This window comes from Loxodonta africana, chromosome 2 (genome assembly GCF_030014295.1).
Source record: "Loxodonta africana isolate mLoxAfr1 chromosome 2, mLoxAfr1.hap2, whole genome shotgun sequence".
Lineage (NCBI taxonomy): Eukaryota > Metazoa > Chordata > Mammalia > Proboscidea > Elephantidae > Loxodonta > Loxodonta africana.
The window spans coordinates 59856051-60099843 of NC_087343.1; the positions used below are offsets into that span (position 1 = coordinate 59856051).

A 243793-nucleotide genomic window follows, 5' to 3' on the forward strand; every position below is an offset into this window, starting at 1 on the left:
TAATAATAATAATTCTTAAGCTCATTTGTTGTGAGAATGAAACGAGACAAGATGTATGAAAATGAGTAAGTAAAACACCTCTCAGAGATAGGTTGCAAACATGTTAATGGTTGATACTTCCTGATAGGGATTCTTATAACATGCCGAGGACTAGAGCTTAGCTGGTCCCCACCGGGACATCTCATCTGTGGTTGGTATTTCCTGCCCGCAGCTCAACTACGTGTTTATCACTACACATAGAGAATAACTGTAGTAAGCTGCTTATTGTCTGTCCTGACTCCCGTTCTATCTTCTTCAAACCCAATTGCTAAAGGTGTTATCTGAGGCAGTCCTTCCATAACCTAACCTCCATCTGCTTTGCCACCAGACAACCATTATCTACCCCTGCCTTGTGTGCCACACACAAAGCGTCTGCAGCAGGAATGAAGTAGTGAAAATGCATTTTCTTTAGTATTTTAATATTAGGGAGAATATATTTTCTGATTTATTTTAATATAGCTGTATAAGCTGTAATTAATCTCTAAGTCCTTGGAAAATGGTGCAGGTTCTATTCAAAATATAGCTGAGCAGCCTGTTCCACTCTTAAAACTAACAAACACCCTAATACCTTACAACATATTTTCCCCTATTCGAAACAGGCGATGGAGAGCTTGACATGACCAACGCCATAATGATGCTCTAAGTAATCTCTAAACATTTTTTTAATTGCACCAGCTGCACCAGTCTCTTCCAAAGGGTGCGGAGCTATCTCAGCTCCTGTGGCCTTGGTCTCTCTTCTCCTTTCTTTGTTCTCTTGAGAAATGGCCTTCAGCCTGCAAACCGACAAAAGGCTTTCTTTCTTGCTCCCTATCTCAGCCACAGTGGACTTGGCAAAACAGCCCCACTAGCTGAGAGATTCTTATGAGAGTTTTTCAGCCTGTTATAAATATACTGATTAGAGTCCAAGGTGCCTGACATGTTTATCTTTAATTTAATAAAGAGTTTTTGTAGTTGTTTTGTAATGTATAAGACCATCTGTGGACTACGTGCTCAAAACATTAAGTAACCCTGAACTTTCCCGTATAAAACCCTCCCATCAACCCTTTAGGGCAGACAGAATTTGGGAGAAATTTAACCCCCTCTGTCTCTTGAATACTGGTATTCAATAAAGCCTTCTTACTATTTACCTCCTCTTGTCTCAGTATTGGCTTTGCTGCAGGCGGCTCAAACCCGCAATTTGCGGTAACAGGCAGTCCAGCTTAGTCTTGGAATTCCAACAAGCCTTGCCTGTGTACTCACTGGCTCTCCTTCCCTGGAAGGTCTTCTTAACCCCCTGAACCACATCTCTTTCCAGGATCCCTCTTCTTTGGTGGCTTCCTGCAACCCATCTTTATCTCCCACTTTGAATGCCTGTTGCCCTTAGGAGGAAGTATAGATAGCAGGATATTTAAGGACTTGGCCTTTGGTGTGAGCCTGGAATTGAATCCTGGCCAGTTATTTAATCTTTGTGAGCCTCTATTTTCTTGTCGCTAAAATGAGAATAATGATTATACCCACCTTCCAAAGCTGTTTTGAGGATTTAATGAGTTACTATATATAAAACATTTAGCACAGTGCCTTGAACAGAGTAAACACTCAATACACACTAACAAAAACCAAACGAAACCCACTGCTGTCAAGTAGATTCCAACTCATAGCTACCCTATAGGACAGAGTAGAACTGCTCCATAGAGTTTCCAAGGAGTAGCTGGTAGATTCGACTGCCGACCTCTTGGTTAGTAGCCATAGCTCTTAACCACTCTGCCACCAGGGTTTCCTCAATACACAGTAGCTATCATAATTAAAAAATCATTACCGTTATGTTTATTAAATGGATTTCTTGACATATCTTTATTGATTGTTTTGGATTATATCTCATCTTCCTAGGTAGACAGTTAATTTCTTTTATTCAGGGACCATATTTTATGTTTATGTAGACGTTGAAGTACCTCGTACACCCCCTAAACCTGATTGATACACTGCAACTTTTTATTGCTTAATCAGTCTTAACCTGGTATGAAGAAATAAAACTGACCCTCAAGTTATTCTTGTAGAAAAATCACATAGACACTGATTGTGGATGCCATCGTCACACAACAAGAATCTCTACAAAGTTTTCTGATCACTGGATAGTGGTCCATTCAAAATTCACAGAGTTGTCGATATGACAGTATATTTTATTAAGAAAGAGAGTATATTTTTTAATATAATTTGGGTACTACATATAGGATAGGGAATGAATAAAAAAAGGACAAATGACAAAATAATGTTGACGAAGAAAAGGGCATTTGTAAAGTTTATCAACAAGTTTATCAAGAGGGCATAATGAACTTGAGTTGGACTCTGGTGTTCCAAATATCTCCTCTCCCTGTGCCCAGCTCCAGGGTTTTGTCATGTCAATGACCAGCAGCGGCCCAGGTCCAGACTTTTGCTGCTTTTCTCCTCTAGTTTTCATGATTCTCAAAAGAAGGCAGTAAACTGCTTTCTCCCTGCCTGTCTGCCAGAAGTGGATGTGGCTCCAAAGCTCTTCCCAGCCCCAAATAAAGATTATTGTACCTGTGATCCCAGGAGATTTATCTCCATTTAGCTCCATTTCTTAAGCCTTTTGTATGTGTGCTGGGAAACCCTAGGGTTAAAAGTCCCTTCTCTAGAGAGTTAGGAGATCTTTCGACACAACAAAGTAGCCTAATCTCACACTCTGTCTGAGTGTTACTCTGGCGTCCCTCTGCTGGCCGTGAGAAACAAGAGCAGAAAGCAATTCTTTAGAATCAGAAACCCTGAATCTTGTATTTGAAAGTGGTGCACAAAGAAGCAAGAATATTCCTGTTCAGTCAGTAGAAGCCATACCCATGATCTAAAATGGAGAGGAAACCAAGCTAGCAGTAGAGACACAAATCTCCCCGCAAAATTAGGATTAACAATTGGATTCAGGCCTCACTGGAATGGAAATTAATATAATAGAGGGTCCTGAGAAAACTCTCCTTTGGGGAATGCTTGTAGTATACAACTGCTGTTTTGTTTTCAAAGCAAGGTCAAAAATAAGCAACCAGTTGCATTGGGTTAGGTTTGACTCGTGGCAGCCCCACAAGCATCAGAGCAGAACTGTGCTCCGTAGTGTTTGCAACGGCTGACTTTTCAGAAGATCTCCAGAGCCTTCTTATGAGGTGCCTCTGGATGGAATTGAACCTCCAACCTTTTGGTTAGCAGTCAAGTGTGCTGACCATTTGCACTACCCAGGGATGCTCAGAAATGAGTGGACGTTGCTAAATTGGCCAGAGCAAACCAAATTGAAGGCATGTTTCTCACCATGAACACTCTGTCTTTTCCCTTGTTTGTTTTATTCTAGTCTAATTCACGAGTCAGATTACCAAGGTACCATGGTGAGAGATACCATAGAAATACCAAGACGAATGGGTAGAATCAGCCACTCAGTGTCCTCAGGAGGTGGAGAATCCTGATGATAAACTGTGGCTTTGTGATCCACTGGCCCAAGTTTTCATTAACTACCCTGGCTCCCTACAGAGGTTTAGGATCTGGCACGTGCACCCAGGCTGGGCGACACCAGGCTGCCTTGTTGCTGTGGCTGATGCTTTTCTACCACAGGAACCACAAAAAAGCTTGTGATTCAAGTGCTGGCACAGAATAGGTAGCTGAAAAAGAAACCAAACACGTTGATGTTGAGTCATTTCCAACTGATGGTGATCCCCTGTGTTACTGAGTGGAACTAATGGTTTGCTCTTGGCTACTAACCTAAAGGTTTACAGTTTGAACCTACCTAGTAGTACTGTGGAAGAACGGCCAGGGGGCCTGCTTCAGTTAAGATTACAGCCAAGAAAACCCTATGGAGCAGTTCTACTCTGTAACATACACGGGGTTGGGTTGCTATGAGTTGGCATTGACTTGACAGGGTTTGTTTTTTCTTGGTTTTAATTTTTATGGAAGCGGGCTACCAGACCTTCCTTTCACGGTGCCATTGATTGGGTTCAAACTGCCAGTGTTTAGGTTAGTAGTTGAGCACAAACTGCCTGTGCCATCCAGGGATCTTTTTAGGTAGCCGATGGGCTTCTTATAAACAAAGAAGCAGGACCTGGAGTTCATCACTAAAAGAACCAGAAAAAAAAGATGAAAATAAACCGCATGTGTAACAATCGCAGATTTTCTGATCATATGAAAATGAAATTCAGACACATTAAAATGACAGCAGAAATATCTACCACCCAGAGTAGAAATAGATGATGAGTTAAAGAAAATTTAGAGGAAGTCAATGAGAAACAGATGGCACCAGATAGAAAGTTCTGACAATACAGCAAAAGAAACTGGTCAGGCAGCCCCTGTGGAGGATTCCTTTAGAGTTAGGGAAAGTGCCCTGTTCTGAGGGTCCTTGGCCATCCCCAAGATGCAATACATACCAACAGCCAGTGGGGGTCAGAAGTGCTCTATGTCATAGACCACAGACTACACCTATGGTGGCACCCTTAACCCAAAATCTACAAATAAATCCAGGTTAACAGCAAATCAGCTGGAACTCCCTTGGAGCCTTTGCACTTCTCTCCAAGAAGAGCGGAACAGTGAAAACACAAGAGACGGTCGATGCCATATGCTTTACCACAAAAACAGGTTTTGACTTCAAAAGTTTGCCTTTTTTTTCCTCTTTCTTTTACCTCTTCTGTTCCCATCTCACTTAGCTTACAGAGCAAAACCTCCTTTCTTGATCATGAATACAGGACAGTCATCTCTCCCAGAATTAAGCATACGAACACCCTAAATCAAGATCTCTAGCCTGTTTCCTGAACCCTTATCTCCTCAGTGCACAGAACTTTCTTTTTAAGTCAGTGGCAGTGTGAAAACTATGTTTAAGTTGGTGAGTGGGTCTAATTGGGGTTTACAGGTGTACACAGGCATCTGTGCTGGCCCAGCTTCTTCAAGCATATGAAACCAGTGTGTGCATCTCTTCCTACTGCCTAGTTCAGTGATGTCATGTTGGGAGATTGAAATTGGCTATTTACAGCACAGAAATGGACAAACACAGCAAATGCCTGCAAATCAGGAATTCTCTCCTATCAAATCGGTTGTTAAACACCAATGACTACAGGGCAGGTTTAGGAATAAATCATTTAGCACCAACCATGCTCAGAACAGAATGTGTTTAGTGAAGAGAGAAGGAACAGGATCTGATTAGCCAAGAGGACCCTCCAGGATGAATCATTCCAGAAACTATAGTCCACATCCTTATGAAGATGCCTTTTTTTAACAAAGCCTCGTAAGAGTTGAATGTAATTTTTCTACATAATTTTCAACTATTGAATTGCTCTGCCAGGTGACCTGGGAAGCCATGTACCTTCTGCTCTTTTTAACTTTGACACATGGGGAAAATGTATGGTCTTTAGAAAGTCCATAGAAGCAGTTTCATTGTTTCTACAAGTGAAAAGCTGGAAGAAAACAGTGGCCGTCTTTCTCTTTTTTGGTATACCAGGAGCTGTTGAACAATGTATGTTTGCTCATGTCATGTGTTTGTTGCACAACTCACGGATTTAAAGCCATAAAGTAGTTAGCTTTTCTTAGAGAAAACGCTGTTTCACAGCCATGGACTAACCTTCACCCTAGATGATCCATTAAAATTACTGAAGGAACACATTCAAAGTGTCTGCTGAATTGTAAGGTTTGTAGCATTTTTTACAAAAGAGATAGATGTCTTTAGGCTCTTAGCTCACAATCTATATTTTTATCATTGTAATTGAAGGTTTTAAAATAGATTGGCTTGGTGGGAGTCCATTCAAGCAAGGAAGATGGCCAAATAGGAGTGGCAGCTTACTGGGTTTGGGAGAATGACTAAAAACAGGTGGATCGAAACTGAACAACCAGAACTCAATTAAAGAGAATGTTGATACATTGTGAAAAATATAACTAATGTTGCTGAGCAATTTGTATAGAAATTTTCAAAAGGGAGCCTAATTTGCTGTGTAAACTCACTGAAAACAATAAAACATTAAAAAAAAAAAAAAGCACATCAAGCAAATAAGTCAGTATAAGGAGGGTAAGAGTAGCCAGGTTTCTCACTGGAAGAGAAAGGAGTTACAAATACAGACAGGGAGAAAACTAGAATGAACTCTATGGTGCCACATTAGAAAGGTAAGTTTTGTTGTGAACATCTTGGGTGGGGCAAACAGTTTGCACTAGACCCCTAACCTACCAGTTGGCAATTTGGACATACCCAGTGAGTTTTAGTGGGGTTAGCAAAAGAAAGTCCTGGTGATCTGCTTCCATAAAGATTACAGCCAATAAAACCCCACAGAGCAGGTCTACTCTGTAAGACGTGGGGTCTTCGTGAGTCAAAATTGACTTGATGGCAGTGGCTGGTGGCGGTGCTAGAGTCAAATGTAGAAATAAATACAGATGGAAATTTCTGTGTGCTTATGCATACACATCTACACATATCCCTACATAAACACATACATTTCCCAGCTCCGTCACTGAGAGAGCTTGGGAGCAGTGAAGCTCTGAAGATGAGCACCATCTGGCTGCTATGGCACACATGAGCGGGTATGTTCAGGCTGCTCCAGGGACTGGCAAAAGCTCAAGCCAGCTAGTGCGCTGAGGAGACACACACAGGAGATAAAAATAACAGGAAAGAGGTCTTTCCTTCCTCCCACCTTCAATTGACCTCTAATGCGCTCCTATGGCAGTATCTAATGGGAAGCCCGGATATACCCAGGTATGGCTGGGCATATCAAGAAGCAGAGTATATAAAGGTGGGTTTGAAGCAGTGAGGTAATATATAAATAACCAATACACAGGGAAATTATGGACAATAAATATCTCACAGTTCTTTTTAAATAGAGTGATTTGTTATATCTTTAAATGTTGCTGAATTTTGTAAAACTTTATATAAATGATTTTATCAATCAGAAAAAACCTTAATATTCCAATATATGCTAACTCTATATTTGAAAAATATCTTCAGCTATTATATTGTTCTTACCTCTTTGGCCATTAGGTGTAACAGATCGATTCTGCATCCCATCCTTATATACTTAAAATGACTGAAGAACAGATGAGTTATGGGATGACATCAAGGACATCATACATGAAGAAAGCAAAAGGCCATTAAAAAGAGAGGAGTTAGAAAGCAAAAAAGGAAGAAAATGCTCAGCATTTCTCAAGCTGAAAGAACTGAAGAAAAAATTCAAGCCTTCAGGTGCAATATTGAAGGATTCAAAGGGAGAATACTGAAAGACACAGAAAGCATCAAAAGAAGATGGAAGAAATACACAGAGTCACTCTACCAGAAAGAATTGGTCAATGTTCAACCATTTCAGGAAGTAGCACATGATCAAGAACCAATGGTACGGAAGGAAGAAGTCCAAGCTGCACTGGAGACACTGGCAAAAAACAAGGCTCTAGGAGTTAACAGAATATCAACTGAGGTATTTCAACAAACAGATGCAGTGCTAGAAGTGCTCACTCATCTATCTCAAGAAATTTGGAAGACAGCTACCTGGCCAACTGACTGAAAGAGACCTATATTTGTACCCACGCCAAAGAAGGGTGATCCAACAGAGTGCAGAAATTATCAAATAATATCATTAACATCACATACAAGTAAAATTATGCTGAAGAAAATTAAAAAATAGTTGCAGCAGTACATCAACAGGGAACTGTCAGAAATTCAGGCTGGATTCAGAAGAGGAGATGGGAAATGGGATATCCTTGTTGATGTCGGATGTATCTTGGCTGAAAGCAAAGAATAGCAGAAAGATCTTTATTTGTGTTTTGTTAACTATGCAAAGGCATTGGACTGTGTGAATCATAACAAATTACTGATAACACTGTGAAAAATAGGAATTCCAGAACACTTAATTGTGCTCATGAGGAACCTGTACTTACACGAAGAGGCAGTAGCTCAAACAGAACAAGGGGATACTTCGTGATTTAAAGTCAGGAAAGGTGTGTGTCAGGGTTGTGTCCTTTCACCATACTTATTCAGTATGCTGAGCAAATAATCTGAGAACCTGGACTATATGAAGAAGAGTGGGCATCAGGATTGGGAGAAGACTCATTAACAACCTGCAATAATGCAGATGACACAGTAATGCAGATGACCTTGCTGAGGATGGTAGAGGACCGGGCACTGTTCCGTTCTATTGCAAATAGGGTCTTTATGAGTTGGAATCAACTCAACGGCACCTAACAGCAACAACAACAACCTAATGTGAACAAAGGAGCCCTGGTTGTTCAGTGTTCAAGCGCTCAGCTGCTAACCAAAAGGTTGGTGGTTTGTACCCACCAGTCACTCTGCAGGAGAAGGGTGTGGCAGTCTGCTTCCATAGAGATAACAACAGCCTTGGAAACCCTATGAGGCAGTTCTACTCTGTCGTTTAGGGTTGCTGTGAGTTGGAATCAACTCAGCAGCAATGGGTTTTATTTGGGGTATTTCCAATTCCTCACTTTTTAATTTTTGTGATTCTTTTGTTTCTGGGATAGTCAAACTGGAAGGTCACCAACCCATATGTTTTCAAGGGAACAGACAGGTAATAAATACATGTAGTGGGCTAGGTGTAAGACACTGGGGAGTGATGGCAACTAAGGCAAATTGGATTGCCAATTCCCTATCTAAACACATTAAAACCACATTTTGTGAAGGCCACTGTGTGAGCCAAACAAAAGCATCTGCAGACCAAATGTGGCCACAGGTTGGCAGTTTGCAACCTTATGAATCCAAGGAGCAGAAAATGTAGCCATCTCTGTACTTAAACCAAAAGCTGTTACTTGACTTCAGAGCTTCCCATAAAAAAGATTACTATAGTCAAACAGGCTTGGGAAAACAAAAACTGGTATTAACAATTCTCATTTGTATAGAAGAACAACTATAAGGTTTTCCTATCATTTTCTTTCATAAAAACATCTACTACCATGTTGTGAAAATAGCATCACATAGAACATATTTAGGGAAACACTACTCTAGATATGGCTGAAAATATTTAAGTATTTAAAACACAGAGATCATTGCTGATAAAAACATTCACACACACCCACATTTAGCACTCAAAATTTTAGTTATCTAGGGCCTACTGTTGTGGCAACATCTGTCATCTTGCCAAGATTGCCTGCCTTCACCTCCATGTGTTCCCACCCAGAACTATGTCGTAGTCTATTCTCCGTTTATTCTCACCACTCCTGGCACAGCACTTCCCTCCAATGTGTTTAAGAAATTATTAAATTGTTCGTCACATAGTAGGGTCTGAAAATAAGCTGCATGGTAAGGCACCTTACTGATTTTCAGTAGTCTAATTTTATAGGAAACTACAGGAGCCCTGGTGGTGCAATGGCTAAGGGCTTGGCCGCTAACCGAAAGGTCAGTGGTTCAAACCCATCAGCTGCTCCATGGGAGAAAAGACCTGGTGATTTGCTCCCGTAAAGATTACAGCCTCGGAAACCCTATGGAGCAGTAGTACTCTGTCATATAGGGTTGCTATGAGTCGGAATCGACTCGATGGCACACTACAACAGCAACATAGGAAACTAGAGTGTAGGTATGAGAGAATGAGACTTTCAGTATACTAGAAAATTAGAAGGATGAGGTGGTCTCCAATCAATAGATCAGATTATATTGGTAGCTTTTAAGACTTACCTCATAGATCTCCAGGCTGTCTCTGTGATTTACTGGGATACCCAGGGTGGCGAGCAGCACAAGAAACAGCAGCATTGGGCTCATGGACTTCACCATCAGCACAGTTCTCCTACCTACATTGCCTTGCGGCTTCAGGCTGATGGAAAGTATGCTGATCTAATCAAATAAATGAACACCTTTGCTTCGGGCTATAGTGTATTGTATGGCTGTCTTGCGGAGCATGAATTAAAATTATGGATGCACACAAGGGTGAAAGTCAAAGTAGTTAACAAAAAATGTGGCATATACATAAGCAAATCAGGGTCAGCTGCAGTTGTTGACTTAGAGCAGGGTTCTGGAGGTCCTTGCCCTAGTTTAGTTTCTGGATCATGCAGGAGGTTTTGGGGTTCCCTCTGGAGAGGCCAGGTAGCAAGGGTCCCTGGGTGGTGCAAAAAGTTAACAAATCTGGCTGCTAACCAAAAGCTTGGATGTTCCAGTCCACTCAGAGGTGCTTTGAAAGAAGGGTCTGGTGATCTACTTTTGAAAAATCAATCATTAAATCCCTAAGGAGCACAGCTCTACTTTCACATGCATGGGGTCATCGTGAGTCAAAAAGAACTTGACAGCAACTGTTGTTGTTGTTAGGTGCCATTGAGTCAGCTCCAACTCAAAGAGACACTCTGTGTAATGTAACAAAGCATTGCCAGGTCCTGCGTCATCCTCACAACTGTTGCTGTGTTTGAGTCCACTGTGGCAGCCACTGTGTCAATCCATTTCATTGAGGATCTTCCTCTTTCGCACTGATCCTCCACTTTACCAAGAATGATGTCCCTCTCCAGGGATTGGTCCCTCCTGATCACCTGTCTGAAGTCTCACCATTCTTGCTTCTAAGAAGCATTCTGGCTGTATTTCCTCCAAGACAGATTTGTTTGTTTTTCTGGCAGTCCAAGGTATATTCAATATTCTTCGCCAGCACCACAATTAATTCAAACATGTCAATTCTTCTTCGGTCTTCCTTTTTCATTGTCCAGCTTTCTCATGTGTGCGAGGCGATTGAAAAGACCATGGCTTAATTCTTCCTGAGTGCTTAATATGCACTAGCCATGTTCTAGACACTTGGGATACAGCAGTGCACAAAACAGATGAAAACTCCTGTCTTTGTGGAGCCTACATTCTAGTGAAGTGGGGGAGGGAAGACATATAAAAGATGGATATGTAAAATACACAGAATGTTCGTTGATGACAAGTGTGAAGGAGAGAAGTAAAGCAGGAAAGGTGATGGGGTGTGTATGTGTGGGATGGAGTAGCAATTTTAGATTCAGAAGCTCCTGGACGTTCTGCTTGTTAATTTCAAGCCTTTGCTCAAATGTCACATTCACAGAGATCCCTGTTATGAGCCCTCTATTAAAAATGAAAATCAATCACCTCCTCATTGCATACCCCTGACTCTTTTCCCCATAGCAATGTCGCTTTTCACATACGTTAGTATTTATTGTGTTTACTGTCTATCTCCCTCCTCTAGCATATAAACTTCCTGCTGGCAGGTGTCGTAGGGTGAGTTCCGTGGGAAAAGTCCCTGAGATGGGGATTTATGTGCAGAAAGCTTATTAGGAGGTGCTATTGGGATCGGCACCCATAAGGAGATGAGGGAAGCAGGACTGGGCAGAAAGGGGAGTTGAACTGTGATGCAGTTGGCACAGAGAGCTCAGCTGATTGCAAGGGGAGCTCTGAAGCTGAGGTAGTGCCTCAGGGATGTCCTAAATTGAAACAAAAGGAGGGGCTGGGACTTTGTACTACCACATCAGCTAGTCAGTGGACACAGGCTTCCCCCAGGGAAGAGGCATTATCTCGGGTGACACAGCTCCTTTTGGCTGAGGGCAATTCCTGAAACGGGACTCCCTAGCAGCTGGGGGATGAATACCTTGGCCCTGAAGGCGGTGGGGTCTGAGTGGGGCACCACAGCAGCATCCGCTAGAGTGGAGGTCTTTGTCCATTGCTGTATCCCTAGCTCCCAGGACAGGGGCAGAATTATTGAATGGATGGATGGATGACTGCATGAATGAATGAAAGTATTCTTTTCCAGAAAGTTTAGTATGCAAAAAGAGGATGTGGCCACTGTTCTCAGCAGTATGACAAGAGTGCAAAAATAGGAAACAGGACATGTGATCATAAGAACATTTAAGGCGATCCTGCTTTGTAAAAAATAAACATGGCAAGTGGGAGAGAACGGGGGCAGGGCTGTCCAAGGAAGTGGCAAGGTTGGTTATTGCATCAGATACATTTATGTTACAGGGAGTTCCCAAGCCAATCCAGAGGTCCTGAGCAGCTGTTGGCCCAGGGTCTGTTGGTCTGTACTGAGCTGGGCCTTGGGTTAGCGAAAGCATCCTGCAACACAAGCAACAATTGCCTCCTGTGACAGAACTTTTAACAAGCCTTTTCTCAACATCTGTTGCCTTCAAGCAGGCCAGGGAATTCTTTGCAAGGCAGCAGAGCTATAAATCAGCAAGTCCTGCTCGCGGGCATCCCAGGGTCTTGGAGGAAAAGACTGAACACAAAGCACCTCTTCGAAGCCTTTGGGGACACTGGTGAGTGGAGGGACGCTGTGGTGAGTGTTCTGTCAGGTGTTGGGGTTAGGCTCTGGGGCTGGGGATGGAATACATTCAGAAGAGGGAGCAGAGAAACCCTAGCAAGAACAGCTCAGCATGGTTCTGTCGCTGGGTGAAAACCCCAGATTTTGCTTGGTGTGACTTCTTACAGCCAATAAACAAGAGGCTGAGACGGGAGATCAGAAAGACACCTTTATTTCGTTGTACAAGGAAATGAGCAATCAGGGTTGCTGCCTCCAAGACTGCTTGGGAGGTGGGCTTCTACAGAGAGCAGACAAGGAAGTGCAAATTCATCATGAATATTTAGGATTGACCTTCATGCAGGTGCTCAGAGTTTGGGGATGACTATACATTTTCTTTCGACAAGGGTTTGATCCTCCAGGATGGAAGAAGAGGTTGATTTCCTTCATTAGGATGTTAAGCCTCCACCCAGAGGCGGGTTGAGGCCATCTATGGCCTGTTCTGTGGTTATCTTGTCAAGGACCATTTTAGAATAATGTGCGGCTTCTTCTGCTCAGTGTAGGAGGATAAGTCAGAGCAGGTGTCTCTTAGAAGGGTTGTGCTCTGAGGCTGCTTGCCTCAGTTCTAATAGAAACCCTGGGCATCCGGCTGTCAGAATGGTGCCTGGCAGATAATAAGTACCCAATGAGCATCTGCTGAACGACGAAATAAGTAATAGTCAGAGACTAGTTCTGCCCCTACCTTGCTGTGTGACTTTGAGGAGGTCTCTTTACTTCTCTAAGTCTTGTCACTCTGACTGTAACATGTTGAGTTCGAACACAAATGCAGTCTTTGAGAGGGGATGACTGTGAGTCCCTGAATCTAAAAAAAAAAAAAACACTTGACGAGGTGCCTGAAGCTGTGAAAAGGAGAAAAATACAAAAAGCATGCATGGCAAGGAGAACATCTAGCTTCCTGAGCTAACAGAGGAATACCTGAGATAGCTAGGGCGTGCTAAGGGAAGCGAGGAGACCCTGGGTAGTGCAAACACTTAATGTGCTTGGCTGTCAACTGAAAGGCTGAAGGTTTACGTCTAACTAGAGGTGCCTCGGAAGAAAGACCTGGCAGTCTACTTCCAAAAAATCAGCCATGGAAAATCCTATGCAGCACAGTTCTACTCTAATGCATGTGGGGTCACCAGAGTTGGAATCAGCTCAAAGGCAACTGTTAAGGGAAGTGAGAATTCCTGCTGTGGCCAGGCCCTGCCGCTTCCATTCCAGGGGAAACATCTCTAGTGCCGATTCTCCCCTAGCTGCCTAAAACACGACAGATAGGGTCAGTACGAGTTGGAATCAGCTCAACGACAACGGTGTTTTTCTGGTTCCCCTGAAACACAACAGATCACCCCTGAAACACAACGGATCCCACTCTGGGGCAGCTGAAGCCAGACGGAGGGGGAGGAGGTGAAATGCTGTCTGATGCCCATTACAACCGCCATTATATTTGGGCCAGACAGGCTCCTAAACGCCCTGAGGCAGCCAGAACAGCAATCAATTTCAATCAATCGCCTGCATGCTTCCACCAGTGGCCTGATGTTCAAAAATGACAGGCTCTAGCTCAGAACACGAAGAGTTCAAATTCCAGCTTTTCTAACACTTGCAAACTTGGCAAGTGACTTAATTTTTCTGGACCTGTAAAATGAAAATGATTATTTCTCCATCACAGGCATGATCAAATGGTAGACGAATTATGAAATCAGCGTGTACGTTTCCCCTCCTTCCCTCTTTCTCCTCTCCTTCCTTCCGTGCCAGTGAGCCCAGCTAATTGGAGCAGAGTACAAACAAGGCCAAGAACATGAGTTTGATGCCCACACAGGACCAGAGTCCTGTTCCTTATCCCGGCTAAGTTAATCTTGGATGGTCAACTTGTAAATTGTGGGTTCATACCTCTTCATACAGAGTGAAGGCAGTTTGCCCCTGACTCATGTCACTGTGGACAAATGCTGTTTACTTAGCACAGATGCCAAGCGTTTTTAATCCCTGACTCATCAAGAAGAGGAATTTGGCAAAAGAGGAAATGGTGGGACAGGGATGAATGAGAATAAAACCGAGCAAAGCAAGAATGTAATATGAGGGTCAGATTCTGCCATTCTAGAGCATGGAGGAGCTGGTCCTTTCCCTTAGAAGGGTTAACGTGATGACCCCACTTCTTTTTTAAAACTGAAAAAGAGAGTGTCTAGACAGATGTGCGGGGGCAGTGAGAGGGCAGATAGATTTGGTTCGGTGGTAGAATTCTTGCCCTCCATGTGGGAGACCCGGGTTTGATTCCCAGCCAAAGTACCTCATGCACAGCCATCACTTGTTCTTTAGTGGAGGTTTGCTTGATGCTCTGACGCTGAACAGGTTTCAATAAAGCATCCAGGCTAAGGTGAACTAGGAAGAAAGACCTAACTATCTACTTCCAAAAATTAGCCAATGAAAACCCTGTGGATCACAACGGTCTGATCACCAGCCAATCATGGAGATGGCACAGGACCAGGCAGAGTTTTGGTCAGTTGTTCATGGAGTCTTCGTGAATCAGAGCCTACTTGTTGGCAGCTAACAACAACAGATAGATGTGCAGGGTTTTCCTTCTTCCTCATGCAGCTCCATGCAACACCTCATGCTGAACCAGTGGTTCCAAATCCATGGCTGTGGATCCCTGTGCAGTGGTGACATTATCAAAAGGGGCCCTCAAAATCTACATTTGCACTAGGCAGTATTTGAATGCTGTATAAATATAAGTTCAAGTATTATCACTTAGGAGGGGTGACATTTTTTCTTAAATCTGGGTCCTTACATTCAGATCAGTTGGTATTTAGACTTACATTACAGCCAAGTCTGGTGTTTGGAGTCTGCATTTCTCCAGATCCTTTCTTTTGCACCATCTCTCCCCACTCCATGGGTCCAGCAGTCCAGCCATGGGAACATATAGCATAGCGGCTCTTTCCTCTTGGCCTGCAGCCCAGGAACCCATGAAAAGGGCTGCTCTGGGCTTCCATGCATGGTTATCATTTTGTGAGTTGAGTCTGAGGAGGCACTTGGCTCCTCCTAGGAGCAGAGGGACTGGTGCCCTTTGGTTCTAGAGGAAAGGCTGCTGGGTGACTCATGGTGACAGTTCATTTGCTTTCTCTGCTTTGGTTGATTGTTTCATGAAGCCTGCTTCTTTCTTTTCCTCTCAGCCCTTTCTTCCCCTTACTGTACCTTTATCAGCATCTCCTCTTTCCCTCCACAGGGTGTTAAGATTGTCTCTGGTCTCACCTATCCACTCTTCTTTCCCCAAATTCTTGCCTCCTCTTCTTAGTCACTCACTCCTTAACTTAGCCATGAGACTTCCTGCTCCTGCAATGCTTTAAGAAGTTCTTAATGGCAGCTTATGGAAACCCTGGTGGTACAGTGGTTAAGAGCTATGGCTGCTAACCAAAAGTTGGCAGTCAAATCCACCAGCTGCTCCTTGGAAACCCTATGGGGCACTTCTACCCTGTCCTATAGGGTCTCTATGAGTCGGAATTGACTCGATGGCAATGGGTTTTGTTTTGGTATTAATGGCAGCTTCTACTCCTTTGGGGCCAGAGAGTTGCCCTGGACAAGTGAACTCAGAGATCATCCCGAAAATTGAATAAGTCTAAAGGGGAGAAAAACGGCATTAGTTGAGTCCTAACTATGTGTGGGGAATTTTTATGCAATATGTGTTTAATCCTCACAGCATAACTCTGAGACACTTTTCTGCCCATTTTATGGATGAGCAAATTGAGGCTCAGAGAAGTTAAGCATCTAACCCGAGGTCGCAGTTAATAAATGACAGTCATAATCTATCCCAAATCTGCCTATGACTATGGAGCTGGCTCACTCTCTTCTCAACACTTAGCCCTTCTTCCAGTAGTCTTCACATCCACTGGAGTCCCTGGGTGGTGCAACTGTAATACACATGGCTAGTAACTGAAAGGTTGGCAGTTTGAGTCCACTCAGAGATGCCGCAGAAGAAAGGCCTGGTGATCTGCTTCTGAAAAATCAGCCATTGAAAATCCTATGGAGCACAGTTCTATTTTGACACATATAAGGTCGCCATGAGTTGGAGTCGGCTTTTTTTTTTTGGAGTCTTTTTTATTTAATTGTGCTTTAGATGAAGGTTTACAGAACAAACTAGCTTCTCATTAAACAGTGCACATTTTATAACATTGGTTAACAACCCCAAGACATGCCAACACTTCCCCTTCTCGAACCTGGGTTCCCTATTACCAGTTTTCCTGTTCCCTCCTGCCTTCTAGTCCTTGCTCCTGAGCTGGTGTGCCCCTTTTGTCTTGTTTTGTTTTATGGGCTTGTCTAATCTTTGGATGAAAGGTGAACTTCAGGAGTGACTTCATTACTGAGCTAAAAGGGTGTCTGAGGGCCACACTCTCGAGGTTTCTCCAGTCTCCATCAGGCCAGTAACTCTAGTCTTTTTCTGTGAGTTAGAATTTTGTTCTAGGTTTTTCTCCAGCTCTGCCTGGAACCCTCTGCTGTGATCCCTGTCAGAGCAGTCAGTGGTGATAGCTAGGCACCAGCTAGCTGTACTGGGCTCAGTCTGGTGGACACTGTGGTAGTTGTGGTCCATTAGGCCTTTGGACTAATGTTTCCCTTGTGTCTTTAGTTTCTTCATTCTCCCTTGCTCCTGAAGGTGTGAGACCAGTGGAGTATCTTAGGTGGCTGCTAACAGGCTTTTAAGGCCTCAGACACTACTTACCAAAATAGAATGTAGAACAAGATGACCGAGCTGGAGTCAACTTGATGGCAACTGGTTTTGGTTCACATTCATTTCTGGCCAGTGTAATTCCACCTTGATTTTCAGGAAAATCTGATGTGTCAGGATGAAATGTAACATGCCTTCCCAACCCCACCCCTGCTATAGCTTTGATTCCAACTCATAGCGACCCTATAAGACAGAGTAGAACTGCCTCATAGGGTTTCCAAGGCTGTAAATCTTTACGGAAGCAGACTGCCACATCTTTCACCCGCAGAATGGCTGGTGGATTTGAACCACTGACCTTTTAGTTAGCAGCCGAGGAAATATAATCACAGCATCATGTAAATTATTGTTGGAAGAGCAGAAATAAATGTGTCAAGATGATTTTTAAGATGATAATAAGACACAAGCTCTGACAATTTGACCTGAGTTGAAAGATGCTAAGTCTGTGTGTGTGTGTGTGTGTGTGTGTGTGTGTGTGTGTGAGAGAGAGAGAGAGAGAGAGAACAAGTCCAGCTAATAAAAGAATCAGTCTAAGGCCACTAGTTCCAAATGCTGGGGCAGGATAAGAAAGCAGCTCAGGAAATGATTTTAATGAACAGAGAGGCTCTGGCCTAGGAGGAATCCGTTGGCCATTGATCAGCAAATCCCTCAGGTCCTGGCCTTGTGATGCTAATCTCCTTCTGGATTTCATCAAAGTCAAGGGATCTGGAGATTCCACCACAAGGGGTGAGGGCAGAGTGCAGGGGTTGAAATCAAGCAGGAAACAAGTAAGGAACAAAAGCACTTTTTTTTGACCTGTCCTCTTCACAAAAGGTGTCATGAGAAAGGTAGAAATGCCCCCACCATCATAGGCATTAACCTGGAGGAAACCTGGTTGCCCCATCCAAAACTCTTCCTTCTTTAGACTGGGAAAGAAGTTTGGAACCACCCTACTGCTGGGGATAGATTTCTGCCTTTTCTCTTATGTGGTTTATGGAGGAGCACTGGCTGTGGATTACGCAGATGTGGGTTTGAATCCTGACTCTGCCTCAGTTTCAGCCGTTTATAAAATGGGTGCAATACTACCTATCTTATGAGGGTGTGATGGGGATTAAACATCTAGTTAAGTAACTGATAACAGTTCCATTGATGCTGGTTCCCTGGCTATCTGTAACTCAGGCCAAACATGCCGTTGCCCTCTAAATTCTTTGTGGGGAGGAGCTTACCAAAATTGAGCTTTATAAACTTCACACTTCATGTGATATTTTCTGTGAGCATCTCAGAGAGATGCCTACTCCTTCAGTAATGTCTTAATTACCTAGTGCTATCATAACATAAATGCCACACGTGGGTGCCTTTCAAGAACAGACATTTATTTTCTCACAGTTCAGGAGGCTAGAAGTTCGAATTCAGGATGTTACTCTAGGGGGGAGTCCTTTCTTGTCTATTTCACCTTCTATAGCTGCCAGCAATCCTTGTAGATACATCTGTCTCCTTGTCTGTCTTCCTCCTCTCCTGGTATGTGTCTCTGTCCATTCTACTCTTTTTATAACTTAGAAGTGATTAGATTTAGAGCCCAACCTACTCGGTATGACCTAATTATCATAAACAAAGAAAACCCAAATCCAAACAAGATCATATTTACAGGTATGTTGCTGCTGTTGTTAGATGCTATCTAGGTAATCTCTACTCACAGTGACAGAGTAGAACTGACCCACAGGGTTTTCTGGGCTGTAATCTTTGTGGGAACAGATCACCAGGACTTTCTCCTATGAAGCCCCTGGATAGGTTTGAACCACCAACCTTTTGGTTAGCAGCCAAGTGCTTAACTGTTGCACCACCAGGGCTCCTTATTTAAAGGTATATGGGCCAGAATTTCAATACATATTTTGGGAGGGTCACAATTCAATCCATAACAATTGAACTAGGATGTCAAATTCTTTCCCACTTCAATGCCTCAGCACCTGCTATTTGCTCTGCCCAAAGACTCTCCCCTATCTCTTTTTGACTTGATGCCTTCTCAGTCTTCAGGTCTCAGCTTACATGCACATACCTCAGTTAAGTACTCTCTGATCACCGAATCTCGAGCAGCCTTCCCATCTCCTGGGGAGCTGGAAATATTCTATACCTTGATTTAGGTTGTAGTTATGTGGGTGTTTACATATGTAACCATTTTATATTTAGCATTACCCATTCTATGTATTTTACTATATATAGACTTCTCCCTCATAAAACCCAGCTTCCTCCCTGTAAAATCTCCTTCATAGAACCCAGCTCTTCTCCATTATACCACTAGCCTGTTTGTCATATGTCTGCTTGTTTCAGTGCTTACTGTTTTATTTCCCATTAGGTACTAAATTCCATGAGGACAGGCATTGTGCCTGTTTTCCTCACCTCTAGATCACCAGAGCCTACTGGCACAGAAAAAAAAAACAAAAAACAAAAAAACCCATTGCTGTAGAGTCGATTCTGACTCATAGCAACCCTATAGGACAGGGTAGAATTGCCCCATATGGTTTCCAAGGAGCACCTGGTGGATTCAATCTGCCACCCTTTTGGTTAGCAGCCGTAGCTCTTAACCACTTATGCCACCAGGGTGTCCACTGGCACGGACTAGGTACCAAATAAATGTTTGTTGAATGAACAAATGAATAAAAAGGTAAGAGTTAAGAGAATCATGAAAGCGCCAGATCATAGAAATCAAGGGAGTTTTGAGCAGAAGTTAGTAATTATTAGAACTAAAGCAGAGAGGTTGGTGGGATAAGGGTACGAAATTGGGTGGGTTTTGATATCTAAAGTTACTTAACAAGTCTGAATACCATAGTATTTTATGGTTCTTTAAAGAGATAGTTCTTGGTGGAGGTCAGAAAGTGGCCAATGATTCAAAATAATTGAAGGCTGTGTTTATGGGTGATTGTTTTTCAAGACTAGCCCTCTGGTTGTGTTCTTGACTCTGGCCTCCCCAACCCACTCCAGGACCTCTTCCTTAAGGCCCCTTTCCTGCAGTCTAAAAAAAAATCCAAGCTTATCCCATGCTAAAAATAATCTTTTTTGACATTTCTCCCCTTCTATTTCTTCACTTCTCTTTTTGTCTGATATGCCAGATTCCTAGAAAGAGAAGCACACATTTCCTGCCTCCAGGCCTGTTCTTCTCAGCCTCACTTCTTAGCCCATGTGTTCAAGTTTTCATCCCAGCAGAATGTATCTGTCCCTTGGGGACTCAAAATTGTCCAACCCAGTGGCCTCTTACATGTTCTGACTTTCTTGAAGAATGGCACTTGACATCCCCTCCTCTTTTCAGCTTTGCCTTCAGAAACACTACCATCGAGGTCTTGCTACTCGTTTTCTCTATGTCCTCTTGTTCCCCCTTTTTCTCCTGTGCCTACATGTAGTTGACCCCAAGGATCTGCTCTTAGCTCCCTCTTCTTCCTCTTTCCACATTTTCTTCCTTGGTACTCCCTTTCAATTGCAGACTTTCAACCGTTATCTTCTTGCAGGTGACTTAGTTCCTTATATTCTGCTCTGACTTTTGTTCTTTGTTCTAAATTTCCAAATGCCTGTTGAACACATCTGCCAGCACATCAAATTCATTATGTGCAAACCAGAATGCAACATTTTTCTTTTTCGCTTACTGTGCTCTGTAATTTTGTCCTTTGAACTATCATTCTCCCTGTCACTCAAGGTGTTTTCTCTTCCTTACAAGTAGCAGTTACTCCAAAAGAATCATGGGACCTTGGAGTGTTAGATCTGGAAGGAATCCTGGAGGTAGTATCTCATAGTCAGAGGCATTGTGACTAAGAGCATGTGTGGCCTTTGGACTCGAGTAAATCTGGATTTGAATGTTGGTTTAGTCTTTTGCTTGCAGAGTGAACTTTGGAAAGTTACTTCTCTGTGCTTCAGTTTGCACTCCTGTAAAAGAGGATGATACCTTAAAAGGTTATTGTCAGCACCAACTAGATGATGTGTGTGAAGTTCTTAGTAAAAGTCTTACCCATTGCCGTTGAGTTGATTCTGACTCATAGTGACTCTTTAGGACAGAGTAGAACTGCCCCAGAGGGTTTCCAAGGCTGTAAACCTTTAAGGAGGCAGACTGCCAGGTTTTTCTCCCTCAGAGCAGTTGGTGGGTTTGAACCATTAGCCTTTTGGTTAGCAGCTGAATGCCTAACCAGTGCACCACCAGTACTCCTCAGCAGAAAGTCTACCACTTATTAAATGCTTAATGACCAGTATTTATTTTTAAGAACTCTCTGCCCTCTCATTTTTCAGATGATGAAACTGAGGGCTAGAGAGATAAAATGATCAAGCAATAGTGGAAACCAGTCTGCTGACTTCAAGAGCTGTGTGCTTTCCTAAATCTTTAAGGCAGTTTATATATAAGCTAAGGAAGTAATTATGGGAAAAAGTAAGAAAACTGTCTTTGGAGAAACTTATTTTTAGATCACAAGCTACTGGGGGAAAAGGCCATGTCTCTTTAACTTACTGTCAAGTCTCAATTATTTATGCTAATTGGGACCAAGAAAAACTCAATTAAATGAAACGTACACCACAGTCTCCAAATACCATTTAGATTACAGCTTCAACTTTTTCCTCAATTATCATTCACTAATTTGTTAGCAGTACTACGTTCACTGTGGGAAAAAAAAAACATCAAAAGTATCAGCAAAATTCTTGAGTCACAGATTTCTAGCTAGGTTTCATAGCAGAGTCATAATATCTTAAGTTCACCTCAAAAAGAACATTGAAGGAAATTTGAAAAAAGACACATGGAATGAGGGCATTGTGATAAATAAATATAGACAAATGAGATTCCCTATCTTTTATTACCTATGTCTGAAAGACCTCCATGTTTGGGAGGAAATTATTCCCTGCTTCCTAATTCTGTTTTTCATATTTCCTTATCTTGTTAACTTTATTAAACCCAACAGGAAATAATTTCAGCATCACAGCTAATTTGTTTTGACGTGTCTCAGGAGAGCTATTATTTTTTCTTTTTAAATCATGCCTGCTGCTTTCTATCAAACCATGCCCCATTTGGAGGGGCATCTGCCGTTGGAATGTCTTTTCAAAAATAACGGTGGAGTCTGAATGTCTGGAAGGTTTATAATAAAATCTTCTATTCCGAGCCAACATTTGCGATGGGATGCTTGGGTTTGTTTTATTTTATTTTTTAAGTCTTTCCAGATTTTTGAGAGAGTCATCATGTGTGATCCTGTTTCTTTAGCTGAACTTCATCGATTAAGTCTGGTTCACTGAGGGTTGGGAGAGGGGAATTCCTCTAGGAGGTGTGATGCTGTTGTTAGTCACCGTCTGATTCATGGCGACCCCCATGTGGGCAGAGGAGAACTGCTCCATAGAGTTTTCAAGGCTGTGACCTTTTGGAAGCAGATCACCAGGCCTGTCTTCTGAGGTGCCTCTGGGTGGGTTCCAACTGCCGACCTTTCATCTAGTAGTTGAGCACTTGCCGTTTGAGCCACCCAGACTCCCTGCAGGGGTGAAAGAAACAGTATTTCTGGATATGTGTAAAACCCACAGGGTGTCGGTGCAGGTTGAATTCCATGATCTTTAGAGGAATCTGCCTATAGGGTCAATTTCTAGTGGCATCTGTTTTTAAGGGACGTAAGCATTTTGGTCATCCAGCAAGTATTTAATGTCCTTTTGATATATATTAATAGTATAGTAGCTCCTGGAGGTGAGATGTAGTTGTGGGGAGGACTATATATATATTTTTTTAAACTTAAAAGAAGTTTTATTGTGGTAAAATATATATAACAAAAAGTTTGCTATCTTACCCATTTTTAAGTGTACAATTCAGGGACGTTAATTCCATTTACCAGGCTGTGCTACCATCACCACTACCCATTGCCAAATGTTTTATATCCCCTCAAACAGAAACTCAGTGCTCCTTCAGTAATAACTCCCATTCCCTCCTCCCTCCAGCCCCTGGTCACCACTAATAAACTTTTGTCTTTATGCATTTTCCTGTTCTAGATATTTCATGTAAGTGGGATCACACAATATTTGTCTTTTTGTGTCTGACTTATTTTACTCAGCATCATGTTTTCATCCATGTCATAGCATGTATCAAAACTTCATTTTATATGTCCTCTTATTCACAACCTTGCTATCAGAGAGTAAAATGTTAAAATGAAAACAAGTCTTAGATCAAATTTTGGCAGATGTATTAACGTTTATTCACAAGCATGAAAAGCAAATGCAAAGATGTTTCAAAGGCATAATCGGGCAGCCTTATAAAAGACTTTCATGAAGTGGAAAGATGCAGGAGAAATGGGATTCTAGACCTGAAACACTAATGGTCATCTGCTGTGGGCATGCCAGATTCTTGAAGTAAAAGCCATTGGCTGTGAGTCTCCTGGCCCATTACCCATCCCTTATGCCAAGTAAAAACCCTCCGTGGTAGATTTAGACTAGGGCTTCCAACCAGTTCCTTCAGGTTCAATTGCATGTTGAGAATTTGCATTTCTAACAAGCTCCCTGGAGCCCTGGTGGTGTTCCGTTAAGAGCTTGGCTGCTAACTAAAGGTCCACAGTTTGAATCTACCAGGCTTTCCTTGGAAACCCTATAGGGCAGTTCTACTCAGTCTTATAGGGTCACTATGAGCCAGAATCAACTCAACGGGAATGGGCAACAAGTTCCCAGGCAATGCTAAAACTGCTGGTTAGGGACCAATTCGGAGAACCACTAGTAAGAGCAGTGGTTCTCAAAATTTATTATACATAAGAATCACCTGGGGATCTTGTTAAACTGTATATTCTGATTCAGAATATCTGGGGTGGAAATGCAAATTCTCAGTAGGGGTTCAAACAGAAGCAGTTCGAAGTCCTGATTTAGAGAAACTATTTGAAATGCTAAGTAACCACCTCTGAAGATATTGATTCCTGATTGGGATACTTGAATGCTAACTAACTACCCCTGAAGAATAGATTCCTAATTTGTTGTTAGTTGCCACTGAGTTTGCTCAGATTCATGGTGAGGAGGAAATGTTACTAGTCCTGTGCTATCTTCATGATCATTGGTATGCTCAAATCCATTGTTGCCACCGCTGTGTATTCTGAATGGCTTCCAACCCAGGGAGTTCATCTTTTAGCACTATATCAGGCAATATGCTGTTGTGATCCATAGGGTTTTCATTGACTAATCTTTGGGAGTAGACCGTCAAGCCTTTCTTCCATGTCTGTCTTAGTCTGGAAGCTCTGCTGAAACCTATCTACCACCATGGATGGTCCTGTTGGCATTTGAAATACTGGTGACATAGCTTTCAGCATCGTCATAACATGGAAAGCCACCACAGTATGACAAAACTGACAGATAAAAAAAAAAAAAAATGACAGATAGGTGGTGGAAATTCCTAACTAGGGTGCTTAAAAGCTAACTCTCTGCCACTAGGTTCTAGATTGAAGTTAGCTAATATACAGCCTACAACATACTGTTCATAGCCAAATACAGCATGATTATCCACCCAATCTGTCAAGCTAGAAATCTTAGTCATGCTTGTCACTGCCAACTGCCTTGTCCATCAACAGATTCTGATAAGTCTAACTGGGCAATTGTCTCTCAAATTTGGCTTTTCTTATCAGAGAGAAGCAATATCATGATAAGTAAATATTGGTATTGTCAAGGATTTCACTTTATTTGGATTCGTGATCAATCCTATGGAAGCAGCAGCCAGGAAATCAAATGACATATGGCATTAGGCAAATCTGCTGCAAAAGACCTCTTTAAAGTGTTAAAAAGCTTTACACGAACAGATATGCACACCCATGTTCATTGCAGCATTGTTTACAATAGCAAAAAGATGGAAGCAATCAAGGTGCCCATCAACGGATGAGTGGATAAATAAATTACAGTATATTCATACAAGGGAATACTACACATTGATAAAGAACAAAGATGAATCTGTGAAACATTTCATAACATGGAGGAATCTGGAAGGCACTATGCTGAGTGAAATTAGTCAGTTGCAAAAGGACAAATATTGTATGAGACCACTATCACAAGAGCTCAAGAAATAGTTTAAACACAGAAAAAAATATTCTTTGATGGTTATAACGGTGGGGAGGGAGGGAGGGAGGGGGTATTCACTAATTAGTTAGTAGACAAAAACTATTTTAGGCGAGGGAAAAGACAACACACAATACAGGAGAGGTTAGCACAACTGGACTACACGAAAAGCAAAGAAGTTTTGTGAATAAACTGAACACTTCAAAGGCCAGAGTAGCAGGGGTGGGGGTTTGGGGACCACGGTTTCAGGGGACACTTAGGTAAATTAGTGTAATAAAATCTATTAAGAAAACATTCTGCATCCCACCTTGGTGAGTGGTGTCTGGGGTCTTAAATGCTAGCATATGGTCATCTAAGGTGCATCAATTGGTCTCAGCCCACCTGGAGCAAAGGAAAATGAAGAACACCAAAGACACAAGGTAATTATGAGCACAGGAGACAGAAAGGGGCACATAAATCAGAGACTACATCAGCCTGTGACCAGAAGAACTAGACGGTGCCTGGCTACAACCGATGACTGCCCTGACAGGGAACACAACAGAGAATCCCTGATGGAACAGGAGAGCAGTGGGATGCAGACCCCAAATTCTCATAAAAAGACCAGACTTAATGGTCTGACTGAGACTAGAAGGACCCTGGAGGTCATGGCCCCCAGACCTTCTGTTAGCCCAAGACTGGAACCATTCCTAAAGCCAGTTCTTCAGACAGGGATTGGACTGGACTATAAAATAGAAAATGACACTGGTGAGAAGTGAGCTTCTTGGCTCAAGTAGACACATGAGACTATGTGCGCAGCTCCTGTCTGGAGGGGAGATGAGAAGGCAGAGGGGGACAGAAGCTGGCTGAATGGACACAGAGTATACAGACTGGAGAGAAGGAGTGTGCTGTCTCATTAGGGGGAGACCAACTAGGAGTACAGAGCAAGGTGTATATGAATTTTTGTATGAGAGACTGACTCGATTTGTAAACTTTCACTTAAAGCACAATTTAAAAAAAAGTATTAAAAAGCAAAGCTGTCACTTTGAGGACTATGGTGTGCCAGACCCAAGCCATGATATTTTCAATAGCTTCTTATGCATGTGAAAGCTGGACAATGAATAAGGAAGACCAAAGAAGAATTGATGCCCTTGAATTATGGTGCTGGCAAAGAATATTCAATATACCGTGGACAGGCAAAAGAATGAACAAGTTCGTCTTGGAAGAAATACATCGGGAGTGCTCCTTGGAAGTGAGGATGGCGAGACTTCGTTTCATGTACTTTGTACAAGCTATCAGGAGAGACCAGTCCCTGGAGAAGAATACCATTTTTGGTAGGGGGTCAGTGAAAAAGAGTAAGATCCTCAATGAGATGGATTGGCACAATGGCTGCAACAATGGGCTCAAGCATGACAATGATTGTGAGCATGGCGCAGGACAGGGCAGTATTTCCTTCTAACACATAAGGTCGCTATGGGTCAAAACTGCCTCAATGGCACCTAACAACAACAACCACCACATATCAGAGAGCCATTGGTTTAGTGTCAGTCCTTATCGTGAACTCTCTTTGAATTACTATATCAGCTTCCTAACTGCTCGCCTTAGCCTTCTCTTCTTCCTAGAGTTCATTCTTTACTTCAGAATTCTCATCCTAAAAACAAATTAACCCTGTCACTTTCTTGCATACAATCTTCTGTGAACTTCCTATGGCCTACTGTATAATATTCAGACTCCTTAGCTGATCACAAGCACTTATCCATATGGACCCCTGTGCTCCAGCCTTCATAATTTCTTTTTCCAATAATTTTTATTGTGCTTTAAGTGAAAGTTTACAAATCAAGTCAGTCTCTCACATATAAACTTATATACACCTTACTACATACTCCCATTTTCTCTCCCCCTAATGAGTCAGCCCACTCCCTCCTTCCAGTCTCTCCTTTCGTGACCATTTTGTCAGGTTCTAACCCCCTCTACCCTCCCATCTTCCCTCCAGACAGGAGATGCCAACATAGTCTCAATGTTCACATGGTGCAAGTAGCTCACTCCTCATCAGCATCTCTGTCCAACCCACTGTCCAGCCTGATCTATGCCTGACAAGCTGGCTTCGGGAATGGTTCCTGTCCTGGGCCAACAGAAGGTTTGGGGACCGTGACCACCAGGGTCCTTCTAGTCTCAGTCAGACCATTAAGTCTGGTCTTTTTATGAGAATTTGGGATCTGCATCCCACTGTTCACCTCCTCCCTCAAGGGTTCTCTGTTGTGTTCCCTGTCAGGGCAGTCATCTGTTGTGGCCGGGCACCATCTAGTTCTTCTGGTCTCAGGATGACGCAGTCTCTGGTTCATGTAGCCCTTTCTGTCTCTTGGGCTCATAATTACCTTGTGAGCTTGGTGTTCTTCATTCTCCTTTGATCCAGGTGGGTTGAGACTCATTGATGCATCTTAGTGGCTGCTTGCTAGCGTTTAAGACCCCAGATGCTATACTTCAAAGTGGGATGCAGAATGTTTTCTTAATAGGTTTTATTTTGCCAATTGATTAGATGTCCCCTGAATCCGTAGTCCACAAACCTCTGCCCCTGCTTTGCTCACGTTCGAAGCGTTCAGTTTATTCAGGAAACTTCTTTGCTTTTGGTTTAGTCCAGTTGTGTTGACCACCCCTGTATTGAGTGTTGTCCTTCCCTTCACCTAAAGTAGGTCTTATCTACTATCTAATCAGTAACTAACCCTCTCCCACTCTCCCTCCCTCCCCCCTCCCATAACCACAAAAGAATGTTTTCTTCTCAGTTTAAACTATTTCTCAAGATTTTATAATAGTGGTCTTGTACAATATTTGTCCCTTTGCAACTGACCAATTTCACTCAGCATAATGCCTTCCAGGTTCCTCCATGTTATGAAATGTTTCACAGATTCCTCACTGTTCTTTATCGATGTGTAGTATTCCATTGTGTGAATATACCATAATATATCCATTCATCCATTGATCGGCACCTTGGTTGCTTCCATCTTTTTGCTATTGTAAACAGTGCTGCAATAAACATGGGTGTGCATGTATCTGTTCATGTAAAGGCTCTTATTTCTCTAGGATATTTTCCAAGGAGTGGGATTGCTGGGTCATATGGTAGTTCTATTTCTAGCTTTTTAAGGAAACGCCAGATCAATTTCCAAAGTGGTTTTACCATTTGACATTCCCACCAGCAGTGTATAAGTGTTCCAATCTCTCCACATCCTCTGCAACATTTATTATTTTGTATTTTTTCAATCAATGCCAGCCTTGTTGGAGTGAGATGGAATCTCATTGTAGTTTTAAGTTACATTTCTCTAATAACTAATGATTGAGAGCATTTCCTCATGTATCCGTTAGCTGCCTGAATGTCTTCTTTAGTGAAGTGTCTGTTCATATTTGCCCAATTTTTAACTGGGTTGTTTGTCTTTTTGTGGTTGAGTTTTAGCAGAATCATGTAGATTTTAGAGATTAGGCGCTGGTCAGAGACGTTGGAACTGAAAATTTTTTCCCAGTCTTTTTACTCTTTTGGTGAAGTCTTTAGATGAGCATAGGTGTTTGATTTTTAGGAGCTCACAGTTATCTGGTTTCTGTTTGTCATTTTTAGTAATGTTTTATGTTCTGTTTATGCCTTGTATTAGCGTTCCTAACGTTGTCCCTATTTTTTCTTCCATGATCTTTATCGTTTTAGACTTTATGTTTAGGTCTTTGATCCACTTGGAGTTAGTTTTTGTGCATGGTGTGAGGTATGGGTCCTGTTTCATTTTTTTGCAAATGGATATCCAGTTATGCCAGCACCATTTGTTAAAAAGACTATCTTTTCCCCAACTAACTGACACTGGGCCTTTGTCAAATATCAGCTGCTTGTATGTGGATGGATTTATATCTGGATTCTCAATTCTGTTCCATTGGTCTACGTGTCTGTTGTTGTACCAGTACCAGGCTGTTTTGACTACTGTGGCTGTATAATATGTTCTAAAATCAGGTAGGGTGAGGTCTCCCACTTTCTTTTTCTTTTGCAGTAATGCTTTACTTATCTGGGGCTTCTTTCCCTTCCATATGAAGTTGGTGATTTATTTCTCCATCACATTAAAAAATGTCGTTGGAATTTGGATCAGAAGTGCATTGTATATATAGATGGCTTTTGGTAGACTAGACATTTTTACAATGTTAAGTATTGCTATCCATGAGCAAGGTATGTTTTTCCACTTATGTAGGTCCCTTTTCGTTTCTTGCAGTAGTAACTTGTAGTTTTCTTTGTACAGGTCTTTTACATCTTTGGTAAGATTTATTCCTAAGTATTTTATCTTCTTGGGGGCTACTGTGAATGATATTGATTTGGTGATTTCCTTTTCAGCGTTCTTTTTTTTGATGTACAGGAATCCAACTGATTTTTTTTTATGTGTACCTTGTAACCTGAAACTCTGCCGAACTCTTCTATTAGTTTCAGTAGCTTCCTTGAGGATTTCTTAGGGTCTTCTGTGTATTTTTTTTTTTCTGTGTATAAGATCATGTCGTCTGCAAATAGAGATAATTTTACTTCTTCCTAGCCAGTCTGGATGCCCTTTATTTCTTTGTCTAGCCTTTTAGCTTAATTGCTCTGGCTAGGACTTCCAGCAAAATGTTGAATAAGAGCGGTGGTAAAGGGCATCCTTGCCTGGTTCCTGTTCTCAAGGGAAATGCTTTCAGGCTCTCTCCATTTAGGATCATGTTGACTGTTGGCTTTGTATAAATGCCCTTTATTATGCTGAGTAATTTTCTTTCTATCCCTATTTTGCTGAGTTTTTATCATGAATGGATGCTGAACTTTGTCAAATGCCTTTTCTGCATCAATTGATAAGATCATGTGGTTTTTATCTTTTGTTTTATTTACATATTGGATTACATTAATTGTTTTTCTGCATATCTGGTATAAATCCCAATTGGTCGTAGTGAATTATTTTTTTGATATGTTGTTGAATTCTATTGGCTAGAATTTTTTTAAGGTTTTTGCATCTATGTTCATGAGGGATCTGTAGTTTTCTTTTTTTGTGGTGTCTTTACTTGGCTTTGGTATCAGGGATATGCTGGCTTCATAGAATGAGTTTGGTAGTATTCCATCCTTTTCTGTGCTTTGAAATACCTTTAGTAGTAGTGGTATTAACTCTTCTCTGAAAGTTTGGTAGAACTCTGCAGTGAAGCTGTCAGGGCCAGGGCTTTTTTTTGTTGGGAGTTTTTTGATTACCTTTTCAATCTCTTTTTTTTGTTATGGGCCTATTTAGTTGTTCTACTTCTGATGATGTTAGTTTAGGTAGGTAGTGTGTTTCTAGGAATTCATCCATTTCTTCTAGGTTTTCAAATTTGTTAGAGTACAATTTTTCATAGTAATCTGATATGATTCTTTTAATTTCAGTTGGGTCTGTTGTGATTCACCCATCTGATTTCTTATTCAGGTTATTTGTTTCCTTTCCTGTATTTCTTTAGTCAGTCTGGCCAATGGTTTATCAATTCTGTTAATTTTTTCAAAGAACCAGCTTTTGGCTTTGTTAATTCTTTCAATTGTTTTTCTGTTCTCTAATTCATTTAATTCTGCTCTAATTTTTATTATTTGTTTTCTTCTGGTGCCTGATGGGTTCTTTTGTTGCTTGCTTTCTATTTATTCAAGTTGTAGGGACAGTTCTCTGGTTTTGGCTCTTTCTTCTTTTTGTATGTGTGCATTTATTGATATAAATTGACCTCTGAGCACTGCTTTTGCTGTGTCCCAGATGTTTTGATAGGAAGTGTTTTCAGTCTCATTGCATTCTATGAATTTCTTTATTCCCTCCATAATGTCTTCTATAACCCAGTCTTTTTTGAGCAGGGTGTTGTTCAGTTTCCAAGTGTTTGATTTCTTTTTCCTGCTTTTCCTGTTATTGATTTCCACTTTTATGGCCTTGTGGTCTGAGAAGATGCTTTGTAATATTTCAATGTTTTGGATTCTGCAAAGATTTGTTTTATGACCTAATATGTGATCTATTCTAGAGAATGTTCCATGTGCACTAGAAAAAAAAGTATACTTTGTAAGTGTTGGGAGGAGTGTTCTGTATAAGTCTATGAGGTCGAGTTGGTTGATTTTAGCAATTAGATCTTCTGTGTCTCTGTTGAGCTTCTTACTGGCAGTCCTATCCTTCACCAAAAGTGGTGTGTTGAAGTCTCCTGCTACAATTGTGGAGGTGTCTATCTCACTTTTCAGTTCTGTTAAAGTTTGTTTTATGTATCTTGCGGCCCTGTCATTGGGTGCATAAATACTTAATATGGCTATATCTTCCTGGTAAATTGTCCCTTTAATCATTATGTAGTGTCCTTCCTTATCCTTTGTGGTGGATTTAACTTTAAAGTCTATTTTGTCAGAAATTAATATTGCTACTCCTGCTCTTTTTTGATTGTTGTTTGCTTGATATATTTTTTTCCATCCTTTGAGTTTTAGTTTGTTTGTGTCTCTAAGACTAAGGTGTGTCTCTTGTAGGCAGCATATAGATGGATCATGTTTTTTAATCCATTCTGTCACTCTCTGTCTCTTTATTGGTGCATTTAGTCCATTTACATTCAGCGTAATTATAGATAAGTACGAGTTTAGTGCTGTCATTTTGATGCTTTTTTGTGTGTGTTGTTGACAATTTCATTTTTCCATTTACTTTTTTGTGCTGAGAAGTTTTTCTTTGTAAATTGAGTGTTCCCCGTTTTCATAGTAGTTGGATTTATTTTTGCTGAGTCGTTATGTTTATCTTGGTGTTTATTTTGAAGTATGGAATTGTTAGACCTCTTTGTGGTTACCTTAATATTTACCCCTATTTTTCTAAGTAAAAACCTAACTTGTATCATCCTGTATTGCCTTGTTTTCCTCTTCATATGGAAGATCTATGCCTCCTGTATTTAGTCCCTCTTTTTTGATTATTGTAATCTTTTACATAATGACTTCAATGATTCCCTGTTTTAAGCATTTTTTTCTTTTTAAAATTAATCTTCTTTTGTTTTTGTGATTTCCCTATTTGGGTTGAAATCAGGATGTTCTGTTCTGTGACCTTGTGTTGTGCTGATATCTGATATTATTGATTTTCTGACCAAAGAATTTCCTTTAGTAATTCTTGTAGCTTTGGTTTGGTTTTTACAAATTCTCTAAGCTTGTGTTTATCTGTGAATGTCTTAATTTCACCTTCATATTTGTGAGAGGGTTTTGCTGGATATATGATTCTTGGCTGGCAGTTTTTCTCCTTCAGTGATGTATATATGTCATCCCATTGCCCTCTTGCCTGCATAGTTTCTGCTGAGTAGTCTGATCTCATTCGTATTGATTCTCCTTTGTAGGTGACTTTTCGTTTATCCCTGGCTGCTTTTAAAATTTTCTCTTTATCTTTGGTTTTGGCAAGCTTGATGATAGTATGCCTTGGTGATTTTCTTTTGGGATCTATCTTGTACGGTGTTCTATGAGAATCTTGGATAGATATCCTTTCATCTTTCATAATGCCAGGGAAGTTTTCTGCCAACAGATCTTCAACGATTCTCTCTGTATTTTCTGTTTTCCCTCCCTGTTTTGGACCTACAATCACACGCAAGTTATTCTTCTTGATAGAGTTCCACATAATTCTCAGAGTTTCTTCATTTTTTTAAACTCTTTTGCCTGATTTTTCTTCAACTATATAGATGTCAATTGCCTTATCCTCTAACTCCCCCACTCTGCATTCCAATCCCTCGATTCTGCTCCTCTGACTTCCTATCGAGTTGTCTAATTCTGTAATTTTATTGTTAATCTTTTGGATTTCTAAATGTTGTCTCTCTATGGATTCTTGCAGCTTATTAATTTTTCCACTATGCTCTTGAATAATCTTTTTGATTTCTTTAACTGCTTTGTCAGTGTGTTCCTTGGCTGTTTGTGTAGATTGCCTTATTTCATTTCTGAGGTCATCCCTGATGTCTTGAAACATTCTGTATATTAGTTTTTTATTTGCTGCATCTAGCAATTCCAGGATTGTACCTTCATTTGGGAAAGATTTTGATTCTTTAATTTGGGGATTTGTAGAAGCAATCATGGTCTGCTTCTTTACGTGGATTTGATATTGACTGCTGTCTCCGAGCCATCTGTAAGACATTGTAATGATTTATTTTATATTTGCTCACTGAGTCTTATCTTCTTGTTTTGTTTTGTTTCAGTATACCCAGATGGGCTACTAGATTGCGCTATCTTGATTGTTGTAGCCTTTGAATCACTTATGTCCTATTACCAGCTGGTTTGAGCTGTTACCAGATATATGAGCCTATGAGTCCGTTCACTATTCTTGAATAGAATCAGCTTAGGTGTGCTGATTTTGAGTCACCTAGTGTGTGGTGTAGTCTGTTACCTATTAACTTAGAGGAGTAGTGGTGATGGTTATATTCACCAGCTTCTAGTAGCAGCAGGGGGTCACACTCTGAGGAGGGCAGGATGCTCACAGCCTTCCCCCATGTGCCAGTGAGGTAGGAGTGTCTCTATTCCCAGAGCACTTTGCTGAGTGGGCTCTGCTGCTGTACCTTAGGCACCCAGTGCGTGTACCTCTAAAGGTTGGTAGGTGTCACTACCTTCAGACCCCTCTAGCAGGTGGCTAGGTGGTGTGGGTGGAGCTTCATCCCTCAGCTCCCTGCTGTGGATCAGCAAGGGCTCTGTTTAATAGGTAGAGAAGTTTCAGACCTCCAAAACTTGTCTTTCCACTGCTTTGCCAAAACAATTACAGTCAGATCTCTATCAGAATTGCCTTTGAATTATAATAGCCACCTGGTTCCCTGTAGGGATGAAAGCCAGAGACTGTGGATTTCTTTTGCTTGGCTGGAGCTGGTTGTGTATTATTATTCCAGTTTAGGGAAGTCAGGGAAGGATTTTTCTCCCCCGAATTGTTAATTGCTGCTTCTCTCAGGTCAGGAGAATGGGTTAGAAAAAACCCTGCAGAGCACTTCACTCTCTGGCCTAGGAAATTCCAATGTTAATGAAGCTGCCTGGAGCAGGGAGGGGAGGGATCAGATAGATAGGAGAGAGTAGTACGGCAATATAGACAAAGTTACTTATCTTGTTTGGTGAAGACTGTTTTATCTGAGATTCCAAAGGGATGTATAGCCTGTGTGTGCTGGCTGGGTCAAGATTGCCCCCGAGGGTCAGGCCTGCGTCTTGTGCTTGTGCTGTCTCAGGAAGCCGTGATCAGCTCCTCTGCTCCTAGTCCAAAGCCCAGCGGCAAGGTTTTCTGGCTGGGATGCTTTGCTCCAGGCTCCAAAACCATTCGCTGCTTCCCCATGATTTCTGCTTCTCCTGTCAGCTGCGTCGGTGTGCAGCCTGGGTGCGCTGGCTGGGTTTCCGGCTGAGGTTACTCCAGAGGTTTAGGGCTGCGTCCCTTGCTTGTGCCATCTCAGGAAGCCAGGATCTGCTCCTCAGCACTGAGTTCAAAGCCCAGCACCAAGGTTTTCTGACTGGGACTGTGGCTTCAGGCTCCAAAAACAGTTGCTGCTTCCCCGTGGGTTCTCGTTCTCCTGTCAGCCGTGTCAGTGTGCAGCCTGCTTGCACTGGCTGAGTCTCTGCCAAGGTTATTCCAGGGGGTTAGGGGATAGGGCTGCATCCCATGCTTGCCTCATCTCAGTAAGCCAAGATCAGCCCAACCGCTCTGGCACCAGGGAACCGCTAGGGTTCAAGGCTGTGACAGGGGATGCCAGTTCTGGAGGCAGTTGCTGCTTCACTGCATGGGTTTTTGCTCCCATGTCACTCAGGTCAACTCCTTAGTTCTGTGTTTGATGGTCAGGGTTCGTAGATTGTCATGTATGTGATCGATTCACTTGTTTTTCCAAGTTGTTGCAAGAAGGATCTGCCATATTGGCTCCGCTCTCAGGAAGCCATAATTTTCTTTTTTATTGTGGTGAAAAAATATATAGCAAAACATACACCAACTCAATTTCTACATGTAAAATTCAGTGACATTGATTACATTCTTCAAGTTGTAGATCCATTCTCACTAACTTTTTCCAAAACATTCCACCACCATCAATGTAATCTTAATACCGCCTAAGCATAAACTCCTCCTTTCCCCCCCATCCCACCCCTAGTAACCACTAATAATCTTTGGTTTCTATATATTTGCTTATTTCATAGAAGTGAAATCATACAGTATTTGCCCTTTTGCAACTGACTTATTTCAATTGGCATGATGTTTTCAAGGTTCATCCATGTCGTGGCATGTAGCAGTATTTCATTTGTCTTTATGGCTGAGTCCAGCTTTCATAAAATTTTCACAGTTTCCCAAATATTCTGACTTAATTTATCCTTCAAGGCATTCATAGGTGCATTTCCTTCCAGGTGTCTTTACCAGGCAAACACTTATTATTATTTTAAGTCTTCTTTGTAGTGAGTCTGGAGCCCTGGTGGTGCAGTGTGGTTAAGTGCTACGGTGTTATGGCTGCTAACCAAAAGGTTGGCAGTTCAAATTCATCAGCCACTCCTTGGAAACCTTACGGAGCAGTTCTACTCCATCCTGTAGGGTCACTGTGAGTCAGTATTTACTTGACAGCAACGGGTTTGGTTTGGTATTGGCTTTGTAGTGAGTCTAAGTCAATGGTGGTAAAATAACATGGGTGGAGATAGCAAGAATGGTGACACAAGGTGAAGAATGTAACAAATGTTATTGAATAGTACATGAATGGGTGTATGTTCTGCTGTGTCTATTTTCACTAGAATTAAAATAATTTTTTTAAAGCCTTCTTTTATGTGGCCTTCTTTATGACATGTCATTGTTTGTTTAGGTCTTTGTGCTCCCTCAGCCCATTCTGTTTATATTCATTGACAGTAACTATTGTATTCCGTAAATTCTAATTGCCCAATAAAATTTGAATTTCAGGTAAATGACATTCTTTTTTTTTTTTATTATAGGTATGCCCCATGCAATATTAGGAACATACTTTAAATAATTATCTGTAGTTTATCTGAAATTCAAATGCAACTGAGTATCCTGATTTTTATTTGCTCAATCTGTCAAGCCTAGTTGTGTTGTAATTCAACTGTTTACATGCTTGTCACTTAGGCTTCACTGTGAGCTCCTCAAAGTCACTTGTATTCCAAATGAGGAACAAGACTCCAGCCAGAGCCCAAAACTAGCATCAAGTTTTTACTGAATAAATGTTTCTTGAATAGAAGAAAGAAAAAGAAAGATTAAAATATAAATGAATGTCATTTATATTTCCAAGAGTTTTCCTACTTGGAAAATTAAAACATAAAGACTTTGGGCTACTCCATATGTTCAGATGATGTCGTTGTTGTTATTGCTCTCACTGATAGTACTTCTTATACTTAAGTATATTTTGGAAATTAAAAAACAAAACAAAACAAAAAAACTGTTCCAAAATGAGAGACATAAAGTAGGGTCAGAGTGGATGAATATTTTCTAGTGTAAAACCCAAACATTATCTCTAGCATGCAGATGTAATGATAACAATAAAGGCGACATAATATTTTTTTGTATTAGTAACTGTGACCTTGTATTAATGCACTTTAAGTGTATCCGCATTAAATCCTCACAAAACCCTGGGAGGCAGGTACTCTGTGCAAGTGACTGGACAATTTCACTTTCCCATTGTGCAGTGCTAGCTCTGGTTCCAAATTCTATTCCACTTCCTTCTCAAACACCCTCAGGGAAATCAACTTGGTAGGATAATTGTTCAAAGCTCCACCTTGTAAATGGAAAATAACTCATGAAGTTGCCAGGTTTCTGTGTGGGATTTGGACTTGGTCCCATTTCTTCTTGGGAAGCTTTCTTTGTGTGTAAGGGGTTCTCATACTTTCACTTTTGTCTCAGTTGTGTGGTCATAAAACTGCCTTGACCAAAAGTTTGTTTTAAGGGCTTATGACTTTGGGACTTAAAGAAATATTTGGAGAAGGGAAAAGGAATAACAGCATGCAGGATTCTGTATGGAAGGGAACGTTTGGTATAGCCCCTCTTCTCTTTTAGTTGAGCACATGGTGGGAGACCATTCAAAAAGCCAACAACTTCGGTAACAACCCTTAAATCGACACTGTTTGTGTATGAATGGATCCAGTCAGCTTTAAATGTTTTGTTCCCTCACATAAGTCCTATCTTAGGTAAATTGGTTACTATAGAGACTGGAACCTCCTTCATTATGGATAGTCAAGAAAGGACATGTTGACTAATGGTTAGAGCAGACGTCTAAGGTCCTAGTTTTAGCCCAGCCATTGACTTATTGTGAACCTGTCCATAACTTACTTCTGATGCTGAAATTCTTCCTTAACTAAATAGGGCTAAAAAATATTTTTGCTGGTGCCCTTTTGGATAGTGAGTGATATTCATATATTTTGTTATTGGGGCTCGGGAAGACGGAAGGAATAGGAATTAGGGAGAAAGAGCAGTTCTAAACAGAGCTTCACCGGTTCATTCTGGTTCAACCTCCTGCTGAGAATTTGCATTTCTACTCCCAGATATACTAAATTAGAATCTACAGGTGGGAATCTTGTTAAAATGTAGATTTTGATTCAGTATGCCTGGGATGGAAATGCAAGCTCTCAGCAGGGGAGTCGAACTGAAAAGAACTGGCTCGAAACCCTGACTCAAACACAATGACAATTTAAGTAAATATTGAATTCAGAAGCCTGTTGACCTGCTTGCTAATCAGTTGGCAAATGGGAAGCAACTGCTCACCACAGCATATATATGTTATATATACTCAAACACTATATATATACCTATATATATATATGTATGCCAGATCTCAAACTTCTAAAGGTAAGGTGTAAAGGCTACAATTTACAAACCTGTATGAATATTTATCCCTATTTCGGAACTAATTTTATTCTCTAGCCCTCCCACCTATATTTCTAGGCTTTTTTTGGTTTTGTTTTTTAAAACAACTTTTTATTATGAAGATTTTCAGACTTCAGGTTGAGATACTAATAGTGTAAAGTACTCCCATGTACCCATTATCCAGCTGCCACAATTAACATTCTTTCTTGTTTCATCTCTTTCTTATTTGTTTTTCAGGTGTATGTTAGAACAAATCCCAAACAACATATTATTTCACTCATAAATATTTCAGTATGCCTCTCTAACAATATGGCCTTTTTTTCCCCAAAATCTCAATATCATTATCGCACCCAACAGAATTAACAATTTCTTAGTATCATCCAATATTCATTTTATGTTCCTGATTGTCTCAGTAATGTCCTTTTTCTTATAGGTGGTTTATTCCAATAAGGGTTCAACTATAGCTCACAATTTGTATTTGTTTGATATGCCTCTTACCAAACCCAAACCCATTACCATCAAGTTGATTTGGACTCATAGCAACCACATAGGGCAGGATAGAACTACCCCACAGGGTTTCCAAGAAGCTGCTAGTGGAATCGAACAGCCAATCCTCTGGTTAACAGCCAAGCTCTTAACCACTGCACCACCAGGGCTCCACTATCCCTTTTAAGTGTCTTTTAATCTTTAACAGTTCTCTTTTCCTTTTCCTCCCTATTTTATTTGAAAATATTTCAAACCTTAAGAAAAGCTACAAGACAAATGCAATGAATTCCATTTATGTTCATGTTTTGAACATTTTCTTAACTCTCTGTCTACGTATATATGTACATCATTATTATTATTTTGCTAATCCATTTAATAGTTGCCGACAGTATGGGCTTTAACCTCAAGTATTTCAGTGTCTTTCCCCTAAGAACAGGGGCATTCTCCTACATAGTCACATTATAAGTATCATACTGAGGGAATTTAATACTAATGCAATACTACTATCTATTTTGCATTCTATATTCAAATTTACCCAATTGTCCTAATAATGTCCTTTATAGTTGTTTTGTTTTTTTTAATCCAGAAGCCAATACAGAAGCTAATACTGCATTTAGTTGTCTGTCTCTTTTGTCTCCTTTAATCTACAATATCTCCCAGCCTTTCTGGTCTTTCATCTAGGCCAGTTGTTTTGTAGAATATTCCTCAGTTGCATTTGCCTGATTGTTTATATTTTTAGTTCTTAAAATAGTGAATGAAACAATTCTAAAACTAGAATACTTTGTTGTAATTTAAAGCAAAGTTTCCCCATGTTGGGTTTTGCTCCTTCTCTTACTGCTTTATATTTCTTATTCACCAATTCGTTTTGAGGTTATTTGCCCTTGGAGTGGCATTTATACCTTGCATTTTTTACGTCTCCATGTGGAGTAAGGCTGTAATTTATTTTCAGGGGCTTCTGCATGATCTTAAAGATGCCTCCAAAAGCTTTTATTTTTGGTCTTACTCTTGATATTCTCCCCTTTTTCAAGCCAGAGAACAATATAAAATGTGTTCCAATCAACAGTTGTGGAAGAGAAATGAGGTGGGCTCCAGATGTCACTATCTCTCCTGCAAACAGCCTCATCACTCCCACCTGGAAATTTGGAAGCTTCCCATGCTATGGGAATGGAAGACACATGGGTCCTGTGTAGACTTTCAGCCAGCCGGGCCTTCTGTTTCTGCCTGCTTTTTCTTGTCCCTGATGTAACCCTACTCCAACCAAGAGAACTGGACTGTGTTTTGCCTGGTAGCTACCTATGGCTTCTGTGGATGAACCATGGAGGAAATTATTTTGTATTTTCTGGCCAGGTAGCCTAGAACTGCTTAGCAGATATTATGGAAGTAGGAATCCCTAAAGGGTGTTCAAGGCTGGCAGAAGGGCACACCTTGGTAAGGTCTGCCATCTCCTCTTTCCTTTGCCATAGGTGTGAATTCTGTTGCGCCCTCTCTTCCATCACCAAAGAGGCTGTTTGGGCTGAGTTACAGGAGAGTAGATGGTGCCTTATGCTCTGTAAGTCTCTTTGTGTTTATGCCCACATATCTGTACCCCCCTAATAGGACATTCAGTGGAAAGATACGGGAAGAAGAAAAAATTGCTCTCCAGTAGTGCGAATGCTGGACAATTTTGAACCACTGGGAGTTCTACCTTCCTGTCCACTCTATCTCAAGTACAAATTAGAATTTTTTCTTCCAGTGATCTTCACTCCTCCCCTACCCCCATTCCAGACTCTGAGAAACAATTATGCAGTAACTCATGATTAGGGCTTTGCTCTAAAAACGGGGCATTTGCCCTGTAACCTAAGAGGAAATTGTCACTGTTTATGCTTTCTGGAATCTTGTACCGGAAATGGGAAAGAACAATGGGTGCAGGGCAATAGTGACCTGCTACTCCTATCTACCTGGTGTAAAATATTCATCATCAGAATAATGATCATAAAAAAAAAAATGATCATAGCTGCCTACAATGGGTTTTTTCATTTACTTTTCAACCATAGTGTAGAGATTACAGTTTGCATTTAAAAGGCAACAAGTCTAAGGCTCAGAGAGGTTAAGAAACTTGTCCACAGCCATTGAAAAGGTCAGTGGTGGACTAGGATACTAACCCATTTTCTTTTAGTTAAAAGTACATACTTTTTTTCATTACTCCCCACTGCTTCCTTGAGGGACCTTGTCCTGCATACTTGATGGGTGTCACTATGAATTTTCTTTAATTTTTGTACCTGAGCTTTCTACCACCTCTAACTTTGTTATATCAAAGGAAACTTCACAGCCAAAGAGCTGCTCCAGAGTGCCGAGTACTTACTTGGCCTACAATTGTTGATTCCGATATAAATTTTACGTATCTCTATATAAAATTGGATACGTGTGTGTGTGTGTAAACTCAATAGGGCCTAACACATACATGGTAAGGGCTTGGTAAATGGTATAAACCTATGTATATGAGATTTGTTTTATAGGAACATAATACTTTTTTTTTTTTTAATACAGATACATATCTGGTGCTAATGAGTCTAGGATAGGATGAAGGTGGGAAAGGTGAAGCAGCAATAATTTTTTTTAGCATAGATGCTTTTCCCAAATAAATCATTTCTAGAGACAGATCTGCTCAATAGTTTCAGCTGCTGGTGACTTGAAGAAGATTGCACCCGTATAGGATCAGGAATTGAACTGAAAGAGAGGTAGCAGAAAAAGAAGAGAGAGGAGTATGTGAAGAGCAGATCAAAATGTCAGGATATGTAAATACCATTTAATAGCTTTGGTTCCTGGATTTGCCCTGTGTGACTCCCAGCCCAGCAGAGCTTCAGTTCTTGGCTGGTATCAGTTTTTTTTTTATCAGGGAGGAGGGAGCCTGAAGCTCAGACAGACATGTGGCCCAGTCAGTGACTAAGTCTCTCAAGGGTTAAGGGTAGGAGATTCTTAGAGTTGGAAGTCTGGGAAGGTCCTTTAGATGGACGTCATTATCACTAGGAAGGGGATCTCTAGTGCTATCTTCATTCATCTTAGGCCTGTGTCTTCCTGGGTATGACATTCATATACTCTAATCTTTGTAGCCAAAGGATTAAAAATGTCATATATTTGCTTTCCACAGCATGCTGGGGCAGCAGTTCTACACCAATAAGCAACGTCTATGTGCTACCGCTGGAGAGACCAAAACATTTTGGAAACTTTAGCAGAAGTAGGGAGACGGGATCTTTTCATTCTCCATGCCTTTTCCCAGCACAAGTGTCCTAGGTGGCCAGAACATCAAGTTGTTATGCAAAAAGGCTCTGGACTCACGCCTTGTGACTTCTAGATTTTCCATTTATAAGCTGTGCAAACTTGGCCAAATTTCTTAGCCTCTCTGAGCCTCAATATTCTCATTTGTAAAATGTGAAAAATAATGATTACTTTTGTAAACTTTCACTTAAACCACAATAAAAAAAAAAAAAAAGATTATTTCTAGGCTTGTGAGGATGAAATGACGTATATATGCCCAAAATACCTTGCTCTATTCTAAGCACATAGCGAGAGCTGGAACTCATCCTTCCTTTTTACCTTTTGCTATAGCTCATACTGTCCCTGGATGGTTCAAACAGTTAATATGTTTGGCTGCTAACCAAAAGGTTGGAGATTCGATAAACTGAACGCTTCAAAGGCCAGCGTAGCAGGGGCGGGGGTTTGGGGACCACAGTTTCAGGGAACGTCTAAGTCAATTGGCATAATAAAATCTATTAAGAAAACATTCTGCATCCCGCTTTGGAGAGTGGCATCTGGGGTCTTAAATGCTAGCAAGCAGCCATCTAAGATGCATCAATTGGCCTCAACCTGTCTGGAGCAAAGGGGAATGAAGAACACCAGAGACACAAGGTCATTATGAGCCCAAGAGACAGAAAGGGCCACATAAACCAGAGACTACATCAGCCCGAGACCAGAAGAACTAGACGGTGCCTGGCTACAACCGATGACTGCCCTGACAGGGAGCACAACAGAGAACCCCTGAGGGAGCAGGAGAGCAATGGGATGCAGACCCCAAATTCTCATAAAAAGACCCCAGTTAATGGTCTGACTGAGACTAGAAGGACCCTGGAGTTCATGGCCCCCAGACCTTCTGTTAGCCCAAGACAGTAACCATTCCCAAAGCCAACTCTTCAAACAGGGATTGGACTGGACTATGGGATAGAAAATGATACTGGTGAAAAGTGAGCTTCTTGGATCAAGTAGACACATGAGACTATGTGGGCAGCTCCTGTTTGGACGGGAGATGAGAGGGCAGAGGGGGTCAGATGCTGGCCAAATGGGCATGAAAAGAGAGAGTGGAGGGAAGGAGTGTGCTGTGTCATTAGGGGAAGAGCAACTAGGAGTATATAGCAAGGTGTACATAAATTTTTGTATGAGAGACTGACTTAATTTGTAAACTTTCACTTAAAGTGCAATAAAAATAAAATAAAATAAAAACAGTTTGGAGATTCGAGTCCATCCAGAGGAGCCTTGGAAGAAAGGCCTAGTGATGGTGACCTACGTCCAAAAAATCAGCCCTCGAAAACCTTACAGAGCACAGTTCTACTCTGACACACATGGGTTTGCCATGAATCAGGATCGACTTCACAGGAACTGGTTTTTATAGCTGGTATTATCACTTTTGAAAAGGCATTATCTGCTTTATCCCCCTTCTGAACAGGCTGTGCAAGTCCAGCATCTCTGGAATATAAATAATTATCTATTGATATTTACCAGAGCTGTGCCAAGGATTGGGACATTCTCATCCAATCCAAAAATTTGCTGCAGCTCAGAAAAGGGGAACAATCAGTCCAGCCCAGGTATACACAGACCAAGGAAGACCAATAGCATTGACAGAGGCCAGGTAATTTCCTCAAGTGGCAAAACCAAGGGACCGGAAGCTAAGAGAATACAGTGTGTTTCCCAGGCATCTGCTTCTCTCAGGGTTTTAGCTGCTGATCCGTGCACAGAATTGCTGAATGTCTAAATTCTGGAAGCAATTCAAAAGAAATTTAATCAATAGAGGCAAAAACAAATTAGTAGAGAAGCTGGCCCTCAGGCTGAGATAGACAGGCGTATTGATCTCACCATGCGATGTCCTTCGCCAGAATTCTGTAATTGCCTGAGTTGGATTCCCATCAGACAAGATACCCAATGAGATAGCAAAAACCTTTTTATATCTGGAGTGAATAGGGACCCATTGTAGGAAAATTACTATAAAATCAAGGAAGGCAAATTCAAATCCAAATTTTTTTTTCTTTTTTTTTTTTTTTTGACTTAAAACAGTACACATTTATTATTTTACAGCTCTGGAGTCAAAAGTCCAAAATGGGTCTCATTGGCTAAAATCAAGGCGTTGGTAGGGCTGTGCCCCTTTCTGCAGGTTTTAGGGGAGAATTCATTTTCTTGCTTCTAAATACTCTCCACATTCTTGGCTTATGGTGTCCTACCCTCTTCAAAGACAGTAATAGTCAGTCTTTTTTTTTTTTCTTTTCTTTCTTTCTTATTATTGTGTTTTAGGTGAAAGTTTACAGAGCATATTAGTTTCTCACTCAAAAATTTATACACAAATTGTTTTGTGACATTGGTTGCAATCCCCGCAATGTGTCAACACTCTCCGCATTTCCACCTTGGGTTCCTCTTTCCCTCCATCCAGTTTTCCTTTCCCTTCCAGCCTTCTTGTCTTTGCTTGGGCAGACATTGCCCATTTAGTCTCGTATACTTTATTGATCTAAAAAGCACATTCCTCTCGTGTGTTATTTTTTGTTTTATAGGCCTATCTAATCTTTGTCTGAAATGTAAACATCAGGAGTGGCTTCAGTTCTGAGTTAGAAGGGTGTCAGGGGGCTATATTCTGAAAGTTTCCTACAGTCTCTGTTAGACCCATAAATCTGGCCATTTTTATGAATTTGAATTTTGTTCTACATTTTTCTCCCGCTCTGTCTGAGATCCACTATTGTGATCCCTGTCGGAGCAGTCAGTGGTGGTAACTGGGCACCATCTAGTTTTTCTGGGCTCAGGCTGGTGGAGGCTGTGATTCATGCGGTCCACTAGTCCTTTGGATTAATATTTTCCTTGAGTCTTTGGTTTTCTTCATTTTCCTTTGCTCCGGATGGGAAGAGACCAATAGACGAATCTTAGATGGCCTTTCACAAGCTTTTAAGACCCCAGACACTACTCACCAAAGTAGGATATAGAATGTTTTCTTTATTAGCTATGTAATGCCAGTTGGACTAGATGTCTCCCGCGACCATGGTCCCCAGCCTTCAGCCCCAGTAACTAGGAAGCTTGTATGACTATCCCTGCTTTGTCCTCTATTACATATGTGAATATACATGCTATACATACAAATATGTATGTAAGAATATCCACAGCCTTACCTGTATGTGGGTATACTCCTGTATGCCCTCCTTCTCCTATTCAATATACGTATCTGCCTGTGTATCTGCTTGTAAGTTGTTTTTATCACTGTTGTAGGGTTGTATATATTATAGTGTTTACTGTGGTTGCCCCCTTTTTTGTGTGTATGTTCCTCTAAGCATCTTTCTTAGCCTTGGTCAAGTTGTATGGATTTTCCCTGTATTGTGTTTTTGTCTTTCCCTTCACCAAAGTTAACACTTGTCTGCTACCTAGTTAGTGATTTTCCTTTCCGATCCCTCCTCTCCCTAATAGCCATCAAAGATTGTGTGTGTAAACCTTTTCTTGAGTTTTTTGTAATGGTGGTTTCACAATATTTGTCCTTTTGTGGTTGACTCTTTCACTCAGCATAATGCCCTCCAGATTCATCCACGTTGTGAGATGTTTCACCGATTCATCATCGTTCTTTATTGTTGTGAAGTGTTCTATTGTGTGTATGTACCATAGTTTGTTTAACCATTCATCCATTGATGAGCACTTAGGTTGTTTCCATCTTTTTGCTATTGTGAATAATGCTGCAATGAACATGAATGTGCATATGTCTGTTTGTGAGATGGCTCTTCTCTAGGATATATTGCTAAGAGTGGGATTGCTGAATCATATGGTATTTCTATTTCTAGCTTTTTGTACCATTTTACATTCCCACCAGCAGTGTATGAGCATTTCAATCTCTCCAAAACCTCGCCAGCATTTATTGTTTTCTGAATTTTTGGTCAGTGCCATTCTTGCAGAGATGACAGGGTATCTCACTGTGGTTTTTATTTGCATCTGTCTGGTGGTGAAATGATTAAGAGCTTGGCTGCTAACCAAAAGGTCAGCAGTTCAAACACACCACCTGCTCATTGGAAACACTGTGAGACAGCTCTACTCTGTCCTATAGGGTTGCTATGAGTCAGAATTGACTCGATGGCAGCAGGTTTGGCTTTGTTGGGGGGGTGTTTAATGGCTAATGATCATGAGCATCTTTTCATGCATTTGTTGGCCACCTGTATGTCCTCATTGGTGAAATATCTGTTCATGTACTTTGCCCATTTTGTGATTGGGTTGCTTGTCTTTTTATTGTTGATTTGTCAAAGTTTCAATTCCAAAACTTTTAATGTAACACCAGAGTGGATTTTTGTTTCTGTTCCACAGTTCTGTGTTTCTCTTAATAAACCTGTAATAGTTTTGTAAGAGGAGGAGGACGACGATGACTGATGGAGTGGGTGGCTTGGGGGAGGGGTAGTTAGAGAGGAGAAGTAACCTGTATTCTGAATCAGAGCTTTCCTTTGATGATATAAATCTGTAGATATGGAAATCTGGGGTAAACTGGATTTTTTTTTTTTTTATCATTGTAAATACATACAACATTTGCCAATTCAACATGTGACACCAATTACATTAATTGTGTTATGCAACCATCACCAATATCCACTGCCAAACTTTCCTTCACTATAAACAGAAACTCAAAGCTTCCTAAACAGTGACTCTCCCTCTCCCCCTCTCTCCTGCCCCTGGTAAACACTAATAAACTTTCATCTCTATACATCTGCCTATTCTAGATATTTCGTATAACTGAGATCGACAATATTTGTCCTTTGTGATTGACTTACTTAATTCAGCATAATGTTTTCAAGTTTCACCCATGTTGTAGCATATATCAAGACTTCTTTTCTCTTTATGGCTGAGCAAAATTCCATTGTATGGCTCTACTATATTGTTTATTCATCTATTGATGAATATTTAGGTTGTTTCCACCTTTTGACTATTGTGAATAGAACTTTCATGAATACTGGTGTATTAAACCAGATTTTGAATAAATAAACACAATTCTTTCAGAGCTATCTGCACATGAAGAGGGACCACTCAGCAAAACTCACCTGTCTCAGGATTTTATCTTATTTCTGAAGGAGAGAAACTGAAAGACAGAAAAGAGTGGTAGGTGGAAGGTCCCACTGCAGCAGGGCAAGGCCTCACATTAGTATTCTCACATTACAAGCCTTTAATTAGGTTGTTTCATGTGCAGATCTACCCTTTTCCTCAAAGACTCAGAATCTCATTATTGGCAGTGCCTGGTGATCAGTCCATAAGATGCATCCATGCCAATAAAAATAAACATTTGTTTGCATGAGACTCAAGAATGTCAAAAGCCATCATATGGACAGAAAAGCTTCCCTCAGCCTGTTCCAGAGAATTTTCTCCCAGTAAAAAGCTTCATGGGAACCCAAGTCATACTCAGAAGTCTTCTCACTGATTTATCAGGAGCCTTATTATCTTGGGGACTAGAATTCTTGAAAGTCCTTATGAGAACCACTCCCCCCACCCCCCTTAGGCAGACTTACATGGGAAGCAAAATCATAATGGGAAGAATGCTTTGTGTGCAAGAGATCAAGATAAGGAGGCCTAGATGAATGTATAATAGCCTCAGGCTGAGATAGACAAGCATATTGATCTCACCATTGGGATGCTTTTAATAAAGGGAGAAATTAAAGCCTAATAGCTAAGGCTCCCCTTCCCTGAAGAGTCTCAGTGAATATCCATCCCCTCATTTTCTGGGCTTCCATGCTGATAACTCATGTTTTCTTTACTTTTTTGATGCCTTATTCAAGTTACAATCAACAATGTTTCCTGGGCAACATGCTGTCTTCTGAGTATCGCATCCCTGTTTCAACCTACTGTTCATTGATCTTATCATTTAATGTGTAGAAGTAAATATCATTTCATTCATTTCCAAGCTCTTGGTGGGCATCATCCTCAAATACTGACAACAAAATAAAGTTTTAGTTCTTTTAGTTTTTGTCATTAATACATGCAGTGAGAATGGCATCACTGTGAGTTACAAGTGTGCCCAAGTAATTTATCCCCTCAACCCTTGGGGGCTGTGGGAAGGTTTTCAGTGGCTGGGGCCTTTGAATATCTCCCTCCTCACAAGCAGTATGTTGTAAAATATTATAACATTCACATGTGTAGGAATATGAAAAAGGCTGAGAATCCCTGGTGCAGTGGAATGGGCCCTGAAAATCAGGACACCCCTAGCTAAGTTGGAAACCGTGGACAGTCACTGCACTCTCTGAAGCCGATTATCTGACACAGGTGGACTGAAGCTGACCTGACGCTGAATTGACAAGGTAAATTCACCTGGGTTCAAAGACACTTTGCCTTTGAACTAAGGCAGAGCCGAGCCTATTGGTGGGAGCCAAACAGTTTCAGGTGTGGAATTGCTGGGATTCAGGGGCAGAGGATCAAGTGGGTCATAGAGTAGATGGAAACCAGACCCTTATCACTGCCTCTCAGTGCTCTTCTTTGCCAGCCTTCTGAGGTTGCTGAGAGGAGAGTGACTGGAAGCAGTGTTTAAAGACAGTCAAAACAATGAGCCTGTCACCTAGTCGCCTGATGAAAAGCCTAGGGAGGAATGTCCGGGCCACAGCAATTAGAGTCACTAACTGCTGTATCTCAAATTATAATCATGAAAGCAATTGCTAATTTTATCTAAGAAAATGTGCAGATTCTCTGAACCCTAGATATTTTGACTCTGCCAGTATTTCTGCCATCCCAGTACTTCTTATATACATCAGTAGAGCTTTTTAAGGTCCTCTGTAAAGCCAGTAACTTTTTCTATTACCGAATGGAAATACTACCCAATATCCATTTTAGACATCTTTCTTTGGTAGAGTATACTGCCTCCTACTCATGGACATTTAGCTAGATTCCAGGTCATTAATTCTACAACAAATTCCTTGGCCTGTGAAATCTCTTAATCCTTTCCTCACTTGCTGCCAGAAAACTTTCTAGAAAGTTTTATTTGTGATGTCACTAATAACGGTAAAAGGAATCTGAGGCTGGCTCAGTCCTGCAAGGCAAAAGGGATATAGCAGAATCCTGGTTTTAATCCCACTAGCAGCTCACAGGATTTTAGAGCAGAATAGTCCCTTAGGAAGATCATCCTTTATGCTGTCATTTGACAGATTAAGAAATAGAGGTCCAAAGATGTCATATGACATCCTCAATCTATACCACTTGCATTAAGTCTGTGATAAAATGGATAACCTGAGACTGAGGGAAATGGTCAGAACTTCATAAAAGACCTGGAACAAATTATTTTGCTTACACCTTCCTGGATATACAATGTCTTGCATGTAATATGTCTTCCTTGCGGTCAGAAAATATACTCTTAGGAGAAAGCCTACTTATGGTCCTACAAATTGGTCATTTGCCTCTGCTGACTTCTTTTCTTGAATCCTAGAGCTCTCATTTGGAACGTTCCCAAGGCTAAATCTCCAGCACTGATGCTGGCTGTCTGTCGAGATGCCCTCTGTCTGTTCTAGGGCCAAGAGCAGCTTCCTAATTCCAGCTTCCTGTTCCCAGTATGGCAGCCACAACTGCCTGTTGACACTAGGTGACAAAATCACAGAATAATGAATCCAGCAGCCACAGCTACTGTGTCACATCTCCACAACTTACTTGCCTGCAGAAGTAGCAGTGGGGAGCGAGCTTCTGTCACACCTGTGTGCTCCAGGTTTTGTCCAAGTACTTTCAACTGGTGGACACTATCTTGCATTCAGAACCCTAGATGCAAGAGAATCTGGGGAAAGTAGTTTTTAGCTTTCCAACCTTTGTAGTACAGGAAGGCACAGAGAAAGAAGTGGAATGGATCTAGAGTACCAATCAACCATATCCAGCACAGTCATGCCTTAGGTTTTGCCAGAGTATGGAGAGTTTTAGGTGCTGAATTTAAGATTCTCTGACCAAGTCAGCATGGGCTGGGGGAGCCCTTAGTCTCTGAAACTGTTTGTGTAGTAGAATGATTTATTCAAATCTGTACTTCACAGAAATTCTTCTGTCAGAATTTGATGAATTGCACAGGGTTTGAAGGAGGAACACCAGTAAAGAGGCTATTGTGAAATAAAACCTAAGTGAGATCCTGAGGTTTTGTGGATATGGAAGGGAGGAGAGACATACAAGAGACAATTCAGATACACAATCTATGGGACTGAAATATAGGAACTTGTTAAATAGTGGCATGTCAGAGGGAGGAGTGGAAAAGAGGCTGGAAGTTACACATGGTTCAGAGATTAGAGCACAGGATGACTGAAATGATTGTGGTGCTGCTAAGGAAGATAGGGAAACCGGAAAATTAGCACTAGAGCTTATTGGAAGAGAGGTGAATGGTGGGTTTGGATAAGAAATCATCCATTCAATTTGGAAATGGTGAGTGTGAGATACTGGTACAATGTCCAAAATATGTCCATTAAAAAAAAATGAATCTGTAATTCATGCCAGTTATAAGCTTGAGAGTCCATGGCACTGAAGTTCTGTGAATATAAATGACATTATCAAGGAAGCCAATGTAGAGGGAGAAGAGAGGCTGATTTGAGAAAGAAGCTTGGGGATACTGATATTAAGTAACAGGCAAGGAAGGGGCAGAAGAGTAAGACAAGAGAAGCAGAGGAGCATCAGGCTGGAAGCCAAAGGAGGAAAGGGAATCCACCAGTGTCGCATGCCATTGGAGATCAGACAGGATGCAGTGAAGAGAGACTGCTGAGAGTGGCTGGCAGCAAAGCGAGGTAATGCTTGATGACCTTATAGGGATATTGGCCAAATTTCAGGGTTTAGGGAATAAGTGAGTACTGGGAAAGTAGGGTCAAAATCTCTCTCTTGTGCCAGTGCCCTTTTCTGAGACAGAAGCAGGGACTCTTGTGTATGGGGGTGGTTGGGTGAGGGAAGCATGGATGTGACATAGGTTTAGGCAACCAAAGCAAAATGTTGACTAAGTAGGCAACCCAAAACTCCGAAGCAGGCTTCAAAAAGCAAGCCTCCAAAAGGCCCCAGATGATGACAAGCCTTTCTTTCACATGAGGCTGGAATAGCTACGTTGATAAAAAATGGCCCCTTTAAATGCTGGTGGCACTCTGAAAGCCCCTCAGGGACCACAGGGAAGATGATTCCACAATCAGTTATTATCTGGACACTAGTCACTCTTCACTGAGTTTGGCGGGTCCTCAGATGCTGTGTTCCAACTCAGTCTGCGCTCTTCAGATTAAAGAGCCGTTACAACTCTCTGTTTATTCTAGAAAAGATTAATGGTTCCCCCTCCTCATTTCTCAGGGACAGACTTTAGTCCGTCTAGAGTGAGTCATTAAATATATCGGCTCAACCGCTCTGGCTACAAGATTACAGATATAAAATCATCTGATTTTGACAAAAAACAGCTGCAGCCTTTCTCATTATTTTGATTCCAAAATCACATGCGGATAGAGACAGATAGAAAATGTGACTGCTGAGGGTTCCGCGATAGGCAGAGAAACAAGTCCTCCACCTTCGTCTGCAATCTTCCGTGCGCCTCCAGCTTGTCACCCTCGCCGAGATGTCTCTCAATTAATTCACATCAAATCGGTTTCACTCAAGTCAACCAATTGTCATGAGCTACTCCCATGAATAATGTGCTGTGGAAAAATGAAAGACAGAGCCTTTAGTCACAAGAGGTTGTCAGCCTAGCAGGAGTGAGTTAAAGAAAATCCACGAAGAACCAAGGCTGACTGTGAGAAGTGCTGTGGCAGAAGTGCTTGGAGATGGAGAATATCGAAAGGGTGCTCAGTCCTCAGGGGAGATCAGGCATGGCTCCTTGGAGGAGGAGGCTGTGTTGGAGCTGGATCCTGAAGGACCTCTCTGGATATATGTGTGTGTGTGTGTGTGAGCGCACGAGCATGTGTGGACAGGACAGGGGTTAATTAGAAGGAAAGGGAAGCATTCTAGGAAAGGGTACTTTTATAAGTAAATACATAGGGCAGAGATTACAGTGCAAGAGAAACTTGTGGGAGAATCAAAGTAGGAGAGAGTTTTAGGTCTAGAAATTCAAACTTTGATGTGTGCTGGACCCAGATGGGCAACTTGTGAAAAACTCAAGAGCCCAGGCCTTGCCCCTGGGCTTCACAAACAAGGCTGCTGAGACCCAGACATGTTAATAATTAGTCAGGATCATCAAAAACGACCGTTGCTATTAAGTCAATTGTGACTCATAGCGACCCTATAGGACAGAGTAGAACTGCCCCATACAGTTTCCAAGGCTGTAAATCTTTAGGGGAGCAGATTGTCACATCTTTATCCCACTGAGCAGCTGGTGAGATTGAACTGCCCATCTTTTGGTCAGCAGACAGGCAGTTTAAGCACTGTGCCACCAGGGCTCCTAGTCAGGGTTATATTGCTGGTTAATTAAGCAGTAGAGCCAGCAGGAGAACCTGTCTTCAGGAACAGATAAGTACTTTTTCAAAAGGAGCTGGGGTGTGAGATTTGTGAAGGGAGAAGAGTAGGTGGACCCAAATCATGGATAGAGTTGGACAAAGGATAAAGAGATGAAATTTTTCTATCAGCATAGAGGGTTTTAGAGGGAGAAGAGACATGATTAAAGCAATCAAAAATATGATCAAAGAGCAAAAACTTATAGTTTAGCATGTTGATTGGAAATAGAATAACAACTGGCTTTTAGGTTCCATACCCTTCCAGCCAGTTAAGCCCTTCCGTCCTTGTCTGAAGCACCTTCCCCTTTAAGCCTGTAAAACCAAAAACCCATTGCTGTGGAGTTGATTCTGGCCCATGGCAACCACAGGTTTTAGAGAGTAGAACTACTCCATAGGGTTTTCTTGGCTGTAATCTTTATGGAAGCAGATGATCAGGCCTTTTTCCGCTGTACTGCTGGGTGGATTCAAACCACCAACCTTTAGGTTAGTGGTTGAGTGCAAACCATCTGTGCCACCCAAGGGCCCTCTTATGCCAATAAACCCAAAACCAAACTTATTGCCATCGAGTCGTTTCCCCTATAGGAGAGAATAGAACTAATGCATAGTTTCCAAGGGACAGCTGATGGATTTGAACTGCCAACCTTTTGGTTAGCAGCCAAGCTCTTAATTACTGTGCCACCAGGGCCCCTTTATGCCCACAGAGGCAGGATTTTTTTTCTCCCTAAGGTAGGTGAAACATGTATTTGAGAATCCTCACTTCATCAAGCATCTCCCAAAGCAACCCACTAAACCCCAAGGATCCAGAGTCTGTGAGAAGAGTGAAACTGCTCACGTAGCACCTGGTCTAAGGGCAATATGTACCAATCTTGCCTGACCTGTACCTCCTGTAGCCCACCCCCATGATACGAATAGCAGCCCCAGCCTCTGAGGACAAAGGGAAAATGTAGATGGGTGACAATAGTGCTTCACCACTGCCAGAAGAACAAACCAGGAGTCTGTCTACAGATGATAGACCTCTTAACTGCTTCATGGGCAGATACAAGCCCGGGAATCTGGAGAACTGTCTCTTCTGGAGGTGTGGGGAACTAGAGGCCTGGACCTTATTTAGGGCTACCTTGCTTATTTCAAGAGTCCCTGGGTGGCACAAAAAGTTAAGTGTTTGGCTACTAACTGAATGGTTGGTGGTTTGAATCTACCCAGAGGCACCTTAGGAAAAAGACCTGGTGATCTCTTTCCAAAAAATCACAGCCATTGAAACCCTATGGAGCGCAATTCTACTATGAAACACATGGTAGAAGTTGGAATCGACTCAGCAGCAACTGGTTTTACTTGTGGAAAGCTGAGGGGGAGGGGTGGGAATGATACCTTGAACTTGACCTGCCTGCAGCCCAATAGCTATTCGCACCAGGTGATGTTGGCTTTGAGAAGACAGCTACTGGGGCCTGAATAGCTGCGCAATGCACAGAGTGTCTGCATCCTGGAACCGCTCGCCTCCACCTTGTGGAAAACACCCCCAGCCTTTATCCCACAATTTGTCCTCCTCCTTTTTGTTTTCTGGAGGGTAAAATATAGTTTCAACTGAAAGATTAAACAAAGCCACCCTAAATGGAAGCACTCCTTATGGGAGAAACCTCAGGATTGTAATTAAACCCATAGCAGCATAATCAGATGTCAGAGAAACTATCACCTTGGAACAAAGACTGGGCTGGAATAATCCAGAATGAGAATGTGGACAATATAGATAAAAGAACTAAGTAAATGTAGATTCTATATCCACATATGGATTCATCTGCATTTTGCTTGAAAGCAGGAGGTGTTGAAGGTTACGATACCTTTCGTTTATACTGTGCTGGGATACAGCGTTTCTCAGTGGCGGTGCTGTGCAGAATTTCCCCGCATTGTGGGACACCCAGCACCCCTGGCCGCCTTCCTTAATGCCAGTAACACTCCCTCATCACTGTGGAACTACAAGTGTCCTGAGAACGGTTGGTCTAACGTTTCAGAGTACATGTGCATAAATTATTTCCCTTAATCAGCATAATAGCTTTATGATAATTATTAAAAATATTAGTAACACCTTCACTATTCAGATGACGAACTGAGACTCAAAGTGGATTGTTGGCTTTTTCACATGGCTAGTGAGGGTTGTCCCTGGGTCTAGAACCCTGATAGGTTGATTCCGAATTCAGCTTCTTTTCTAAAATATTGTGCTGCCTTTCAGTTGAGGCAGAGACTTGTACTTGACTTCAATCAACTGAAAAATACATGTAACTGACTTTTGCTATTGTTTTTGTTGCTGCTGTTTATATTCTTGGCTATCCTTTACGGAGCATTGATCTCGTTAACTGGAGAAGACTTTGTTCTGTGGAAGTCTTTGATGAAAGCTTAGATGTAGGAACTATGGGGGACGGAGTTAAGTTGCCTAACAGAGAGGAAGATCTTGGAGCTCCCAGGGGCAATAAGGCAGGGAGGAGGAGAGAAGGGGGAGCCACCAGGTTAGGGTAGTATGAGACCTTGAGCTCTGTGACATGCTTGACCAACCCACACACTCTCTCCCAAACCTTCAGTACACTTTGTTACTCATAAATGCTTAGAGAGTGAAATACTTTGTGTAAAATAGTGAAGGGATGAAGGGCTGAGTGTTACATCTGGGTTGAGAGGTTGACACGGAGACAGCACATGTGGGCCTACCCAGAGGCCAGGGACAGGAGCTACCATAAGAGTGTAAATACCTCTGAGAATGAGCAGGAATCAAGGGCAGGGCGTGAGATTTTCACAGGTGTGGGACCAGTGGGTTCACCCAGATTTCTGAGAGTAAGGGAGAACCAGCTCATTTTGCCTATTATCTGGGTAATAGGCAAAAACAAAACACCAGTTACTGTCAAGTCAGCTCTGACTCATGGTAACCTCTTATGCGTGTCAGAGTAGAACTGTACTCTGTGGAATTTTCAGTGACTAACTTTTTGTAAGTACATTGCCAGAGGTGCCTCTGAGTGACTTGAACTTTCAACCTTTTGGTTAGAAGCTGAGAACATTAACCATTTGCACCACCCAAGGACTCCATAGGCAACTCAAGTGAGGGCTGAAACACTGCCGAGTTCTGGAATACTTTCCAGCTATTCTATCAAGAGCCAATTCATAGCAAAGATAACCCAACTAGAAACTTTCCCAGAGGCAGACTAAAGATTTGTAGTCTTATTTAAGAAAATTCACAAACTGTTTTAAATGACTGATGTTATGAATTGAATTGTGTCCACCAAAAATGTGTGTAACTTGGCTAGGCCATGATTCTGAGTATTGTGTGATTGTCCACCATTTTGTCATCTCATGTGATTTTCCTATGTGTTGTAAATCCTACCTCTATGATGGTAATGAGGCAGGATTAGAGGCAGCTATGTTAATGAGGCAGGACTCAATCAACAATATTAGGTTGTATTTTGAGTTAATCTCTTTTGAGCTATAAAAGAGAGAAGCAAGCAGAGAGACAAGGGAACCTCATACCATCAAGAAAGCAGGGCTGGGAGCAGAGCATACCTTTTGGACCTGGGACTCCTGCACTGAGACGCTCCTAGACTAGGGGAAGATTGATGACAAGGACCTTCCCCCGGAACTGACAGAAAGAGAAAGTCTTCCCCTAGAGCTGGAACCCTGAATTTGGACTTCTAGAGTCCTAGACTGTGAGAGAATAAATTTTGCTTTGTTAAAGTCATCCACTTGTGGTATTTCTGTTATAGCAGCACTAGATAGCTAAGACAACTGATAATTAACTTCTCAGCCTGGTTAGGACCACAGAGGAATTCTCCAAATAGAATTAAAATCAGTGAATGTATAACATGGTGTAGACCAAGAAGTAAGTGCCTGGAAGTCATATTCAGCTAGCGGCCCCAGGACTATCATTTCTATAAGCAGGAAGAAGCTAACCATTCTAGGTCATTCTCTGTATTAAACACAGGATGATTATTTAACTCCAGATTTCATGAAAATGATAAAGTGACCAGGAATGACTAAATCCACATATGGAATAAGGACCAAATTGTAAGTATAATTATTATCCAATTATGACTACTATACATTGGGATTTTTTTTTTTTTTTACATTGGGATAGGGATGGATTATCCAATAAGCAAGGTATGCAGAGGCTTGCTTGTGCTTACTTACTACTCTGTAGCAAACAGTTTCAGATGGAGCAACCCATTGTTCACCACAGATTAGTAAGTAAGCATGAGTAAACTCGTGTGTACTTTGCTTACTGGTTAACCCACCCTGCATTGGGATTCTCATGTAAACATCCAGTTTGTTCTCAATATGGACTCGGTGAAGCCTGGACTGCTTTGGATACATGGTCTGCTCTTTCTGTTTTGTTTTTCTTTTTTTTATAATTTATTTTATTTTTGTTGCTATTGTCGAGAATTACAGTCTGTTCTTAATTCCATGCTGGCCTGCTCTGAGCTGCTGCTTTCATGTATTCAGAACCTTATTCCTGCTTGGAATATATTTCTTATCTTTGCTTGTATGCTACTCATTGTGTGAAAAGCAGATGATGCCTCCCCGATGCTTGCACAGGCCTGCAGCTGTGATCTCCCTGAGACCTTCGCCTCAGTGCTGCCTCCTACGGGCTGTCTGTTGCACTGCCCTGCAACCTGGGGAATGCTCACCCACTCTAGGCCAATGTCCACCTCCACCTTCAAGCTCCCAGTGTTCCTCACAATTCTGAGAGGAGAAAACCAAACCAAACCAAATCATTACTGATGCTGAATTTTGTGTTGTATTCTTCTGCCCTTTTACTCCCGCAGGAGATCTCTCAATTCCCCCTCACCGTCTCAATCATCTTGTTCAACCTCTTGCCCTCAGGCAAGCTTTAGCCTGACATATCCCAGACACAATTAGTCAGCCATTGACTCTTATTCAAATAATAATGAAAAATCAGAAGGGCATTGTGTTATTTGAAGATGAATTTGATAGGCATGAAATCTCAAAAGAAATCCTACAGGCACAAAGCCTCAGTCCTCAGTGGGCTTCTCTTATCTCTGGATAGAGCAAGCCTGTCCCAGCCAGCACAGAAGAAAGGATCACTTTCATGTGCTTTCACTCTTCCCTGAGTGGCTCTGGGTTTCTGCTGCGGTTCAGAATCTAATGTTTTGTAAGAAAATGCCACAGGGAAGGAGTGTGGCTTCTGGTCAAGCAGAAAATTCCCAGAGTCCTAGAATTCAGAGGGGTTCAGAAGACATCCTAGAAACCGTAATAACAGGTGTTTAGGGACAAGCATAAAGCCCACTCAGCAGCTCCATTAATTGTAACATGCAGAGTCTCTAAAATTCTAAGAAAAAAATACAACCTTTAGCTAACCATCTTTAGCCGGGTCTTCTACATAAGCAAGTGATTCTTTTTCTGGATGTTGAAACATGGATTTGAAATTTGCATGTATGGCAATCCATCCAAGGCAATTTGGCCTTTTGGCAAATGTAAATTTTTCTGGTAAATGTCAATAGCCTCCAACCATTAGAAGTGGAGCGAGGGAAGACCATATATTTCTTCTCCTACGACCAGGCTACCAGATTTGTGTTATGAAAACAAGTTTTAGGCAATACCCTGACAACATGCAGAAGCTCAAAACCTGGTCTGTAGCTGAAGAAGCCTACTTTCTACCCTTAGGCCCTCTGGTCAGCATTTCCCTTCATGCTGAGTTCAGAGCTCAGTCTTAAAACTGAGTTTAATTCTGAATTCAAGACAAGGATATTCTGATGGCAGGTGTGGCCAGCTTTGTGCTGGGTTAGGCACAGGGTGCTTTGTGAAGTGGAGGGACGTAGGTCCGGTGTGGAGGTCTACACATCAAGCTTGCACCATATGTATTCAGAAAGCTGGGCTCACCAGGTACTTATATTTCATGCAGGTAAATTCAGTGATGCTTGTGTACGGCTTTTTGGCTCTGGCTGTGTACTCCATCACCTGGTTCAAATACTACCCATGTCACCAATTAAAAAGCATTTTTAACATCTCTTATGCTAATCAGTTTATTTAATAATACTTAAAATGCTAAGTAGTTGTTTCAGAAGGTGTTGATTCTGGCTAGGGTAGTACTTCATCTGTTGGTAGGGTATTTTAAATGCTGACTAATTGCCCTTACAGGACAGTTTAGAGTTAGCTTGTATATAAGACCACATTACAAAGTTTACATGGAAGTATTTTAAAATAGAACACCACACAGACAATATAATACATGGGAACAGTGAAAAGGCAATGAAGAACAAGATAAGAGTTGGAAGCAAGAGGAACTGTCTTGATTAGCTTTCTTTTCAGGAGTGTGAATCCTGCCTCAGTGGATGCTACGAAGTCACATGTAAGGATAGGTGTTCTTTGCTGGAGGTTTATTTTACCAAATAAAACTTGAAACCTTTCATTCAAAACCTTTCATTTTGGGAACTAGAATTTCAGTGACACAGAAACCTCTGGGATAAACCAGACAAGTGTATTCAGAGCTTTCAGAAACTAAGAAAGAGAATTTGAGGTGAGGGTCACAAAGCAAGTCTGTTCTTCTATCTAATTCTGCATTTTCACTCTCCTCTACTGCTGCTGAAAAAGTAGAAAAAACTCTAGAGTAAAACATCTAAGTGAAGAAGCATATTTCAGGAATGTTATCAACATTTCATTGATCAACAGAAAATTGGCAGACAATGGCTGTGAATCCCTGCTGGAAGGTAGAACTTTACCAGCATGTCAGATATTCTCCCTAAAGCGTAAAACCATAGTTTTTCCTGCATGCATCTTTGAAGGTGCCAGCTCAATCCTTTCACGGAACAGTGCGGAATATAAATGAGAAACACATGCCTACACACACATGCATGTACACACACACACACACACACATTCAGAGCTGTGACTCTTATTGGTACTGTAACTGTTTTTTTTTTTTAATTAACTTTTATTAAGCTTCAAGTGAACATTTACAATTCCAATCAGTCTGTCACATGTAAGTTTACATACATCTTACTCCCTTCTCCCACTTGCTCTCCCCCTAATGAGTCAGCCCTTTCAGTCTCTCGTTTCGTGCCAATTTTGCCATCTTCCCTCTCTATCTTCCCATCCCCCCTCCAGTCAAGAGTTGCCAACACACTCTCCAGTGTCCACCTGATTTAATTAGCTCACTCTTCATCAGCATCTGTCTCCCCCACTGCTGACCAGTCCCTTTCATGTCTGATGAGTTGTCTTCGGGGATGGTTCCTGTCCTGTGTCAACAGAAGGGCTGGGGAGCATGGCCGCCGGGATTCCCCTAGTCGCAGTCAGACCATTAAGTATGGTCTTTTTATGAGAATATGGGGTCTGTATCCCACTGATCTCCTGCTCCCTCAGGAGTTCTCTGTTGTGCTCCCTGACAGGGCGGTCATCGATTGTGGCCGGGCACCAACTAGTTCTTCCGGTCTCAGGATGATGTAGGTCTCTGGTTCCTGTGGCCCTTTCTGTCTCTTGGGTTCTTAGTTGTCGTGTGACCTTGGTGTTCTTCATTTTCCTTTGCTCCAGGTGGGTTGAGACCAATTGATGTATCTTAGATGGCTGCTTGTTAGCATTTAGGACCCCAGACGCCACATTTCAAAGTGGGATGCAGAATGTTTTCATAATAGAATTATTTTGCCAATTGACTTAGAAGTCCCCTCAAACCATGTTCCCCAGACCCCAGCCCCTGCTCCGCTGACCTTTGAAGCATTCATTTTATCCCAGAAACCTCTTTGCTTTTAGTCCAGTCCAATTAGGCTGACCTTCCTTGTATTGAGTGTTGTCTTTCCCTTCACCCAAAGCAGTTCTTATCTACTGATTGATCAATAAAAAACCCTCTCCCTCCCTCCCTCCCTTCCCCCTTCGTAACCACAAAAGTATGTGTTCTCCGTTTTTTCTATTTCTCAAGATCTTATAATAGTGGTCTTATACAATATTTGTCCTTTTGCCTCTGACTCATTTCGCTCAGCCTAATGTCTTCCAGATTCCTCCATGTTATGAAATGTTTCAGAGATTCGTCACTGTTCTTTATCGATGCGTAGTATTCCATTGTGTGAATATACCACAATTCATTTACCCATTCATCCATTGATGGACACCTTGGTTGCTTCCAGCTTTTTGCTATTGTAAACAGAGCTGCAATAAACATGGGTGTGCATATATCTGTTTGTGTGAAGGCTCTTGTATCTCTAGGGTATATTCCGAGGAGTGGGATTTCTGGGTTGTATGGTAGTTCTATTTCTAACTGTTTAAGATAACGCCAGATGGATTTCCAAAGTGGTTGTACCATTTTACATTCCCACCAGCAGTGTATGAGAGTTCCAATCTCTCCACAGCCTCTCCAACATTTATTATTTTGTGTTTTTTGGATTAATGCCAGTCTAGTTGGTGTGAGATGGAATCTCATCCTAGTTTTAATTTGCATTTCTCTAATGGCTAATGATCGGGAGCATTTTGTCATGTATCTGTTGGCTGCCTGTATATCTTCTTTAGTGAAATGTGTGTTCATATCCTTTGCCCACTTCTTGATTGGGTTGTTGGTCTTTTTGTGGTTGAGTTTTGACAGAATCATGTAGATTTTAGAGATCAGGCGCTGGTCTGAGATGTCATAGCTGAATATTCTTTCCCAGTCTGTAGGTGGTCTTTTTACTCTTTTGGTGAAGTCTTTAGACGAGCATAGGTGTTTGATTTTTAGGAGCTCCCAGCTATCTGGTTTCTCTTCATCATTTTTGGTAATGTTTTGTATTCTGTTTATGCCCTGTATTAGGGCTCCTAGGGTTGTCCCTATTTTTTCTTCCATGATCTTTATGGTTTTAGTCTTTATGTTTAGGTCTTTGATCCACTTGGAGTTAGTTTTTGTGCATGGTGTGAGGTATGGGTCCTGTTTCATTCTTTTGCAAATGGATATCCAGTTATGCTGGCACCATTTGTTAAAAAGACTATCATTTCCCCAGTTGACTGACACTGGTCCTTTGTCAAATATCAGCTGCTCATATGTGGATGGATCTATGTCTGGGTTCTCAATTCTGTTCCATTGGTCTATGTGCCTGTTGTTGTACCAGTACCAGGCTGTTTTGACTACTGTAGCTGTATAATAGGTTCTGAAATCAGGTAGAGTGAGGCCTCCCACTTTCTTCTTCTTTTTCAGTAATGCTTTGCTTATCCGGGGGTTCTTTCCCTTCCATATGAAATTGGTGATTTGTTTCTCTATCCCCTTAAAATATGACATTGGAATTTGGATCGGAAGTGCGTTATATGTATAGATGGCTTTTGGTAGAATAGACATTTTTACTATGTTAAGTCTTCCTATCCATGAGCAGGGTATGTTTTTCCACTCAAGTATGTCCTTTTGAATTTCTTGTAGCAGAGCTTTGTAGTTTTCTTTGTATAGGACTTTTACATCCTTGGTAAGATTTATTCCTAAGTATTTTATCTTCTTGGGGGCTACTGTGAATGGTATTGCTTTGGTGATTTCCTCTTCGATGTTCTTTTTGTTGATGTAGAGGAATCCAAGTGATTTTTGTATGTTTATTTTATAACCTGAGACTCTGCCAAACTCTTCTATTAGTTTCAGTAGTTTTCTGGAGGATTCCTTAGGGTTTTCCATGTATACGGTCATGTCATCTGCAAATAGTGATAGCTTTACTTCCTCCTTGCCAATCCGGATACCCTTTATTTCTTTGTCTAGCCTAATTGCCCTGGCTAGGACTTCAAGTACGATGTTGAATAAGAGTGGTGATAAAGGGCATCCTTGTCTGGTTCCCGTTCTCAAGGGAAATGCTTTCAGGTTCTCTCCATTTAGAGTGATATTGGCTGTTGGCTTTGCATAGATGCCCTTTATTATGTTGAGGAATTTTCCTTCAATTCCTATTTTGGTAAGAGTTTTTATCATAAATGGGTGTTGAACTTTGTCAAATGCCTTTTCTGCATCTATTGATAAGATCATGTGGTTTTTATCTTTTGTTTTATTTATGTGATGGATTACATTAATGGTTTTTCTGATATTAAACCAGCCTTGCATACCTGCTATAAATCCCACTTGATCAGGGTGAATTATTTTTTTGATGTGTTGTTGGATTCTATTGGCTAGAATTTTGCTGAGGATTTTTGCATCTATGTTTATGAGGGATATAGGTCTATAATTTTCTTTTTTTGTAATGTCCTTACCTGGTTTTGGTATCAGGGAGATGGTAGCTTCATAGAATGAGTTGGGTAGTATTCCGTCTTTTTCTATGCTTTGAAATACCTTCAGTAGTAGTGGTGTTAAGTCTTCTCTGAAGGTTTGGTAGAACTCTGCAGTGAAGCCGTCCAGGCCAGGACTTTTTTTGTTGGAAGTTTTTTGATTACCGTTTCAATCTCCTTTTTTGTTATGGGTCTATTTAGTTGTTCTACTTCTGAATGTGTTAGTTTAGGTAGGTAGTGTTTTTCTAAGAATTTATCCATTTCTTCTAGGTTTTCAAATTTGTTAGAGTACAATTTTTCGTAGTAATCTGAAATGATTCTTTTAATTTAATTTGGCTCTGTTGTGATGTGGTCCTTCTCGTTTCTTATTCGGGTTATTTGTTTCCTTTCCTGTTTTTCTTTAGTCAGTCTAGCCAATGGTTTATCAATTTTGTTAATTTTTTCAAAGAACCAGCTTTTGGCTTTGTTAATTCTTTCAACTGTTTTTCTGTTCTCTAATTCATTTAGTTCAGCTCTAATTTTTATAATTTGTTTTCTTCTGGTGCCTGATGGGTTCTTTGGTTGCTCACTTTCTATTTGTTCAAGTTGTAGGGACAGCTCTCTGATTTTGGCTCTTTCTTCTTTTTGTATGTGTGCATTTATCGATATAAATTGGCCTCTGAGCACTGCTTTTGCTGTGTCCCAGAGGTTTTGATAGGAAGTATTTTCATTCTCGTTGCTTTCTAAGAATTTCCTTATTCCCTCCTTGATGTCTTCTATAACCCAGTCTTTTTTCAAGAGAGTATTGTTCATTTTCCAAGTATTTGATTTCTTTTTCCTAGTTTTTCTGGTATTGATTTCTGGTTTCTTTGCCTTGTGGTCTGAGAAGATGCTTTGTAATATTTCGATGTTTTGGACTCCGCAAAGATTTGTTTTATGACCTAATATGTGGTCTATTCTAGAGAATGTTCCATGTGCGCTAGAAAAAAAAGTATATTTTGCAGCCGTTGGGTGGAGAGTTCTGTATAAGTCAATGAGGTCAACTTGGTTGATTGTTGTAAGTAGGTCTTCCGTGTCTCTATTGAGCTTCTTACTGGATGTCCTGTCCTTCTCCGATAGTGGAGTGTTGAAGTCTCCTACTATAAATGTGGAGGTGTCTATCTCACTTTTCAATTCTGTAAAAATTTGATTTATGTATCTTGCAGCCCTGTCGTTGGGTGCATAAATATTTAATATGGTTATGTCTTCCTGATCAATTGTCCCTTTTATCATTATATAGTGTCCTTCTTTATCCTTTGTGGCGGATTTAAGTCTAAAGTCTATTTTGTCAGAAATTAATATTGCTACTCCTCTTCTTTTTTGCTTATTGTTTGCTTGATATATTTTTTCCATCCTTTGAGTTTTAGTTTGTTTGTGTCTCTAAGTCTAAGGTGTGTCTCTTGTAGGCAGCATATAGATGGATCATGTTTCTTTATCCAGTCCGTGACTCTCTGTCTCTTTATTGGTGCATTTAGTCCATTTACATTCAGCGTAATTATAGATAAATAAGTTTTTAGTGCTGTCATTTTGATGCCTTTTCATGTGTGTTGTTGGCCATTTCATTTTTCCACATACTTTTTTGTGCTGAGACGTTTTTCTTAGTAGATTGTGAGATCCTCATTTTCATAATGTTTAACTTTATGTTAGTTAAGTCGTTACGTTTTTCTTGACTTTTTTCTTGAGTTATGGAGTTGATATTCCTTTTTGTGGTTACCTTATTATTTACCCCTATTTTTCTAAGTAAAAACCTAACTTGTATCCTTCTATATCGCCTTGTATCACTCTCCATCTGGCAGTTCAATGCCTCCTATATTTAGTCCCTCTTTTTGATTATTGTGATCTTTTATCTATTGATTTCCATGATTCCCTGTTATGTGTATTATTTTGTTTATTTATTTTTTAGAATTAATCTTAATTTGTTTGTTTTTGTGCTTTCCCTATTTGAGTTGATATCAGGACGTTCTGTTTTGTGACCTTGTGTTGTGCTGGTATCTGATATTATTGGTCATCTGACCAAACAATCTCCTTTAGCATTTCTTGTAGCCTTGGTTTGGTTTTTGCAAATTCTCTAAACTTGTGTTTATCTGTAAATATCTTAATTTCTCCTTCATATTTCAGAGAGAGTTTTGCTGGATATATGATCCTTGGTTGGCAGTTTTTCTCGTTCAGTGCTCTGTATACATCGTCCCATTCCCTTCTTGCCTGCATGGTTTCTGCTGAGTAGTCTGAACTTATTCTTATTGATTCTCCCTTGAAGGAAACCTTTCTTTTCTCCCTGGCTGCTTTTAAAATTTTCTGTTTATCTTTGGTTTTGGCAAGTTTGATGATAATATGTCTTGGTGTTTTTCTTTTTGGATCAATCTTAAATGGGGTTCGATGAGCATCTTGGATAGATATCCTTTCGTCTTTCATGATGTCAGGGAAGTTTTGTGTCAGGAGTTCTTCAACTATTTTCTCTGTGTTTTTTGTCCCCCCTCCCTGTTCTGGGACTCCAATCACTCGCAAGTTATGCTTCTTGATAGAGTCCCACATGATTCTTAGGGTTTCTTCATTTTTTTTAATTCTTTTATCTGATTTTTTTTCAGCTATGTTGGTGTTGATTCCCTGGTCCTCCAGATGTCCCAGTCTACATTCTAATTGCTCGAGTCTGCTCCTCTGACTTCCTATTGCGTTGTCTAATTCTCTAATTTTATTGTTAATCTTTTGGATTTCTATATGCTGTCTCTCTATGGATTCTTGCAACTTATTAATTTTTCCGCTATGTTCTTGAATAATCTTTTTGAGTTCTTCAACAGTTTTATCAGTGTGTTCCTTGGCTTTTTCTGCAGTTAGCCTAATTTCATTTGTGATGTCTTGAAGCATTCTGTAAATTAGTTTTTTATATTCTGTATCTGATAATTCCAGGATTGTATCTTCATTTGGGAAAGATTTTGATTGTTTTGTTTGGGGGGTTGGAGAAGCTGTCATGGTCTGCTTCTTTATGTGGTTTGATATGGACTGCTGTCTCCGAGCCATCACTGGGAAACTAGTTTTTCCAGAAAATCCTCTAAAAACAAATGCAGTCAGATCCCTATCAGAGTTCTCCCTCTGGCTCAGGCTATTCGGATGTTAATGGAGCCGCCTGGGGAGGGTGGGGGAGGGATCCGAGAGCTAGGAGTGTAGCACCTCAGAATGTAGCCAGAGTTGTTGGTCTTCCTTGGAATGACTCTTATATCTGAGATTTCCACGGGGCGCGTCACCTATATGTACTGGCTGTGTGGAGATTGCCCCCCGGGGGGTCTGGCCCGCTGGCGTCACGGTCAGATCCTCCGCTGTCAGCCCCACCCCCAAGGTTAAGGCTCCTCTACTGGGACGGTGCACTCCCGTCTCCAAAATCAGTCGCTGCCTCCCGGGGACTCCCCATCCCGCCAGCCGGGTCGTGCGCCGCTCCCGCGAACTTGGTGGGCTCCCCCCCCCCCCGGGGTCAGCTCAGGAGAGCGGAGCAGGTCCCCGCGCCTGAGTTACGACTGCATGTACCAGCTGGGGAGCCGCTCTCCCTGCTCCAAGACCAGCCACTGCCTCCCGGGGACTTCTTCCACCAGCTGCTCCGCCACACCACCCAAGCGAACCGGCTGGGCCCGCGCCAACCGGTTGGGACCACCCCAGGGTCAATTCAGGGGAATGTAGTTGATCCCCGTGCTCATGCCCCGCCCACGCCTGCCAAAATCCCGGCGGGACGGCTCCCCAGTTGGGACGCTGCTCTCCCCGCTCCAAGACCAGTCACTTCCTCCGGGGGACTTCTCCCTCCGGCGCACCACGCCGCTCGCGCGAACTGGGTGGGCACTGCTCACACAAACGGCTGGGCTCCCCTCGGGGTCAATTCAGGGGAATGTAGCTGGTCCCCACGCTCATGCCCCACCCGTGCCCGCCAAAATCCCGGCGGGACGGCTCCCCGGTGGGACGCTGCTCTCCCTGCTCCAGGACCAGTCGCTTCCTCCCAGGGACTTCTCCCTCCGGTGCGCCGGGCTGCTTGCGCGAACTGGGTGGGCTCCGCCCGCACGAACGACTGGGCCCCCCCTGGGGTCAATTCGGGGAAATGTAGCTGGTCCCCGCGGTCGTGCCACGCCCGCTCCCCGCCAAACTCCCGGCAGGACAGTTCCCCGGCTGGGACGCTGCTCTCCCTGCTCCAAGACCAGTCACTGCCTCCCGGGGACTTCTCCCACCGGCTGCGCCGCCACTCCGCCCACGCCAACCGACTGGGCTCCCTCCCGGGATGAATTCGGGGGCTAGGGCTGGGCCCCTTGTCTGTGCCGTCTGCCCCCCGGACTCTGCCCCAAATCGGGCTCCGAAGGTCACCTGCCTGGTACGCTAGCTCCTGGCTCTGAAAACAATCGCTGTCTCCCCGTATTTGTTCGTTCTCTGTCTCTAAATCTGTGTTTGTTGTTCAGAGTTCGTAGATTGTTATGTATGTGATCAATTCACTTGTTTTTCCGAGTCTTTGTTGCAAGAGGGATCCGCGGTAGCGTCCACCTAGTCTGCCATCTTGGCCCCGCCTCTGTAACTGTTAATACAAGATTTAAAATTAGAATTAGACGATTTGTAATCTTAAAATAATTTCACATTAAACCTTGATAGTTTCAAATGCATGTCATGCATCAAACACCAAGTAACCTAAATGTTGAGATTAAACCTCTTCTGCTGAAAACAATTCAATGAGTCTCTCCCAGTTTAAGTCCTTTTTGGAACAAGTTGGGGTGGAAATAAAATAGTAAATAAACAATAATAAAATAATGAATGAATAAATAAATGCGTTCTTCAATCTTTACGCAAAAACACTTAGTTTGGCTGGGCTTGCTTTCAGCAGCTTTGATCTCCCAGATGTTGCACAGCTTCTGAAAACAGCAGAAATAAATCAAGGTGCAATAGAAAAGGTAGCAAAGGTGAGAGCAGTAATTGTGTTTTTGGGGACACTGAGCTAAGACCATTAGCAAACTCTGTCATTAATCTACCCACTATAATGATCATTTTTTTAAAAATCAGACTTTTTAATGAAACAAAATCTCTACAGTCAGAAAGGTAATAATTAGAGAGACTGAGGACATGATGTGCACAGATTATGCGCAGGGCTGGCAGAGGACTGTATAGAATGGACAATATTGCCCATCTGAGATGGTGAAAGGGTACCAGAGAACCTTTCTGTCCTAAAATATCTCTCTCACTACCCTTTTACAACTGCCTGAACTTCACTATTAAAAATTGTATTTGTTAGATTTCAGGTGGTGATTTTCTAACTCCTTCAAGTTGCAACACTCCTTCTTCTAACACAATTTGATTCAGAGGTCTAATTAATAAAACAAACCAAAGCAGAGATGCTGTGACTGAAGTAGGTGACCCTCTGGCACAGCCCCTCGCCCCCTCTGAGGTACATCTGCAAACTGCCAGAGCTCATTGGAGCACATTTTAAAAACTGCTAGGTTAAGACAAAGCTTCCCAGTCGAGGTGCTGCAAAAGGGTTGTAAAAATTTGGAATATTTTGACTCCTCAGTCCTCAGTGATAGTGCTAGGGGGTGCGTGGTGGGACTGTGGAGTGGCCAGACCTCTTGAATTCCATTGACTCTCACTTTGAGGAGATTCGTTTATTTACTACAGATGTTCAACAAAATTATTACCACTTTCTGTGTATGCCGGGCATGAAAAAATTTAGGGTGTTACCGCCTGATAGATGCTCACACTAAATTGTCAATAATTACTAACACCTTAAGGGGTCCTTGAGTGGCGTAAATGGTTTGTGCTTGAGTACTAACCAGAAGGTTGAGGATGCAAACCTACCCAGCAGCACCACAGAAGAAAGGTCTGGTAGCCTGCTTCTGTGAAGATTACTGCCAAGAAAACCCCATGAAGCAGTTCTGCTCTGTAACCCATGGGGTCTCTGTGAGTCAGAATTGACTCAACAGCAATGAGTTTGTTTGTTTGTTTTTGGTAATTAACACTTTCCCATGAATTTTTCTAATGAATTCTTTTCCTGCCAATTCCCTACGGAAAGAACATACGTATCACACAAAACTTGGAAAGAGAGATGGTGGAGATATAGATGATAAACCAGCCTCTTTGAGTGGAAGGCCACAGGAGGAGGCTAGAAGCGGGGTTCCTGGATGCCTGGAACCAAAAGGAACAACATGAAGACAAGAAGAAAGGACACTCAAAGACCTGGGAGGGCACCGAGGTGGAGGCCTCCTTCTCCTACCTGTTGAGGATCAGCTCAGGCTACGTCAAGATCACACATACAAACACAGATTTTATTTCTTAAAGCAATTTTCTACCATGCACGTGTTCATTTGGGAAACCCAGATAAGTTGATTATTCACCTGGAAGAAGGCAGGCTCAAGTTTTGAAAGGGTCGATGAGTAATTCCACGTGGGGACCCATCAAAGCAGGAGACAGGCCCTGACAGTCCCTGACTGCTGACTGAAGAAACAAAGCTGCTTTCCACCTCCTCCCATCCCTAGCGTCCTCTTCCTCTGTTTCTCAACTTCTTTTTCCCATCATTCTGACTCACAAGTGTCAGACACAGAGCGGCTCCTCATCTCCAAACCCTTAGAGATCTCATTGTGAGCGTTTTCTTCTCATTCCCATCCACTTAGAGTTGGGCACAAATCCAGACACGATCCAGTTTTCCAAAGGCACCCCCTGCGGTGCAGCTTCCTGGCAGGCACCTTCCACAGGCAAAAATGATTTGCTTGTGAGGACAGATGCCCCAGACCGACAATCTGAGGTTTATGGTTTTCCAGCAAGGGGTTTCACAGAGCCTTGCCAATCCCCTTTTTGCCACTGGCCAATTCTCTTTCACTTGCTCTCTCTGCCTGTCATCTGCTTTGTCAGCCAAATCCCTTTTCATTTTTCTCAGCTTCATCTTGGACTCAGGCCTAGTAAAGCCTGTCAAGAAAATTCCTGATGTATGAAGTTTTATGTCTCTTCCACTACTATCCTGAGAGGCATCGCTTGTTCTTTACCTCAGTGCTATGTTTCAGAGAAGTGCATTCTCATGTCTTAAGCAGAACATATTTAACCAAAACACCAAATAATAACATAATTGTTTTCAAATGAGAATTTAAATCAAAAGGTGTCATGAAGCAACAGAAATAGAATCCTCAGGAAGGATTTGGGCAGAAATAAAAAAGCAAGTGGAGAAAAATTAAAATAGAGAATGTCATTGTACAAACTGAAATATTTAGTTAGGAAGGATCAAAAATGACACCAAAAATGGTGTAGTCATTTTGGAATCAGGATGCCTTAATTCATGTTGAAATCCACACATCATCCAAGTTCTTCTTCTGAACATTCTGGGCCTGTCCCAACTCACTTGCCTTTTTTTTTTTTTTGTAACTAACTTGCTCCTCATTATTTCTCAGCATGTTCTCTTAGTTTTAGCTAAACATACTTCTTGCCATTGTTTACATACAGCTTGCCTGGATCCACCTGTGGGACTTGCCAAATGCAGTTCTCTTCCCACAGAATGACTCCGGTTCCTCTTTGTTTTTTGTTTAATCCAATATTCATAGAGGCTTATGAGGTGCCAAGAACTTTACGTTCATTATCATTTAATTTTCATAACAACTCTATGAGGTAGGCACAATTACTATCCTCATTTGAACATAATAACAGATGAGGAAACAGGAGCTGAGGAAGTTTAAGCAATTTATGGAACGACGACGCACAGCTATTATTAAGTAACAGACATAAAATTCTGACTCAGATATGTTTGACTAGTCAGCCCAACCTCTGAACCACTAGGCTGCCACAGTGCCCTCCTGCATTTAATGAGGTGTCCTGGAAGCACTGGAGGTACTCACTCATCTATGCCAGGAAATTTGGAAGATAGCTACCTGGCAGCTGACTGGAAAAGATCCATATTTATGCCTATTTCCAAGAAAGGTGATCCAACTGAATGTGGAAATTATCAAACAATATCATTAATATCACATGTAAGAAAATTGTGCTGAAGATCATTCAAAAGCACCTACAGCAGTGTCTAGACAGGGAACTGCCAGAAATTCAAGCAGATTTAGAAGAGGATGTGGAATCAGGGATATCGTTGCTGATGTCAGAAGGATCCTGGATGAAAGCAGAGAATACCAGAAATATGTTTACCTGTATTTTATTGAATATGCAAAGGCATTCCACTGTGTGAATCATAACAAATTATGAGTAACATTGTGGTGAATGGGAATTCTGGAACACTTGATTGTGCTTGTGAGGAACCTGTACATGGATCAAGAGGCAGTAGTTCAAACAGAACAAGGGGATACTGAGTGGTTTAAAGTGAGGAAAGGTGTATGACAGGGTTGTACCCTTTCACTGTACCTATTCCATCTGTATGCTGAACAAATAATCCAAGAAGCTGGACTATATGAAGAAGAACAGGGCATCAAGATTGGAGGAAGACTCATTAACAACCTACATTATGCAGATGACACAGCTTTGCTTGCTGAAAGTAAAGCGGACTTGAAGCACTTACTGATGAAGATCAAAGATCACAGCCTTCAGTATGGATTATACCTCAACATAAAAAAAAAAAAAAGCAACATAAAGGAAACAAAAATCCTCACTGCTGGAGCAATAAGCAACATCATGATAAATGGGGAAAAGATTGAGGTTGTCAAGGATTTCATTCTACTTGGATCCACAATCAACTCCCATGGAAGCAGCGGTCAAGAAATCAAAAGATGCATTGCATTGGACAAATCAGCTGCAAGAGATCTCTTTAAAGTGTTAGAAAGCAAAGATGTCACCTTGAGGACTAAGGTGCGCCTGAGCAGAGCCATGGTGTTTTCAATCACCTCCTATGCATGCGAAAGCTGGACAATGAATAATGAAGACTGAAGAATTGATACCTTTGACTAGTGGACTTGGTGAAGAACATTGAATATACCATGGACTGCAAAAAAGAACAAACAGATCTGTCTTGGAAGAAGTACAACCAGAATGCTCCTTAGAAGCAAGGATGGCAAGACTGCGTCTCATATACTTTGGACATGTTGTCAGGAGGATCAGTCCCTGGAGAAGGACATCATGCCTGATAAGTAGAGAGTGAAAAACAGGAATACCCTCAATGAGATGATTGACACAGTGGCTGCAACAGTAGGCTCAAGCATAGCGACAATTGTGAGGATGGCGCAGGACCGGGCAGTGTTTCTTTCTAATGTGCATAGGGTCACTATGAGTCAGAACCAACTCAATGGGACCTAACAACACCTCTTCAGATAGGGGATAGAAATGCCAGCTACCCAGCTGGCCTCCTAAAACAGAATTCTCAAGCCCAGTCCTATTCGCATTTGTAGGAAAACCAAACTTTCTCTTAGTTGCGCCTTTTGAGGCGAGGACTCTTCAACTGTTACCCAGCTGTCAGGTCATTCATGCCTCTCTAGAAGCTGGAGGAAGCTGAAGTCCAGAAAGTCTGAGGAGGTTCTCTCCTCCAACAGCTCAATAGCAATTCCGTGAGGTGATGTGGCGGGGCTCTGCTCCAGTCCATCAGGATGCTAACGCAGTTTGTCTTTGGGCTATAGCAATTCCTCTGGGGAAAAGGAGGACAATCCCTCACTACTTGCCCCAGCTGCTCCCCCACACCCTCCACCTTTTGGTGCTAGTCTCGACAAGAGGGTTCCACACCACTTCTGGCCTCATTCTCAGTGATACCACCTTAGATACACTCACAGTCACATCATGAGGCTCCAGCTTGCCACCTAGAGGAATCTTCCTCTGTTGTTCTCTTCGACCAGGCACAAAGGGGCCCTGGTGGTACAACGGTAAATGCTAGGCCACTGACAGAAAGGTTAGTGGTTGGCTCTAACCCACCCAGGGGCTCTGCAAGAGAAAGGTCTGGGGATCCACTTCTGTAAACATACAGGCAAGAAAACTTTACGGGACAGTTCGGCTCTTGTCACATGGGTTGCTATGAGTTGGAATTGACTTGACAGCACCTAATGACTCAGAGTAGGAGCCAGCCCTCCATCCTGTCTCATTCTTTCCTCAAAGTGATTTTTGTTTCAGAGGCTTTCTTGCCTTTTTCATCCCTGGGTTGTGGTTGTGGTGACCCCACTGACCCTCAGTTCACCTCAACAGACTTCGGTTACTTCGAATCTCAGGGACGCAGTGTTGGGCTTTAGTTCCTTCCCTCACAGAACATCCCTGGGTTTATTTAGGCAGATTTACACCTCACCACCCTCAGAAATAGACTCGATGGCAATGGGTTACAGGTTTTTACTGGTTTTAACCCCAGAAAATTTCAAGCAGTGCTTTTCAATAGTCTCCTAAGTAAAAAAAAAAAAAAAAAAAAAAAAAAATTCAAGCTTCATCTCACCCTGCTACAATCATATTTCAACTCTTGAGTAAAGTTTAACTTTGTCATCCTTTTGTTTCTGCTCCTTCACTGTTAGATTAACTTTGCCCCCACAAGCAACTTGGAGCCTTGAGATTTGTGAGCTGTTAGTACTCTGCAAAGCCCGATAACCGGTGTTCCCCGACTGCGACCCCAGAACAGCTGCTCTGTCTCCTTTTCCTTTTTTCTGAGCAGTGTTGGGAGCAGTGATGAATTTATTATTTGCGTGACTTCTTGGGTGCTTCAAATGGACGATGTCGAAAGCACAAGTCTTGCAGAGGTTGTAATTCTTTTATTCTTAACCACCAACAGCCTGTCTGTACCAGATTTCTAATCTGAAATATTATAATGTAGCTGATTTATAGTTCCAATGATTCTATCTTCATCTGCATCCCCAAGGGACGTAGTGAGTGTAGACTGGAGACTCAGGGTGAGCCTGGGGAGTCAGGAGGTTTTAAAAGGAGCTGACTAGCATAGTATTTGGGAGAGATTCATTCCCCCTCTATATTCTCCTTTCATCTGGCCCCAGTTGGCTTCAGGAAGCCAGCCAGCTCCCAGCCTCCTGGCCCAACTGCTGCTCCCAGCCTGGGTATGTAGGGGCATCATGCTCAGGGTAGGGCTGCGTACTGTTTCTCTCTATTCTCTATATGCATTGTGCTTTTACCATGTTCACCATGGTAGGTTTTGCAATTCTAAGGTTGAAATGCATAAGGATGTTCTTTCCTCTTTGGGGGAATTCAATAAACTGTCCTGAGGAGGCACACATAATAAAAGTTACCGTTTCTCAAGTGACGTCTGCTGCCAAGTGCTCTACATACACCATTTTATTCAATCCTCAGAAAGGCCCTGCAAAGGAGATTTTATTTCCATTTCCGTATTTAGGAAATTGAAGATGAGAAAGGTGGAACTAGTATTCAATTTACCTAGCAAAGGGTAGGCCAGGAATTTGAATCCAAAGTCCATGGTCTTTCCACCTCTTGACTCTCCCTAGTAAGTGAGAGTTTTGTGGTCTGAGAAGATGACCTTCCTTTTGGTGGGATTTATCATGTCAAAAATTAGCATGCTGTTCTGCTTATTTTTTTATTAAAAATTGTGAAACAAAGATATATCTAAGTATTACATAATATAAATGGCATTTCAATGGATGATACTAACTTGAAAACAAAACTAAGCACTTACTTCTTAATGTAATTAACTCTTTTACTTGAGTAAAACCTGAATTTCTGAGTTACCCTCAACTTGTTAGTTTGGACCCGCCTCCAGTTTGTGTATAGCACAGGAATGTTCTACAGTATCACCATCACACCGTCACCACGTCAGCATCTCCACAGTTGTTCTACAATGGTTTAAAGGCATAGACTATGAAGCCAGGCTGTGGATTAAAGCTCGACTCTGCCACCTACTGAGGATGAATTACTTCATAGGACCATGAAAAGGATTAAATGAGTTACTGTATTCAAAGCATCTAGTACAGTGAGCCATCAATGAACGTTATTGTTGTTAGCTGCTGTCAAGTCGGCCTTGACTTATGGCTACCCCATGTGGGACCTTTTTGATCCATAGGGTTTTCACTGTCTGATTTTCAGAAGTAGATCACCAGGTTTTTCTTTCTAGTCTATCTTAGTTTCGAAACTCCACTGAAACTTGTTTGGCATCACAGCAATTCACAAGCATCCACAGACAGATGGGTGGTGGCTGCACTTGAGGCGTATTGGCCAGGAATTGAACCTGGTTCTCCTACATGTAAGATAAGAATTCTATCACTGTCCTCCTACTATTATGATTCATGTTTTCAACTATCTTTGGGCAGGAGGGCTATATATGAATACTTTCTGATATTGCTGCTCAGGTGCAGGTAGAAGGCACCCCGTTTGACATCCACCTGAGGAAGCTATGCCAGATCTGGTATGGCAATTGAATAGTCCCACCATTGGGCAGAGGACAGAATCAGAGTGGATAATAACTCAGTATTGCTTAGCATTGTAATGAGGGAGGACTAAAAGGAGACTAAGATCATTTTGATGTATCTCTGTCTTTTATAATAAAAGACCATCTTGTTATAATAAAAAGAATCAAAGTATTGCCTTTCCCAGAGAAAGGAGGCATTCCTAATTTCAGATGCATGATTCCAACTATGGAAAGAAAACTACTTTCTATATTGGGAGAAAATAAGTAAAAATATTAACAGTGGTTATCTCTGGATAGTGAGACTGCTATAGGTAATTTTATTTATCTGGGCAGGGGGGTACTACTTTTTCATAATTTCCAAAATCTTTAAGCAAAATTATTTATAATGTAAAACTTATAGAAAATAAAATTATAGGAGTTGAATAAATTGACATCCAAGGTTACTTCTAGTTTGTCTTTTTTTTTTTTTGTCAAAAATTATTTCGATGATGATGGTGTTTTTCTATCATTTTATTTTGGATACACTAATGGGTAGCCAAAAAAGAGATGATGGAAAAGCTCAATATCATCAGTCAGAACAAGGCCAGGGCTGACTTTGGAATAGACCATCAGTTGCTCATGGGCAAGTTCAAGTAGAAGTTGAAGAAAATTAGAACAAGTCCATGAGAGCCAAAGTATGGCCTTGAGTATACCCCACCTGAATTTAGAGACCATCTTAAGAATAGATTTGATGTATTGAACATTAATGAATGAAGACCAGATGAGTTATGGAATGACATCAAGGACATAATACATGAAGAAAGCAAGAGGCCATTAAAAAGACAGTAAAGAAAGAAAAGACTAAAATGGATGAAGAGACTCTGAAAGTTGCTCTTGAACATAGAGTAGCTAAAGTGAAAGAAAGCAATGATGAAGTAAAAGAGCTGAACATAAATTTTCAAAGGGTAGCTAGAGAAGACAAAGTAAATTTTTACAATGAAATGTGCCAAGACCTGGAGTTAGAAAAATCAAAAGGGAAGAACACACTTGGCATTTCTCAAACTGATAGAACTGAAGAAAAAATTCAAGCCTTGAGTTGTAATACTGAGGAATTCTACAGGGAAAATATTAAACGATGCAGGAAGGATTAAAAGAAGATGGAAGGAATACACAGAGTCACTCTACCAAAAAGAACTGGTGGATGTTCAACCATTTCAGTAAGTAGCATATGATCAAGAACCAATGATACTGAAGGAAGAAATTCAAGCTGCACTAAAGACATTGGCAAAAAACAAGGCTCCAGGAATTGATGGAATACCAATTGAGATGCTTCAACAAACGGATGCAGTGCTGGAAGTACTCACTTGTCTTTGTCAAGAAATTTGGAAGACAGCTCCTGGCCAGCCAACTGGAAGACAGCCATATTTGTGCTCATTCCAAAGAAAGTTGATTCAACAGAATGCGGATATTATCAAACAGTATCATTAATATCATACGCAAGTAAAATTTTGCTGAAGATCATTCAAAAGTGGCTGCAGCAGTATATCGGCAGGGAACTGTCACAAATTCAAGCCAGATTCAGAAGAGGACATGGAACAAGGGATATCATTGCTGATGTCAGATGGATCCTGGCTGAAAGCAGAGAAGACCAGAAAGATATTTACCTGTGTTTTATTGACTATGCAAAAGTATTCGACTGTGTGGATCATAACAAGTTATGGATAACATTGCAAAGAATGGGAATTCCAGAACACTTAATTGTACTCATGAGGAACTTGTACTTAGGCTAAGAAGCAGAACAAGGGGATACTGTGTGTTTTAAAGTTAAGAAAGGTGTGATTCAGGATTGTAACCCTTCATCATACTTATTCAATCTGTATGCTGAGCAAATAATCTGAGAAGCTGGACTATATGAATAAGAGTACATCATCGGGATAGGAGGAAGACTCATTAACAACCTGAGTTATGCTTGCTGAAAATGAAAAGCACTTGAAGCACTGACTGATGAAGGTCAAAGACTACAGGCTTAACCATGGATTATATCTCAACATAAGGAAAACAAAAATCCTCACAATGGGACCAATAAGCAACATCTTGATAAATGGAAAAAAGATTGAAGTTGTCAAGGATTTCATTTGACTTGGATCCACATCAACGCTCATGGAAGCAGCAGTCAAGAAATCAAATGATGCATTGCATTAGGCAAATCTGCTGCAAAAAACCTCTTTAAAGTGTTAAAAAGTAAAGACGTCACTTTAAGGACTAAGGTGCGCCTAACCTAAGCCAAGGTGTTTTCAATCGCCTCATATGCATGCAAAAGCTGGACAATGAATAAGGAAGATCCAAGAAGATTGATGCCTTTGAATTATGGTGTTGGTGAAGAATATTAAATATACCATGGACTGCCTGAAGAACAAACATATCTACCTTGGAAGAAGTACAGCCAGAATGCTCCTTAGAAGCAAGGATGGTGATTCATCTCACATATTTTGGATATGTTATGGGGAAGGACCAATCCCTGTAGAAGGATATTGTGCTTGGTAAATAATAGGGTCAGGGAAATAGAGGTAGACCCTCAACCAGATGGATTGACGCAGTGGCTGCAACAGTGGGCTCAAGCATAAAAATGATTGTGAGGACGGCATAGGACCAGGTGGTGTTTCGTTCTGTTGACTCAAAGGCATCTAACAACAATGAGTTTGCCAAACTTAATGCTTGTCTTAGTAAACATAATTCCAGGTGCAAAAATCACCATCCTTCACTTACCTTCTGACAATGTGCTTCAATCTGCAGGACAGACATTTGTGTCTTCGGTTATGACTGAAGTGGTAAAAATTGGACAAATTCTAGGGAAAACACAGAGTGTAACATAAAGAAAAACCCAAAAGAAGCACCGTAGTACTCAGCCCTAGCTCAGGCAATCTGATAGTACTTTTTTGGGTTGCAGCTACACAAGGTGATTTGACTGGAAGATCATCTGAGTTTGGTAACATTTTGATCAAACATCTAGTCATTTCTGAAAAAACAAAACAAACAAAACTGCCTGCTATTAAATTTTTTCTAAAACTCATCAGTTTGCAAATTTCTTCTAAATATTTGCAAGACTAACCAATATTTAGAATGGAACAGTGAGCTCAAAATACCTCAGAACCTTCAGCATCAAACGGGAAACTAATGGAAGATTCTAAAACAATGAAACCTTTCCATTGCACTTAGTTTAGTTTTGTTTGATTGTTTTCTTACACACATTTTGGAACACTGCTTTTAGAAAACATACATGGAGATGCTTATTTCGAATCCACCAGCCGATCCTTGGAAACTCTACGGGGCACCTCTACTCTGTCTAATAGGGTCACTATGAGTCAGAATCGACTCTGTGACAACAGGTTTGGTTTTTGGTTTATAGGGTAGATTTTTTGCTGAAAGTAAAGAAGACTTGAAGCACTTACTGAAGAAGATCAAAGACCCATAGCCTTAGTATGGATTACATCTACAGCATCATCATCACCACCAACTGCCTTTAGTACCATACATTTCTATAGCGCTTCTCAGGTTTCACAGTGCTTTGGTGTATATGATCTCACTTGATCCACATGCCCGCCTCCTGCAATCCCCTAATGATTTGGTTTTGGAACCTAACTCTACCACAAAATGGCTGTGGGACGCTGTGCATGTCACTAACTTCTCTGGCTAATAATAATGCCTGTTCTATGTCCCTCACCAATGTGTTATGAGGATCAAATGGAAACAATACATGTGAGTGTAGTTCCTATGCCAAAAGGTTGTCTATGACCCTAAGCTCTTTTTACTGCTTATGTTTGGCTGACACTAAATCATTGCCTGGATGAGGAAGCAGGCACTGTTAACGCACATCTGGAGGGGGCATGATCATGTTACTGCAACCTCCTTCACCAGGGTGGTCTGCAGATCCCACCCTCTCCAGGGTATGCCGAGGGTGAACACTGAGAATGGAAAGACCAGGAATCATTGGGAGACTATGACAGGGAGGGAGGTTTAACGAGACTGAGCTCTGCCATGACTTCAGGAGTCTCATGAGCTGAGGATTAGTGTCCTAAGGCTGGCTTCTCAAGAAACATTCAGGTCTAAGAGCAGAAAGGCCAGAAAGGTATGTTCCCTCTTTACCCCTTGTCCTCTGCATGAGCAAAAGCCTGAAGATATGGGTGGCAGTTCATTTTTATGTTGACCTTCAATCCTGAGCCTTTGGGTGCTGACGGCTCTGAAAGATGGTGATTGGGTGCTGATTGAGATGATGGCTTTCTAAAGTTGACTCCTATCCATTAGGAAATGGAATGAGGGCCAGCTACTCCACCAGGAGGCAAAAAGCTGAAAACCAATGCCAGGCCAAACCATGCACAATTACTGTGTTCCTCCAACCGTGCTCCAGTGCACAATAGAAACCCTTGCAAGAATAGAAAACGTGAGTGCCAAGGTTGAATGCCACCCTAAACCTTGGAATAGAGGCATGAACAATGACAAAGAAGAAGAAACACAATGGGTGAAAAATAGGAATAGGTGGAGGATAATTCAGCATTCTTTTATGGGAAACAATAAACCAAGTCAGAAGAGAATTAAAAACAAAAACAAACAAAAAAAACCTTTGCCAAAAAAACCCCCCTTTTCCTGCTCATAGTGGCCCTATAAGAAAAAGTAGAACTGCCCCATAGGGTTTCCAAGGAGTGGTTGGTAGATTCAAACTGCAGACTTCTTGGTTAGCAGTGGAGCTCTTAACCACTATGCTACCAGGGTTTCCAGATATAGCTATAGGTATATAGATACGTTATTGTTGTTAGTTGCCGTCGAGTCAACCCTGACTCACGGTGACCTTATGTACACCAGAGTGAAGTGCTGCCTTGTCTTGCATCATCCTCACAATCTTGGTATGTTCGTGTCCATTGTTATGACTATTGTGCCAGTCCATCTCATCGAGCGTCTCCTTCATCCTCATTGGTACTCTTCTTCACCAAATATGATGTCCCCCTGCAACTGGTATTTCCAGACAATGTGTTCAAAGCAAGCCATTTGGAATGTTCTCTTGTGATCCATAGGCTTTTCACTGGCTAATTTTTGGAAGTAGATCATCAGGCCTTTCTTCCTAGTCTGAGTCTGAAAGCTTCGCTGGAACCTGTCCCACCATGGGTGACCCTGCTGGTATTTGAAATAGCGATGGCATAGCTTTGAGCTTCACAGAAAATGCAAGTCACCACAGCACAACAAACTGACAGATGGGTGGTAGAAATAGAGATAAAGATGTCAATCATTATTTACTTTTTTCTCTCCCAGTAAGTTGTTCTCTCTAAGAGGTAGGAGGGACATGTATGCTTTGTTTCCTGCAGCACAGCCAGTGCCCCAACCCTAGATATTCTCATTTCATTGGTTGGGTTGGAGCGGGGTTACCAAAAAAAACCCTGTTGCTTTCGAGTTGATTTCAACTCATAGCGACCCTGTAGGACAGAGTAGAACTGCCCCGTAGGGTTTCTAAGGAACAGCTGGTGGATTCAAACTGCCAAGATGTAAAGTACTTAGTACATGTAAAGTACTTAGTACAAAGCCTGGCACATAGTAAGAGATGGATTACTGTTAGATTCTAAAATGATGTAGGAATCTATGGAAACAGTTAGATGCCCAGTATGTTATGAACACGAAACTCCTTCCTTCCTTCCCTCCCTCCTTCCTTCCTTCCCTCCCTCCCTTCTTCCTTCCTTCCTTTTTTCCTTCTTTTCTTAATATAGGCATACATATAGAATGGATACATATCTCCCTCAGGACATCTAGCAATTGCTAGAACACTAAAGAATCTCTAGTTAAAAAAAAAAATCAGCACTCATTACTGTCTGTCAACTTTAACTGCCACATCTCTAGGTAGTGCAATTTCGCCCTGCCAAGTGAAAACATTTCAGGGTGCTCAATCATTAAGCAGCTACTTAAAACAACTCTTTCAAAGCTCCTCCTTCCCTTGGGCATTTAAGCTCATGATGCTTTCGAAGTGCCTATTTCCTGGAATCTGGCTTCAGCAGACTTCCCAGATGTTGGTATGCCAGACTAATCATTTTTCCAAGGCAGCACTGGCGTCCTCAGGATACCAATGGAATTTGACCCATGCAGCCACTCTGGAAATCACGAAAAGCTAATGATGAGGAATTTAGGCCGTTGATTTATTTTTATGTATTGTTTATCTGCACAGGCCAACCAAAAGGTGAATTCGGGGGCAGCCTCAAACATGGAAACTGGGGTGTTCATGACAAGGTCTTGCCTCCTGAGACTGTCCATCTTTATGTCTGTAGCAAATCTGTATTAGAAATGATGCTTCGTTTATGGCAGCATGAACTAAGCAAAAATGCAGCAAATCAGAGAATTTTTGAGGACGGAACTTTGATGATTACGTCATCCTACCCACTTTAGAGTATATTGTTTTATTAATGTAACATTTTGCAATCTGCCAGGAAATCATGCTAAGGTTATAATTGCCCATCAAATGGTGACAAGAGAATTTGGGGAAGGAAAATAGCTGCAGATTGCAGGGACAAAAGGGCTGGGTGAGACAAGGGTCACTCTAACTGAGCAGAAACTCCAGCAATTAAGTCCTTCCAACCCAGCATCCTGAGGCCTCTGTGCTGTGGATTGGGGGGCTGCATCCTGAGGAGGCATCAAGGCAGAGAAATGAAGCCAAAAGTATCTTACATGGTTTCTGGGTGGACTCCCAGAGTGCCTCAGGATAGCAGCCCTGCTCATGGATGATTGGGCTACCACTGACCCTGTTGGCCTCCCTCTCCTCCTCTGACATCAGTACTATTTCTCTCTTATGAGAATTAAGATATTTCTCTCATATGCTTATGAACTTTGCCACTTCTCCTCCAATCCCTTCAGTGCAGCTTGGACTTCTTCAGTCAATACAATCTGCTCTTGATCATATGCTACTTAGATGCTTCCTGTTTTGTTCAATATTGTGCCCATAAAATACTTCAATATTGCAACTAAAGGTTTGAATTTTTCTTCAGTTCTTTCAGCTTGAGAAATATTGAGTGCGTTCTTCCCGTTTGGTTTTCTAACTCCAGGTCTTTTTGCACATGTCATTATAACACTTTGTCTTCTTGAGTTGCCCTTTGAAATCTTCAGTTAGCTTTTTTACTTCATTATTTCTTCCTTTCTCTTTAGTTATTTGATGTTCAAAAGTAACTTCCGGAGTCTCTTCCGACGTCCATTTTGGTCTTTTCTTTCTATGCTGTCTTTTTAATGACCTTTTGCTTTCTTCATGTATAATGTCATTCCACAACTCCTCTGGTCTTTGGTCATTAGTGCTCAATGCATCCAATCTATTCCTGAGATGGTCTCTAAATTCAGGTGGCATACGCTCAAGGTTGTATTTTGGCTCTCGTGGGCTTGTTTTAATTTTCTTCAGCTTCGACTTGAAGTTGCATATGAGCAATTGATGATCTGTTCTACAGTTGGCCTCTGGCCTTGTTCTGTCTGATGTTATTGAGTTTCTGCATCATCACTTTCCACAGGTGTAATCTATTTGACCCCTGTGTATTTCATCCAGAGAGGCCCACATGTATAATTACAGTTTATGTTGTTAAAAAAAAAGGTGTTTCCAATGAATAAGTCTTGCAAAATTCTATCATGCAATCTCCCCCATAGTTTTTATCACCAAGGCCGTATTTTCCAACCACAAATCCTTCTTTTTTGTTTCCAGCTTTGGCATTCCAATCACCGGTAATTATCAATGCATCTTGATTGCATGTTTGATCAATTTCAGACCTCAGAAGTTGGTAAAAATCTCCGTTTTCTTCATCTTTGCATTAGCAGTTGGTGTGTACATTTGAATAATTGTCGTATTAACTGGTCTTCCTTATGTGGATATTATCCTATCACCGATAGAGATGTATTTCAGAATAGATGAATGTAACACCATTGCTCTTCATTTTGTAATTTCCAGCGCAGGAGACCATATGATTGTCCTATTCAAAATGCTCAATACCTGTCCATTTCAGTTCACTAATGCCTAAGATATTAATCCTCAAGTGTTCCATTCTATTTCTGACAACTTCCAATTTTCCTTGATTCGTACCTCATATATTCCATGTTCTAGTTATTAGTGGGATGTTTACAGCTGTTTCTTCTCATCTGGAATCGTGCCACATCAGCAAATGAAGGTCCTGAAAGCTTTATTCCATCCATGTCATTAAGGTTGACTCTAATTTGAGGAGGCAGCTTTTCCCCAGTTGTATTTTGAGTGCCTTCCAACCTGTGGGGCGCACCTTCTGGCACTGTATCAGATTATGCTCTGCTGCTATTCATAAGGTTTTCACTGGCCAATTTTTTTCAGAAGTAGATTGCCAGGTCCTTCTTCCCAGTCTTAGTCTAGAAGCTCAGCTGAAACTTGTCCACCATGAGTGACTCTGCTGGTATTTGAAATATCAGTGGCACAACTTCCAGCATCACAGTAACACACAAGCTACCACAGTACAACAAACTGACAGAAGAGTGGTGGACACACACATATATGGCTTACGGGTATATGTATATATATATAAAATGTGTATATGTATATGTATCATGCATGCATCATGTATATCATATAATTTTTAGTAGCCTCCAAAATTAGTGTCCCTGCCTGTATTTTATCCTCCACACTGTTTCTAAAGTAATAATTAGAAGTTTTCCTTTTTAAAAAACATATTTAAAAAATAAAAGTATAAAATATTTTTAAAGATTTTTTAAGTGTGCGTAACCTACCTATGTATGTATTGGAAGAAAGGCCTGTGATCTACTTCCAAAATTGGGTAATGAAAACCCTATGGATCACGGGAATGGTGCAGGACTGGGTAGATTTTGTTCTATTGCGCAAGGAGTTACCGTGAATCAGAGCTGAATTAAGAAATATTCACGTTTTGGAAATTCTGCTTTATATGTTTTTAGAAAAGAAAATATAGACAAATTTGAAATCATCTGTGTTCTTCTTTCCACCCCCAGCTCTCTGATGCATCCCAGTCACTAACACTGTCAAATTTGTGTAGATCTATTCAGTTTGTATTTTTATATTTTTACTAAATATATATAGAAGCCCTGACAGCATGGTGGTTAAAGCCTTGGCTGCTAACCAAGAGGTCAGTGGTTCAAACCCAGTAGCTGCTCCGTAGGAGAAAGACGTGGCAGTCTGCTTCCTTAAAGAGTTACAGCCTTGGAAACCCTAGAGGGGCAGTTCATATTCCTGTGTTAAAAATTAAATAAGTAAATGATCTCAGACTGAGTATATATTGTTATGCAACATGCTTTATTACAAGTCTTTGACATGTATGTGAATTGAAAGATAAAGATGCAATTGATTCTCTAAACATATACCAAACCTTACTCATTGCTGTCTAGTTGATTCTAACTCATAGCAGTCCTAAAGCACAGGGTAGAACTGCCCCATAGCCACCAGGGCTCCTCAGGGCTGTACAATCTATCATATGAATAAATCACACTTTATTCATTCTCTGTACATAGGGCATTGATATTGTTTCCTTTTTTTTTCTTTTTTTGTAGTAAGAGCAGTTCTCAATAAAACTCACAGTATATGTCCCCTTTTACATTGTATTATCATTTTTCTAGGGTTTATACCTAGGAGTCACGGGGTATTCATATTTTCAACTTTATTTAGACATTTAGCATATGTTCTAATATAAGGAGTACTGGTAGCACAACGGTTAAGCTCTCGGCCACTGTCTGAAAGATTGGCAGTTCGAACCCATTCAGCAGCTCCGAGGGAGAAAGAAGACATGGGGAACTGCTCCCCATAAAGATTACAGCTTAGAAAACCTTATGGGGCAGTTCTACTGTCACATGGGTTCACTAGGAGACGGAATTGATACAACAGCACCCAACAAGGACAAGCAGCAGTGTATGATGGTTTCCATTTCCTGCATCCTTGCCAGTTGTCGATATTGTTTTACTATTACATCTTTGCCAATCTGAAGGGTGTGAAATGGTTTCTCATTGTTGTTTTATTTCCATTTCCCTGATTACTTCAGAGATTTAGAATATTTTTGTATGATTCTTGACCATTGGGATTTCAGCTTATGTGAGTTTTCCTGTTTATATTCTCCACCCATGTTTATTGAACTGTTTCTATTTTTCTTATTATTTCAGTAGTTTATTCTCATTCTGTTACCTATGTTCCAAATATCACCTGCAAGTCTGCGGGTTGTCTTTTTAACAAAGATATGCTTTGAGGCAGACAAGCTTTAAATTTTGAAATAGTCAGACTTACCAAGAATGGTCTCAATGGGTCACAGTTTTTGTGCCTTGTCTAAGATCTACTTCCCTTCCTCAAAGTTACAAGGTTTCTCCTGTACTTTTTGTTTTTTTTACCATTGTCTTAAAGTTCTGTTTCTCACATCTCATCTTCAATCTGTTTAGAACTAATTTTTGAGAATTGTATGAGGTAGGAACATAATTTTTATTCTGTATGAGAGCTACTTGTACCATTTCCCACTGATTTGCCTTGCCACCTTGATCACACACTAATCACATGCCCTGCTGTTTCTGGGGTCACTACTCAGTTTCTCAATCTACTTATCTACGTCCCTCTGTCAGTGCCAAGCTGTCTCAGTCATGTAGCTTTATAACACATCTGGCCCATTTTGCTTCCTGTTGCTCTCTTTTTTTTTTTTCCTCCAAATTGTCTTGTCTCTCCTTGGTCCTTTAAACTTCCAAATTAATTTTAGAACTCTTTGTTTAGTTTCATAACATATTCTGTTGGTACTTTTATCAGATTTGCATTGAATTTCAGATTAATTGGGGGAAAATTACAGACATACAGCATTGAATTTCCTTATCTATTGAGTCTAGTTGGTATTTCTCATTTTAGTCTGATTTATTTTATGTCTCTATAATATTTCACAATTTTCTTCTTAAAGGATATACAAATCTCTTTTCAGATTTAGTACCAGGTACACTATACTTTTTATTTCTATTAGAAATAGTATATTTTAAATTGCTATATTATCAATATATTTGCTTACATTTCCTATGTAGATCGGTATACAAGCTGCAAATAATTTTACCTCTTCCCTTCCATTTTTACACTGTTGTTTCTTTTTCTTTTATTTCAGCAAGGCTGGGATATCCATTAACTTTTTTTTTCTCACAGGTGATATTGTTTATTTTATAAGCCAATATATTATTTGGATGAAAGGTGACCTACAGAAATAGCTTGAAATCCAAGTTCAAAGGTTATCTTAGTGTGATAGTCTCAGGGGTTCTTCTAGTCTCTATCAGTCCAGTATGTCTGGCCTTTTTTGCGAATTTCAGTTTTGTTCTATATTTTTCTCCATTCTATCCAGGACCTTCCATTGACTCTGGTCAGAATTGTTGGTAGTGGTAGCTGGGTACCAGCTAGTTCTTAGTTTTTAAAGGAGGCTGTGGTATTAGTCCCATAAGGGTTTCACTGGTCAATTTTTTCAGAAGTAAACTGCCAGGTCCTTCTTCCTAGTCTGTCTTAGTCTGGAAGCTGTGCCGAAACCTGTCCACCATGGGTGACCATGCTGGTATTTGAAATTCTGGTGGCATAGCTTACAGTGTCACAACAACAGGCAAGCCACCATAGCACAACAAACTGACAGATGAAGCCTTTCAATCATGGTGTTGGTGAAGAATATTGAATATACCATGGACTTCCAGAAAAACGAACAAGTCTGTCTTGGAAGAAGTACAATCAGAAAGCTCCTTAGAAACAGGAACGGTCAGACTTTGTCTTACGTACTTGGACATGTTGTCAGAAGGGACCAGTCCCTGGAGAAAGACATCGTGCTTGTTAAAGTAGAGGGTCAGTGAAAGAGAGGAAGACCCTCAATTGGATTGATTGACGCAGTGGCTGCAACAATGGGCTCAAACATAGCAATGATTGTGAGAATGGTACAGAATCGGGCAGTGGACTAACTTCTTCTTTGAGACTTTGATTTCCTTCATTCTCTTTTGCTCCATACAAGTAGAGACCAATAGCTGTATTTTATATGGCCTCTTGCAAGCTTTTAAGACCCCAAATGCTACTCACCAATCTAGGATGTAGAACATTACCTTTGTGAATTATGTTATGCCAATTGACTAAGTTGTTCCCAGTGACCATGGTCTCAAGCTTCTAACCTGGTAAAACAATCCCATGAGTTTTTTCGATATGCCTAGGAAGGCTTTGTAACTGTGCCCTCTAAGTAGTTTGTTATATATTTGGATATATATATAGCACACACAAATACATATATATTTGCCTACAGATACACCTATAATCATGTGCATTCCCTCAGGTATCCCATTCTATACACATATCTGCATCGATATCTACCCACACAACCACACACTTTTATTTATTGTTTTTGCAAAATTGTATATGTTATAGCATTTACCAAAATTGTCCCTTTTTCTCATATATTTCTTAGTGTCTCCCTTTACCTTGATCAAGTTGTGCTGACTTCATCATATTTGGTCTTGTCTTTCCCATTACCAAAAGTAACAAGTGTCTGTTATCTAGAAAGTGATTCTCTCTCCCACTCCTCCATGGCAATCATCAAAGAGTTTTGCTTTCTGTGTGTATCTATTCTTGACTTTTTATAATAGTAGAACCATACAATATTTATCTTTTTGTGATTGACTTATTTCACCCAGCATAATGTCCCCCAGTTTCATTCATGTTAAAAGATATTTCACCAACTCCTCATTATTCTTTACAGTTGCATAGTATCCCATTGTATGTATGTACAACAACTTGTTTATCCATTCATCCATTGATGGGCACTTAGGTTGTTTCCATCTTTTTGCTTTTGTGAATAATGCTGCAATGAACATAAGTGTGTACTAAGGATTGAATTATGTCCCTCCCAAAATGCGTGTATTAACTTGGTTAGGGCATGATCCCCAGTATTCTGTGGTTGTCTTCCATTTCGTGATTGTAATTTTGTGTTAAAGAGGATTAGGTGGGATTGTAACACCCTTACCAGGTCACATCCCTGACCCAACGTAAAGGGAGTTTCCCTGGGCAGTGGCCTGAAGCACCTTTTATCTCTCAAGAGATGAAAGGAAAGGGAAACTAGCAGAGAGTGGGGACCTCACACCACCAAGAAAGAAGCACCAGAAGCAGAGTGTGTCCTTTAGTCCTGGGGTTCCTGCACAGAGAAGCTCCTAGTCTAGGGGAAGGTTGACGAGAAAGACCTTCCTCCAGAGACAACAGAGGGAGAAAACCTTCCCCTGAAGCTGATGCCATGAATTTGGACTTTTAGCCTACTTCAGTGTGAAGAAATAAATTTCTGTCTGTCAAAGCCATCCACTTGTGGAACTCTGTTATAGCAGCACTAGATGTCCAAGACAGTGTTCATATTTCTATTCATGTCACTGGTCTTACATCTTTAGGCTATATACCTAGGAGTGGGATTGCTGGACCCTAAGATATTTCTATTCCAGCTTTTTGAGGACGTGCCATACTGTTTTCCATAGTGGTTGTACCATTTTACAATCCCACCAACAATGTATAAGAGCTCCAATCCCCCCACAACCTCACCAGTATTTGTTGTTTTCTGTTATTTTAATCATTGCCATTATCACAGGGGTGAGATGGTATCTCATTGTAGTTTTGATTTGCATCTCTATAATGGCGGACAAGGAACTTGTACATAGACCAAGAGATAATCATTAGAACAAGGGGTTACCGCATGGTTTAAAGTCAAGAAATGTGTGTGTCAGGGTTGTATTCTTTCACCATACTTATTCAATCTGTATGCTGAGTAAGTAACTTGAGAAGCTGGACTATATGAAGAAGAACAGGGCATCAGGATTGGATTAGCAGCCTGAGATATGCAGATGACACAACCTAGCTTGCTGATAATGAGGAGGCCTTGAAGCGCTTACTGATGAAGATCAAAGACTACATACAGCCTTCAGTATGGATTACACCTCAACATAAAGAAAACAAAAATCCTCATAACTGATTCAATAAGCAACATCATGTTAAGCAGAGAAAAGATTGAAGTTGTCAAGGATTTCATTTTACTTGAATCCACAATCAACACGCATGGATCAGACAGTAAAGAAATCAAATGACATGTTACATTGGACAAATCTGCTGCAAAAGACCCTTAAAGTGTTAAAAAGCGTAGATGTCACTTTAAGGACTAAAGTACCCCGACCTAAGCCATGGTGTTTTTAATCGTCTCATATGCATGCAAAAGCTGAATAATGAATAAGGAAGACCAAAGAAAAATTAATACGTTTGAATTATGATGTTGAAGAAGAATATTGGACTGCCAGAAGAACAAATAACTCTGTTTTGGAAGAAGTACAGCCAGAATGGTCCTTAGAAGCCAGAATGGTGAGACTTCACCTCACATATTTTGGATATGTTATCTGGTGGGACCAGTTCCTGGAGAAGGACATCACGCTTGGTAAAATAGATGGTCTGCGAAAAAAAGGGAGCCCCTCAAGGAGATGAATTGACACAGTGGCTGCAACAATGGGCTCAAGCATAACAATAATTATGAGAATGGCACAGAACAAGGCAGTGTTTTGTTCTATTGCACATAGTGTTGCTATGAGTCGGAAACGACTTGATAGTACTTAACACCACCACAACAATGGGTAATGATCATCTTTTCATGTATTTGTTGGCTACCTGAATGTCCTTTTTGGTGAAGTGTATGTTTATGTCCTTTGACCATTTTTTGATTGAATTGTTTGTCTTTTTGTCATTGAGTTGTTGAAGTTTTCCACATATTTTAGAAATTAGACCCTTATCAAATATGCCATTGCCAAAGATTTTTTCCTATTCTTTAGGTTTTCTTTTTACTGTCTGGTAAAATCTTTTGATGAGCACTAAAAAAAAAAAAAAAAACCCAAACCCATTGCCATCTAGTGAATTCCAAATCATAGTGGCCCTACAGTGACCCTATAGGACAGAGTAGAACTGCCCCATGTGGTTTCCAAGTTTTGGCTGGTGGATTCAAACTGCCAACTTTTTGGTTAGCAGCCGAGCTCTTAACAACTGCACCACCAGGGCTCCTTGATGAGCATAGGTATTTAACTTTTAGGAGGTCCCAGTTATGTAGTTTAGCTTGTTGTTCGTGCATTTTTAGTTTTGTTTAACAGATGCTGATACAGACAATTAGGGTCCCTAGTTTTGACGCTATGTTATCTTCCAGGAACTTTATAGTTTTAGCTTTAACATTTAGGTCTTTGATCCATTTTGAGTTAGTGTTTGTGCATGGTGTGAGGTATGGATCCTGTTTTATATTTCTGCATTTGTATATCCAGTTTTGCCAGCTCCTTTTGTTAAAGAGACAGTTTCTTCCCCCATTGAATCGACTTTGACCTTTTGTTGAAGATCAGGTGCACACAGATGGATAGATTTACTTCTGGGTTCTCAATTCTATTCCTTTGATCTATGCATCTGTTGTTGAGCCAGCACCAGGATGTTTTGATTACCATGGCTGTAGAGTTAAGTTTTGAGATTGAGAAGTATGATGTCTCCTGTTTTATTCTTCTTCAATATTGCTTTAGCTATCTGGGGACTCCTTTCTTTCCATATAAAGTTGGAGATTAGTTTTTCCATTTTAATAAAGAATGTTGTTGGGATTTGGATAGAGAGTACATTATATCTGTAGATTGCTTTTGTAGTATTGACATTTTCACAATGTTAAGTCTTCCAATCTATAAGTATGGAGTGTTTCTCCATTTTTATAGTTTCTTTTAGTTTCTTGCAGTAGTGTTTTGTAGTTTTCCTTGTATAAGTCTTTTGTGTCCCTAGTTAGGTTTATTCCTAGGTATTTTATTCTTTGGGGACTGTTGTGGTTTTATTTTCTTGATTTCCTTTTCAGAATCCTCATAATAGTGTAGAGAAACTCAACTGATTTTCGTGTGTTGATCTTGTACCCTGCCACTTTGCTGAACTGAATCCTTCTATTAATTCCGGTAAATTTCTTGGGAGTCTCTGGGATTTTCCACATATTAGGATGATGTCATCTGTGCATAAGGATAGTTTTACTTCTTCCTTTCCAATTTGTATTCCTTTTATTTCCCTTTCTTGCCTTATTGCTTTAGCTTGGACTGCCAGTACAATATTAAGAGTTGTGATAAAGGGCATCTTTGTCTCATTCCTGTTCTCAGGGGAATGTTTTCAATCTTATTCCATTGAGAATAATGTTAGCTGTTGGTTTTGCACATATGCTCTTAATTATTTTGAGGAATTTCCCTTCTATTCCTATTTTGCTGAGAGTTTTTAAAATCAGGAATGGCTATTGGAGATAATCATGTCTTTCTTTTTTACGTGGTGAATTAAGCTGATTGATTTTCAACTATCCTTGCATCCCTGGTATGAATCCCACTTGATCATGTTGTATTATTTTTTTGATATGCTGTTGAATTTTGTTGGCTGGAATTTTGCTGAGAATTTTTACATCTCTATTTATGAGGAATATCAGTCTGTAATTTTCTTTTTTAGTGGTGTCTTTGCCTGGTTTTGGTATCAGGGTTATGCTGGCTTCATAGAATGAATTACAGAGTATTCCTTCCTTTTCTATGTTCTGGAGTAGTTTGGGTAGAATTGGTGTCAACTCTCCTCTAGATGTTTGGTAGAATTCTCCAGTGAAGATGTCTGGGCAGGGTCTTTTTTTGGTTGGGAGTTTTTTTTTTTTTTTTTAATGACATCTTCAATTTCTTCTTTTGTTACAGATCTGTTCAAATTTTCTACCTCCATTTGTGTTAGTTTAGGTAGGTAGTGTGCTTCCAGAAATTTGTCCATTTCTTCTGGATAGTCACATTTGTTGGAGTACAATTTTTCATAGTACTCTGTCACAATCCTTTGTATCTCAGTTGGCTCTGGTGTAACGTCACCATCTCATAAGTTATTTGGTTATTTGCATCTTCTCATTTTTTTTCTTTGTCAATTTGGTCAATGGTTTGTCAGTTTTGTTGATCCTCTCAAAGAACCAACTTCTAGTCTTGTTGATTCTATTTCCTGCTTTCTCTTTCATCTATTTCTGCTCTGATCTTTATTATTTCCTTTCTTCTGGTGACCATGGGCTCCTTTTGCTGTTCCTTTTCTATTTGGTCAAGTTGTAGGGCTAAACTACTGATTTTGGCCCTTTCTTCTTTTTTGATGTGTGCATTGGTATAAATTCTCCTCTGAGCACTGCTTTTGCTGTTTCTCAAAGTTTTTGGTATGTTGTGTTTTCATTCTCATTTGATACTAGAAATTTTTTAATTTTATTTTTTATTTCTTCTATTACCCAGTAGTTTTTAAGTAAGATGTTATTCAGGTATTTAATCTTTTTCTTTGTTCTTTCTGTTATTGATTTCTAGTTTTGTAGCATTATGATCAGAGAAGATGCTTTGTATTACCTCTATGTTTTTTAATTGATTGAGGCTTGCTTTGTGGTCTAAAATATGGCCTATTTTGGAGAATGATCCATGTGCATTGGAGAAGAGTGTGTACTGTGTGTGGGGTGATGTGTTCTGTATATGTCTATAAGGTCTAGTTGATTGATTGTGTTATTTAGATTCTGTATCTTTGTTGAGTTTCTTTCTAGTGATGTGTTAAAGTCTGCTACTATTATTGTAGAACTGTCTATTTCTCTTTTCAATTCCATTAGGGTTTGTTTTATGTATTTTGGAGCTTTGTCATTGAGTTCATAAACATTTATTATGGTTATGTCTTCTTGATGGATTGATCCTTTTACCATTATATAATGCCCTTCCTTGTCTCCTATAATGGGTTTGACTTAAAGTGTATTTTATCAGAGATTATTATTGCCACTTCCACTCTCTTTTGGTTACTACTTGCTTGATACATTTTTTCCATCCTTTGATTTTTAACCTATTTATGTCTTTGTGTCTAAGGTATGTCTCTCATAGGCAATGCATTGCTTGGTTGTGTTTTTTTTTTTTTTAATTTTTATTAAGCTTCAAGTGAACATTTACCATTCCAATCAGTCTGTCACATGTAGGTTTACATACATCTTACTCCCTTCTCCCACTTGCTCTCCCCCTATTGAGTCAGCCCTTACAGTCTCTCGTTTCGTGCCAATTTTGCCATCTTCCCTCTCTCTCTATCTTCCCATCCCCCCTCCAGTCAAGAGTTGCCAACACACTCTCCAGTGTCCACTTGATTTAATTAGCTCACTCTTCTTCAGCATCTCTCTCCCCGCCACTGACCGGTCCTTTTCATGCCTGATGATTTGTCTTCGGGGATGGTTCCTGTCCTGTGCCATCAGAAGTTCTGGGGAACATTATCTCTGGGGTTCCTCTAGTCGCAATCAAACCATTTGGTATGGTCTTTTCATGAGAATTTGGGGTCTGTATCCCATTGGTCTCCTGCTCCCTCAGGAGTTGTCTGTTGTGCTCCCTGACAGGGCAGACATCGATTGTGGCCAGGCACCAACTAGTTCTTCTGGTCTCAGGATAATGTAGGTCTCTGGTTCATGTGGCCCTTTCTGTCTCTTGGGTTCTTAGTTGTCGTGTGACCTTGGTGTTCTTCCTTTGCCTTTGCTCCAGGTGGGTTGAGACCAATTGATGTATCTTAGATGGCCGCTTGTTGGCATTTAGGACCCCAGGCGCCACAATTCAAAGTGGGATGCAGAGTGTTTTCATAATAGAATTATTTTGCCCATTGAGTTAGAAGTCCCCTCAAACCAAGTTCCCCAGACCCCAGCCCCTGCTCCGCTGACCTTTGGAGCTTTCATTTTATCCTGGAAACCTCTTTGCTTTTAATCCAGTCCAATTAGGCTGACCTTCCTTGTATTGAGTGTTGTCTTTCCCTTCACCCAAAGCAGTTCTTATCTACAGATTGATCAATAAAAAGCCCTCTCCCTCCCTCCCTCCCTCCCTCCCTCCCCCCTTTGTAACCACATAAGTATGTGTTCTTCTCTGTTTTTTCTATTTCTCAAGATCTTATAATAGTGGTCTTATACAATATTTGTCCTTTGCAACTGACTCATTTCGCTCAGCATAATGCCTTCCAGATTCCTCCATGTTATGAAATGTTTCAGAGATTCGTCACTGTTCTTTATCGATGCGTAGTATTCCATTGTGTGAATATACCACAATTTATTTACCCATTCATCCGTTGACGGACATCTTGGTTGCTTCCAGCTTTTTGCTATTGTAAACAGAGCTGCAATAAACATGGGTGTGCATAGATCTGTTTGTGTGAAGGCTCTTGTATCTCTAGGGTATATTCCGAGGAGTGGGATTTCTGGGTTGTATGGTAGTTCTATTTCTAACTGTTTAAGATAACGCCAGATGGATTTCCAAAGTGGTTGTACCATTTTACAATCCCACCAGCAGTGTATGAGAGTTCCAATCTCTCCACAGCCTCTCCAACATTTATTATTTTGTGTTTTTTGGATTAATGCCAGTCTAGTTGGTGTGAGATGAAATCTCATCGTAGTTTTAATTTGCATTTCTCTAATGGCTAATGATCGGGAGCATTTTCTCATGTATCTGTTGGCTGCCTGAATATCTTCTTTAGTGAAATGTGTGTTCATATCCTTTGCCCACTTCTTGATTGGGTTGTTGGTCTTTTTGTGGTCAAGTTTTGACAGAATCATGTAAATTTTAGAGATCAGGCGCTGGTCTGAGATGTCATAGCTGAATATTCTTTCCCAGTCTGTAGGTGGTCTTTTTAGTCTTTTGGTGAAGTCTTTAGATGAGCATAGGTGTTTGATTTTTAGGAGCTCCCAGTTATCTGGTTTCTCTTCATCATTTTTGGTAATGTTTTGTATTCTGTTTATACCCTGTATTAGGGCTCCTAGGGTTGATCCTATTTTTTCTTCCATGATCTTTATCATTTTAGTCTTTATGTTTAGGTCTTTGATCCACTTGGAGTTAGTTTTTGTGCATGGTGTGAGGTACGGGTCCTGTTTCATTCTTTTGCAAATGGATATCCAGGTATGCCAGCACCATTTGTTAAAAAGACTATTATTTCCCCAATTGACTGACACTGGTCCTTTGTCAAATATCAGCTGCTCATACGTGGATGGATTTATATCTCGGTTCTCAATTCTGTTCCATTGGTCTATGTGCCTGTTGTTGTACCAGTACCAGGCTGTTTTGAGTACTGTAGCTATATAATAGGTTCTGAAATCAGGTGGGGTGAGGCCTCCCACTTTCTTCTTCTTTTTCAGTAATGTTTTGCTTATCCGGGGGTTCTTTCCCTTCCATATGAAATTAGTGATTTGTTTCTCTATCCCCTTAAAGTATGACATTGGTATTTGGATTGGAAGCGCGTTATATGTATAAATGGCTTTTGGTAGAATAGACATTTTTACTATGTTAAGTCTTCCTATCCATGAGCAGGGTATGTTTTTCCACTTAAGTATGTCCTTCTGAATTTCTTGTAGCAGAGTTTTATAGTTTTCTTTGTATAGGTCTTTTACATCCTTGGTAAGATTTATTCCTAAGTATTTTATCTTCTTGGGGGCTACTGTGAATGGTATTGCTTTGGTTATTTCCTCTTCGATGTTCTTTTTGTTGATGTAGAGGAATTCAAGTGATTTTTGTATGTTTATTTTATAACCTGAGACTCTGCCAAACTCTTCTATTAGTTTCAGTAGTTTTCTGGAGGATTCCTTAGGGTTTTCCATGTATATGATCATGTCATCTGCAAATAGTGATAGCTTTACTTCCTCCTTACCAATCTGGATACCCCTTATTTCTTTGTCTAGCCTAATTGCCCTGGCTAGGACTTCAAGTACGATGTTGGATAAGAGCGGTGATAAAGGGCATCCTTGTCTGGTTCCCGTTCTCAAGGGAAATGCTTTCAGGTTCTCTCCATTTAGAGTGATATTGGCTGTTGGCTTTGCATAGATGCCCTTTATTATGTTGAGGAATTTTCCTTCAATTCCTATTTTGGTAAGAGTTTTTATCATAAATGGGTGTTGAACTTTGTCAAATGCCTTTTCTGCATCTATTGATAAGATCATGTGGTTTTTATCTTTTGTTTTATTTATGTGATGGATTACATTAATGGTTTTTCTGATATTACACCAGCCTTGCATACCTGGTATAAATCCCACTTGATCAGGGTGAATTATTTTTTTGATGTGTTGTTGGATTCTATTGGCTAGAATTTTGTTGAGGATTTTTGCATCTATGTTCATGAGGGATATAGGTCTAAAATTTTCTTTTTTTGTAATGTCTTTACCTGGTTTTGGTATCAGGGAGATGGTAGCTTCATAGAATGAGTTGGGTAGTATTCCGTCTTTTTCTATGCTTTGAAATACCTTCAATAGTAATGGTGTTAAATCTTCTCTAAAGGTTTGGTAGAACTCTGCAGTGAAGCCATCTGGGCCAGGACTTTTTTTTGTTGGAAGTTTTTTGATTACCGTTTCAATCTCTTTTTTTGTTATGGGTCTATTTAGTTGTTCTACTTCTGAATGTGTTAGTTTAGGTAGGTAGTATTGTTCCAAGAATTTATCCATTTCTTCTAGGTTTTCAAATTTGTTAGAGTACAATTTTATGTAGTAATCTGAAATGATTCTTTTAATTTCATTTGGCTCTGTTGTGATGTGGTCCTTCTCGTTTCTCGTTTGGGTTATTTGTTTCCTTTCCTGTTTTTCTTTAGTCAGTCTGGCCAATGGTTTATCAATTTTGTTAATTTTTTCAAAGAACCAGCTTTTGGCTTTGTTAATTCTTTCAATTGTTTTTCTGTTCTCTAATTCATTTAGTTCAGCTCTAATTTTTATTATTTGTTTTCTTCTGGTGCCTGATGGGTTCTTTTGTTGCTCACTTTCTATTTGTTCAAGTTGTCGGGACAGTTCTCTGATTTTGGCTCTTTCTTCTTTTTGTATGTGTGCATTTATCGATATAAGTTGGCCTCTGAGCACTGCTTTTGTTGTGTCCCAGAGGTTTTGATAGGAAGTATTTTCATTCTCGTTGCTTTCTAAGAATTTCCTTATTCCCTCCTTGATGTCTTCTATAACCCAGTCTTTTTTCAGGAGGGTATTGTTCATTTTCCAAGTATTTGATTTCTTTTCCCTAGTTTTTCTGTTATTGATTTCTAGCTTCATTGCCTTGTGGTCTGAGAAGATGCTTTGTAATATTTCGATGTTTTGGATTCTGCAAAGATTTGTTTTATGACCTAATATGTGGTCTATTCTAGAGAATGTTCCATGTGCACTAGAAAAAAAAGTATATTTTGCAGACGTTGGGTGGAGAGTTGTGTATAAGTCAATGAGGTCAAGTTGGTTGATTGTTGTAAGTAGGTCTTCCGTGTCTCTATTGAGCTTCTTACTGGATGTCCTGTCCTTCTCTGAAAGTGGTGTGTTGAAGTCTCCTACTATAAATGTGGAGGTGTCTATCTCACTTTTCAATTCTGTAAAAATTTGATTTATGTATCTTGCAGCCCTGTCATTAGGTGCGTAAATATTTAATATGGTTATGTCTTCCTGATCAATTGTCCCTTTTATCATTATGTAGTGTCCTTCTTTATCCTTTGTGGCGGATTTAAGTCTAAAGTCTATTTTGTCAGAAATTAATATTGCTACTCCTCTTCTTTTTTGCTTATTGTTTGCTTGATATATTTTTTTTCCATCCTTTGAGTTTTAGTTTGTTTGTGTCTCTAAGTCTAAGGTGTGTCTCTTGTAGGCAGCATATAGATGGATCATGTTTCTTTATCCAGTCCGTGACTCTCTGTCTCTTTATTGGTGCATTTAGTCTATTTACATTCAGCGTAATTATAGATAAATAAGTTTTTAGTGCTGTCATTTTGATGCCTTTTCATGTGTGTTGTTGGCCATTTCATTTTTCCACATACTTTTTTGTGCTGAGACGTTTTTCTTAGTAGCTTCTGAGATCCTCATTTTCATAATGTTTAACTTTGTGTTTATTGAGTCGTTACGTTTTTCTTGGCTTTTTTCTTGAGTTATGGAATTGATATTCCTTTTTGTGGTTACCTTATTATTTACCCCTATTTTTCTAAGTAAAAACCTAACTTGTATCCTTCTATATCGCCTTGTATCACTCTCCATCTGGCAGTTCAATGCCTCCTATATTTAGTCCCTCTTTTTGATTATTGTGATCGTTTATCTATTGATTTCCATGATTTCCTGTTATGTGTATTATTTTGTTTATTTATTTATTTTTTAGAATTAGTCTTTGTTTGTTTTTGTGCTTTCCCTATTTGAGTTGTGTTGATATCAGGACGTTCTGTTTTGTGACCTTGTGTTGTGCTGGTACCTGATATTATTGGTCATCAGGCCAAACAATCTCCTTTAGCATTTCTTGCAGTCTTGGTTTAGTTTTTGCAAATTCTCTAAACTTGTGTTTATCTGTAAATATCTTAATTTCTCCTTCATATTTCAGAGACAGTTTTGCTGGATATATGATCCTTGGTTGGCAGTTTTTCTCGTTCAGTGCTCTGTATACGTCGTCCCATTCCCTTCTTGCCTGCATGGCTTCTGCTGAGTAATCTGAACTTATTCTTATTGATTCTCCCTTGAAGGAAACCTTTCTTTTCTCTCTGGCTGCTTTTAAAATTTTCTGTTTGTCTTTGGTTTTGGCAAGTTTGATGATAATATGTCTTGGTGTTTTTCTTTTTGGATCAATCTTAAATGGGGTTCGATGAGCATCTTGGATAGATATCCTTTTGTCTTTCGTGATGTCAGGGAAGTTTTGTGTCAGGAGTTCTTCAACTATTTTCTCTGTGTTTTTTGTCCCCCCTCCCTGTTCTGGGACTCCAATCACTCGCAAGTTATGCTTCTTGATAGAGTCCCACATGATTCTTAGGGTTTCTTCATTTTTTTAAATTCTTTTATCTGATTTTTTTTCAGCTATGTTGGTGTGGTTTCCCTGGTCCTCCAGAAGTCCCAGTCTACATTCTAATTGCTCGAGTCTGCTCCTCTGACTTTCTATTGTGTTGTCAAATTCTGTAATTTTATTGTTAATCTTTTGGATTTCTACATGCTGTCTCTCTATGGATTCTTGCAAATTATTAATTTTTCCACTATGTTCTTGAATAATCTTTTTGAGTTCTTCAACAGTTTTATCAGTGTGTTCCTTGGCTTTTTCTGCATTTATCCTAATTTCATTTGTGATATCTTTAAGCATTCTTTAAATTAGTTTTTTATATTCTGTATCTGATAATTCCAGGATTGTATCTTCATTTGGGAAAGATTTTGATTGTTTTGTTTGGGGGGTTGGAGAAGCTGTCATGGTCTGTTTCTTTATGTGGTTTGATGTGGACTGCTGTCTCCGAGCCATCACTGGGAAACTAGATTTTCCAGGTAATCAGCTAAAAAAAAATGCAGTCAGATCCCTATCTGAATTCTCCCTCTGGCTCCGGGTATTCAGGTGTTAATGGAGCCGCCTGGGGAGGGTGAGGGAGGGATCAGAGAGCTAGGAGTGTAGCACCACCAAATATAGAGCTGAACACCACGTTCACGCTCCGCCCCCGTCCACCCAAATCCAGGCGGGATGGGTCCCCAGCTGGGACGCTGCTTTCCCTGCTCCGAGACCAGTCACTTCTTCCCGGGCACTTCTCCCTCCGGTGCGCGGCACTGCTCGCGCGAACTGGGTGGTCGTTTCCCGCACGAACGGGTGGGCCTGCCCCCAGGGTCTATTCAGGTGAATATAATTGGACCCCGTGGTCACGCCCCGCCCGCGCGTGCACCCAGATCCCAGCGGGACGGCACCCCGGCTGGGATGCTGCTTTCCCCGCTCAGGGACCAGTCACTTCCTCCCAGGGACTTCCCCTTCCGGAGTGCCGCACCGCACGCACGAATTGGGTGGGCGTCACCCACACGACCAGGTGGGCCCGCCCCCTGGGTCAATTCAGGGGAATATAATTGGACCCCGCGCTCATGCCACGCCCGTGCGTGCACCCAAATCCCAGCGGGACGGCACCCTGGGTGGGACGCTGCTTTCCCCGCTCCGAGACCAGTCACTTCCTCCCGGGGACTTCTCCCTCCGGTGCGCCGCGCCACACGCGCGGACTGGGTGTGCATCTCCCCACAAGAACGTGTGGGCCCCGCCCCGGGGTCGCTTTAGGGAAATATAGCTGCCCCCCCTGCTCGCGCCCTGTCTGCTTCCTGCCAAACTCCCGGCGGGACGGCTCCCCGGCTGGGATGCTGTTCTCCTCACTCTCAGATCAGTCACTGCCTCCCGGGTGCTTCTCCCTCCGGCTGCGCCGCTACGCCACCCGCGCCAACCAGCTAGACTTCCTCCCGGGATGGGTTGGGGGGGAAGGGCTGGGCCCCCCTTCTGTGCCGTCTGCCCCCCTGGGCTCTGCCCCAGATAGGGCTCCGAAGGTCACCTGCCTGGTACGCTGGCTCCTAGTTCTGAAAACGGTCGCTGTCTGCCCGTATTTGTTCATTTTCCGTCTCTAAGTCTGTGCTTGTTGTTCAGAGTTCGTAGATTGTTATGTATGTGATCAATTCCCTTGTTTTTCCAAGTCTTTGTTGCAAGAGGGATCCTTGGTAGCGTCCACCTAGTCCGCCATCTTGGCCCCGCCCTCTGGTTGTGTTTTTTTTATCCATTCTACCACTCTCTGCCTCTTGAAGGGTATGTTTAAACGATTTACGTTCAGTGTGATCATTGATAGGTATGAATTTACTGCCATCATTTTGTTATGCTTTTTTTATGGTGTTAACGGTTTCCTTGTTCCGCTTAATTTTCTGTGCTGAGTTCTTTTTGTTCATGGATTTTCTTTTTGCTTCATTTGTTGTTGTTGATTTTGCGTTTGCTGAGTCCTTTTGATTTTCTTCTTTATTTTGGTGAGTAGATTTATTAATTTTTTTTGTGGTTACTCTGAAATTTACCTTTATCTTCCTAAGTTTAAACCAGTCTTTTATTTCTTGATATCGCTTCGACTTCTTTTCTATATGGAAATTCTATAACTTCACAATTTATTTATTTTTTTGTTTGAGGTTGTTGTTTACTGATTGATATCTCTGGTTACCTGTTTTCAGTTTTGCTGCTTTATTTTACTCTTGAGAATGCTTTATCTGAGTTGGTATCTGGGTGATGCTGTCGTGTGTCCTACTCTCAGGTTGTTGCCTGATGTCGTTAGTTCCCTGTCCAAAGAACTCCTTTTAATATTTCTTGTAAGTTTGGTCTGGTCTTTACAAATTCCCTTGATTTCTATTTATTTGGGAATTTCCTACTTTCACCATTGTATTTGAAAGACAATTTTTTCCTGGAAGTACGATTCATGGTTGGCAATTCTTTTCTCTCAGAGTTTTATACATGTCATCCCATTGCTTTCTTGCCTGCCTGAAATCTGCTGAGAAATCAGTGCTTAATCTTATTGGTGGCCCTTTGTAGGTGATATTTCATTTTTCACAAGCTGTTCTCAGAATTCTTTCTTTTTCTTTGGTTTTGGAAAGTTTGATTATGATTTGTCTTGATTGATTTCTTTTAAGGTCTATCCTGTATGGGGTTCTTTTAGCTTGTTGCCTAGAAACTTTCTCATCTTTCATGATATTAGGGAAGTTTTCTGCCAATAAATCTTCAAAAATTCTCTCTGTACTTTTTTTTTTTTAACTCTTCTTCTTCTGGAATTCTAATTTGCATAAATTATTCCTCTTGATAGTGTACCACATAACTCTTAGGCTTTCTTCATTTTTCTTCGTTCTTTTTTTTCTGACTTTTTCTTAAACTAGTATCAAGAGCTTTGCCCTCTATTTCATTGATTCTTTCTTCCATTGACTCAGTTTTACTTCTATGTCCTTCCACTGAGTTATCTCTTTCTGATATTTTATTGTTAACCTTCTGGATTTCTAGTCATTTTTGTATGGTTTCTAATTGTCTATTTATTTTGTCATTTTGTTCTTGTATGGTTTTCCTGAATTCTGCTAGGGTTTTGTCCGTATTTTCCTTGATCTCTTTGAGGGTCCTATATATAAGTCTTTTGAATTCCTTATCAGGTAGATCTATTACCACTTCTTCAGGAAGGTTTTCTATTCCTTTGTTTTGCTCACTTATTTAAGCCGTCTTATCCTGTGATTCTTCTTATGATTTGTTATTGTCTGCTGTCTCCAAGGAATTACAGTGTTAATTTATTTATATATTTCTTTATTGATTTTATGTATGTTTGCTTTGTGCTGACTTTTTTTGTTTTGTTTTGCTGTATCTGTAGTTTTGTTTCTTCTCTTTCTCTTTAGAATGTCTTTCTTCTTTTGTATTATTTTAATTGTTGTTCTGTGGTCCTGGTCTGTATGTGACTTTTGGGGTGTTTGTTGGCTGGGCATGATTTCCTCTCACTAGTGGATGCAGTGGGTCCCACCCACCTGTGAGTCCTCTGTGGTTAGATTAATATGTCTTCCCTTACCAGACTGAGTGGAGGTGGTAGCATAGATTCTTTTCCCAATATTGGGTAACCAGTGCTGAGAGGTCAAGTCCCTCCACAGCCCTTGTGGGATTCGTCTGGGTTGGTCCTAGAAGTTAGTGCATTCTCTGGAGGTCAGAGCGGGACATTTCCAAGGCTGTTGTGGGGGCTGCTACCCAAATGAATGTGGTAGGTCCACTGTGCATGCATGGATTGGCATCTCATTAGGTCGTGGGTTATCAAGGGGTTTCAGTGCAAGTGCAAATAGCTTACAGGAATTGTTTAGGTGTGGGATGTGTGACATTGCAGCTGGGTGGATGTTGGATGAGGACACTAGGATCTCCTGCTCATGGTTTGACTAAGGTGCAGATGGTGCCTGTCAGGATATGTCTGGCATTGTTGATGAGGTGATGTGTCTGCACAGCCGGTCACTGCGGTGTGGGCGCAGGGAGCATTTTTGCTGGTTGTTGGGTTGGGCACTATATGTGCATACCACCAGTTTCCAGGTGGTGGGAGCAAGGGTGCACAGGCCTCCAGTTACTGGAGAGGTGTCATGGGAAATCATGCAACCGTTCACTGGTGGGCAGGGTGGCCTGTGGGTGGTTGGCATGTGCATGAGCCTCCAGTTGCAAGTCTGACAGCATGGAAGCTCACACTGCAGATCTCCAGGCTGGTGTGATTGGTGGGGATGGGTGTGGGCAGGTGCAAGCCTCCAGTTGCTTGTCCAATGGTGCAAGAGCACTCACTGTGTCCAAGTGTTCAAGGACCACTCCTGGTGAGTAGTTCTGTCCCTATTTTCTTACTCCCTCCCCGCCCTTTGGTCATCTTGTTCCCTAGGGCTCTCACCTGCCTTCTTGCACTTTCACTCCTTAGATCCAGCTCATGTTCTGCTCACCTTGGTTTGCTCCAGCTTTGTCCACCCAGTATCTCTGTCTCCTGTTGGGGATTCCATGAAGTTACCTTCCTGTACTCCTTACCCAGGATCACTGCTCACTTTGTCTCAATACGGCCATGATGCACTAGGCCAGCTGGTAAAGTGCCTACAGTCCATAAGTCTCCTTGCTTGCTATTTTCATTCAGTTTGTGCTTCCCTTAGGTGCTGTATCTAATTCTCCATCCTTCTGTTTTCTCTTCTGGGTTCCCAGATTGTCATCTGTTTCTGTTTCACTTGGTTTCTTGGTCCTTTGTTATAGGGGAATGGCATGGAGTGTGTCACTAAGCCATCATCTTGGGTCCCACCCTCCGTATACTTTTGAATAGTATCAATGACTACAAGCATCGTTATCTTGTTTCTTCCTTTAATGGGAAACCTTCTAGAGTCTCCTTTCTAAAAAAGAAATCAAATAAAAATCACTCTTCTCCATAAAATTTTTTAATATCTCTCCATATTCTGCAAAATAAAGTTCAATCTCCTGAGGCTTGTGATTACAAATCACTTTGAGATCTAATCTTAGCCTCATTTCTCACTCCTCCTTCTCAATCCTAACAGAATATTAAAATGGGAATTTTCCACCTTCTATTTCAACTGAGGCACCAATATCGTAGATTTTGGATATCTGCTCTAGGCCACTGGATCTATAACTCTTGCACCCCTCAACCAGATCAAAAGTATAAAAAATGACTAGAATGTAGAGAGAGAGTTTTGTGAAGAGATTAATTTGGAGAAACATGTTGCTATGCTTTAAGTCCCACCTGCCCAGTAAGGGAGAAGAGTGTGGGTATGATGTGTGTGTGTGTGAGAGAGAGAGAGAGAGACTTCTCAGAGGGTTCATACCTGGAGGTACACGGACTGCTGCCTGCTCATGCCCAGGGAAGCAGAACAGAGCAACAGGACAGAGATGGCTATAAGAGGTTGGACCTGCACTCACAGAAAGTGTAGGAACAAAAGTTATAAGAGTGTGTGCCATGGACCAGACAGTAGGCCCTGGCTCAGGTTCTGTCCAATAGGGTCACCTATATGGCTAGAAGGACCCCACTAGCAAGAAGGTTCATGTGAATGCTAGATTTCTAAGAGTTCAAGAAGGAATTGCAAATGGCCATCAGGATGGATGCATCTGCCTGAATCAAGAAAACACAGGGAGGAATCTCCAAGACTGTAAATCTTCAAAGAACCCTTGAAAATGTGCCGTAGGAAATAGTCAGCTTTAACCATCTGGGGAACCCAAAAGTACAATGTTACCTGGCAAATAAAAATTGACACCTCATTTTTACTTCTCCTTCCTCCCCAATCCCTTTCAACCCTTGCTGGGCGAGAAACAGCCCCTAGTAACTTGGGGAGAAGGTGGAGAGCAGAGAGAACTGAAGTCAATCACACTCACCTCGCCAGAGGAAGGTGATCACCAACCAGGCCTTACAGGGGCAAGCCAAAAAAAAAAAAAAAGTCCCACCAGTTACTGAATTTTGAAGCCCTCGAATGGCATCTCGGACTAGACATTTTGATTTCCTAATTAAGACTTAAAGTGACTGTAAGTATCTTTTGCCTGGGAATGAGCAGAAAGTCATGATTTCAGATTTAATTTCCTTCATGGACAGGAGAAAATTATCCCCACTAAAGGTTTTTTTGAAAGAGTCATGGGTACAGAAGAGTAATATTGCAACTGAGCATCTTCCATAAGTCATGTAGTTGGCACACCAGTTACATGTTAACCTCATCTCCCTCCATTCCTTAAATCTCTCTTAGCTCAGTCATAAATTACTTAGTTTCTCAAACGAAGCCCACCATTTGATACAACCCCACCTTTGCATTATGCTATTCTCCCTACCTATAATGCTCTCCTTCCTTTTTCTTTTGTCTCTGAACAATTCCTATATGTCTTTCACAATGTTTTCTCTCAAACACTGTTTAGTTTGATTGGCAGTCCTTGAATTCCCTCCATCTCAGCCCTATTTAGATAATAAAATCTTACTTATCACAGTAGGTTACAGTTGTTGATTTTGTGTATGATCCCCTCACTTCCCACCATTCTGTGGGCTCCATGAAAGCAGGGAATTTGTCTTATCATATCCTTGTGCTTAGTATACTGCCGACAACATGGTAAGCATTCAGTAAATAACAGCCAGTGGTGGGGAGGGGGTAAGGAGTAGATTAAGAACCAACTCCAACGGTACTTCTGGGAACATTCAACATTTCTGGAGAAGAGTAGAAGGACTCTGGAAGGCATGGAGTGTCAATGAGTCAGGAGAACAGCATGGGGCTAGCAGATGGCAGCATAAGGTGGGAACACTGGAGTTACTCACAGACCACATGGGCATGACATGTTCAGAAGCGCCATCTTTGAACCCTGCAGAGTTGTTGCCATAATAAAGGGGCATAGGAATTGCCATCCTTTTCTTTGAGGTTCTATGAAAGTTTAGGTGGAAGGGGTGGAAAGAGCCACCATTTTGTAGTCATATTCAAGATTTGTTGACTTGTGCCTGAGTATGTGTATAATGGAATGATTGGATATTTCATTCCATGGCAAAAGGATATTCCCCAGATTCCTAGGAAAATGATCAGGTCAACTTAATTAAATAAGAGAATACTTAAAATAAATGTTTATAATGGGTCAGGCACTGTGCTTTGCACACAACTTGACTTTGCAAAGGGCTCTGAGAAGCCTGAAGAAGCGACAAGCATCTCTGATATCAATTCTACATAAGGAAATCCAAAGGCAGACAAATAGGTGAAAATCTGCACAAAACTGTGTATCAGCATTTCATCACTGCCTCTCATGAGCAAGTGCTACTTTCTTGACTCTTTCCCCTGTAAATGACTGTGCTCATAATGTTTATAGCAAAATGTAGCGGTAATAAAATATGATGAAAGATGAATGTATTTTAAAAAGCCGTTGTACAGAAGATTGTTTATGTTGCATGGCAGGCCATTTTTCACACTAAAAGGGGCTAAATTTATCTGCATAAAATATGATTTTGTTCACTGCTTTTCCTGCAGAGTGAGGAGTTTATTCAAAATGCATTGCTTTCCCTTAACGCCTTCAGATTTAACCTCTATTCTTTGTATGTTTTGGACACTGGCTTTTGATAATTGACTTATTATTGGTCCTACCTGAAGGTAAACCACTTCTGCCTGAGGGAATCCTAATGCCTGGTAAGCCCACTTGGCTGTATTTTTAGGAAAAATCTTAAGAGCCTTCATTTTGGGCCCTGACAAAATGCAGAGATCAGTGTATTTGGGATCTGAGAGACCAGAAACTGAGATCCTCAGGAGAGATTCTGTTTTTTCCTGTTGTGATGGAACAGAAAGAATCTCAGGACTCTCCCTTTTTCTAATGGCCTTAGCATTATCTTGTTAGAAATCTCCAAACCTTGAAAGCCAAGTGGAGGAAGAAGAGAATGTGCAGGCTGGAGCACAGAAGAAGAGGCAGAGGTCCAAGTGAAAGCTAACGTGTGCACCCGTGGAGGCCATGGCAGCAGGAATATGAAATGCTGGAGACCCAGGATGCTTGCACAACTTGTTGACTGCATGCTGTTGTCTAGAAATTCTCTCTCAGTGGATCTAGAACTTCCATTGACATTTGATCACTGTGGACACCTCTGAGATGCCCACCACACTCCTTCTAAATCAGTCCCCTTTGATCCTTTGCCCTTGAGGTATTTGACATTCTGGATTAGTTTTGATCTTGGTTGTGGCTGAGTGTAACATGTGCACAATAACTCATCTCTTTTGCTGCCTTAGCTGAAGAGTCAAAATATAAATAAGTAAATAAAAAGAAGGAAAGAAAGAGTCTCAGGACAGGCCTTTATTGCTCTTTTCTTGGCCTTCCTTTCTCAGATTGAAACCCAGTAAGAAAGGACTATTGTTTGTTTGCTTCTACACTGCAAGTCTTATCCATCTCTATCCATTCTACCCTTCTCCAGCTGATTACTGTAATCTGAAGACATTTACCAGATATTTTTCTTGCTTTTATTAAGGTCTTTTGTGGAGGAAGTTGGAATAAACTTTCCATATACATAAGCTTTGTAGCAAAACATCCTCATCATCACCAATTTCATCATCTTCATAATAATTGTTGTTGTTGTTAGTTGCCATGGAGCTTTGACTCACGGTGACCCATGTACAACAGAATGAAACGTTGCCCAGTCCTGCACCAACTTTATGATCATTGGTATGTTTGCGTCCATTGTTGTGGCTAATTGTGTCAATCCATCTTTTGGAGGTTTTCCCTGACCATCTACTTTACCAAACATGATGTCCTTTTCTAGGGATTGACCTTTCCTGATGACATGTTGAAAGCAAGCGAGGCAAAGTCTTACCATCCTAGCTTCCTTAGAAACTGTCTGGCTGTATTTCTTTTAAGACTGATTTGTTCATTCTTCTGGAAGTCCACCGTATGTTCAGAATTCTTCATCAACACCACAATTCAAATGCAGCAATTCTTCTGTCTTCCTTTTTCATCGTTCAGCTTTCTCATGCATGCAGTATCTATCTACTACGCCCCCAGCGCTATGGGAAGAATTGTACACACATTATTTCATTCAGTCCTTACCACAACTTTATGAAGCAGGTAATAATATTGTTTTCATTTTACACACAAGAAAGGTGAGACTTAGTAGGCTTAAGTGACTTGCCCAAGGTCATAGAGAGTAGAGGCAATAAGCCAAGACTAAAACCCAGGGTTCTCTGTTTCCAAAGCCCTGTTGTTGGTCACTGGATCATAAATACAGATACAGTACCAAATGCCCTTCATAGTTTATGGCTTTTCACTTTGGGAACTTTTTATGGCAACATTTTGATCCCAGGCCATCCAATAGCATATACATATCCTACAAACTCATCTCAGGGTTGTTCTAAGTGAATAATTATTAAGGTAAATCTGGGGTTTGTTTGTTGTTTTGAAGTTAGCCATTGTGTGGTTTGTTGAGAGTGAGTCTTTGTAATTTTAACTCCATATTTTGTGTTCCTTACGATTGCTTTTTTAAAAAAAAAAAACAAAAAACTATTTGGGAGCACTACATTGAGGAAGGAAAAACCAATGTGATTTCAAGGGTAGACTGATCCAGATTAGGAGCCTTGGAGGTGCAGTGGTTAAGTGCTTGGTTGCTAGCCAAAATGTCAGCAGTTGGAACCCACCAACTGTTCCTCAGGAGAAAGATGTAGAAGTCTGCTTCCATAAAAATTTACAACCTTGGAAACCCTATGGGGTATTTCTAGTCAGTCCTAGGGGGTTCTATGTGTTGGAATTGACTCCACAGCAGTGGGTTTTGTTGGTTTGGTCCAGATTGATTTTTAAATTTTATTCTGGTTCTACATTTGCACATCACTTAGTTACTAACATATTGGTTGTATTCTTCTTGAAAATATGGAATAAATTATAAATTCTCATACTCTCTGCCCAGAGAATAAAATTTAAAAATCAAACAGCTTCCTTACTAACTGGAAGAGATCCATATTTATGCCTATTCCCAAGAAAGGTGATCCAACCGAATGTGGAAATTATAGAACAATATCATTAATATCACACCAAGCAAAATTTTGCTGAAGATCATTCAAAAATGGCCACAGCAGTATATCAACAGGGAACTGCCAGAAATTCAGGCTGGTTTCAGAAGAAGACGTGGAACCAGGGATATCATTGCTGATGTCAGATGGATCCTGGGTGAAGGCAGAGAATACCAGAAAGATGTTTACCTGTGTTTTATTGAATATGCAAAGGCATTCGACTGTGTGGATCATAACAAATTATGGATAACATTGTGAAGAATGGGAATTCAGAACACTTAATTGTGCTCATGAGGAACCTTTACATAGATCAAGAGGCAGTTGTTCGGATAGAACAAGGGGATACTCATTGGTTTAAAACCAGGAAAGGTGTGCGCCAGGGTTGTATTCTTTCACCATACATGTTCAATCTGTATGTTGAGCAAATAATACGAGAAGCTGGACTATATGAGGAAGAATGGGTCATCAGGATTGGAGGAAGACTCATTAACAACTGGGTTATGCAGATGACACAACCTTGCTTGCTGAAAGTGAAGAGGACTTGAAGCATTTACTAATGAAGATCAAAGACCACAGCCTTCAGTATGGATTGCACCTCAACATAAACAACAACAAAAAAAATCCTCACAGCCGGACCAATGAGCAACATCACGATAAACGGAGAAAAGATTGACGACGTCAAGGATTTCATTTTACTTGGATACACAATAAATAGCCATGGAAGCAGCAGTCAAGAAATCAAAAGATGCATTGCATTGGGTAAATCTGCTGCAAAGGACCCCTTTAAAGTGTTGAAGAGCAAAGATGTCACCCTGAAGACTAAGGTGCGTCTGACCCAAGTCATGGTATTTTCAATCACATCATATGCATGTGAAAGCTGGACGATGTATAAGGAAGACCAAAGAAGAATTGTCCCCTTTGAACTGTGGTGTTGGTGAAGAATATTGAATGTACCATGGATTGCCAGAACTATGAATAAATCTGTCTTGGAAAAAGTACACCCAGAATGCTCCTTAGAAGCAAGGATGGCGAGACTGCATCTTACATACTTTGGACATGTTGCCAGGAGGGATCAGTCTCTGGAGAAGGACATCATGCTTGGCAGAGTACAGAGTCAGCAGAAAAGAGGAAGACCCTCAACGAGGTGGACTGACACACTGGCTGCAACAATGGGCTCAAGCATAACAACGATTGTAAGGATGGCTCAAGATCGGGCAGTGTTTCGTTCTGTTGTGCACAGGGTTGCTATGAGTCGGAACCGACTCAATGGCACCTAACAACAACAACAACATACTCTCTGAAAGAGACTCACAGAAAGAAACTACACTGGTATAAAGTCAATTTGCCTCCATCTACAATAACATAAAAAAAATTATGAAGTATGCACATATTTAACAAAAATATATAATACTTGTACACTGAAAACAGCAAAACATTGCTGAGTCAAAATAAAGAAGCCCTAAATAAATAGACATAGCATGTTTATGGATTGAAAGAATCAATATTGTTAAGATGCCAACTGTTTCCAAGTTTATCTATTGTCGTAGTGTGTGCTGTGGAGTTGATTTCTGACTCATAGCTACCCTACAGTATAGCGTAGAACTGCCCCATAGGGTTTCCAAGGCCGTAATCTTTACAGAAACAGATTGTCAAATCTTCCTTCTGTGGAGCGGTTGGTGGGTTCGAACCACCAACTTTTTGGTTAGCAGCCAAGCATTTAACCACTGTGCCACCAGGGCTCCTTAGTTGATCTATAAACAAACCAAATCCGTCGCTGTTGAGTCGATTCCAACTCATGGCGAATCTATAGGACAGAGTAGAACTGACCCATAGGGTTTCCAAGGAGCTGACGGTAGATTCCAACTGCTGACCTTTTGGTTAACAGCTGAGCTCTTAACCACTGCACCACCAAGGCTCCAGTTGATCTGTAACGGGGTCAAAAAACTATGGCCTGCAGGTGAAATCCAGAACAACTACCTACTTTTGTAAATAGAGTTTTATTGGAACATAGCCACACCCACTCATTTATGACATTTTGCCCCCTTAACGTCAGCTATGTACTATCTGATCCTTTACAGAAAAAATTTGCTGAGTCCTGATCTATAGATTCCAGGTAATCTCAATCAAAATCCATCAGACTTGTGTGTGTGTGTGTGTGTGTGTGGACAAAATGATTCTAAAATTTGCAAATGAGAAGGACATAGAATAGTTGACAAACTTGAAAAAGAAAAAAATAGACGATTAATACTACCTGGTTAACTTCAACTGCTTAGGGCCCTGGTGTCTATGAGTGCTTTTTCTAAACTCCAAAACGCCTCCTTCTTGCTTCTGACCTTTGAGGATCTATTTCCTTAAAAGATGCGTTTGTACAGGAAGAGATGGATCTTCATTTCACAGCTCCTATGACATAATTCCAGCTCTGATGAAGGCTGAGTGTGGATGAAAGTAAAAGGGAACTGCTCTCCCTCCTAAAAATCAATGCACTACAATGTTTGTGCAGATGAGCCCTCCAGGGGTAAAGACTTTTGTAGATGGTCTGTGAGCCAAGCACACCCTGACTCAAGTTTCTCCCTCCCCTTGGGATTCTTCCACTTTGATTTCATCTGCTTACAATCATTTCTGTTCCATTGCTGCTTCTTTTTCTCCAGAGCCCAAGTATAGGCAAAAACAAAACCCGCTTATTTTCCTTTTACCTCTTGTATCACCCAGGATTTTCTCTTCAGTTAAGGCCCCTGGGCTCAAAATGAAGTCCCTGGGAGCGCAATGGTTTGTGCTTGACTATCAACCTAAAGTTTGGCTGTTAGAGTCCACCCAGTGGAGCCAAAGAAGAAAGGCCTGGTGATCTGCTTCTGTAAAGATTACAGCCAAGAAAACCCTGTGGAGCAGTTCTATTCTGACACACGCAGGGGCAACAGGAGTCGGAATCGACCCGACAGCAGCGAGTTTTTTTTTTTTTTTTAATTGTTTGGTCTCCCAGCAAGTCAGTTAATTGGTGAGCTTTCTTATTTTCCATTGACAAAAGGCCTCTTCAAAATGCTGTGGAAAACCAAAAGCAGAATAATCAAGGAAAATACAAAACCATCAAGTGTCTGACTTATAAAGACTGACTTTTTGATCTGATGGTAACTAAGCTACTTATACAATACTCGATTTCTGTTCTGTCCATGCTTTCCCTCTGGTCCGTGTCATCTCCAGGTCATCTCCCAATACTGATTTAGATCCTCCTGGACATTTCTCGAGATTTCACCTGGTCCTAAGACAAATATCAACACCTTAAAAAGCTAACCTTTTCATGATTCAGCCTTCTAGATCTCCTAGGGGTCACTCATTACTTCAGGTCTTTTCTGAGAGACAAATCTGGATCATAAACGACTTAAAGTGCAATGATGGTTGACATTTTCCATTCCAACAGTCAACTAGCATTGCCAGTTTGGTATAATAGTTAAGATGAAATGGTTCTGGAATCAGACTCCCACCTCACCTTTGCTAGCTGTATAACTTTAGGCAAGTTTCTTAACTTCTCCATGCCTCAGTTTCCTCATCAGTAAAATGAGAATAATAATAGTGCTTACCTTGTAAGGTCATGTATCGATTGGGATGATAGAAATTAATAAATAAAGCAATCACGAAATGTTTGCCACTGTTTTGCTTACTATTAATTCTTTCCAGGCCTATGTTATCAGTTCTGCCCAGAGATCTGCCCAGTTCTGCCCAGTCTGCTTAGGTTATTCACCACTGAATTAGCAATGACTTGGTGAAGAAGCAATTTGCTTCTGATAAGGATTCCCTAGGTGGTGGAAATGGGTAAGTGCTGTCTACTAACTGAAAGGTTGGCAGTTCAAAAGTACCCAGAGGCACCTTGAAAGAAAGGCCTGGTGATATACGTCTGAAAGGTCACAGCCATGAAACCCTGTGGAGTACAGTTCTACTCTATACACATAGGGTCGCCACGAGTTGGATTCTACTTGACAGCAATGAGTTTTGTTTGGTGTGGCTTTAACCAGGGAAAGGGGCATATTCCTAGAAGAAGTAGGGTGTGGCAGGCTGAGAAATGGCCCCTCAAAAGTGTCCACATCCTCACCCCTGGAAGCTGTGGATATGTTATCTTATATGGCCAAAGGGACTTTGCAGATATGATCAAATTTAAGTATCTTGTTATAACAGCAAGAAGAAACTAATAAAAAACCCAAACCAAACCTGCTGCTGTCAGGTCAATTCTGACTCATAGAGACCCTATGTATATCCTGACTCCTGGGGACTCCTGTGAGAGAGGGCAGAGCAGAACTGCCACACAGGGTTTCCAAGGCTGCAATCTTTACAGAAGCAGACTGCCACTTCTTTCTCTCTGGGAGTGGCTAGTGGGTTCGAAACGTTGACCTTTTCGTTAGTGCTTAACCACTGTCCCACCAGGGATCCTCTAGATAACTAATACGCAGGGAACGATCTGAATTAGGAGGTAGGTAGCAGGGAGCAGTAGGGTCACCTTACTAGAGAGATCCTCTTCAGAGATAGGTGGTGTCTCCAGGAATGCTCCTCCAGCTCTCTCTGGCCCTCTGTCTAATTCAAGTCTCCAAAGACTGGAAATTAGTAGAGTTTTTCTTGTTTTTCCCTCCAAAGAGAATCTAAACCCTTCGTATACTTGGAAACTGTGGCTTGGTTACTTCGCAGGCTTTCTGTCTTGAGGTAGATCTTGTTATCACTCCCTCTAATCAAATTCGTGATTCTCCTCTGAGCTTTCTCCAAACACTGCATATTCTTCTGTGCTGGTGTGACATTCTACAGAGTCTGACCCATAGTGAATGTGATAAGAAGACCATTACAGCTCTGTGCTTCTCTCTTAGCAGTCCATTTGGTGCTCAGTCCAACTACAAAGTCATATCACTACAGAGTTTCAAACTTTATTTTCTGAACCTGCAAGTACCGTTTAAGATGTACATCCACATGGCCAGTGTATTAATTTATCTGTAAAATATTTATCACTATAACAAAGACTGTTTTGCTATTTTTTTTACTATGTCCAATGTATGTACCTACTGCTAAGAACAGAATTCTCTACTCCAAAAAAGAACCATTCTCCACACACACAAAAAAATAGTTGCCATCAAGTTGATTCTGACTCATGGCAACCACATGTATTGCAGAGTAGAACTGTGCTCCATAGGGTTTTCAATGGCTGATTTTTTGAGAAGCAGATTGCCAGGTCTGTCTTCTGCAGCACATCTGAGTATATTCTAACTGCCAACCTTTCGGCTAGGAGCTGAGCACTTAACTGTTTGCGCCTTCCAGGGACTCCTTTGAGAAAGAACCAGAGGGGTCATAAAGTAGCATTCTGCTGTATTTTCCCTGCTTTCTATGCATGCATGCCTTACTGATGTAGAAATTATTGAAGTTTTCAAAAAAGGAAATAATTTTAAATTGGAATAGTTAGAAAGTTTGAATGCAGCAGTATTTCCATCAAGGAGTTTCAGGCATCTAAAAGTTATGGAAGTGGAGACAGAAAACACTTAACCAAAGTGTAGGAGGGAGAGAGAGAAAGCACTATAATTCCTACTCAACACATGGCCATTCATGCTACTCAAGAATTGATGGGATGTTAGGTCAACCATAAATATGAAAGATAACCTGATCAGGAAAAGGACCTGAGGGTATGGTTATGGAACGCAGACGTCTCTTTAACTTACCCTGACTCTGCTCTTAAAGTGTTTTATACAGATAAAAGGCTTACTTTTTGTAGTAGTAAAGCTTCTTAATGGGAGCAATTTGGACGTGGAAACATTCGTCCATTTGCCATCTTCTTAAAAAAAACAAAGCAGACATAAAATATTAGTTTTTTTTTTTTTTTCCTACCACTCGAGCATGAAACGGAGCCCTGATGGCACAGTGGTTAAGAGTTTGGCTGCTATCCAAAAGGTCGGCAGTTTGAATCCACCAGCTGCTCCTTGGAAACCCTATGAGGCAGTCCTACTCTGTCCTGTAGGATCACTATGTGTCAGAATTGACTCAATGGCAACCGGTTTTGCACGAAAAAATCAAATTATTTTATTTTTGAAGTTTTAATATTTAGAGATCAAATGAGCTAACAAACATCATTATTATTGGTAGATACAAAAAGAGACATTCTTAACCAACCATATTAATGAACACAGGCTAACAGATGTAATCAATAGCCCTCAGATTTTAAGGGTTTAATAGAGGTTTATTTCTCACTGTCGTCCCAATCAATGCCGAAGCTTCCAGGGTTGGGGGTGGGGAGGGAGCTCTCCTCCACAAGGTCGTTCGAGCTCCTTACATCCAGAGGTTCTGCCATCTTTTGGGTCCCAAAGTCCTTCAGGATCCTCTGCATCTGGCTGAGAGGAAGGAGAAAACAGACAGGGAGTAGAGGGTTAGGGTTGACAGTGACGTCCATTGCTTCCACAGTTTTTTTGGCCTAGCTGTAAGGGGAGTGGGAAATATCATTTAGCTGTGTGCTCAGGAAAGAGAACAAACAGGCTTGCTGTGCACCTAGCCAGTCACCATTGTATCATTTCAGTGAAAAGTCGCGTACTAGTGGCAGGCAAGATGAATGTTGCCCCCACATATGCTCCCTATTGGTCCTCTTGGAATGCTTTAAAAATTCAAATTGGTTAAAAAAGGTGAATATTGGAAGATTTTACATTAAAAAAAAAATCTAGTAGTTTGGCTTCTCTCAAAAAAAGGTGAGAAGATCTAATGCCATTTCCATTTGGCATTAAGTGGCCAGAACCCAGGAGCAGGTACCCCCTTAGCCAGAACCCAGGAGCAGGTACCCCCTTAGCCAGAACCCAGGAGCAGGTACCACCTTAGCCAGAACCCAGGAGCAGGTACCACCTCAGCCAGAACCCAGGAGCAGGTACCACCTCAGCCAGAACCCAGAAGTAGCTACCGCCTTAGCCAAGGTGCACGCCCTCCAGATCACCTGCTAGCCCACCTCACTCACTGCCCTGCCTGGCCTCTAAAGGCTCTGACACTTGCATTATCTGGTCTGCATGATGATTTCATCTATTTTCTACCTTGTTGTGAATATGTTAGTAACAACACTGCACTAGAATGGATTGATTTGGGTCTGCAATTGTTAGATTATACTTTAGAACGCAGTGAAAACTACTAGCCAACTCTGCCTGACACTCCTCTTCTTCTACACAACTAATGGCCAATGTCTAATCATGAATAAGTTGAGATATTTTATTTTTAGCTTAATTGTTTGTTTAGTTATAATTCACATCCTGAATGGGAGTGGTAGATCTATTAGAAATACTATTTTTGGAATGTGAAAAACATTTTCTTCTTAGGATTAATGCTTGCTGGGCTTGCAATTTTAAGATCATTTTTATGGACTAAGAGCCCTTCATGTAAGGAGGCCTCAAGCAAAGAGGAGAGTCCTTAGGGTGAGAGCCGAACAGCTAACGGAAATACCACTTACTTGCCTGATTGCTGTTGATTGTTGGCTATTTTTGGGGGTGCGGTAGAGTAGATTTGGCAGGGCTATGAAAATGCCACCTTAAATAAAAGATAGATCCTAATATAGCTCCACTGTGGCTCTTTAGTTGGATTTGAAATTCTTTCACAACTGAAATTTGAAAAATCAAACTATGTGGAAAGGGAGTTGGAGTGGGTCAGTTTTAAATGATATTTAACTGCTTTGTTCCTTTGGTGAACGCTGCCTATAAATATCTAAGAGTTTAGTGTCACAAGTTTGTATGCTATTCTAAAAAGAAGAAAGTAGATTATTAAACTTAAAATTGCATTATTTGTGAAGAAAATACGTATTAGCACCCTAAAAGATGAAGAAAATAAATATAAACACAACTAAGACCAAAAGCTGTCAGTCTACTCCCATAGATTTCAGCCTTGGAAACCCTATGGAGCAGTTCTACTCTGTCCTGTAGGGTTGCTATGGGTCAGAATTGGCTTGATAGTACACAACAATAACAAGACCAATTAACACTTACAAAATGAAAGTATGACATTATATGGAGAGCTTTATCTTTTCTGTTGCTTTTTTCTTAACTGAGCAGAGATCGAAGTATTTCTAAAAACCACCTGGGGTATACTAATGTTTCTGGTAAAAATTACTTATGCTCACAATAGCAGCCTTTCTGTAGCTTCTTAGTCCACAAGCCTGGATTTATATACAAGTTACATAAATTTTGTGGATAGAACTTTTTTCATTTGTTTGTTTTTGTTTTAATAGTTTTATTGTGCTTTAAGTGAAAGTATGCAAGTCAAGTCAGTCTCTCATGCAAAACCTTACATACACCTTGCTATATACTTCTAGTTGCTCTCCCCCTAATGAGACAGCACACTCCTTCTCTCCACCCTGTATTTCCGTGTCCCTTCAGCCAGCTTCTGTCCCCCTTGGCCTTCACATCTCACCTCCAGACAGGAACAGCACACACAGTCTCATGTGTCTACTTGATCCAAGAAGCCCACTCCTTACCAGTATAATTTTCTGTCTTGTAGTCCAGTCCAATCCCTGTCTAAAGAGTTAGCCTTAGGAATGGTTCTTGTTTGGGCTAACATCAAATCTGGTCTTTTCATGAGAATTTGAGGTCTGCATCCCACTGCTCTCCTGCTCCTTCAGGGATTCTTTGCTGTGCTCCCTGTCATGGCACTCCTGGGTTGTAGCCGGGCACCATCTAGTTCTTCTGGTCCCAGGCTGATACAGTCTCTGATCCATGTGGCCCATTCTGACTCCTGAGGTCATACTTACCTTCTGTCCTTGGTGTTCTTCATTCTCCTTTGGTCCATGTGGGTTGAGACCAATTGTTGCATCTTAGATGGCTGGTTGCTAGCATTTAAGACGCCAGATGTCACTCTCCAAAATGGGATGCACAACGTTTTCTTAATAGATTTTATTATGCCAGTTGACCTAGATGTCCCCTGAAACCATGGTCCCCAAACCCCTAGCCCTGCTACGCTGGCCTTTGAAGCATTCAGTGTATTCAGGGAACTTCTTTGCTTTTGGTTTAGTCCAGTTTGGATAGAAGTTTTATGTGGATTTGTATAAAAGGCCAACAGAAGAAACGACTTTGTTTTCAATTCTTATTATTGACTTGGATGAGTGAGATAAACTGGTAAAGCAATTTGCAGGTGATTCAGAACTAGGTATCAGGGAATAAAAAAACAACAGGATTATAAACCCTGGTGAAGAGAGAGAAGAAAAATATAGGTCTCCTGTGAGAGACAAATATGAGTGTAAAATTTTTTTAGAGCACCTTGGGTGGTGGACAGGGAGATTGCCTTTGGAGAAGAAGTTATTGGATGACTTGGGGCTGAGTGAGGCTGACTAAAAAGGACCAGCACGCTCTTGACTTACCGTCTCTAAATCCTCACCCAGCACTAGGAAATGGGAATTATTATCCCTTGTCACAGATGAGGAATCCCTGGGTGGTACTAACGGTTAATGCTTGGCTGCTAATTGAAGGGTTGGAGGTTTGAGTCCACCCGGAGGTGTCTCAGAAGAAAGCCCTGGTGACCTGCTTCTGAAAAATCACCCACTGAAAACCATCCGGAGCACAGTTCTGCTCTGACATGGGTGGGGTCGCCATGAGCCGGAAGTGACTCCATAGCAATTGGATACACTGGGCATGGAAGAGGAAACTGAGGTTCGACAAACTGATCGATTTGCCCAAGGTTCACAGTGAAATAATTGGGGCTGCTGGAAGTCAAATTCAAGGTCTCCAGGCATCAAAGTCCATGCTGAGGAAAACAGGGAGTGAACAAAGAGAAAGACGCCCTGATGACCAGTGGTTAAGGCCTGTGCTGCTGACCTAAAGGCATTCTGAACCTCCCAGGCCCTCCGCAGAAGGGAGACGTGGCGGTCTGCTTCTGTGAAGGTCACAGCTTTGGAAGCCTCAGGGGGCACTTCTACTCTGTTCAGTAGGGTTGCTATGAGTCAGAATCGACGCCATGGAAGAGGGTTTGGTGTTTTGGTTTGAGCAAAGAAAAACAGCACACCAAAATAGCCCTAAGTGGAAAGGAAATGGAGAGCAAGCTTAGGTTTTTAATGTGATTCTCTAGCTGACCGACTGAGGGGAAATTTCAGAAGGCCTGTGGCAAAATGGACTAAGGGATGTAGCAATTCTCCCTCCAACTCCAGAGACTGAGTCCAGAGTATGGGCTTAACTGGGGGCATTTTGGTACCAGAAGGATACATGCTGGGCAAATCCCAATAGAGCAATAAAAACAATAAAGAGAACAGGGCTTTATCCGTTGCAAAGATAAACAAATCTGAATATCTCTAAACTGAACAAAAACGTTACTGTGAAGTCGATTCCTACTCAGATGGAACAGAGTAGAACTGGCCCCTAGAATTTCCAAGATTGTAAGATTTGAGGAAGCAGGCTGCCCTGGCTTTCTTCCACTGAGCGACCGATGGGTGCCAACCACCTTCCTTTCAGTTAGCAGCCAAGTGCTTAACCACTGCGCAGCCCAGGCTCCTCTAGCTTGGTTGAACTAGAGAGGAGGGTACCATGGACGACAACCCTTAAAGTGTGAGTAACACTGCGGCAATAATTAGCCTGTACCGGGGGTATACCCAGGATTTGAAAGCAATGAAATGTGGACAAGGAATCTCTCAACTGATAGCAGAATGTGTTTGTTGGAAGAGTTACAGGGTAACTCCTTGAGTCTCCGATGATTTTCACTTTCCCTGACTCACTCCTTTTCAGGGAGTCTGAATGTCTCCGGAGAAACTCCTCTCCTATCAGGGGCAGCAGGTGGGATGCGGGTGGAGGCTGGCACTCCAGGGATGCTTATCCCAGGGTGCACCGCGGCCGGAAGCTCTGAATGGCTGGGCAAGGTGACTCACTTGCTTTTCCTCCCGGGGTCATTTCTATGATTCATACACATTTGTCCAGTCCGAAGTGTGGGAAAGTAACATCAAAAGCCTGTCTAAATTGTTGTTATCAAATATTTGATGAAAAAGAAAAATCCTCCTCATATAATCTTTACAGAAAAATTTTAGTCTTTTTATTTTGTTGCCATTTCTTCAATTTAATCATCTCCGGGGGGGAGGGGCGGGGAAGGGAGACTCTAAGCAAAACAAACAAAGGTTAAAGGGGCACAGCCACTGCTGCCCTAAGGCAGTGATCCAAGCAAGCAGTTCACCCACAAAAAGAAAGGGTGCCTGAGATAATATTTAAGCCTTAAATGAAAACATCTCCTGAAGTCTTTTTTAAGTCAAACAATTTTTTAGCTTAACTAGTGAAGAATGGCTGCCATGAGCGTTGTGCTCTTTTAAAGAACTATCTGTATGGGATCAGATTGGCAATATCAATTTGAAAGGTTAGATAGGAAGCTTAGGGGGCACTGAGTTTATGTTAATGTGGGGGAAACAATTCAGAAAAGAAAGGTGAGAATGGTTACACAACTTGAAGAATGTAATCAATGTCACTGAATTGTACCTGTAGAAATTGCTGGATTGGTGTACGGTCTGCTGTGTATATTTTCAACAAGAACAACACAAAAATCATTCAAAAAAGAAAGATAATGCTAATACATGCAATGAACATGAAAAATAGCAAATCTCATATAATTATCTCAATAGACTTTTCTATTCAGTTGTTTTTTTCTAATCGATTCATAGGAGTTCTTTCTGTAATTTGGACACTAATTATTTGTGAATTATTTACGTTACATAGATTTTCTCCCAGTTGGTGGTTTATCACTTTACCCTCTTTATGACGACATTTGAAGAAAAGAAATTCTTAATTTTAATCAAAGAGAAATTTTCAATTAAAAAAAAGACAAGAAAGAAAGTGTGAATGGTCCAGCATATTCTAATATTCAGGATTCTTCACTTTGATAAATGTAGAATTCTAGTTGGTGAGTGTTTTTCAACTCAGAGGTTGTTAAGAGCATGGTGCCCAGGCCCAGATGGTTAGAAAGCAGGATAAGGTGGTGGGTGATTAGCAGTGTGGGCTTTGGCGTCAACTAGATTCAAATTTGAATCCTGGCTCTGTCGCTTATTAATGTGTGATCTTAGGCAAGATTCTTGACTGCTCTGAGACGTAGCTTTCAGATCTACACAAAAACAATTATAGTAAAAATAATACTAATGATAATGCTAACATGTCTAACGTTGATTCAGCTTCTACTCTGTACCAGGCACTTCCCCCCCGCCTTTTTTTTTTTTTTTTACGTTTTTAATGACAGCTTTGAGATGTAATTCACCACCACACAATTCACCAACTTATAGTGTACGTTTCCATGTTTTTTAGTATATTCACAGAGTTGGGCAGCCATCATCACAATAAATTTTAGAACATTTTCATCATCCCAAAGTGTGTGATTTATTTATTGATATATTTTTTTAATTGTAAAAACATACATAACACAACATTTGCCAATTCTACATTTTTCACATGTACAATTCAGTGACACCGATGCGCATGAATCACGTTGTGCAACCATTACCGGTATCGGTTGTGTACCAGGCGCTCTTCTATGCACTTTCTACACATTACCTCATTTACTCTTCACAACAACCTCAGGTAAAGATTCTCAGGTAAGGAAACTGGGGCACAGAGAGTTTAAGGAATTTGCCCAGACTTATTCAATTACAAGGTGGCAGAGACAGGATAATATCTACCTCCTCAGGTTGTCGTGTGGCTTACTCACCGTAAAGCAGCTAAAGGGGTTGTTCCCAGTAAATGTGCAACAATATATATGCTCATTCTTTTAAAAGAAAGCATAGAGATGAAAACTTTCCAATTGCCCCAAAGGCTATCTCCTTCTGTTTAAAATAAATGAAAAATTCCCTCTACTATCAACATCCTGTATAGGAATGTTCCATAATATTCCTTATTTTCTAACTAAAATTAGCTAAGGTTCATCGAGATTACTTGAGAAAGAAGTATGAGCAACACCTGATACCAGGCTAGGGCATATTCACTAGCAAGAAATGCTCCATTCTTCCGTTCAATGAAAATGACAGGCGGAAACCTTGAAAGTTTACTTTTAACGAACATGTTTACAAATCAAGGAACATAATATCTTCCCTACACACACATACAGATACACACACATACTACTCTACTTAGATGTTCAAGATCATCTTTGAACTGATACTGAACAAAGCTTTCTTACCCAGCAGTGTTTCTATTCATCTTGGTTGGCTAAGTCTAGATTGCATTTTACCTTGAGGCCCATGTATTTCAGAGATTCACTCATGCTTCTTTGGGGTTTTCTGTGGATCATGGTCATCTCTAGACCAATAATTGCCAAAGGACTGTAAATCAGGTGCTTACCATAGTCCATGAACAGTTTAAACATGATAAATAAGACTCTCTTGGTAAAGCAGAGTGAAAAGAGCCTTGGGATATAGGGTGGTGCTGTTCTTTCTAAAAATAAATCTTCATGGTGATACTGTGTTCCTAACACTGAAGCCAGTTTGGAACATAAACAAGCGCCTAAAAGTAAAAGTTAGACCTGGAAAGGAAAGGGCCCATTCTGCAGAAGGCACACATTCTTTCCAGATGGTTTGCATAATTTCCTATGTTGATTTCATGTTACAGAAAACAAACACTTTGGTGCTTTGGACACCTACTTTAAGGCCCAGTTTTCATATACTCTCAGCAGTATTATTGAGGCTAGATTGGTTCATTTAAGAAGGCTTGCTACCATTCCTTTCATGTATAATTTAATATTTTGTAAATGCTACTGTGCTATTTCGTGCTTTTCCTGACTTTATTTATTTTATAATTTTTATTGTGCTTTAAGTAAAAGTTTACAAATCAAGTCAGTCTCTCACACAAAAACCCATATACACACCTTGCTACACACTCCCAATTACTCTCCCCCTAATGAGACAGCTTGCTCTCTCCCTCCACTCTCTTCTCTTGCCCATTTCTCCAGCTTCTAACCCCCTCCACCCTCTCATCTCCCCTCCAGGCAGGAGATGCCAACATAGTCTCAAGTGTCCGCCTGATCCAAGAAGCTCACTCCTCACCAGCATCCCTCTCCAACCCATTGTCCAGTCCAATCCATGTCTGAAGAGTTGGCTTTGGTAATGGTTCCCATCTTGGGCCAACAGAAGGTCTGGGGGCCATGACCACAGGGGTCCTTCTAGTCTCAGTCAGACCATTAAGTCTGGTCTTTTTATGAGAATTTAGGGTCTGCATCCCACTGCTGTCCTGCTCCCTCAGGGGTTTTATGTTGTGTTCCCTGTCAGGACAGTCAGTTGTAGCCGGGAACCATCTAGTTCTTCTGGTCTCAGGCTGATGTAGTCTCTGGTTCATGTGGCCCTTTCTGTCTCTTGGGCTCATAATTACCTTGTGTCCTTGGTGTTCTTCATTCTCCTTTGGTCCAGGTGGGTTGAGACCAATTGATGCATCTTAGATGCCTGCTTGCTAGTGTTTAAGACCCCAGGTGCCATTCTTCAAAGGGGGATGCAGGATGTTTCGTTAATAGATTTTATTATGCCAATTGATTTAGATGTCCCCGGAAACCATGGTCCCCAGACCCCTCCCCCTGCTACGCTGGCCTTTGAAGCATTCAATTTATCCAGGAAACTTCTTTGCTTTTGGTGTAGTCCAATTGTGCTGACCTCCCCTATATTGTGTGCTGTCTTTCCCTTCACCTAAAGTAGGTCTTATCTACTATCTAATTAGTGAATGCACCTCTCCCACCCTCCCTCCCTCCCCCCTCTCGTAGCCACAAAAGAATATTTTCTTTTCAGTTTAAACTATTTCTCAAGTTCTTATAATAGTGGTCTTATACAATATTTGTCCTTTTGCAACTGACTAATTTCATTCAGCAGAATGCCTTCCAGGTTCCTCCATGTTATGAAATGTTTCACAGATTCCTCACTGTTCTTGATTGATGCATAGTATTCCATTGTATGAATATACCATAATTTATTTATCCATTCTTCTGTTGATGGGCACCTTGGTTGCTTCCATCTTTTTGCTATTATAAACAGTGCTGCAATAAACATGGGTGTGCATATATCTGTTCTTGTAAAGGCTCTTATTTCTCTAGGATATTTTCCAAGGAGTGGGATTGCTGGGTCATATGGTAGTTCTATTTCTAGCTTTTTAAGGAAACGCCAAATCGATTTCCAAAGTGGTTGTACCATTTTACATTCCCACCAGCAGTGTATAAGTGTTCCAGTTTCTCCACAGCCTCTCCAACATTTATTATTTTGTGTTTTTTGGATTAATGCCAGCCTTGTTGGAGTGAGATGAAATCTCATTGTAGTTTTGATCTGCATTTCTCTAATGGCTAATGATCGTGAACATTTCCTCATATATCTGTTAGCTACCTGAATGTCTTCTTTACTGAAGTGTCTATTCATATCTTTTGCCCATTTTTTAATTGGGTTATTTGTCTTTTTCCAGTTGAGTTTTTGCAGTATCATCTAGATTTTAGGCGCTGATCAGAACTGTCGTAGCTAAAAACTTTTTCCCAGTCTGTAGGTAGTCTTTTTACTCTTTTGGTGAAGTCTTTGGATGAGCATAGGTGTTTGATTTTTAGGAGATCCCAGTTATCTAGTTTTTCTTCTACATTCTTTATAATGTTTTGTATGCTGTTTATGCTATGTATTAGGGCTCCTAACATTGTCCCTATTTTTTCTTCCATGATCTTTTCATTTTATATTTTATATTTAGGTCTTTCATCCATTTTGAGTTAGTTTTTGTGCATGGAGTGAGGTATGGGTCTTGTTTCATTTTTTTGCAGATGTATATCCGGTTATGCCAGCACCATTTGTTAAAAAGACTGTCTTTTCCGCTTTTTCTAACTTTATGACCTTCTCCCTTTGGTCACAATTATGTTCAAATGTTGGTGTTGTCTCTGTGTTGAGCATTGAGGCTGGGGGGAAATAGGATGAGCTATGAAAAAATTAGATTTCCCAATTATAAAGGCCTAGATAATACTCAACTTCTGGTGTTTCAAACAGGACTTAGTTTATAAGGCTATTAAAAGAGGATTTGCAAGAACATTTTAAAAATTTCTTCATTGGGAAACCAGTATACTCTACTGTCTTAGTTATCTAGTGCTGCTATAACAGAAATACCACAAGCGGATGGCCTTATCAGACAGAAGTTTATTCTCGCTTAGTCTAGTAGGCTAGAAGTCTCAATTCAGGCCACCAGCTTCAGGGGAAGGCTTTCTGTCAGCTCTGTATGAAAGCCCTTGTCACCAGTCTTCCCTTGGTCTAGAAGCTTCTCCACACAGGAACCTAGGGTCCAAAAGACGTGCTCTGCTCCTGGTGCTTCTTTTCTGGTGGTATGAGGTCCCCATGTGTCTCTGCTTGCTCCTCTCCTTTATATCTCAAAAGAGGTTGGCTTAAAACACAATCTAATCTTGTAGATTGAGCCCTGCCTCATTAACATTACAGAGTTAGGATTTACAACACATAGGAAAATCATATCAGATGACAAAAGGGTGGACAATCACACAATACTGGGAATCATGGACTAGCCAAATTAATACACATTTTGGGGGGACACAATTCAATCTATAACATCTACTAAATGGTTTATGTTAGTACTGTAAATAATTTGATCTTTGCCACAATCCTATGAAGTGGTACTAATCTCCCTGTTATAGATGAACTAAATATTGAAGCCATAATTCAAGACCATGTGCCCACAGTTCCAAAGCCCATGTATGTTTTGTCTACTACATTTTGTGATTTTCAAAGTTCTTTTGAAAATGACATTTAAAAAAAAATTTTTTTATGTAACTCTGAAGTTTAATTTTTGGGCTTTCTACTAGGCTCTAGTCTCCACCTTGATGTGACTGAGAACCCATGGGAAGGGATGCAGAGGAAACCTGCATTTTTCATGATATTTCTTCAAAGTCTTGCAAAGCGTCAGCATGTTAATTCACCCATTGGAGGGAAAGTGAAGTGAGTCATTAGATCACTTACTGAGCATTTACTACATGCCAGGCACTGTACTCAGAAACGCTGGCGGCGTAGTGGTTAAGTGCTACAGCTGCTAACCAAGAGGTTGGCAGTTCAAATCCCCCAGGTGCTCCTTGGAAACTCTATGGGGCAGTTCTTCTCTGTCCTATAGTGTCGCTATGAGTTGGAATTGACTCGACGGCAGTGGGTTTGGTTTTTGGTTTTTAGGTACTGTGCTCAGGCCTGTATTTAAAAAAATAATGTCCTTTATTTTTGTGGCTGCTGTTGAGATGTTGAGAATGGAAACCCTGGTGGTGTAGTGGTTAAGTGCTATGGGTGGTAACCAAAAGTTCGCCAGTTCGAATCCACCAGGTATTCCTTGGAAACTCTGTGGGGCAGTTCTACTTTGTCCTATAGGGTCGCTATGAGTCGGAATCGACTCAACAGCAACGGGTTTGGTTTTCTGGTTTTGGTTGTTGAGAATATATACAGCAGAACATACACCAATTCAAAGGTTTCTACATGTACAACTCAGTGACATTAATTCCATTGTTTGAGTTATGCAACCATTCTCACTCTGTTTTTCTGAGTTGTTCCTCCCCTGTTAACATAAACTCCCTGCCTGGATAGGAAACTCATTGTTTCCTATCTAATCTTTCAAGTTGCTGTTGTCAGTTTGACCTCATATACATAGATCTTAAAAGAGCACAATGATCAAGGCAGACATTCTTTACTAGTTAAGCTAAACTATTGTTTGGTTTTAAGAAGACTTCAGGGGATATTTTTGGTTAAGGTTTAAAGATTATCTCTGGGCAATAGTTTCAGAGGTTCATAGAGCCTCCACGGCTCCAGAGAATCTGGATTCCATAAGAATTTGAAATTTTATTCTATATTTTACTCCTTTTGATCAGGATTCTTTTATAGGATCTTTGATGACAATGTTCACTAGTGGTAGCTGAGTACCACTTAGTTCTTCTGGTCTCAAGGCAAAGGAGGCAGTTGTCCATGGAGGTGATTAGCCACACATTCTATTTCCTTCTCCTATTCCTGACTCTCCTTCTTCCTCTTTTGCTCCAGATGAATAGAGACCAATTGTTGCACGTTGGGTGGCTGCTTGCAAACTCTTAAGATCCCATAGATCTGTATTGTAATTAAAAACCTCTTGATTAAGAGCTCAGGCTGCTAACCAAATGGTCGACAGTTTGAATTCACCAGCTGCTCCTTGGAAACCTTATGGAGCAGTTCTACTCTGTCCTATAGGGTTGATATTAGTTGGAACCAACTCGACAGCACATAACAACAACATAACCCTGGGAGGTAGGAACTAGTCTTACCCCCATTTTATAGATCAGCTTTGTGCAAGGTCACTCCTTAGATTTAACTGTTCCAGCATCACCACTTTCATTGTCATTTACACCTAAGAGTCATGCCTGGTCACTTATGGTGACATTTAGGTGAACAAATTCCCCAGGGATGAGAAATTCTATTTAAATAAGTTTACCTGTGCTCAAGACCAAACCAAACAAAAAAATCAAACCTATTGCCATCGAGTCAATTCTGACTCAGGGCCACCCCATATATTACAAAGTAGAACTGCTCCACAGGGTTCTTTTGGCTGTGATCTTTATGAAAGCAGATCCCCAGGCCTTTCTTCCATGGCACCACTCAGTGGGTTTGAGCCACCAACCTTTAAGTTAGTAGTAAAGTGCAAAACATTTGCACGACCTAGGGACCTAGACAGATCTTCCCAAATTACTGACCTGAACTGCTGGCCTTTTTCTGGTGTGATCTTACACCTTTGCCCTGGCCTGGGTGTAAAGACAAGTGCCTTCCTTCCTCAGCCTCTTCTTTCAACAAGCTTTTCCTTGCTTGTGGGGATCCCTTCTCTCACTTCAGGTACTCCGATACTATTTTGTCCTCATTAGTTTTTGCCTCCTTCAAAGGCTCTGACACCAGATAATTTGTGACTATTGATTTTACTTTGCTTAGGATGTATTCACACTGATAAGACTGCACACACTTTCGCACTCATATTTTGTGCTCTTTTTTGCTGATTGCACCATAAAAGGGATGTTTGACATTCATGCATACCTGGAGACCCTGGGGAAAGGAGAAATATTTAAGGGGAGGGGATTAGAAGTTTTGCTTGAGAGTTCATCTGATTTAGTCTCTTCATGTGAAAGCTAGGGCTTTTCTTCATAGCCTCTGATTCTCCCTGCGAATTGATGGTGGCTGTGGATCTCTCATTCTAGAAGGAGACGTGCAGTCCCTTAGGGGTGCCTGGTGGCGGCCTCTCTTCACCCTCCTGCTTCTACTCAACACAGGTCCAGTCCTCTCTCCCCGAACCCCTAATCACAATTCAGCATCTCCCCTCTTCTCTCTGCTTCAAGATCCATGGAGGCACATTTTAATAGTTCCTGGCATACTCATCCTTATTTCAGTTGGTAAAAATTTGAATTAATTTTTTTACCTAATATCTCAAGCATAATGACGATTGTGAGAGTGGCGTGGGGCCGGGCAGTGTTTTGTTCTGTTGCAGGTAGGGTCACTATGAGTTGGAACCGACTCAATGACACCTAACAACAGATGACGTATAGTTCTAGAATTAACGGAAATTGTGGGCAAATCTTTCCACATCTGGAGAATTTGTTTTTACCCTCCAGTGCCTCTTTGAAACAGCTTTCTATTCTCTTTTTCAACACAAGTTATGGAAATTTCATTTAGGGTGTTTTAAAGACATGCTATGTATAGGTCCCTGCGTGGCACAAACAGTTTGAGCTCAAATACTAATCGAAAGGTTGGCAATTCAAACCCAACCAGCAGTGCCATGGAAGAAAGGCCAGGCAATCTGCTTCCACAAAGATTACAACCAAGAAAACCCTGTGGAGCTCACCTCTACTGTGTAACACATGAGGTTTACCATGAGTTAGAACTCAGTGTCAACGGTTTGGTTTTTTTGTTTTGTTTTGTTTATGTACAGTAGACCTTACCGGATAGAGTGCCTATCTTGCTAACTGGCTCACTACCAAACGGGGTCCGGGCAGTTCCAACTTACGGAGATCCCTGTGTGTCAGAGTAGAACTGTGCTCCATAGGGTTCCCGTGGCTGGTTTTTCAGAAGTAGATCACCCGGCATCTCTTCCTTTCTGGGTAGACTAGAGCCTCCGATCCTTCAGTCAGCAGCTGAGCACACGTTAACTGTTTTTACCACCCTGGGTCACTACCCAAGCCTTAATCATTCTTTAAATCTCAGTGCCCAGTCCACTATTCCATGAATCCTCTTAGACATCTTCAGCTTTCATTCATTTATCTTTCTTGGGTACCCAACAACACCCATTAAGTGAACCACTAGCTTTGGCATTTCATTGTATACTGCCCAGAACTATCATGTACATGTGTGCATATCTGCTCTTTCCAGTGACACTGCCAAGCTTCTTACCCGGAGGTACTTTTGTTTTCCTGCAGATGAGTCCCTGTCCAGACAACAGATGTTTAATAAATGCATATTGAGTGGATGAAGGCACTTGAGTGTCTCACAGGGATAAGCCTAGAGTAAATTTGATTCAGAAGAAAGTACAGCTCAAAGGAATGTTTACTGTTTTTGCCATTTCCTCGTAGTGGAAAGTCCCAGCCAGTTATCAATTAATAGTATCAACAACTGTTTATCTAGTGCTTAACAGGGGGTGACGTCTAGAGATAAGCCACAGACAGAGCCTGTTTTGAAACAGGCTGCATTCTGCCACCTTCCTATCAGGCTAATCACTTAACTCCTGCAATGCCACACGTGGAAAAAATATTCTGTTATCAGTCAAACCATGAATTAAAACAAGCCTGTGTTGCCAGTTCCAGAACCACAGCGTGCTGATATGGGTGTAATTGGGCCCCTGGCTTTGTGAGTTTGTTCGTTTAAGGAACTTTGGGTGAAAAGCCATGATCTCCACACAAAGGAACCATTATTAGAGTGATCGTGTTTATGTTTCCGTATTGTATCAGGTCAGGGGAGGGTGAGACAAGGGCAGGACTTGGGCAAGTGACAAGACATGTTAGCAGTGGGAGCAACAGTGCTGAGTAAACAATTGTAAATCCCAATTGCTGAGCCTTGTTAACATTTTACAGAACGCTTTGTGCCTTTTAAGCAAGCTATATGCAAGAGTGAATCCACACAGCCTCCTTGGAGGTCAGTGTAATTTCTGTTTCCGTGGAAGACCACTAACCTAACAAGGAGGCTAATTTGCTTCTCAGCGTTCACCCAACTGAGTTTAGAAACCAGGAGCCACTTTGCTTGGCAGCTCAGTGGGGGGTAGGGGGGGTGGGGAGGTGGGGGGCGGCGGGGGGGGCGGGGGGGGATGGCACATAAAAAAGGATTGAGTTTCCCAGTGCTTGAAAGGAAACATTGTGGTTGGGCCAAGAACAGCCACCCACTTCTTTTTCGTGTTTTTTTTTTTTTTTTTAATAGACTTTATTTTTTACAGCAGTTTTAGGTTTACAGAAATATTATGTAGAAAGTACAAAGAGTTTCAATTTATCCCCTCTCCCTCTTGCACAGTTTCTCCTATTATTGTTGTTATCGTTGGGCACCTTGAGTCAATTCTGACTCAGAGTGACCCCATGTGACAGAGCAGAACTGCCTGGTGGGGTTTTCTTGGCTGTAATCTTTACTAGCATCTTGTATTCCTGTGGTCCATTTATTACAATTGATGAACCAATATTGATATATTAGTGATGCAAACGGTTAACGTGCTCGGCTGCTAACCTAATGGTTGGAGGTTTGAGTTGACCTAGAGGCACCTTGGACCTGGAGGTCTACTGCTAAAAATCAGCCACAGAAAACTCGACACAGCACAGTTCTACACTGACACACATGGGGTCACCAAGAGTCAGAATCGACTTGACAGCAACTGGTTATTATCCAAAGTCCATAGTTTCCCCTAATATAAAACTATGGACTTTGGTTAATAATGTGTTGGACATTCCTATGGGACTTGACAAATAAATAATGATATGTGTCCTTTTGGTGATTCATTTTGTTCTTCCTACTCTGACACTCTGCGTTTCCAGGGCTCTGACAGCACCCTCTCAAAAGAGCATGTTGTGGGTCATCTCTTCATAGGGAGTAATTGGTGAAGGAAGCTTGCTCCCAAAGAACATGCGAGTGAGGGTATAATTTTGGGGCCAAATCTAAGAATATTAATATTTTGTGGAACATAAACAGCCAAGGAACATGTTTCAGTAAGAAATTTTAGGAAGAAGTTTCAAACTATCATGCCTGCCAAGTAGTAAAGAGGCAAGATGCCACTAATTCCCATTGGATTATAAACACCGCAAATTTTTCTCAAGGACATCTCGATTTTGGAAAATATGTCAGTTCAGACACACAAATTAAAAACTGTCCTAGAGATGAGATGAAATGAACCCTCAAGGGATTGGATAATCAGCCGATGAGTGAGATTTTCTCAAATAATCCTTGAACTGTGTGTTCTAGAAAGGGCTGTGTGTATGGTGTGGAGTGGGGAGAGGGAGTGTAAAGAGGAGAGGCCTTGAGGAGGAGGGAGACTGGTCTGTGAGGAATGTGGCCTCAGGATACGAAGACAAATTGCTATAAAGGAGGAATCAGACCAAGAAAGTGAAGAAAAGGACTCAATCTCTTGAGGTGTCTAGGCCAAAACACATTTTATAACCTTGATGATAGGAAAAAATTATGTATTTTGAATGTTAAGATAATGAAGATCAAAGCTATAAAATTTGGATGAAAAGAACATTGCTGTCATGTTTCAGGTTTTGGAAAGGAAATGATGGAATGACCTTTGGATCACGTGGCTGAAGTGGCTCTTCGGATGCCTAAAAAAAAAAGAATCTTGAAAACCTAAATACTAGAAATTCATCGTGATAATGTAGAAAAGCACGTGAATTCATGTTGCATTAAAAGAAATTTAAAGTAAAGGTCTATCATTAATGGAATAGCCACTGTAAATAGAAATATTTATCCATTGTTTAGAAATTCATAAAATTATATGAAAAATATACCGCCATAAATAAGTAGGACTCTTACACCTTTACTTAAAAAAACTCCTTTAACATATATTGTTTAATTTATGTTCACACCATTCCTGAGAAAGTGATCAGAGCAGGTTTCATTACCATTTATAGCATGGGAAGGTAAATCACAGTTAAATTAAGTAGCTTCATCAGGTCAACCTGTTGTGTGCTGTCAACTCGACTCCAACTCATAGGGACCCTATAAGACAGAGTAGAACTGTCCTGTAGGGTTTCCTGGGCTGTATCTTTACGGGAGTGGATTGCCAGGGTTTTTCTCCCGTGGAGCCACTGGGTAGGTTTGAACTGCAGACTTAGTTGAAGGCATTTCTCAAACTAGGACCTTGGCCTTCGTATGCCTCACTGGGACTCTCTCTACTAGCCCATGTGTTGCTACAAACCAACTCCCCTGAAGTAACCAAACCTACCAATGAATGAATATCAAGATGAAACCTGAAAGGGCCTGAAGTGCAAAGGGAACCGAGAAATACAATCTATAGCCATGTCTATGACTTCTCTGGCCTGGCTTCAGGATGTTCAAATGAATTACTATGACTGAGAGGAAAGTTTCCTGAGAGGCCTGAGAGGGGTAGCGCATGACATTTTTGTATGAATTCATTTGCCTTCGAAAGGCAGGGCCTTGAGGATGTGGGATGGAGGCTTTGGTGGGCCATGGGTGAGTCACTTCCCAGCATGCCAGACCACTGACACCAGGCTACTGGGGGGTGGGGGGATTCTAGAGACCCCAAGGGTTCCTGTATTGATATTTGGAGTTTGGTGAGGCGATGCACCCCAAAGTGAGATGTATGCAGAAAGAGGGGACGAGACAAATCTGAAAAAGAAGTTTCCTTTACTTCCCAACGTTATTTCTGCCAGTCTTTAGTGTTGACTTTAGACCAGGGAAATGTAGCAGCACAGTTGCTGGGGGACATACTGAGCTGGGATTTGGAAAGACCTGTGTAACTTTAGAGAAATTATTCAACCTCCCTGGGCATCCATATCCTCATCTTTATAGATGAGGATAGACTTAATGAAGGGGGTGGACTCAAAGATGTCCTTCCAACTGTAATATGGTTTCACAAAACAAGTCTTTAGCATGGAGAACGATTCTCAGCCCACAAAAGTTAACCCCATCAGGAAGGAAATTACCCTTAGGGCCTGTTTCATAACTTCTTTAAGGACTTATCAAAGTCTTTGCTAGTTGCCAACTGGTTAGAGAGTCCTAGAGTAAATTTTGACAGTGTCCTTAGTTGAGCAAGCAATGGAAGAGCCAACAGAGGCAAAGAAAGGATGCTGTGGGTGAAAAGTGACTGAGAAATGAGATTGTTCTCTCCATTCATTCTCGGTCCCCAAACTGGGCTTCTATTGTGGAAATTAGACCTTTGAGCAGTGTTCCATGTGTTTATTCTACTTGTATCAAAGAGGCTTTCATCTCCCTAAAGCAAATTATTAACACATTCCACCAAAGATGTGAGGGTGGAGACCTGGCCTTGGAGAAAAAATAATCACTATCATAATAAAGACTTGCCCGAAACATGAACTTAAGAAAAACTAACATAAAAGCCCCCACTTTTAATGACAGTGGTTGGCCAGAAGCCAAAGTCCTTGTGCCCAGGGGAGCATGGGGGGCCAATTGCTTGTTCGTGGGCTGACCCTCCGGTGCCAAGGAATTTTCCATTTGAAACTGGTGGTGTGGGAGATGGGGGCCTCTACAGGTTCAGCAGGTTGAGACACTCACAGCCAGTTGCCTTCATTCTTAGCTGGAGACCAGATTTTGTTGGCTGAGTGAGCAGTGACTCTGGGTTCCAGGCAGTAAATCTTTGCCTGTTGAGATTATTTGGCTGCGGAGAGATGGAAGAATAAAGAGAAAAAAAAAACCCCAACGACTCTTAGATATACCCAAGAGGAGAGACAGACAGAAAATAAGCAGAGTGAGGTTCCAGTTTCACTAATGGATTACTCCCCATGGCAAACAGCTCCAGAGAACAGTTTCTAGTAGAGATTACACCACTTTCTAAAGCAAGTTCACTTGATTTGAAGGAGCCATTTGATGCTCTGGCACCTCCTTTGAGATATAGCTCAGCTCCAAAAAACCAAACCAAAGCAAATCCACTGCAGTCGTGTTATTTCCGACTCCAAGGACCCTATAGGACAGAGTAGAACTGCTCCATGGGGTTTCCGAGGCTGTCAGGTTTATGGAAGCAGACTGCCATGTCTTCCTCCTGCAGAGTGGCTGGGGGGCTCACGCCGTAAACCTTCGGTTAGCAGCCAAGAGCTTTAACCGCTGCACCACGAGGGCTCCTTAAGTGTGCTGAAAGGGCCTAGTGGGAAACAGGAAACGGAATTATTTATAGCTGTTGAAAACCAGGACCAGGGGTTCTGACTTTGTTTGCCTTTTGAAAAATGTTTCCAAGTAACACCAAAATATATGATACCACAAGTCTCGGGCTCAGTGATGGTGACAGCTTAGATTCACGAGCAGCCACAAATGTGTTGCTTGTCATTAGTATCAGTTTTCTCCTTTTAAGGGTAGAGGAGCAGAAATGACAGAAAACCTGAGAATACAAGAGTGTCTTGAAATACTTCATTCTGCTAAAAAGCCAGCAGATCCTTGTACAAAAAGTTTGGAATTTTTAGTCCTTGGCTTTGTCATCTGAAGTTGAGAGTTTGCCTTGGATAGGATGAGTGGCTGCTAACACTTGTGGGGATGGATGGATACGGTTTGTGATGACCAAAAACATTCTCATAATGAGAAGAGTTCTTAAAAATCTCACCATTTTACCTGTCTTATACGTAGATTTTAAACTTTGGCTAATAATGACAAGTACCATTTGCCTAACGCTTGACAGCTTCAGGATGTTTTTCACAGCAGTATCTGTGCTATTGGCATAACTATTTGTAATTGATGGATTCAGAAACCGAGGCTCAGGTCACGTATAATTTGTCCAAGATTCCCTCTCTACCACCCTCACTCTACAACTGTAGTTCTCAACAAGGGGAGATTTTGCCTCCCAGGGGACATCCCAGATGGAGACATTTTTGGTTGTCACAACTAGATGGGGGGATGCTACTGGCATCTAGTGGATGGAGGCCAGGGACACTGCTCAACATCCTACGATGTGCAGAATACATGTCCCACAACAAAGAATATCCCATCCCAAAATGTTAAATAACACCAAAGCTGAGAAACCCTGTTCTACATATTCTTATTTTAAAGACCTTCTTTGGCTTCAGCTACCATCTCTATACTGATAGCTTTCAAATTCATATGTTTGTTATTCCCCAAACTCCATTCTCTTATTACTAACTGCCTAACGGAATCATCGACCTGATTGTCATGTGGGAACCTTAACGCAGTATGTCCAACGTAAAAAATCTTCTCCGCCTCCTATATTCTTGATCACTATTATGGGCCCTGCCACCTAGGGTTGCTCAAGCTGGGAATGGGATTCCTGTTCTTGATCTCTTTCTTCCTGCTTTATTCCTCACTCCCCGGAGTCCAGTCACTTGAAAAGCCTAACATATTCACCTAAGACAACTTTCTTCCAAGCGGCCTCTTTTTTCCTTATCACTGACACTGTTTCGCCCTTGGCCCTCCTTCCCTTGGCCCTCCTTCCCCTATTGCCTTAACTTGGCAAAAAATGCCAGGCACTGTTAAATATATACATTTAATTTCCACAAAAGGAGCCCTGGTGGTACAATGGTTAAGCACTCGGCTACTAATGGAAAGCCTGGCGGTTTCAAAACCACCTAGCAGTTCCACAAGAGAAAGACCTAGTGATCTGCTCCCGTAAAGTTTACAGCCTAGAAAACCCTATGGAGCAGGTCTCTGTCACATGAGATTGCTGTGAGTTGAAATCGACTTGACAGCACCTAACAATAATCTCTGCAAAAATCTCATGAGGTATTACCATCATCCCCATTTTATAGATGAGGAAATAAGACACACTGAAATTAAGTAACTTGCATGAGATCACCTGGCCAGCTGATGGAAGGAAGAGTCAGGATTTGAACCCAGGGGATCTGTCTCCAGACTCTGTGCTGTCAGCCACTACAATATGCTTTCTCTTGAGTCATCATCTTAAACTCAACTTCCACCTTTTCCTATGTGAACCACCTGCTTCTGTTACTTGGAAATTCTCACTCCTGGAACTTTCTAGAGCTGTTAACATTTCTGTGCCATTGAAAAAGATGTTTTCCCTGCCTGGTTCTTCCTTCCTTGCCAGTTAACTTCTACCCATCCTCTAAGACCCAGCTCATTAAGAACTCTTCAAGGACAAGGATCACGTCTTATTCATTCCTTTACATCTCCATCACAGTATCTGCCTTATAAGCGATACCAAAATATTTACTACGTAAAAGAAAACGATAGTTTCTCTTTCTACTACTTCCAAAGCAGTTATTTTGCATGTGTTCCAAAGAACACATCTCCGTCAATATTCTATTCATGCTTCAAGGTAACTGAGCAGAAGCTAATGCTTATATATTCCTAAGGAGGCATTGGTGGTCCAGTGGTAGAATTCTTGTTTCCATGCAGAAGATCCAGATTCAATTCCAAGCCAATGCACCTTACCCATGATCACAACTCATCTGTCAGTGGAGACTTGCATGTTCCCATCGTTCCAAACAGGTTTCAGCAGAGCTTCCAGACTAAGATGGACTAGGAAGAAAGGCCTGCCAATCTACTTCTGAAAATCAGCCAATGAAAACCCTATGGATCACAAAGGTCTGCTCTGCAACTGATCATGGGGATGGCGCAGCGTTGAGTAGCCTTTCCTTCCGTTGTGCACGGGGTCGCCATGAGTTGGGGGCAGATTCATCAGCAGCTAACAACAACGACACATGAGTTTAATATATGCATTGTACTGACTATATGAATTCAAAGGGGTTTGTTTATGACCCCAAATTTCTGCTTCATTTGAAAATAAATCTTTTTTATTTGGCCCAGTCGAACAAAAATTTGTCACAACAGAGTGATTTGTTTCAAATAATTCATTTTGGAGTGTAGAAGAAATTTAAAAGATATTTACATTGGAAAGTCTAGCCCCAAATTCATAATACTTTAATAACTTTACTCTTTTTCTCCAATAGCCCCCCATACCATACATAGTTGAAGTAAAGGCATGATGTGATACAAAGATTTAAGGTCATTCTAATTTGTATTTCCATCATAACTACCATAGTGCATATGAGAAAGAAAGTATTTCCTGGCAAACAACACTTTTGTCATCAGCAAAAGAGAGCAATATAAGTGAAATATATGGGAAAAATCCTTTGGAAAGCCTAGAAATATGACCATAAACTTGCTTTAGATCAAAACCCATTTCTCCCCCACTTTGTTGATTCTCCCGTACTGTTAGTAATTGGAAGATGAGGACAAAGGCTGAAAATAAAACGCAATGGAGACATGAGCACTGACGAGGCCGGGCCCAAGACATGATTGCACTATGGATGGAGCCCTGTTTAGAGGCTATGAGGGTTAAGAATATCACTGAGCTGTGTCTCCTGATCCTGGAAGATGGATAAAGTGTAATGTTGTTGTTGTTAGGTGCTGTTGAGTTGATTCTGACTCATAGCAACCCTCTATGATAGAGTAGAACTGCCCCATAGGGTTTCCAAGGCTGTAATCTTTATGGGAGCAGATTGCCAGGTCTTTTCTCCCATGGGGGAGCTGCTGGGTTCCAACCTCCAACCTTTGTTGGCAGCCAAGTACTTAACCGTTGTACCACTAGGGTAGGTAATTAGTAGTGCGAGCGTCAAATACTGCATTTTTTGTTATTTTGACAGCATTTTCTCTCTCTTTTCACTTAGTAGGATAACTGTTCAGGATGAGTACATTTTTATGTGATGTTTCCATCATCCTATCCCCAGAGGGTCTTAGCTTTGTCTCTGAAGGCCCATAAATGCAAAGCAGAGGTGGAATTATATTCACTAGCAATCTTTCTGAGGGGTCCCAAAGTGTAGATAAATTTACTCCCAAATGCAGTAGTTAAGTGTGCAAAAACTGAAAACGGAATCTGTATCTACCCTGGAAGGTGGAAAGAACTAGTTCTTTTGTTATCTACATATCAGTCATTACCACCGCAATGCCAGCTCTATTTGAGGGTACATTTTCTTTAGATAATTTCCCAGATGGCTTTGTGGGAAATCAGTAAGTGAATGCTCTTCTCTGTTGTGTTGCTGTTGTGTGCCATTGAGTCCATTCCAACTCATAGTGATCCTATAGGACAGAGAAGAACTGCCCCACAGGGTTTCCAAGGCTGTAAATTGTTATAGAAGCAGACTGCCGCATTTTTCTCCCACAGAGCAGCTGGTGGGTTCAAACCACTGACCTTTCGGTTAGCAGTCAAGCGCTTAACCACTGTGTCACCACCCCCAAATAATAGCTGAGATGATTATAGAGACTCCCGTTGGGCTTACCTCTCCCACCCACTTCTACCCTGGCTCTCTAATGGCAGGACTTCTCTTATTAGCATCTCTTCCACAGCTACTCCCCTGGTCATAATGCTCTCCCACCTCACCTCTCCACCCACTACTTGCAATGGTTCACTGTTACTTCATGTCTCGATTTAGAATCACTTCATTTAGGTGACCTAATATATTGACACAGTGGCTGCAACAATGGGCTCAATCGTAACAACGATTGTGAGAATGGCGCAGGACTGGGCAGTGTTTCGTTCTGTTGTACGTGGGGTCATTATGAGTCAGAAACAACTTGACAGCGCCTGACAACAGCAACAACACAACAACATATAGACTACGGGGTTTTTTCTAGACCAGTTATGCTCAACTCTGGCTACAAATTAGAATCCCCTGGGAGCTTCTAAAAAAATACTGATAGCTAGACTTAGATCAGTTGAATCAGAATAAAGCAGTCCTGGTGGCACAGTGATTAGGCACTCAGGTGCTAAATAAAGCGCCCAGTAATTCAAACCCACCACCTGCTTCCCAGGAGAAAAGACCTGGCAATCTGCCCTCATAAAGAGTACAGCCTTGGAAACAGTATAGGGCAGCTCTACTGTGTCACATCGGGTGCTATGAGTTGGAATCAACTCGATTGCACGCAACAACAACTGGTTGGGTATGGATATCTGTCCTTTTAAACATCTCCTCAGGTGGTGTTAACGTATAGCCAGTGTTGAGAACTTCTGTTTGAGAGCACAACGATATGCATATTTCCATAGTAGTCCTGGATTACTTGTAAATATTGGCTCTGTGTCTCTCTTTGTCACTAGATTATATAATTAAGAGGGGAATTTTGTTCACCAGAAATTCTCCATGTAAAATTCTCATTAAAAAAGTCACCAGAGAGAAAGAACTTTTTTTCCAGGGGTGTGCTTCCCTCCCTAGCAGCAAGGGTGGCGGGGCAGGAGGTGGTGCTGCATGGATCTTCTGGGCTGTCTTCTACAATCCCAAGTAAAGACTGATTCATTTGTAAGTTTAGTTTCGGTTGCTAGGCTGTGTTTGTATGAGTGTGACTTCATGAAGAAACTGGGCCACATGGGTCCCCAGGGTTTATCTGGGTTCATTCATTCAACAATATTTATTGTATATCTACTATGAGGCAGGAAATGTTTGTGGTTCTGAGGAAACAGCGGTGAACAAAACAGACAAGGTAATAACCATATATTCCACGAGACCAGGTCTGTATTTGTACTATTTATGGCTGTCTATCCAATGCTTACAGGTCTCTGGGTGATGCAAATGGTTTGCTCTAGACTACTATCCTAATGGTTGGCAATTTGAACTCATGCAGTGGCAGCATGGAAGAAAGGCCTGGCAATCTGCTTCTGTAAAGATCACAGCCAAGAAAACCCTATGGAGCAGTTCTACTCTGTAACACACTGGGTCACTATGAGTCAGAATCAACTCTATGGCAATAGGTAACCCAGTGCTTAGCCCAATGAATCTATATGCTGAATAAATAAATATTACGTGAATGAGTGTGTGAATAAGTGTATGAATGAGTGAGAAATAAATCCTTTTTACATATGATTCAACCTATATTTCCAGACATAGGGTTTCATCAAAACTATTTTTGAAAGACAATTTATTCATTCCACACATGCATTAGCAAGTATATCTAACTGCCTATTCAACCTCTCCAACTGGAAGTTTAAAAGATGTCTCAAATTTGGGGTCCAAAACTGAGCTTCTGATCCTCACCTCCAGAACTGCTCTTACCAGAGCTTTCCCCGCCTCAGCTGCTTGGGCCAGAGACTTTGGAGCCTTCCTTGATCCTTCTCTCTCTGGCATCCCCCATCTTATCCATCTGCTACCTCTGACTGTTCCACCTTCAAAATATACCGTGTCTAACCACTTCTCACCGCTGCCATCACTAACCCTAGTCTAAGCCACTATCTCCTCTCATCTGGAGTACTACAACAGCGTCCCTGTTAGTCCTTCTGCTCAACTTCACATTCAGACCGATCCTGTTCAAATGTAAGTCAAATCATGTCATTCCTCCACTTAAAAGCCCCAATGCTACCTCATTTCCCTCAGAATAGAAGCCAAAGTATCTTCAAAAGCTTTCAAGACTCCACATAAACTGGCTTTTCATTATGTGTCTGTTTTCATCTACTACCAGACCCTCATTTGCTCCCCTGTGCCCTGCCCTAGCCACATGGGTCTCCTTGCTAATCCTCAAATGTAGTCAGTCATACTCTTGTCCCAGGGCCTTTGCACTTGCTATTTCCTCTGCCTGGAACCCTCTATGTCTATACAACCCACTTCTTCACCTCCCTTGGGGCATTTACTCAACTGCCACCTTCTCAGCTATTCCTACCCTGCAGCCTACTTAAAATGGCAATACCTCAAATATTCCCTGTTCCCTATCCCTGCCTCATGTCTTCTCTAGAACTTCTACCACACTGTTTATTTGCTGTTTTATTTATTAGCTCTGTGTGTGTGTGTGTGTGTGTGTGTGTGTTTCTACCTCTCCCAATTAGAATGTTTGATCGATGAGGGGAGAAATTCGTGTTTTCTTTTTTACTGCTGTATCCCAGGCTCTTAGAACAGAGTATGACATGTGGGAGATGCTCACAAATATTTGTTGGATAGATTACCTAAGAAATGAGTAGTGGCAGGATATTTTTGGTATGGAAATATAGGTGATATAGAGAGTCTTATGCTCCCCTGCCCTCATCCCTCTTCCCCTCCCTCAGCTTATATTTGCTGCTTATTTCTTAAACCTGATCATTGTTGGAAAAGGTATGACTAGGGACCACATTCCAGTTGCAGTCTGAAGTGCCAATTCTTTACCATTAGGGCACCTAGTACTGAAGAATACTACATTTTATTAGTGGCAAATCCATTCCGACTTATTTTCTGTGTCTTGAGGATATTTGTATGATGGTGGGCATTCTTAGCTCACATGAGAACTTCTCTGTTTGAGAAACCAACGAGTCCTGGTAGTGCGGTGGTTAAAAGCCTTGGAAACCCTATAGGGAAGTTCTACTCTGTCTTATAGGGTTGCTATGAGTCAGAATCGGCTCAATGGCAATGGGTTGGGTTTTGTTTTGGTTGGTCTGAGAAACCATATTTGAGATTTCAGGTTCAGTATTCTGAAGGCCTATGACAAATATCTAAGTAAATCCACCTAGATTCTCTAAGTATTTTTAAATTAGTGCTAGTGAAACACTGTGATCATAATGTTTGTGCTTGATGTTATTCTCAAAAATGCTGTATTTGTTATATTGTGATACGTCTTTTGTCCAGATAACCATTGATAGGCACTGTAGGATGAAAAAAAAAAAAAAGGTAATTAAGTAACTGGGATGGTTTGACTAAGGCCTTAAAGAAACAGGACAGAGGACGAGTTTTGAAAGGGAATGTAGGGACTGCTCAAAATCTTAGAGTATAAATCAAGTCTTATGGTTCAGCCAGGCAATAGCTAGAGGATACTGATTCCAAGCCTGGTATGTTCTGAATGTCTCAGAATACATGACATACAAACTACTTTACAACACATCTAGGCCAACCTCTTCATTGAGAAAAGTAAGGCCCTAAAAGTGGAAGTAGCTGGACAGGAGCAAGGCAGGCACTGAAATTAATTTCTGAGTTTTGCTCAGTGTCGACCAATCCAGAGTAGAGGCAACACACCACCAAAGTTTAGCTTAGAGTCAGCAGATGGTGTCATGGTGGGACCACATGTTGTGGGACCACAGGTCATAGGACCACAGGTAGGACTATAGGTGGTAAGACCACAGGCAGCAAACAACTTCAGGGAAGGAAAAGGCTTATATTTAAGAAGGCTTTGAGTAAGTCTTCCCCAAATTAAGTTGTCAGGCCATGTCCTGGCCTGTAATTTCCCTCCTTAGGACTAAGAGTTACGAGCAAGTGATGGTGCAATTCATGGTTGGGAAGGTTGAGGAGGTTTAGGTGAAACAATGAATTGGGTGGAAACATTCCCAAAGTCAAGCTGCTTGTTGTCAATGCTCCTGCTGCAGCTGTTCTAGACAATGGTAATAAAGGGCTGAATGTGGGTGTGTTCTTTCTTGACACTGACTAAGATAATGGCCTTCTTTTTAAACATTTTGGACTTCATCATCACTCCTTGCACATTAGCGTTCTGGAATCTTCTATTTTTGGTGAACTTAAGCGAACAATAAGCCCTCCCAATTCGGTACAGTTGCCTCATGGCTTGGGTTGGAGCCCAATATAGCAGAAGCAAGGGTGGAGACTTGCTTCAAAGAGCTAATTTTCTGTCCTTGCAGCTCCCTTCAGTTGTCCCCTCTGAGACTGCCTCTCTGCTACTCCAGCCTCTTTTTCAGCCACACTGCTTTGTCCTGTGGTCACTACTGACACAGGATCAGACAACAAGGACATTCAGCCTGAGAGATGAGGAACTCAAAACTTTATTAAGAGAGTGCCTCCAGGTTCTGGCCTCTCAAGTTTCCTTGTCTCATGACTCTCCTTTTTAGCCCAATGCCTTTCAAGACACACAGCTATAAAGAGCCTTCTCTAGAGAGACAAAGCAAGCCTGTGCAAAGCCAGGATTGTTGTTTTTAGGTGCTATTGAGTAAGTTCTGACTCATAGCGATCCTATGTATAACAGAACGAAACTGCCCAGTTCTGACCCATCCTCACAATCGCTGCTAAGTTTGAGCCCATTGTTGCAGCCATTGTGTCCATCTTGTTGAGGGTCTTCCTCTTTTTTGCTAGCCCTTTTCTACCTAATCAAGCATGATATCTTCTTCAGGGACTGGTCCCTCCAAAGTACATCAGACAAGATTTTGCCATCTTCACTTCCAAGGAGCACTCTGGCTGTACCTCTTCCAAGACAGATTTGTTAGTTTTTCTGGCAGTTCATGGTATGTTCAATGTTCTCTGCCAACACCATAATTCAAAGGCATCAATTCTTCTTCAGTCTTCCTTATTCATTGTCCAGCTTTCCCATGTATGTGAGGCAATTGAAAACACCATGGCTTGGATCAGGTGGCATCTTTGCTTTTCAACACCTTAAAGAGGTCTTTTGCAGAAGATTTGCCCAATGCAATACGTCGTTTGGTTTCTTGGCTGCTGCTTCCATGGGTAGTCATTGTGGGTTCAAATAAAGTGAAATCCTTGACAACTTCAATATTTTCTTCTTTTATCATGGTGTTGCTTATTGGTCCACTTGTGAGGGTTTTTATTTTCTTTATGTTGAGGTGTAATCCATACTGAAGGATGTAGTATTTTATCTTCATCAGTAAGTGCTTCAAGTTCTTTGCACTTTCAGGAAGCAAGATTGTGTCATCTGAATATCACAGGTTTTTAATTAGTCTTCTTCCCACCCTGATGCTGTGTTCTTCATATAGTCCAGCTTCTTGGATTTTGCTGAGCATACAGATTGACCATGTGTGGTGAAAAGATACAACCTTGATGCACACCTTTCCTGATTTTAAACCATGCAGTATCCACTTGTTCTGTTCAAATGACTGCCTCTTAGTCTATGTACAGGTTCCACATGAGCACAATTAAGTGTTCTGGAACTCCTGTTCTTTACAATGTTAGCCATAATTTGTCATGATCCACACAGTCAAATGCCTTTGCATAGTCAATAAAACACAGGTAAACATCTCTCTGGTGTTCTCTGTTTTCAGCCAAGATCCATTTGACATCACCAATGATATCCCTTATTCCATGTCTGTCAGAAACCAGGGTTAGCATATATAAATTTGGTATTCTCAGGATGTTCTTTGGTAACATAACAGGATTTGAGCTGGATTTGTTATAGCTCTTCTCATATTACCCTCATCTTCAAAGGCCTTGCATTAAGGCAACACAAGAACCAAGAAGAAATCTTGGCAGTAGGCTTCAGAGGTAGTTATTAACATGCCCTTTTCTGACCGTTGGGGAAGGGTTCCGTGGGAAATGCAAAGATGATTAAAAGCTAAAGACTAGATTTTTAATGAAATTCTAAACAAACTGTGATAAATCATCTCAAAGAACAAGGCTAAAAGGCAATTTAGGAAAGGTCCTTAAATCCATGAAGGGGATTACCCAGAGTTTAGGGTAATTCTCAATTTATTGTCATTCTCAATCCCATTTAGAGACAAAATAAAAAGCAAATGGCTCGTATTAGTAAAATGATCGAGGGTAAGAAGAATACATGGAAAGGTTTTGGGGAGAGACTATTGGGTTCCTGTCTTTGGAATCCATTGATATACAGAATCAGTGCAATCTAAAAATAATCAAAACAATCTTGAAAAAGAAAAACAAAGTTGAAAGACTCACACTTCTCAATTTCAAAACTTATAAATCTACAGTAATCAAGTCAGTGTGGTACTGGCATAATGACAGACATAAATCAACAGAACAGAATTGCGAGCCCCAAAATAAACCCTTACATTTATACCACAATTTGTGTATCCATTCATCTGGTCAGGCACATTTGCCTTGTTTCCAGTGTCTGGGTATTACACACAAGTCAGCTACAAAGTTTTGTGTACAAGTCTTTGTATGCACATACGCCTTCAATTCTCATGTGTAAATACCTGGGAGTGGAATGGCTTTATAATATGGTCAGTTTTGGGTTAATGTCTTAAGAAACTGCCGAACTGTTTCCTAAAGTGGTTACAACAAATTACGTTCCCACTGGCATATGGGAGTTTCAGTTCATCCATATCCTCATCAGCATTTGGTATGGTCAGTCTTATCAATTTTAACTATTCTAATAGGTGTGTATGGGTTTCTCATTGCGGTTTTAATTTGCATGTTCCCTAATGACTAATGGTGCTGAGTATTTTTCCATGTGTTTGTTGCTATCTTTCTATCTTCTTTCAGGAGTTTGAGGATATTTAAGTAAACGATGAGTTGGGTAGTAATACTCATCCGGTCAGGTGCTTATTGTTAATACTTCTGTTGCAGCTGTTCTAGGCAATGGTAATAAGGACTGAGTGTAGTTCCTTCTTGACGCTATGATGATGGCCTTCTTTTTAAATGTTTTGAATTTTATCATCTATTCAAATCTTTTGTCCATTTTTGAGATTGAGTTGTTTATTTTCTTATTACTGAGCTTGAGAGTCCGTTATATATTCTAGATACAAGTTCTTTATAGGATATGTAATATCTGATACGGTTTCAAATATTTTCTCCCAGTCTGTGGCGGGTCTTTTCATTCTCTTAACAGTGCCTTTAAAAAAAACAGAAGTATTAATTTTTATGAGGTCTAAATTATCAATTTTTTCTTTTATGAATTATGCTTTAGTATGATATCTAAGAATTCTTTGCCTTCCCTCTTTGGTGAGTGGTATCTGGAGTCTTAAACACTAGTAAGTGGCCATCTAAGATCCATCAATTGGTCTCAACTCACCTGGGGCAAAGGAGAATGAATAATACCAAAGACAGAAGGTAATTATGAGCACAAGAGACAGAAAGGGCCACATAAACCAGAGACTCCATCAGCCTGAGACCAGAAGAACTAGATGGTGCCTGGCTACAACCGATGACTGCCCTGACAGGGAACACAACAGAGAATTCCTGATGGAGTAGGAGAACAGTGGGATATAGACCTCCAATTCTCATAAAAAGATCAAACTTAATGGTCTGACTGAGACTAGCAGGACTCCAGAGGTCATGGTCCCCGGACCTTCTGTTAGCCCAGGACTGGAACCATTCCTAAAGCCAACTCTTCATACAGGGATTGGACTGGACTATAAGACAGAAAATGATACTGGTGAGGAGTAAGTTTCTTGGCTCAAGTAGACACAGGAGACTATGTGGGCAGCTCCTGTCTGAAGGCAAGACGAGAAGGCACAGGGGACAGGAGCTGGCTGAATGGACATGGGGAATACAGACTGAAGAGGAGGAATGTGTTGTCTCTTTAGGCGGAGAACAACAAGGAGTACATAGCAAGGTGTATGTAAGTTTTTGTATGAGAGACTAACTTGATTTGTAAACTTTCACTTAAAGCACAATCAAAAAATTAAAAAAAAAAAAAAAGAATTCTTTGCCTAACCTAAGGTCATAAAGATTTTTCCTGTTTTATTCTAGAAGTATTATAGCTGTAGATTTTACCTTTAGGTTTATGATCCATTTTGAGTTAACTTTTGTGTATTGTGCAAAATATGGATCAAAGTGCATATTTTTGCATGTGGATATCCAATTATTCTAGAATTTTTTATTTAAAAAAGAAAACACCTTTCTTCACTGAATTGCCTTTGTACCTTTGTCAAAAGTCAATTGTGTGTTTCTGTATACTCTAGTCTGTTCTACCGATGTATCTTTATAGTATTACCAGTCTTTATAAGTCTTGAAATTAGGTAGCAGCAGTCCTCCACTTTGATCTTCTTTTTCAAAGTTGTTTTGGTTATTCTAGGTCCTTTGCATTTCCATGTGAGTTTTAGAATCAACTTGTTTCAATTTCTAGAAAAAAGCCTACGGGAATTTTGCTTGAGATCATTTTAGAGAGAATTGACATCTTAAGAATATTGAGTCTTCTGATTGTTTAACATAATACATAGCTCCATTTGCTTCAATCTACTTTTATTGTTTTGTAGTTTAGTGTACAGTTCTTGTACATCTTTTATTAGATTTATCCCCAAGTATTTCATATTTTTTATGATATTTAAAAATTTTTCAATTGCCAATTATTTGTAGCTAAGCCAGTCTGGGTTTTAAATTTTAGGTTTATTTATTAGATGCTTCTGTCTCCTTTCTCACTGCTAACTGGGTGAGAAGCTCAAAGATGCTGGTTTATTTTGAGATGCTTATTGGTCAGCTCCTACTGCGCAGGCCTGGGAAAGAAAGATTGACTCTAAACCTCTTTTCACTACCTTCCTGCAGGGAGAAGCCTTTCCCTATGTTGCTGGATAAGGAGAACACTTCTCTGGTGTTCTTTCCCAGAGCCTCCTGATTCTCTGCCATGGCAAACAACCCACAGAGACTGAGCTCCTGGCACGGATGTTACCAGTTTTCTAATCACTTGGCTTTGGCCGTTGAAGGTCACAGAGCTGCCTGGGAGAAAATGGGACACAGAGGGCTGGTGGCCCTGCCAAGGCAGCTGAACAAGAGTTCTATTTGTGACAGCTTGCACATCATGAACACACTGTGACAGCACAGCCTACCTGTCAGCCCCATGGCAGCCTGATTAGGTTAATTAAGGTCTTGTCCTCAATCATCATCATTAGAGCTGTCAGCCATGTCAGTAATACTAAAAAGAAGAGTCATATTCAGGGAATGACGGAGAAGATCCAAAAGGGTGCCTCGAAGGCATGGAAGGTTAAGAGGCAGTAGATTCATTTCAACCCCAGCACAATCTGATTCAGCAACATTGGGGAAAAAACCCACATTGCATGTCATGTAATTATTTTCAGTGGAGTTTATGATGCTCTGAAGACTATCAGGCTAACACAGATAGGCTAGCTTAGATGTAATCTTAGGAGTCCTACAGTAGAGTCTCAAAGAAAGGGTCCTATTTACAAAAGCATTTGAGCCACAGACTGTTTAATAACAGAACGAGTTGAGGTTTAATTACTAATACACTGGGCTGTACCTGCCTCCAGGTGCTCTGAGGTCGAGAAGAAAGCTTCACAGGGAGCATCATTGGGTTTTGTAAAATCTCAGAGCCCAGGCTAGAATCGTTCTTTTTGAGTAGAATTTTAAGTGTTAACTAGAATCTTTCTTTTTGAGTAGGATTTGAAGTGTTAACTTAGTGTTATTTCAAAAGCAACAAAAAAGCAGCCCAGGCCCCCAGCTCATTAATGCCTGAAATTTCATTCATTCCTTTGGTTCTTTTTCACCTGCTGAGAGGCTGATAACTTTGGTGTGAGAGTAGGCCTTTAGGCCTTAAGGGTCATTTAAACCTCAGTGTAAATAATTTTATCAGAATTTTTTTTTTTTTGCAGGCTCTTAGAAAATAACAGTATAAGGGAGATGAAGGAATATGAAGAGGAGTGACAGGAGCAAAGACATAAAAAAAGTAAACAGAGACTAAATATACTACTTCAAATTCCACATAAAGCCAGCTCTGTAAAAGCCACATAGCATCATAGAGCACCATAAAGAAAGTGAAAAGACAACCCAGAGAAAGGGAGAAAATATTTGAAAGTCATGTATCTGATAAGGGTCTCCTAAATACATAAAAACTCTTATAGGTCAACAACAAAAAGACAAACAACCCAATCAAAAAATGGGCCAAAGACTTGAGTAGCAGTTCCTCAAAGAAGGTATACAAATGGCCAATAGCACGTGAAAAGATATTCAATGTCATTGTTGTTGTTGTTAGGTACTGTCGAGTCAGTTCCGACTCATAGAGACTCTGTGTACAACAGAAGGAAACACTGCCCAGTCCTGCACCATCCTCACAATTGTTATTACGGTTGAGCCCATTGTTGCAGCCGCTGTGTCAGTCCATCTCTTCCTCTTATTTGTTGACCCTCTACTTTACCAAGCATGATGTCCTTCTCCAGGAACTGATCTCTCCTGATAACATGTCCAAAGAATGTGAGACGTAGCCTCCCCGTCCCTGCTTCTAGGGGGCATTCCGGTTGTACTTTTTCCAGGACAGATTTGTTCATTCTTTTAGTAGTGCATGGTATATTCAATATTCTTTGCCAACACCACAATTCAAAGGTGTTAATTCTTCTTCGGTCTTCCTTATTCATTGTCCAGCTTTTGCATGCAAATGAGGTGATTGAAAACACCATGGCTTGGGTCAGGTGCACATTAGTCTTTAAGCTGACATCTTTGCTTTTCAACACTTTAAAGAGGTCTTTTTGCGGCAGGTTTTCCCAATGCAATGTGTCTTTTGATTTCTTGACCGCCGCTCCTATGGGTGTTGATTGTGGATCCAAGTAAAATGAAATTCTTCACAACTTCAATCTTTTCTCCATTTATCATGTTGTTGCTTATTGGTCTGGTTGGGAGGGTGTTTTTTTTTTCTTTATGCTGAGATATAATCCATACTGAAGGCTGTGGTCTTTGATCTTCATCAGTAAGTGCTTCAAGTCCTCTTCACTTTCAGCAAGCAAAATTGTGTCATCTGCATAATTCAGATTGTTAATGAGTCTTCCCCTAATCTTGATGTCCCATTCACATCCACACAGCTGAATGCCTTTGCATAGTTAATAAAACACAGGTAAACATCTTTCTGGTATTCTCTGTTTTCAGCCAGGATCCATCTGATGTTAGCAATATATCCCTCATTCCACGTCCTCTTCTGAATCCGGCTTGAATTTCTGGCAGTTCCCCATTGATGTACTGCTGCAGCCAGTTTTGAATGATCTTCAGAAAAATTTTACTTGTATGTGATATTAATGATATTGTTCCATAATTTCCACATTCAGTTGGATCACCTTTCTTTGAATTAGGCATACACATGAATCTCTTCCAGTTGGTTGGCCAGGTAGTTTTCTAAATTTCATGGCATAGATGAGTAAGCACTTCCAGCGCTGTATCCATTTGCTAAATCATCTCAATTGGTATTCTATCAATTGGTATTCTGCTACCTCCTGAAATGATTGAACGTCAACCAATTCTTTTTGGTATTGTGACTTTGTGTATGCCTTCCATCTTCTTTTGATGCTTCCTGTGTTGCTTAAATTTCCCCCGTAGAATACTTCAGTATTGTAACTAGAAGCTTGAATTTTTTTCTTTGGTTCTTTCAGCTTGAGAAATGCTGAGTGTGTTCTTTCCTTTTGGTTTTCTAACTCCAGGTCTTTGCACTTTGTCTTCTCTAGCTGCCCTTTGAAATCTGTTCAGCTCTTTGACTTCATCATTTCTTTCCTTTGGCTTTAGCTACTCTATGTTCAAGAGCAAATTTCAGAGTCTCTTCTGACATCATTTTGTTCCTTCTTTCCTGCCTTTTTAATGTTCTCTTACTTTCTTTATGTATGATGTACTTGATGTCATTCCACAACTCATCTGGTCTTCAGTCATTAATGTTCAACAGGTCAAATCTATTCCTGAGATGGTTTCTAATTTCAGGTGGCATGTACTCAAGGTTGTACTTTGGCTCTCATGAACTTGTTCTAATTTTCTTCGGTTTCATCTCTAACTTGCATTTGAGAAATTGATGGTCTGTTCCGCAGTCGACCCTTGGCCTTTTTCTGACTGATGATATTGAGTTTTTCCATTATGTCTTTCCACAGAATTACTCGATTTTTTTCCTGTGTATTCCATTTGGTGAGGTCCATGTGTATAGTCGCCATTGACGTTGGTGAAAAAAGATGTTTGCAATGAAGAAGCTGCTGGTCTTGCAAAATTCTATCATGCAATCTCCAGCATCGTTGCTATCACCAAGGCCATATTTTCCAACTACTGATCCTTCTTCTTTGTTTCCAACTTTCACATTCCAAGCACCAGTAATTGTCAGTGCATTCTGATTGCATGTTTGATCAATTTCAGACTGCAGAAGCTGGTAAAAATCTTCAATTTCTTCATCTTTGGCCTTAGTGGTTGGTGCGTAAATTTGAATAATAGTCTTATTAATTTAGGAGTTAGAAGTACAGGAAAGGAAGTAAGGCAAGGGAAACAGATTTTTCAACACAAAAAAGTTAAGTCAAAGAGTGAGCCATAGGAATTTGTCATACTCAAGAGAAGTACCAGAAATCAAGTCTTAATATAGGATGAGTAGAGGAAGCTTCATGATAAATGGGGAAAAGATTGAGGTTGTCAAGGATTTCATTTTACTTGGAGCCACAATCAACACCCATGGAAGTAGCAGTCAAGAAATGAAAAGATGCATTGCATTGGGCAAATCTGCTGCAAAAGACCTCTTCAAAGTGTTGAAAAGCAAAGACGTCACCTTAAAGACTAAGGTGTGCCTGACCCAATCCATGGTGTTTTCAATTGCCTCATATGCATGCAAAACCTGAACGAAGAATAAGGAAGACTGAAGAACTGACACCTTTGAATTGTGCTGTTGGTGAAGAATATTGAATATACCATGAACTGCCAAAAGAATGAACAAATATGTCCTGGAAGAAGTACAACAAGAATGCTCCTTAGAAGGATAGGGAAGCTATGTCTCACATTCTTTGGACGTGTTTCGGGAGCGATCAGTTCCTGGAGAAGGATATCATGCTTGGTAAAATAGAGGATCAGTGAAAAAGAGGAAGACCCTCAACAAGATGGATTGACACAGTGGCTACAGCAATGGGCTCAAGCATACCAACAATCACGAGCATGGCCCAGGACTGAGCAGGGTTTCGTTCTGTTGTGCGTAGGATCTCTATGAGTCAAAACCAACTTGACGGCACCTAACAACAACAACAGAGAGAGCCCTAAGGAGCCCTTGTGGCGTGTTGGTTAAGTGTTTGGCTACTAACCAAAAGGTAGTAGTTAGAACCCATCCAGAGTCTCTGATGGAGGAAAGACCTGGCAATCTGTTCCTAAAAGATTACAGTCTAGGAAACCCTATGGGGAAGCTCTCCCCAGTCATATTGGGCCACTATGCATCTGAATCAACTTGATGGCACACAACAACAGAGAGAGCTTTGTCATCTGCACCCTGAAACAAAATGCTTTCTTTTCTTGTCATCTACTAGCTCGGAATGCTAGGGCTTTAGAGTATGCAAGTATCTACTCACACAGAAATCTAGCCCACTATAGGGTTGCTATGAATAGGAATTGACACAATGCCAATGTTTTTTTTTAATATATATATTTTATAATATGAGAAGTTATTTGAAGTTTGCCCAGGTATTAGAAAGATTCCATGGTTGGTTTCCACTGCCCTCGTCCCTCCGCCTTTTCTAGTTATGGTTGAGGCTAAAAAAAAATCAGATTAAACAAAATAGGACTGAAAACAGAATATGGAAAAACCAGATGGGATTCAGCACTACTGAATCAAGGAGCCCTGGTGACAAAATGATTAAGTGTTCAGCTGCTAACTGAAAGGTAGGCTTTGGACCCACCAGTTGCTCTGATGGAGAAAAGACCTGGCGATCTGCTTTCATAAAGATTACAGCTTAGGAAATCCTATGGAGCAGTTCTACTGTCATATAGTGTTGCTATGAGTCGGAATTGACTTGACGGCACACAGCAACAATGACAATGAATCACAGAGAAATCCATTGCAGGTGCTTTGACTAAATTTGGTGATGCAGCTCATAATAATTTAATTATAATAATTTAATCTCAACAGATAAACCACAGTTAAAGCTCCTGGTTCAAAGTGTTGTTTTTAAGGAAGAACTCAATTAGCTGGACCACAATGAGTCAGAGATCATGGTTTTGGTGGTTGAATGGATCTCTCTCTCATGGCTACAGACTGGTAGCCATCTTGAAAATAGCACCAGGCAAGTTTATAACTGAGGCTGGAAGAAGTCCATGTTAGATCTTGATGATGGACCAATAACTAATTTTTATATGTTAAGAAAAGCATAAAATTTCCAGACAGCAATTAGGTATTTGCTATATTTGTGGTAAATAAATAAATATGTGCATGATCCAGGCTCTGAAGAAGACATGGAGGCATGTCTCGAGTTCTGCATCAGAGAGAAAATTATTCCACACCCAAATCAGCCTGGTACGTCAGGCCACTTCTGACACAAGGCCATGCTGAATACCAATTCACACTTGAGGTTGCAAATCGAATCTGATGGAAGCTTTAAAAAAAAAAAAAAAGCATGTAAATATTAGTTTAATGTCGGGAAAACATGGCGTAAATCAGATTAAAAACATTCTGTGATAAAAAGATAGATCTTATGATATCTAGCCATTTCTCATGGTGTTTTCTATTTAAAAAACCACCATCAAAAGAAAAAAAGTTAAAATAATAAAAATTTAAAAATTAAAAGATTAAATAAAGAAAAAGGAAAAATATTAACATAAAAAATATGGGAAAAAGAAAAAACTTCTATCAACTTCGTGTTAAATATCCCGAGTTAATATTTTTTTAGTTAAGTGGAGAAAGAAAAGAATTGTCAGAAACCGTGAAATGAGAAGGTATATGACTAACAAAGAAAAGAAACTGGCTACTAGAGTTTCACCAGCTCCATGGTAACTAGAGTCTTTTCTGAGGCATTCGGTGTACGTATCTACTGGAAACTTCAGAAGCATCATCTTATAGAACATCTTTGAATATTTAAGACTTTTAGAGATATTTGCTAAGATAAGACCCTATTAGGAATCCATCTGAGGCATGTAGGGAACATTTACCTAGTGGTTCTCTTGAGTTTTCATCCAAAAGAGGCAAGGAGTCAAATTCAAAATTCATCCACATCATCTGCTCTCTTATTCATATTAAACTATCTGCATTTCTATTTATTTTTACCATAGACCCCTTGAGCGGAGTGGGGGGAAGTACATTATCATAATTTCTTAGAAACTGCTCCTCAGTAGACTTCTTGCCCATCTAATGTCAGTATTAGAATGTAATGACCTAGGAGATGGAAGAATCCAGAAAAACAATATCACTGTGTGGTTACCCTAAGGCCAGTGTTTGAGTATTGCGGAGAGGTTCTGCAATCCTTTAACACTCTTTGTTGGCACATTGTTGTTGCTGTTGCTCTTCTTCTCCTCCTTTCCATATTCCTTTCTCCTCCTCCTCCCTCTCCTTGTTCTTCTACTTCTTCACCTTTTTCTTCTTTTTTTTTTTTTTTTCTTTTTTACTCATGTGTGATGAGTTGTCTTCGGGGATGGTTCCTGTCCCGTGCCAACAGAAGGTCTGGGGACCATGGCCGCCGGGATTCCTCTAGTCTCAGTCAGACCATTAAGTATGGTCTTTTTATGAGAATCTGGGGTCTGCATCCCACTGATCTCCTGCTCCCTCAGGGGTCCTCTGCTGTGCTCCCTGTCAGGGCAGTCATCGATTGTGGCCGGGCACCAACTAGTTCTTCTGGTCTCAGGGTGATGTAGGTCTCTGGTTCATGTGGCCCTTTCTGTCTCTTGGGCTCTTAGTTGTCGTGTGGCCTTGGTGTTCTTCATTTTCCTTTGCTCCAGGTGGGTTGAGACCAATTGATGCATCTTAGATGGCCGCTTGTTAGCATTTAAGACCCCAGATGCCACATTTCAAAGTGGGATGCAGAATGATTTCATAATAGAATTATTTTGCCAATTGACTTAGAAGTCCTCGCAAACCACGTTCCCCAGACTGCCGCCCCTGCTCCGCTGACCTTTGAAGCATTCATTTTATCCCGGAAACTTCTTTGCTTTTGGTCCAGTCCAATTGAGCTGACCTTCCATGTATTGAGTGTTGTCTTTCCCTTCACCTAAAGCAGTTCTTATCTACTGATTAATCAATAAAAAACCCTCTCCCACCCTCCCTCCCTCCCCCCTCGTAACCACAAAAGTATGTGTTCTTCTCAGTTTTTACTATTTCTCAAGATCTTATAATAGTGGTCTTATACAATATTTGTCCTTTTGCCTCTGACTAATTTCACTCAGCATAATGCCTTCCAGGTTCCTCCATGTTATGAAATGTTTCACAGATTTGTCACTGTTCTTTATCGATGCATAGTATTCCATTGTGTGAATATACCACAATTTATTTACCCATTCATCCGTTGATGGACACCTTGGTTACTTCCAGCTTTTTGCTATTGTAAACAGAGCTGCAATAAACATGGGTGTACATATATCTGTTTGTGTGAAGGCTCTTGTATCTCTAGGGTATATTCCGAGGAGTGGGATTTCTGGGTTGTATGGTAGTTCTATTTCTAACTGTTTAAGATAACGCCAGATAGATTTCCAAAGTGGTTGTACCATTTTACATTCCCACCAGCAGTGTATAAGAGTTCCAATCTCTCCGCAGCCTCTCCAACATTTTTCCATTGGCTTCCTCCCAGGTTGTTTGAGTCCAAAGGACAATTAAAATATCTTGTCCCAGTAAAGAAAAAAATAATAAGATATATGTAATCATTTTAAAAATAAGGTTGACAGAATTCCAGCTCATGAGACAATTTTTAAAACACCTTAACAAGGTTATTCCTGGTTACAGTAACACAAAAACAATATTCAAAACACATTGAGGCAGTTCTCTATTGCCAGTTAGATTTCCTTAGCCATAAGGTTTCTTGCTACTATTGGAGTTTATCAGCATGAAGCCTTCAGGGACAAAGGTCCATTTGCTGGGCATTAACCAAAAGTCTGGGTGGCAAACTCTGTGGTTGTGGGTTCTGCAGATGCTGGTTTCCATTAAAGCTGTGGCAATTCAAGTTCCTTCATCAATCAAGTGGGTCTCAAATTACTTTTCATTTCTATTATTCCTGACATTTGCAAAAAAGTTACATGGTTGCTAAGCAGTTCCATAAATGAAGACCACATTTGTCAAATGAGCTCTAAACCAGCAAACTCAGCAAGAGAACTCCTGGGTGTCCCCTGTGCCCAGCCGACCCATCAGCTCACATGAAAATTGGGGGCCATGGCATTCTTCCAAGGTGGGTAGATCTAGTGAGTAGGCAAGAACATTTTTTTGGTTTTTGAATTTTTTTTCACAGAAAATGCAAATGGAACAACTCATGAAGTTGAATTTATATAAAATTGTGTATACAATTAAATCTCAAAAAGTTGCTGTTTGGTGCTGTCAGTTGGTTCCAACTCATAGTGACCGTATGTGCAATAGAACTAAACACTGCCTGGTCCTGTGCCATTCTTAAAGTTCCTGCTATGTTTGAGCCCACTGTTGCAGCCACTGTGTCAATCCATCTCATTGAGGGTCTTCCTCCTTTTTGCTAACCTACTTTACCAAGCATGGTGTCCTTCTCCAGGGACTTTTCTCTCCTGATAACACTTCCGAAGTAAGTGAGACAAAGTTTTGCCGTCCTCATTTCTAAGGGAGCATTCTGGCTATACTTCTTCCAAAACAGATTTGTCCACTCTCTGCTAGTCCGTGATATATTCAATATTCTTCACCAACACAATAACTTAAACGCATTAATTCTTCTTTGATTTTCCTTATTCATTGTCCATCTTTCACGTGCATATGAGGTGATTGAAAATACTGTGGCTTGGATCAGGCGTAACTTAGCCCTCAAGGTGACATCTTTGCTTTTTTAACACTTTTTTAAAGCATATCTATTGCAACAGATTTGCCCTATGCCATACGTTGTTTGATTTCTTGACTAATGCTTCCATGGGCATTGATTGTAAATCCAAGTAAAATGAAATCCTTGACATCTCAGTATTTTCTGTTTATCATAATGTTGCTTATTGTTCCAGTGTGAGGATTTTTTTTTTTTTTATGTTGAGGTGTAAGCCATACTGAAGGTGGTAGTCTTTGATCTTCATTAGTAGGTACTTCGAGTCCTCTTTGCTTTCAGCAAGCAAGCTTATGTCACTGTGTATCACAGGTTGTTAATGAGTCTTCCTCCAATCCTGACATAGTCCATTTCTCAGATTATTTGCTCAGCACACAGATTGAATAAGTATGGTGAAAGGATATAACCTTGATGCACACCTTTCCTGCTTTTAAACCATGCAGTATCCCCCTTGTTCTGTTCGAATGACTGTCTTTTGGTCTATGTACAGGTGCCACATGGACACGATTAAGTGCTCTGGAATTCCCATTCTTCGCCATGTTATCCATAATTTATGACCCACACAGTTGAATACCTTTGTGTAGACAATAAAACACAGGTGAATATCTTTCTGATATTCTCTGCTTTCACCCATGATCTATCTGACATCAGCAATGATATCTCTCGTACCATGTTGTCTTCAGAATCCAGCTTGAATTTCGGGCAGTTCCCTGTCAATGTACTGCTGCAACGGTTTTTGTTGATGTATGCTGCAACAAATAAAATCTTTAGCAAAATTTTACTTGTATGTGATGTTAATGATATTCTGTAATTTCTGCATTCCACTGGATTACTTTTCTTTGGGATGGTCATATTTATGGATCTTTTCTAGTAGGTTGGTCAGGATAACTCAAAGGCGTCAGTTTCTCCGGTTTTCCTTATTCATTGTCCAGCTTTCGCATGCATATGAGGCGATCGAAAACACCATGGCTTGGGTCAGGTGCACCTTGGTCTTCAAGGTGATATCTTTGCTTTTTAACACCAATTTGATAGTAAACAAGAAAGCTCAAGGATCCTGGGAAAAACTTTGGATTTTTCTTTAAGCCACAAGTAGTTTAATTGACTTAAAAGAATGCACTTCCAAAGCAACACAAATAACACATTTTAAAAGTCATGTGTGATGGTTTCTGAGAGGACTAGATTTTGGTGCCATAAAAACTATTAGTTGTTTGTGAGTTTGTGTCTTCCACTGTCTTTCACACTCCAGAGGGAAGACTAGAGCAGCGTTTCTTTCGTGTTCAGGTGTTTGTTGAATCAATGGCAGTGTCCGGGACGTACAGGAAACCCCAGGGGCAGAGGGACCCTAAGTGGATCAAATGAGTTTCTTAGGTAAGAATGCTGTCGCTATTTGGGAAGACTCGAGAAAATCATGGTTCTAAAAATATAAACACAAAACCCTGATGTTTTCTAGAGTCAATTTTTAAAAAAGTGGTGTGAGCTGGTATTTATTGTGGTAAGTATTGTTGAGAAATACTATGAGTTAGAAAAGATGGTATTGGATGTTCTTGCCTCCTGTTTCTGAAATTTGTTAGCATTCACTGTTGTGGTCACTCTACCATTCCCTTTCAAAGCCTGATTTCAAGAAAGGATCTGGCAAATTCGTTCACCTGAGTTTCAGTAACTGAAACGGTTTACTGTGATATATTAACCTATTTTTCAATTCACAAAAAAAGGTTTTCTACACTGTAATACTTATTCTGCGTATTTATTAATAGGGATCTATGTCTTCACCCATGAGGCTTTGGTGGTTCAGTGGTAGCATTCCTGCCTACCATGAGAAGGCCTGGGTTCAATTCCTGGCCAATGCACCTCGTGCACAGCCACGCCTATCTTATCAGTGGAGGCTTATGTGTTGCTATAATGCTATACCGGTCTCAGTGCAGCTTCTAGGCTAAGACAGATTAGGAAGAAAGGCCTGGTGGTCTACTTCCAGAAACCAGCCAATGAAAACCCTATAGATCACAATGGTCTGATCCCCAGCCGATCATGGGGATGGTGTTAAACTGGGCAGCATTTTGTTCTGTTGTGCATTTTATGCATGAGGTCACCTTGAGGTAAGGGCTGACTCAATGGTAGCTTACCACAACAGTGTCTTAACCCGAAGTAAGCATTTCTAGGTGTAGAATTAAAGACATTAGATCATGAGAGGAGGTAATTTTGTAGAAGCAGAAATAAACTTTCTAGCAAAATTAGCATGAGAAAGACATGTTTGGTACAGTAGAGGGTCAGAGAAAAAGAGGAAGACCCTCAATGAGATGGACAGATACAGTGGCTGCAACAATGGGTCATGCAGAGCAACGACTGTGAAGATGGCCCGAGACTGGGCAGTGTTTCGTCCTCTTGTACATGGGGTTGCTATGAGTCAGAACCGACTCGAGAGCACCTAACAACAACAACAGCAAAATTAGTTAATCCATCTGTATCAACTATGTTTACGGCTTGGTAACTGAATACCCAGTAATAGTTTGACCTTTCTAGATATTAAGAATACTTAGTACAAACAAAGCCAAGGGATGCCTGTCATTGAAATACACAATCTATAATAGACTCAGGAATTTCACCCTGCAAATCTTTCATCAGCTTGCTCAGGACTCAGGCTGAACCAGATAATCGAACATCAATGTATGTTTGTGAAAAGGCAAAGTTTAATTTTTTTTGTCTTTGTCAATATATAGTCATTCTGTATTTATGGGACTGAATATATTCTTTTTTGATAAGCTGTATACTTTTACAACAATCCTTGGACTGTGTTCTTATTAATTTTAATATTTCCATTAAGTCATTTTGTGTCAGAAATTAAAGATGTTTTATGCTTTTTAGAACTGCTTTTATGGAGATATTCTCTACAACTCCCTTTTCCCATCTTTTTAAATTGCCTGTATCCAAGCATCTTAATACTCTGTCAACACATGTCTAATTCATTTTAGGATATGTGTCCAGAAATACTTGAGTTAGAGAAAGACTGGCCCTTTGAATATCATGAATTAGCCCCATTTCTGCAAATTTTCTTTCTGCACCTTGCACATCAATTGTGTTGTAGACTCACAAGCCGCAACCCAACAAGTTGGCATATTCAAGCCTAATTTCCTCATTTTTAGATCAAAAATTCCCAACAGGAAAGAATATTACCATTATCAATCTCAGAGGTTCATTTGTCTTTGCTTTATAAATTCCTAACCTTTTCCTGACATGGCAGAAAGTATGCAAGGCTCAGGTTAGGTCAACATCAGAGTTAAGGTTAACTGTGGGAGAGTGACATGAGAAAAAAATCCAGCTAGTCTAAACGTTAAAATATCACTAGACACCACAGACCAACCTCAACATTAGCCATCACCTCAGTTACAAGTGCACTTAATATATTTTGTTAATAAGCTCTATAGCCTCTTGGTGCTTGTTTTCCCTTTTGCTTCAGAGTGGGGATTTTATTGCTCTCAAAGCAGTTATCTTCTGCTTGGATAATTCTGTCCTTAGCCTCTGGAACAGCTCATAAATTAAACCTCCTGAATTATAGATTACAAGAGTTAACAAAATAATTTCCTACCCCCCTGAGACGCCCAGGTAAGGTTAACTACTTACAGAAGAGATTAAATATAGAGGTTTTGCTTTAGATACAGAGCAATAGTGGACTTGAAGCTTTTTCATTTACATTTGGAGTTTTGTTTATTTTGGCTCTATCAGTTTCAACATCTGAGAAAAATGCAGCTCCAAGCGTATGTCACCAGGGTTAACTGTGAAAGAGAGACATGGGGGCAAGCTTTAGGGTCCACAGCGTCTCTTGGCAGCATATCCATCTGACAGAGCTCCTCTACTATTCCACGCCCACTACTGTTCCTGAATAAAGAATCCTTTCACACTGTGGGATCAAGTCTTATATGTAACACACTTGATCCTTCTTCTACATATGATTTCTTGCTAAGGTTTGTCAGATTAACCTCAGAGGATACTAGTACTTCCAAACTAGGAAAAAAAATTACAGTCAAATAATTTTGAGAAATGCTGGAATGAACAAACTAATAAATAGTTTTCTGTCTTGAAGAGTCACAAATGTATATACTAAAATCCTTTGGGAATCTTCAAGAGTGGAGGAGCATTTTCCAAAGATATTTAACCTTGGAAGACTTTTCTCTTTTCAGAGTATCTGTAAAAATCTCATGTTCTGCAAGGACTCAAACCACTCACATTTCCATTGAAAGCCTGCCTTCGTCTTGCACTCACTCCAGCACAAATCAGAACCATGATTTTGCTGAGTTGGTTGAATTCCACAAGCAATGTCACTTTGGACCAGATCCATATCCAGTTCCAGTATCCTACGTCTGATAGATTGTCATCAGTCTATGAGATAGGGTATACATGTGCTATTTAAAATCTAAAGTTCATAAAGTAACCTAGAAAGAGTTATTGTTATTTGATTATTGATAGTTTCATCAGATTACAGCAGAATTGAGGATTCACGAGAGAAAGAAAAGTCTGTGGGAAAAGTCTGTCATTGGCCACAATGACGGAATCCTCGAAATATTAAGTGTACAACTCTTATTCCGTATCTTCTCTTAAGTGCATCTTAGGACTCTATCATGCATAAATTTACCTAAGTTTTAGTACCACTTCTCAGAGGCACTATAGTGTTACTGCTATTAGGTTAAAAGAGACTGTTCTGCTTATTTAGTGAACAAAAGTGATAGTCTTAAATCTTCAAGAGATGCCAGAGCATATAGGTTGATTTTTTCTAGCATAAATAGGTTTAAACTAGAATATAATAATTGATACCTCATAATTTAACTCTGATTTGGCAAGACCTATTATTGGTAGAGCTTAAAGGCTGATTCCTATTCTGTATTCACAGGGCCAGAGGACAAAGAAGGTAATAGAAGTAGAATGAGATGACTCACTAGTCTAGGACCAGACCAAGCCAGTTCTAGCCATAGATTCAGCCATATCAGAACTGGGGTGACTTAAAGAGAAAAGGCATATACTACCTCAGTCAATTTTACTGACTCAGTCATCTGAAGTACATTTAAAAGGGTCTGGATTCCCCTATATCTAAAACTTAGAACTAGAAGATATCTAAAGATCATTTAGTGGAAACCCAATTTTAAAAACCAGGCGAATGAAACCCAGACAGGTTTAGTGATATGTGGTAAGGGGGGCTTTAGGATCAGGGTACAGTTTCTTTGAAAAGCAGACATTCAACCTGGTTTTCTGCCAAAGCAATAAACACCTGTTTCTGCTAAAGCAGAAACACAGCTCTGCAGCTCTCCCATGGGCTCCTATAGTTAGATAGGCCTACATACTTTCTAGAAATCACCTGGCTTAAAAAAAATCAGAAAATAGCTAGAAGAAGGAGAAGTATGGAAAGATACAAGTGGTAACTTTGGCCAGAAATGAAAACTGGACAGGAGAAACCTTTAGGTAATAGTCTCAATCTCTATAGAGATACAATATAGCTCCCTGCTGAGAGTAAGAGTCTTTTCAAATGAGGGCCTCTCAGACACCTAGGCTCACACAGCGATGTGCCAGGATAGAGAAATCTGTTTTGGTAATGATCTACCTCACTGGATACTTCTGCTTCTAGTCAGGGTATAAAACCAAAACCAAACCCAGTGCTGTTGAGTCGATTCCGACTCACAGCGACCCTATAGGACAGAGTAGAACTGCCCCATAGAATTTCCAAGGAGTGCCTGGTGGATTCGAACTGCTGACCCTTTGGTTAGCAGCCGTAGCACTTACCCACTATGCCACCAGGGTTTTCAGTCAGGGTATAGAAGGTTGTTAAAGGCTGTCACTCCCTGGTAACAATAAGAAAAACCCAGATACCTTAACTACTAGAGAAAGTCTTTCACTCTCTGGGAAGTAAACAAAACAAAACAAAATTATACTTACATATCCAGTGTTCACTCAGATACTATGTTTAAAATTAATTTAAAAATTACATTACATGTAAAGAAATAGGAAAACATAACCCATATTCAAGAGAAAACAGTCATTAGAAATAGGTTTGGAAATGACTCAGTTATTGGAATAAGCAGATAGGACTTTAAAAAACAAGTAGTATAAACATATTAAAGCATTTACTGGGAAAGGTGATTAAGTTGGGTAAAGGTAAGAATAGGATGAAAACTCTAAAAAAAACTAATGGGAATTTTAGAAAAAATACAATATTTGAAATTTGAAAATCACTGGATGGAATTAACACGAAATTGAATACCACATAAGAAGAGATCAATGAACTTGACCACTTATCAACAGAAATTATTCAAGCTAAAAAGGAAAAAAAAAAAAGAGAGATGTAAATAACCTGTGAGATAATACCAAGAGACCTAATATATCTGTAATTGAAGTTCCATAAAGAGAAGACACAAAGGATTGAGCAGAAAAAATATTGAAAGACATAATGGCTGAAAATTTTTCAAATTATTGAAAGATATCAACCCACAGATTAAAAGAATGCAAAAGCTCCCTAATAAAATGAATACAAAGAAAATCATATGGAGGCACATTACAGTCTAAATGCTAAAAACCAAAGATAAAAAGAAAATTTTAGAAAGCATTCAGAGTGGGGACAAAGATGCATTGAATACAGGATAACAACAATATAAATGGCAGTTGAATTCTCATTACAAACAATGCAACTCAAAATACAATGAAACAATATCTTAAAAATGCTAGGAGAAGGAGAACAAAACAAAACCCTGTCAACACAGACTTTTATATCCAGTGAATACAACCTTCAAAAATGAAGGTGAAATTGAAGGTATTTTCAGATAAATGAAAGAATCTGAGATACTTTGTAACAGCATACCAACACTATAAAAAATTCTAAAGAAAGCTCTCAAAGCTAAAGGGAAATGATATCAGATGAAAACTCAGATCTTCACAAAGGAATGAAAAATGCCAGAAATGACAATATATGGGTATTTATAAACAATTTTATTTTTTGTCTTAGTTTCTTTAAAAGACAATTGACTGTTTTTAAAGCAAAAATAATAAAAGTATATTGCAAAGGTTGTAAAATATATTGCAGTAAAATACATTACAATGATAGCACACAAAATTGGAAGAAATAAATGAACGTGTAGTGCTATAAATTCTTATATGTAAAGTAGTATAATTTTAATTTAAGGTAAATAGTGGATTTTTTTTTTTTTTTTAGTGGATAGAGGTTATTTTTTTTTTTTTCTGTTATTTACATAAGGAAACTGAAGTCCAAAGAGGCTCTTTGACTTGACTAAGGTAATCGCTCAAGTCAATAGCCAACTCTGGCCTAGAAACCAGGTCTTCAGACTCTAGTCTATTGCTCTTAAAGCAAGATTGGGCTTAATGAAAATATAGTTCATGGAAGTTTAATGGTTAATCTACAGCTTTACATAACTAAATGAACCTTGTTTCTTAATCTATAATGTTTTTCTCTATAACTGCTCATTGCATTTATCTAAGATTCCCCTCCCCCTATGGGTTAGCATTTTATTCACAATACGTGAAGAAAAACAAAAGCAGGCATGATTACGCTTCCTTTACAGTCTCTTTTCTTTGTTCAGTTTCTCCCTAAACCAACTTACTTTGCCCCACTCACTGCCCTCTTTAATCAAGAGCAAATGAGGAACAATAACACAGAAATGGAGGAATTTAGCACAGGGTTTTGGAGGGCTGTTGGTTCAACCAGATGGTGTAAAATGAAATGAAAGCTCATCAAGAGTAAGAAAGTTATTTCCCCTCATTTTTCACCTCTTGGTTTTGTATCTAGTGTACCTTGGCCATGAAGGAGGATTATGTCATCTAGTATTAGGATCAAATCAGAGTTTAGCATAGAACAGGAGAGAGGGGTGAGGAGGACCGTCAGTAATCATTGGCAAAAAGTAAGCAAAAGAGAAATTCACTCCATCCCCGCGGCTATCCCAGATGATCTTTGCTGTCCATTGGCAATAGCACTCCATCCAATTGCACATCCCCAGAACAAAGAGCTTGGTAGTGCCATTCTTATCAGTTCTTCACTTTGTTTGGACCAAGAGGAATCCTTTGAACCCAGGCTGCAAGAAAAGGTGACTGGGATCTCTGATCCACCCATATCAAATTTCAACCCAACATAATCGGGCTTCTAGGGCAGAACAATTATAAATAGCTGCTCCACAAACTTGGGGAAAAACAACTCTATTTTTGTCTGGGCATATAGTGTACTTCCTCTGTGGGTCATTTAGAGGCAGCGCAGACTTGCAAACAGACCAGTCCTTCTGGTTTGGCCAACATAAGAATTCAGGAGGCAATGGTGAGAAATGGAAATGAAATGAAAGCTCATTGTGGGTGTGTCAAAGAACTATACCCAGAAATTGGGACTCAGGCAACAAAAATGTCCATAGATCACAGGGAGGGGCTATACGGTTTTCATGGTTCACTATGATTTAACAATTAGAGCATCATTCAGAAAAGACTGTGAGTGAGCAAGTTAATTAGTAGTTGGCCCCAAGTGGCTTGGAGAAAATAGGAGGTCGATATTATCATCAACATCTGGCAAACCTTGTATATTTCTCCAGCTTTTCTTTCATCTTCTCTCAGTCCTTATAAATGGAAGGAACCCAGATCCATAGTCCTGTTTTCAAGCAGAGAAAGAAGTTGGGGAGATAAAGAGATTCAAGGAATTTGGGTAACAATAATAAAACGAAATATGTTATTAACATTAGCATTGTGTGCCAGACATCATGATACCATTTTGTAAGAAGTTTATTCAAAGCAGGCTGAGCAGACACCTATTGATCTGAGTTGAAAAAGAATTCTTAGGTGGTACCTGAAGTTCCTACCAACTAACCTGGTTAACCTGCATCAGGATCATCAGAATGTGTGTGGGTGAGATTGAGGGTCCGCTGGTTGTCAAACAGACACTAACGTCCTTATAGCTGAACTTCTTAAACTTGTGAACTTAAGGTTTTTTCTGTTTTGTTTTGTTTTTTAGTTTTTTAAGGAATAAATCCACAAATGCTTGCTTGAGAAAGGCTGACTTAAAAAACTGAAGTAGTCTTCAATGAAATTGTAATCCAATTGCAAATTACCGCTGTAGAAGGGAAGTTTTGTCTTTCTAACTGATAAAAGTTTTTTTTAACTGATAAAAATTTAATTTTTAATTATCATCATAATGAATGCACAAAATTAAAAATGTAAAAATTTTCTTGCCATTTAGATTTGTCCCCGCCACCCAAAAATATGCCCAAAGGCCTCTTAGCTTCGGGAGCATCTGATAGCTATGATTACTAGGGAAAAAAATTATAATTTTGGTGGCTGTGGTGATCTGAACACAAATCTTTTTTTTTTTTTCTTTTTTAATGGATTTACTTCCTAAAATAAGGGTTAGGGTTAGAAAACAGATATGTCCATGTTCAGAGGGTGAAACTAGTTTTAAGTAGTTACATTATTTTCAGTAGATAGTGAATGGGTTGGTTTTACGACATTCAGCTATTTTAGAAAATGGTGCCTAGTGAAAATATTCGTCCGCAGCAAGACTTGGGGTGTCTGCATTTCTAGACCCCCATTCTTTTCAAGCAATTTGATTTGGGGTGACTTGTTTTGGAAATTTAGACAAAACTGCCTTGTGAGTATTTATACGAACAGATTTTGTTTTCCCCTTGGGCTGTAAGACTGCCAGCCATTTATTGCCTGTTGGTCCATGGACAGGTTTTTTTTTTTTTTTTTTCTCTTTGTCCTTTTGTGGTTCCTATAATAGAAATAATCATTTTTCAGATGGAAAGGAACCCACTCCCTTTTTATAATCTCAGCTACAGATCTGCTTTTTATTCTACATACTTCATTTTGTTCCCTAAAGGATAATTTGGAGATTTGAGCAATTAACCCAAGACTTACAGGAGGCAGTCTTTTGGAGGCGGGTAATTTTGCTGTGGTGGAGTCGGCTGCTGTCAAGCATTAACTTCTTAATAATGAAGCCTTTCAGACCCTCCGCCATTGGCACAATGATGCACTTGAAGCTAGTGGCTTGGCTGAGTGTAAGCGGACCACTTCTATTCTTTCCTTGTACAAAATAGTCCTCTTGATCTCTGGGTTGGAGCTGTTTTTATTTTAGTTCAGTTCTTTTTTGCTTTTTACTTGGTGGGCAAGTCTTTCACTTATATTTTGATCCACTGCTTAATCTGTTGCCTTTTTTAAAAAAGACCTGCAAAAAGACACCCATCCCGATATCCAGCCACTGGCTCCCCTTTTCAGTACATTTTAGAATCCTCCCTTTTTAGAAAAGCTGTGACTCAACTCCTGACCTAAATGGGAGCCTGCTCCTCTCATCACAGTGCACTTCCTGCTATTAACATGGTAATGTCCCTGGCACAGCATTCGGGACAATCACACCTGCAATTAAAAACAAAATTAGGATGTATCTTTTCTTGGCAAACGGGATCCACCAGAAATTTAAGGACAGCTGCTGTCCCTCCCTCCCATCTCCACCTCCCTTCTCATGCTCCCTGGAAAGACCTAGAAAGTTTTGGTTTTCATTTGATAAATCACATATTTCGATTGATTCAACCAATACTTGAGTGCTTACTCATATAACAGACATCAGGACAGGCAGTGACATTTTAGCCACTTGCCACCATGGTACTGTGCCTAGCGTCCATGAGTTTTTCCAAGGATCATGAAAATACAAAGTCGTGTGTCTGTGTGCCTGCGTGTGCATGTATATATATATGTATGTATATATATATATATGATATATATATGCACACACACTCACACACACAATACAACCCTGCAAAAACACAAAATTAACAGTTAATTAAACGTCAGCCAAAGACATCTCAACTCGTTTAATTATAGACATTAAAAAAAATTCATTACATTTAAAAGCATTTGATAAGTAGATTTTCTTGCTTTTCAAAGATTCCCAAATGTTCTACTTGTAAAGTAAATTCATTTTTCATAGCCAAATAATTTCCAAAGCAAAAAACTATTTGAATTTTTTAACACCAAAAATTACAGTTAATGTGAGATGTAGGTATATTAAAATACTTAATATGATAAGAGCCTCTGGAGGTTTTAAGGCAGCCCCAGTGAAATCACATGATGGGGATAAAAATAACCAGTTGCCCTGAAGTCTATTCTGACTCATGATGACCCCAAGGATTATAGGGTAGAATTGCTCCACAGGGTTTTCTTGGCTACAATCTTTATAGAAGCAGATCACCAGGATTTTCTTTCGCAGCATCACTGGGTGGATTCAAACAGCCAACCTTCAGGTTAGTCAAATGCAAACCATTTGAGCTACCCAGGAACCTGATGATGAGGATATAGAGATGAAAAAGACAAGCCTCTGTCATTCAGAAGCTTCAAATTCTGCTTGGACAGACGTGGCTACATATGATGCTAAGACACTAGTAAACGCAATATGAAGAAGGATGGATTTTAGGAACCTGCTGCATTGCTGTTAATACCTTGCTTTTATAGAGCACACATCACTCCCAGATGACCCCTCATGTTCCTCTGTGTTATGGGCTGAATTGTGTCCCCCAAAATATACGTTGTTGTAAATCCTAACCCATGTACCTGTGTTATGTTCCCATTTGAGAATGGGTTTTCTTTGTTATGTTTATGAGACAGTATTAGTGTAGGGTGTGTCTCAAAAGAGATGCTCAAAAGAGACAAGGACTTTCCTCCAGAGCCAACAGAGAAAACCTTCGCCTAGAGCTCGCGCCCTGAATTTGGACTTCTAGCCTCCTAAACTGTGAGAAAAGAAATTTCTGTTTGTTAAAGCCACCCATTTGTGGTACTTCTGTTATAGCAGCACTGGATAACTAATACACTCTGCAACTTGATGCTCCTTCAAATATTTGAAGGCAAATCTCATGCCAACCCTAAAGCCCCTTCTCTGCTTCTTTTAACTGTTCCTTATGTATTATCATTCTGGTCTCTTTCTTTGGATCATACCTCAACTTGTGCCTCAGAAAATCTGGTGCCCAAAAAAGATGGTGCACACTCCAGATGTCATTTATTAAGTGCAAAGTAAGTGGGAGGCTTGCTACCCCATTCAGGCTTCATTCTTATATTAGTTTACCTGCATCAGGTTTGTGTTGTCCTCAACCAAAACATAAAAGCCCCTAAGTCCTCTTCACATCAGTGATGCTAAGCAGATCACCCTCAACAGGTATTGTGAAGATGGCTTTTAAAATGTCTTTACATTTATATTTGTTAAATATAATTTTTAAGTTTTCTTTTCCCAACATTTGATTTTGTTATTTGGCTGCTATTGTCCCTCCTCACTTTGTGTGCTTAAATTTGATAATCTTGCTTTCTATGTTGGAGAGGGCAGACATAAACAAACAAGCATAGAATTGGGGGCTGCACCTTAGGGATGACCCCAAAATTATGTCAGTGCCTGTGAGTAGCCTTGTCCCATAAATTATAAAATCCAGCAATGTTACGATTCTCTATTTTGCCAATGGAGATACCACAAATTGGTTTTTAAATGCTTTAGTGAAATAATGACATTCTGATTTTCAAAAACCATCCAGGCAGGAATAGTGCTTCTCTATTTCCCATTTGTAAATTAAAAATTGGAAACTACATTTTAATATTCTATGTCACATATAATTTTAACAATTTTAATACAACCTGAATTCACATGTACTTACTCATTATAACATCTCTTGTTGGATCAAAATCTTGGGTGATAAAGTTAAATTTGTGTGACACAGAAGAAAGAAGAAAGATCAGTAAAGATAACGGCACTACAATTGTCTTGGTACAGCTAGAAAGTTAAATGGCACCTGAACAGGTCATTTTATCCACCCTCTGCCTCCAACTAATAAGCCATGCCACATATCTGTCTTCATTTTCCTTAAGCCTTCTTTTTCTTTTGTCTATTTTCTTTAAAATTTGACATAAAGGACACCATTTTGGAATTGACACAGACATTCTAATGTTGTAAAGTTTCAGGGGGCAATATCCAATTCAATATTCCTTGTCTGACTTTGCCTTCTGGCCTGAATCTAGAGTAATTGGATCTCTGATGAGCACTTAATGGCCTTGGGGACATGCAAAGTTGTGTGTGTTCTCCTCTGTTTTCAAGGGTTCAGGAACCCAGGGAAGGAGCCACATTCTCTGGCTGTATTAATTAGACATGCCTGTTGCTAGTAAGTCTCTGGAGATATTTTACCAGGATCATAGGAGCAATTTGTGATGCCCAGAGTGGAAAGAAAAGAACACCCAGGCCTCATGAGTCTCAGAAAAAAATTCTGCTTTTTCCACAGAATCATTCCCCTTATAATTTAGATACCCTCCCCCAAACCAGAACAATAGAACATAGAGCTCCAACCTCTGTAATTCAAAGTGAATTATGGAAATGCATTTCTTTTTCCCTACTTGTGTAATTCAATTCAGTGTTCTTATTCCTCAACAAAACCCTTACTATTATTAGCTGAAAGCATGAGTTTATGATCATTAAAAAAAAAAAATCTATGGATCTCTTCCATGGAATTTATTTGCTCTTCAGTACTATCTTTCCCTCCAGGGACTCATTACTCATTTACACATCTAGGAAGTAAATAATGTGCCATTAATTGGAGAAAAATGCAGCCTCCAATTCATGGCACCAGGATATGCTTTTTTTTAAAAAAAAAAAAAAGACAAGCATTTGGAAATAGAATACTTTAAAAGGAAAAGATCAGAACTTGCTTTTCAATGAGTTGAGAACAACAGGCACATTGTAGCCTCAAGCAAGGGTCTTACAAACAGTTCAGGGGGAAAAAATCCGTAATGGACTACTATAAGCTCAAGATTAAACATTCTTGGATTTCAGATGCATTTCAATTTCTTTCGTAATTTGAATACCTATTTCCAAATTTAATCATGACTTTGAGCTATGGCTGCTAACCAAAAGTTCAGCAGTTCGAATCTGCCAGCTGTTTCTTGAAAACCTTATGGGGCAATTCTACTCATTCCTATAGGGTTGCTATGGTTCGGAATCCACTCGACAGCAACTGTTTTATTTTATTTTTTTTAACTAATGCTGCTTTAACAGAAATACCACAAGTGGATGGCTTTAACAATCAGAAATTTATTTTCTCACAATTTAGGAGGCTAGAAGTCCAAACTCAGGGCACCGGCTCTAGGGGAAGGCTTTCTTTCTCTTTCAGCTCTGAGGGAAGATCTTCTTCCAGCTCTGCTCACTCACTTACTTATTTAATCTCTTTATATCTCAAAACAGATTGACTCAAGACGCACCCTGCACTAATCCCACCTCACTTACATAACAAACACAACCCATTCCCAAATGGAATTATAACCATAGGCATAGAAGTTAAGATTCATAACACGTATTTTTGGAAGACACAATTCAATCCACAACAAGTAGTAGTCATGTGATGGTTAAGGTGGTGTGTCAACTTGACTGGGCCATAATTCTCAGGGTTTGGCAATTGTATGATGTTGTGATCATTTCACATGATGAGATTTGTTATAATGTGACCACCTCCATGATAGGATCTGCTGTGAGTAGCCAATCAGTTGAAAGGGTGTTTCCTTGGGCACGTGGCCTGCATCGAATATAAGTAGACTTTCTGGCAAGGCTCGTGGGCTTTTGCTCTGGATCCTGCAGCTAGCTCCTGTTCATCCTGGAACTTGAGCTAGCAGTTTACCTGTGGTCTTGCCTGCCAGTCTTGGTATTCGTCAATCTTCGCAGCCTGTGAGCAAGAGCTCTGCTGTCTGACCTGCCTGTCTTGGGTTTCCACAGCCCCTGCGGCTATGTGAATCAGGAGAAGCCTCTATACTGACCTACGGACTTGGGATGTTCCAGCCTCTACAACCACGTGAGCCATTTCCTTGATATAAATCTCTCTCTATATATATATTTATATGCTTTATTAGTTTTGCTCCTCTAGAGAACCCAGCCTAAGACAAATCATTTTAACTAGAAATGGCAGCATATTTCTTCGACAGCTATTGGCCTATGGTCCATTTGGCACCATAGGGAAAATTCTTTCTAGCATTCTCTGGGTTGAGGAGGGTAGGACACGTTTGGATTCATTAAGACTGTGGCACAGGACCTAGCTCATCATAAAATGGCTACAAGAATTCTGTCTGTGGATCTCACCTATTCCAAAGGACAAGCATTCCCTGACTTACAGTCATTAATCTTGTAAGCATCTCAGGAATGCAAATGATTGATTGCCCTGTGCTGGGCTGTCAAGACCAGGTGTCCCTGAAGACCACGATAGAACTGCTCAAGCTGTCAAGTGTTTTTCTCATAGCAAACCAGGGATGAGGTTAATAATGATACCTAACATTTACCCACAGCACTGGGTTTTTTGCTGGGGTTTTAACATTTACCCAACCCCCAGTGCCCTCGATATTTAGGGAGCATTTATTTTGAGTGAAGAACTGTTTTCAGCACTTTACACATGTGAATACATTTACGCCTAACAATAATATAAGGGAAGTACAATAAGGTCCCTATTTTATGCAGGAGAAAACTGAGACGTGAAGAGGTTATGCTACTTCCCAAGGTCCAAGAGCCCATTTGGTCTGACTCTAAAGCAGTGTTAGCCAATTGGAATATAACATGAGCTACATATGTAATTTTATATTTTCTAGGCCCCTATGGTTTTCACTGGCTAATGCTTTTCAGAAGTAGACTGCTGGGTCCTTCTCCCTGGAATGGGAATTCCAGAACACTTAATTGTGCTCATGAGGAGCCTTTACATAGGTCAAGAGGCAGTTGTTTGGACAGAACAAGGGGACACTGATTAGTTTAAAGTCAAGAAAGGCGTGCGTCAGGGTTGTATTCTTTCACCATACCTATTCAATCTGTATGCTGAGCAAATAATATGAGAAGCTGGACTATATGAAGAAGAATGGGGCATCAGGATTGGAGGAAGACTTGTTAACAACCTGAATTATGCAGATGACACAACCTTGCTTGCTGAAAGTGAAGAGGACTTGAAGCATTTACTGATGAAGATCAAAGACCACAGCCTTCAGTATGGATTCCATCGCAACATAAAGAAAACAAAAATCCTCACAACTGGACCAATAAGCAACATCATGATAAACAGAGGAAAGATTGAAGTTGTCAAGGATTTCACTTTACTTGGTTCCAGAGTCAACAGCCATGGAAGCAGTAGTCAAGAAATCAAAAGACTCATCACATTGGGCAAATCTGCTGCAAAGGACCCCTTTAGAAGAGCAAAGATGTCACCTTGAAGACTAAGGTGTGACTGATCCAAGCCATGGTATTTTCAATCATATCATATGCATGTGGAAGCTGGACAATGAATAAGGAAGACCGAAGAAGAATTGATGCCTTTGAATTGTGGTGTTGGCGAAGAATATTGAATATACCGTGGACTGTGAAAAGAATGAACAAATCTGTCTTGGAAGAAGTACAACCAGAATGCTCCTTAGAAGCAAGGATGGCGAGACTGAGTCTTACATACTTTGGACATGTTGTCAGGAGGGATCAGTCCCATGAGAAGGACATCATGCTTGGCAGAGTACAGGGTCAGTGGAAGAGAGGAAGACCCCCAATGAGGTAGATTCACACAGTGGCTGCAACAATGAGCTCAAGCATAACAACTATTATAAGGATGGCTCAGGACTGGGCTGTGTTTCATTCTGTTGTGCATAGGGCTGCTATGAGTTGGAACCAACTCAATGGCACCTAACAACAACAACAACAGGCCCCTATGGGGCCCCTGGAAACCCTGGTGGTGTAGTGGTTAAGAGCTCAGCAGTTCGAATGCACCAGGCACTCCTTGGAAGCAAGCAGAGTGGGGACCTCATACCAGCAAGAAAGCAGCACCAGGAGCAGAGCATGTCCTTTGGACCCAGGGTCCCTTCACCTAAGAAGCTTATAGACTAGGGGATGATTGATGACAAGGACCTTCCTCCAGAGCCAGCGGAGAGAAAGCCTTCCCTGGAGCTGATGCCCTGAATTTGGACTTGTATCCTATTTACTAGACTGTGAGAGAATACATTTCTCTTTGTTAAAGGCATCCACTTGTGGTATTTCTGTTATGGCAGCACTAGATAACCAAGGCAGCTTCCTTGTCCATGACTGAACTGGGCAGAACTGGTTCAAAACTCTGCTTTAGGTGTACTACACCCTGGGGCAAAATTCCTCTCCACTTGTGAACCTGTGAAATCTAGAATGCAAGCTATCTGCTTCCAAAGTAAATAGAACAGGCACATGGTAGACACTTACAATACAAATGGGAGAAATTGGAGGAAAAGAAGGGATAACAGGTACCAAGAAAGTTGAAAACCCAGCAGAACAAATTACATTAGCTCTCAAGATTTGAAAATAATCCTCTGTTCTCTGAGACCATCTGGGCAATGACCCCACCCTCCAGATTCTGGGTGTTGGCCATGCCTTCTAGATTCTGATGGAGACCTCTCAGCCCTGGGCTTCAGCTCTGCTTTCCAGGTCTGCAGGGATGGCAACTCTGCTCCCCTGGCCTTGGGCAGCCCCATTTTCCTAGTCCATCTGAGTGATGACCCTACTCCCTTGGCCCTGGCAGACACTGTTCTTCTGCCCTTTGGGCATGGAAGTCCCACCCCCTCAATTTTGGATGGCATCCTCATCCCCCCGGTACACCTTAATGGCAGCCCCACACTCCAGAAAGAGCTAGCGAAGATCTGACTGTTTGAAATCTAGAAGGCTGTAGCCCCAACCTTTGAGATCCAGGAGTCCATGACCCTGCCCTTTGAAACCAAGAAGGCCCTGCTTTCTGTGCATCTTCCAATATTTCTGCTGATCTCTGAGCTGCTCCAAGGATGCTTTTCTTTTTCTTTTCCTACAACAGGTGTAGCTTCTCTGGCCAGTTTCCTGACTGTAGAATTCCAAGAGACAAACAGTTATTTCCTTTTGTTCTTTCTCTGTTCCTTTCAGTCTAAGCTAATGTGTTTTCTGCTGTCGTAGTTAGTTAGACCCATCAGTCATAGACTTAATGTCTTTAACAAAAGATTGTGTAGCCACGTCCTTGGTGAACATTCTAGGACATGTGTCCTTAGTTTCTACAATGGAATTCTCCAAGTTTCTAAGTTCTGTTTTCATTTTTCACAGTTCATTTTTAAGTCCATCCCTTTGCTTTCACATTTTGCTATAGTGACAAGGAGAAACCACATGGCCTCTTTAAGACTTTGCTTAGAAATCTCCTCAGCCAGATATCCAAGTTCATCACTTACAAGTTGTACCTTCCACCAAGCTTTTGAACATACTTCAGACAAATTCTTTGCCACTTCATAAAAAGCATCATCCTTCTTCCATTGTCCAGTCACATGTTCATCATTTTCTTCTAAAGTCTCACCAGAAGCACATCTAGCATTCACACTTCTAGCGACATTCTGTTGCTGGCACCTTATGTATTCTCTAAGATGATAGAGACTCTCTCTATGCCTCTCCTCACTTCCTTCTGAGCCCTCACCGGAATTGCCTTTGACGTTCGTAGTTCTACCAATAGTCTCTTCAAGGCACTCTAGGCTTTTACATTAAAATCCCCATTGCTGTGGAGTCAATTTCGACTCACAGCAACTCTACCTTGTTGTTGTTGTAACTGAACTGTTCCAGGCCAGCTTGGCCTGGCCATAGAGACATGAAATGGGTGAAAGCGAAAGAAGAAGCTTTATTTGATTGGCCAAGCAAAAGAGCACACCAGGACTTGTGTTGCCAAGGTGGCTCCTAGAACAATAGCCCAAGGGGTTTATACAGGTGAAGTAAATTGGGTCTGGGGTCTTCAGGAATGCCTCGAGATGGGGCCAGCTTGCTGACTGGTCTGGCCCCAAAAGGCATTTCCAGGGCAGTCCAGGCTTTCTGCACTAGCTCCAACTAAAAGGGGGATTCTCTCAAACAAGATCTTAGGCTCAGACCCTTCGCTTCTGAAAGTCTTCCCCCCATCTTGGGCCACGAAAGTTTGGTTCCATCCAGTGGGAGAAGAGTTCCAAGGTCACCCAAAGGACAGGGTCAATGGTTCTGCACATGTCAGGCAAGCCAGACAAGCCAGATCTAGTTCTTGCCAGTTTCAGCTGGTCCTGTGACCCCAGTCTCTTGTTTTCCTAGTCTTGGCCAGAAACAGGAATCATACCTAAATAAGGAGATCCTTTTTTTTAAAGACAGAGAGTTAGTTCCTATATCACAGAAGATGACAGGCACAGCCCTTTGCCTATTCAAGATGGCAGGTGGCTTGCCGGTCTCGTTGTTGTGTGCCCTTGAGTCGATTCTGGCTCTTATCAACCCTATAGAACAGTGTAGTACTGCCCAACCCTACATTAAACCCCCCCTCCCAAAAAAAACCCATTGCCCTGGAGTCGATTCTGATTCATAACAACGCTGTAGGACAGAGTAGAACTGCCCCATAGAGTTTTCAAGGAGCACCTGGTGGATTCGAATTGCCGACCTTTTGGTTAGCAACCATAGCTCTTAACCACTATACCACCAGGGTTTCCCTTAAAACACTTCCAACCTCCATCCATTACCCAATTCCAAAACCACTTCTACATTGTACGTATTTGTTAGAGCAACACTCCCACATCTCGGTACCAAATTCTTAGTTATCTAGTGTTGCTATAATAAAAATACCACAAGTAGATGGCTTTAACAAACAGAAATTTATTTTCTCACAGTTCAGTGGGCTAGAAGTCTGAATTCAGAGTGCCTGCTCTAGAGGAAGGTTTCCTTTGTCAGCTCTAGAAGAAGGTCCTTGTCTCTTCTAAGCTTTTGCTCCTGGGCGATCTTCATGTGGCTTAGCATCTCTCTTGCCCTCTTAGCGTCTCTACTTGGCTCACTTGTTTAGTCTCCTTTGTATCTCAAAAGAGATTGACTCAAGATACACCCTACACTAATCTTGCCTTAACACAACAAAGACCACCCATTCCCAAATGGGATTATAACCATAAACACAGATGTTAAGATTTAACTATTGTGCCACTAGGGCTCCTTAAAAGAGAGTGTAGGCACCAACCAAAACCAAACCCACTACCGTTCAGTATTCTGACTCATAGCGACACTATAGGACAGAATAGAACTGCCCCATAGGGTTTCCAAGGCTGTAAACTTTACCAAAGCAGACTGCCACATCCTTCTCCCATGGAGCAGCTGGTGGGTTTGAATCCCTGACTTTTCTGTTAGCAGCCAAGTGCTTAACCACTGTGTCACCAGGGCTCCTTTTTATATTGCAGCTCACAACAAATAGCACTTATATGACTAAATCAAAAGGATAATGAAACAATTTTTACTCTTACTGCACTTACTGCATTCTGATTTTTTTTTTCTAATCTGCTTTTTTAAAGGCTAGTTGTGACCCACTAAATCAATTTTATAATCCTTAATGAGTTGCAGGACACCCTGGCGGCGTACCGGTTAAGTGCCACAGCAGCTAACCAAAAGGTCAGCAGTCTGAATCCACCAGGCACTCCTTGGAAACTCAATGGGGCAGGTCTACTCTGCCCTATAAGGTCACTATAAGTTGGAATCGACTGGACAGCAATGAGTTTTTTGCGTTTTTTTAGTGAGTTGTGACCTGTAGTTTGGAAAACAATGTTAATAATGCTGGTTAGGCTCCCAGACTACCCCCACAATTTACCTAGCTTCTTTGAGCCTCAGTTTCCTCCTCTGTAAAAAGAGGATAATAGGGGTACCCATCTCATTGTGAAGACTGGATACATTAAAGCATATTAAGCACTTAGCAAGTTGTAGTGCATTCGTGAGCATACACTCACACACACAATAGCTTTTATTAATAGTTTTATTTCAAAATACATCCAGCTCTTTCCTTGGACAAGTAAGACTTAAATCCCTGCTCTCAATATCCACTGATAAAGTGAACTAATCCTGCAGAGGAGAGTTAGAGGTGACTCATTGCTTCAGGAAAGCCAGGTTCCTTGTGATTAGGACTTGTGGGATTTCCACCTAGAAGTGGGCTTCTTAAAGCTGTGTGCCCATACCAGGTTCTGCTAGGCTGTTTTCCTGCCTGCCTTTTTTTTTCTGGTCTGTCTGGCAGGGCCTGAGAGGGTTTGGGCATGTGCAGTATAACCACATTTGCACAATCCTTGGGAAGCATTGGCCACTGCTACAAGCAAGCCCTCATATTCACTCACAGGTTCTGACCAGCCCCCATCGCTTCCTTTGACAGCAGGAGCTTTATGCTCCCATGCAAAAAAACCAGCTGTCAGTTTAAATTTCCCTAATCCAGCCAGATCCCAACTCGGCCAATCAACAGTAGCTATCTAGGGGAAGCCCATCTGTGAAATGCAGCAGTGTCCTTACTGGAATGACATGTCATAAAAATTAGTTTGGGCACTAATCTATGGAAGCTTTGTGCTGAGTCTAGGGACTGTGAGGTCCCGGCTGGTGTCTTTCCCTTTGCCAAAGAGCTGGCCCAGATGAGCAGCACCGAGCTTGAAAATACAAACTCCCCCACCTCCTGTCCCCCAGCCTTATGCTGTTCTCCAGGACCAAGGTGGAACCATACTCACCCCCTGAGTCCTCTGCTCCTGGCAGCTGGCTGCTGTGTCAGTCAATGGGGCTAAAGGGATGGAGAGATGGAGGGATGCATAGACCCGTATCACGCTGTTGTTTTATTCTTTTTCGTGTGTGGGTTTTGTTGTTGTTTTTTAACTACAAAATGGCATATTGACCCTTGTTAACTCTGATTTGTTTGAAAAGGACGACTGGCTCATTCCTAATAAGAAAGATTCTGCTACTGTAAGCTTCGCTCTCACCTCTGGAAGAACAGCTGCTCTCAAAACATGTTCTTTGAACTGCTGAGAAAAATAAAGAATTCAGACTTCAATTTTGTTGTATTTTAATGGCCCAGATAAAGTTTTTCCTCTAGGGATTTCCTTTCGTGACCTGATTCCTCTCACTTGACACCAGCGTCTTCTGCCACTTTTTATCCCCCCCTAGGCTATTTCTTCCTTTCAGCCACATCCCAGGGCCACAGAGGCGTTCAGGGGCAGGACTGAATGTGGCATATAGGTGGCTATTTCTTCCTTTCAGCCACATCCCAGGGCCACAGAGGCGTTCAGGGGCAGGACTGAATGTGGCATATAGGTAGGTGCCTGCTCTCCTCCCAGGTTTGCTGAATATGGCCAGAAATGTGTGGTTGTTAGCTGCTGTCAAGTCATCCCTGGACTCATGGCAACCCTACGCAGAACAAAATACTGCCCGATTTTGCACCATCCCCATGATGGGTTGGGGATCAGATGGTTATAATCCATAAGGTTTTCACTGGCTCATTTTCAGAAGTAGACCACCAGGACCTTCTTCCTAGTCCGTCTCAGTCTGGAAGCTCTGATGAAACCTGTTCAGCATCAGAGCAACATGCAAGTTTCTACTGACGAACAGGTGGTGGCTCTGCATGAAGTGCACTGACCAGGAATCGAACCCGGTCTCCCACGTGGAAAGCGAGGATCCTCCCACTGAACTACCGCTGTTCGCCTGGAAATGTGAGGGGCCGGCAACATCGCCCTGACTTCAAGGGGCCTGGGTTAGGAGGTGTGTTGCCCTCACATCAAGATTGTTAATCATGTTTAGTGGAACATGAATGCTTGCAGGCACCACCAGCACAGTAAGTCTGCAGCCTCACCTGCCTGGCAGCACAACTGGGGCCTCGCAATCTTGTTGCCACGATTTCTCTAGGTTTGCTTCACATTTGTTCAGTTTTTCAAATTATTTTTACTGAGTGTCTGCTCTGTGCCAGGCATCGTTCCAGGTATCTTGGGATTCATTTCGTTAAAGACTATTTACCACTCAGGCCAATGGAAGTGTCCATGAGGCTGATTTTGACCTGTTGAAATGCAAACTTTACAGAAATGAGCTCCAAAGAGCAGGAGCAGACCTCTCTGATGCTTAATTGACTGAATAACTGGATTTATTTGAGCCACTTGAAATAAATGGCATGAATTATAAATATTGAAGTGTATTTTCAGACAATCAAATAGGCATTTTTATGTAAGCCCTGATTTTTATGTAATTTGGTTCTTGTTTAAAAAGATTTGGGCACCTTTCCTAGCAATATATATCCTTTCTTGAGAACTTAGAAATGTAAGCTTTATAGTCAATTGAAAAGGAAAAAAAAAAAAAACTATCGTTCTAAGGAAACCCTGGTGACGTAGTGGTTAAGTGCTACGGTTGCTAACCAAAGGGTCGGCAGTTCGAATCTGCCAGGCACTCCTTGGGAACTCTATGGGGCAGCTCTACTCTGTCCTATAGGGTGGCTATGAGTCGTAATCAACTAAATGGGCCTGGGTTTGGTTTTTGTAACATTTTTTTTTTTTATTCTAATAGGAAAAAACTTCAATTCTTTTTTTTTTTTTTTTGAAGCATTTTCATTATTAGTGGTTACCAGGGGCAGGTGGCAGGGTAAAATGAGGGGCGGTATCAGAATTTTTGTTAAAGGGGATGAAAAAATTTGGAGATGGACAGTGGTGAGGGTTGTACAACATGGTGAATGTAATTAATGTCACTGAGTTGTACACACAAAAATGATTAAATGGCAAATGTTTTTGATTGTTATATATATTTTACCACAATAAAAATAAAAAAGATTTTGCCTCACACTAATTAGGAACATTTCTGACTTAATTATTTCTATGTTTTCTTATTTAAAGTAGTCTTTGGAACAAAGGCAACTAATCAACGCTTTGGCCACATCTTTGCTCCAAGGCAATGTCGTTAATCAGATTGCCCTTTCAGGTCAGCCTGAATGCTGTGTAGACAGCTTTACAGCTGAGGGTCCCTGAAACTATTTTCTGAGGACTTTGCACACACGTAATATAACAGACTGAAAGAAAAGCAGTCACTGTTAGTTAAAACCATATGTTTACTCCATTTTATGTGGCAAAATTTATCTATTATACCATTTAACAGCAAATCATGGAGACCCCCTCATGGTACTTGAAAAGAGATTATAACATCCTCTGAAGCAAGGTTGAAATAAATTAAAACAGCGAGACTGTGAGAAAGAAAGACTCCATGATAGAACAGACATAATGGTAATTCTCAGGGTAGAAATTATAGTAAGCTTGGGAGAAGGGTAGATTAAGAAACATTTTATTAATTCATGCATTCATTCACTTATTTACTTATTAGATTATTCATTATATACCATTAAGGGCTCGTTGGAGTCCCAGCAGCTAATCAAAAGGTTGGAGGTTTGAGTTCACCCAGAGTTGCCTGAGAAAAGAGGCCTGGGGATGTACTTCTGAAAAATCAGCCATGGAAAACGCCATGGAGCACAGTTCTATTCTGACACACGTGGGATTGCCATTAGTTGCAATCGACTCAGTGGCAACTAATAAGTTGGTAAGCGCCCATGAACACAGTACCAGGCATTGTAAGATCAAATAAAGTCTGACATTTCTCCCAAGTTCATGGGATCCCTTCTTAGTTCTTTTTATCCTTCCCCACAGGCAGTGGACTCTTTTTCTACGATAAGTGAATAGCTTTCTCAAAATGCTAAGCGGTCACTTGCAACCTTCTTCAAATACTCTCCTCTACCTCTCTGGCTTTGCTTCATTTTTTTTTTTTTTTCAGTACATTTTTCCTAATATCTCAGCCCAGATCTAGTTTCAAATAAGTAAACAATTATATTGAGCTCCAACAGAGAGCTGCAAAGGTTATTATACATAAAACAATACAAGACTCAAACAGGCCCTTGTGAACCCTACCATCTTGTTCATATTATGATCCATGCTTAAAACACAAAGAATTAACAACATGTAGCGTGTGCATAATACCAAATTACTAATTCATGCAGTGAGTGCTGCAAGAGTGTGTGGGATGGAAGAACCACTGGAATCTTCTCAAAGCAAATGAAATTTAAGTCTTGAGAATAAGTTTCAGGTAGTTCTCAAGGAGGGCTAAGGCATTCCCAGTGAGTGGGAAAAGCTGTCTACTCCAAGAAGGCCCACCTCAGTGGATGCCAAGTACTTGCCTTTCAATGAGACCTCCTGGACTTAACCCTTCTCTCTGCCAGGGACTTGCATACATAGTCTTCAGCACAGGCTTGAAAAACAAATAAAGGTAAGTCAGTGTGTTTCCATTTTTCATTCAATTTTATTTTAAACTCCTTGAGAAGAGGACCATACTTGACCTTTAGTTGGAGGAGGCCAGGGTCACTCTATCTCATTGACAGGCTGGGAAAGAATCAACAAACCATTTGCCAAGGAGTTGACTCCCACTCATGGCGACCCCATGTGTGTCAGAGTAGAACTGTGCTCCATAGGGTATTTCATGGCTGATTTTTTCAGAAGTAGATCGCCAGGCCTTTCTTCTGAGGTTCCTGGGGACTCAAACTTCTAACCTTTCGGTTAGCAGCCAAGCATATTGAAAGTTTGCACAACCCATGGAATTCAACTGTGAAAGTGCCTTTGAATATATCTCTGACAATCAGTCCAGGTCCCAGTATGAAGGGAGAAAATAAAGAGACGAGTGATCCACCACCCAGCTTTGTACACAGGTGTTAAAAAAAAAACCAAACTAATAAGCATTGATGTATACCATATTTTTACGCAGATAGTGTGCACCTTCTACATAGGTTTGCCAACTGCACCCTCCCCCTTCAAAGAATTTTTGTAAACACGCTATACTAATATATAGATATATACTTTTATAGCAACATTAAAAAAAAATGGCATAGTGGCACTTAAGAAAATACCTGGGTAGGGAATGGTGGGGGGTGGGGGGCAGCGTGGTTGCAAACAAATGTAGAAGGCAGGCTTTCTTTGTGTAAAAATATGGTACTGGTTACAATGCACTATAAATGCCATCATAAAATGACAGAGAACAGCAAAACAGGACCAAAATATGAAGTGAGGGAAGTCAAGTAATTCTGAGAAAACAGGCTTACAGGGTCCAGGCAAACGGGGTGGAAGCTGTTGCCAGCCTATGGTGGGGTGGAGCCTGAAGTGGACAGAGAAGCACTGAAGAAGAGCCCTGGGTGATGCAGGGACTTCTTAGCTCTAAGTAAAGTTGTCAGTGCTGTCACTGTCAGGAGATCCTGGGAGAGCACTGAGCTGTGAAGGTGGCAGGGTATGTTTTTCTATTTAACTTTACATTGCTTATTTTTAAGTGCTAATATCTGCATTTAGGAAACTACTGTGAAGCAAGGAAATTCTTGAAAATCTTTCCTATTTATGTCGTGTTTTCCTAATTTCCTATCATGAATATTAAAATGCCAGTTAAGCTATTGTTGTTGTTGCTAGGTGCCATTGTTGACTCGGTTCTGACTCATAAAGACCCTGTGTACCACAGAATGAAACACTGCCCGGTCCTGTGCCATCCACGAACCCATTGCTGCAGCCACGGTGTCAGTCCATCTTGTTGAGGGTCTTCCTCTTTTCTGCTAACCCTGTACTTTACCAAGCATGATGTCCTTCTCCAGGGACTGATCGCTCCTGATGACATGTCCAAAGTATGTAAGATACAGTCTCGCAACCCTTACTTCTAAAGATCATTCTGGTTGTACTTCTTCCAAGACAGATTTGTTCATTCTTTTCGCAGTCTATGGTATATTCAATAGTCTTCACCAACACCACAACTCAAAGGCGTCAATTCTTCTTCGGTCATCCTTATTCATTACCCAGTTTTCACATGCATATGATATGATTGAAAATATCATGGCTTGGATCAGGCGCACCTTAGTCTTCAAGGTGATATCTTTGCTTTTCAACACTTTAAAGAGGTCCTTCACAGCAGATTTACCCAGTGCAATGCGTGTTTTGATTTCTTGACTGCTGCTTCCATGGCTGTTTGTGGAACCAAGCAAAATGAAATCCTTGACAACTTCAATCTTTTCACCGTTTATCATGATGTTGCTCATTGGTCCAGCTGTGAGGCTGTTTGTTTTCTTTATGTTGAGGCGCAATCCATACTGAAGGCTGTGGTCTTTGATCTTCATTAATATGTGCTTCAAGTCCTCTTCACTTTCGGCAAGCAAGGTTGAGTCATCTGCATAACGTAGGTTGTTAATGACTCTTCCTCCAATCCTGATGCCCTGTTCTTCTTCATATAGTCCAGCTTCTCGGGTTATTTGCTCAGCATACAGAATGAATAGGTATGATGAAAGGATACAACCCTCACGCACACCTTTCCTGACTTTAAACCACTTAGTATCCCCTTGTTCTGTCCCAACAACTGCCTCTTGATCTACGTGCAGTTTCCTCATGAGCATGATTAAGTGTTCTGGAATTCCCATTCTTCACAATGTTATCCATAATTTGTTATGATCCACACAGTCGAATGCCTTTGCATAGTCAATAAAACACAGGTAAACATCCTTCTGGTATTCTCTGCTTTCAGCCAGGATCCATCTGACATCAGCAATGATATCTCTGGTTCCACGTCCTCTTCTGAATCTGGCCTGAATTTCTGGCAGTTCCCTGTCAATATACTCCTGCAGCCGCTTTTGAATGCTCTTCAGTAAAATTTTACTTGCGTTTGATATTAATGATGTCGTTCGAGGTTTTCCACATTTGGTTGGATCACCTTTCTTGGGAATAGGCATAAAATACAGTTGGCCAGGAAGCTGTCTTCCATATTTCTTGGCATAGGCGAGTGAGCACCTCCAGCGCTGCATCTGTTTGTTGAAACATCTCAATTGATATTCCATCAATTCCTGGAGGCTTGTATTTTGCCAGTGCTTCAGTGCACCATCGGTTCCTGATCATAAGCCACCTCTTGAAATGGTTGAACATTGACTAATTCTTTTTGGTACAATGACTGTGTATTCCTTCCATTTTCTTTTGATGCTTCCTGCATCGTTTAATATATTCCCCATAGAATCTTTCGCTATTGCAACTTGAGGCTTGAATTTTTTCCTCAGTTCTTTCAGCTTGAGAAACGCCAAGCGTGTCTTCATTTTTGGTTTTCTACCTCCAGGTCTTTGCACATGTCGTTATAATACTTTACTTTGTCTTCTCAAGCCGCCCTTTGAAATCTTCTGTTCAGTTCTGTTCCAGTTTAAGCTAGATTAGTAAAAACATGAATTTGCAATTCCTGCTAGTGAATTCCAGACTTTCCTGCTTCTTTCTGTAGGAGATATTAAAAAAAAAATCCAAACTTTGACAATAGAGAAAAAAAATTACTCTATGTCAGCCTATGCTTGCCTAAGAGTCAGCTAGCACTCTAGGGGGAGATAAAATTGTCTTACAATTATCCATAAATTTGCACAGAAACTTTGTAAAATTAGATGTTATCTTGTAGAAAATTGATACCTTGCAAATGATTTCTATCCAGGAAAAGATAACCCCAATGGTTACAGTTTTATTACCCTGTAGGACATCAGCCAGTTTGGCGTCTCAATTTCCAATTTTATTCCAGAATTTTCCTTCCTACTGGCTATATAATACCAGTTCTCATGATTTTCTTTGGGCCAGCTTTGGTATTCTCATTTGGTTCTCTCATTGATGTGTTAACTAAATCTTTGACATGTGCTCACTATATATTTGTGTGGGAGTTAAGTTTTTAACTTTTTGAAAATTATATCTGGACAAATCTTAGAAGTCTGACATGGTATCATAGGTTTAATTTACTCATTAACAAACACATTGATTATGAAGTATCTCTGGTAATATTAAGGACCTGAAAATCTTGTAATCTATAATTTTATATAGTGTATTTTATATATTTCTATGCACAGGAACATTGGGAAGAGATAACCAAGAGGAACTGGTGTTTTGTGAAACCATTCAGTAAGTCCTGAATAGGGTTAGCAACAGAACCAAATAATTTTCTAATTTGCAAGAAATGTACTTCCACTATTCTGCAGAACTGGTCTTCTCTGTACCCATACGATTGTGAAATTCTCACAAGGTTTCAAGTCAGTAAGCATTCAAATAGAAAGAGGAACTTTTTTAAAAAATGCATCCCTAGGGAGAGATACTTCTCTTCCCTCCCTCCCCGAAGGGACTCATAATTCATTTTAGCTACTTTGTGTTTTTGTGGCATCATCTTTTTTTTTTTTTCTTTAATAACAGTGGAAAATTGAGAGTTTACGGGAGAGACATCAAATATGGAAGGAAATGCCATTTTCTGTTGGTGTGGCCTGAGTAACTACTCTCCAATGTTTATGGTATGCAAGATTTTATTAGCCACCAATATTTTGGGGAAATCTTGAAACATCAGATTTTTTTTTTTAATTAACTTTTGTTGAGCTTCAAATGAACGTTTACAAATCAAGTCAGTCTGTCACATATAAGTTTACATACATCTTACTCCGTACTCCCACTTGCTCTCCCCCTAATGAGTCAGCCCTTCCAGTCTCTCCTTTTGTGACAATTTTGCCAGCTTCCCACTCTCTCTATCCTCCCATCCCCCCTCCAGACATGAGATGCCAACACAATTTCAAGTGTCCACCTGATATAATTAGCTCACTCTTCATCAGCATCTCTCTCCCACCCACTGTCCAGTTCCTTTCATGTCTGATGAGTTGTCTTCGGGGATGGTTCCTGTCCTGTGCCAACAGAAGGTCTGGGGAGCATGGCCGCCGGGATTCCTCTAGTCTCAGTCAGACCATTAAGTATGGTCTTTTTATGAGAATTTGGGGTCTGCATCCCACTGATCTCCTGCTCCCTCAGGGGTTCTCTGTTGTGCTCCCTGTCAGGGCAGTCATCGGTTGTGGCCGGGCACCAACTAGTTCTTCTGGTCTCAGGATGATGTAGGTCTCTAGTTCATGTGGCCCTTTCTGTCTCTTGGGTTCTTAGTTGTCATGTGACCTTGGTGTTCTTCATTCTCCTTTGCTCCAGGTGGGTTGAGACCAATTGATGCATCTTAGATGGCCGCTTGTTAGCATTTAAGACCCCAGACGCCACATTTCAAAGTGGAATGCAGAATGTTTTCATAATAGAATTATTTTGCCAATTGACTTAGAAGTCCCCTTAAACCATGGTCCCCAAACCCCCGCCCTTGCTCCGCTGACCTTTGAAGCATTCATTTTATCCTGGAAACTTCTTTGCTTTTGGTCCAGTCCAGTTGAGCTGACCTTCCATGTATTGAGTGTTGTCTTTCCCTTCACCTAAAGCAGTTCTTATCTACTAATTAATCAATAAAAAACCCTCTCCCTCCCTCCCTTCCTCCCCCCCTCGTAACCACAAAAGTATGTGTTCTTCTCAGTTTTTACTATTTCTCAAGATCTTATAATAGTGGTCTTATACAATATTTGTCCTTTTGCCTCTGACTAATTTCACCCAGCATAATGCCTTCCAGGTTCCTCCATGTTATGAATTGTTCCATAGATTCGTCACTGTTCTTTATCGATGCGTAGTATTCCATTGTGTGAATATACCACAGTTTATTTACCCATTCATCCGTTGATGGACACCTTGGTTGCTTCCAGCTTTTTGCTATTGTAAACAGAGCTGCAATAAACATGGGTGTGTGGATTTTTTTTTTTTTTAATTAAAATTAACCTGACATAAGTCAGTGGACCAACCCCAATTACTTTAAGAGATCTATGACAGGATTGACTTGAGCCAGGCTTAGAATTTCTTTTTCCTATTTCCAGTTCATTCATTTCTTCTAGAATATGGTACATCTCTTGTGGTGTGAAATTACTATATAAAACAAATTTGAATCTGTCACATAGACACTGGGGAAAAAAGTTACTAAGTTCTTACTGTGAACAAGGCATCAGATATAAAGGTATAAGACGGTCCCTACCCTAAAAGAACTTAAAATTCAGTTGGAGAGGCAATGATCAAGAGCTTAATGATATTCTTTTATAGACGGACTTAAAGATACACGTTTTGATGTGGTTAGAACTTAGTTGCTGTTTTAGCAGGTCTTGATCATCTTTAAGCTGTAGATAGATAAAGAACTACAGTATGCTTCTCTTACCTAGGGTAAGACATGGCGTGGTAGTGCCTATGGTGTTATTGTTGGTTGCCATTGAATCAGCTCTGACTCATGTTGACCCCATGTACAGCAGAACTAAATGTTGGACAGCCCTGTGCCATCTTCACGATCATTGGCATGGTTGAGTCCATTCTTGCATCCACTGTATATTTTGAGTGACTTCCAGTCTAGGGAGCTCATCTTCCAGCATTATATTGGATGTTTTCATTGGCTAATTTTTGGAAGTAGTTCACCAGGCCTTTCTTCTCAGTCTGGCTTAGTCCGGGAGCTCTGCTAAAACCTGTTCACTATGGGTGCCCTGCTGGTACTTGAAATATCAGTGGCATAGCTTCCAGTACCATATAAACATGCAAGGCACCACAGTACAACAAAATGACAAACAACTGGTGGAATAGTATATACATACGTGTGGGTGTTCTAGGGTGGGATTGATTTTTCATAGATACCATTTGGAAGACAAACTGAAAAACAGTCAAAGGAAATAGGCTGAAATCAACCAATTATCCCACTTGTTCATTCATTTAGCAACCATATTTCAGAAACTAACTGATGTTGTGAAGGAGGCAGAACACCTAGCAGAGTGCCTGATACATGGTAGGTATTTAATAAACATTAAGTGAATTGAGTCAAAGATGTATGAGAAGGCGATCCAACAGAGAGCTTACAATATAGGAGGGAATCTACATCACACAGTTACTCAAATAGTTATAATAAAAATACAAAGGAGAAAATGGGTTCCCTAAAAGAGAAACAGATGAAAATCTTGAAGGGTATAGGGAAAGCAGAGGTTACTTCCACCTGGTGCACCAGGCTACATGTTGGGTCAAGGTGGTATGTCAGTTAGACATAGAAGGATAGATGGGTTGTTGACTTATGGGAAGAACTTTGTAGGTAGAAGAAGATCATGACCTAAGGCTCAGAAGTAGAACAATATGGGACCTGAATGGGGAAGTTCAGTTTGGGGCTTAAAAGAAGAAGTGAAATCAAGTTTGAAAAGATATACTAGGTTCAAATAGTGATGGCCCCTGACACCATGTAAAGATTTTGAACCCAGAGCTATAGACAAAGAAACAATACTGAAGGTTGTTTCCCACCTTTGAATGGTAGGCTGCTGATCCCAGGTGAGAAAAAGTTTTATTCTATGTCAAATTCTTTTAGAAGTATCGCTTAAAAGATATTATTAGTGTGTTTGATTATATTGGTTTATTTTGGAATAATCATGGCTTAGAATCCTGTGTCTTCTTTGTTCACTAGAAATCGCCTTGAGGCTACAAGATTCCCTGCCACTGGGGACATACCCCTCATTCTTCCAAGAAAGTCGCTGCCTCAAGGTTATAAAGGATAGGGAGGTCAACCATCATTCCCAGTCTCTAAAGATGAGAAACTTTACCTCTTACAGGTCTCCTTGCAATAGGTTCTCTGACCAAAAGCTGTTCTTCAGGAATAAGGGTCAATTGCCTTTCGCCTCAGTGCTAGCTGACCATTGACCTTTACCATTGGTACTGTTGGAGATTCTTGAGTGTTCAACAGTAGCCATACTTCTTTCATCTTGCATGGCTCTGATTTATTCTCCTGTTATTAAAGTTTACCCTCTCCCAAGCTATAGTGATGAAACATTGATTACCAATATATCCAATATATATTGAATTGTAGCCACAGCAACATCAATATTAAATAATTACTCTTTGTTATACACTCACTATTTCCTAGGTTACTGAAACTGTGTTACCTCTCCTAAGACTAGGAAACAGGAACTGTAATCATCCCCATTTTCCAAGGACAAAATTGAGGCTTTGAGATTGAAGAGACTTGCCTAAGGTAATAAAGGGCGGAGCAGTAATTGGGCCACCCTATTCTGATGTCAGAGTCTAGGCAGGTTTCACAGAGAAGTAGATTGCACAGCTAGAACATTGGTCCAGCTTCTTATCTGGCTAAGTTGTCATCTATTTCTCAGGAAGATCTTTTTAGGCCGTTGTTTGCATTGTTTCAAAACCAGAGAGCTAAGGAGTTTCTGAGGCCTAGGACCTAGAGATCTCAATTCAAGACCAGAATTTGCCTTGGCTGTAGCTGTCAATTCACTTTTCCTTATTATCCACAAGCTTCTAAAAAAAGCTTCTAGAGCCTTTTAAATCTTATGATAGAAATCCTTTTTTCAGATCGTTTAACTTTTTCAGATCTTTAGTTTTGTTGCTTCTTTGTTCTTGCTTACCTACCTTTGTATAATTAGAAATGTTTTCTTGGACTTAATTCTTATCCCTCCTGGGATTTCATTGTTTTAATGGCAATTTCGGAATTCTCCATATTTCTGTTGTCTCTAGGATTCAGGAGATTGATGCCCAGAGCTGACTACAACTATTCTAGTGGAGGCTCTAGCAACCATGCCCAAAGAAGGATCTCTGTCTCTACAAATGAATGGCTCAGAGCTGGCAATCACAAGCTAAATCCAACCTTCCTTGAGGCTCCACTTAGCTTCATCATATCTGGGTCTCTTTGTCATTCCACCTTTCTTCCATTGTCAAAGGACTAAGATGATATTCCTTTAGATTTACTTATTAAACTAAGTATCTCTGTGCCTGCAGAGTGCCTATTTAGCCATACATAACTAGAGAAAGCACATTAAATTAGCCACCTAAGACTTCACAAAAAAAAAAAAAAAAATAGACTGGAGGGAAGGGAAGGACAAAAAAATTAGAGATATTTTTTCTAAAAGCAGGTCAAATGGAAAAATTATCTTTTACTTGTCCTAGAGGGTTAGCAGGCTCCCACTGTGTATGATAAGTTTTCTGCTTGTACATATTTGGAGCAATCAGAAAGGATTTAGCAGTTCTCATGAGTTTATGGTCCCTCAAAAGCAGGAAAGCCTTTGTCATACATATATACACTCAACAAAATTCAACCCTTTTATATGCCATATCCTGCTTTCCTACATGTTATCCCATCTCAGTTTGTTAGTCAAATCATTTCTTCATGAATTCATTCAACAAAAATTGTTGAGCGTAGATGATGTGCCAGAAATTTTGTACTTGATACATAACACATTTGGAGCAATCAGAATGGCACTACCCTGGCAATCACGCTGGCCATCCCTCCACTGGGTAGAACTTCATAGTATCTCAGGAGTCTGAAATCTCTTTTAGATGTTGTTGTTATTATTGGGTGCTGTCAAGTTGATTTCAACTCATATTAATCCCATTTGACAGAGTAGAACTGTCCCCATCAGGTTTTCTTGGCTGTGATCTTTACAGAAGTGGATCACCAGGTTTTTCTTCCATGGAGCTGCTGGGTGGACTCCAACTGCCAACCTTTTGGTTAGCAGACGAATGCGTAACTCTTGCGCCACCAGGGCTCGTTTCTCTTTTAGATAGTATTGAGGAAAGAAAGACCAAAAGATATGTTGATTAATGAAGAGATTTTTAAATATGTTTCCTGGTTGTTTTGTGTTCATTATAGTGTTTACGATGCCTCAATATTTGTCTAGTACTTTTACAAGTTACAAAAAACTTCCATAAATACTCTATAGTTAAAGGTCTACTTCTAGGGTTTGGTAGTTTATGTAGGTCTTCCTACTATGAACTCCCTGAGTGTAGAAACTGGGTTTTATTAATGTTTTTATCTCTAGAATCTGGTCCAGGGCCAGGTACAGAATGAGATCTCAGTAAATGATTTTTAAGTGAATATTTCATGAATTGTCTTTATACTATATATTTGTAAGTTATTTTTCCTATTGGTTTGTAATTGGAGGCTATTTCTACTACATCCTTTCCATATGCCCAGTATTGTTTTTATTAGACAAGGCACTGGGCTGAATCTCACACAAGAAAAATGTCAGACTGGGCTTAGAGCCTGAACAGGGATGATGCTATGCTATCTAGCCACATCATTACTCCTTGAAATTATCACCAAGGAGGTTTCATGTCCTCCTTTACAAAATGAGAAGTTTGACAAAGACACAAAGTTGCTAGGTGGTACAAATTAGAGAACTAAAAGAGCTTCATCTTGGTGATGGTAGTTTCATAATGACAATGATTTAGGTTTCAGAAATAGTAAAACATTAAACAAAAACAGTGAGATGGCATCTGAAGCAAGTAATTCATCAACATACCGTCTTCAGCTTGCCCCTTTCATGGAAGACTTAGGAATTGGCTTCCTCTTATATTATGTATGCCAACTGCACAGGCTGCTGGTTAAAAACACTAATGCATTTGATGAGCAGAATATAAGAAATAACAGGAATAATTTTCTGACATTTTGGTCTCTAGAAGAAAGCAAGACATCAAGCCTATAGGTACCCATATTAGAAACAAGGGATAGATGGATTTCAAGAATATAAAAGTCTTAGTGCTGGTCCTGTGGTAAGACTAACCAACCAACCCATTGCCACTGAGTCGATTCCAACTCATAGTGACCCTATAGGACAGAGTAGAACTGCCCCATAAGGTTTCCAAGGAGCACCTGGTGGATTCGAACTGCCGACCTTTTGGTTAGCTGCCGAGCTCTTAACCATTATGCCACCTGGGTTTCTATTTCTTGCTATTTCCATCGTTGCCCTACAGAAATATTTACTAACCTGAATTTCGATTGCCCTATTTACCTTTGCACACAACCTTAGAAGGTAACTAAAACTTTTATTTTGAAAAGGTGTTTTGTCAATGAAATTAATATTGACAAAAAAATGTTAGAAGAAAAGTTTAGGTACTCTGAAATCCGGGTATTTTCTTGTGTGATCTTAGAAAAGTTGCCTAACCTCTCTAAATCTGTTTTCTAACCTTAATAGAAATATTTTAAATTAGACTATGTATCTCTTCATACGGATGCTGCAGGAATAGAGCAAATTAATAGAGAAAAAATTCTTGGAAAAATTAAGAGACCTATTCAAATGTATACTGTTTTATTTAAAGATTTTATTTTTTCCTTTCTTGACCCCAACTCAGCTTTCTAAGTAGAAAAGGGGGACAATAAGAAAGATCTGAAAAAGTCAGTCACAAATGTCAGTTCCTGATCTAAGAGAAATCTGCATTAGCTAAGGCAGCAAGTTAAACACACACACACACACACACACACACAAAAAAAAAACACCGCTCATCCCTTGCTTCCTATTCCCTTTTCTGCTTGCTTTTGGTGGACATCTGTGTTGATGGGGTAACCTTAAGTGTTTGCTGCAGTATTGTGAAAATATTGTGTTCTTTTACCCTGCCAACATGAGTCGCAGAAGGAGGAAGTGCAGATGAGCCAGAAGAGTAAGTTGCATCAATAAATGTGAATTGAGCTGCTCAGAAACTTGGTGGAGCCCAGTAATTCCTGAAGCTTTCATTATTCTTTTTTTTGGGGGGGGTGGTTTGAAGAATTTTTAATATGATATTGACAGCGAATACATAACTAGGTGCAAAAGAAACCAATTCACCTTCAGTGAAACAACTCAAAATCACATGGCTTTTGATATTTTCCTCTATTTGCAACATTTTTCCTAGTCTTAAATATAAACTCTCATGTTTACTAGAAAAGTTTTTTTTTTTAATTTTACTTTAGCTGAAGGTTTACAGAACAAACTAGCTTATCATTAAACGGTACACATATTGTTTTATGACATTGGGTAACAACCCCATGATATGTCAACACTCTCCCTTCTCAATCTTGGGTTCTCTATTATCAGCTTTCCCATCCCCTCCTGCCTTCTAGTCCTTGCCCTTGGGCTGGTGTGCCCCTTTAGTCTCATTTTGTTTTATAGGCCTCTCTAATCTTTGGATGAAGGGTGAACCTCAGGCGTCACTTTATTATTGAGCTAAAAGGGTGCCCGATGAGTCATACTCTCAGGGTTTCTCCAGTCTCTGTCATACCAGTAAATCTGGTCTTTTTTTGTGAGTTAGAGTTTTTTCTAAAATTTTCTCCAGCTCTGTCCAGGGCCCTCTGTTGTGATCCCTGTCAGAGCAGTCAGTGGTGGTAGCTGGGCACCATCTAGTTGTACTGGACTCAGTCTGGTGGAGGCCATGGTAGCTGTGGTCCATTAGTCCTTTGGATTAATCTTTCTCTTGTGTCTTTAGTTTTCTTCACTCTCTCTTGCTCATGAAGGGGTGAGACCAGTGGAGTATCTTAGATGGCTGCTCACAAGCTTTTAAGACCCAAGATGCTACTCACCAAAGTAGAATATAGAACATTTTCTTTATAAACTATGTTATGGCAATTGAGCTAGATGTTCTCCGAGACCATGATTCCCACAGCCCTCGGCCCAGTAATTCAGTCTCTCTGGGAGTTTGGATGTGTCTAATGAAGCTTTCATTATTCTTTACACACACACACACACACACACACACACACACACACACACACACACACACACGTTGACCCCCAACTATGTGTCAGACATCTTCCTAATCATTGAGGTTACACTATTGAATGAGAAAGACATGCTCCCTGCTTTCAGTGAGCTTACTTTCTAGTGGCATAAATATGGATCTCTTCCAGTCAATTGGCCAGGAAGCTGTCTTCCATATTTCTTGGCATAGATGAGTGAGCACCTCCAGCACTGCATCTCTTTGTTGAAACATCTCAATTGATATTCCATCAATTGTTTTTCGCCAGTGCCTTCAGAGCAGCTTGGACTTCTTCCTTCAGTACCATCGGTTCCTGATCATATGCCACCTCTTGAAATGGTTGAATATCGACTAATTCTTTTTGGTATAATGAGACTCTGTGTATTCCTTCCATCTTCTTTTGATGCTTCCTGCATTGTTTAATATTTTCCCCATGGAATCCTTCACTTTTGTAACTGGAGGCTTGAATTTTTTCTTCAGTTCTTTCAGCTTGAGAAACGCCGAGCGTGTTCTTCCCTTTTGGTTTTCCATCTCCAGCTCTTTGCACATGTCATTATAATACTTTACTTTGTCTTCTTGAGAGGCCCTTTGAAATCTTCAGTTCTTTTACATCATCAATTCTTCCTTTTGCTTTAGCTGCTTGACGCTCAAGAGCAAGTTTCAGAGTTGCCTCTGACATCCATCTTGGCCTTTTCTTTGTTTCCTGTCTTGTCAGTGACCTCTTGCTTTCTTCATGGATGATGTCCTTGATGTCATTCCACAACTCGTTTGGTCTTCGGTCACTAGTCTTCAATGCATCAAATCTATTCTTGAGATGGTCTCTAAATTCAGGTGGCATATACTCAAGGTCATATTTTGGCTCTCGTGGACTTGCTCTGATTTTCTTCAGTTTCGGCTTGAACTTCCATATGAGCAATTGATGGTCTGTTCCACAGTCAGCCCCTGGCCTTGTTCTGACTGATGAAATTGAGCTTTTCCATCATCTCTTTCCACAGATGTACTGAATTTGATTTCTGTGTGTTCCATCTGGTGAGGTCCATGTGTATAGTTGCCGTTTATGTTGTTGAAAGAAGGTATTTGCAATGAAGAACTCATTGGTCTTGCAAAATTCTATCATCTGATCTCCGGCATTGTTTCTCATATTTTCCAACTACTGCCTATTCCCAGGAAAGGTGATCCAACCGAATGTGGAAATTAGAGAACAATATCATTAATATCACACCAAGCAAAATTTTGCTGAAGGTCATTCAAAAATGGCTGCAGCAGTATATCCACAGGGAACTGCCAGAAATTCAGGCTGGTTTCAGAAGAGGACGTGGAACCAGGGATATCATTGCTGAGGTCAGATGGATCCTGGCTGAAAGCAGAGAATACCAGAAGGATGTTTCCCTGTGTTTTATTGACTATGCAAAGGCATTCGACTGTGTGGATCATAACAAACTATAGATAACACTGCGAAGAATGGGAATTCCAGAACACTTTAAAAAAAAATTTTTTTTTTTTTTTTTTAACTGTGCTCATGAGGAACCATTATGTAGATGAAGAGGCAGTTGTTCGGACAGAACAAGGGGACACTGATTGGTTTAAAGTCAGGACAGGTGTGCGTCAGGGTTGTATTCTTTCACCATACCTATTTAATCTGTATGCTGAACAAATAATACGAGAAGCTGGACTGTATGAAGAAGAATGGGGCATCAGGATTGGAGGAAGAGTCATTAACAACCTGAGTTATGCAGATGACACAACCTTGCTTGCTGAAAGTGAAGAGGACTTGAAGCACTTATTAATGAAGATCAAAGACCACAGCCTTCAGTATGGATTGCGCCTCAACATAAAGAAAACAAAAATCCTCTCAACTGGACCAATGAGCAACATCATGATAAACGGAGAAAAGACTGAAGTCGTCAAGGATTTCATTTTACTTGGATCCGCAATCAACAGCCATGGAAGCAGCAGTCAAGAAATCAAAAGATGCATTGCATTGGGTAAATCTGCTGCAAAGGACCTCTTCAAAGTGTTGAAGAGCAAAGATGTCACCCTGAAGACTAAGGTGCGCCTGACACAAGCCATGGTATTTTCAAGCACAACATATGCATGTGAACACTGGACAATGAATAAGGAAGACCGAAGAAGAGTTGACGCCTTTGAATTGTGGTGTTCGCAAAGAATATTGAATATACCATGGACTGCCAAAAGAATGAACAAATCTGTCTTGGAGGAAGTGTGGCCAGAACGCTCCTTAGAGGCAAGGATGGCGAGACTGCATCTTACATACTTTGGACATGTTGTCAGGAGGGATCAGTCCCTGGAGAAGGACATCATGCTGAGCAGAGTACAGGGCAATGGAAAAGAGGTAGGCCTTTAACAAGGCAGATTGACTCAGTGGCTGCAACAGTGAGCTCAAGCATAACAACGATTGTAAGGGTGACGCAGGACCAGGCAGTGTTTCGTTCTGTTGCACATGGGGTCGCTATGAGTTGGAATCAACTCGACGGCACCTAACAACAACAACAACTTTCTAGTGAGTGAAGAAAGACAATAGCCAAGTTAACAAATAATTAAGATAAATTCAAATAATGATATATGCTATGAAAAGAATAAAAAAAGTCACTAGAGAGTAACCCAGAGATGAATATGGGGGTTGGTGTTGACAACTTTAGAGACAATAGTTAGACAACGTGTCTTTGAGAAGTTGACATTTGAGCTAGAAGCTGAATAACCAGAGGTATCAGGCATGGAAAAACCTGGAGAAAGAAGTTTCCAGGGAGAGGGAACCGCAACACAAAATTCCTGAGGTAAAAATGAACTTGAAGGATATGAGGAACTGAAAGATTATTGGGATGAATTACATGAGGATGATCTGCAGGAAAATGGAGTTGGAAAGGTAGACAAAAGCCAGATCATATGCAGATTTTTATTCTGAATTTGAGATTTATTTTATGGAGAATAGGAAACTTGTGGAAGGTTTTGAGCTTCTTTTACGTGTGAGTCAATACCTTTTATCAACTTTGAACAATTCTCCACCATTTTCTTTACAAATGCCTCATTCTCTCTCCTTCTGGGACTCCAATTACATGTATATTAGATCATTTGATATTGTCTCATATATCTAAAACATTCTATTCAATGTTTTTTGTTCTTTCATTCTTTTTTCCCTTCGTCCTTCAGTTTGGATAATTTCTGACTAGAAAAAGTGATAGATAAGGAAGGACTAAAAAAGTCAGTCATGAAAATCAGCTCCAGACCTCAAGTTCTTCAGCACTGTCTTCAAGTTCACCGATCCTTTCTTCTTCTGTGTTTAGTCTACTGTTAACTTCATTGAATAACTTTTTTGTTTCTGATGTTATAGTTTTTAGTTCTATAATTTGTATGATTCTTTTATAAAGTCTTCATTTCTATGCTGAAGTTCCCCATCTGGCATAATGCAATTTCCTAATAAATGTTTGTTCAATGAATGGGTTGACTTTTACTGCTCTGTCAAGGTGTTTTTGAAATATAGGAAAAATATTAAAATTTGGAAATTTCAGTTTATCACAAATTAGCTGCATTTCATTAAGACTCAATAACTCACTGTACAACCATGTGACAACCACCCACATTTGCATGTTTTACAATTTAACCTTACTTTGGGTATAGTAAATGTTACAAAGTATTTTTATACCCAGTCAGTTCCCTGTGGAAGCTTATAGAGAAATGGATCCACAGGCATATCAGTATTAAAGTCATTTACTGAATGGTGCAGAACAACGTTGTTGCTGTTTGCCATGAGTTTCCAAGGTTGTAATCTTTACAGAAGCAGATTGACACATATTTCTCCCACTGGGTGGCTGGTATGTTTGAACCACCAACCTTTTGATTGGCAGCCGAGAGCCTAACCACCAGGCCATCAGGGCTCCTTAGTGCAGAACAATAGCAACCATGACAAATGCCTCCCTTTGGTAAGTGTCTTGAATAAAACCAGAACATATTTGGGTTCAGTTTTATCCCTGGAAGGAAAAGACAAATCATTCCACTGGTAATAAACGGAATATGCCCCTTGGAGCCAATCATACGTGACTTAAATTCCTCTTCTCTAGAGAATCACTCTGACAAGCCTCTCCATGGATGAGAGGGAGATACGGTTTTTCCCTGGAGAAAAAAGCTCCAGAAGTCTGTCCTGCAAAGAACTGACACTAGGGTGATAAGAAATCAAGAAGTTAATAGTTAAAATTCAAAAGAAAAGCAAAAGTGGAAAAGGGAAGTCTCCAATGGTCCATTAAATGTTTCTGGGACAGACAAAATAATAAGGAAAGGCTGTGGAGTTGTGTAACATGAAAAAACATTAATGCACACTTCCCAGAAAGCACTAGACTCTCACAAAAATGTGAACAGATTGATGCCTCTGGCAAGGGCATACTGTATGTCTAGTTTCAAACATCATTATACTTTTTTATTATGTATTTCTTATTATTGTGATCAAATGCAATGCTACTTGCTGCCTGTGAGTGTATCCCAATTTTAGGCAAAAGTCTAGATTTTCTTAGGGTGAGAGATGCATACTGACATATATTATAACCACTCTCATGAGTACAGACACACACACATATGCACACATGTATGCATGCCCCCCCAACACAGAGGTACTGTTTTTTCTCAGCAGAAAAAAAAAAAAAAAGACTGTTCCGTATTCATCTGCAGTTAGTTCCTACTCACTTTAAAACCCAAAAAGCCAAACCCGTTGCTGTCGAATCGATTCTGACTCATAGAGACCCTATAGGACAGAGTAGAACTGCCCCATAGAGTTTGCTCACTTTAAGGAGAGAGGGAAATCTGAATTTGTCCTGTGGCGAGGGCTGCCCAGTGATTAATTAGATCCGTGCATGGCTTAGGATATGCTGACCTTTTCTGTCCCCACTAAGCCTAAGGCCTCTGTTTCTGAACGCCTCTCTCTCTGCAAACTGTAACAGGAGCTTTCATTTCAAAGTGCCTTACAAACTTTATTTCTTTTTGCGCTTGAGGATAGGCCTTTATTAGGCTCTCCGCTTTGCCGACTGGAGTGAAATGCCCTGTGGGAATTAGTGCCCAAACTGGAATTACAACTTTGGTACCTTTGGACTAAGTCCCACACAAGGCTGCCAAGGACAAGTCTATTCCTCATTGTTCTGTTACTACCCGCCCCCTTCCCCTTTCTGTGTCTGCAGTTAACCCACCCCAGCGTTCACTTTATCAATCTGTACATTTTGGTTTTGCCTTCTATAAGCTTTTATGTAGGTTATTTTTGATGTTGCTAAGTGTATTTATTCTATTTATGAAGTTGACAAAGTTCCACTTTTGATCAAAGTTGAGGAACTACTCTGTGCCAGGATTTATACACTGAGGACTTGCAAAGTTAGACAGCTGGGTAATGCTAAGTGTTAGGAGGTCGTGAGAATTAAAAAAATCTTTGTGCACTGCTGATGAGAAAACAGACAGGGTTAGCCATTTTGGAAAACAATGTGACACAATTTGTCAAATAACATATATATGTAATCTTTGACCAGAAATTTTGCTCCTATGTATAGTTAGTGTTAGTTAGGTGTCATTGAATCAATTTCAACTCATAGTGACCCTATATACAACAGAACAAAACACTGCCCAGTCCTGCTTCATCCTCACAGTCATTGCTATGTTTGAGCCCATTGTTGCAGCCACTGTGCCAATCCATCTCATCAAGGTCTTCCTCTTTTTCACTGACCCTCTACTTTACCAAACATGATGCCTTCTCCAGAGACTGATCCCTCCTGGTAACATGTTCAAAGTATGTGAGACGAAATCTTGCCATCCTCGCTTCTAAGGAACATTCTGGGTGTTCTTCTTCCAAGACAGATTTGTTTGTCCTTCTGGCAGTCCATGGTATATTCAATATTCTTCACCAACACCATAATTCAAAGGCATCATTTCTTCTTCAGTCTTCCTAATTCGTTGTCCAGCTTTCACATGCATATGAAGCGATTGAGAATACCATGACTTGGGTCAGGCACACCTGACATCTTTGCTTTTCAACACTTTTAAGCAGCTCTTTTGCAGTAGATTTACCCAGTGCAAAGTGTTGTTTGATTTCTTCCATGAGCATTGATTGTGGATCCAAGTCAAATGAAATCCTTAACAACTTCAATATTTTCTCTGTTTATCATGATGTTGCTTATCGATCCAGTTGTGAGGATTTTTGTTTTCTTTATGTTGAGGTGTAATCCATGCTGAAGGCTGTGGCCTTTTATCTTCATCAGTAAGTGCTTCAAGTCCTCTTTACTTTCAGCAAGCAAGTTTGTGTCACTGCATGTCACAGGTTGTTAATGAGTCTTCTTCCAATCCTGACACCACATTCTTCTTCATATAGTCCAGTTTCTCGGATTATCTGCTCAGCATACAAACTGAAAAAGTATGGTGAAAGGATACAATTGTGGTGCACATCTTTTCTGATTTTAAGCCTCGCAGCATCCCCTTGTTCTGTTGGAATGACTGTCTCTTGGTCTATGTACAGGTTCTGCATGTATACGATTAAGTGTTCTGGAATTCCCGTTCTTCACAATGTTATCCATAATTTGTTATGACCCACACAATTGAGTGCCTTTTCATAGTCAATAAACTTTTCTTCTATATATATATCCTTTAGAAATTCTCGTACAGGGGTATGTACAAGGACAGTTTTTTTTTTTTTTTTTTTAATGGTAGTGTTGAGTTGGATGCAATAGTTTTTTTCTTCATTAGAGAACTCTTCCAGGTCATTCTTTTATTAATTCATTAAAAAAATATTTACTGAGTGCCCATGATATGCTAGGCTCTTAGCAAAACCACCAGTTAACTTGCAGTATTCACTATTGGAGCTCCACTCATATTCTCTCAGTCTTTACTACTGTAGTGCTTGCTGCCGGACTTTCAACTGTCAGCATTTGAATCTTCTTCATCCAAAGCTTTCTCTGATGGCTGGGGCCCAGATAAAGCTGGGGGGAGTACTGAAGAATTAATACTCATCGCCTCCAGCAGCTTGCATCAGTGACTGCTCCAGCTCCTTCTCCCTTCAGATGGAACAACTCTGAGGTGTGTTCCCTACACTGGCTCCCAGAATTCCCCCATGAGGATAAGCTTCTGTTGCCCACAGTGGTAACTTGCTTGACAACACTTTATCGGCTGCCTTCACTTCACTGTCTCCCTTCCCTACTACTCTAACAACATTTCCTAGGATCACCTTGTAATAATGACTTCAAACATGGAGGCACTAACCTCAGAAGAAGAATGGCTGGATCAACATGCTTTCCCAGTAAGCAAAAAGTCAGGATGTAAACAATTTTTTCCTGGCATGAATGTGTCAGGATGTAAACAATTTGTCCTTAGGAAGAATGTGTATAATTGAACTGGCTGGTGCCACTCACCTAGGGGGTAAAAGTCACTCCCCCCTTGCCAAATGGCTGACCTTTACATTTCAAAGGACTCCAAAGCAAGCAGCTGAATCTATCCCCCTACCTTTCCTTTGTTCTCTATGCATAAAAACCTCTAATTAGGCAGACAGTGGAGTACTTTGTATTTTTACTTAGTGCTGTCCAGCTCGAGTTGTATTATTCCTCAGTAAAACTCCTTTCTTTCATGCTTAACGGAGTACAAGATTTTCTTCTTTGGCATGCTTGAATCCTGCTCTCAGGGACTGCCTCTGAGGCAGCACAAAGTAAGCATAGCTGTCTTAGGATATTATTATTATTTTATTGTGGTGAAATGTATAACACAAAACATTTGCCATTTCAACATTTTTTACTTGTATGATTCAGTGACATGAATTACATTCCCTATATTGTGCGGTCATCACCACTATTTCCAAACTTTTTCATCACCCTTAATGGAAACTCAGCACCTCTTAAGCAATAGCTTCCCCTTTCCTTCTCCCACTCACTCTGGTAACCACTAATAAACTTTGGTCTCTATGCACTTGCTTATTTTGAATATTTGCACAAAAGTGAATCATAAAATATTTGTCCTTTCCTGTTTGACTTATTTCACTCATCATAATGTTTTCAAGGTTCATTCATGTCATAACATGTATCAGAACTTCATTCCTCTTTATGGCTGAATAATATTCCATTGTTTGTATATACCATATTCTGTTTATCATTCAGCTACTCAGGTTGTTTCCATCTATTGGCTATTGTGAATAATACTGCAATGAACATTGGTGTACAAGTATCTGTTTGAGTTCCTGCTTTCAAGTCTCCTAGGTATATACCCAGAAGTAGAATTGTTGGTTCATATGGTGAGTCTATGTGTAACTTTTTGAGTTACTGCTTAACTGTTTTCCACAACAGCTGTACCATTTTACAATCCCACCAGCAATGGATGAGGTGGGATTTTTCCACATCCTTGTCAACACTTGTTAGTTTCCATTTTTCTGATAATAGCTCTCCTAGTGAGGGTAATATGGTATCTCATTGTGGTTTTGATTTGCATTTCCCTCGTGACTAATGATGTTGAGCATCTTTTCATGTGCTCATTGGACACTTGTATATCTTCTATGGTGAAATGTCTATTCATGTCCTTTGCCCATTTTTTAATTGGGTTGTTTGTGTTTTTGTTGTTGAGACTGGGAATTCTTTATATATTCTGAGGGTGTTATTTTTTATTTATCTGATATTACCACCATCCAGACTCAGAAAGACTGTAAAAAGAGGGAGTTCATGCTCTCAAGAAGCTCCCAATCTAGGAAGACTTTTTCCCAGAAGGAGAGAAAAGTTGAGTACTTTCAACACTTACCGCAAAGTCATTACCATATTAGTTGGCCAATATGAAATTGATGGTATTTGATCATTTTGACTTATGAAAATGATAATTCCATATGGTTCAACCTAATACATGGCAGTTTTCATTTTTTTAAGCTTTCATTTAATGAGGTAGCAAATACGTACCAACTGACAGCATGACCTACATATTTGGAGGTACGCAAAAAAACTCACTGCCGTCGAGTCCGACTCATAGCGACCGTATAGGATAGGATAGCACTGCCCCATAGAGTTTCCAAGGAGCGCCTGGCAGATTTGAACTGCCAACTTTTTGGTTAGCAGCTGTAGGACTTAACCACTATGCCACCAGGGTATTTGGAGGTGGTTTGCCCATATGCACATTTCAGTCAGCAAGGTGGAGGAAGAGAGAACAACGTTCATGCCCCTCCTGTTACGCACGCGCTTCAGAGTAAGACATATGATTTCTCTTCTCACCCATTAACCAGAACTTAGTCTCTTGGCCACATTTAGCTACAAGGGGGCCTGAAAATGTCATCTTTATTTCAGACAGCCATAATCCAGCTATAATAAAGGGCACTTTTACTACAGAAGAAGGGGTAAACAGTATTAGGGGGTGTCTAGCAATCCCTGCCTCCCAAATAAGAATTTTTTTTAAATCATTACTCATAAAGAAGCAAACAACCAGAGAGGAAAAGGGAGCATCAATAGAACCTGATGTCAAAAATTTCTTTCTTTTTTTTTTTTCCTGCAGTCCTTAGAATTAAAGGAAATTTTAATATCCTTGTTTCATTATTCTATTCTATCTGTGTTGGACCTCAGATACAGCGGATTGATTCAATCATCAGCCTCATTTCATCATGTGTTATCATCATCATGCACACCATAACCTGCTCTTATTTTATTTTTAAATGTATTCTAGGTAGTCCTCAATAACTGCCCCCATTTCCATCTCCACCCTAGGTAACATCATGAATGCATTTGATATCTGTGAAATTGTTTGGTTCCTTGTAAATTATCTGATTTTTTTACATGTATGTATTTTTACTTTACATACATTAGACTGTGGTGAGAAAAACTGTTCCTTTTCTTATTTTTTCACCCATCATTATGTTTTTAAGATTTATACAATTTATATGTATATTGTATATACAGTAAAACCTGTGAAAGCCAGAACTTGAATGAGGCGAAAACCTGTCAGAGAAGGAAAACTCAAATATTTTCCACTAATAGTGATAGAGTGGCCTGGAAAATGTGTGATTTGAGTGAAGACTCTGTGTGCCATAAGTGGCAAGAAAATGGGAAACAAGTAAACCAGGGTTCCCAACAAGTATTTTGAGCCCAAGGGTGATGCCTGTACCCAGCCTTCATGCAGACATGGATTTTTCTCTCTGCTCTTCTATATTTCTTGTTGTTTTTTGTCTATGGATGCACTTTTATTTTGCATATTTGCTCACTCAAACTTGTTTCAAAAAAAGACTTAAGGCGTCTTACAAAAATAGAATTAGTAAAAATGAAATAGTTAAAACCTGCAAAAGCCAGAATCTGTGTAAGGTAGGAACTTGTCAGAGAAGGAAAACTCAAATATTTTCCACTAAAACAAGAGACAGAGAAGTGGTAAGACTGCACCCCATCAATGGTAGAAAACTTGCGAGACCTGGAAAAACAAGGCAGTCCTGTTAAGTTCTGGCATTCACAGCTTTCAGTGCAACACCAAAATAGGTGAGAAAAGCCAATGACAAAATATAAATTGTGCCTTATTTCATCTGGAGCCCAAGTTAGTTTATACCAGTCTCAAGTCACCCTGATCTTTCTTCCATTGGTAGTTTCTCCCTTCCATGGTTTCACGAGGCCTTTCAACTCTTTGGTTTTCTCATTGTGTTACTTAGGAGAGGAAATGAAAATCTCTTTTGAGGCTGTTGGAAAAAGGAAACCTGAGTGTGCAGGGATTTACTAGATCCTATGATATGATTTACCCAATACAAATTGAATTTGGTTGAAAGAGTGGAGCCTGGGACCCACAGGACCAAGCTCTTGTCCCTGCTCTGCTGCTGGCTGGCTGTGTGACCTTGACTTGCACACAAATCTCTCTTGCCTTTGTTGTCCTCAGATGCCAGGGGAGGTGTTGCCCCTGATGGTCTGGAGAATCCATCCAGAGCCAACATTCTCTGTGGGGTTTGTTGTTGTTGTTCTGTTTTTTTGTTTTCCTCCACTGAAGGCATCAACCACTGGTTCTCTCTGGAGACATTTTACAACTAAACTAATATGAGCACCGGGCCAGCTGTTAGTCCTGTAATTGAGAGGGGCACTCCCAGAGGACTAATTAGCCTCCTCCCCTGGCTCCTCATAATGACTCCACAACATTCACAGCACTTTTTTATGCCAGGAATTCCTATCCTGAGGAAGACCTCACACATGTGAGAAGAAATAGCAAATGCATTCCTAAAAATTCCTTTTTTCTAGCAAATATGCAAACAAGTTAGTAACAATCAAAGAAACCAAATGGTTGTCATCCAGCTGTCTTCTGATCTTCCAGTCTTCTGTGCTGCCTCTTTTTGCAATAACCGAATGGACTAACTCAGGCCCCTGTTCTGTACTGATTCCAGAAATTCAGGTACATCCCAGTTATATATGAGATCCACTGGGGTAGAGATTCTGATTGTCACTTCACATTTACTACTCCAGCTCCTGGCCCTGGCTCCTCAGCCACCCCAGCAATTTCATCTCCCATCCTCCATGTTGCTCTAGCTTCAAGCAAGGCGATGGCAACTGTTGTGGCTAATCACAGAGCTTTCCCAGTGGCTTGGGCATGCCAGAGAGGAATTACTGCCCAGCATGCAGGAAATAATTCAAAATTGGTTTTCAGGCCTAGAACTACTCTGAGCATCCACTGGCCAAACACCATCACATTGCATCCCTTTTCTTAGTCCAAGCCTGCTGGACCCATTCTCAGAGAAGAGCCCCTTTTCCCATTACTCCAGGTCTTCTGTTTCCCTATGTGTTGCCTCCAAGGCTCTGCAGGATCTGGCCCCTGCTCTCCACTGCATCCTCATCCCTTGCTTCTCTTCTCCTCAATCCTGGCCCTGCAGCCACCCAGGCCTTTTGTAGTTCCTGGAGAAATTCTCAGGAAGCCCTTGTGGTACAGCAGTTAAAGCAATGGACTGCTAACCAAAAGTTTGGTGGTTCAAAACTGCCAATGGCTCTGTAGGAGAAAGATGTGGCAGTCTGCTTCCATAGAGATTTACAGCCTTGGAAACTCTATGGAGTTGCTATGAGCCGGAATCAACTCAATGGCAGTGGGTTTGGGTTTTTGGTGGAGAAACTCTCTGCTTTCCCCCACCACAGGCGTTTTGCACATGCTGTTCAATCTGCCTGCAATGCCCTCCTTCCTCCTCACCCCTTCCATCTCCTGCTTATCTTCTGTACTGCCTTTAGATCTCATCATGTATCACTTCCTCAAGGAAGCCTTCCTGGCCCTCCATGTCTAGGTCAGTTTTTTCTGTCATGTAATTTTACAAAACCATATTCCTTTCCTTCTACACATTTAGCAACACACAGAACTAGCAAAAAGTATGATTTCCTGGTTGCTACCACAGGTCTTGAGTCAAACTCTAAACCAGATCTTCAGATCAGTATTCCTGTGCTTTTTTCCCCACCCAAGCAAACCAGGAAATACAAACATTTCCCAATTTTCTACCATATGATACATTTCTTTGTCATAACCCAGTATTTCAAAATGATCACATTTTAATCAACTAGTTTAGTGTTAGGTTGTTAGGTGCCGTCGAGTCAGTTCCGACTCATACTGACCCTATGCACAACAGAGCGAAACACTGCCCGGTCCTGCCCTATCCGTACATTCATTGTTATGCTTGAGCTCATTGTTGCAGCCATTGTGTCAATCCACCTCATTGAGGGTCTTCCTCTTTTCCACTGACTCTGTACTTTGCCGGGCATGATGTCCTTCTCCAGAGACTGATCCCTCCTGGCAACATGTCCAAAGTATGTAAGAAGCACCCTCGCCATCCTTGCCTCTAAGGAGCATTCTGGCCGCACTTCTTCCAAGACAGATTTGTTCATTCTTTGGCAGTCCATGGTATATTCAATATTCTTCACCAACCCCACAATTCAAAGGCATCAACTCTTCTTCGGTCTTCCTTATTCATTGTCCAGCTTTCGCATGCATATGATGTGATTGAAAATACCATGGCTTGGGTCATGTGCACCTTAGTCTTCAGGGTGACATCTTTGCTCTTCAACACTTTGCAGCAGATTTGCCCAATGCTATGAGTCTTTTGATTTCTTGACTGCCGCTTCCATGGCTGTTGATTGTGGATCCAAGTAAAATGAAATCCTTGACAACTTCAATCTTTTCTGTTTTTCATGATGTTGCTCATTGGTCCAGTTGTGAGGATTTTTGTTTTCTTTATGTTGAGGCACAATCCATACTGAAGGCTGTGGTCTTTGATCTTCATTAGTAAGTGCTTCAAGTCCTCTTCACTTTCAGCAAGCAAGGTTGTGTCATCTGCATAACTCAGGTTGTTAATGACTCTTCCTCCAATCCTGATGCCCCATTCTTCCTCATACAGTCCAGCTTCTCGTATTATTTGTTCAGCGTACAGATTAAATAGGTATGGTGAAAGAATACAACCCTGACGCACACCTGTCCTGACTTTAAACCAATCAGTATCCCCTTGTTCTGTCTGAACAACTGCCTCTTGGTCTATGTACAGGTTCCTCATGAGCACAATTAAGTGTTCTGGAATTCCCATTCTTCACAATGTTATCCATAATTTGTTATAATCCACACAGTCAAATGCCTTTGCATAGTCAATAAAACACAGGGAAACATCCTTCTGGTATTCTCTGCTTTCAGCCAGGATCCATCTGACCTCAGCAATGATATCCCTGGTTCCACGTCCTCTTCTGAAACCAGCCTGAATTTCTGGCAGTTCCCTGTGGATATACTGCTGCAGCCATTTTTGAATGACCTTCAGCAAAATTTTGCTTGGTGTGATATTAATGATATTGTTCTATAATTTCCACATTCGGTTGGATCACCTTTCTTGGGAATAGGCATATATATGGATCTCTTCCAGTCAGTTGGCCAGGAAGCTGTCTTCCATAATTCTTGGCATAGACAAGTGAGCACCTCCAGTGCCGCATCTCTTTGTTGAAACATCTCAATTGATATTCCATCAATTCCCAGAGCCTTGTTTTCCGCCAGTGCCTTCAGAGCAGCTTGGACTTCTTCCTTCAGTACCATTGGTTCCTGATCATATGCCACCTCTTGAAATGGTTGAATATCGACTAATTCTTTTTGGTATAATGAGACTCTGTGTATTCCTTCCATCTTCTTTTGATGCTTCCTGCATTGTTTAATATTTTCCCCATGGAATCCTTCACTTTTGTAACTTGAGGCTTGAATTTTTTCTTCAGTTCTTTCAGCTTGAGAAACGCCGAGTGTATTCTTCCCTTTTGGTTTTTCATCTCCAGCTCTTTGCACATGTCATCATAATACTTTACTTTGTCTTCCCGAGAGGCCCTTTGAAATCTTCTGTTCAGTTCTTTTACTTCATCAATTCTTCCTTTTGCTTTAGCTGCTTGACGCTCAAGAGCAAGTTTCAGAGTCTCCTCTGACATCCATCTTGGCCTTTTCTTTGTTTCCTGTCTTGTCAGTGACCTCTTGCTTTCTTCATGGATGATGTCCTTGATGTCATTCCACAACTCGTCTGGTCTTCGGTCACTAGTGTTCAATGCATCAAGTCTATTCTTGAGATGGTCTCTAAATTCAGGTGAGATATACTCAAGGTCATATTTTGGCTCTCGTGGACTTGCTCTGATTTTCTTCAGTTTCAGCTTGAACTTGCATATGAGCAATTGATGGTCTGTTCCACAGTCGGCCCCTGGCCTTGTTCTGATTGATGATATTGACCTTTTCCGTCGTCTCTTTCCACAGATGTAGTCAATATGATTTCTGTGTGTTCCATCTGGTGAAGTCCATGTGTATAGTCACTGTTTATGTTGGTGAAAGAAGGTATTTGCAATGAAGAAGTTGTTGGTCTTACAAAATTCTACCATTCGATCTCCGGCATTGTTTCTATCACCAAGGCCATATTTTCCAACTACTGGTCCTTCTTCTTTGTTTCCAACTTTTGCATTCCAATCGCCAGTAATTATCAATGCATCTTGATTGCATGTTTGATCAATTTCAGACTGCAGCAACTGATAAAAATCTTCTATTTCTTCATCTTTGGCCCTAGTTGTTGGTGTGTAAATTTGAATAATAGTTGTATTAACTGGTCTTCCCAGTAGGCATATGGATATTATCCTGTCACTGACAGCATTGTACTTCAGGATAGATCTTGAAACATTCTTTTTGATGATGAATGCAACACCATTCCTCTTTGAGTTGTCATTCCCAGCATAGTAGACTATATGATTGTCCAATCCAAAATGGCCAATACCAGTCCATTTCAGCTCATTAATGCCTAGGATATCGATGTTTATGCATTCCATTTCATTTTTTGACAATTTCCAATTTCCCTAGATTCATACTTCGTACATTCCAGATTCTGATTATTAATGGATTTTTGCAGTTGTTTCTTCTCATTTTCCGTCGTGCCACATCAGCAAATGAAGGTCCCGAAAGATTTACTCCATCCACATCATTAAGGTTGACTCTACTTTGAGGAGGCAATAATGTGGACACTGTCCTTTGAGGAAGAGAAAATAACTTTATTACAATATGAAGAGCAAGGAGCCTGGAGGAAGTTCCTCAGATCCCACTTTCTGAGCTATGGGAAAGCAGGGCTTATATGTGATTTGGGCAGCAAGATGGCAGCCACGCAGGCATACTGGGGAGGGAAAATTCTAGAAGGAATACATAGGGAAGACATTGCCAGAATTATGGTGGCTAGGAAACAGGAGGTGGCATGGCTCTTGTCGGACCTCTTGTTTCAGAATGGGGTCCAGGTGATGATTTTCTTTCTGATTTGTTCCACCTCTTGCTGTATCTTCTTTTGAGGTTAACAAATGGTCACAGCTGGCCCTTCTGTGTATGCAGGGTGGACCAGCTCTGGCTTGGGCTGGTTTAAGGCAGTCTTTTCTGACTAATGAAAATTTACTGGCATTCGTAGGGTCTAGTTACACATATGTCCATTCATTTATAGACAATTAATTGTTGACAAGGAGTCAAAGTTCGTGCAATGGGGAAAACAAAATTACGCATAAAAAAAGTTGTTTGTTACATATATTTTATCACAATACAAGAATAAATAAATAATATTACTTTGTGATACAGTAGTTCAATTTTCCTTGTAAATTCTGGAAATATATTGATTAAAAATAATAATGTAGTCTTGCATCTCCTAAAGTCTCCCCCTTTTCTATTAGCTATCTACCTTCAGAAGTAGACAACTTGGATATTTAGCTGTAGGTAGAAAGCCTGAGGAGTCCTTGGGCGGTACAAATGGTTAACAAGCTTGGCTGTTAACTGAAAGGTTAGGTTCAAGTCTACCCAGAGGGTACCTTGAAAGAAAGGCCTGGTGATCTACTTCCAAAAAAAATCAGTCATTGGAAACCTTATGGAGTATAGTTTTACTCTGATACACATGGGGTCACCGTAAGTCAGAGTTGACTCCAAGATAATTTTTTTTTTTAAGCCTCAGAAGACTTGTGCTATGACTGAAATTGAATCTGGACTGACACTCTTGGTTATTTACTTGAGAAGCAATCCACCGCTATCCCATCTGCTCAGGTGTTAGACGCAATGAGATTGGTTAGGGAGGGGCTCTTCCTCCAGGCAAGGGAGGTCTCATGATTGTGGAAGATAATCAGGGTGATCCCATTCCCCTGCACCATTGATTGGTGTAGAACAGACCATGTGATTCACTTTTGACTAATCACGCATAAGAGGAAGTCAGCTGGAGGTTTCTGGGAGAGATTTCCTTTCTGATGAAGGATAGAAAAGAGAAGGGACCACCCTGACCTTTGATTTCTGCCTGGAATGCAGTTACTGAGAGGTGGTGCTTGAAGCTGTGGCAGCCATATTGTGACCACAAGAGTCTATAATTCGGCACAGTGAAATGATAGAAAGAGCTTGGGTCTTCAGTGTCCTCACTGGACCTCTAAACAGACCTTGCTTCTGGACTTAACATGTGTGTTATGGGGGGAGGGTGGTGGGGTGGGAAGGGTGTTTTGTTTAAGCCAATTTTAATATGGGATTCTGTAATTCGCACTCAAGGGCAAACTGATACAGAACAAATGCCAGTCCCTTTTGCTTATACAGATTCCCAGCAAATACAGCATGTGTTCTAAACTGAACAACAAAGTCTAGCTATGCTGGTGTATTAAAAAAAAAAAAAAAAAAAAGTAGCCATCGAGTCATTTCTAACTCATAGCGACTCTATAGGACAGAGTAGAACTGCTCCATAGGGTTTCCAAGGAGCAGCTAGTGGATTCAAATGGCCAACCTTTTGGTTAGCAGCCAAGCTCTTAACCACTGTGCTACCAGGGCTCTGGTGTATAAAGTCACCTCAATTAAATTCACTAAATGTTTACTGTCACCTACTATGTGCCAGACTCTGAGTTAGGTACTAGGAACAGAAGCATAAAAAAGCAACAGTCAGTACTTTCAAAAAACTTAACCCATTAAAACTCATTGCTGTCAATTCAATTCAAAATATAAAGCAGAGGCATGGCAATTTCAGGGAATGTTGCATTTTCTTGGGGGAAATAGGGCTGCTTTGCCTCAAACTGCTAGACTTAGTGTCCTAGGGTTGGGAAGCATGCTGAAGAACTATCTCACCCAGAAATAATAAAAATTACACATGGGAATATTCTATAAAAAAGGCTGGTTTCAAGAATAGGCAGATCATAGGGCACCTAAACCAGTTGCCATGGAGTTGACCTTAACTCATGGCAACCCCAACTCATGGCAACCCCAACTCATGGTGATCCCATGTGTATCAGAACAGAACTGTACTCCATAGGGTTTTCAGTGGCTGATTTCTCAGAAGTAGATCACCAGACCCTTTTTCCAAGATGTCTTTTGGTAGAGTCAAACCTCCAACCTTTTGGTTAGCAGCCAAATGCATCTTTGAGGTTCATTCCTTTTGCTTAAGGATTTGTCCCTTGCTATTGCAGGAGCCCCTGAGGAGCAACTGATAATGTTCTATCCAACACATAAGAGGAGGCTTAGAGCTATCATGAGGGCTCCTGGAACCTGAAGAAATCTGGGTAGAGAAGGAGGGAGAGGAAGCGTGGCACAGAAAACGAGTTTGGGAACACTGGGGTAATTCAAAGGCTAGCTTAGGGTCAGCTCTGAGCCAGCTGAAGTAAGCCATAAAAGGACAGGTGATCAGTGATTTTTTCCAACCATTCCATCTTTGGCTTGGTTTTTCTTTCAAAGAAAGTTTATGGAAAATTGAGATTCAATCCCAAAGCGTGTGGAAATCTTCAGATAAAGTTCCAATCGGCCACTTCTGTGCAGAAATCAAGTGGGAGGGTCAGGAGAAAGAGACCCTGCCTTGCTATTCATAGCTCTTCCAAATAAACCCCCCAGGGAAACAATGGGAAGGAAGAAGCCCTTTTCATTCCAGCCCATGAAACTAGAAATGCATATTTATGCAAACAAATGTAAACAAAAAGTAGCCAGAGATGGGAACAAGTGCAGACTGTTGGGGGACAGTGAAGAGGCCTGCATGAGAGAATCTCAAGGCTAGCACTGGGTAGCAGTGGGAATAACGTGGCATGGGTAAGTACAGCCTATAAAAAATGCTTCTGATTAATTTGCTTGTAAAAATTATGAGTCTTCTCAAGTAGAAACCTGTCAAGTATTTATGAACCAAAATGTCATGACTGTTGTCTATATGGGTATTTGTTTCTTACTTATTATGACTGTCTAAGAATATTGAATATACTATGAATTGCCAGAAGAACAAGGCTTTTTGAAAGAAGTATAGCCAGAGTGCTTCTTGGAAGCAAGGATGACGAGGAGGGACTGGAGAAGGACATTATGCTTGGTAAAGTAGGGGTCACAAAAAAGAGGAAGACCCCGATAAGGTAGATTGACACAGTGGCTACAACAATGGGCTCCTGCACAAGAACGATTGTGAGAATGGCTCTGGACGGAGCAGTGTTTCATTCTGTTCTGCACAGGATTGCTTTGAGTTGGAACGAACTCCAAGGCACCTAAAAACAACAGGGTTATCAATGATTTCGTTCTTATACTCCATTGTACCTCTTCACCAGGTAAATAGATAAATATTCTCACACTTCCTCTTCCTCCTCTGCGAGAAAACAGAGGCAGAAAGGGATGGAACATTCTGGGAGGAGCAAAGGAAATGCCCTTTCACGGAGTACTATGGCCACTCCCTCCTAGCTCATCCCTGGCTCTAATTAGGGAAGCACTACCTTCTATAGATCTGCCATTTAAAGGAACATAAACAACACTGCCCCGGCCCTCAAACGCCATTAATGCATTTTTTTTAAAGCTGAAAAGCACATGAAATTATCCACATTTCATAAACAAATACTTAGAAAAATGTGCCGAGAACCAGAACTTTCAACAACAAACTCCGCTCCAACCCAGTGCTTAGATGCTTTTCTGAGTGTTCTTGGACTCCAGCCTCTGCATGGGAGTGCTTGTGAAGTGCATTTTCCTTCAATACAGTTAGAGGTCCACTCTGCCTGAAAGTGTTCATGTGCTTAAGTGCCTCAGTGGCCAGAGGCAGGGAATGGGGAGCCAGGAAAGAGGGGAAAACTGGCTCTTAAAAAAGAGCAATAAACTTTTTTTTTTTTTTTTTATGTATCAGTCACGGAGCCCTGGTGGTGCAGTGATTAAGCACTTGGCTGCTAACCAAAATGTCAGCAGTTCGAATCCACCAGCTGTTCCTGAGAAACTCTATAGGGCAGTTCTACTCTGTCCTGTAGGGTCACTATGAGTCGGAATCGACTCAATAAATTATGTATCAGTCACAGAGAATATTTTGCAATTAAGCTAAACAAATTTTACCACTTGGAGTGCTTGGTCTGCAGGCATTTGATTTTGTTTCTACCCAGGGCTTCTTTATGGCCTACGGATTTCCTAGGTGTCTTGCTGTATCGGGTTTTAAGTCAATGGACCTTCTTTAGTAGGTTGTAACTGACTTGGGGCATTGCAGGGGGATCTGGGGCGGTGGTGGTAATGAAGGACTGAGAAAGGATAGGAACCTACCCCTTTCCAGAAAGACTTCTTTCAGACACAGGATACTTTCCATTCCTGGACATTGGACAATAGAGGACACAGCACAAGACAAGGAGTCAGAACAATGAGTTCTGAAGCTTCCTTTTCCAGTAACTAGTTTAGCAACTGTTATGGTTTCAATTGTCCCCTAAAAGGATAGGTTGAAGTCCTAATCTGTCAATGTGACCTTGTTTGGAAATAGAGCCTCCCTCATTTGCCAGGGAGTATGGTTTGTCCTCGTCGCATCCGAGTGGTGTCTTAGAGGACAGGCACAGAAAGTTAGACAGAGGAAGAACAGCCATGTGATGACTGAGACAGGCACAGGTGCAAGCCAAGGAGCCCCAAGGATTTCCAGGAGCCACCATAAGTTAGGAAAGAAGCATGGAACCGTTTGTCTTTCAGAGCCTTCAGAAGGAATCAACATGGCCGCTATCTTGATGTGGACTTACAGTCTCCAGAACTGAGTCTGTGAGACATTACATTTCTGTTCTTAAAGCCACCCATTCTGTGTTATTTTGGTACAGGAGCCCTAGGAAACTAAGAAAGCGACCTTGAGAAAGTCATTTTACCTCTCTGGGCCTTGTTTCCTCTTTTGTAAAATTCTTTAGACCAAAGGATGCTAAGCTTCCTTCCAGTTCTAACATGTTTCAATTCTGTGGCCTCAAGACCAGTCCTGGAGCTACTGGTGAGAAGGGGAAGGTCATTTTCATTGGGAGTGTGCTCATAGGACTCATGGAGGCATTTCAGATGGGGAGGAGTTATCAGGTAGCTGAAGTTAATAGTGCCATGAAGGATTTGTAAAGTATTACTAGCTGGTGAAGGCTTAAAAGGGCATATTACTCCCTTCCCATTAGAATACTGTGATGGTTAAGGTTGTGTGTCAACTTGGCTGGGCCATGATTCTCAGTGTTTTGGCAGTCATATAATGTTGTAATCACTTCCCTGTTGAGATTTGATATGTGATCACCTCCATGATGGAATCTGCTGTGAGCAGCCAATCAGTTGAAAGGGAGTTTCCTTGGGCATGTGGCCTGCATCCAAATATAAGCAGACATTCTGGTAAGGCTCTAGGGCTTTTGCTCATTCTGGATCCTCCAGCTGGCTCCTGTTCTTCTGACCACTGGTTCTTGGGACGTGAGCTAGCAGCTTACAGGTGGTCTTGCCTGCCAATCTTAGGATTCGTCAATCTTCATAGCCTGTGAGCAAGAACCCTGCTCTCTGAACTGCTGACATTAGGTTCGCCAGCCCCTGCAGCTACGTGAATCAGGAGAGGCCTCTAACCTGAACCACAGACTTGGGAGATTCCAGCCTCTACAACTACATAAGCCATTTCCTTGATATAAATCTCTCTCTCTATATATATATTTATATGCTTTACTGGTTTTGCTTCTCTAGAAAACCCAGCCTAAGACAAATATCTACCAGCTGCACTTTGCGTGCTAAGGACTACCTGTGCACATGCAGTGCCCAAAGCAGCCTCCTGGATGAACCAGTCACCAAAGGGCATCTCATACAATGCTGAGGCTTCTTTAGTATCAAGAAAAGGTGCTTCTGTTTCCCACCAGCCTGAAGAGCTGACAACTGCTTTTTTTTTTCCAAAGGCTCATGAACATCTTCTACCTCTCACTCCCCAGGCCTGAAATTAATATAATAATAAGGCTTCTTTTTCTTAATTATCTCCCTTTGTCCTCTCTGAAATCCAGGGAAACACGAAAAACCAGGGCCTGAAAGGCCAGCTGTCATTTTGCTGTCACTCCAAGGCCTCACTTCCATTTAATTTAGAGTAGAATAGAGCCGTCATTTTCATCAGTCACCAGCCTGAATGAAAGAGGAGTCCATGTCCCCCTCCCCTCAAATCGCTAAAGGAGCTTGAGGGTAGATGAATTAAATCATAAGCCCTGTGCAAGCTCTTCAGTTTCACTCATTATTCCGTTATTTAACCTTTTTAACCTTCTAACCTGATCAAATGAAGCCTAGGGCCAGGTTCACGCTGTTTAGAGTAGACAAGGCAGTTGCCCTTTCCCTGGATTGTGCATGCCCCTAGTTTGAAAAGTAGCCAGGCATCTCCAGCTAGTGGTACAAAGACAAATTGAACTTCAATCAAAGGAATACATGCAGACAGGTTGGGGAGTAGCAGAAGAAAGAGTTTTCCTTTGTTGATTTCTCAAAATCATTAGGACATGTTTTTATTTTCTATATGCCTTTGATGATTGGCCCTTAAAGTAGGCAAATATATGGCAGTCTGCAGGACCATAGTCGGTAGATGCTAGGCATACCTTTTTTGAGGTGTAGCAACAAAACCCCAAACCAAAAAAAACCCAATGCCATTGAATTGAGTCTGAATCATGGCGACCCCATGTGTGTATAGTAGAAATACACTCCATAGGGTTTTCAAGGCTGTGATCTTTCGGAAGCAGACTGTCAGGCCTATCTTCCAAGGCACCTCTGGGGGGGTTCAAACCACCAACATTTAGATTAGTAGTCGAGCACAAACCATTTGTGCCACCCAAGGACCTTTTCAAGAAAACCCACTGGTCCCTAAAATACTTCTCAGTGTCTCTGACATTGTCCAGTTAGATCAAGCCCTTCCCTTTCAGTCTGTTCCTTCTTAAAACACATTTATGCTTAGAACAGTGTTGAACAAACTTTTCCACCTAAGGGTCAATTCAGGAAAAATAGAATACTTGGGAGTCGACTTAAGAAATAGCCTTAAGAAAATCAAGAAATGCAATAGGTGCAACTGTATTTAAGCATTTTAGGGTTTCTTCTTTAGCTACAATGTCAAGAACACATGATTAGCCTGCACTGAAGAATCAATTTTCAATATTGTAGTTTTGAATAAATTTGATTGCTGAGGAAGGCATTTTTGGAGCTGGTTTATTTTGCCTTTCCTTGACTGACCTCGTAAGCTACTCTATTTCTCTTTTTGTGTCTCTTAATTGTATTGTATTTACTTGTTAGGTGCAAATGACCTATGTAGCAACAACACTCCAAAGAAGTTCTCATGTCCACCTATTTTGAAATACATAACTTTGATTAGTCTCTTTTCTTGTTTGCAGTCATGGCAGGTATTTAAAAGTTATTCTAAAAAACAGCCCTCCTCATACACATCAATATATATCTTTTTCCTGTTTCTCAGATTAAGTCAATTGGTACTCACAAGACAAACCCACCGACAGGTTCTCTCTGATTTGCCAGGGACCAGGCCAACAGAGTTCTGAAGCAGCTGATCACCCCAAGTCCAAGGTAAAGTAAGCTAAGGCCTGCCATCTCTGGGCCTGTGTTCTCCTCTGTGAGTTGAGGGCAACATCATGGGGGCAAACAGTAGGCTTGTCTCCAGGCCCACAGGTGACTCATCACAGCCCTCAGGAGAATACACCATATAAGCCTTCTCTGACATTTGTTTATCCATTCATTCATTGAGTCAAAATTCCACAAATATTTGTTGAGCAACTACAAATACTACACTGCCACCTACATGGAGTTTGTAATAGAGTTGCAGATTGGCAGTTCCAAGCCAGAACCCCAGGGTTAAAAACTGATGTTCCTGCTGCCTTCTGCAATCACCAAGAATGAGATGACTTCCTAAGAGTGGGTTTTTTAAGAAGGAAGGGAAGGAAGGGAAAGAGCAAGGGGCCTCTGGGTCCCCGAGGGAGGAAAGAGGAGAGCACCTAGAGAGAAGGTAACAGCATCTAGTGGGTATGCTGGGGGTCCTGAAGTGGTTCACATAAATTTATTTGGAGATTCCTAGTTATGGAAAAGGAAGACAGAAGAAGAATTGATATGATCAAACTGTGGAGTTGGTGAAGAATGCTGAATATACTGTGGACTGCCAAAAGGATAGACAAATCAATCTGAGAAGAAGTTTATCCAGAATGTTCCTTAGAATTGAAGCTGGTGAAGCTTCGGTTCACTTACTTTGGACATATCATCAGGAAAGACCAATCACTAGAAAATGACATCATGTTTGGTAGAGGGTCAACAAAAATGAGGTAAGTCCTCCGCGAGATGAGTTGACAGAATAGCTGCACCAGTGGGCTCAAACACACCAATGATCATGAAGATAGCACCTTTCATTCTATTATACATAAGGTTGCCATGAGTTGGAGCTGATTCAGTGGCAACAATAACAACAACAATAACAAATTATGGATAATCCCTGAACCTTGGAAAAAGAAGGCTCCTTCTTTGTGCTTTGTTCACTAAGAAGTCTGTACTCTCCTTATAGAAGCAAATAAGAAAATGGCAGGGATTTCACATCTGACAAGGCTCTGAGCACTTGGGAGAGGTCTGCACACAAAGAAGAAGAATCAGGAAGCAGAGAAAGAACTTCACATTTTCCAAGGTTCCTCAAGATAAATAAATATCACATGTGGCTCAGTGAAATCTGACTTAGTGAGACAAAGACAGAACTTCAGGTACAGAAGCCAATATTCTAAATAATTCTGTGACTCTCTCTTTGGCCCATTCTCACCTCTGCTCTTTCCAACTGCCCTTGAGTTAATCGGAGGCCTTCACTGTCTCTCTCATTTTCAAAACCCTGTTGTTGCTACTTAGCGCTCTCCCACACCCACCACACAGTGATCCATCAAAGGACGCAAGATTATTTCCTCTTTCCATTGTACCATCATCAAGACTTTTTTTTTTTTTTTTTTTTAATTTAACTTCCCTATGTCCCTGGAAACCCTGGTGGCATAGTAGTTAAGAGATATGGCTGCTAACCAAAAGGTTGGTGGTTCGATTCTACCAGGCGCTCCTTGGAAACTCTATAGGGGCAGTTCTACTCTGTCCTATAGGGTCGCTATGAGCTGGAATCAACTCATTGCAGTGGGTTTGGTTTTTTTTAGGTATGTCCCTAGGTGGCTGCCATCCCTCCAGGCATCCCACATAGGCATGACAGTATCCAGAGGCAGAAAAACAATCACTTCTTCCCGAAAAATTCCTTTTAGGAAAGAGGGAAACATTTCCCTGAAGCCCATCAGGAGACTTCCCCTATGTCTCTTTGATCTAAACTGTGTTACACATCTGTTGTCCAATCCAACTACCAGCGGGGTGAAAAAGACCACTATCGTGGACTTAGACCCATCATGACTTACCTCTGAGGTTTGGAATGGTGCCTGCCTTCCCTGAAACACATGGAAGATGGATATTTGAATGAAATGAAGGTCGGTAGGCAACCAATAATGTCTTCTCTACTTAAGCAGGTCACAGCTTTCTATGTTCAATGACATTCTTATCTTAGCTTTCTCCATCAACAACACAGTATAAGCTATTTCTTAGGACACTGCACTTCTGCACATCCCTGAGTTTTCCTATTATGTGCTGAATTTGGAGACTCACTATTTTACAGAATGTATATTCTGTGGCCTTCCTTCTTCTCAGAAGCTCGGCCATCTCTGTGAAGCATAATAGCACTGATTATACAAGTCAGTATGAATGCACAACTCAAGTCATGGGAACTTTCAGGTCAGCTTTACCTTTTCAGAGATGGTTGCAAGCTCTCCGTAATTCAGTCCTTACTGTTGGGAATTAATAGGCACTCAGCTACAGCATGTTCTTCCCAACTGATTAGGCAAGGCAACGGTATGAGAAAACTAGCAGAAGATGTTTTAAAACTCTTTTTAAGTATCTCAGAGCGCTTTAGAATGTTCCATTTTATGTAATAGAAACACCAGTTTAAAGCAATTCCACCTGCTATTAACAGCATTTCTAAGGGCATTTACTAGGTCTTACTAATGTTGAGCAAATGAATAAATAATCTTGACTGACCCAGTTTGACATAAACCTTGACAAAAATAAAACTTTATGCCCCTAAAAAAAAATTTTTTTTTTAAACTCATAAGTGCGACATGAATTTTAGGTAACTTATTTTTTTTAATTCAGAAACCCTGCTGGCTCAGTGGTTAAGTGCTACAGCTGCTAACCAAACGTTCAGCAGTTTGAATCCACCAGGCACACCTTGGAAACTCTATGGGGCAGTTCTATTCTGTCCTATAGGGTTGCTATGAGTCGGAATCAACTCGACAGCAACTTTTTTTTTTTAATTCAGTCATTTAACTGTTTACGAGCCCAAATTGTTCTGAATAAGAGAAGTGTTTCTGTCCAATCTTAAGAAAAATGTAACATGACCAACATTTGGGTAAAATGGTCTCCAGTACTTAGAATTTATCATTTTTCAGCTTTGACAGTGAAACTGTAAAGGAGGAGCCAAAGCCTGAGAGCCAGAATCAGCGATGGTCAATTTCTTAACCTATAATGACACATGTGGCCCAGTATTGGCCAATTTTTAGTTTAAGTTCAGAAAAACTCCTCTACACAGTAGCTTAGCCTTGCACGTGAGGATGGAGGCAGTTGGACAGAGAAAGTTATATCCTGGATGTCCCCACCAAGATAGAGAAGAAGGGAATCGAAGACACTCAGAGGCAAAAATGTTCAACATCCTGCCTCATTCCTGGCCTGCCACAAGCCCCCAAAGTTGCCAAGCATGCAGGTTTTCTATATTTAACCCAAATTCTCCCTAGACATGAAGCAAATAAGGTATGTGTTTGAAAAGTGTGATACTTTCAGCAAACTGTGGGATTCCAAATATGAGCGAGAGGAATTTAACTTTACAGCTCATACAAGCACATGCACACACACACACACAAGATAAATTGAACCAAGAACTCAATTCTTGCAAAATTGTTGCTGTACCCAGCCTTCCTGCTCTGCTGCTACAAACATGAAGAACTATAGGATAAATTATAACAAATGTTCTTTTAAATGTATAACTGAGCTTAAAAAAGAAAGGGGAGTACTCAAGTTCCAGAAACAGAAAGAGAACTGAAAACAGGCCAGTGAGTGTGGTAGCTTTTGTGGTTCCATAAAGCTTGGGACTCTGAAAGGCCACACCTCAGTGAAAGATTGACCTAGGAAAAAAAAAAAAAAATCCCACCCATGAGCAGAGGAAAGCTAGTCTGCCTCTGCCAGAGCTCTGTGCAGAGGCAAAAGTTTCCCCAGGATAGATAAGTAGAAACTTTGGTGAAGGGTAAAACAGTACACAATACTGAGGAAGCCAGCACAACCGTACAAGGCAAGGCCATGGTAGCTCCATAGACACAACTAAGCTCACTCAGGGACTGAATTGCTGGGCTGAGGGCTGTGGGGACCACGGTCTCAGGGAACATCTAGCTCAATTGGCATAACACAGTTTATAAAGAATATGTTCTACATTCTACTTTGGTGAGTAGCGTCTGGGGTCTTAAATGCCTGTGAGCAGCCATCTAAGATACTCCACTGGTCTCACCCCGTCGGGAGCAGCTAAGAACAAGGAAAACTAAAGATACAAGGGAAAGATTAGTCCAAAGGACTAATGGACCACATCTACCACTGCCTGCACCAGACTGAGTCCAATAAAACTAGATGGTGCCTGGCTAGCATCGCTGACTGTTCTGATAGGGATCACAGTAGAGGGCCCCGGATAGAGCTGAAGAAAAACGTAGAACAAAATTCTAACTTTAAAAGAAAGACCAGACTTGCTGGTCTGCAGAGACTAGAAAAACCCTGAGAGCATGGCCCCCTGAGAGCATGGCCCCCGGACACCCTTTTCCAGCTCAGTAATGAGGTCACTCCTGAGGTTTACCTTCAGCCAAAGATTAAACAGACCCATGGAAAAAAACAAGCCTAAAGGAGTGCACCAGGGACTGGAAGGCAGGAGGGAACAGGAAAGCTGGTAATAGGGAACCTAGGGTTGAGAAGAGGGAGTGATGACATGTGGGGTTGTTAACCAATGTCTTAGAACAATGTGTGTAGTAACTGTTTGATGAGAAAGTAGTTTGTTCTGTAAACGTTCGTCTAAAGTACAATGAAAATAAAATAAAAAAGTTTCCCCGAGAATTTGTACTCACAACCTTCCACTTCATGAGTTTGAGGTTGAATATTTCTACCTATATAGTCTTAGAAACCTCAGCTAAGAAATTATGTTAAAGATTGGAGCTGGGCCTGTGGTACCCCAGGAATACCTGAGAGAAGCAAAACAAAAACCTTTTCAACCAAATCAACACAAGCCCAGAAATAAAACCCTATTAAAGATGAGCTCACAATCTAAAATTACAAATAGTCAAGGAAAGAGTAGTTCAAGAGATAAAGGAACAACACAAATAACAAGACTAAAAAAACAAAAAACAAAAAACCAAAATGCATTACCGTTGAGTCGATTCTGACTCTTAGCAACTCTATAGGACACAGTAGAACTGCCCCATACAGTTTCCAAGGATCACCTGGTGGATTAAAACTGCCAACCTTTTGGTTAGCAACCATAGCTGTTAACCACTATGCCACCAGGGTTTTCACAAGATTAGAACCTAAGAATTTCAAATAACTTTATAATTTGATTATTAATAATGTAATTAAGTACATAAGAGATAAATCAAAACCACATAAAAAGAAAAAGACACTAAAAAAAGAAAGAGTGAACTGGTTGGAAAAGATAAAATTAGTTCCCTATCTCACTCCAAAAAAAAAAAATTTTTTTTTTTCCTCACTCCATTGACAAAATAAATTCAGATACAGTAAGGATCTAAATGTAAAAAGGCAAACTTGAAAACTTTTAGAAGAAAAGTAGGAGAATATTATTATGGCTTTAGTATAGGAGAAATTTTCTAATACAGAACACAAAAATAAAAAACCATAAAGGAAAAAAACTGATAAATTTGAACTTCATTAAACTGAAAAACTTCTGTGGGGAAAAAAGATACTATAAGCCAAAACAAAAGACGAAATACAGTCTGGGAAAGATACTTACACCCTAGATAAGAAATTCCATAAATAAATAAGAAAAAGATAATCTCTTTGAAAAAGCTTACAGAAGAGGAGACAAGAATGGCTAATTAACATATGAAAAGATGTTCAAGAGTTATCAGAGGATAGCAAACAACAACAAAAATGGACAAAGATGTGGGGAAACAAGAACACTTACATATTGTGGGTAGGACTTATGCTGGAGAAAAATTTGGCAGGATCTAGCACAGCCGAGGAGCCCTGGTGGCACAGTGGTTAAGAGCTATGGCTGCACACACCCTCTTTCTTACCTATGCACAAAGAGACATGTATGTGGATGATTATTCTATCCCTATAAGGTCTCTAGGAGCCCTGGTGGCACAGTGGTTAAAGTGCTCTGCTGCTAACCATAAAAGGTCAGTGGTTCAAACCCACCAGCCGCTCCGCGAGAGAAAGATATGGCAGTCTGCTTCCATAAAGATTTACAGCCTTGGAAGCCCTATGAAGCAGTTCTACTCTGCTATAAAGTGTCACCATGAGTTGGAATCGACTTGATGGCAATGAGTTCGGTTTGGTTTTTATAAGGTCCCTGTGAGATGCAAATGTTTGTGCTCAACTAGTAACCTCTAAAGGTTGGCAGTTCTAAGCCACCCAGCTATGACACAGAAGAAAGGCATGGCGATCTGCGTCCTTAAAGATTGCAGCCAAGAAAACCCTATGGGGCAGTTTTACTCTGCAGCACATGGGGTTACCATGACTTAGAATCGACTCAATGGCAATGGGGTGGGTTTTTTTGGTCTATGATAGTTAAATAAAAAAGTGTTGAAATAACTTAAGGTCCATTAGTGAGCAATAAAAATACACAGAACCATATAATATGTTTATGGACACAGATACATGTGTGGGAATAATACCAATCTACTTTAAGGCAGGGATTATTTTAGAAAGGAGGAAGGAATGTGAATGGGGCTTTGGTTGCCTCTAAACAGTTTTATCTCTTAAAAGACTGAAGCTCACATGAAAAAATGTTCAACATCATCAGTCATTGAAGAGAAATGTAAATCAAAAACACAATGAGATACCACTTCACACTCACTAGGAAGGTTATTATCAGAAAAATGGAAACAAACAAGTGTTGGCAAAGATGTCAAGAAATTGGAACACTGGTGCATTACCGATGTGAATGTAAAATGGTGCAGCTGCTGTGGAAAAGAGTTTGAAGGTTCCCCAAAAAGTTAAACATAGAATTATCGTGTTATTGTTGTTGTTTGGTGCCACCAAGTCAGTTCCGACTCAGTGATCCTGTGCACAACAGACTAAAACGCTGCCCACTCCTGTGTTAGCCTCACAATCATTGCTATGCTTAAGCCACTGTGCCAGTCCATCTTGTTGAAGGTGTTCCTCTCTTTCACTGATCCTCTACCAAGCTACCAGTTATCATAACCCATTTCCGTAGAGTTGATTCTGACTTATAGCGGCCCTATAGGACAGAGCAGAACTGCCCCACAGAGGTTCCAAGGAGTGGCTGGTGGATTCAAACTGCCAACCTCTCAAGAGCCGTAGCTCTTAATCACTGCACCACGAGGGCTCTGCCAATTATCATATGACTTAACAATTCCACTTCTAGGTGTATGCCCAAGAGACTTGAAAGCAGGGACTCACACAGATACTTGTCACCAGTGTTCACTGCAACTTTTTTCACAATAGCCAAAAGGTGGAAACAATCCAAGAGTCCATCAACAGATGAAAGGATAAACAAAATATGGTATAGACATACAATGAATTATTACTCGGCCATAAAGAGAAATGAAATTCTGATACGTGTTACATGAAGGAACCTTGAAATCATAACGCTAAGTGAAATAAGTCAGACACAAAAGGGCACATATTGCATGGTTCCACTTAAATATCTAGAGTAGCAAATGCATGGAGGTAGAAGTTGCTCAAGGGGCATTTGCAGTGATGTAAAACTTCTGGAAATGGATAGTCGTGCTGTTTGCACAACGTGGGGAACATAATTGTGTCACTGAATTGTACACTTAAGAATGATTAAAATGGAAAAATTTTGTTGTATATGTATTTTACCACAATAAAATAAAATACTCTCTGAAGCTAATTAGGCAATATGTTGAGACGGCATTTGTATAATCTAGATGGTTGGTACATAGAGGTCTGAAAGATTATTGTCTGTAGTTTTCTGTATATTTGAGCTACATCATAATTAAAAAACACAGCTTAGAAAATGTCTACACAGGCAATGATTGCTCTACATGAGGCCTTAAACTAACCACGGGGTTTAAACATCATCAAGTGAAATAAGTTCATTGAGTTGATAAATAGATACTGATTGCCTACTATGTGGTAAGGATTGTGATAGGCGTACATGAAGCAATAATTGAACATTATCCTTGGGTTCAACTTGGGACCACATTTTAGCCGGCAGTGATTGAAAAACTCTTTGGAGGTCCAGTTTAGGGTTACCTTATTCTGAATTCTGCATAATTATATTAGACCATTTTTAGGGCCTTTGTAGTTATATTTTATCTCGATATGAGGCAGTAGGAGCACAATTTAATCATTTCATTGCTTGATGCTGTCAACTCAGCTCCAACTCATAGTGAGCTTAGATATAACAGAATGAAACATTGCTGGGCCATTTTCATGATCGTTGCTATGTTTGAGTTTATTGTTGCATCTATTTATAATAACAGCTAATAATACCTAATGTAGCTTATAGAACTCCAGGCACAGTCCTCAGACTTTACTTGAATTACATCTTTTTATCCTCACAACATACAGCTATTGAAACTGAGGCACAGCTAATTAATTTGAGCTAAGTCACTGAATAATAACTGGCAGAGTCAAGATTTCAACATTATGGATTTAACTCCAAAGTACACCACTCTTACGTTCTCTGCTGGCCTATCTTTATGCATTTACAATTGAATGGTTAACTCTAAGAAGCAAAAGGTTCTCTGGGCATGCTGCAGCACACCTGCTCCACGTGTCATGGAAACAAAGGACAGTGGAGCTGGAGGGAGCCTTAAAGATCATCTGGTTCAGTGGGGTAGTAGAGTGTGAGCTCCATGGGGGCAGGAGGTAGCCGCCTGCATCACTGCTGTGTCCCCAGGCCCTACAACAGTGCCAGATACACAGTAGGGGCTCAGTAAATATTTGTTGAATAATTTTCTCTTTGCTTAGGTTTTTTTTTTTTTAATGTTTTTCAGAAAGCCCACCACCAAAGAGATCAAAGTGGAGATGTTTTGGTTAAAGTTTTGAAGTGGGGGTGGGTCCCAGAACTCCACAATCTCGATTCTGCTGCAGGCCCTATGCGCAGCTTACAGACATAGAGGTGCCATAAAAGGGGAGGAATTCTGATGTCCAGGGAGGGCTCCAGAAAACCAAACCAAACCCATTGCTGTCAAGTCAATTCCCGCTCATCAAAAGGCCACCCCACTAGTGCAGAGCTTAGCTGACTCTGCTGATTTTGAGTCCCAGAGTTTTTTTTCCTGCATCAGAAGATAAGTGGTGTCTGGCTGCCTAGACTACTCACAACCCAGCAGTATTTTCGTAGGAAAAAGGTACCCACTTGGTAAAGGGATGTTCACGTAAATTAAAGATACGTAACCACCAGTTGCCATCAAGTCAATCCTGACTCGTGGTGACTCCATGTGTATCAGAGTAGCACTGCACTCTGTGGGTTGATTTTTCAGAAGTAGATCACCAGACCTTTCTTCCAAGGTGCCTCTGAGGGGACTTTTGGTTAGCTGCTGAGTATGTAAACCATTTGTACAACCCGGGGACTCCAAAGTTAATTCATGTAAGATGAGCTAAACAAAGATTTTTTGCTTCATAATTTAAGAACTAGTAATTACTTTGGCAACTGCCACATCCCATGGAAGTGACTGCCGTTAAAATTCAGAGAACTCTTGTCTGTTGGTTTAAAAAAGATATCAAAATCCATTTTATTGCATGAAAATTATTCTTTTTCATGGTGGAAGGGAGATTTTTGCACTTGTTTGCTATCCTCTAGCCTCTAGCCCCCCAGAAACTGCCCTCTCCTGCTCTTACCACTCTATGGCCCTCTACCCCTCACCTCTCCTCCACCCCCTTCCCGCTTGGCCCTGATGAAAATGCTGCAGGAAACACTTACCAGGAGGTTGCTTAGGAGAAATCTGTGTGAGTGTGTGCCCTTGTTTGGGTATGAGAAGGTGTACACAAGCAGGGACGCCTATCCAATTAGCTCTTCAGAAGGTGCACTCCCTGTTCTTTTAAAAAAAAAAAAAACTTTTAGGAGCATATTAATCATTTTTACGCTATCCTGACTTCTAATCACAGGCGTTTCCAGTGTTGTCAAAACAGTGCCTGCCTACATCTGTTTTCTGCTATTGGCCTGTGTTCCGGGAGTTTTTGGGAGAGAGGGAAAGAACAAGAGATTGACAATCTTCTGTTGACATTTTGTGGCTGTTTGGAAATGAGAAAGATCCAGGTCTGATATTGTAATTCCTCCTTTTATGGGCATAAAGCAATGCCTCGGCATGAATGAGCATAACTAAACACACTGGGACGCAGCCCCAGACATAGCGTGCACTCCCAGGACACTCACCAGGCTTTTTGTTGTTGCTATGGGAGGAAAAAAATGCAGAAGAGGGGCTCTTGTTTCCCCATTCCCACACTGCTACTCCTAATGGAATTAATAAAACACCAAGCTTAAAGAGACACATTTGCCTTCTCTCTTCTCTTCTCCTTTCTCTTCCTTTCTTTTTCCATCACTGCCCAGTTAGGAGTGTGTTTGGCTACAAGGAACAGAATACCTGACTAAGAGTGGCTCGAAACACTAGGATTCATCCTCCCCATAGAACAAGACTTCTGATGCCATCAGGGGCCCTGACTTTTTGGCTTTCCCCTTTCCATCTATTTTCAACACAACAGCCAGACAGATCTTGTTAAAATCTAAGTCAGATCACACCACACGTCTACTCACAACCCTCCAATGATTTCCCGTCTTGCTTAAAGGAACAGCCAAAGCCCTTGCATGAGCATTCAAGGCCCCAGCCGGGTTGGTCATCTCCTTCACTTTTCTCCAAAGTACTTGTCACCTTGTGACATACTACATATTTCACTTATATATGTTACATATTGTCTTTCTCTACTGTCGCCATTGAAATGTAAGCTTTGGGGAGACAGGGAGTTTGTGTTTTGTTTACTGCTGTATCTCTAGCACCTAGAACAGTGCCTGGCACATATAACCCATTGCTGTTCAGTCAATTCTGACTCATAGCAACCCTATAGGATACAGTAGAACTGCCTGATAGGATACAGTAGAACTGCCTGATAGGATTTCCAAGGAGCGGCTAGTGAATTTGAACTGCTGTCTTTTTGGTTAGCAGCCAAGCTCTTAACCACTTCGTCACCAGGGCTCCTGGCACACATAGACACTCAATAAATTAGTTGAATAAATGAATGAATGATCTTTCTGTTCCACCTTTCTTAGCATATTGGCTTTGTCTTCATCTTTGTTGCCTCATAACCACATCATGGCTGCTGCTGCCCAGACATCATGTCCATGTCCAAGACAGCCAGACATCATGTCCATGTCCAAGACAGGAAGGGTGGTGCTGGACTCATGGGTCCCTTTTTATCGGGAAAGCAGAAACTTTTTCAAAAGTTCCAAGCCAACTTCAGTTTACATCTCATTGTTTTGGGTTATGTCACAAGCTACCCCTGGCAGCAAAAGAGTATAGGAAAGCAAGTAGTTAACTGGGCACATTGCTGCCCTGTGCAAAACTGGGAAGAAGAGGGCTAGATATTGGATGAGTAACTAACAGGGCCTGCTGTGAAACTGCTGATGGAAGAACCCAAACCTTGAGAGCAGCGTGGGAAATGCACCATCCTCTCCTCAAATCATCTCTCTTCATCTCACTCCTGGTTTTCCCAGATGACCTGCCCCGGCTGCTGGAGTCAAGCATAGAAGAGGAAAGCAGCTCTGTCTGCAGTTCAGGGAGTTCAACAGAGACATTTAGTGTCTGGTTCCTTACCAGAAAGCCAGCACGTAATCAAAAAAACCAAACCCACTGCCCTCAAGTTGATTCCGACTCATAACAACCCCCTAGGGTTTCCAAGGCTGTAAATCTCTACGGAAACAGACTGCCATATCTTTCTCCAGCTGAGCGCTGGTGGATTCAAACCACCAGCCTTTTGGTTAGCAGCCAAGTGCTTTTAACCACTGTACCACCGGGGCTCCTCAGTTTGTAATAAAAAATAAAAACCGTTGCCATCAACCTGACTCCAACTCATAGCGACCTATAGGACAGAGTAGAACTGCCCCATAGGGTTTCCAAGAAGTGGCTGGTGGATTCAAACTGCCGATCTTTTGATTTGCAGCCAAGCTCTTTCGCACTGTGCCACGTAATAGTGTCCCACTAACTACTCACAAGCATCCTCAGCCTTGCTCAGGCAAATACCTCTTTTCTGAGCCTCAGAACTGGATCATCACAGATCAGCATTGCCCAGTCTTTGGGTCCCCCAGACTGCACACTAATTAAGAAATATTGTTATTGCTGTCAGGTGCCGTCAGGTCAGTAGAGCTGCCCCACAGGGTTTCCAAAGAGCAGCTGGTGGATTTGAACTGCCGAACTTTTGGTTAGCAGCTGAGCTCTTAACCACTACACCACCAGGGCTCCTAAGAAATATTAAAAAAACAAACCAAACCCATTGCCATTGAGTCAATTCTGACTCATAGCGACATTATAGGACAGAGTTGAACTGCCCCATGGGGTTTCCAAAAAGCAGCTGATGGATTCGAACTGCCGACTTTTTGGATAGCAACCGAGGGCTCCAGAACATTGAAAAAATGAAAAACCAAACCCACTGCTGTAGAGTCGATTCCAACTCATAGCGACCCTATAGGGCAGAGTAGAACTGCCCGATAGAGTTTCCAAGGAGCGCCTGGTGGATTTGAACTCCTGACTTCTTGGTTAGCAGCCATAGCACTTAACTGCTAAGCCACCAAGGTTTCCTTTCAAAACATTAAAAAAAAAACAAAAACTAGTGCCATTAAAGTAACTGTTAAATCACCTGCAGATGCATTTCGTCATGCAGAGATACCCATGTTGTCCTCCAGGCTGTCTGTGTGTGCTCTCCTCAGACTCCAGAGAGTGGAACCCAGGACACACTCCCCTCTGCCCAGCGGGCCAACAGCTCTACGTCCTCAGGGAAGTGACAGGAGCTCACTTGAACATGGAGGGAAGCATGTGCTGCTGCCTTGGCCTTGGTTTTTGAGACAGCAGGCATTCCAGGGAGGAAAGGCAAGTCATAGAAAGTGCAAAACCCTGAATGTTAAAGCCTGAGGCAAGAGGTCATGATAAAATTCTCATCAGTGACTTCCAGATCTCACTTTGATAACATCATGACACTTGTCACTTAGTTCTTCAATAAGTTGAGGGGCTCCATGACAGCAGTGATTGTGTCTTTGATCTTTTTGCACCACTAGCACTTAGTGTGTTGCCCAGTACATAATAGGTGCTCAGTAAGTGGACACTGGATGAATAGAAAATTCTCTGAAAACACAATGCGGCAAGAGTGTGAGAGGAGGGGTCAAGGGAGCCCTCTGTATGCTGGGCTTGCCCAGTCCTTCTCCACAGCCATTGCACTGTAATCTAATAGTTCTACCCACTCCAAATATTAAATACCTGCATTGCATCTCTTTTCTACTTTTTTGCCCCAAGCGCATACACTTTCTTCGAATTTTTGTTGTTTTTTTTTGTTGTTGTTGCCATTCATGGTGATCCTTAGAAAGAAAGAGGAAAAAATTGTTCACTTATCCATGGAATTTAAAAAATTATCAAATAGTTTAGTACTCAGGTCACTCACAGCTCAAAAATTTCAAGATTCTATGATTCAGGCTTAGAGCCTTGTCTTTTCAATGTGAGAATATTTATTACTAAGGGAGTTCACTTGATCCTCACTGACTACCTTTGAACTTGTGAGTATAATTCTCTAATAACTCTAATCAAATGTGGTCACTTTTCAAAAATAAATATCTTCAGTAGCTAATCATAGTTTCATTTGGTTAAAATGTGTCATCTTCTCAGCTCTTGGAAGTCTCAGATTTTGCTAAAAGAGGAAATGGCATTTTCCCTGTATCATGTCCTGGAGTATTTCCAGGGCTTATAATGGTGGAAAGGAAATCCTTTCCTGTGTCCTATGCCAACCAGTAGCATCCTGTCCAGACTATTCCCACAGCCCCCCATCCAAATGAATTGTGTTAGAAAAGAATGGGTCCTTTACCTGAACACTCTATCTGATTGAGAACTCTGGCTTCTCCTGGGCTTAGAATTCACAAAGAAGGAAGAAAGCAGTTATAGTTATAATATTCCATCGTCATAAGCATCCTTAGCTTTGGGAAGTTTGTCAACGTGGTGGAGGAAGATAGTTGTTTCTCAATTGCTGCCATGTTAGAGATCTATGCGACCACCTTTTCTGCTGTAACAAAAATGGTGCTTATGAAATCGTTGGCCACACATGACTGTACTAACTATATGATGAGAGGCCATGATTTGGCTGTCTCTTACAGTACATCTTTTCATTCCAAGATAGCCCATTGTGCTGGCTGTTTTGGATGCAGCTTGGCATGAACACAGAAAGACCATACAACCACCCACAACTTGATCTACTAGTTGTGAATGGAAACTTTTGAACATGTTCCACCAGCTGCACAATGGTACCATTTATTACATTATTCTCAGGGGAAAACGTTTGCTGTGTGAATAATACCGGGGACTTGTGTAAGCCTCTTCATTTTCAGAGAGCTTTACGGGTGTCAGCAAATTCACACAACACCCTGGTAAGGTAGTAAGGCATTGTTACTCCTTCTTTACAGAAAGAGAAACCAGATCACAGCATCAGATTTCCCCAAGGCCAAATGGACAATAAGTGACATGGTCTCTTTTCCAGAGACACATATAGTCTTCTGCTAGAGCCCACAAACGATTTCCCACTGACAAAAATGCTCAACAGGGTTCCACCCTGGACATAACCCTTAGGATAACTACCCTGACCTTTGGCACATTTACCAATGTGGCCTTACCTAGGGTTTTCTTGAGATGGATAAAAAGGGCAAGAGAAGAGGGGGGCACCCATATAGGATAGTGGTCAAGGTTTTAGCATCTCTCAGATTCCTCACCATTGTGGAATTGTCCCATCTATGGTCTCAGGATCATGGCGGGTGTGGGTAAGCAGCCATTAAGTCCCATGAGGGGAAAAAGAAAAGACCCCTGCAATATAGTAGAACAGGTTTGTTGATTTCAATTGCTACTTAAGAGATTAAGAGAGAGCTTTCCTTAACAGCTCCAGGAAAACGTTAAATCCCCTTTGTCCCCTTCTTCCAATTCTCAGAATCACTTTTTTGTTTTGTTTTTAATTTTATTGTAGTAAAATATACATAACAAAATGTTTGCAATTTTACCCGTTTTCAAGTGTATAATTCAGTGACATTAATTACACTTCACTGTGTTGTGCTAGAAACCCTGGTGGCATAGTGATTAAGAGCTACGGCTGTTAACCAAAAGGTCAGCAGTTCGAATCCACCGGGTATTCCTCGGAAACCCTATGGGGCAGTTCTACTCTGTCCTGTAAGGTCACTCTGAGTTGGAATCAACTTGATAGCAATGGTTTTTTTTTTTTAATATTGTGTTACCATCACCACTACCCATTTCCAAAAGTTATTCATCATCCCGAGCAGACCATATGAATTTTAATTCAATTTAATTTAAAGTTAAACACATGCCATACCAGATAGTTTACATGTTTTTGTGTTAGAGTATATTATACCTCTAAAACAGTTGAAAATTACTCTCCCAGATAACCAAAATTAGTGAACGGAGAATTGGATTTTCTCGACTTGTCCTACGGAGAAAGCAGAAGGGGAATCATGAAGGGAGGAAAAATCAAGAACTATAGGAGTGAATTCAAATTCTGAATCACAAAACCACAGTTTTAGTGCTTTCTCTTCTCCAGTCTACTGCATCAAGGAGAACACAGTGGAGCACAGTGGACCCTTTAAAAAATGTTATGATTATTATTAAATTAATACAAGTTCATTATGCAAAATGCAATTATTATAGAAATTCACAATGTAGAAAATGAAGACCTCCAATATGCATACGGAACATAGTCCTCTGATTTTTTTTTTCACTCTAAACTTATTAACTCTTTCTCTTTCTCTATCCTTTAAAAGATTGGGATGAGAAGTAGGTCTGCAGGACAGCCTGTGTCTACCAATTTTTTAGTCTAATTCACTTTGATGAAAGGAATGTTTGCTGAGTAATACTGGATATAAGTCCTGCTTCTTGCAAGCCTTGCGTCGGACACAAAGCTTTTGTTAAATACATCTGAGGTGAGATGACGTTTTTAGTTAGAGCCTGGGTTTGCAAACCTTTTCTGTACAGTGCCACACTGTAAATATTTTAGACTTTGCAGGCCAAATGGTTTCTGTGACAACTACTTAACTCTGCTGTTGCAGCTCGAAAAGGGTCACAGATGATATGTAAAAGAATGTACATGGTTGTTGTATTTGTATTGCATAACTAATTGCCACAAACTTAGTGGCTATAAAACAGCATGCACGTATTATTTCATAGCTTTATAGGGCAGAAGTCCGACTGGGCTCAACTGAGTTCTCCACTCGGGGACTCACGGGGCTGAAACCAAGGTGTTGGCTGGAAAGGGCTTTATCTGGAAGCCCTGGGGAAGAATCTGCGTCTAAGTTCATCAATCTGCTTCATTCAGGTTTTTAGCAGATCCAGTTCCTTGTGGTTGTAGAACTAAAGTCCCCATTTTCCTCTGGCTCTCAGCTGGGAGCTGCTCTCAGCAACTAGAGGCTTGTCTTAGCTATCTAGTGGTGCTACAACAGAAGTATCACCAAGTGCATGGCTTTCCCAACAGAAATTTATTTTCTCACAGTTTAGGAGGCTAGTAGTCCGAATTCAGGGAGCCTGCTCTAAGGCAAGTCTTTCTCTGTCCACTCTGGGGGAAGGTCTGTGTCGCTTTTCAGCTTCTGTTCCTCAGTTTCACAGGGATCTTGCAATCTTCATGTAGCATCTATTTTCCTCCACCTCTGGTTGTTTCTTTGTGTCTAATCTGCTCATTTATATCTCAAAGGTGAGTGGCTTAAAACACACCTTACACTGATATGACCTTATTAACATAACGAAGAAAACCCTATTCCCAAATGGGATTACATCCACAAGAATGGAGATTAGGATTTACAGCAAATATTTTGGAGGGACGTAATTCAATCCATAACAACTCATAGGCAGTTCACAACATGGGTGTTTGTTCTCTTCCAGGCCACCCAGAACACATTTCTCTGATCTCCTCTTCTGCTACCAGCCAGAGAAAACTATTTTTAAAGAACTGGTGTGATTAGGAAATTCTAGTGGCATAGTGGTTAAGAGTTCAGCTGCTAACAAAAAGGTCGGCAGTTCAAATCCACCAGACACTCCTTGGAAACTTATGCGGCAGTTCTACTCTGTCCTGTAGGGTCGCTATGAGTTGGAATCAACTCAATGGCAGTGGGGTTTTGGTGTGATTAGGTTAGGCCCACCTGAATCATCTCCCTTTTAAATAACCCAAAATCAACTGATTAGTAACCTTCATTACATCTGAAAATATCCCTTTTGTAACATAATCACAGGAGTGATATCTCATTGTATTCAGAGGTGTTGCCCACACTCCAGGGAAGGAGAGTACACAAGGGCAAAGGTCATTGGAGGTCATTTTAGAATTCTGCCTACCACGACTGTGTTACAATAAAACTTTATTTAGAGACACTGAATTTTGAATTGAATAGAATTTTCATGTATAAGGAATTATTATTCTCCTTTTGATTTCTTTTCCCACCATTTAAAAATGTAAACACTATTCTTAGCTCTCAACGCCATACAACAACAGGCAGGGGGCCAGGTATGGCCCATGGGCTATAGTTTGCCAACACCGGGGTCAAAGGATCAAGTAAATAGATCTCGAAGGAATACTATAATCATCACAGTACTTCACAATGTGCTTTACCCACAGGAGGTACTCAGTGTATGAATGAACGAACAGATATTGGGTTTAAGAAGAGATCGAGGAGATAAGATGAACCCCAATCTTCTGGATGCTGAGTCAATTGCTGTGGGTGAGTGAAAACCACCAGCCTCTCCTATTGATCATGAGACCAGGCATGACCAAGGGGAAGCCTAGGTGGCCCAGAGCTCAGACTCTAGGACCTGTAACATGTCACTTGGTCTCCAAAGTAAAAGCACTGTAGTTACAAGGGTCATGTTTCAGTGAAGGCCAGCCCAGCACTTTATCTGATAAATGGACTTGAAAGCCAAGAGAAGCTCCCAGCAGTCTTTCCCTGAGATGCTGGGCTCAGCATCAGGATTTGGCTCTCCTTAATACCAGGTTGGTTTGTCCAGTTGGACAACAGTGCTATGGTCCAGAAGAATGCTGTCTCATGTCTTACTAGGCAAAATGGATAAGGTGAGAGAAACGTGAACCACACTGAGAATCAAAAGCAGGGTAAACACAGGGCCATGGGAAAAACTTGTAACTGCTCAGTTGAGTTCTCTTACCCAGTTACAGGAAGAACCACCCTCTGCATTTTATAATTGGAAGCATTCCTTGGGATAGGAAACATCATGCTATTGGCTGATGCCTTAGCAGAGGAGTAGTATTCTCTCTAGAAAATCTGAGTGACGGGGTTCTGGTACGTGAATCACCAGGACCCCAGATTCACAGAATGTTAGCATGAGAGGGCGTCTGAGGAGCCACCTGCTTCAACTCATGTCCTATGTGAGGAGAAACCAAGTCTTAAAAAAAAAAAATAGGGGCATTAAATTACCTTCCTAAATGTCCCCAAGCTTGCAAGTGAGAATGAAGACAAAGCCTGTTTCTCCTGATGCCCAATAAAATGTTATTTGTGCTCTGTATCCTGTCCTCTTCATTTGGTCCCATTTTTGTGCTTTCAGTTTGTTGGCCGAAAGTATGCCAGAGATTAGTGTTCATTCCTGGTCTTCCACGGTTGCAGCACCTCCCTGGCCTGTTTGTCATTTTTCACTTTGTAATCCAGATATTGAAGAAGGTGCTCTCTGTCTATATATTCATATGTCTTTCTCTCCTGGTTGCTATTTTAGACAGCATATTCACGTTATCAGTTTTTAGGTAATCGTCAGCATCTTCAGTGGGAGATTAGGAAGCAGCCTCTGTTCACCCCTCAGCAGCTTCATGTTTCACAACTGGCTACCACAGCCTCATGGCTGCCAGCTATGAAGGCCCTGGGCCTCCATTCTGAAGCCTCCCGCTATATTCACTGCCCTCACTCCTCTTTCTCTTTCCACTTTCCTAGGACAACCACATTCTCAAATAAAGGCAGATCCTGTGTTGCTGATGCCGTAGCTGTCTTTGCATGCAACATTTCCCTTCGTCTTTCGAATCCTGGACCACAAGCCTTGAATGTGCTGTTCCTGCCTCATTAGGGGAACTCCTGTCTCAGCTCAGTCACCTGGAGCCCGATCCTACAGAACACGTACCGGCTTTTCCTAGTGTTACCCCTGCCCAGAAGTGTTTCTGAACCTTGAAAAACAACAAAAAAAAAACAACTCTTTTCCTATTTGATATACATAAAATCTCATGCCTGCCCACCCAACCCAAGATTCTGATGTGACCTATCCAGGGAGATGAGACCCCCTTCCCAGGTGCCACCTTTTGAAGATTCACTGGTACACATTCCCTCCAGCAGAGGTTAACTTGCAAACTTTATTTTCTTTGTTTGTATTATGAGAACAGTGAATTTATCTTAGTCTCCAAATGATGAAATTCTATTATAACGTAAAATAAGTTTTCTCACAGTATACATACTCTTCTGGAAATTAGGATATGCATCCCTGGGAACTTTCCTTCCCTCTATTTGAAAATCAATGCTATAAAATGTTAGAGCAACAAAAGAGACATGGTGGAAGCCACTCAAAGAAAAACAACTTTACGAGATACAGAGAGAAACAGAGGAGGGTCCCATTATAAAACTGCATCTTCAGATGCTTTTCAGGCTAAACGTTCTCAGAAATGGGTGTACGCTTTGTCTCAACATGGACGTCCTGCCCATTATGCTTGAAATAGGACAGCTCTGTGTGCCATGCTGTATGTTTCCCACCTGAAAATGTTTCACCCCAGCCTCTGGAAAAGCTATTTTATAAGTTTCTTGCTTCCCCTGCAATGAGTTCATTATGGTGCTTTCTACCACCACCTGGCCACTTTTATCATTCGCCATTAGTAGGACCTTGAGAAACGATGGGAAAACCCTGCAGTGCGGAGAGCTCAGCTGTGGGCAGCTATATGAACTTAGTCTGCCATACTGTCAGTTTGCTGCACTGTGGGGGCTTGCATGCTGCTGGAAGCTATGCCACCCGAATTTCAAATACCAGCAGGGTTACCCATGGGCAACCAGTTTCAGTGGAGCTTCCAGACTAAGACAGACTAGGATGAAAGGCCTGGTGATCTATTTCTGAAAACTAGCCAATGAAACCCGATGGATCACAACAGAATATCGTCCAAAATAGCGCTGAAAGACGAGCCCCCTAGGTTGGAAGGCACTCAAGATACACGGTGGCTGCAACAGTGGACTCAGGCATACCAACGACCATGAAGATGGCACAGGACTGGGCAACATTTAATTCTGTTGTCCACGGGGTCACCATGAGTCAATTTGACGGCAACTTTTTTTTAACAGCAACATATGAATTCAGAGCTTCCAACCAAGAATAGGAATGGGCATGTGTGTATGTGCATTTTGCATATGGAGTACGGGGCCCGGTGCAATTCTGCTGAAAAAATAGAGGTCACAGTTTACAGGCCTCTCCTTTGATTATTTTTGTAATCAAAACTCTCTCTGTGGAGAGAGGACTTAAAATAACAGGGCATGTGAACAGACATGAGAGACACTGATTGTTCCAGCTCAGAGGGGCAAGGAAGGAACTTCAATATGGCAACCCCATAGACACGTAGTAACTGGAATTACCCAGGCCTGTCGCCTCTACACGGTTTTGTTCAGCGACTGCCTTGGCCCCTGCGATGCTCTTTGCCCTGAGTACAGCACCATTGTACAGTTCAACACAGCTACGACTGGCTCTTCAGAAACCTGTTCACTGCAGTGGCTAAGGTTATGCCGCCTACGACCGATTTGAAAGAAAAGAAGAAAAGAAAAGAAAAAAAAAGATGGTATTAATGGCTCCTTTTCACGACCCTAGGATTCTGTGGAAAAGGAGCAAAAGGCTTAGTTGTTTTTTAATACCCCAAACCTTGCTATGTATCCAGGACATTAGGGGTTCTATTCAGAATTTGAGTTTTAATTATTTTAACAACAAAGTAAAAACTGAGTGAATCACATGCATTAATATCCTGAAAGCCTTTTCCAGCCTAATGATAGCCTACATTTTCTACGAGGAAAAACAAACGTTTCAATGAAGCGTCCCAAATTCTTAGAAGAAGCAGAGATAAGAAGCTCCTGCCAGTGACTTCAGTGTCACTGGACCCATTTAGTGGTTTGTGCCTTGGCAGCACTCCCACTGACAGGACAGAAGACTCTTTGGGAAGACAGAGCCGAGTTGAAAGGCAAGTTTTATTTATAAATTATCTCCAGATGGTCCAGTTCCTACAATTCTTAAGTTGCTTAGATTTTCAGAGTGGAAATTTTAATCATAGACCATTTGAGGTTGATTTGCTCTAAGCTGGGGACAATTTCGAAAACTCAAATGACAAAAAGAAGGGCAAAAGAGCATCCTGGGACTGCTCTGGAGACTTGCCCTTGCTTGTGTGTGATGCCTGAGTTAATCACCATTTGCATTCTGCTTTGCAAATTCACAAAGCCCTTTTCTCAGACATTCAGAGGCTTGCTTCTTTGCACCTGGGAGGAAGCACCAAAAAACATCTTCCAGGAAGGGAACTAAACTGAATATTTAATTTACTTTTGTTCAGAATCAACTCGATGGCAATGGGTTTTAATATTAAAAAAAAAAAAAAAAGGCGTAGCCTGGGTATTACAATTTCAATCTACCTGTCACTTTTAAGCACTTCTCCACATCCGGAGTTGTTGTCTGATCTACATTTGTCCATCTTCTTTCCTTCCTTCCTTCCTCCCTCCTTTCCTTTCTTCTTTCTTTCTTCCCTTCCTTCCTCCCTCTGTCTGTCCCTCCCTCCCTCCTGCCTTTGCTTCATCCTCCCTTCATTATATCTTTCATATATCCATCAATTGTTTATTAAGCCCTTACTATGCATCAGGCATGGGGTTGGGTGTTGATTAGAGGTCAAGTGTACATTTGTGATGGTTGCACAACAAGATTAATGTAATTACTGTCACTAAATTGTACATGTGAAAAATCTTGAATTGGCAAATGTTATACATACGTTTACAACAACAACAACAAACAAATAAAAGAACACATTTCTTTCAGGTGGCAGTGGAGAAGAAAGGCAGACATGAGTTCTCCCCACCACAGAGCTCTGAAGAACCTCACGAGAGTACACACAGACAACAGAAAAACCCTCATAATCTCTACTTCTACCAATGGTGAAAGCAAGACCCTGGAAAGGACTATCTGCCCAAGGTTATAAAATAGCAAGTGAAGCTCATGGCAGGGACTCTTGTGGGCCTCCGGATACACTACCCATGATTCCTCTGTGTACGTTTTTTGGCTTAGCTGAGGTGGGAAGGAGAGACAGAGAGGGTTCCTGAAGATGCTGTGTTACCCCACCACAATGTCTAATGGGCACAGAGGAAAGGATGGCTTTCAATCACAGACATTGCCTGGTTCAAAGTAGGCATTTTATGATTAGAATAAGTGATCCAGAGGCTCATTAAGATAGAGTGTTCTTTCTTGCCCTTGTTTCTTGACATACATGCATAAAATTTATAAACATAGGACTAAAAAGTTTAACTAAAGGAGAAAAAGACCGATAGCAAGGAAGTCATGGGAATATACAAGTACGTTATTCATTGGAGGGTCAGTTGCTGGTGTAATATATGCTATAAAATTGATTTACAAATTAATTCTCTAGGAAGAATAGTATAATGGTACTCTAGCAACGATGGTCACCACAGATGTAGAAATGCAGTAATGAAGGAAGTAGGAAAAAGAGAGTTAGCACTGAGCCCTAGAAGGCTTGCTAAAACGAAGCTTAATAGGCCCACCCCCAGAGTTTCTGATTTGGTAGCTCTGGGATGGAAATCTGAGAATCTGCATTTCTAACCTGTTCTCAGGTGATGCTGACGCTGCTGGTCTATCTGGGAACCACATGCTGGAAACCAGGGTGTTAGAGAAAGCCTGAGGCATCGCAGGCAGGTGAAGGGCGCTCTTGCAGGAAAGCAAGAGATATGTGACTGAGTACAAGGGCCATCAGATACAAGGGAGTTTACATTTAAGCAAGGATTTGGATGAGATCATGGAGAACTGTGAGTGTCAAAGTATAAAGATTTGAATTAACCTTTTCTAAAGCAATAGACACTAAATGTTTTTGATGAGGAGCATGATCAATCACACCTCCTGTGTTTCAGAAAGATCTCACATCCTAGGTGTCTTTGGAAACAGAAGAATTTTCTAGGTAGGAATCTGTGATTATCCCATGTAATTTCATGATAAAGTAAGCTAAATGAAACAGAGAGAGTAAGTGAAAATGTTACAAAGGACACTTAAATCATTTTTTTAAAATAAACTCTAGTACTATCATCTAGCAATAAATAACGATAATAATAAATATTGCCGTTGAGTAGATTCCTACTCACGGTGACTCCAGGTGACAGAGTAGAAATGCCCAAAGGGGTTTTCTTGGCTGTAATCTTTACAGAACCAGATCACCAGGTCCTTCTTCCAAGGCCCCATTGGGTGGGTCCAAACTACCAATCTTTAGGTCGGTAATCAAAAACCAAACTCATTGCCATCAAGTCAATTCTGACTCATAGGAAACCTATAAGACAGAGTAGAACTGCCCCGTAGGGTCTCCAAGGACTACTGGTGGTTTTGAACTGCTGACCTTTTCGTTAGTAGCCAATCTCTTAACCACTTGCCACCAGGGCTCCTTTAGGTTAGTAGTAGAGCACAAACTGCACCACCCAGTGTCTGCTCAACAATATACTACTGATTTATTATCAAAATATTTTATGTACATATACATGTTTTTATAAAAATTTTTGAAAATACAAAAAAGGAGAGAAAACAATATTCCCACCAGTTTAAGAAAATCATAACTCTTTAGTGTATTATTTCCTTTTCTTTTTTTATGTGCAAGAGTTTTTCACTTTCTAACTTTGTGACCATGCTACGTATAAATTTTTTTCCCACTTTTTAAAAAATATTTACTTAAGTCATTGTAAACTTTTTCCAAGCACAATAGTTGCATAAAAGTATGCTATAGGGAACACTGATGTTTGCCAATCAAATAGTCATATCCAGCTTTGTCCTTGCTGGCTGAATTCCAGTGTTTTTATGCCTACTCCTTCCTTATTTGACACAGATAAGTTGTGATTAAGACAATCATGGTTGTTCCCCTTGCCAGCAATTGATTTAATGGTTTTCTATTGCTTCAGAAAATGTCAAAATTTTTTTATTTGGACATTTGGAGTTCTCCTGTAATAAGCTGAATAATAGCCCCTAAAGATATCAAGGAGGAGCCCTGGTGGCGCAGTGGTTAAGCACTCAGCTGTGAACTGAAAGGTTGGCAGTTCAAACCCACCAGCTGCTCCACGGGAGAAAGATATGGCAGTCTGCTTCCATACAGATTTACAGCCTTGGAAATCCTATGGGACAGTTTTACTCTGTCCTTTAGGGTCCCTATGAGTCAGAATCAACTCAATGGTAATGGGTAAAGACATTAAGTCCTAATTCCTAAAACCTGTAAATGTTACCTTATTTGGAAAAAGAGTCTTTGTGGGTGTGACTAAGTTAAGGATTTTAAGATGGGGAGATTATCCTGGATTATCTGGGTGAACCGGAAATGCTATCATAAGTGTCCTCATAAGAGAGGATTTGACACAGACACACAGAGAAGAAGGCTCTGTGAAGACGGAGCAGAGAGAGTTCAAGATGCTCACCTCGAAGATCTGAGTGATGAGGCCACAAGCCAAAGAATACGAGCAGCCACCAGAAGCGGGAAGAGGCAAGAACCTTTAGACAGAGGTCAGTCCTGCTGACACCTTGATTTAGGTCCAGTGGTACTGATTTCAGACTTCTGGCCTCCAGAACTGTGAGAGAACAAATTTCTGTTGTTTTAAGCCACCCTATTTGTGATAATTTGTTACAGCAGCCACAGGAAACAAATATAATAATGTAGTCCACATCTTCCTTTAAATGTTATGACCCAGTTCTGGTCAGTGAGGGTCTACTGGGAAGGAGGAAGCTTCTTGCAAAGATTATATTGCTTTTAAAATGAAAGGCATGGGAGGAAAGAAATAGACTTATTTCTTCTGATGGGTGTGGTTGCATCTCCATGTAGCATGAGAAGCGTCACAACCATATTGTGACTATAAGGCGTACCAGCCTAAGAATAAGCCAATGACTCAAGGATGGGGCAGTGGAAAGATAGAAAAAGACTTGGGCCTTTGATGATATTATTGAGCTGATGAATTAACAAGCCCTGGAGACTCCTTATTATAAGTCTCTGGGATATATCTGAGATAATAACTTTTCCACCCTTTTTAGGCTATCTTTACTTGGGTTTTCCCTTAGTCATAGCCAAAAGCTACATACCAGATGCGTGTATCAAATGGATTATACCATAATTTGGGGGCTGGCAAACCATGAGCCTGCCTACAGGGCCTGTTTTTGTATGTAAAGTTTTATTGGAACACAGCCTTGCCCATTCTTTTGTGTATTGCCTATGGCTGATTTTACACTACAACAGCAAAGTTGAGTAGTTGGGACAGAGACCATATGACTCGCAAGTCTAAAATTATGCTATCTGGCCCTTTAAGAAAAAGTTGGCAAATCCATGCCAGTTGAACACAGTCATTCTTTTATTTTTGGGTATTATTATTGTTCTAGTTCCTCCAAAGCTATTGTCTACTTTAAGCAAGTTTTAAGCCTGTCAGTTGGCCATATTCCTGCATTTAAGAGCAAGCGCTATACAAAGGGAAAGAGCCTAATAAGAAAATAAATAATGCAAGCATGGAAAAAATTCGCAGTCATCTCCTAGATCATTTGGGATCTTATCGGAGTCTGCCAAAGGGTTTGGCCAGTGCGTGAGGTTGCATTTTCCACATATGAATAATTTAAGGTAATTACAAAAACTAATTCCAAAGTGCAGCCCAATCCAGAAGAAGAACAAGGGGGAAAAAAAAAAAAAAAAAACTCTTCTTCACCTATTTTAAGTTGAAATCAGTCAAACTAAACTTCCTCTTGGGCTGAAAGATGTTGGGGGAACTGACTTCACAGTGAATAGTATGACAGCTGAGAGAGAAACGGGCCCCAGAAAGAAGTTTTCAGTAAGCAGGCCTGAAGCATCCTTCTTCAGAACACTGCAAGGGCTGTGTTGGGGAGAGAACTACTATTTACTAAAAAAGGCAAGATCCAAAGTTTGTCATGTAAATGGAGCCAACTGTATATATTTAATTAATGTTTTGACTTGAGGCCATATTCTCTCCCTCTCTTAAAGAAAAAAAAAATCACATCTTTTTTAGAAAGTTCCCCGCTGTGCTCCCAAGTTGCCTTCCTTCACAGGGTCTGTGGGCAGGCAGTCCCCCAGTTAAAATGCGGCTGCACAAAAGCAGGTTGTGGGAGGGAGTCACTGACCAAATAACCTTTTGAACTTTGTAGGGAAGTCATGATACAGTCGCCTCAGCTAAACATATCTACTGGCTTCTTTAGAAGCTGCTTATGACCCTTTCTCTTGGTGCAGAAAGAGCAAGATGTTTGCAACTCAAACGAGTTTTCTGGGGACTTCCAGGTTGCCCCTGTGCAACACTCAGATAAACCTGTGAGGTGCGTGATCTGAACGATCTTTGAGGCTGAGCCACGCTTTGTTCTTCTGTCAGGAGTCATCTAGGACTAGCCTGGCATCCTGGAAAGAGTCCAGAGTAAACAGCCCCCGAAGGCAAGGCTCCATAAGCCCTAGAATCTGGAAACACTCAACACAGACACACTCACAATGCCAAATGCAGCAAAAACCTCACCTCCAAACCCTCAGGGAAACGACTAGAAAGCCATTGACTGCAACGTGGCAGGCTCCAGGACAATCAGAGACAGTTTCAACCTCATGAATATTCAACAAGAATCAATAAAAGTGCTTTTGGAAAGCCCCAGTCTGGAAGTTCCAGCCCATTTCGCAGTCACCTGCTTTCAAAAATATCTGATATGGGAGGCTTCCAATTCCTTTCCCCAAAAAATGCTGGAAGTGTGCTATGTTTTCCATATCAACTGCACAAAACAATGGCTCCCCCCCACCGCCCGTTTGTGAACTAAGACAGCTATTAATATCTGTGATTGAGGGAGACTCATTTTATTGAAGATTTGCAACTTCTGAAATTTCAAAATATCATGGCTATTCATAAATACCAAAAAAAAAAAAAGAAAACCCCAAACCTACTGCCTTCGAGTCAATTCCAACTCAGAGCGACCCTATAGGACAGAGCAGAACTGCCTGATAGAGTTTCCAAGGAGCGCCTGGTGAATTCAAACTGCTGGCCTCTTGGTTAGCAGCTGTAGCACTTGACCACTACCCCACCAGGGTTTCCAAATTCATGAATAAGTAAAGTAAATGAATTTTTCCATTTAAGAAGTCGGGAAAGAACAGTTACAACTTGAGCACCTTTCCTTTTAGAACTTCAAAGGGTTTTGATACATTTACATTACTTTAATTTTAATAGACAGTCCTGTAAAATGAGTACCGATATAGCAACTGTGCTCAGGGGGATTAAATGGCTGATCAAGGTTGTATTTTTTTTTTTTTTTGCTAACGATGTTTATTTTCTTTATTAAAGTAATCTATGACACTAAATATCTGCAAAATATAGAAAAATTTAGAAAATAATTCATTGTCTCATACCTTTAAAAAATTAAAAAAAAAAAAAATCACCAAACAAGGAAAATAGCATCATCTGACAGGTAAAAGCAGGTTTTACTTTCAGATTTACATAACTAGCTGGGTGGCTTCAGGAAAGTAACCTGGCCCTTTAAGCCTCGTTTTCTCATCTGTAAAATGGGCACAATAACATCTACCATGTAGGATTGTATGAGAATTAAAGAAAATATACCAAAAAATAAAGTTGCTATCAAGTCTTATCTGACTCGTGATGACCATATGTGTAAAATGAACAGAACGGGGCTCCATAGGATTCTCAATGGCTGATTGCCAGATCTTTCTTCTGAGGTACTTCTGGGTGAATGGTGAATTCAAACTGCCAACCTCGAATTAGAGAAAATGCACAAAGCCTTTGGGATATGTAAAGTTACGATAAACTGTAGTTAGGACACATTCAAACTCCCTGAGGGACCAACTTACTGGGCTGCGGGCTGGAGACCATGGTCATGGGGGACATCTAGCTCAACTGGCCTAACAGTTTATAAAGAAAATATTCTACATC

The 243793-nt window shown here is 40.9% G+C and overlaps 1 long non-coding RNA gene across 1 annotated transcript; it reads left to right on the forward strand.

The window, feature by feature from the left end:
* The first annotated feature begins 10579 nt into the window (after positions 1-10579).
* LOC111749963 (uncharacterized) lies at positions 10580-243555 on the forward strand. The gene is made up of 5 exons (XR_002785126.2): positions 10580-12210; positions 215567-215673; positions 233260-233362; positions 234575-236835; positions 237675-243555. It is a non-coding gene; the product is annotated as an uncharacterized LOC111749963 (long non-coding RNA).
* Positions 243556-243793: the final 238 nt, after the last annotated feature.